The 257,243-nt window shown below is 44.4% G+C and overlaps 2 protein-coding genes across 6 annotated transcripts; one reads left to right on the top strand and one right to left on the bottom strand.

Moving 5' to 3' along the window:
• Window positions 1–36,931: 36,931 nt before the first annotated feature.
• On the top strand, window positions 36,932–141,945 carry MINDY2 (MINDY lysine 48 deubiquitinase 2). 2 transcript variants are annotated; one of them, XM_040413881.1, is made up of 9 exons: window positions 36,932–37,581; window positions 67,191–67,248; window positions 93,223–93,287; window positions 105,269–105,427; window positions 116,057–116,159; window positions 119,301–119,443; window positions 128,053–128,226; window positions 139,941–140,120; window positions 141,224–141,945. In XM_040413881.1, the coding sequence occupies exons 1-9, from the start codon at window positions 36,937–36,939 to the stop codon at window positions 141,344–141,346; spliced, it is 1,650 nt and encodes a 549-aa protein (XP_040269815.1). In that variant the 5' UTR covers window positions 36,932–36,936; the 3' UTR covers window positions 141,347–141,945. The 2 variants fall into 2 exon arrangements, with proteins under 2 accessions (XP_040269815.1, XP_040269816.1); XM_040413882.1 differs by lacking the exon at window positions 36,932–37,581 and adding an exon at window positions 51,096–51,108.
• Window positions 141,946–166,878: 24,933 nt separating this feature from the next.
• Window positions 166,879–219,250, bottom strand: SLTM (SAFB like transcription modulator). Of its 4 annotated transcripts, none has more exons than XM_040413876.1 (21): window positions 218,991–219,250; window positions 209,271–209,358; window positions 207,375–207,436; window positions 204,833–205,012; window positions 198,881–198,934; window positions 193,718–193,745; window positions 192,279–192,750; window positions 191,699–191,736; window positions 187,602–187,711; window positions 185,721–185,870; window positions 185,511–185,617; window positions 185,253–185,422; window positions 177,492–177,583; window positions 176,919–177,082; window positions 174,088–174,268; window positions 170,774–170,898; window positions 169,186–169,338; window positions 168,820–169,101; window positions 168,126–168,267; window positions 167,332–167,480; window positions 166,879–167,189 (listed from the first exon to the last, which is right to left on the bottom strand). In XM_040413876.1, exons 1-21 carry the CDS (start codon window positions 219,129–219,131, stop codon window positions 167,087–167,089), a joined length of 2,991 nt encoding a protein of 996 aa, XP_040269810.1. In that variant the 5' UTR covers window positions 219,132–219,250; the 3' UTR covers window positions 166,879–167,086. The 4 variants fall into 4 exon arrangements, with proteins under 4 accessions (XP_040269810.1, XP_040269811.1, XP_040269812.1 ...); XM_040413877.1 differs by lacking the exon at window positions 218,991–219,250 and adding an exon at window positions 210,280–210,472; XM_040413878.1 differs by lacking the exon at window positions 204,833–205,012.
• Window positions 219,251–257,243: the final 37,993 nt, after the last annotated feature.

Raw genomic sequence — 257,243 nt, 5'->3', positions numbered from 1 at the left:
TATAGAAGTAGAGAAATTGAAACTTGGAAATTAGCAATTTTTTAATTTTTTTTGTAAATTGGGTATTTTTTTATAAATAAAAATTATTTTTTTTTACTTCATTTTACCAGTGTCATGAAGTACAATATATGACGAAAAAACTATCTCAGAATGGCCTGGATAAGTCAAAGCGTTTTAAAGTTATCACCACTTAAAGTGACACTGGTCAGATTTGCAAAAAATGGCCTGGTCCTTAAGGTGAAATAAGGCTGTGTCCCAAAGGGGTTAAACAGCTGATCAGCGGGGGTCCCAGGGGTCGGACCCCCGCTGATCAGAAGCTGATGATCTATCCAGAGGATAGATCATTAGTTTAAACAAAGTGCAGAACCCCTTTAAGTGCCGTGGCCTTTTCATAGTTTACCGAGCACAGCGCCATGCATAGTATTAGTGGCTCTGCTTGGTATTGCAACTCAGCCCCATTCACTTGAATGGTACTGAGCTGCGCCTAGGCTACGTGACCAATGAATGTGATGTCACTGGCTTAGGAGAAGCTGTGACAAGGATGTGGCACTCACCAGTTTATCTCTGCCTTCTAAAACAGCTGAAAGGTGGGGTTCCCAGGTAACGGATTCCCCACAGATCAGATACTGATGATCTATCCAAAGCAGCGGTCCCCAACTGCTGGGCCGCGGCGATCCCTGCCCCTTCGCTGTGACTGACAGCCGGCAGTTTGGCTTTGCCGAACTCTCTGCATAAGCGCTGTCAGTCACAACGAAGGGGGCATGGTTACCGTGACTTGATGCATGGAGGCCGCTGCCCCCTTGACTTCAAGCATGTGTGGAGAAGCGCGCTGGGCAGGGGATAAAACAACGTTTTCAGTACTTTTGCTGCATCTGCCTTCAGGAAGAAAGGCATCATCAGAAACACACTGCTGGCTACACGCAGGTACTGCTGGCGCCTTGGGATGGTTTTGGGAGGGAACAGGTTCCCTTTAAGAGCAGCACAACGCCCCTCACAACACTGAAATGCAACAGACCATCTCACCGATTGATCCAAATCCAGTGTCCAGTAAACATCCAAATGACAGCAATGATGTCAGCATCTCCAAACAGGTGTCTTTATTGAGTCAAACCAGCATGTAAAAAAGCGGCGTTTCGGATACATCATAGGCTTTTTCAAACATTGTATTTATATATACATAGGACGGTACCTCAATTCTCAATACATCAATCACCATATTGCACCTAATCCTGTATACAAATCACTTGTGTTCTCCAGTCAGAGTCTCTATAGTATGATTGACATTACACAATCACCATCCATTATGTTCATACCAGGGATCCAGGCAGACTGGCCGTGTCTGGTTTCCCCGTGCATGCCTGAGACGTCATCAGCGTCCTTAACTTCCCATACATGTCTCCATAGTAACAGCTATGCAGCTATCCAGGGGATAAGTCATCAGTGAAAAAGTGTCGGAAAACCCCTTTAATCATTTCGGACTCCCCCTTTAAAGGGGTTGTTTGATTTAAATAAAAACTAAAATAGCCCCTGTAAAATAAATACCACTTGTATTCCCTGATTCTTCCTGTGCTGCTCCCCAGCCCTCTCCGCCGCTGTTTGTTTTCCTGGCTGCAGCGGTGATGTCCCATACACACTGTGTCATCTGGCCTCAGTAGTGCCATGCCATATGCTGCTGAGGCCAGTAAGTGGCTGCATGGTGACCTGCTGCAACCAGGAAGATGACATCAGCGCTGCAAGACTGGAGCACTGGAAGCAGGAGTGGAGACAAGTGGTATGGCTTCTTATGTTAGTTTCTCACATTTGCAGCTGCTGATGAGTTTTTATTTAACTCCGACGATACCTTTAACAACAGCGGATATGGTCAGACAGTCCAGAGGTCGTTCAGTGAACCCATACAGCATTTGTAACCTGAATGTGTCCTAGGAATTCTCTGAGCTGCTATTAATGGAGGTCTCTTACTGTATCCCTTTAAGTACCGTGATTAGCATAGTTCATGGCATTCAATTGATTTGTTCCCACACACACGACCGCATTTTTGGTCCGATCCAAATTTTTTGCAGATAGATTGTGGATCCAATCATTTGAATGGGACCGCAAAACAATGCAGACCGCACACCGTGTACTGTCCACATCCGTATCTCTGTTCCGCCGGCTCTCAAAAAAATTGAAAATGTCCTATTCTTCATTTTGCGGTTAAGAATAGGCGATTTTAACACAGGACGGGAAGTGCAGTATGGGAAAATGCCGGTATCTGTTTTTTGGGATCCACAGTTTGCAGGCCACAAAACAGATCTCTGCTGATGTGTAACAGCTCTTGCCCCTCTCCTGGACACATGGGCGCACTAGCAGTGCCTGTGAGTATGCTTGTCATGATGCGGTCACAGCCCGCCATTACAGACAAGCCTGCTCGGCATGTGTCCTTGACAAGTTTGTGAGATAGTCCATCAATGGTAAAATTCTGAACAGCCCCTGACCGGTCCTCAATATAGGCCATAAATGTGTGATAGATGGCCCCCAGAACCCCCACCATTCAGCCAAAGGCACATCTATGCAGGCTGCTGTACATGCTGTTTTTTGTTTTTTAATGAAACAAAGAAAAAAAAAATGAGCATGCCAGTAAATTCACACCTGGGATTTAGGAAGGGGATCACATTTATATTGAAGACTACATTTAGCGTGTGTCAGAATATTGCCTGCCACGGTCACCAAATGTGTCCACATGATGCTTTTGACCTGGCATCTGCCAAAAGATTGTCCTTTTGGCATATGCAGGGCTGATATGGGTCAGCATCCCTTTTTTTTAAGTATACGGACCAGTATAGTAGACTACACTATTCTATGCAGAGGCACCATCCGTTGTCCCTTGGATTGTTTGTCTGGTACCTTTTATTCTACTCCAGGTTCTGACCTTTTGCCCTCTTCCTGACTACGCTCCCCTTTTGTCCCCTGGGTTGTTGCATTCCTGACGACTCTTGTAACTACTCTGGGGACACTGACCTGCAATAAAGTCCACAAACTTTGTAGGGTTTACAGTGGTGGTCCCAAGTGGGACAAGGTTAGATAGGTGCAGTTCTCACATAGGGGACCTGCTCATATCTCCAGACCGGGACCCATTAAATGAACAGAGAGCAGCAGTGCATGCAAGGCTATAGGAGTGCTGGCTCGGCTATTTCCGGCAATCTCATAGTGATGAATAGGAATCACGCTGAGCATGTGCGGCTGCTCTCCTTCACTTCAGGGGCCCTGTTCTGGAGATAGGAGCGGGTCCCAGAGGTGAGACCTGCACCTGACATTGATGGCATATTCTAGCGATATGCCATCAATGTCCTAGTATTGAGTTCCGTCACAGGGGCTCAATACCGGGAAAAAAACTGATCAGTTTTATCCTAATGCATTCTGAATGGAGAGCATTCAGTTCAGTATGCATCAGGATGTCTTCAGTTCATTCTCTCTTACGTTTTTTGGCCGGAGAAAATACCGCAGCATGCTGCAGTTTTCTCTCCAGCCCAAAATCCTGAACACTTGCCGGAATGCCAGATCCCATATTAATTTCCATTGAAATGCATTAATGCCGGATGCGGTCCCAAGTGTTACAGGCAAAATGGACCCGGTTTTGCGGTCTGCACATGCGCAGACCTTTACAAATGAGCAAAAAATAAATACTGGATCAGTTTTTCCGGATGACAACCGGAAAGACGGATGCGCTATTGCAATGCATTTGTGAGACGGATCAGTCTCACAAATGCATCCATTTGCGTCCGACGGAACTGCCTGCCAGAATCCTCTGCCGCAAGTGTGAAAGTACCCTTAGACTCCATACCTCAGTCTAGAAAGCATCAGACGGACCGTAGCTTGGAGTATCCACATTATGGCACGTGATCATTGAAGTGCAATATTGTATTGTATTTTCCAGAAGATTTTTTTTTCCCAAAAATAAAGGGAAGGGGGGTGGGGGGAATAAAAATAGTAAAAGCATTGCAGACCCTATCTGCTATGGTTCTGACGCTGCGCCATTCCGTGCTGGTTTCTATTTCCTGGTCCTGGCTTGACACACAGAAAATAGCACAGAATAGGCTTTCAAAGCCATTGTCGCTGAGACCAGGAAGTAGAGCGCAGCGAGGACCAGAGAAGTGTCAGTTATTAAATTATATAATAATAACTATTTTTATTATGTTTTTTTATTTTTAATGATCTAATAGAATATAAGGAAACAGATAAAATATTCGTGTGTTACTATTCTAAACATCAAGAACAAGGATTTGTATGCATGGAAGGATGAGCAACAATAACCAACGTTACATTTTTTTTTTTAGCATTGAGGTTTGATTACTGTGATTTTTGTGCACTGTCTATACCACACTGAGGGAGCACAATGCTGTGAAATACACACTAGTCACATGGTTATACAGCCAGTAGAGGATCAATAACCTTCAAGTCAAAGGGAACTATGAGAAAGCCTTAAGGTAAGGTCTCATGCCCCCTGGTGGCTGGATTAGAAAATGTACCTTACAATACTCTTATTTTTTTCTCTTTAACCGCCTCCGGACCGCCTAACGCAGGATCGCGTTCCGGAGGCGGCAGCTGCAGGCAGAGTCACGCATATACGCGTCATCTCGCGAGACGCGAGATTTCGCTCAAAGCCGGCCCGCGCATGCGCATCGCGGGCCGGCAAAAGTTCGAGGAGTATTTCGTCAGCAACCTGCCAGCCAATGATCGTTGCTGGCAGGTTGCTGATTTTAAAAAAAATCTAATCACAAGCCAGATAACCTTATATTTATAAATATAAGGTGTTAAATGGCTTCTCTGCTCTTCTGCTGGTCCTTTTGGTCGGTTGGTTCCAGCAGAGGAGCAGACATCACAGTGAGTACCCACCAACACCACACTTAGCCCCAGATCACCCCCCATCACCCCAATTAACCCCTTGATCGCCCCTGTCAATCACTAGTGAAAGGGAAAAAAGTGATCACTGTAAACTGTCACTTTTTTTTCCCACTAGTATTGACTGTTAGGTTTTAGGATAGTTTAGGCCCCTTGGTTAGGTAGTTAGCGTCAGTTAGCGCCCACCGCACCGCACTCACTGATTCGCTGATTAGCGTATCGCTAATCAGCATTTGTACTTTTATAGTATCTGTAAGTGATCAAAACTGATCACGGTCAGATCTATAGTTGTATTAGTGTCACCTTAGCTCGCCCTCCACCCAAAACGCAGTGTTTGCCCGATCAGGCCTGATCGGTCGCCCACACGTGCGTTCACCCACGCCCGCCCCGCCGCAGTGACAAAAAATTATTATTTTTTTGATCACTGCACAATCACTTTACAAGCGCTGCGGCGATAAAAAAAATCAGTCTTGATATTTTTTATCAATCGCAGCGGCCTCCGGTACTTCGCTAGCCTCCCATTTGTAAGACAGGCTTGCTTTTTTTCTTGGGTAGTCTCAGGGAATACCCCTAAATTTAGTAGTCCAAATGTCAAACAGGGGGTATTCTTCTGAAGAGGCCTACAGGCTTCTGACCCAGTCGGATGAGGAATGGGAACCCTCATCTGACGAATCTAGCGGGTCAGAATATGAACCTGTAGAAAGCAGTGGCAGTCTGACCCAAAGTTCGGACGAGGAGGTTGAGGTCCCTGATAGCACCAGGCGTACCCGGCCCCTTGTTGCTAGACCACAGGTTGCGCAGGATCCGCTTCAAGAGCAGCAGAGTGGGGCTGGCGCTGTCGGATTACTTGGTGAGGCATACACCAGCAGCGCAGCCCTCCCTGGACCTAGTACCAGCACTGCCGTACAACATGGTGAAGTGGCGAGCACCAAAAGGGCAGTTGAAGCTGGTACGGTGGCACGTGCAATAGTTACCCCGTCGCAGCCACCGCACAGACAGGCCCGTAGAGTCCCTGAGGTGCAGGCAAACCCTGATTGGCAGTCACCAACTTCAGCCGCACCTGTAGTTCCCTCTTTCACCGCCCAGTCTGGAGTTTGGGTTGAGACAGCTCAGATCGGTTCGGCACTGGGATTTTTTGAGCTGTTCTTGACTGCGGAGCTCTTGGACTTAGTCGTGGCAGAAACAAATCGGTATGCCACTCAATAGCCGCCAACCCGGGAAGCTATTATGCCCAGCCTTTCCGGTGGAAGTTTCCGAATTAAAATTTTTTCCTGGCCTTCTCCTCAACATGTGTCTAACCAAAAAGCATGAATTGCAGTCATATTGGTCCACGAACCCAATTCATCACATGCCCATGTTCTCTGCTGCTATGTCCAGGGCACAATTTGAGGCCATCCTGCGTTTCCTGCACTTTAGCGACAACACCACCTCCCGTCCCAGATGCCACCCAGCTTTTGACCGGCTCCACAAAATTCGGCCCCTCATAGATCACTTCAACAACAAATTTGCAGATTTGTATACCCCTGAGCAAAACATCTGCGTAGACGAGTCCCTTATACATTTTACCGGGCGCCTTGGCTTCAAACAATACATCCCAAGCAAGCGCTCCCGGGTATGGGGTCAAATTGTATAAGCTCTGTGAAAGGGCCACAGGCTATGCCCATAAATTTCGGATCTATGAGGGAAAAGATCAGACCCTGGAGCCAGTTGGTTGCCCTGACTACCTGGGGAGCAGTGGGAAGACAGTCTGGGACTTGGTGTCACCCTTATTTGGCAAGGGGTACCATCTTTATGTGGACAATTTTTACACAAGTGTGCCCCTCTTCAGGCATTTGTTCCTAGAACAGATTGGCTGCTGTGGCACCGTGCGACCTAGTCGCCGGGGCTTCCCCCAACGGCTCGTTACCACCCGTCTTGCAAGGGGGGAGAGGGCTGCCTTGTGTAATGAAGAACTGCTCACGGTGAAATGGAGAGACAAGCGTGACGTTTACATGCTCTCCTCCATTCACGCAGACACGACAATACAAATTGAACGGGCAACCAGTGTCATTGAAAAGCCCCGCTCAGTCCACGACTATAATGCGCTCATGGGAGGGGTGGACTTCAATGACCAGATGTTGGCTCCCTATTTAGTTTCCCGACGCACCAGACGCTGGTATAAGAAGGTGTCTGTATATTTGATTCAATTGGCGATGTACAATAGTTTTGTTCTCTACAGTAAGGCTGGGAGAACAGGATCCTTCCTCAAATTTCAGGAAGAGATCATCGCGAACCTCCTGTATCCAGGAGGTTCCGTGGCCCCAACCACCAGTGTAGTGAGCCGTCTACATGAGCCACATTTCCCCAATGTCGTTGCTGGTACCTCAACCCAACCGTCACCCCGAAAAAGATGTCGTGTCTGTAGCAGGAGTGGAATAAGGCGTGACACCCGCTATTTCTGTCCTGACTGCCCTGACAAAAAAAATATGTATGGGTGCATGACAGGGTTCAAAAGGGAAGTAGCGCCATGGGACTTTTGGAGGACAGATTTTGCAAGATTGCATATGAAGACACCCTGAGGTACCCCTTGAGTGGAAACCCTCAAAAAATGACCCCATTCTGGAAACTACACCCCTCAAGGAATATTTCAAAGATGTGTAGTGAGAACTTTGACCTCAAAAAGGTGATTCAGTGAATTGGCTGTGAAAATTAAAAAAAATTCCCGAAAAATTGACTTTAGGCCCAAATTTTTCACTTTCAACAAGGGGGAACTGGAGAAAATGCACCCCCTAATTTATTGTCCATTTTCTCCTGATTACAGCAATACCCAATATGTGCTTGTATACTGCTATATGGGCATACCACAGGGGTCAGAAGAAAAGGAGCACCAAATGGCTTCTGGAAGGCAGATTTCACAAGAATAATTGACAGGCGCCATCTTGCAATTGAACACACCCTGAGGTGGCCCTAGAATGCAAACCCCCAAAAAATGACCCCATTCTGGAAACTACACCCCTCAAGGAATATTTCAAGGTGGGTGGTGAGCACTTGGAACCATCAGGCGTTTACAGAATTAAAAAACGCTTGGCTGTGAAAATTAAAAAATTTTCCAGAAAAAGTCGCTTTACACCCACATTTTTCACTTTCACAAAGGAGTAACAGGACAAAATGGTACATTTTGTTCCTCATTTCCCCCCGAATATGCCAACACCCCATATGTGCTCAAAAAATAATTTATGGGTGCATGGCAGGCCTCTAGAGTCAAACAGCTAAATATGTTTTTGCAGGCCTGAATAAACAGACATGGATTTTAGCTGCCATGTCGCATTAAATAAATTCCTGCAAAATTGGTTTGGGCCACCATTAAATTTACAAAATCTTCAGAGAAGAAGATTTAGAAAAAATCTTGTTCTGTAAAGCCCGCACTGTCTATCTGTATTCCAGAGTTGATGGAGGATGATGATGATGAGGGGGTAGAGGATTGGAGGAAAGTGGCATCCTCTTCTCCCTCACTGGCAGACTTAGTATTGGAGGCAAGCATGGCATATGTGTAAAACTTTATTTAGTATGGGGTGTGTGTGTAGTGTTTTCACACGTGAAGGGGCTTGTTATAATTTTGAAATATAGAGAAAAGAATAGAAAAAAAAAATGGATGCATGCACAAACCTACACTACCTAACTAAAATTGATTTCTATGTATATGTACTGTATATGGAGATTTATATATATATAGATAAAACTAACTACACGAAAAAAAAAATATATGTGCACAGTAAACTGAGCAGACCGGTCAGAATAATGGATGTTTCTGATCAGCGCTCAGCAGGTGCAGTATGCACGCACACAGATATTATGTGTGTGCAAAAATCTACACTAAGGCCTCTTTCAGACGGGCGTTGCGGGAAAATGTGCGGGTGCGTTACGGGAACACCCGCGATTTTGCCGCGCAAGTGCAAAACATTGTAATGCGTTTTGCACTCGCGTGAGAAAAATCGCGCATGTTTGGTACCAAAACCCGAACTTCTTCACAGAATTTTGGGTTTGGGATCGGGGTTGTGTAGATTGTATTATTTTCCCTTATAACATGGTTATAAGGGAAAATAATAGCATTCTGAATACAGAATGCATAGTAAAATAGCACTGGAGGGGTTAAAAAAAATTAAATAAAAATTTAACTCACCTTAGTCCACTTGATAGCGCAGCCCGGCATCTCCTTCTGTCTCCTTTCTTCAGGACCTGGGTAAAGGACCTGTGGTGACGTCACTCCGGTCGTCACATGGTCCATCACATGATTCATCACCATGGTAAAAGATCATGTGATGGATCATGTGATGACCGGAGTGACGTCACCACAGGTCCTTTACCCAGGTCCTGAAGAAAGGAGACAGAAGGAGATGCCGGCAGCGCGAACAAGTGGACTAAGGTGAGTTACATTTTATTTTTTATTTTTTTAACCCCTCCAGCGCTATTTTACTATGCATTCTGTATTCAGAATGCTATTATTTTCCCTTATAACCATGTTATAAGGGGAAATAATAATGATCGGGTCTCCATCCCGATCGTCTCATAGCAACCGTGCGTGAAAATCGCACCGCATCCACACTTGCTTGCGGATGCTTGTGATTTTCACGCAACCCCATTCACTTCTATGGGGCCTGCGTTGCGTGAAAAACGCAGAATATAGAGCATGCTGCGATTTTCACGCAACGCACAAGTGATGCGTGAAAATCACCGCTCATGTGAACAGCCTCATAGAAATGAATGGGTCGGTATTCAGTGCGGGTGCAATGCGTTCACCTCACGCCTCGCATCCGCGCGGAATACTCGCCCGTGTGAAAGGGGCCTAAGGCCTCTTTCACACGACTGTTTGTTTTTTTTCCCCCCGTTTACGGGCCGTTTTTTGCAGTCCGTATACGGTCCGTATAAGGAGCCATTCATTTCAATGGTTCCGCAAAAAAAACAGAATGTACTCCGTATGCATTCCGTTTCCGTATTTCTGTTTTTCCGTTCCGTTGAAAGATAGAACATGTCCTATTATTGCCCGCAAATCACGTTCCGTGGCTCCATTCAAGTCAATGAGTCCGCAAAAAAACGGAACACATACGGAAATGCATCCGTATGTCTTTCATATCCGTTCCGTTTTTGTAGAACCATCTATTGAAAATTTTATGCCCAGCCCAATTTTTTCTATGTAATTACTGTATATGTCATACGGAAAAACGGAACGGAAAAACGGAACAGAAACAGAAACAAAAAACGGAACAACGGATTCGTGAAAAACGAACTGCAAAACACTGAAAAAGCCATACGGTCGTGTGAAAGAGGCCTAACACTACCTAACTAAAATTGATTTCTATCTAACCCTAAAAGTACTTTTTATACCAAAAAAAAATAAAATAAAACTGAACACAAAAGAGACCAGTAAAAAGAATGGTACTTATTTGTGCTCAGGGCTGCAGAACGCACGCAAGCGGATGTTTGGTGCGTTCATGCAGACACTGCAGTATAAAAATTTACTGCAGATACAAAAAAAGAACACTAGCTAAAAATTTACTTATATACAGGTGAAACTCGAAAAATTTGAATATCGTGCAAAAGTCCATTTATTTCAGTAATGCAAATTAAAAGGAATTGCATTAATGCAGCTTAAAATTTTAATTTTGTGAAAAGGTTCAATATTCTGGGCCCAAAGTGTCACACTCTAGTCAGCTAATTAATCCATATCCCCTGAGCAAAGGGGACCTGAGATTGGGAATTTGGGGTTTCATAAGCTGTAAACCATAATCATCCAAATTATAACAAATAAAGGCTTGAAATATCTGGCTTTGCATGTAATGAGTCTATCTCATATATTAGTTTCACCTTTTAAGTTGGATTACTGAAATAAATGAACTTTGCACAATATTAGAATTTTTTGAGTTTCACCTGTATATATGATTCTAACAATTACTTCTTAAAGAAAAAAGAAAAAAAAGGGACAGATGAAAAAAATATATATCTGCGCCAAAAAAAAAGAGCCCAGGTGCTGAGCAGTGAAGTACGGCCTGATCAGCACTTGGCGTTCACAGCTCGCACACAGAAAAAGTGGTGCAGAGCAGAAAAAAAAAAGATAAAAGTGACAAAGTCAAAATTTCTTCGCCGCAGGCAAAATCGGACGGGGAAAGGGGGGGGGGGGGGATAGGGACAGGGATTAGGGCTTGGGAAGGGGGGTGGATTAGGGATCTGGAACTTCTGCTGCAGAATTTATTTTTATAATCACTGCAGCAGATCTTCTTCTTCTTCTATACAGGAGCAGTAAAGGCAGTGAAAGCTGTGGTAGAACCACAAATCCCAGCAGATCGAGCACAGAGAAGCACAGAACCTCTCAGCATGCAGTCACCAGCTAGAATGGCTGCATGCAGGGAGGTTCTGCCCTTTCGTGTGCAGCTATAGAGCTGCCATTGGCTAGAACATTGTTCCAGCCAAACGCAGCACTGGCAAGGGACCCCAAACACTGTTGTCCCCTGCCTAACCTCGGAGGGGACAGGTGCTAACTTGTTCAGCATCGGCCACCTCCCCCCGACCCGCCCTGCAGCTTACATGTGCTTCCAGCGCTGCAATGTGCCGGTCTTTACTGATCGGCCAATCGCAGCACACGGAGCTGCAGGGGGGCCGAAATAGCCTATGCTGCCCTTACCCAGCTTGGCTGCCTGTCGGTAAGAGCAGCCATCGCGCTCTGGTCCCCCCGCGATTTTCACCCAGACCCCGGTGGACCTCACGCCTCTACAGGTTAAAGCGCATCTGCCAGCAGATTTGTACCTATTTAAACTGGCTGACCTGTTACATGTGCACTTGGCAGCTGTAGACATCTGTGTTGGTCCCATGTGCATATGTGCCCAGATTACTGGGAAAAATGTTTTAATATATGCAAATGAGCCTCTTGGAGCAATGGGGTGTTGCTGTTAGCCCTAGAGGCTCTGCTCTCTCTGCAACTATGGTGCTCTCTCAGGGCCGTAGATAAATTTTTTTCCTGGGGGGGGTTCAGCTTTCTCAAATTATAAGAGTCATCATCCACATCCACAGATATCTCCCCCCCCCCCCCCCCCCCCCCATAACAGTGTCCCTGACAGTTTCCCTATTGTAAGACGGACCCGCCGTTCCTCATGTAAGTGACTAAGTGTGCTACTTGTGCAAAGTATATGTACTACTACTATCTAATAATCTATCACTACTAACTTACTGGGACTGGGGCTGTCAGGACTCCAGATAGGCTCCAGGCTGGCTCCCGCTCTTCAAACACTAAAACTAGGCCAGTGTCATCATTATCGCTCTGCCTGAGCCGGGCTGTATAGAGCTCAGGGCACAGACTAGAAGAGGTCAGTGTCTTGCACTGCATCGCTGACAGCAGAATGGAGGTAAGTATTTGAGTTTATTATTTTTATTTGGCAGCATGGTGTCTGGCTACAATGGGATGGGGGTCATTATTTTGTAATTGGGGAGAGCACTTTGGGGACATTAGGGCTGTAAAAAAAAAGGGAATCTTTGTACTGGCATAAATTATAAGGAGGCCACTATGGGTACATTCGTTGTACTGGGGGCACTAAATTGGGTAGTTTTTTGTACTGACACACGTTATAAGGGAGCATTTTTTGTACTGGCACATAAGGGGGCATTTTTTGTACTTAGCAAACATTGTAAGGGAGCATTTTTTGTTCTGGCACACATTGCAAGGGGGGATTATTTTACTGGCAAATATTATAAGGGGTCATTTTTTGTACTGGCACACATTGGAGGAATTATTAATACTGGGGGCACTATGGGGGTATTATTATTTCTGGGGGCAAAATGAGGGACATTATTACTATTGGGTGAACTGTTACCACATAGTGCACTTTGGCAGATAATTAATACTATTGGTGGAACTTTTGTGAGGACTGTTATATTGGGAGGCACCCTGGCACAGTATCAGCATAGCACAATTATTATGTAGAGGACACTATGTTTACGGCACTATAAGTTTCAGGGACAGTATTTGGTGGGCACAGTTTTTTTTAGGGCACTGTTTGCCAATAATTATTAAAGGGGCCCTATCTGTGTGGTACCAGTATTTTCAGTGGGATTATTTGTTTCTGCAGTATAGTATTGGGGAGCACAGTGGGCAGAGTATTAGGGGTGGCAGGATGGGGTATTAAGAAAGTCGGGAGGAGGATGGAATAGTAGTTGTCAAACTGCAGGGACAAGAGATGGCTGAAAGAAATAATCATGGCGGTGTGGTCTAAATGGAAAAGATAAAGAAAGAGAACGTCTACATCAGAGGACACATCACTGCATAGGCATCGCTACAGGGGGGCAATAGCCTCCCTTAGGTTATTCCTTGCCCCTCCGCGTGCCCCCTCGCTGATTCCCCATTAAAATGCTGGCCGCCGCCGCTAGTACAGCCAGGGCCATCTTTAACGCGGGGCAAAAGGGGCAGCTGCCCCGGGCCCAGTTACTCCTTGGGGGCCCAAGGCAGCTGTCTCTTGAGCCCCGCTGGCCACTGGTGATGTGGGGGACGACGGCAGGGCACAGGGAGATGAGCGCTTCCATTGTGGAAGCGCTCATCTCTATAGCCATCTGTATCGCCGTCCTCAGGACAGCGATACAGATGGAAGTGCTGTGGCGGGGTAGGGTAGGTACCCTGATACACTGCAGTCACCAGGCCTGCAGCCTATCAGAGCTGGTGCAGGCGGCACGATGACGTCATTGCGCCGCCTGAGCCGTACAGCGCGGGACACAGGCCGGAAGAGGCCTGCATCGCATCGCTGCCAGCCTGATGGAGGTAAGTATAAGTGTTTATTTTTTTTATATTGTACTACTACTGGCACATGATTGGGGGGCATCTGTGGGGGCATTTGTTACTGGCACATAATTGGGGGGCATCTGTGGGGGCAACTGTTACTGATACATGATTAGGGGGCATCTATGGGGGCACCTGTCATTGGCACATGATTAGGGGGCATCTATGAGGGCACTTGTTACTGGCACATGATTGGGGGGCATCTATGGGGGCACTTGTTATTGGCACATGATTGGGGGGCATCTATGGGGGCACCTGTTACTGGCACATGATTGGGGGGCATCTATGGGGGCACTTATTACTGGCACATGATTGAGGGGCATCTATGGGGGCACTTTTTACTGGCACATTATTCGTTGGGGGGCATCTATGGGGGCACATCTTACTGGCACATTATTGTGGGGCACTGTGGGGGTATCTATGGGGGCACTACTTACTGGCACATTATTGGTGGCACTTTTTACTGGCACATTATTGGGTGGCTCTATGGGGGCACTTCATACTGGCACATTATTGGAGGCCCTATGGGGGCATCTACTGAGGCCATAAAGAAGGGGTATTTTATATGGGGGAAGGGGGAGAGGAACACTATGGGGGCTTCTACTGAGGCCACAAAGAAGGGGTATTTTATATGGGGGGCTCTGTATTTTATACTGGGGCACATTATGGTGGGTACTATGGGGAAGGGAAGAGAGGAGTACTATGGGCTCATCTATGGGGGGCACTAAGAAGGGGTATTTTATACTTGCAAATTATGGGGGACACTGAGGGCATCTACTGGGGCACTATACTGTATATATGGGCCATTTTATACTGGTACATTATGGGGGGCACTAGGAAGAAGGGTGAGAGGAGTACTATGGGGCATTTACTGGGGGCACTATATAGGGGTATTTTATACTGGGATATTATAGGGGCACGATGGGGACATTAGCTCAACTGAGGGCATTAAAAGGGGGTATTTTTTGCACTGGCATATTATAAGGAGAATTATTACTACTGGGGGCATTATGATGGGCTTTATTACTACTGGGGGTCTATGGGGAACATGATTACTAGTATGGGCACTATGGGAGCATTATTACTTCTGGGGCACAGTGGGGACATGCTGGGGGCACTGTAGGAGCACTATTACTACCATGTGTGCGCTAGCAGAGAATTATTCCTATTGGTGGGACTTTTGGGAGCACTATTACTGTGGGGGCACCTTGGCACAGTATCAGCTTATCACAATTATTTTTGGGGGACATTATGTTTACACTATTTGCTAGGCGCAGTTATTTTAGGGCACTGTGTGCCAATAATTATTGAAGGGCACTATCTGCATGGTACTACTATTATCAGGGGGTTTATCTGTTTCTGCAGTATAGTATTGGGGAGCACAGTGGCACAGTATTGGGAGTGGTAGAAGGATTTGTCCAGAAGATGGGAGGATGATGGAAAAGTAGTAAACTAAGATTTTGTTTGTCAAACTGCAGAGACGAAAAATGGCTGAAAAATGGTGGTCTGGTCTGAAGGTCTGAAAGGAGAAGATGAGGAAAGAGAACATCTACATCAAATGAGACGTCACTGGATGTAAGAGGTATGTGGCGCTGTATTACCCTGTATGTAGGGGTGGATGGAGGGGTTAGTAGTACAGTATTATCTGCACATTGTAAAAAAAAAAAAAAGTAATCTGCAAAATACTATATATTTGTGTCAGAAGTTGTGCTTTTTTAATTTTTAGAATAATGATACAGCCATTTTATTTGATACTTTTGTGCTGATTCTTTTTTTCTTCTCTATATTAAGGGGCACTATAGTCTCCAGAACCACAACAGCTAAACGTAGTAGTTCTGGTGTCTATAGCATGTCTCTGCAAGCTTTTTAATGTAAACACTGCCTTTTCCTAAAAAAAAAAGGCAGTATTTACATTACTGCCAAGGAACACCTCTAGTGGCCACTCATCATTATTAAAGTTTACTACTCTACGTAGTGCGTGTTTTTTTTGTGTGTGTGTGTATGTTGTGGTGGAGGGCGTGATTGCATGCTAGGGTGTGGGAAGGCGGGATCCAGGGGGCCCAAGTAAATTGTTGCCCAACGTCCAAACAATATTAAAGACGGCCCTGAGTACAGCGCCAAACTGAAAGTACTGCCCATGCTGCCCACCAGCTTCACTACGGGCTCCTCGGCAGTCAGCAGCCAAGTAAATCTTCCCCTGCCCACCTCAGCTGCTATTGGCTGGGAGGGAGAGGGCAGCACTGCCATTGGCTGCCTGTGTATTTCAGCCTAGCAGGGCCTGCAGAGACAGAAAAGAATGCGCCCCCTGCATTACATGCACCCCTGACCAGCGCCCCCTGCGTTACATGCACCCCTGACCAGCGCCCCCTGTGTTACATGCACCCCTGACCAGCGCCCCCTGTGTTACATGCACCCCTGACCAGCGCCCCCTACGTTACATGCACCACTTACCAGCGCACCTTGCGTTACACGCAACCCCGGTCGCCGCACTCTGCGTTACACGCACCCCTGACCACCGCATTCTGCGTTACACGCACCCCTGACCACCCCATTCTGCGTTACAAGCAGAATAAGTAGTATTAGTTGCACACACCAACAACACCCACAGGGTTATTTCACAAAAGGGTGAAGAGTTTGGAGAAGTCAGGAGAAGTGAACAATATAGGACAACATAGCTGATTTAAAAAACATTCTCCAGTTCAGCTCACTTTCCTATTCAGTTATGTTGTCCTAGATTGTTCCCTCCACCAAACTCTTCACCCTTTTGTGAATAAGCCTGTGAGCGTCTGTTCATTGGTCTTCTTTAGTCACATGTTTAACATATGGGATTCAGCCCTGGTGTTTGCTGAAACTGCTTTAAACTATAAAGAAAAGTTTGAGAGTGTTTCCCTCTTTCTCAGGTCTGAAGCAATACCGAGGAACAGGCTCGGACTGGCCTATAGGGGCACAGGGGAATCCCCCAGTGGGCCCCTGAGCAAGGTGGGCCCCTCAGGGCCGTCTTTGCCGCAGGGCAAAAGTGGCAGCTGCCCCGGGCCCAGTTGCTCCTGGGGGCCCGACGCCCGACTCGCGACTCCGATTCACTATGCAGCAGTGCAGCAGACACTCTTCAGAACAAGTTACAACTGCGCTGCGCTGCTTAGTTAGCAAGCACGTCGGCGCCCCGCCGTCACGTGGTAAAAGGGGTGTGTGATGTGACTCACCGCAGCCGAGTAGAGTGGAGCCACGGCGGAGCAGCCAGCAGCAGGGAATAAGTCTCCGCCTCTGGTCCGGAGCTAAAGGGATTGGGTGGTGAGTCACGGCCTCACGTGACCAGACCAGGCACCAGTGACTCACTCACCTTACCTACAGGCCAGACCAGACCTGCCACTGCCGCGCCAGGAGGGGAGGACTCGGTAGGTAAAGGCTTTAAAGCAAAAAGCACGCATATATATTGACTTAATTCTACATTAGAAATTTAGACCGGTCAGGCTGATCACCAAATTAATAATTAACCACCCCAGATCCATTCATAAATTAGTGGGGGATTATAGAGACGGATGGCCCCAGGAGACATAAGGGGTTGGGTTCTGTCTGCTGCTGAACTGGCCTGGGGGCTGGGGCCACCACCGGCCACATTTACTAATCTTTGCTCAGGGGGGCCCTCATGGTGTCATTTTCACTAAGGAATATAGTTTAACCATTTATGTGCAAAAGAGAAAAAAAGAAGTCAGCTCCAATCAGATATCTGCACATAGACCAAGACTCTGGGTCTATGTGCAGAGCAGATATCTGATTGGAGCTGACTTAGTGACCTCTTTTTTTCTCTTTTTCACATAAACGGTTAAACTATATTCCTTAGTAAAAATGACCATTCCACACAACACCATGAGGGCCCCCTGAGCAAAGATTAGTAAATGTGGCCAGTGGTGTCCCCCAGGCCACAGTTCAGCAGACAGACAGAGAGAATCCCTTATTTCTCTCGTCTGTCGTCTAATAATCGACCAGTAATTTAAATAACCCCATTAGTGGGGGATTATTATAGAGACGGGAGACATAAGGGGTTGGGTTCTCTCTGTCTGCTGAACTGTGGCCTGGGGCCACCACCGGCCACATTTACTAATCTTTGCTCAGGGGGGCCCTCGTGGTGTGGACTGGTCATTTTTACTAAGGAATATAGTTTAACCATTTATGTGCAAAAGAGAAAAAAAGAAGTCAGCTCCAATCAGATATCTGCACATAGACCAAGACTCTTGGTCTATGTGCAGATATCTGATTGGAGCTGACATAGTGACTTCTTTTTTTCTCTTTTGCACATAAACGGTTAAACTATATTCATGAGGGCCCCCCCTGAGCAAAGGGTGACACCAGCCATAGCAACGCCACTGCCTCTGTCTGTAGGTCGCTGGAGTGCACGGCAGGCTCGCTTTTCTGAAGGAAGTGGAACTGTGAACTGTCTGAACTCTGAACGGCTGTACAGTCAGTAGTGGCATGTGACACATGTGGCAATAATAATGTGTCTGCTGGCCTGCAGCCTGGTAAAGACCTGTGTCATGTCATGTGTGATGTGCATCCCAATTATGCCATACATACGTGTGCAGATACTGGTCCTGTAGTCCTGTGAGGCTGCAAGGCAGGGGTGGCGTGTGGACCACTCCTGAGACTGCATGTGCTTAGGCCTCATGCACACGGCCGTTGTTTGGGTCCGCATCCGTTGCTCCGTTACGTGGCCCCGCCAAAAAAATAGAACATGTCCTATTCTTGTCAGTTTTGCGGACAAGAATAGGCATGTCTACAATGGGACGCCCGTTCCGTTACGCAAATTGCAGAAGGCACACGGGCGGCTTCCGTTTTTTGCGGGTTTGCGGACCGCAAAAAACGGCACAGTCGTGTGCAAGAGGCCTTACAGTCCCTAAATAAATAATACTGCAGTAGTAGTTCACTACTCTACGAGGTGTGTGGATTTTTTTTTGTGTGTGTGTGTTGTGGTGGAGGGCGTGATTGCATGCTAGGGTGTGGGAAGGCGGGATCCAGGGGGCCCAAGTAAATTTTTGCCCAGGGTCCAATCAATATTAAAGACGGCCCTGGGGCCCCTAGTCTACTATCTCCTGCACAAGGGGCACATAACACAGTAGACTTACTGTACTACATACATATATTCAATATACAGCACCTCAACCAGCCGATGTTCATATAAAAAACTTGTTAGATTATTTATTATATTTGAATTTATCCGTATGGTGGGCCCCCAAAATAAATTTTACTGGTGGGCCCTAGGTTCCCCAGTCCGACACTGCCGAGGAAGAAAGGAAAACTCTTTAAAGCTTGTCTTTTAAGTATTAGGATAGTACAATAAAAAGGTATCCCTGCATACCGCAATACTCTTGTATTTAGTAATCTTATTTATATATACTTATTCCGTTTTTTTCAGTAGTATGATTAAGGCTACTTTCACACTAGCGTCGGGGCTCCGCTTGTGAGTTCCGTTTGAAGGGGCTCACAAGCGGCCCCGAACGCAACCGTCCAGCCCTAATGCATTCTGAGTGGATGCGGATCCGTTCAGAATGCATCAGTCTGGCACCGTTCAGCCTCCGCTCAGCAAGCGGACACCTGAACACTGCTTGCAGCGTTCTGGTGTCCGCCTGGCCGTGCGGAGGCAAGCGGATCCGTCCAGACTTACAATGTAAGTCAATGGGGACTTTTCCGTTTGAATTTGACACTATATGGCTCAATTTTCAAACGGATCCGTCCCCCATTGACTTTCAATGTAAAGTCTGGACGGATCCGTCTGAAGCTACTTTACACTTAGAATTTTTTCTACAATATAATGCAGACGGATCCGTTCTGAACGGATCCCAAGTCTGCATTATATGAGCAGATCCGCTCTGAACGCAAGTGTGAAAGTAGCCTAAGTGGTGAAAATTATTAGTGCCCCCCATTTTTGACTGTGGTATCTTATGTGCCCCCCTATATATTGTTCCTAGAGTCGCCACTGCATCACTGGATGTAAGAGGTATGTGGCACTGTATTCTCCTGTATGTTTTGTAGTGTTGTATGTAATGTTTTCAAAGTATGTCTTTAACAGTAGGTCTAGAGGGAAAGGGTTAGGTTGAGAAATTAGCATTGGGGGGAAGGGGGGTGCCGTTTCATTTTTCGCCTCAAGCAGTAGAAATGCTAGGTGCCCCTGCACATTTGGCACAGCTTTTAATACACTTTTTTACAGCATTCACTTGAGGGGGTAGGTAATGTAATATTTTTGTAGTCATTACAGACGCAGTGATATTTAATGTGTCTTTTTTTACACAGTAAAATAATTTTTGAAAAGAAAAAATCTTGTTTTTGTGTTTCCATTTTTTGAAAGCCATACTGTTTTTATTTTTTGGGTAATTGTCTCATTTAGGAGCTCATTTTTGCAGGATGAGGTAACTGTTTTATTAGTGCCATTTTTTATTGATACCATTGGGGAACATATGACAGGGGGGATCATGTGATATTTCTATAGAGCTGGTCGTTACAAATGCAGCGATACCTGATATGTCTGTTTTTCTTTCTTTCTATTTTTTATACTTTTATGTCTTTTTTTTTTATTATTTACTGCCACTTTTGGCGGTCTGATCCCCTGTGCAATGCATTACAATGCATGCGTATTGTAATGCTTTGACTATCAGTGTAGTACCAGTATAAAGCCTCATTCACACGTCAGTGTTTCACGGATGTGTGCTGTATGTGTTTTGCACGGACAGCACACGTCCCCATTCATTTTAGGCTCAATTCACACATCCGCAATTCCGTTCCGCATTTTGCGTAACGGAATTGAGGGCCCATTCATTTCTATGGGGCCGCACAATGTGGACCCCCGATCCGGAAATGCGGACCCGCACTTCCGGGTACGCATTTCCGTTCCCGAAAAAAATAGAACATGCCCTATTCTTGTCCGCAATTGCAGACAACAATAGGCATATTCTATTATTGCCGGTGATGTGCGGTCCTCAAAATGCGGAACGCACATTGCCGGTGTCTGTGTTTTGCGGATCCGCAGATCCGTGGTTTCGTGAAACACACACGGATGTGTGAATGGACCCTTAATGTGTGTATTCAGACATCAGTGTTTTGGCACGGTCCGTGGGTCATTGTTTTTAGCATGGATGCATGCTCTATTTTGTCCGTGTTTACGGATCTATAACACCTCAGAGTGGTGTTACCACTCCTTTACCCTGCTACTATCTCTAATAGGATAACCTGAATGTCATCTGTGTATTTCTATCCAGGTCCTTTATATGGTGCACTGATAATATTGTTATGTAACTGTTATAAATGTAATTTACCTGGTTCACTAGCAGGTGGCGGCGTTTCTGGCAGAGCTATCTTAGATAAAATGGAACTCACCATTCCATTCTTCCCCCCCTTTGGTCAGAAGTGGGCCAGTCCTTGCTACCAGAAGGAGGTGGGGGCAGTTCTGGTTTGTGCTGGTTGAGACTCCATGTTGGAGCTGCCAGGATTCTAACCTATTCCTTGGCTGAAGATAAGTCCGACTAAAAAGTGAAGTGCAACGTAAAGAAGAAGCCAAGTTACTAAGTCAGCTTGTCAGTACAGCAGAGTGAGAGAAGGATAGAGCAGAGGTGAGTTTGCCTTCCAGTTTAATGCTAAAGCTTGCTGGAACCAAGACAAAGCCTGAAAACTGTTTGGAGAAATGTTTATTCAAAGTAAAGCTGCCATTGAACTTCATCTCAAGGTCTGGACTCAAGTTATTCCCTCAATTATTCCCCCTATTATTTGCTTCGAAGCCAAAGCCTAGGGTCAGGCAGTATCCAGGAAGAAGCAACGTGACACATAAAGAGACATTTAGGCCGCAATACACCACTCGGCATTCCTACTACACCTGGGACGCGATATGGAGGCCTTGGGGTGGGGCACCTGTTGCAGATCCACCACGTCCACCTGCTCACGGATTTGAGCACAGACATGTGAATGAGGCTTAACACACTTAGGCCCCTTTCACACGAGTGAGTTTTCCGCGCGGGTGCAATGCGTGATGCGAACGCATCGTGCCCACACTGAATCCGGACCCATTCATTTCAATGGATCTGTGTAGATGAGAGAGGTTTTTCGCACATCACTTGTGCGTTGTGTGAAAAACGCAGCATGTTCTATATTCGGATGCGATGCGTTTTCACAGATGGTTGCTAAGAGATGTTGTTTGTAAAGTGCCTTGTAGTAACTCTCTCTACATGATAAATGCCACTTGCTGAAGTGAGACAACCCCTTTCTCAATGGGCATCTCAATGGGCATCCATCTCCTTCTCCCTGGCTGTGAGCGATCCAATCACAGCGGAGAGCGTCACAGCCAGGGAGAAAAAAAATCTCACCTTCTCCCTGGCTATGATGCTCTCTGTTGTGATTGGATCGCAGCACAGCAAGGGAGAAGAAGACGCCCATTGAGAAACCCCATCGTATCCTCCTCCCTGTACCGATGCTCAGTATTAACATACTGAGCGGGAAAACTGCAGGGGGGGCACAGCGGGGCACAGGAGTGATATTTGAAAAAAACAGGCAGGGTGGCAGCATCAGCAGGGGGTACCCCGCAAGGAAAGGTATTTAATTAAACTAAAAAAAAACAATGAAAGGTCCTCCTTAAAGGGGTTCTCTCACTTTAGCAAGTGCTATTATGCTGCGATGAGGCCAGGGACCTCATCTTAACGCTGCTGGTTCTTAACCACTTCACATCCGGGCCATTTGCCCTCTTCCTGACCAGGCCTTATTTTGCAAATCTGACATATGTCACTTTATGTGGTAATAGCTTTGGAACGCTTTTACTTATCCAAGCCAATCGGAGATTGTTTTCTCGTAACACATTGTACTTCATGATAGTCATAAATTTGAGTCAATATATTTAAGCTTTATTTATGAAAAAATCCCAAATTTATCAAACATTTTGAAAAATTAGCAATTTTCTAAATTTCAATTTCTCTGCTTTTAAAACAGAAAGTGATACCTCATAAAATATTTATTACTTAACATTCCCCATATGTCTACTTTATGTTGGCATCAATTTGTAAATGTAATAAAAAAAATTTAGGACGTTAGAAGGCATAGAATTTTAGAAACAATTCTTAACATTTTTAAGAAAATTGCCAAAACCCACTTTTTAAGGACCAGTTCAGGTCTGAAGTCACTTTGTGGGGCTTACATAGTGGATACCCCCATAAATGAACCCATTGTAGAAACTACACCCCTCAAGTTACTTAAAACTGATTTTACAAACTTTGTTAACCCTTTAGGTGTTCCACAAGAATTAAAGGATTTCTGTCACCCCATTAAACAGTTTTTTTTTTTTTTTTTCATTAATAATAATCCCTATAGTGCGATCTCTTGATACATAATAAAATTAATCATTTTGATTCAGTAGATTTAGCTAAAAAACGATTTTTAAAATATGCTAATTACCTTGCTACCAGCAAGTAGGGCGACTACTTGCTGGTAGCTGCCGCATCCTCCGTTCGTAATAACGCCCCCTCGGCATGCTGATTGACAGGGCCAGGGAAGGGAATCCTTCTCTGCTGGCGCTGTTCGAATTCGAAATCTCGCGCCTGCGCCGTACCTGGCTTCAATCGGCGCAGGCGCACTGAGAGGCGGCCGCTCGCTCGACCGCTCCATCCTCAATGCGCCAGCGTCGATGACGTCATCGCATACACCCGGAAGAGAAGACGCCGGCGTCTTCTCTTCCGGGTGTATGCGATGACGTCATCGACGCAGGCGCATTGAGGATGGAGCGGTCGAGCGAGCGGCCGCCTCTCAGTGCGCCTGCGCCGATTGAAGCCAGGTACGGCGCAGGCGCGAGATTTCGAATTCGAACAGCGCCAGCAGAGAAGGATTCCCTTCCCTGGCCCTGTCAATCAGCATGCCGAGAGGGCGTTATTACGAACGGAGGATGCGGCAGCTACCAGCAAGTAGCCGCCCTACTTGCTGGTAGCAAGGTAATTAGCATATTTTAAAAATCGTTTTTTAGCTAAATCTACTGAATCAAAATGATTAATTTTATTATGTATCAAGAGATCGCACTATAGGGATTATTATTAATGAAAAAAAAAAAACTGTTTAATGGGGTGACAGAAACCCTTTAAAGGAAAATGGAGATCACATTTTTAAATTTCACTTTTTTGGCAGATTTTCCATTTTAATCCATTTTTTTTCTTTAACACATCGATGGTTAACAGCCAAACAAAACTCAATATTTATTACCCTGATTCTGCGGTTTACAGAAACACCCCACATGTGGTCGTAAACTGATGTAAGGGCCCACGGCAGGGCGCAGAAGAAAAGGAGCGCCATATGGTTTTTGGAAGGCAGATTTTGCTGAACTGGATTCTAGATGCCATGTCCCATTTGAAGCCCCCCTGATGCACCCTTACAGTAGAAACTCCCAAAAAAGTGACCCCATTTTGGAAACTAGGGGATAAGGTGCCAGTTTTATTGGTACTATTTTGGGGTACATATGATTTTTAATTGCTCTATATTAAGTTTTTTGTGAGGCAAGGTAACCAAAAAATGGCACTGTTTTTATTTTTTATTTTTTACAACATTCATTTGACATGGTAGATCATGTGCTATTTTTATAGAGCAGGTTGTTACGGACACAATGATATCAAATATGTCTGCTTTGTTTGTTTGTTTCAGTTTTACATAATATACATATTTTATTTTTCTGCCGATCGTCTTGTGCAGGGGCTTGTTTTTTGCAGGAAGAGTTGACGTTTTTATTCGTACCATTTTTGGGTACATATGATATTTTTATCATTCATTATAACACTTTATGAGGCAAAATTTGGTTGTTTTAGCACAGTTTTTATTTTTTTATTTTTACAGAGTTCACCTGAGGGGTTAGGTCATGTGATATTTTTATAGAGCAGATCGTTACGGATGTGGCGATACCTAATATGTATACTTTTTCTTATTTATTTAAGTTTTACACAATAATAGCATTTTTTAAACAAAAAAAGATGTTTTAGTGTCTCCATAGTCTGAGAGCCATAGCTTTTTTATTTTTTTGACCGATTGCCTTAGTTAGGTTCTCATTTTTTGCAGGATGAGGTGAAAGTTTGATTGGTACTATTTTGGGGGACATATGCTTTTTTGATTGCTTGGTGTTGCACTTTAGGTGATGTTAGGTGACAAAAAATGGCTTTTATGGCACACTTTTTATTTATTTATTTTTACGGTGTTTACCCGAGGGGTTAGGTCATGTGATATTTTTATAGAGCTGGTTGTTATGGACGAGGCGATACCTAATATGTATACTTTTTTTTATTTATTTCACTTTAACACAATAATAGCATTTTTGAAACAAACAAATTATGTTTTAATGTGTTCATGTTCTGAGATCTATAGTTTTTTTTATTTTTTTAGCAATTTTCTTATATAGGGGCTCATTTTTTGCAGGATGAGGTGATGGTTTTATTGGTACCGATTTGTGGGACATACGCCTTTTTGATCACTTGGTGTTGCACTTTTTGTGATGTAAGGTGACAAAAATGGCTTTTTTTGACACAGTTTTTTTTATAGTGTTTATCGGACTGGGTGGATCATGTGATACATTTATAGAGCCGACCGCCACGGACGCGGCAATACCAAATATGTCTATTTTATTTATTTATTCCTAATTTTTTTTTAATTTCTTACTTGGGGAAACCTTTTCTTTATTTTTTTATTTTACACTTTGCGTCCCCTATAAGGTCATACAAGACCTTTGGGGGACATTTAACTTCACTTTTTTTCCCCCCACTATTGATTTCTCCTGTAACTGGGGCTGACATAGTAGCCCCAGCTACAGGGGAAATACACCCCTCAGAGGGGCTGTACAGCACTATACAACGCTGTACCGCCTCAGTGCAGGGCTGATCGAGGTCTGTAGAAGACCCGACAGCTCCTGCACTCTCCTGACCCCGGCGTCGCCGGAACAGGAAGCGCATAGCGATCTAGAAGTCAGGGACACCTGGGCACTGCTGTCACTGACAGTGGGCGCCCCGCACGATTAGCGTGCAGCTGCCATCTCTGAATAGAAAATCAGAAATGTCCATTCAGAGATAGAGATCCACCTACCGGACGTTTATAGTCAACGGACAGACGGGAGGTGGTTAAAACAGCTGATCAGCGGTGTACAGGGTGTGAGGGCCCCACCAATCACATACTAATGACACATCCTGAGGACAGTCATCAGTATTAAACACCCGGAAGCCCCCTTTTTCACAATATCCTCAGGATAGTTCATCAATCTCAGATCTGTGAGGGTCTGTGTGAATAGGATGGAAAGCTGTGATTACCCTGCTCCTCCGCTTCAATGTAGACGGCACGTAGGTAAACGCTGAAGAGGGTGCCTGGAGTTAGACCCCCACCAATCTGATATGGATAGCCTATCCTGAGCATAGCATCAATATCATGAATCCCCCTGTAAGCCATATATAGTACTGCCAGTGGGTACTTTATTGGGTAACTTATGTGGCACCACTGGTTTTCAGCTGTGTGTTTTTGCTCTTTGGAGTTTTTATTGCCATCTTTTGCACCTTTAGTTTTTGATGTGCTTTGTGGTGAAAAAAATGTAACACCCCAGAGTTGTGTTACTAAACTCTTTTACCCCGCTACAATCTCCTAAGAGCATTAACTTTGTCATCTGATGTAATTCTACATTATATCCTCACAACTGTGCATTATAAACCATGTAAACAAGGCAGACATAGCAGAGCTGGGGAGGGTCCAGAGCAGGGCAACTAAAGTAATAACTGGAATGGGGCAACTACAGTACCCTGAAAGATTATCAAAATTAGGGTTATTCACTTTAGAAAAAAGACGACTGAGGGGAGATCTAATTAATATGTATAAATATATCAGGGGTCAGTACAGAGATCTATCCCATCATCTATTTATCCCCAGGACTGTGACTGTGATGAGGGGACATCCTCTGCGTCTGGAGGAAAGAAGGTTTGTACACAAACATAGAAAAGGATTCTTTACGGTAAGAGCAGTGAGACTATGGAACTCTCTGCCTGAGGAGGTGGTGATGGTGAGTACAATAAAGGAATTCAGGAGGGGCCTGGATGTATTTCTGGAGTGTAATAATATTACAGGCTATAGCTACTAGAGAGAGGTCGTTGATCCAGGGAGTTAGTCTGATTGCCTGATTGGAGTTGGGAATTTTTATTCCCCTAAAGTGGGGAAAATTGGCTTCTACCTCAGTTTTTTTTTTTGCCTTCCTCTGGATCAACTTGCAGGATAACAGACCGAACTGGATGGACAAATGTCTTTTTTCGGCCTTATGTACTATGTTACTATGTTACTATGTTAAATGTATATTGTTGCAATTTCCATGTTCACCAGCAGGTGGCAGCAATGTGTTAGCAAGGACATAGGTTCAGCTTAGTACATCTAAGCTGGAATAGTTTTAGCTCCCCCTCTGTGAGCAGAGTGGACTGCGCCCACATCCTGCAGCATGGGGAGAGAAGGAAGTTAGTGGTAGTATAGCCCACCCCCTGCTAGGGGTAGGGTGTGCATGTTAGGAGCTCCAAAATATAGGGAACCAAGCCAGGATCTTGTCTCGGCTGAGAAATTGATCAAATCCCCAGCCTGAGCCCTGCAGCCTCAGCTGGATAAAACAGCAGACAAACTTCCAGTTCCAGGAAGAAAGCATACCTTGAGAAGATAACTGTGAGTAAAATCCAGAGACCCTAGGAGAAGCCATTCTTTCTCAGCTAGTCAGTCCCCATACAGCAGAAGATAGAAAGTGCAGAAGCCAGATTCCTGCCACACAAGTTTAGAGCTACAAAGCAGACGTCCTTTCCTGCAAGCTCCAGGTTGATGGAGCAGACGATTTATTCCTGCCAACCATTGCCAATACCTGCTGGGACCTAAGACTAAAGCTGTATCTTGTTTGGATGAAAGTTACAATCAGTAAAGACAAGTTTGAACTTTACCAAAGGTCTGGATCTCAATTTCTGCTGCAAAATCCCTCTATTATTCCTACTAGCACTACATTCAATTTATTGCAAGTGAGCCAGGATCCAGGAGTCCAGCCGTACCCAGGTAGGAGACACTGTTGACACAATTAACACCACCATACAGAGACATTACACCACTCTGGCATTCCTAACCTGGGGCGTGAGTTATAACACCTTGGAGGGCCCTGTGACAGTACCCTGCGCACGCTGCAATTGGCGTCACGAACAAAACTATAGACTATCACCTACACCTGACCCAGCCATTGCATACCCCGGTCCAGCTCGTTGCATTTTTGGCGTCACAAATAGGATCGGATCGAATTGTGTGCCTATCCCTGCCATAACCGGATCCAACTGTGAGCCAACAGGATTGGATCGAATTGTGTGCCAACAGGATGAAATTGCATGTTTAACAGTACTGCAAGATCTCAGGATTGTGCCAAAACCCTAAAAATTGACTTTATTGCTTTATTGCTGTGCCAGAAAGCGCTAAAACGTGCGTACCAGCACTCCAAGGGTTAATTCGCCATATTTGTGTAATGGCGCCGCTTCTTCATGCCCTTCAGAAGCGGGAAAACTCAAGAACGCCCTCTTATGAGCGCGAAAATGCTGAATATGCCCCCGTAGAAGTGGGAACTCTCAAGCCTGCCCTCCAAGAACTTTTCAATGTGAGCCAAGGGAGTGGAGACTCCTCTCTCTGGGCTCCACCCTCATTCCCTGTACCAAGTGAGAGAGGAGACACAGGAAACATGGCGCTCCCATCACCTAAGTGGGACCAAATGGCGATACAAGGAGAGCTAGTCTACCAGGCTACCTTACCAGAGATCCGGGTCTCCCAGATCGTGAAGAGAGCTGGCCCCTGTACGTTCATAGTGTGCCCGGAGCCTGCGCATGCCGCGACTGGTGAAGAGACAGCCGCCGACGACCAAATCAAGATGGCCGCCGTTTCTGAACCCGCTCCCGCGGAAGAGGATATTGCATCTACAGTCCAGACCCTGGAGGCTGTGGATCCCTCTGCGACGGCCGAGCACACGGACCAGACATCCCCCAAGATGGCCGCCGACGCCGAGCCTGCTCCTGCGGAAGACACCGCCGATCAAGTCGCCTGCACCGCTGATGGCACCTAAAGCCCCAGATGACTACCAGGAGGCACCGGACCCGGCTGCGACATCAGGTAGGAGCAGTCGCGCTCCCTGAGGCTCAGACCCGGTCCGAAGCTGCCCCTGCATCATTCCGAGAGGACTCTGATACTCCTGGTGGGCCCAAGCCAGCTCCGCCACGCACACATGCTGGTGCGGCGGAGGTGGCCGTAGTTTCCACTCCGCCGCCCAGAACCAATACCTCCAGAGCGGGAAGCCTCAATCCCGAGGTCCCATTAGAAATAACAGCTCATGCCCAGACCTCGTGGGAATACAAAAGAGCTATAGAGGAATAGGTCAAGCAAGTTCTAGATGACCCCCGGCCCGGTGACTCAAAGCTCATAAGGCGCACCGGGACAGTCCTATGGTTTGCTGTGGAGAGAGGAGTGGGCTTCCTCCAGGACAATCATTCCGGTGCTGAAATATTTGTGGGCCGCCGCTCCGTTAAACGCCACTACTTACCACAAGCCTGTCACAACCTGTACGCAATGGATCAAGTGGAGTATACCCTCATGCGCTCCATCCAAGGTCCGTTTGCTGCTGGTGTAACCTTACTTGCCAAGGCATTATCCCCTGCCTTAACCCCAAAGACCTGGCAGGAAGACCCAGGCTCTGCAGGGAGAGTCCGCTGTTTACAGGAGACCCAAGACGGCAGGATGAGGTTTAGAGAACAGCTCCAGCTAGAACCTGAACCACTCATCCCTGACCTGGCCGCACCACCAACCCTACGGGTGGCCCAGATCAACAATTCAGTTCTCACCTTCAATCCCAGGGTGCAGCCATATGTCCTACCCTGGAAGCTGCCACAGGCACTCTCAGTTTGCCTACCAGAGCCGCTTCAGCCGGAGGTATTGACCACCTCTGCACCGGCTAGGGATCTCGGCTTGCAGCATGTCACAGCTGCATTCACCAATTCCAAAGGACACCACAAGAGGGCAGTGGCGCACTACTACTACTGCTGCTACTCTGAGCTACCAGAAGCAGGAGCGCCCTCTAATGAGCTTCCGCAGCTCTGGCAGCGAGGAGGATCTTGACGTCCTTCTCTAAATGCCTTCCTTTTCTAAAAATAAAGGACTAATGGAGCCACGTCATGGACTGTTCCTGACGGGTGAGGTGAGTTGGCATTGTTTTAATATTTTCTTTTACAGGTTGCCCTATTTCATCCTTACCATGATGGTCATGTGCAGTAAGGACTCCCCCCATCATCATTAACCCCTGATGTCCAAGTTGACATTGTTTTATCCCATTTCTCAGGTTACTTGATAGCCTTATGGATACGGTTCTTAATATGCTGCTTTTATGTGTTTTATATGACATTTTATACCGCCTAATGGATTACAATTAACTTTATTATTCTTGTGGATTACAATTGACTTTTGCCTGTTTCCAGAGGATTCTACATCAAGTACTTCAAGAAAAAGGACTCAAGCTATATTTGAGAATATATTGCACTAATAAATGCATAACGTATTTGCACTTTTTTTCCAAAATGGTTACTGCAACGTTAAAAGCTTGTGCAACGAGCCGGACACTGGGTCACTGGGGCAGCTATGCAGTGGGTCAGATTTAGGTGTAAATAAGTTTGTGACGCCAGTTGCAGCTTGCGCAGGTACTGTAAAAGGGCCCTTTAAGATGGTATGAGCGCACGTACTAGGTTAGGAATGCCAGAGGGCGATATTGTCTCTATTTTGTGTCAACGGTGTCTCCTACCTGTAATACGGCTGGACTCCTGCTCACATGCAACAAATTTGAGTGCTATAAATAGGAGTAATGGAGGAAAGATGGAATTCCACACAGAGAATAGGGTCTAACTTGTCTTTACTTGATGTTATAAGTGGCAGCTTTAGATCCATACAATTTACAGCAATAGTCTTTAGGTCCCAGCAGGTAGTGGCAATATGTGGCAGGAATTATATCTATATATTCTGCATCTGAACATACGCCTATAGATCTGGCAGGTATCTGTCTTCTGCTCTGTCTTGGGTTCTGCTTAGTTTGGGCCTGACTAGCTATGGAGGTACTTATCTTCTCCTTGTTCTGGAATCTGTACTTACAGGACTGCTCGCAGGGAATGGTGGTGTCGTCCTGGAGATATAGAAGTTCTGCAGTTGCTGCTTTCTTTGTCATCCAGCTGAGGTAAGGTACTCAGGCTGGGAAGGTTGCTTTGGGCCTCAGGTTAGGCCTGAATCCTTTGTTGGGATCCCTGTTTTTTTCTGGGAGCTCCTATTCACACACAGCCTACCCCAACAGGGGGGCTGGTGCACACTCACTAGAACTTTCTGTCCTCCCTCTGAAGTAAGAGTCTGAACATTCCACTCCTCCTCAGATGGGGGGGGGGGGCTAGGCTGGAATGGTTTATTCCAGTCAAGGTATACTAACTTTGCCTACAGACTATCTGCTACATACTGCTGCCACCTGCTGGTGTACATGGAAATTACAGCAAATATATAAAATACAGATATAGACATGGCAATGCACATTGAGATTACCTAGGATATTAACACATTCACATCTTAACATAATGAAGCTGGGTGACAGAGTTTAGTGACATACTCTGGGATGTTACACTTGCACCCAAAGAAAAGACTCAAATGTGTACCTGAGCTCTTTGTGATCTCTACGTGATATTCTTGCACAAATTTTGCCTAAATGTTTACAGGTTATGCAACGTTCAAGTATAATATGCCTATTGTGTGTATTTTTTTTTATAGGTGCGGCAATGTGACCTCATGCACTTATTGTGATAATTGCACTTAACTTTGCACTTAACCAGATATGTAGCAACTTACTCTTGTGTGCCTTGCTTTACAGCTCTTGTTCTCTTTTCCATTTATACGGACTGCCTATATGAACGCTTAATACTAATGGCCTACACCCTGTGTTATATACCCATAGGTACCCAGGGTAGGACCAAGTGGTAAGTCCTGCCAGGTCTAGTAACTACACGGGTAACCCTGCTGCTTCGGGAATGGTTAGAGGAGTTTTTGACCCCTCCTTACCGTTTGTTATTTGTTCAGGATTACTCCCATCCTGAGGTGTCTTCCAGGAGTTCCATGGGATTATCATACCCTCCTCCCATGACATTGCCAGAAGTGCATGGAGACGCTAATACCTCCCCTTCTGAGCCTTTGCCTAAGGTATGGCGCCTCAAACCTCAGAGCCACTTTTAGCTACCCATAGTCACCATAGTGATTGTGCTATAAGCCTTATATTTTGACTTTGGTGCAGGGAAGGGAATATAGGATAAAGCCATCCTTCCATTTGCGTGCATTTCATTACATAATGGCGGGACTACAGAGTAAAGACACCCCCATGCTTTCTTTGGTGTTAGGATCCGGAACATTTCAAAGTTAGTCAGTAGTGATTGCTTAGTGCAGACCTTTGGTTCACTGGTTATACAGAGAGGGAAACTGTTAATTAGGACACCCTACTCATGCGGGCAGGAACCTAGGGTAGCCGTTTTGTGTTAGTCTTTGTATGTCTTTATGTGTAATACATGCAGCACTTTGTATTTATTTGGGTACCCCAGAGCTGGTTCCTCTCCCTCCTAAGCATAAGCCGAGGGCGGCTTAACTCGAAGTAAGGGGGAATGTAACACCCCAGAGTTGTGTTACTAAACTCTTTTACCCCACTTCAATCTCCTAAGAGCATTAACTTTGTCATCTGATGTAATACTGCATTATATCCTCACAACTGTGCATTATAAACCATGTTAAATGTATATTGTTGCAATTTCCATGTTCACCAGCAGGTGGCAGCAATGTGTTAGCAACGACTTAGGTTCAGTTTAGTACATCTAAGCTGGAATAGTTAATTCCAGTTTAGCTCCCCCTCTGTGAGCAGAGTGGACTGCGCCCACATCCTGCAGCATGGGGAGAGAAGGAAGTTAGTGGTAGTGTAGCCCACCCCCTGCTAGGGGTAGGGTGTGCATGTTAGGAGCTCCAAGATATAGGGAACCAAGCCAGGATCTTGTCTCGGCTGAGAAATTGATCAAATCCCCAGCTTGAGCCCTGCAGCCTCAGCTGGATAAAACAGCAGACAAACTCCAGTTCCAGGAAGAAAGCATACCTTGAGAAGATAACTGTGAGTAAACTCCAGAGACCCTAGGAGAAGCCATTCCTCCTCAGCTAGTCAGTCACCATACAGCAGAAGATAGAAAGTGCAGAAGCCAAATTCTTGCCACACAAGTTTAGAGCTACAAAGCAGACCTCTTTTCCTGCAAGCTCCAGGTTGATAGAGCAGACGACTTATTCCTGCCAACCATTGCCAATACCTGCTGGGACCTAAGACTAAGGCCTCTTTCACACGGGCGTCATGGTTTTTTGCCCGGATAAGATGCGGGAAAATGCAAGATTTTTCAGCGCGAGTGCAAAACATTTTAATGCGTTTTGCACGCGTGTGAGAAAAATCGGCATGTTTGGTACTCAAACCCGAACTTCTTCACAGAAGTTCGGGTTTGGGTTTGGTGTTGTGTAGATGTTATTATTTTCCCTTATAACATGGTTATAAGGGACAATAATAGCATTCTTAATACAGAATGCTTAGTAAAATAGGGCTGGAGGGGTTAAAAAAATAAAATATAATTTAACTCACCTTAATCTACTTGTTCGCGCAGCCCGGCTTCTCTTCTTTCTTCAGGACCTGGGTAAAGGACCTTTGATGACATCACTGCGCTCATCACATGGTCCATTAGCGCAGTGACGTCACCAAAGGTCCTTTTCCTACTGCACAGCAAAGATGAAGACAGAAGAGAAGCCAGGCTGCGCGAACAAGTGGATTAAGGTGAGTTAAATAATTTTATTTTTATTTTTTTAACCCCTCCAGCCCTATTTTACTAAGCATTCTGTATTAAGAATGCTATTATTTTCCCTTATAACCATGTTATAAGGGAAAATAATAATGATCGGGTCCCCATCCCGATCGTCTCCTAGCAACCGTGCATGAAAATCGCACCGCATCCGCACTTGCTTGAAGATGCTTGCTATTTTCACGCAACACCATTCACTTCTATGGGGCCTGCGTTGCGTGAAAAACGCACAAAGTAGAGCATGCTGCGATTTTCACGCAACGCACAAGTGATGTCAGGATCCAGGAGTCCAGCCGTACCCAGGTAGGAGACACCGTTGACACAATTATCACCACCATACAGAGACATTACACCACTCTGGCATTCCTAACCTGGGGCGTGAGTTATAACACCTTGGAGGGCCCTGTGACAGTACCCTGCGCACGCTGCAATTGGCGCCACGAACAAAACTATAGACTATCACCTACACCTGACCCAGCCATTGCATAATTTGGCGTCAGATTGCATACCCCGGTCCAGCTCATTGCAAAAACACTGGTGCCTTTTTTTTATTTTTTGCTAATGGAGTTTTTCTTTAGTTTTGTGGGGAGAGGAGGGGTGGTCTCTGAAATAAAAACAACATTCATAAGTATAAATACAAAACACCACTGGAAAAAAACAAAAAAACACTAGGTATGAAAAAACCACAAGCAATTTTATGGCTTTTTTTCCGGTGAAATACCAGCCCCAGATGATAATTGAGGGTCTATGAGAAATATAAAACGCAGCACACACAAACAAATGGTCTTTTTGTTAGGCTACTTTCACACTTGAGTTTGTATTATCTAGGGCTGCAGCTAACGATTATTTGAATAATCGATTAGTTTTTGATAATTTCATCGATTAATCGGGAAAAACACCAAAATGACAAAAAAAAGGGGTTTATATGATTTTACTTGTAAAATTATGCTTAAAGGCCATATTAAAACAAATATATGTGTCATCCACAGATCTACCCCATATCAGTGTCATTCACAGATCCCTCTTCCCATAACAGTGCCATACACAGACCCCCTCCATAACAGTGCCATCCACAGATCCCCCTCCATAACAGTGCCATCCACAGATCCCCCTCCATAACAGTGCCATCCACAGATCCCCCTCCATAACAGTGCCATCCACAGATCCCCCTCCATAACAATGCCATCCACAGATCCCCCTCCATAACAGTGCCATCCACAGATCCCCCTCCCCATAACAGTGCCATCCACAGATCCCCCTCCCCATAATAGTGCCATCCACAGATCCCCCTCCCCATAACAGTGCCATCCACAGATCCCCCTCCATAACAATGCCATCCACAGATCCCCCTCCATAACAGTGCCATCCACAGATCCCCCTCCCCATAACAGTGCCATCCACAGATCCCCCTCCCCATAATAGTGCCATCCACAGATCCCCCTCCCCATAACAGTGCCATCCACAGATCCCCCTCCCCATAACAGTGCCATCCACAGATCCCCCTCCCCATAATAGTGCCATCCACAGATCCCCCTCCCCATAACAGTGCCATCCACAGATCCCCCTCCCCATAACAGTGCCATCCACAGATCCCCCTCCCCATAACAGTGCCATCCACAGATCCCCCTCCCCATAACAGTGCCATCCACAGATCCCCCTCCCCATAACAGTGCCATCCACAGATCCCCCTCCATAACAGTGCCATCCACAGATCCCCCTTCCCATAACAGTGCCATCCACAGATCCCCCTCCATAACAGTGCCATCCACAGATCCCCCTCCATAACAATGCCATCCACAGATCCCCCTCCATAACAGTGCCATCCACAGATCCCCCTCCATAACAGTGCCATCCACAGATCCCCCTCCATAACAATGCCATCCACAGATCCCCCTCCATAACAGTGCCATCCACAGATCCCCCTCCCCATAACAGTGCCCTCCACAGATCCCCCTCCCCATAATAGTGCCATCCACAGATCCCCCTCCCCATAACAGTGCCATCCACAGATCCCCCTCCCCATAACAGTGCCATCCACAGATCCCCCTCCCCATAACAGTGCCATCCACAGATCCCCCTTCCCATAACAGTGCCATCCACAGATCCCCCTCCCATAACAGTGCCATCCACAGATCCCCCTCCCCATATCAGTGCCATCCACAGATCCCCCTCCCCATAACAGTGCCATCCACAGATCCCCCTCCCATAACAGCCCCAGCCCCAGCCCCGCCGCTCACAGCAGTATTTCTTAACCGGCAGTAACTTTCACTTTAAATCACCGCATCTTTATTACCTTACAATGAAGCTCCAGTAACAGGCAGAGAGGGCGGCAGCATAACGTCACTTACTCACGTGACGCGCCTGCTCCACCCACTTTATAAATGGAGTAGGCGTAGCCTGTGCATCACGTGAGTAAGTGACGTTACGCCGCCGCCCGCTCTGCCTGTTACTGGAGCTTCATTGTAAGATAATAAAGATGCGTGATTTAAAGTTCAAGGACCCGCAGGCATAGCGCCTGACCGCCCGCATAGCCACGAATCGGCCGATTATTCTATAACGGGATTCGTTCACAACGAATCCCGCTATAGAATATTATCGATAACGTCAATTAATCATTGCAGCCCTAGTATTATCTGTAACATAGCCAAGACGGATCCGTCATTAACTCCATTGAAAGTCAATGGGAGACGGATCCGTTTTCTATTGTGCCAGATTTGGTGTCCGCCTCCAGAGCGGAATGGTGAGTGAACGGAGGCAAACCGATGCATTCTGAGCGGATCCTTATCCATTTAGAATGCATTAGGGCGAAAACTGATCCGTTTTGGACCGCTTGTGAGAGCCCTGAACGGATCTTACAAACGGAAAGCCAAAACGCCAGTGTGAAAGTAGCCTTAATTAGTTGTTTTTTTTGGGGTGTCTGCCTTTTTTTTAATGCAGCATAATGATGCTTTTGGCGGTTTTCTCCTTTATAAAATAAAAAAAAATATGGTTCACCGAACTCTTTGGAAAAAAAAAATGCTAAAAAAAAGCTATAAAAAAAAACTACACGATGTTTCCAAGGCATTTTTTTGTGTCGAAAAAACGCTAGAGCAAATTTGTGTGTGAAAAGGAGGCTTACATCACTGGTTTTATCTTTGTAGGTATGTGCCAAGGTGTAACATTCTACATCACTACCGCATGGTGCCCCCCCCCCAATACAGCAGCGACTCAGAGATGCCCCTCCCCACACTCTGGTCAGTCACTGCTCAATAAACTTTATTGATAAGGGGAAGACATGAACACTAGAAATCAGCCTCCTGTATACATCCGGAGATGGGCTTACAGCTGTGACGTGACGTCAGAAGGGGCGGGGCTGTCATGGCGGCTGGGACCGCTGCGGTCCCGGTGAACAGGAGGCGCCTCCCGGTGATGGAGAGCCCCCGTACAGCGCCGGTGTGCAGCGGCAGTGTGCTGGCGGAGACCTCTCAAGCTGTGGCCTTGGACCCTGTGACGATAGATGTGGAGGTGACGAAGCCTGTGCTGCGTCCCGGGGATGACAGCGCCCGGCAGCGAGTACCGGCTGCAAGCAGCGACCAGGCGGCGGCGGGCGGGCACAGGGAGGCCGAAGAGCTGTCGTCCGTGGCTATGAATGGGAGCACGGCAGAGAGTGGAGAGACAGGACTGGCTGTGCCCGCTGCCCTCACTCCTGAGGAGCCCAGCAGCAGTGGGCAGAGCATCCCTGCAGGGTCCCAAAGCCTGGACTCCCTGGAGTCCTTCTCCAACCTCATCTCCTGTCCCAGCTCCGAGCTGAACAGCGAGGGGGCAGACGAGAGGTTGCTGGGGGCAGAGGAAGAGGACGATGCCAAGGAGGCGCAGGCTGCCAGGGACAGGTACCCCGGGCAGTCCGTCTACCACATCAAGTGGATCCGCTGGAAGGAGCAGAGCACCCCCATTGTTACCCAGAACGAGAACGGACCGTGCCCCCTGCTGGCCATCATGAATGTGCTGCTCCTGGCATGGAAGGTACTGCAGCTGTAGGATGGCATGATGCCTGTGTGGCCGCAGTGAGAATGTCTACTAGACATGTTGTATGTGTGTTGAGTACCAGTCTAGCTAAGATAGCAGCTTTGTATTGGGTCCAACATAGGCACATGCAAGAGGGTTGGGCGCTCGGCGTGCCGTCCCCGAGGGTTGGGCGCTCGGCGTGCCATCCCCGAGGGTTGGGCGCTCGGCGTGCCATCCCCGAGGGTTGGGCGCTCGGCGTGCCTTCCCCGAGGGTTGGGCGCTCGGCGTGCCGTCCCCGAGGGTTGGGCGCTCGGCGTGCCTTCCCCGAGGGTTGGGCGCTCGGCGTCCCGTCCCCGAGGGTTGGGCGCTCGGCGTCCCGTCCCCGAGGGTTGGGCGCTCGGCGTCCCGTCCCCGAGGGTTGGGCGCTCGGCGTCCCGTCCCCGAGGGTTGGGCGCTCGGCGTCCCGTCCCCGAGGGTTGGGCGCTCGGCGTCCCGTCCCCGAGGGTTGGGCGCTCGGCGTGCCGTCCCCGAGGGTTGGGCGCTCGGCGTGCCGTCCCCGAGGGTTGGGCGCTCGGCGTGCCGTCCCCGAGGGTTGGGCGCTCGGCGTGCCGTCCCCGAGGGTTGGGCGCCCGGCGTGCCGTCCCCGAGGGTTGGGCGCCCGGCGTGCCGTCCCCGAGGGTTGGGCGCCCGGCGTGCCGTCCCCGAGGGTTGGGCGCCCGGCGGGCCGTCCCCGAGGGTTGGGCGCCCGGCGTGCCGTCCCCGAGGGTTGGGCGCCCGGCGTGCCGTCCCCGAGGGTTGGGCGCCCGGCGTGCCGTCCCCGAGGGTTGGGCGCCCGGCGTGCCGTCCCCGAGGGTTGGGCGCCCGGCGTGCCGTCCCCGAGGGTTGGGCGCCCGGCGTGCCTTCCCCGAGGGTTGGGCGCCCGGCGTGCCTTCCCCGAGGGTTGGGCGCCCGGCGTGCCTTCCCCGAGGGTTGGGCGCCCGGCGTGCCTTCCCCGAGGGTTGGGCGCTCGGCGTGCCTTCCCCGAGGGTTGGGCGCCACAGCACACGGGTTTACTGCCACATTCAAGTGACTGGGTCCGCATCCAATCCCACAAGAAATGCGGATCGGATGCGGACAAAAACCCTGATCGTGTGCATGAGCCCAAAGGTGATGTTACTTTGAAGTACTGTATATTTCCAGCCATAAATGCTAATTAAGGCTACTTTCACACTTGCGGCAGAGTGATCCGGCAAGCAGTTCAGTCGCTGGAACTGTCTGCCGGATCCGTCAAAACGTATGCCAACTGATGGCATTCGTAAGACTGATCAGGATCCTGATCCGTCTTACAAATGCATTCAAATGCCGTATCCGTCTTTCCGGTTGTACGGGAATTCAGGCAAGTGTTCTGGAATTTTGGACGGCGATAAAACCGTAGCATGCTGCGCTATTATCTCCGTCCTGAACAGTCAAAAAGACTGAACTGAAGACATCCTGATGCATCCTGAACGGATCGCTCTCCATTCAGAATGCATGGGGATATGCCTGATCAGTTCTTTTCCGGTATTGAGCCCCTAGGACGGAACTCAGCGCCGGAAAAGAAAAACGCAAGTGTGAAAGTAGCCTAAAGCTCCTTTTTTTTCCTCGACAGACAATGATTAGAGTTTGAACGCCCAGTCCTTATTTACACAACAGTAATGATGAAACCGCTGTAAAAAAAAATAGCAAAACTGTAAATTTTTCATGGCCGTTTTTTCACAAATGCCTTTTTGAAAAATAACCGTTAAAGACGACGCCCTTGAATTGTAGGAGGCCTTAAAATTGGACAAAATAATTCATGTTCTATTTTTTGACTTACAGTATTCGCGATATGTTTACACTCATAGGCTGTCATTGTTCTGAAAATGGCCGTCCTGCCGCTGTCGTGTGAATAAGGCCTTACAGTTCATGTTGGACGATAATCGTATAGTATATATGTATGTAACAACTGAATAATTGTACCGAAAACGCTTGTGAATGAATAAATTACCATTTATCTTTATTGGATTGCGGTGATGTAAAGGTGCGTCGTGATTATTATTTTTTAGATCATTTTAAAAGACGTAAAAACAAGCGTTTTTTGTTGTCCAAATACAGTGAACAATCCTAGATTAGGCGAGTGAACAATTTAATGTACATTATAATCTTTGCATGAAAATGCTGGTCTGTTATCTGCTTTAAATCCCTTAAATGCGCTGTGGGGTTGTACCTGAAAATCTCTGGACTTAAAGAGCACCTGTCACCACAATATGCAGCACAATCTGCAGGCAGCATGTTATAGAGGAAGAGGAGCTGAGCAGATGAATATATAGTTTTATGGGTAACTATTCAGTAAAACTTGTAATTGATACATTTATATCTCAGCTTTTTCTGACTTCATTTGTACACAGAGACCCCTTAATCAGTGGTAGCATTGCCTGTGTAAGAGCTCATGGACACGAATGTTGCAGTTTTTGCAGATCATCAAAAACTGCATACCGGCCATGTGTGTTCTGCGTTTTGAAGAATGGAATGTCCTGCTTTCTATAGAACTGTCCTATCCTTGTCCGTAAAATGGGCAAGAATAAGTCATGTTCTTTCTTTTTTTTTTTTTTTTTTTTTTTTTTTTGCGGGGCCGCGGAGTGGACATACGGATGCGGACAGCACACGGTGTGCTGTGCACATCTTTTGCGGCCCCATTAAAGTGAATCGATCCGCATCCGACCTGCAAAAAAACCGAATCAGATACGGACGAAAAAATACGTTTATATACATGAGCCCTAAATGTGTCTACATAGATAGCTGTCAGTCACTGATAGCTGTACATGGAGGAGGTGTTACCAGTGATTGATAGTGATAGATCAGTGATAGCATTCTCTGTGTAAGTGTGTATACATAGATAGCTGTCACTGATAGCTGTACACAGGGGAGCTGTTATCAGTGATAGCATTCTCTGTGTAAGTGTGTATACATAGATAGCTGTCAGTCACTGATAGCTGCACATGGGGATGGTCTAACTTTCAGAAAAACAGAGGTTTAAATGTAGAATTTACAAGTTTTATAAAACTGTCCTAACATCTCTAGACAAAACATGTATCAGATTTTCAAATGTGCACAAATGCAGCAGCGTAGATGCTAGAAATCCTGATTTCAGAAGTTCCCCTGGTGAGAAGTCTCCCACATTGCTTACATAGTCGCCTCTTTTTGGGTTTGTGTGTCCAGCCAGAGATGGATTTTACACTGTAGACTTTAGGGGAACTCCATTGATCAGTAATAACGGCATATAGTGGGCATGTGCCATCTCTTTCTGGTCAGTGAGGGTCTGTCTGTAGGACGCCCGCTGCGTCCCCTTCCCTGCTCCCAGCTATCCACTGTTCATGGAAAAACACCACCACCAGGTCCACATGAATGGAGCCGTGTTACAGTATCCCGCATGGCAGTGGTTGGCAGCCTCACAGTGCATTTCATAAGCTAAAGGTGCCTCTGTCCATTTGTTCTCATGATTGGACCTCCACTGATCATAATGTTATTGGCATATTGGTAATGCCCTACTACAGGGATCGGCAACCTCCCGGCACTCCAGATGTTGTGAAACTACATTTCCCATCATGCACACTTGCTTGGCTGTTCTCTGAACTCCCACAGAAGTGAAAGGAGCATGCTGGGAGTTTTAACAACAGCTGGAGTGCCAAAGGTTGCTGATCCCTGCCCTACTACGTAGCTGGCAGCAGGAGGCAGCCCATCAAATTGTGCAGCAGAATACATAGTCAGGTCCATAAATATTGGGACATCGGCACAATTCTACAATTTTTGGCTTTATACACCACCACAATGGATTTGAAATGAAACAAACAAGATGTCCTTTAACTGCAGACTGTCAGCTTTAATTTGAGGGTATTTACATCCAAATCAGGTGAACGGTGTAGGAATTACAACAGTTTGCATATGTGCCTCCCACTTGTTAAGGGACCAAAAGTAATGGGACAATTGGCTTCTCAGCTGTTCCATGGCCTGGTGTGTGTTATTCCCTCATTATCCCAATTACAATGAGCAGATAAAAGGTCTAGAGTTAATTTCAAGTGTGCTATTTGCATTTGGAATCTGTTGCTGTCAACTCTCAAGATGAGATCCAAAGAGCTGTCACTATCAGTGAAGCAAGCCATCATTAGGCTGAAAAAACACAACAAACCCATCAGACAGATAGCAAAAACATTATGCGCGGCCAAAACAACTGTTTGGAACATTCTTAAAAAGAAGGAACGCATCGGTGAGCTCAGCAACACCAAAAAACTCGGAAGACCACGGAAAACAACTGTGGTGGATGACCAAAGAATTCTTTCCCTGGTGAAGAAAACACCCTTCACAACAGTTGGCCAGATCAAGAACACTCTCCATGAGGTAGGTGTATGTGTGTCAAAGTCAACAATCAAGAGAAGACTTCACCAGAGTGAATACAGAGGGTTCATCACAAGATGTAAAACATTGGTGAGCCTCAAAAACAGGAAGGCCAGATTAGAGTTTGCCAAACGACAGCTAGAAAAGCCTTCACAGTTCTGGAACAATATCCTATGGACAGATGAAACCAAGATCAACTTGTACGAGAGTGATGGGAAGAGAAGAGTATGGAGAAGGAAAGGAACTGCTCATGATCCTAACCATACCACCTCATCAGTGAAGCATGGTGGTGGTAGTGTCATGGCGTGGGCATGTATGGCTGCCAATGGAACTGGTTCTTATGTATTTTTTGATGATGTGACTGCTGACAAAAGCAGCAGGACGAATTCTGAAGTGTTTCGGGCAATATTATCTGCTCATATTCAGCCAAATGCTTCAGAACTCATTGGACGGCGCTTCACAGTGCAGATGGACAATGACCCAAAGCATACTGCAAAAGCAACCAAAGAGTTTTTTAAGGGAAAGAAGTGGAAGGTTATGCAATGGCCAAGTCAATCACCTGACCTGAATCCGATTGAGCATGCTTTCACTTGCTGAAGACAAAACTGAAGGGAAAATGCCCCAAGAACAAGCAGGAACTGAAGACCGTTGCAGTAGAGGCCTGGCAGAGCCTCACCAGGGATGAAGCCCAGCGTCTGGTGATGTCTATGCGTTCCAGACTTCAGGCTGTAATTGACTGCAAAGGATTTGCAACCAAGTATTAAAAATTGAAAGTTTGATTTATGATTATTCTGTCCCATTACTTTTGGTCATTTAACACATGGGAGGCACATATGCAAACTGTTGTAATTCCTACACCATTCACCTGATTTTGGATGTTATTTCCCCTTAAATTAAAGCTGACAGTCTGCAGTAAAAGGACATCTTGTTGGCTTCATTTCATATCCATTGTGGTGGTGTATAGAGTCAAAAATGTTAGAATGGTGTTGATGTCCCAATATTTATGGACCTGACTGTATTTGTCATTGGCTACGTGTTTCCTGACATTACTATGGTTTTGTTTTCACCCACCAGATCTGACATCAGGATTGAGGAGACACTAATGCGTGGACTCTTTTATTTATGGTCAATGCACAAGACTCTTTGGGCGTTGTATGTTTATCTCAGAAGCTGTTCCGCCCAGTGTGGTACCTGCGTCTCTCCACACCCAGTGTCAGATGTGATGGGGAAATGTAATGATAGTGACTCTAAGGCTACAACCACAAGGTCAGGTTTCTGCATGCAGTTTTGAAAGCCAAAATCAGGTAGATCATAAAGGAGAGAAATGATAAAGGACAAATATGACTTTTCTTTTTTTAATTTATTCCTGGTTTCTAAAACTGCATCAGGAACCTGCACCTGTTGCCATACCCTAATATATCACTGACTAAGTGCTCGTTCACATGACCGTGGTTTGGTTCCGCATCCAAGCCGCATTTTTTGCGGCTCATGTGTGGACCCATTCACTTCAATGGGCCCGCAAAAGATGCGGACAGCACTCCGTGTGCTGTCCGCATCCGTTGCTCCGTTCCGTGGGCCCCCAAAAATGATGAGTCATGTCCTATTCTTGTCCGTTTTGCATACAAGAATAGGCGGCATATCTATAAAGGACCGGACCGCACAACACGGCATGGTTGTGTGAACAAGCCCTAAATCTCAATTGAATATACACTATATGCCCAAAAGTATGTGGAAAACTAGATTTCTGAAGCCACCTTCAGATAGCTTAAGGTAGAAATTGGAGTAAGGCCTCATGCACATGACCGTTGGCGGATCCGCAAAACATGGATACCGGCCATGTGCATTCTGCATTTTGCGGAGCGGCCCCTCAAATAACAGCCCTATCCTTGTCCATAATGCAGACAAAAATAGGACATGTTCTATGATGTAATGGACGTGCGGATGCAGACAGCACACAGAGTGCTGTCCGCAATTTTTGCAGCCCCCATTGACGTGAATGGATCCGCAGCCGATCCGCAATAAAAGCGAATCAAATGTGGACCCAAACCATGGTTGTTTGTATGAGCCCTAACTGATGGGACCTGAAAGTCAAATCCCCTTCCAGTAAGTCTCATCTAAGTTGCACATTGCGACAAAATTTGTGACTTTTGTACGCAAGAGAGAGCCATTGATGCAGCCCACCCCCAGTGCTTGTTGTATGTAGGGACACTCGGGAGCATATTATATTTAGTATTTTTAAGCTGTATGTTAGGTGCATAGTATGGCATTGGATCCTGCCTAGTGAGAGAGAAATCTATTTCTGTGTCAGTTCCTCCTAATTTAGGCCTCATGCACACGAACGGAAGGTACTCCGTCTGCATTCCGTTTCCGTATGTCCGTATTTCCGTTAGGCAAAAAATAGAACATGTCCTATTATTGTCCGCATTACGGACAAGGATAGTACTGTTCTATTAGGGGCCAGATGTTCCGTTCCGCAAAATACGGAATGCACACGGATGTCATCTGTATTTTTCGCAGATCCTTTTTTTGCAGACCGCAAAATACATGCGGTCGTGTGCAAGAAGCCTTACCAGGCAGGCGCTGGAGATACAACCAAGTCGTGCTTCCCTGTGAGCTGCAGCTGTTACCCATTATCCATTGACAGTTAATTGAAAATCTCTATGGTTAATGGTCACACAGTTTTGTAGGTTCCCCACATCTCCAGTGCCCACTGTAACAGAATAGGACCACATCCAGTCCTGCTCAGCTCAATCGAGCCACGCACCTGGATCCAGGGCCGTCTTTTCGAATGGGCACGCTGGGCAGTTGCCCGGGGGCCCCACTTGCCTGGGGGCCCGCCTGCCCAGTGAACCCACCAGCCAACTTCCCAACCGTCATTTAGCAGCGTTGCCGCCAGGGCCGTCTTTACCAAGGGGCAAAAGGGGCAGCTGCCCTGGGCCCAGTTGCTCCTGGGGGGGCCCAAGGCAGCTGCCTCTTGAGCCCTGCTAGCTACTGCCCCGGGTGTCAGGCTGTCGGCTACACAGGCATCATGATCGTACTGTGTTAATGATCTTAATTCTAGGACCTTAATGAGTTTTGATCTAGGACCTTAATGACATCATTACCATGTGACCAGTAACCTAGCAATTACTGGTCACATGGCTATGAAGTCATCACAGGTCCTATCAGGAGTGTTGCAGAAGTTAACTGTGGAGCTTTTCTGTGTAAAGATTACATCAGAAAAAGGTGACATGGGGTTGTTATTTTAATATACTGTAAACTACTGTATAGTGGGGTGCTGTGTACTGTGTGGGGGCCTGTATACTGTGTGGTGGGCTGTATATTGTGTGGTGGGCTATATATTGTGTAATGGGCTGTATATTGTGTGGTGGGCTGTATACTGTGTGTGGGGGGGGGGGGGGTGGCCTGTATACTGTGTGGTGGGCTGTATAGTGTGGGGGGCCTGTATAGTGTGGGGGGCCTGTATAGTGTGGGGGGGGGGGCTGTATAGTGGGGGGAGTGCTATACTGCTGTACTGTATAGTGTGGGGGGCTGTATACTGTGGGTGCGGTATAGTGTAGAGTGCTGTACTGTATAGTGTGGGGGGCTGTATCGTGTATAGTTTGGGGTGCTGTATAGTGTGGGGGTCTATACTGCTCTACTATATACTGTGGGGTACTGTATAGTGTGGGGTGCTAAACTGCATACTGTGTGGTGCTGTATACTATAGGGTGCTATACTGCATACTGTGTGGTGCTGTATACTATAGGGTGCTATACTGCATACTGTGTGGTGCTGTATACTATAGGGTGCTATACTGCATACTGTGTGGTGCTGTATACTATAGGGTGCTATACTGCATACTGTGTGGTGCTGTATACTATAGGGTGCTATACTGCATACTGTGTGGTGCTGTATACTATAGGGTGCTATACTGCATACTGTGTGGTGCTGTATACTATAGGGTGCTATACTGCATACTGTGTGGTGCTGTATACTATAGGGTGCTATACTGCATACTGTGTGGTGCTGTATACTATAGGGTGCTATACTGCATACTGTGTGGTGCTGTATACTATAGGGTGCTATACTGCATACTGTGTGGTGCTGTATACTATAGGGTGCTATACTGCATACTGTGTGGTGCTGTATACTATAGGGTGCTATACTGCATACTGTGGGGTGCTGTATACTATAGGGTGCTATACTGCATACTGTGTGGTGCTGTATACTATAGGGTGCTATACTGCATACTTGGGGGTTTACATCCACTTTAATCATACAACTAAAAAAACGAAATAAATATAGATATATATATATAAATGTACACACACTCTGGTGCTGGTGGGTAATGCTGGTGTGGGTACTGCTGGTGCTGGTGGGTATTAATGTTGGAGTGGCGTGTGTACTGCCTGGGTACTCTACATTGTGACATCACAAAAAAAAAAAATGTTTGGGTTTACATCCACTTTAAGTTATTAGTGCCCCTCAAGTTTTGACTGTAATATCTTATGTGTCCCCCTTATATAGCAATCTTAGAGTTGCCACTCGTTCGAGGAAGTGTAAAAAAGGTGAGGAAAAATAAAGTTTATTACGTGTTGGTGAAAATAACCTTTAGTGCAGAAATGAAACGTAATGTTTTGAGTGGAGCAACAGATTTGACCAAGCTCCATACACCACATTTGTGGATTCCAGCATGGTCACCTTCTCTGCACTAAAGTGCTATTTTTTTTCTAGTAGAGTCTGGTTGTTGCTCAAGGGGACAGTGGCATCTTCGTGCAGGAAATCGAGTTCATCTGATTCCCAGTTTTATGTCAAGATACATGACCCACTTTAGCGATCGGGAGTAATATACAGACTATGACACCTTTCCATCTCTAGGTCTACAGAGACAAAGTTGTCTGCTATTCTCCAGTACCTAACCGTTTCCATGGGACCGTAAAATGAAATCTAGGATCACACCAGCTTCAGATATCTTACGTTATTTACCTGGCATCATCCATTGCAAGGACTAAATTACCACAATGTACAGTCGTGGCCAAAAGTTTTGAGAATGACACAAATATTCGTTTTCACAAAGTTCGCTGCTAAACTGCTTTTAGATCTTTGTTTCAGTTGTTTCTGTGATGTAGGGAAATATAATTACACGCACTTCATACATTTCAAAGACTTTTATCGACAATTACATGACATTTATGCAAAGAGTCAGTATTTGCAGTGTTGGCCCTTCTTTTTCAGGACCTCTGCAATTCGACTGGGCATGCTCTCGAACAACTTGTGGGCCAATTCCTGACTGATAGCAACCCATTCTTTCATAATAACTTCTTGGAGTTTGTCAGAATTAGTGGGTTTTTGTTTGTCCACCCGCCTCTTGAGGATTGACCACAAGTTCTCAATGGGATTAAGATCTAGGGAGTTTCCAGGCCATGGACCCAAAATGTCAACGTTTTGGTCCCCGAGCCACTTAGTTATCACTTTTGCCTTATGGCACGGTGCTCCATCGTGCTGGAAAATGCATTGTTCTTCACCAAACTGTTGTTGGATTGTTGGAAGAAGTTGCTGTTGGAGGGTGTTCTGGTACCATTCTTTATTCATGGCTGTGTTTTTGGGCAAAATTGTGAGTGAGCCCACTCCCTTGGATGAGAAGCAACCCCACAAATGAATGGTCTCAGGATGCTTTACTGTTGGCATGACACAGGACTGATGGTAGCGCTCACCTTTTCTTCTCCGGACAAGCCTTTTTCCAGATGCCCCAAACAATCGGAAAGAGGCTTCATCAGAGAATATGACTTTGCCCCAGTCCTCAGCAGTCCATTCACCATACTTTCTGCAGAAGATCAATCTGTCCCTGATGTTTTTTTTTGGAGAGAAGTGGCCTCTTTGCTGCCCTTCTTGACACCAGGCCATCTTCCAAAAGTCTTCGCCTCACTGTGCGTGCAGATGCGCTCACACCTGCCTGCTGCCATTCCTGAGCAAGCTCTGCACTGGTGGCACTCCGATCCCGCAGCTGAATCCTCTTTAGGAGACGATCCTGGCGCTTGCTGGACTTTCTTGGACGCCCTGAAGCCTTCTTAACAAGAATTGAACCTCTTTCCTTGAAGTTCTTGATGATCCTATAAATTGTTGATTGAGGTGCATTCTTAGTAGCCACAATATCCTTGCCTGTGAAGCCGTTTTTATGCAACGCAATGATGGCTGCACACGTTTCTTTGCAGGTCACCATGGTTAGCAATGGAAGAACAATGATTTCAAGCATCACCCTCCTTTTAACATGTCAAGTCTGCCATTTTAACCCAATCAGCCTGACATAATGATCTCCAGCCTTGGGCTCGTCAACATTCTCACCTGAGTTAACAAGACGATTACTGAAATGATCTCAGCAGGTCCTTTAATGACAGCAATGAAATGCAGTGGAAAGTTTTTTTTGGGATTAAGTTAATTTTCATGGCAAAGAAGGACTATGCAATTCATCTGATCACTCTTCATAACATTCTGGAGTATATGCAAATTGCTATTATAAAAACTTAAGCAGCAACTTTTCCAATTTCCAATATTTATGTAATTCTCAAAACTTTTGGCCACGACTGTATAATATAGAATTATATATCAAATGGTTTACAGAATCTTTAACTGATCCACTAGAAGATTCTACAATTTTTGTTGTGTTGGAAAACGGGGAAAAATTCTTTGTCGGGTTAAAAAAAAATGCAGAATTCTGCAAAGTTTTTTGGGGTTTTGTCACAACATTCATTATGCGCAAAAAATTTGATAATGACTTTGTTTTGCAGGTAACTACGGTTACAGAGGTACCAAACTCATATTGTTTTTATGATGTCAATTTGAATAAAAATATTCTTTGCATCGCCATATTGGGACACTATGGAGCTCTGTAAGGGCTTGGTTTTTTTTGTGGAGAAGCTGTAGTTTTTACTAGTACCATTTTGGGGTACATACAAGTTTTTAATCACTTTTAGTAAAAAAAAAAAATTGGGGGGAACAAGATAACCCAAAAATGACGAATTGCACATACTTATTTTTTTCCAGTTATGGCATTTACCACACTAGGAAAAATATAATATTTTAATAGTGTAAACATTTGTGGAATCGGCAAATTCCGTAAATTTTTTTGATTGTTTATTTTTATTTATTAGTAAAATTGGGAAAGGGGTGTTTTGTATTTTACTGTAACTACTGTGATTTTTACAGGCTGTCTGTCAAGCCGTGGCTCAGGCACAGCTTTTTTCACATCTTTCTTCTGAGATTCCATGGATCCCCATTGACTGCATTGAGGTCTGGCAGTAATCTGGCCAATTTCTGTTGCAGCTAGCTGGATCTCTGAAGTTCTCTCGGTCCTGGTTATTGCAGATGAATGTCTTCTGTATTATGCATCTGGCACCTGCCCTGTATGCAGCGGGCTTAGCTCATGAGCCTGCTCTTTATACATATCCTTAATGCAAATGTTGTACTGGTATGTAATTTGGCATTAAGGGGTTAAAGGCGTTGTCCAGGACTTAAAGGGTTTGTCCGCTTTTTATTATTGATGATCTATCCTCAGGTGCCGGGAGTCAGACCCCTGCTGATCTGCTGTTTGAAGAGAAAGCTGCACTCGTATGAGCACTGCCTTCTCTGCTTGGTTTACCTGCTTGCTGCAGCAATTGCAGTGGTAAGCAGGTGTAAGTATGGCTTCCCCATTCACTTCTATGGAATGGCTCCATCTGTTCAAGTGAATACCACAGAGCCGCCCCATAGAAGTGAATAGGGATGCCATACTTGTAAGTACACCTGTTCACCACTTCAGTTGCTTCGGCGAGCAGGTAAACAGAGCAGAGAAGACAGCGCTCATACGTGCGCTGTCTTCTCTTCAAACATCTGATCGATGGCGGTGCCAGGATTCTGACCCCCGCTGTTATTGATGATCTATCCTATGGATAGGTCATCAATAGTTAAGAGGACAACCCCTTTAAGATAGGCTATCAATATCAGATCAGTGGGTGTATGGCTGATCAGCTGTTTGAAGGGGCTGTAACCTCTTAATTACCAGGCACAGTGTTGTATTTTCTGTAGTGCCTGAACTTTGCACATAGCTCTGTCACATTCATTTGAATGGATAAAAGGAGCTGTATAGTGCACAGCTGTTACAGAATGTGCAACACTATACCTGGTAGACCGTGAAAAGGACAGAGCATTATTAGGCCCCATGCACACGCCCATATCCTTTTAGCAGTCCATGCTGCATCCAAAATATTTGCGGATCCATTGACTTCAATGGGTCTGCGGTCTGCATTTTGTGGACAAGTATAGGACATGTTCTATCCTTTTGCGGAACAGACATACTGTGTACACATGGATCATTTGTGTGCTACCTGCATCCGTATGTCCATTCTGCCCAAAGATAGACTATGTCTGCAAAATGCGGACCACGGCCCCTTTGAAAACAATGGGGCTGGAAATAAAATGCAGACTGCACACCGGCCACATCCATATTTTTATATCCGTATTACGATTTGTGGAGGGCAAAATGGATACTGTCGTGTCCATGGGGCCTTAAAATCTCCCAGACAACGTTTTACAATAATGAAAATAAAAGGTTTTCATATAATTCATTTGAGTACCATTTAGAGATATAACCTCCTGGGCCACAATATAAAATCTGTGACACGTGCTCTGCTGGTATACATGCAAGGTCTAAATATTTATGTTCAGCAGTGCGAGACAAATATATTCTTTAAAAATCATACAATGGGATTTCCATATATTTTTTTTTTTTGATTTTTTATTCTGTCTCTGAGTGGGAATGCACCTACAATGTGAATTTCAGACCCCTCAATGGGAAAACTTGCAAAATCGCAGGGTGTTCAAATACTTCTGTTCCTCAGTGTACATCTTGCAACAATCAGTGAAAAACACATTGCATCCGAATGCCTTCCGCTTTTTACACAAGCCCCATTCACTTCTATGGAACCAGAACTGCATGAAAAACCCACAATATACAACATGCTGGGATTTTTCCTGAATGTAAAGATGATGCATGAAAAACACATACCCCTTGAAATGAATGGGTCAGGATTCAGTCCGGATGCTGTTCATACACTACACGCATCACATCCTGACAGAAAACTCACTCGTGTGAAAGAGGCCTAAAGGGAATTCTCAGCAGTTTTGACCATGCTTGATCGTGTAAGTTAGGGGCTGAAAGAGCTGGAACTTTTCTCTTCAGGAGTAGTGTGAATATTAAATTTTATTCTGCCTGGTTCTGTTTCTTAAAGTCTGGGGTTTTAATTTTGATTGCCTGTCCTTATAAACCAATAAGTAAATCTCAATTAGTTATACATGGTCAAATCATACCCAGCCAAAACATATCACCAAAAACAAAAAGGTACTAGATGCAAAGTTTCACAATAAAACTACCATCTTTATTGAAAATCCATGTTAAAAAGTGGTATATAGTAATACCACACTAGATACAGATAAAAGACAAGGAGGGTGAGCCCGCATGCAGAATACAGGCATGTAGCAAAACAACTAGTCAGTAGAGTTGAGCGGACACCTGGATGTTCGGGTTCTCCGGGTTCGGCCGAATGTCGCAAAAAAGTTCAAGTTCTGGACCCCAACTTGACCCCGAACCCCATTGAAGTCAATGGGGACCCGAACTTTGGAGCACTAAAATGGCTCTAAAAAAAGTCATGGAAAGGGCTAGAGGGCTGCAAAAGGCAGAAAATGTGGTTAAGAGCATGGCAAGTGCTCTGCAAACAAATGTGGATAGGGAAATGACTTCAAATAACATAAAATACGTAAAAATAATAATCTTGATCTAGGAGGAGGAGGCGGTGGATGAGGAGGAGGTAGCCAACACTGGTTTTTGGTTTTGTTTTGTATTTTATTTTATTTATTTTTTGTTCAAATTTGGGTAGACCCCAAAACATTGGGAAATATAAAAAACAAAACAAAGAGAAAGTGCGCTGGAGTACAACAATGGCTGAGTGAGGCCGGTATACATGTCTATTCTGCACAAGGTACGGACAAGTCCTGTGGGGTCCCTGCCTGGTTTATTTTAATGAACGTGAGCTTGTCCACATTGGCTGGGGACAGACTGCTGCGCTTGTCTGTGATAACCCCCTCCTGCCGTGCTAAACAAACATTAAGACAATACACTGGCTGCAGGGCAGGCCAGCACATCCAAGGCGTAAAGGGCAAGCTCAGGCCATGTGCCCAATTTGGAGACCCAGAAGTTGAAGAGGGCAGACCCATCAGTATGTGTAGGCGTGTGCACAGATACTGCTCCACCATGTCGCATGTCCCTGTGACGTCCACGATCCAATTGGATATCTTCCCTATCAACTTTCGATGTTCTTTTATCCGCCGACCATGGTGATCACTGGTAATGTGGGATCAGGGTTCCATGCCAGAGAGTAAGCCTGAGAAAGGGATACCACATCCAAGGGAGGTCAATGGCTGAAATCTGATCGGGTGGAAATGTGGGACAAGTTATTAAAGCGGAAGAATCGAAGGAAAGGAGGGGGCGCACGGCAATTACCCACTCCCGACTCAGGGAAGTAGTGACGATAAATAACAATACAGGACTCTTAAGATGCCCTGTTATTGGAATGATTAATAAAAAATTACAGTGAATGTCACTGGGGTATTTTGGATTTGGAAACGTTAGACAGACGAGGCCCTGCTGCCACTTTGTTGACTCTAGATAACTCCTGCCTGATCGCATGTCCCCGTGACGTCCACGATCCAATTGGATATCTTCCCTATCAACTTTCGATGTTCTTTTATGCGCCTACCATGGTGATCTCGGGTAACTGGGAGGGAGCCTGAGAAAGGGATACCACATCCAAGGGAGGTCAATGGCTGAAATGTGATCGGGTAAAAATGTGGGACAAGTTATTAAATTAAATTCAGCACATGCGCCAGGCAAGGGATGTGCGTCAAACCAACTAGGCCCAGAGCTGCTACGAGATTTCGCCCATTATCACACACCACCAGGCCAGGCTTGAGGCTCACTGGCACCAACCACTCATCGGTCTGTTCCATGCCCGTCCACAGCTCCTGCGCGGTGTGGGGTTTGTCACCTAAACAGATAAGTTTCAAAACTGCCTGCTGTCGTTTCCTTTTTGCTGTGCTGAAGTTGGTGGTGAAGGTGTTATGCTGACCGGATGAGGAGGCGGTAGAGGATGAGGAAGCGTAGGAGGAGGAGGAAGCAACAGGAGGCAAAGAGAAACTCCCTGCACTCCTCGGTGGTGGAAGGACATGCGCCAAACTGCTATCTGCCTCAGGCCCAGCAGCCACTGCATTTACCCAGTGTGCTGTTAGGGAGATATAACGGCCCTGACCATGCTTACTGGTCCACGAATCCGTAGTTGGGTGTACCTTGCCACAGATGGCGTTGCGCAGTGCACACCTGATTTTTGTCCCCCACTTGGTTGTGCAGGGAAGGGATGGCTCGCCTGGAAAAGTAGTGGCGGCTGGGCACAACGTACTGTGGGACAGCCAGCGCCATCAGATTCTTAAAACTGTACGTGTCCACCAGACGAAATGACAGCATTTCAAAGGCCAGGAATTTGGAAATGCTGGCATTCAGGGCCAGGGATCGGGGGTACTTCCTCTTTCGCTCCAGTGTTTGTGAGAGAGACAGCTGAACGCTTCCATGGGACATTTTGGAGATGCTTGGTGACCGAGGTGGTGGCGTTGTCTGAAGAACTGCCACACCAGGGAACTCCTTGGAGCTGGCTTTGGTGTGCTCAGTCCCTTGCTACGGTGGGCAGTAGCAGGCATACTGTCTAGGAGACGGCCGCTCCGCTTTTGCACCCTGCTTCCTCTTTTGCTGTGCTGGTGGCTCTGTGTGACCACCGCCTCTTCCTCCTAATTACACAGGTCACTCTCATGACCTTGATTCCATGTGGGGTCGAGGACTTCATCGTCCTCCACATCATTTTCCACCCAGTCTTCACCCCTGCTCTCCTTGTCGGTCTACACACTGCAGAAAGCCACAGCAGTTGGCACCTGTGTTTCGTCATCATCATCCGAGACGTGCTGCGATGGTCCTCCCATGTACTCATCCTAAAACATAAGTTGTTGGGCATCGGTGCACTCAATCTCTTCCACTTCTGGGGCAGGGCTATGGGGATGGCCCTGGGAAACCCTGCTAGCAGAGTCATCAAAAAGCAGAAGAGACTGCTGCATGACTTGGGGCTCAGACTGCTTGGCTGATTTGCAAGGGGGTGAGGTGAAAGACTGATGGCCATGGGCTGCAGGTGCCAACTCTGATCCTTCAGCAGGAGATTGGGTGGGAGACAATGTGAAGGAACTGGAGGCACTGTCAGCAACCCAATCTACTATCGCCTGTACTTGTTCTGGCCTCACCATTCGTAGAGCGGCATTCGGGCTTACCAAATAACGCTGAATGTTCTGTCGCCTACTCGCACCTAAGGAAGGTGTTTCACTTGTGCGTGTAGCTGGCACAGATCAACCACGTCCTCTCCCTGCAACAGGAGCTCCACCAACACCAGCAGCACCCCGACCAGGGCCATATCCCTTATTTGATGCTCTCCTCATTTTTTGCGGTCACCCACCGAAGTAACAGACGTCTTTACTAAATTTAGTTCCCTGTCAGCAATGCAGAGCAGGGGTTTTTCAACTGCAAAAATGAGTTAATGTCACCCACCAATGGAACAGACAAATTTTTGAAATTTCGGTCCCTGTGCAGAGCAGGGAGTTATTAAACGGCAAAAAAGGGTGATGTCACCGAACAATGTAACACATTTTTTTTAATTATTTCCCTGTCTGCTATGTAGAGCAGGGGTATAAAACCGCCAACAATGCAAATATGTTAGCCCCTGAACTCACAGACGGATTAACTATATTATTGTCCCTGGCACATATGCAGGTGCAGGTGTACTTCACACAAAAATTGGTTTGTCGCCCACCTAGCAGACGGATTAAGTATTAAATTATTAATATTTATTTTAGATGTTGCATTTCGCCCACCCAAAAATTGCTATAGGAAGGTCAGCCACAGAATGAACAGACAGATAAATTATCTTTCTGTGTTCGGGGTGTGAAAATGATGTATTGCACATGTGCCCTGGTTGTACAATTGTGTACCTGGCCTATGTTGGTGCAGAAAACCCACCCTCCGAGCCACTTGTGAATGACTTGTCTGATAACCGTGGAAATGTAACCCCACAATCCTACAGATGGATTTACTGTATTTATTTGTCTGGCTGTCAGATATGCAGCGCAGGCTGCAAAGGTACTTTATGGCCCAAAAAAGTGTTTTTCTTTTCACCCACAATGTCCCAGTTGTATTTACTGATTATATTTCACTATCAGAAATGCAGCGCAGGCCGCAAATGTACTATCTAGCACAAAAAGTGTGCTTTTTTATTATTATTTAATTTTTTTAAACCAACAATTTAACAGTAGTATTTAACGGTTTTAGTGGACTGTCAAAAATGCAGCGCAAAGGTACTTTTTTTTTTTTTTTCACCCACAGTGAAACAGATGGATTTAACTGACTTTCTTTCACTATCACAAATGCAATGCAGGCCGAAAAGGTAGTTTTATGGCCAAAATGGCCGAAAAGGTGTTTTTTTTTCACCCACTGTGAAACAGATGGATTTAGTGATTATATCTCACTATCAGATTTGCAGTGCAGGCCGCAAAGGTACTTTATGGAAAAAAAAGATATGATTTTTTTCACCCACAAATGAAAGAGATGGATTTAACAGATTTTCTTTCACTATCACAAATGCAGTGCAGGGCACAAATGTACTTTTTTAGCAAAAAAAAATTAATTGGTCCCCCCCAGAATCAGAAACAGATGGATTTACTGAATTGATTACACTCGCATATGCAGCACTGGGGTACTTTACAGAAAAAAAATTTGACTATTTACAGGGGGCTGTGAGCCGCACAATTAACCCCTCAGGTGCCGCACCTGAGGGGTTAATTGTGCGGATCTTAGTCCCCTGATCGGGTGCTGCCAGGCAGCAGGGGCCAGGTCCCCTTCCCTCCCCAGTATTAAAGCATTGGTGGCCAGTGCGGCCCCCCTCCCTCCCTCCCCAGTATTAAAGGCATTGGTGGCCAGTGCGGCCCTCCCTCCCTCCCCAGTATTAAATTCATGTATGTATAAATATATCAGGGGTCAGTACAGAGATCTATCCCATCATCTATTTATCCCTGTGACTGTGACGAGGGGACATCCTCTGCGTTTGGAGGAAAGAAGGTTTGTACACTAACATAGAAAAGGATTCTTTACGGTAAGAGCAGTGAGACTATGGAACTCTCTGCCTGAGGAGGTGGTGATGGTGAGTACAATAAAGGAATTCAAGAGGGGCCTGGATGTATTTCTGGAGTGTAATAATATTACAGGATATAGCTACTAGAGAGGGGTCGTTGATCCAGGGAGATATTCTGATTGCCTGATTGGAGTCGGGAAGGAATTTTTTATTCCCCTAAAGTGAGGAAAATTGGCTTCTACCTCACAGGTTTTTTTTTGCCTTCCTCTGGATCAACTTGCAGGATGACAGGCCGAACTGGATGGACAAATGTCTTTTTTCGGCCTTATGTTACTATGTTACTATGTTACTAATACTGGGGAGGGAGGGGGGCCGCACTGGCCACCAATGAATTTAATACTTGGGAGGGAGGGGGGGGCTGCACTGGCCACCAATGAATTTAATATTGGGGGGGGGGGGGGGGGGGGGCCGCACTGGCCACCAATTAATTTAAAACTGGGGAGGGAGGGGGGTCTGGCCCCTGCTGCCTGGCAGCACCTGATCTCTTACAGGGGGCTATGATACGCACAATTAACCCCTCAGGTGCGGCACCTGAGGGGTTAATTGTGCGGATCACAGCCCCCTGTAAGAGATCGGGTGCTGCCAGGCAGCAGGGGGCAGTTATGTACACCATTGTTAGTATATTCTAACTTGAAGCGTCCCCATCACTATGGGAACGCCTCTCTGTTAGAATATACTGTCGGATCTGAGTTTTCACGATCTAACTCAAATCCGATGGTATATTCTAACATAGAGGCGTTCCCATGGTGATGGGGACGCTTCAAGTTAAAATATACCATCGGATTGGAGAAATGCCATCGGATCGGAGTTATTAATAGGGACTCCTGACTTTACATTGAAAGTCAATGGGGGACGGATCCGTTTGCAATTGCACCATATTGTGTCAACGTCAAACGGATCCGTCCCCATTGACTTGCATTGGAAGTCAGGACGGATCCGTTTGGCTCCGCACGGCCAGGCGGACACCAAAACGCTGCAAGCTGCGTTTTATTATCCGCCTCCAGAGCGGAACGGAGCCAAACTGATGCATTCTGATGCAGCCCTCAAACGGATCTCACAAGCGGAACCCCAAACGCAAGTGTGAAAGTAGCCTAAGAGATCGGGTGCTGCCAGGCAGCAGGGGGCCGTTATGTACACAGTTCTTAGTATACGCCTCTGTGTTAGACTATACTGTCGGATCTGAGTTTTCACGATTGTGAAAACTCAGATCTGAAAAAGCTGTTATGCAGACGGATCCGTTCTGAACTGATGCAAGCGTTTGCATTATAGGTGCGGATCCGTCTGTGCAGATACCAGACGGATCCGCACCTAACACAAGTGTGAAAGTAGCCTTATGTCACCCCCTGGGTCCCTGAACTCAGACGGATTACCTATATTATTTTCCCTTCCCCTGGCACATGTGCAGGTGCACTTAAAAAATGGGTATATGTTGCCCACTGAACTAAAAAAACAGGATTAAAGAGGACCTTTCACCTGAAAATGAAAGTTAAACTAAAGATATAGCCTTACTTACATGCCCCCGGTATTGCTCATTCAGTCATTCATTTTTCAATCAGTGCCCCCGTTTCTCCACGCTGATCCCCGGAATATTTGCCGCCTTGTATGCTAATGACCCATTCGGCTCAACTGGGCGGGCCTTCAAAAGTTCTCCTGGGCGTGTCATTCTTCTCCAGTTCTCGCGAGATGGCGCCGGATCCGCATGGATGAAATTGCTCCAGTTCTCGCGAATCTCGCAAGAACTGAAGAGTCTTCTCCCTGGCTAAGAGCGGATTGCGCTAATTGGATGCGCTCCGTGCCAGGGAGAAGAATGACACGCCCGGGAGAACTTTTGAAGGCCCGCCCAGTTGAGCCGAATGGGTCATTAGCATACATGGCGGCAAATATTCCGGGGGGCAGCGCGGACAAACGGAGGCACTAAATGAAAAATGAATGACTGAATAAGCAATACCGGGGGCATGTAAGTAAGGCTATATCTTTAGTTTAACTTTCATTTTCAGGTGAAAGGTCCTCTTTAAATTATTGTCCCTGGCACATATGCAGTGCTGGTGCACTGAATTTGCACAAAATGTCCGCCAACGCCCACCTAACTAACAGACGGATATAACTTATTTTTCTGTGTCACTGGGCTCGGGGCAGGGTACAAAAATGTTGCATTGCACCCACAAAAAAAAAATCGCTGTAGATCGCAGAGTTAGCAACATGTTCTGATATCAGATTCTTTCCTATTCTCTCCCTCACATCAGCAGCATCCTATCCCTACACTAGTAAGAGCGGAGTGACGTGCGGCACTACGTGACTCCAGCTTATATAGAGGCTGGGTCACATGCTGCACTGGCCAATCACAGTCATGCCATTAGTAGGCATGGCTGTGATAGCTTCTATGGGCACACGAGTTAAACGCTTGTTGATTGGCAGCCCTGCAGCCTTTCAAAAAGCGCCATAAGTCACCGAACGCAAACCCAAACTTTTACTGAAATGTTCGGGTCCGGGGTCAAAAAAATCGTAAAGTTCGGTACTTTACAGTTCGGGTTCGCTCAACCCTACTAGTCAGCAATGTAGTACACGCAAGTGCCAATGTACAGTCATGGCCAAAAGTTTTGAGAATGACACAAATATTAGTTTTCACAAAGTTTGCTGCTAAACTGCTTTTAGATCTTTGTTTCAGTTGTTTCTGTGATGTAGTGAAATATAATTACACGCACTTCATACGTTTCAAAGGCTTTTATCGACAATTACATGACATTTATGTAAAGAATCTGTATTTGCAGTGTTGGCCCTTCTTTTTCAGGACCTCTGCAATTCGACTGGGCATGCTCTCAATCAACTTCTGGGCCAATTCCTGACTGATAGCAACCCATTCTTTTTATAATCACTTCTTGGAGTTTGTCAGAATTAGTGGGTTTTTGTTTGTCCACCCGACTCTTGAGGATTGACCACAAGTTGTCAATGGGATTAAGATCTGGGGAGTTTCCAGGCCATGGACCCAAAATGTCAACGTTTTGGTCCCCGAGCCACTTAGTTATCACTTTTGCCTTATGGCACGGTGCTCCATCGTGCTGGAAAATGCATTGTTCTTCACCAAACTGTTGTTGGATTGTTGGAAGAAGTTGCTGTTGGAGGGTGTTTTGGTACCATTCTTTATTCATGGCTGTGTTTTTGGGCAAAATTGTGAGTGAGCCCACTCCATTGGATGAGAAGCAACCCCACACATGAATGGTCTCAGGATGCTTTACTGTTGGCATGACACAGGACTGATGGTAGCGCTCACCTTTTCTTCTCCGGACAAGCCTTTTTCCAGATGCCCCAAACAATCGGAAATGGGCTTCATCAGAGAATATGACTTTGCCCCAGTCCTCAGCAGTCCATTCACCATACTTTCTGCAGAAGATCAATCTGTCCCTGATGTTTTTTTTGGAGAGAAGTGGCTTCTTTGCTGCCCTTCTTGACACCAGGCCATCTTCCAAAAGTCTTCGCCTCACTGTGCGTGCAGATGCGCTCACACCTGCCTCCTGCCATTCCTGAGCAAGCTCTGCACTGGTGGCACTCCGATCCCGCAGCTGAATCCTCTTTAGGAGGCGATCCTGGTGCTTGCTGGACTTTCTTGGACGCCCTAAAGCCTTCTTAACAAGAATTGAACCTCTTTCCGTGAAGTTCTTGATGATCCTATAAATTGTTGATTGAGGTGCAATCTTAGTAGCCACAATATCCTTGCCTGTGAAGCCATTTTTATGCAACGCAATGATGGCTGCATGCGTTTCTTTGCAGGTCACAATGGTTAACAATGGAAGAACAATGATTTCAAGCATTACCCTCCTTTTAACATGTCTGCCATTTTAACCCAATCAGCCTGACATAATGATCTCCAGCCTTGTGCTCGTCAACATTCTCACCTGAGTTAACAAGACGATTACTGAAATGAGCTCAGCAGGTCCTTTAATGACAGCAATGAAATGCAGTGGAAAGTTTTTTTTGGGATTAAGTTAATTTTCATGGCAAAGAAGGACTATGCAATTCATCTGATCACTCTTCATAACATTCTGGAGTATATGCAAATTGCTATTATAAAAACTTAAGCAGCAACTTTTCCAATTTCCAATATTTGTCATTCTCAAAACTTTTGGCCACGACTGTATATCACAAAAATACAAATACCTAAAGGCCACTACATAACCAGTGCTGCAGCAAGGCTCACCCACCACACCCAATGCACGTTTCGCCTCAAGATAGGCCATCATGATTGCCCGGGGTCAGACACCCTGTACCTTCATCGATCAGCTGTTCTGCAGTAGGTCAGCAATGCCTCTGCAATGATACTGCTCTGATCATTGTATAGTGCACAGAACTGGTAACTGTGAAGTGGTGTGAACGGTAGCAGCACTACAGTTACCTCCTCTGTCCACTACACAATGAAGAATAGCTGATCAGCGGGGATTCAGGTTGTTGAAAACCCACCGATCAGATATTGATGGCCAACTCCCTTTCAATGCACTGGACATAGAACTTCACACCTTCGCCTGCTGTGTTTTATCAGATTACAGCAGTGACGTGCAGATATCTGGCATGCGACTGCTGTAGTTAATCAAAATCCTCAGTGCTGCAGTGGTCATGTGTCATGTACCTGCACATTACGGTGAGTATGCGAGGTGGAAGAAGCATTCATGTCTTCAGGGAGAGCAGATGACACAGACTGCACAGTTTAACCACCTCAGCCCCCAGTGCTTAAACACCCTGAAAGACCAGGCCACTTTTTACACTTCTGACCTACACTACTTTCACCGTTTATTGCTCGGTCATGCAACTTACCACCCAAATGAATTTTACCTCCTTTTCTTCTCACTAATAGAGCTTTCATTTGGTGGTATTTCATTGCTGCTGACATTTTTACTTTTTTTGTTATTAATCGAAATTTAACGATTTTTTTGCAAAAAAATGACATTTTTCACTTTCAGTTGTAAAATTTTGCAAAAAAAACGACATCCATATATAAATTTTGCTCTAAATTTATTGTTCTACATGTCTTTGATAAAAAAAAAATGTTTGGGTAAAAAAAAAATGGTTTGGGTAAAAGTTATAGCGTTTACAAACTATGGTACAAAAATGTGAATTTCCGCTTTTTGAAGCAGCTCTGACTTTCTGAGCACCTGTCATGTTTCCTGAGGTTCTACAATGCCCAGACAGTACAAACACCCCACAAATGACCCCATTTCGGAAAGTACACACCCTAAGGTATTCGCTGATGGGCATAGTGAGTTCATAGAACTTTTTATTTTTTGTCACAAGTTAGCGGAAAATGATGATTTTTTTTTTTTTTCTTACAAAGTCTCATATTCCACTAACTTGTGACAAAAAATAAAAACTTCCATGAACTCACTATGCCCATCACGAAATACCTTGGGGTCTCTTCTTTCCAAAATGGGGTCACTTGTGGGGTAGTTATACTGCCCTGGCATTCTAGGGGCCCAAATGTGTGGTAAGGAGTTTGAAATCAAATTCTGTAAAAAATGACAAGTGAAATCCGAAAGGTGCTCTTTGGAATGTGGGCCCCTTTGCCCACCTAGGCTGCAAAAAAGTGTCACACATCTGGTATCTCCGTATTCAGTAGAAGTTGGGGAATGTGTTTTGGGGTGTCATTTTACATATACCCATGCTGGGTGAGATAAATATCTTGGTCAAATGCCAACTTTGTATAAAAAAATGGGAAAAGTTGTCTTTTGCCAAGATATTTCTCTCACCCAGCATGGGTATATGTAAAAAGACACCCCAAAACACATTCCCCAACTTCTCCTGAATACGGAGATACCAGATGTGTGACACTTTTTTGCAGCCTAGGTGGGCAAAGGGGCCCATATTCCAAAGAGCACCTTTCGGATTTCACTCGTCATTTTTTACAGAATTTGATTTCAAACTCCTTACCACACATTTGGGCCCCTAGAATGCCAGGGCAGTATAACTACCCCACAAGTGACCCCATTTTGGAAAGAACACACCCCAAGGTATTCGCTGATGGGCATAGTGAGTTCATGGAAGTTTTTATTTTTTGTCACAAGTTAGTGGAATATGAGACTTTGTATGAAAAAAAAAAAAAAAAAAAAAAATCATCATTTTCCACTAACTTGTGACAAAAAATAAAAAATTCTAGGAACTCGCCATGCCCCTCACGGAATACCTTGGGGTGTCTTCTTTCCAAAATGGGGTCACTTGTGGGGTAGTTATACTGCCCTGGCATTTTCCAGGGGCCCTAATGTGTGGTAAGTAGGTAAATGACCAGTGAAATCCGAAAGGTGCTCTTTGGAATATGGGCCCCTTTGCCCACCTAGGCTGCAAAAAAGTGTCACACATCTGGTATCTCCGTACTCGGGAGAAGTTGGGGAATGTGTTTTGGGGTGTCTTTTTACATATACCCATGCTGGGTGAGAGAAATATCTTGGCAAAAGACAACTTTTCCCATTTTTTTTATACAAAGTTGGCATTTGACCAAGATATTTCTCTCACCCAGCATGGGTATATGTAAAATGACACCCCAAAACACATTCCCCAACTTCTCCTGAGTACGGCGATACCAGATGTGTGACACTTTTTTGCAGCCTAGATGCGCAAAGGGGCCCAAATTCCTTTTAGGAGGGCATTTTTAGACATTTGGATACCAGACTTCTTCTCACGCTTTGGGGCCCCTAGAATGCCAGGGCAGTATAAATACCCCACATGTGACCCCATTTTGGAAAGAAGACACCCCAAGGTATTCAATGAGGGGCATGGCGAGTTCATAGAAATTTTTTTTTTTTGGCACAAGTTAGCGGAAATTGATATTTTTTATTTTTTTCTCACAAAGTCTCCCGTTCCGCTAACTTGGGACAAAAATTTCAATCTTTCATGGACTCAATATGCCCCTCACGGAATACCTGGGGGTGTCTTTTTTCCGAAATGGGGTCACATGTGGGGTATTTATACTGCCCTGGCATTCTAGGGGCCCTAAAGCGTGAGAAGAAGTCTGGAATATAAATGTCTAAAAAATTTTACGCATTTGGATTCCGTGAGGGGTATGGTGAGCTCATGTGAGATTTTATTTTTTGTCACAAGTTAGTGGAATATGAGACTTTGTAAGAAAAAAAAATAATTCCGCTAACTTGGGCCAAAAAAATGTCTGAATGGAGCCTTACAGGGGGGTGATCAATGACAGGGGGGTTGATCAATGACAGGGGGGTTGATCAATGACAGGGGGGTTGATCAATGACAGGGGGGTTGATCAATGACAGGGGGGTTGATCAATGACAGGGGGGTGATCAATGACAGGGGGGGTGATCAATGACAGGGGGGGTGATCAATGACAGGGGGGGTGATCAATGACAGGGGGGGTGATCAATGACAGGGGGGGTGATCAATGACAGGGGGGTGATCAATGACAGGGGGGTGATCAGGGAGTCTATATGGGGTGATAACCACAGTCATTGATCACGCCCGTGTAAGGCTTCATTCAGACGTCCGTATGCGTTTTGCGGATCCGATCCATCTATCAGTGGATCCGTAAAAATCATGCGGACGTCTGAATGGAGCTTTACAGGGGGGTGATCAATGACAGGGGGGTAATCAATGACAGGGGGGTGATCAGGGAGTCTATATGGGGTGATCACCACAGTCATTGATCATGCCCCTGTAAGGCTTCATTCAGACGTCCGGATGCGTTTTGCGGATCCGATCCATCTATCAGTGGATCCGTAAAAATCATGCGGACATCTGAATGGAGCTTTACAGGGGGTTGATCAATGACAGGGGGGTGATCAATGACAGGGGGGTGATCAGGGAGTCTATATGGGGTGATCAGGGAGTCTATATGGGGTGATCAGGGAGTCTATATGGGGTGATCAGGGGCTAATAAGGGGTTAATAAGTGACGGGGGGGGGGGGGGTGTAGTGTAGTGGTGCTTGGTGCTACTTTACTGAGCTACCTGTGTCCTCTGGTGGTCGATCCAAACAAAGGGGACCACCAGAGGACCAGGTAGCAGGTATATTAGACGCTGTTATCAAAACAGCGTCTAATATACCTGTTAGGGGTTAAAAAAAACACATCTCCAGCCTGCCAGCGAACGATCGCCGCTGGCAGGCTGGAGATCAACTCTCTTACGTTCCTGTGAGCGCGCGCGCCTGTGTGCGCGCGTTCACAGGAAATCTCGCGTCTCGCGAGATGACGCGTATATGCGTCCACTCGGAATGAATCAACCACCTCCAGGACGCGTCTGTGCGTACAGCGGTCCGGAGGTGGTTAAGAATGTCAGTAGGCAGGAAGGAAAGGGATGCAAATGAGCTCTTAACAAGCTCTGCCTCTAATGCCACCAGATGTAAGGCAGCTATCCTAGAAGTCAATGTTCAGCTCTTAAAATAAGCCTTGAGACATGACTTGGATATAAAATAAGCCAGCACCTCATCTGCAGACAGCTGTTTCGGGTGATTTGCCCCTCATCAGTGTAGAGCAGAGAGTACTGACTTAACTGTGTGAGAGGCCTGTGTCCGGGTAAGGGTGGAACTATCTCTCCTTAGGGAGATAGCACCTTAATCAGTGTGAGGAGACTTGTAGGCCATACATGCTCCTCTGGAATTCTGGGAGGGAAGAGATGCAGTAGGCAGGAAAGCACACACATTCTCTTCAGGGGGTGAGCAAAAATTCCTCAGCGTCAGTGTCTGTCAGGTCAAGGAAATAAGAGATACCTAATTGGCTCTAGAAGATGAAATCTGTACAGGAATGAAGCTTTGCAGATACATGAGAGCTAGTGATTTATCTTTTGTCTCATTTTTTTACATCACAGAAACCTGACATTTTAACAGGGGCGTGTAGACTTTTTATATCCACTGTATGTGAAGGCTGCAAACGCCATACTTTTTAATAGGTAAAGTCAGAGGAGATTTAAATTTAATGTTTAGTTCCTCACTGCTTATGTCAACTACAAGAGGTGAAGGGAACGACCCATAGATTCCTCAATTTCATGCAGTTTGCGTGTCTGTCATTGACACCATCATCCTGGACACACAGACCTCACATCCAGCATGTTTTCCGACCACATGAGAAAAGACTGACATAGGAGTAAGTTGTTTACTGAATATTAAGGAATCTGAAAATGAATTAATGGCACATATTTAAATGTATTTATGCCAATAAACGTCACATTCTGTGATAATGACCTGCGGATCAGGCTGGGTTCACATCAGTGTCGTTCTTTCTGTTCTGCTCTGTTAAAGGAAACGGCAAAACTAAAAAGTGCTGGATCAGCACATAACTGTTACAAATGGCTACTTTGTCTTAAATTTTTAACCATATCTGTGACAGCGGCCCCAAATGGAGCCTCCAACACATATGTGGACCTAGCCTAAGAAAAAATCTAAATGTAAGCTAAGCCAAAAACAACATGACCTCGAAGTGATACCCTTTCCAAGACTAAATGAGAACAAGTGAACAACTCTGCTTTTTTTTTTGGATTGGTTTGTGTCCCAGCAGTCGGACTCCCACCTATAGTCAAGGGATCTGTCAGGCGCAGCTGTCCGTTATGTGACACAACCAGTACTTCCGTCATTTTCATGCTCCTATGACGGAGAAGAACAATGGAAACCACTAGTGGAGAGGATGTGGAAAAGAATCTAATATTTCCAATTAATCACGCCACGTACACTCTGTCATAACCTTTAGAAATAAAAATTGAGTAATCTGGTGTGAATTGTTTTCTGTGATCCTAAATTACAACCATAATGATCGTCCGCACTCAAAAAGGAAAATCAAAGTGAGTTGTACTCAGCACATTAAGGAAATTGAGCTTCAAAGAATCGTTTGATCTGATAATTTAGGAATAAGGATTGTGAAGGGCTGCATTTATTAATTATTGAATATTTCATACATATTAATGTTCTTCATGAATTCTCCCTCACATGATGTCAATGAGTCTTTGTGGAGCCTAATCTGAAAAGTCATATCTGCTGTTATCTATTCATACTCCAGTGTAAAGATGCCCATATACTTTCAGTAGCTGTCAGCTGAACACGTGGCCAACAAAAGCTGTTCTTCCAGCTCCCCGTACACATGCATGCTTGGCTCAGCTGAGTGTTCACAGATGGGACAGCCCATTCACATTAAATAGTTTGTGTGTCCTGTCGAAAACAACAGGTTGGACTGACATTCTTTTAATGTGGCTACCATGAAGCCAATTCCAGACTGCAGTAACCCCACGGGGATGTAAGTTCTGCAGGAGGTCTAGATGCAGCTGTAATAGGGATGCTAAATGCACCTACATTAGAACCAAGTGAAAGCTGCCTGAATGAGGCTCCAATTTAGAGGAGCACAGGAGAAGGGAACTGTTTTTCCCTAATATCCCCTGCTGCTATACCCAGTGACTTCAGAACCACCAGGCTTCATTCAGACGGCACATAATATACAATTTAGATATACGCACGGTGGCTCAGTGGTTAGCACTGGTGCCCCACAGATTGGTTCATACCTTACCAAGGACAACATCTGCGTGTAGTTTGTATGTTCTCCCCGTGTTTGCGTGGGTTTCCTCCTGGTACTCTGGTTTCTTCCCACACTCCATAGACGTACCGATAGGGAGCTTAGATTGTGAGCTCCAGTGGGGACAGTGTGATGCTAATGTATGGAAAAGGTTGTGCAATTTGTCAGTGATATGCAAGTAAAATAAATAAAAATACAGTCAGTTATTAGTTATTGACATGTAAAACTGCTGACACAAGCATACATGGTCTGTACATGTACTTACTAAACAAAGCCACCTACCTGATGGGAGCAAAGTGAGCAGGGCAGCAATGGTTATGGCAGTTATACAAATTTCATTTTTTTTGTAATGAATCGCACACGTGAAATTTCATGTAAAACAGCAGCGTTTAGATACCATTTAAAAAGCTGTTGGATATATAAAACTTGACACGGTTTAAAGAAAAAAATGACCTCTCTCGTTTGCAGGTGAAATTACCTCCCATGATGGAGATTATCACTGTCGAACAGCTCATGGAGTATCTGGGTAAGTGGAAATCTTGTTTTCAAGAGGATACTTGGTGCATTACTGCACAACATTAATTTGGTATACATTTACATACATATATATATATATATATATATATATATATATATATATATATATATATAATTTTTTTTTTTCCCTCGAACATTTTCTTGGATTGATGGAAAAATAGCACCTGTAAACAGTGGAAGTTAGGTTAGCATTTGTAACAGTGGGGTAGAAGGCATGGAGTCGGGCAAACGCTCTTCTGCTCTCAGTAGTTAGTTATGTAGGGCTGAGAAGAAGATTTGGTAACCCAAGTTTACTGAGCCTGTGCTGACTTCTTAGATGTACCTAAATAATGATGAACTTTGCAAATACATGGCTTTTAATGTGTGGTCCTGGACCTAGCCTAAGAAAAAATCTTAGGTGGTGTCCTCATGGATTAGTAGGTTTATTTATTTGCTTCTAATGTATGGAACAGAGAATGTTTCACCACTCCTTTTTTAATAGCTTCATGCATTCAGAACTTTTTCCACCTTTTAATGTGACCTATAAACTGTACCACTCAATTGAAAAACAAACTGAAATCTTTTAAGTGGAGGGAAGAAAACAAAACAAAAATAATAATAATAATGTGGTTGCATAAGTGTGCACACCCTCTTATGACTGGGGATGTAGCTGTGTTCAGAATTAAGCAATCACATTTAAAAAATTCAAAATTGATGAAAAGACGAGAAGAAAACTGGTCTGGGAGGCTACCAAGAGGCCTACAGCAACATTAAAGGAGCTGCAGGAATATCTGGCAAGTACTGGCCGTATTCTTCATATGTCTGGGCTATGGGGTAGAGTGGCAAGACAAAAGCCTTTTCTTACGAAGAAAAACATCCAAGCCAGGCTACATTTTGCAAAAACACATCTGAAGTCTCCCAAAAGCATGTGGGAAAAGGTGTTATGGTCTGATGAAACCAAGGTTGAACTTTTTGGCCATAATTCCAAAAGATATGTTTGGCGCAAAAACAACACTGCACATCACCAAAAGAACACCATACCCACAGTGAAGCATGGTGGTGGCAGCATCATGCTTTGGGACTGTTTTTCTTCAGCTGGAACTGGGGCCTTAGTTAAGCTAGAGGGAATTATGAACAGTTCCCAATACCAGTCAATATTGGCACAAAACCTTCAGGCTTCTGCTAGAAAGCTGAACATGAAGAGGAACTTCATCTTTCAGCATGACAACGACCCAAAGCATACATCCAAATCAACAAAGGAATGGCTTCACCAGAAGAAGATTAAAGTTTTGGAATGGCCCAGCCAGAGCCCAGACCTGAATTCGATTGAAAATCTGTGGGGTGATCTGAAGAGGGCTGTGCACAGGAGATGCCCTCGCAATCTGACAGATTTGGAGTGTTTTTGCAAAGAAGAGTGGGCAAATCTTGCCAAGTCAAAATGTGCCATGCTGATAAACTCATACCTAAAAAGACTGAGTGCTGTAATAAAATCAAAAGGTGCTTTAACAAAGTATTAGTTTAAGGGTGTGCACACTTATGCAACCATATTACTTTATTTTTATATTTTTTCTTCCCTCTACCTAAAAGATTTAAGTTAGTTTTTCAATTGAGTTGTACAGTTTATATATTAAAGATGGAAAAAGTTCTGAAATGATTTATCAGAGGAGATTTAAATTTAATGTTTAGTTCCTCACTGCTTATGTCAACTACAAGAGGTGAAGGGAACGACCCATAGATTCCTCAATTTCATGCAGTTTGCGTGTCTGTCATTGGTGTTGCCAGTTAATAAAGTTCTGTTATTACAGCCGCCTCAGCAAGGATTCAAGCAGTGGAAAAGTACTAACGGGGGAGGCTTACAAGTATATTAGGAGCTAGCAGGCTAGTAGAAATGGCAGCTCCCCTGTACCTGTAACTTTGAGTACTATGAAAACAATTTCATGTTCAAGTGATTAACACTAATTTGGTTTGAAGGTAAAAGCTCCACAAAGAGGTTTTTTTCCCTCTGGAAATGTGATTATTTTTTTTTTTTTAAACCTCTATATATAAAATAAATATAGATATTACCCTCAAACAGGTAATAAAGAGTAACAACTTTTGAATACATTTTTGTTAATATGTCCATTAGGGACAGTTTTTCTAATATACTTTATTAATGTATTTTTAATACACTTTTTACTCCCTAAATTGCACGTTTCGCTGTGCGCTTAAAATTGATTTTTCTGTACACCGCTGACTTCTCAGCGGAGTACAGACTGTACACTATCAATGGGGCCGCATAAGCAAGCAGTACGGACAGGAGCACACATTGCTGCTCCTGCCCGTGCCCCCGGATGTTTACTAACTCCTGGCAACCCTGTAACCATGTACTATGCCAGGATTAGCTGAGTGGAGCCGGCTTCTGCCTGCTTCGCTAAGCTAAGACTCCTGTATGTAAGCTTTTAGCTTAGCGAAGCAGGCAGAAGCAGCAGCCTGCTCCACTCAGCTAATCCTGGCATAGCACATGGTTACAGGGTACTCATGTGCTATGACAGCATTTAGTAAACCTCTGGGAGGCACGGGCAGGAGCAGCAATATGCGCTCCTTCCCTTGCTCGCTGTGCTGCGGCCCCATTGAAAAAATGTGTTCTCCGTACACCGCTGGGCAGTCAGCGGTATACAGAAAAGTAAATTTTAAGTGCACAGGTAAAGGTGCACTTTAGGAAAGAAAAAGTGTATTCAAAATACATTAATAAACTATATTACAAAAACTTATTAGGGCATTAGGGACATGTTAAAAATGTTGTTCAAAGGTTTAGTTTCTCTTAAACATACAGCGTCACAGGTCTGATTTATGGGCTTTCACCGTTCACTGCTCTCTGATTGGTGGGGGTGTGACAACTGGGATCCCAACCAGTCATGAGAAGGGGTGCTCTTGTGTCCCCATATGAATGGAGCCGCAGATTATGCATTCGCACAAAAACATGATTTTTTTTTTTTTCAAAAAATGTTTTTGTGTTAAAAAAAAAAAAAAAAAAGAAAATAGACATATTTGGTATTGTTGCGTCCGTAATGACCTGATCTATAAAAAATATCACATGATCTACCCCATCAAGTAAGGCTACTTTCACACTAGCGTTCAGAGAGGATCCGTCTGGTGTCTGCACAGACGGATCCTCTCCTATAATGCAGACGTTTGGATCCGTTCAGAACGGATCCGTCTGCATTATAGTTTAGAAAAAATTCTAAGTGTGAAAGTAGTTCAGACGGATCCGTCCAGACTTTACATTGAAAGTCAATGGGGACGGATCCGTTTGAAAATTGAGCCATATTGTGTCATCTTCAAACGGATCCGTCTCCATTGACTTACATTGTAAGTCTGGACGGATCCGTTTGCCTCCGCACAGCCAGGCGGACACCCGAACGCTGCAAGCAGCGTTCAGGTGTCCGCCTGCTGAGCGGAGCGGAGGCTGAACGCTGCCAGACTGATGCATTCTGAGTGGATCCGCATCCACTCAGAATGCATTGGGGCAGTACGGATGCGTTCGGGGCCGCTCGTGAGAGCCTTCAAACGGAGCTCACAAGCGGAGCCCCGAACACTAGTGTGAAAGTATCCTAAACGGTATTAAAAAAAAGGACACCAAACAGTGTTTTTTGTGACTTCACCTCCCAAAAATGAGATAAAAAGTAACCAGAAAGCCAAATGTACCCCAAAATGGTGACAAAAACTACAGCTTGTCCTGCACAAAATAAGCCCTCACGCAGCTCATTCAACAAAAAACCTTAAAAACCCTGACAGAAAATTCCATGTTAGAAAATCCAGATGCCGCTCCTTCCATTCTGAGCCCTGGCATATCCGAAATAATAGTTTACGACCACAGTTGGGGTGTTACTGTATTCAGGAGAAAGTGGGTAGCAAATTTTGGGGGAGGCGAATATTCTCTGGTTATCTTCTGTGAAAAAGAAAGTTTGGGCCTAAAGCACCATTTTCTTGTAAAATAAAAAAAATGTAATTTAAAAATTCTATGAAACACCTGTTGAGTGAAGTGCTTGCTGCACCCCTTGAAAATGGGTGGTGTAATTTACAAAACGTGGTCACTTTTTTGTTTTTTTTATTGGGGGGGAACCTCAGGGTCTCTTCAAATGCAACATGGTGCCCAAAGACCATTCCAGCAAAATCTGCCCTCCAAAAACCATATGGCGCGCCTTGCCTTTTGTGCCCTGTCGTGTGCCCAAACGGCAGTATACGACCACACATGGGGTGTTTCTGCAAACTGCAGAATCGGGGAAATTTATATTGAGGTTTGTTTTGTTGTTAACCCTTGCTGTTTTCAGGATAAAAATTGATTAAAATGGAAAATCTGCAAAAAAGTGACATTTTGAAATTTAAACTCTATTTTGTTTTAAAGGGTTTCTATCACTTCGTTTCACCTATTTAGCTTTCAGACACTAGCGATCCGCTAGTGTCTGCTTTATCTAACCATCCTAATATAACTGTTTATTGGGCAGCCGTTTAGCTAAAAAAATAACTTATATAGATATGCAAATGAGCCTCTAGGTGCTATGGGGGCGTGATTAGCACCTAGAGGCTCCGTCTACCTTAACAAACTGTCGCCGCCCAGCGCGTCCCTCCAGCCCGCCCATCTCCTCCGGAATGCGATGCTCCTCGTATTCGGCGCATGCGCAGTGAATGTCTGATCGCTTCCCTGCTCAGACATCTCCACTGCGCCTGCGCCGATGACGTCATAGTGCTCCGAGGAACAGGCGCAGTGGAGATGTCTGAGCAGGGAAGCGATCAGACATTCACTGCGCATGCGCCGAATACGAGGAGCATCGCATTCCGGAGGAGATGGGCGGGCTGGAGGGATGCGCTGGGCGGCGGCAGTTTGTTAAGGTAGACGGAGCCTCTAGGTGCTAATCACGCCCCCATAGCACCTAGAGGCTCATTTGCATATCTATATAAGTTATTTTTTTAGCTAAACGGCAGGACAATAAGCTCTTATATTAGGGTGGTTAGATAAAGCAGACACTAGCGGATCGCTAGTGTCTGAAAGCTAAATAGGTGAAACGAAGTGATAGAAACCCTTTAATTCCTATGGATTACCTAAAGGGTTAACAACATTTCTAAAACCAGTTTTGAATAGTTTGAGTGGTGTCGTTTCTAAAATTGTGTCATTTGTGGGTTGTTTCTATTATGTAAGCCCCACAAAGTGACTTCAGAACTGAACTGGTCCTTAAAAAAGTTGACTGGAAATTTTCCTAGAAATTTTTAAATTCTAAACCTTCTAACGTCCTAAAAGAATAAAGTTACATTACCAAAATGATGCCAACATAAAGTAGATATATGGGCAGGGCCGCTGATAGAAATCATGGGGCCCCGTACAGCATACATGACGGGGCCCCCTTCAGCTCCACCCCCTGATCCCTCCTTCAGCCACACCCCTGGCCCCGCCTCGGCCCCTCCCCAGACGCCGCCTTGAAACAACATGCAGATTTGTCTACAAGTGATATTTATTTTTCTCCAGCCAGTTATAAGTTTTATTATCCAAAATAAATACTGTTTTCAGATGAGAACAGACCTCTTTAATATCAATATGTAATAAAAAAACATTAATGAATAAATGAAGTGGTATTTTGAAAAAATTAGGAAGATTAAACAAATGATAAAGGTGGAAAAAAAACAACAAGCCAGGTCTCGTTAAAGATAGTTTACTGTAGACAACTCAACTACAGTTGGGTAGCCAGGCCTGAAATAATAATTAGAGTGAGCCTGCAGACAGTAGATCTTGACCCCCCCCCCCCCCCCCCCAAACAAGTACATTCATACCTGTTATCCTGATTCCTGGCCCCAGGACAGAGTCACTTCCTCCTTCACTGTAGATAGACTGTAGTAGTAGCGCTGGCTGCTGTGCTGTCTGCCTCCCTGGATTCCTGGATTCGCTGCCCGGAGTGTCACAAATTTTTTTATTTTTTTTCCTTTCTTCACTGCCAGTGGTGCTTTTCCTTCTCTCACTCTCTTCCCTGGCGCCGCGGAGGGAGAAGAATCACTCCGCGGCGCCAGGGAAGGACAAGCTGGCCGGGACTTGATTCTGCAGAGCAGACTGAGCAGAGCAGAGGAGCGGGCGCGGGAGAGAGAAGAGAAGAGATACTCTTCCGCGCCCGAAACAGAGGAAATAGTCCCTACCTGCTGCCGCATACAAACGGAGCAAGCAGGCAGGTACTGAGCGGCGATTTAAAAAAAAACAAAAACGTAGAAAGCAGGGGGGGGGGTACGACGGCGTTTGACTAGCGGTCAGGGCTGTGGAGGTTTTTTTTTTTTTTTTTTTTTAAAACATTAATTGGTTATGTCGAGGCTGCCCGGGCCCCCCTGCCAGCCGGGCCCGGTACAACTGGGCCAGCTGTACTGGCCTATCAGCGGCCCTGTATATGGGGAATGTTAGTTAATTCATATTTTATGAAGCATCACTATCTGTCTTAAAAGCAGAGAGATTTAAATTTAAAAAGTTAATTTTTTCTAATTTTCGTATAACTTTTGGAATTTTTTTATAAATTAAAGGTAAAACACATTGACTCAAATTTACCATTAACAACGAAGTACAATGTGTCACGAGAAAACAGTCTCTGAATTGCTTAGATGAGTAAAAACATTTTTTTTTTTTTTTAAGGGATCACTCTCTCACAGGGGTCGGGCTTCTCAACAAACAGGGTTTTTCAAGCTCAGTACTTTATTTTGTCACACAGCACATCACACTTCCAGGTTTGATCACTTGGCACAATGAAGTTGCAGCTTGTTAGATCAACACAAAACCATAAATCCTTGCCCGGCTAGGCGCTCACTATTCAGAGGTTTTCCCTAAGGCTCAGTTCAGACCTGAGCGTTTTACAGCGCGTTCCTACGCGCTGTAAAACGCTCTACAAGGAGAAACCAATGCTTCCCTATGGGAATGGTTCTCACCTGGGCGTTTTACAGCACGTACGATCGCGCTGTAAAACGCCCGACGCTCAAACAAGTACATGAGCATGTTTTTGGGCGTTTGTCGCGCGTTCCCGTACATAGACTTTCGGGAACGCGCGACAATGTGTGTTCACTTGTCTCTGTATGCGCGCTTGTAAACGCCCGTACAATCGCGCATACAGAGCGCTCCTTTCAGAACGCTCTGGTGTGAACCCAGCCTTACTCACCTCTAGCTCAGTGGTATTCAGCTTCACTTAGCCATGCGATCAGACAGCTTCCTAGCTGTGACCAATTCAACCCATTGGGGTCTCGGTCCACCAGTCCTCCTGATGGTGACAACGCAATATCTTGGGGGGGAAATGGTCCAACAGTCCTCCCGACTCTGACCGTGCAGCACCTCTTTTCTTCAGAAGTTGCTGGGCCCCCAAAAACTCAGGCTCTCTCAGTGTGTGGGAGAAAAGGGAATTGAAATGGGAGCCTGCAGAGGCTCTGTGTGGTCCCAGCCAGGAGAGCCTGAATTTTTGGGGGCCCACGACGCCTCAAGAAAAGTCTGTCACAGAATGTCTTCAAGTGCATCATAGAGGCATGTCTAGCAGTCAACAATCTCTCACCAAGAGGTACACTATCCAAAAGTAGCCTCTGCAAGCCTTTTTATAGGACATTGGGGGGAGCACTTATGCCCTCTGAGACACATCTGCATGCAACGTTTTTCTGCAATCCTCCGTTTCTATCTAGGTGCATGATTTTTTTTCATCAGTACCTGTATGTGTGTGTTTATTAAGTGCATTCTACATAGCTAGAGCTACCCAGTTCTTTTCTGATAATGCTTATGTTAATTTCTAATAGTTCTTTTCATCGCATGTGGAAAGATATTATATGCTATTGCATGGATTCCTTTACTTCAATGTGGTTTTGTGAGTTTGCGGAAGGCAACAATTTAGCTTCTGCTTTTAGTATTGTGATTACAGATGTGAACATGCTGCTCTTATTTGGTTTTGTGGCATTATGATCTTCTTTTGATGTGGCCAGCTCAAAACGCCAGAAAACAAACCGCCAATTCTCAGTGACCTTCAGTTTATTTCTGACTGACCGAAAGTAGAAAATTACATTAGGATTAAATTACAGTATGTGTGTCTGCATAATTTACTTCAGATATAGAAAACGGCAGCTAATTTCAATAAATTATCTTTTATTTCCCTTTTAGTGTAACGTAATATGTATATTTAGTACTGCAAAATGTTCAGCCTTATGTAAATGGGTTACTATATAATGAAAATTTAGCAGTTTTATAATGTAAATTTATAATTTAAAAAAAATGTTCCACAAAGGGTTAAAACGAAAACATAAACAGTCCTTGCCATTGCCAATCCCTGCCTTCACTTTCTGCTCCTGGCTTAACACACAGGAAAGGCTCGCTTAGTCAATCACCGTTTTTTTTTTACATTTCCGGCCATTCTCTATTCTCACGCGCCCCGCCCTTCAGAAAACCTCCTTAATCCTGTTCTGGCCCAGCAATTTTTGTTTTTCGCTCCCTGCTTTCCCAGAGCCATGACTTTTTTTTTATTTTTCTATTCACATAGACGTATGAAAGCTTGTTTTTGCAAGTCAAGCTGCACTTTCTAATGGCACATTTACGGTAATATCGCATACGATGTAGTGTGGAGCTGGGGAAAAAATTCGGATTTATATTGAACTGGGAAAAAAAACAGTTTTTAGTTTTCATTTTTACAGCATTCCCTATTCAGTAAAACTGACATGTTAACTTTGTCTGGGTCAGTACGATTACAGCAATACCATATTTTTATAGTTTTTCTAGGGCTGGATAATATTGCTAAAAAATATATATTTATTATTTTAAATTTAAGGACGATTATTGACGTTTCTCGATTATTTTGTATTTTTTTTGCTGGTGCATCTTTTTTTTTGCTGTCGAATTGTGGTTTTTAGTCACAACAATTTGGGGCACATAAATATTGATTAACTTTTAATGTTTTTGGCGTTTGGTTATGAGAAAAAAAAGCTATTCCACTATTGTTTTTTGCACTTTAAATTTACAATGTTAACAGTGTGTTCATCTGTGTGTTCAATTGTTTGACGGGGACTGATGGTGACAGGGAACCTATGTGTATCTGCTTAGGTACTGCAGTCGCTACTAACTGTAGCATCTAGGGAGTTAAGCAGCCAGCATCGGAGTAATCTCTGATCTTGCCGTTTAATGCAGGAGTTCTGGTCTCCTGCGGTGATATGGAATGATGTATCGATGCAGCCTGCGTGGGGTCTCTTCAGTCCCTGCAGCCCGTGGAAGGTACTGAAAAGAGTATACAGACGTTACTGATACACTGAAGAAAAAGACTTGATTATTCAATTTAAAAAAAATCGCCTGCCACTAAAAGTGCAGATTATATAAATTAATTTGATTAGTCGACCAGTCCTAAGATCTCATTTGTGGGGTGCTGATGGGAGACAGAGATAGTCCTCTCCCTCTTTAACCCTTTCAAGACCGGGTGATTTTCTGTTGTTTTGGTTTTCATTTTTTACTCCCAGCCCTCCAAAAGCCATAACTTTCTTTTTTTTTTTTTCATTCACATAGCTGTATGAGATGCACTTTTTTTTTTTTTTTTTTTTTTAGCAGTTTCCTATGCAGTAACCTGATCTGTTACTTTTATTTTCTTATTTTCTGGGTCGCTACGATAGTTTTACATTTTTTTACGTATTAAAAGGAAAGAAAAACTTTGGAAAAAACTTACTCCCATAACTTTTTAATTTTATGTGTACATAGCTGTGTGAGAGCTCATTTTTGCGGGACAATCAATTTTTTTTCTGGGATTTGTATGACTTTTTTTTTATTTACTTTTTTATTGAACTTTTTTGTGCGAAGTGAAGGGACAAAAAAAACTATTAATTATTTATAATTAATTATTTTTACTTTAATGTTGGGGAAAGGTGGGTGATTAGAATTTTTATATATTTTATTATTTTTTTTGTAATATGTTTAAAAACACTCTCTCTCTCTCTCTCTCTCTCTCTCTCTCTCTCTCTCTCTCTCTCTCTCTCATACATATATATATATATATATATATATATTTTATTTCATACAGTTGCAAGAAAAAGTATGTGAACCCTTTGGAATTATATGGATTTCTGCACAAATTGGTCATAAAATGTGATCTGATCTACAATAGACAATCGGTCTGCTTAAACTAATAACACACAAAGAATTAAATGTTACCATGTTTTTATTGAACACACCATGTAAACATTCACAGTGCAGGTGGAAAAAGTATGTGAACCCTTGTATTCAATAACTGGTTGAACCTCCTTTGGCAGCAATAACTTCTACCAAACGTTTCCTTTAGTTGCAGATCAGACGTGCACAACGGTCAGGAGTAATTCTTCACCATTCCTCTTTACAGAACTGTTTCAGTTCAGCAATATTCTTTGGATGTCTGGTGTGAATCGCTTTCTTGAGGTCATGCCACAGCATCTCAATCAGGTTGAGGTCAGGACTCTGAGTGAGCCACTCCAGAAGGCGTATTTTCTTCTGTTTAAAGGGAACCTGTCACCAGTTTTATGGTGACCTAAGGGCAACATAAATAAGTGACTGATTCTCTTAGCAAAATGCTGGGTCACTTTCTTTAATTGACCCAGTCAATCTGCCAGCATCTTGTTTTGAAAAGCTCCAGCTGATAATGATGAGTCATGAATATTTATGAGCTCCTGACTCTCCCCGCCTACCTGCTGCTGATTGACAGTTATTTTCCATATGAATCAGCAGCAGGTGGGCAGGGGAGTGGCTATAGCTCTGAATTAAATAAACGCTGGACTCAATGACATCACGCTGGACTCAAATCAGCTCATTAACATGTGGCATCTTTGTGTGTATAATATGAGGTAACCATCTGTCACACCAGTAAGTGAATACATCTAAGGCACTTTTTAGTAGTTAATGATTGTATATAATTAGTTAGATTATAATCAAATATCCACATGACAGGTTCCCTTTAAGCCATTCTGTTGTTGATTTACTTCTATGCTTTGGGTCGTTGTCCTGTTGCAACACCCATCTTCTGTTGAGCTTCAGCTGGGGGACAGATGGCCTTAAGTTCTCCTGCCAAAATGTCTTGATAAACTTGGGAATTCATTTTTCCTTCAATGATAGCAATCCGTCCAGGCCCTGAAGCAGCCCCAAACCATGATGCCCCCACCACCATACTTCACAGTTGGGATGAGGTTTTCATGTTTGTGTGCTGTGCCTCTTTTTCTCCACACATAGTGTTGTGTGTTTCTTCCAAACAACTCAACTTTCGTTTCCTCTGTCCACAGAATATTTTGCCAGTACTGCTGTGGAACATTCAGGTGCTCTTGTGCAAACTGTAAACGTGCAGCAATGTTTTTTTTGGACAGCAGTGGCTTCTGTGGTATCCTCCCATGAAATCCATTCTTGTTTAGTGATTTACGTATCGTAGATTCGCTAACAGGGATGTTAGCATATGCCAGAGACTTTTGTAAGTCTTTAGCTGACACTCTAGGATTCTTCTTCACCTCATTGAGCAGTCTGCGCTGTGCTCTTGCAGTCATCTTTACAGGACGGCCACTCCTAGGGAGAGTAGCAGCAATGCTGAACTTTCTCCATTTATAGACAATTTGTCTTACCGTGGACTGATGAACAGCAAGGCTTTTGGGGTTACTTTTATAACCCTTTCCAGCTTTATGCAAGTCAACAATTCTTAATCGTAGGTCTTCTGAGAGCTCTTTTGTGCGAGGCATCATTCACATCAGGCAATGCTTCTTGTGAAAAGCAAACCCAGAACTGGTGTGTGTTTTTTATAGGGCAGGGCAGCTGTAACAAACACCTCCAATCTCATCTCATTGATTGGACTCCAGTTGGCTGACATCTCACTCCAATTAGCTCTTGGAGATGTCATTAGTCTAGGGGTTCACATACTTTTTCCACCTGCACTGTGAATGTTTACATGGTGTGTTAAATAAAAACATGGTAACATTTAATTCTTTGTGTGTTATTAGTTTAAGCAGACTGTGATTGTCTATTGTTGTGACTTGGATGAAGATCAGATCACATTTTATGACCAATTTGTGCAGAAATCCATATCATTCCAAAGGGTTCATACTTTTTCTTGCAACTGTATACATACATACATACACTGAGCAAAAATATAAACGCAACACTTTTGGTTTTGCTCCCATTTTGCATGAGCTGAACTCAAAGATCTGAAACATTTTCTACATACACAAAAGACCCATTTCTCTCAAATATTGTACACAAATCTGTCTAAATCTGTGTTAGTGAGCACCTTCTTCTTTGCCGAGATAATCCATCCCACCTTACAGGTGTGGCATATCAAGGTGCTGATTAGACAGCATGAATATTGCACAGGTGTGCCTTAGACTTCCCACAATAAAAGTCCACTCTGAAATGTGCACAGTTTTGCCTTACTGGTGTGGGCACCATTTGCCTTACGTAGTGCAACACATCTCCGTCGCAAAGAGTCGATCAGATTGTTGATTGTGTCCTCTTCAATTGCTGTGCGAAGTTGCAGAATATTGTCAGGAACTGGAACACGCTGTCGTATACGCCGATCCAGAGCTCATGCTCAATGGGTGACCTGTCCGGTGAGTATGCTGGCCATGCAAGTACTGGGATGTTTTCAGCTTCCAGGAATTGTGTACAGATCCTTGCAATATGGGGCCGTGCATTATCATGCTGCAACATGAGGTGATGGTTGTGGATGAATGGCACAACAATGGGCATCAGGATCTGTACCTCTGTGCATTCAAAATTCCATCAATAAAATGCTCTTGTGTTCGATGTCCATAACATACAACTGCCCATACCATAACCCCACCGACACCATGTGCCACTCGATCCACAACGTTGACATCAGCAAATCGCTCACCCACACGACGCCACACAGGCTGTCTGCCATCTGCCCTGAACAGTGAAATCCGGGACTCATCTGTGAACAGAATGCCTATCCAACGTTCCAGACGCCATCGAATGTGAGCATTTGCCAACTCAAGTCGGTTACGATGACGAACTGCAGTCAGGTCCAGACCCCGATGAGGACGACGAGCATGCAGATGAGCTCCCCTGAGACGGTTTTTGACAGTTTGTGCAGAAATTCTTTGGTTATGCAAACCGATAGTTGCTGCAGCTGTCCGGGTGGCTGGTCTCAGATGATCATGGAGTTGAACATGCTGGATGTGGAGGTCCTGGGCTGGTGTGGTTACACGTGGTCTGAGGTTGTGAGGCTGGTTGGATGTACTGCCAAATTCTCTGAAACTCTTTTGGAGACGGCTTATGGTAGAGAAATGAACATTCATTGCATGGGCAACAGATTTGGTAGACATTCCTGCAGTCAGCATGCCAATTGCACGCTCCCTCAAACTTTGCGTCATCTGTGGCATTGTGCTGTGTGATCAAACTGCACATTTCAGAGTGGCCTTTTATTGTGGGAAGTCTAAGGCACACCTGTGAAAAAATTTATGCTGTCTAATCAGCACCTTAATATGCCACATCTGTGAGGTGGGATGGATTACCTCGGCAAAGGAGAAGTGCTCACTAACACAGATTTAGACAGATTTGTGAACAGTATTTGAGAGTAATGGGTCTTTTGTGTATGTAGAAAATGTTTCAGATCTTTGAGTTCAGCTCATGCAAAATGGGAGCAAAACCGAAAGTGTAGCATTTGCATTTTTGCTCAGTGTGTATGTGTGTATATATGTATGTATGTATATATATATATATATATATATATATACACACACACTCACTCTCTCTCTCTCTCTCTCTCTCTCTCTCTCTCTCTCTCTCTCTCTCTCTCTCTCTCTCTCTCTCTCTCTCTCTCTCTCTCTCTCTCTCTCTCTCTCTCTCTCTCTGGGCTATAACAAGCAATCATTGGATTGCTTCTTTCATAGACTCTAGTTCATTAGTATTAGAGTCTATTAGAATTACATTAAGTTCCTATGGAGCCCTGCCACATGCAGGTTCCCCATAGGAACTAATGTGCAGCAGCCCTGTACTATTCCTGAGTACAGGGGCTGCTGCACTCTCCCGCTCTTTAATTTCCCAGATGCCGTGGTCACATTTGACCTAGTCATCTGATGGGTTAAATGTGTACGATCAATGTTATTGACGATCGCTTACATTAGTCCTGGGTGCCTGGTGGCTATGGCCGCTGCCCCCTTGGCTATGGCAGTTGCGCTCACGAGCGGGTGCCATTTTTAAATACCGCCATTGTATATTTACGTGGGGTGGTCGGGAAGGGGTTAACTGCTTAAAATGCCACGGTCGCTATTGACTGCAGCGTCTAAGAGGTTAAACCGCCCGGTTTGGTGCTTCTGCATGTTCTAGCCGTTACAGCAGAAGCCCAGCTCTCATGTGACCCACGATTTGGGATTTAAAAAAATTATTATATTATTTTTTTTTGCTTTACCATATTCTGACAACCATATATTTTTATATAATTATGTCCATGGAGCTGTGTGGGGTGATCTGTAGTTTTAATTAATATCGTTTTGGAGTATCTATTCCTTTTTATTTATTTTTTGGGGGGAGGTGAAGCTAAATATAAACGGCAAATCGGCCATTTTATTTTTTTCTGTTTTGGCGTTCACGTATGCAACTTTTCTCAGAGCCCTTTTGGCCAGTATTTTTATCTGCACTGTGATATTTAAAGGCAACCTGTCACCTCCAAAAGTGATATAAAACTGCCAGCATTACCTTATAGCAGCCCCCAGTCTGTAACTGATCATGTGTGTGAGCCAGAAATTCGTTAATCCATACTAAAGAAAAACGCTTTTTTTTTTAATCTCCCTGAGCGCTCTGTTTGCAGTGTGCTTGAAGTCAAGGGGGCAGCGGCCTCCTTGCTTCAAGTCAAGCAATGCCCACCTTTTCCCGCCTCCTCCTGACTATGATTACATCTTTACCATTCTTTTGGGATCGTGCCAGTCTGGTGCCTGCGCAGTGCGCCGCTTGTGACTGCACGATCCCATCTCGGGCTCCCACAGTCAGCCGGGCATAATGTTAGAACTGCGCAGGCCGGCCGGCTCGATTCGCCATGTGCAACGCACCGGCATTAATAAGCATGCACGCTCGCCAAATCGAGCCGGCTGGCCATGCGCAGTTCCAAAAGTATGCCCGGCTGACTGCGGTCACAATCAGCCGCACCGCGCAGGCGCCAGCCTGGCACGATCCCAAGGAATGTTAAATATGTAAATCATAGTCAGGAAGGGGCGGGGAAAAGGCGGACATTGCTTGACTTGAAGCAAGGAGGCCGCTGCCCCCTTGACTTCAAGCACACTGCAAATGGATTAACAAATTTCTGGCTCACACACATGATCAGTTACAGACTGAGGGCTGCTACAAGGTAATGCTGGCAGTTTTATATCACTTTTGGAGGTGACAGGTTCCCTTTTAATAACATTAAACCTTTCTTTTAATGCCAGGGTGGTGTTTTATTAGATTAAATATTTATTTAATAAGTATTTGTGACGAATACCGCACCTCACGGCTCAGCCTGACGTCAACCATGTCGAGCTCACGAGATTTGGTATAGTCACTGGTTACTAAAACGTGACGTTTGCCCTCCCTGGGAGTACGTAAGGTCACCTTGGTACAGTTTACACAGACGCCGCCTGTCCACGCGGGCACAGGGAGGCCACAAGCTGAGAGAGCCTTTTCACTGCCCCAGTGAAACAGCGCTTTCTCAGCTCGGGTAGACTGCCACCAGTTTCTCGTTTGATATAAGCCCGGGTCCCGCTAACGGGATTATATAGGGTGAGAAACCAACCCCGCAGTAACGTCTAACTATGCTGAAACCCGGTCATGGGAATTCGTGGATCGAGATAACACAACAGCACAAGATTAAATTATGTATTTAATTGCCTTAAGGGTGCACTAGATATAACACTGTACACACAGAGAATATATACAGTGGTCTGAGGTTGCAAATACAGATGATGTGGTACAACCAGGGTTAAACAGAAAAGGGTCAGTTACCAGTGGTCCTTTGGGTGGTGATGAATAATGTGTTGCGGTAAGGCTTGGCTGTAGTCACATGGGGGCAGTGATGTCAGCAGTTTGTCCATGGTCCCTCCAAACACGTTACACGACATGGGCCCCCTCCCGAGAAAGACCACGCCCACTGGCTTGCATGGGCTTTTTGATCTGTAGTCGGCCACTCCCCTCCCTGCCTTTGGGAGGGGTCCACCCCTCCCTCCTTGTCCTGACAAGCCAAACGACCCTTAAAACCCATTAGGGCCCATAGCTCCAGACCAGAAGGTCACAGGGAGTTGGTTCTGGGACCAACAGATCCGCCTGGGTTCCGGCTACAGGTAGATCCCAAACATGGTACCATTACTAGGTTTCTGTGGGGAGATCTGAGTATCTCCCCTTCCTGCCACCCTACTACCAACCTACGACCAGGGGCGTGTCTGTCTTTGGCCCCGGGGGTCGCAGATATTAACTGACTTATGCCTGTGATGGACGGGCGATTTATAATTCCTTGATGTCTGAGGGATCTAATTGAACTGGTTACTAGCTGAGACCCCCTGCAGGTGTGAAATGTAAACAAGTGTGGCCTGCTAGAAGCCAGGACCCCTGCAGAGTTTTGGTCCCTCTGCTATCTGGTTGCTCTTTGAAGAAGGGCCCCCCGTGGAGTTTGATTTCCTCTGCCTACTCCTAGAGCAAATGGCAGGGATGAAACCATAACTCCATATTCCTCACAGTATTGATTTTAGGTTCCACTTAAGACCATTTAGCTTTCAGGCGTTACTATGCTCGGGTTGAGGTATATCTCATAAGCTAGTGATTAGTTGAATATTATATCTGTATTTGCTTAAAGGTCAATTCATAACCCACCCAAGTAGACAGGCTGCTGTTGTTTTTAATTTTGGCAGAACTATGTCATTTGAAAATTAAATACAAAATGTTGTACTTCTGTAGTGGTGGACACAAACTATTAATCCTCCTAGATAAGTAAGTGCAGGGATCCTGAAAATGTCCTTTAATTGTGTAAACCTCGCCTGGTCTCCTACAGAGTATAATAGGGTACTGCCATCTTTTCCTGAGGCTTTATGCTCTCGCTGCGCTCCATTGTATAACCCAAACTTTTGGGTTGTGGGTGCTGAAAATACTTCCCATAGTGCCATGTGCTGTAAGATCAAGCAAAAATTGTAGGATGCCTACTACACCTTTCTCTGAGCTGAAAGCTCCACCCACTACACCCCCCATCATCTCCTTTCTGCTTCCTCCTAATGTTTCCTCCCATACACTTAGTAGTGGTGACAAGCAATGGGCTCCCCTACCATGCTTGTGGATTGAGAGCATCGACCAGCCCATTCCAAGATAACATGGGCTGACATCACAACCATTCGGGAAGGGATTACGACAGAGGGGCTGATGGGAGGTCTGGTCGTGATGTTTAAGGAAATCCAGTCTCCATTGAGGGTTCGGTCACGTGACCATGCCCCCGATCTCTGGAGTGGGACCAACACAGATGCCTTCAGCTGCCAAACAGGTCAGCCAGTTTCATAGCTACGAATCTGCCCCTTAAATGGCTGCAGGATCCACTCCTGGATTGTGTCTGGTCAACTGAACCCGTCGAGGATGGGGGGTTCCGTCGACAGTCTGTTTGGAGCTCCTGACTCTCCCCTGAAGACAATGATCAGGCAAAATATATATATTTTCACCTATCCTTTTGTTCTGGGGGCACCTTTCTCCCCATTGAATACACATACAGGTTGTGCTAAACCGAATGTGTATGGGGGAGTTGGGAAAGAGCCTTCGTCTAGACTAGAGCTATTAAATGTGTATGTGTGGGCTCTGACCATGACTTTCCTTTATGACACATGCTGCTACACCATTGACTTTTATAATGTGTTTTTTTTTTTTTGCAACAACATGTACGAGATTGTTTTAGCAGAGGAAAATCATGGTACGGAGATCGTTTTAGTAGCATCTGCAAGAATTACAAACTCCATTCAGATGTATGGAAGTTTCTGTAACTGCCTCTTTTTAGGGTGTAAAATGAAATACGAACTCAGAGTGTCTCTCTCCAAGGGTCGTAAAAAAAAACACTCCAGTCGGCGCCCCTCCCTGATCATATACGTGACACTGGAAATAGGGTATCATTGGTATATACCAATAATACCCCAATAATAAATACCAATAATACCCCATTTCCAGTGTCGCGTATATGATCAGGGAATGGCGCTGACTGGAGTGGTTTTTACGACCCTCGGAGAGAGACACTCTGAGTTCGTATCTCATTTCTTACTTCTGTTTGAGTGAAAGCTGTGTTACACTCCAACCACTTGTGCAGCCTTCCCTTTTCTGTAGTATTCTTCATCACGTATATTCCTAGACTTTCCATCCACCCTCTTGGCGCCCACACTCTGGGTACTTTCTTCTTTTTCTGGGTGTTTCACCCATTATTTACATCTTGTACCCTAAACCTCTTCTTTATTTTTTATTTTTTTTGTTTTCTTTCTTTTAAATCTTTTTAGGGTGACCGTAGACCTATTTTAGCAGGCTATCTGTCCTGCTTCTGTGTAGAAGGATTTTCTGCAGGGCATGATAGGGGGAGAGATAAGCAGCTGCTGAGACACATCTAATGCAGCATCTTTTGGTAAAGCACAAGTCTGTAATGGCCTCATGCACACGACCGTTGTTTTATTCCGTGTCCGTTGTTCCGTTTTTCGTGATTTTCTGCGCGGACCCATTGACTTTCAATGGGTCCGTTGAAAACTCGGCTAGGCACCGTTTGTCATCCGCGTCCGTGATTCGTGGTTCCAGTCCGTCCAAAAATATAACCTGTCCTATTTTTTGTCACGGAAATGGTTTGCGGACCCATTCAAGTCAATGGGACCGTGCAGAAACGCGGAGGCACACAAGATTGTCGTCCGCGTCCGTTTTTTTCCTATCATTTGCATGGCAAACTTGACTTAGACTTTTTTTTTACTTCCTTCATGTCTAGTGATCCTCCAAAAATAAAGGAAGACACACGGAAACGGATCACGGAACAACGGAACCCCATTTTGCGGAACGGAACACAACAACGGTCGTGGTGCATGAGGCCTAAATATACAATTCATCTCGTCAGATCCTTCTTTCTCCCAATTCCAGCCTTCAGCTGAGGATCTGTTAGGTCCCCAGGGCATTACATTGGCAGGAGATTGAAATCCGCTGGAGTCTTACCAGCTTTAGTGAGGGACCCACTTTCAACATCTATTTCACTTTGTCTTTTCCTTTAGTATGTCTGGCTGAATAGCCACTTGTGTGTTTCAGAACACCCTATGCAACCTTGTGCTTAAAGTCATAATTTCTGCTGTCTGCTCCAAATGAGAGGTTATATACGTGTTTTCTTGTTATTTATAGTTTGAATGGAAGCCGTGGGTTTGATAATTGCCACCTCCTGCACGTCGTGCTACCGCAGCGTACTTTTGGTTATCTGTCGGTAAAGCACGCAGCAGAGCTTTAAGTAGCTCACAAAATGCTCATGTGCTGGAGGTACCGTTAAGACCCAGTGTGACAAAAACAGACAAAAATAAAATGAAGTGTGTAAAAATATCAGTACTGATGTCCCGAGCAGACTGGATTATTTTACCCTTTTTTAACATGGAGAAGTCCACTCAACCATGGCCACCTCTGCGTTAGGCCTCTTTCACACTACCGTTTTTTTTTTTCCGTTTTGCGGGCCGATTTTTGCGTTCCGTATACGGAACCATTCATTTCAATGGTTCCGTAAAAAACACTGAATGTACTCCGTATGCATTCTGTTTCCGTATTTCCGTTTTTCGGTTCCGTTAAAAGATAGAACATGTCCTATTATTGCCCGCAAATCACATTCCGTGGCTCCATTCAAGTCAATGGGTCCGCAAAAAAAAACAGAACACATACGGAAATGCATCCGTATGTCTTCCGTATCCGTTCCGTTTTTGCGGAACCATCTATTAAAAATTATGCCTAGCCCAATTTTTTCTATGTAATTACTGTATATGCCATACAGAAAAACGGAAACACAACGGAAACAAAAAAATTTGTGAAAAACTGACCGCAAAACACTGAAATAGCCATATGGTAGTGTGAAAGAGGCTTTCTAATCAGAGGGATTTATCTTGGTGATAAAATAATCTACTTAAAATTCTTGATTACTAAAATAAAGTGGCGCCCGCTCGCACGTGCTGCAGGCGCCATAGCCGCGGGCTTTCTGCTATTTAAAATAGCAGAGACCCGCGGCACATGTAGGCGGTCAGCCATAAGGCTGATCGCATACATTTTACTCTTCAGATGCCATGGACAAATGTGACCTTGGCATCTGATCAGTCCGGAAGCGGAAGTCGCGCACTCCTGCTCTAGTAACAGCGTTCCCCGACTGAGATCGGGGAACCTGTTATATCTATGAAATAGCCCGAAGCCTCAAGCAGGCTTCGGAGCTTATTTCAAGACTATACCAATACAGGCCACTAGGTGTATTGTATCGTTATAGATACTATAGTGCAAATGAAGTCTTCAATGATGGCTATTTAGCCATCAATGAACACAATAGGCAATCGAATGATTGACAGTTATTGTAATTTGACTTAAAAAAGTAAAAAAATAAAAGTTTTTACAAATATAAATATATATATATATATATATATATATATATATATAATATATATATATATATATATATATATATATATATATATATATATATATATAATAAATATATATATATATATATATATATATATATATATATATATATATATATAAAAAAAAAATAAAAGTTCAAATCACCCCCTTCCCTTAAAATAAAAATACTTAACCAATAAAAAAAAATTAAAAATATCATGGGCATTGCCGCGTGCAAAAATGCCCATATAATTAAAATATAACAATATTAATAACATACAGCAAATGGCGTAACGGGAAAAAAAATAAAAACAGGCAATTTGCCTTTTTTTTGTCACTTAAACTACCCATTAATGTTTTTATAAAAAGTGATCAAAAAGTTGCACACACTTCAAATTGGTATGACTGAAAAGAACAGATTGTCCGGCCAAAAATTAGCCCTCACACAGCCCCGTACATATAACAATTTTTTTTTTATAGGGGTCAGAATGTTTTTTTTTTTTTTGTTTTTTTCCCTCAAAGGTTTTAATTTTTTTTTTTTTCTGTATTAAAATGCAAGAAAAATTATACAAGTGTGGTATCGATGTAACCATACTGACCTGGAGAATGAAGATAACAGGTCAATTTTCCGCATAGTATACAGTGTAAAAAAAAACAAAAAAAACAGAATTGCGTTTTTTCCCAATTCTACTCCATTTGGAATTTTTTTTCTGCTTCCTACTACATGGTATGCAACCGTAAATGGTGCCATTAGAAAGTAGAACTTGTCCTGCAAAAAATAAGCTCTCATAAGGCTAGTGAATGGAAAAATAAAAAAGTTAGGACTATGGGAAGTCGGGTAGTGAAAAACGAAAACGCAAAAATGGAAAATCTCAGGGTCCTTAAGGGGTTAAAATCCAAAAGTTGACATGTTTCAGGTGACATATCACCCTTATAGTCATACCATAAAATGGACAATTACCTCAATTCCTTTATATTAGTCCCAGATAGGGTTGGGCGATATACCGGTATCACAATATACCGCTGTATTAAAAAAATGGCGATATCGCTGTTTCCTAATTACCGCGGTATTTCTTGACGTCATAGAAGCGGTCATGTGCGCTGACCGCTTCTAAATCTGCGTCCGCGGCCGCCCGCCCCAGCATGAACCGATACTGGACATTTGCAGAGTACTTGTACTCGTGCAAATGTCCCCGATACCACTGCCAATACCTGCTGGCCGCTTGCGGCGGTGCTCTTAGCAGTTCGGCGTGGGGGAAGGAATTCTGTGACTCGCATTCCCGGCACCCGACCTCTGAGAGGACGCTGTGATCCGCGCAATTAACCCCTCAGGTGTGGCACCTGAGGGGTTAATTGCGCGGATCACAGCGTCCTGTCAGAGGTCGGGTACCGTTAATGTTCTTCAGTCTCTGCATGTTAGTGGGCAGTGAGCAGCATGTTAGTGAGCAGCATTATACTCAAGTGCACCGTGGCCGCCGGGCGCTCCTTCTTCTCATAGGTCTGTGCGGCGCATTGCTAATGCTATAAGCATTAGCAATGCGCCGCACAGACAGAAGAAGGAGCGACCGGCGGCCACAGCGCACGTGAGTATAATGCTGCTCACTAACATACCATAGCAGCCAGGACTTCAGTAGCATCCTGGCTGCCATAGTAACCGATCGTAGCCCCAGAATTACACTGCTGGGACTCCGATCGGAACTGCCCACTGCCACCAATGATTGGAGGGGAGAGGAGGGGGACCCTGTGGCCACTGCCACCAATGATTAATACTGGGGAGGGAGGGGGGGGCACTTCCCACTGTCACCAATGATGGGGGGGGGGGAAGGGGGACCCTGTGGCCACTGCCACCAATGAATAATACTAGGGGGGGGGGTTGAGTTACCAGAGGGGGCTGATAAGAGGCTGGGGGGCACATGAGAGGCTGGGGGGCTGATCAGAGGCTGGGGGCTGAATTAACCCTGTAATGTTTTTGTTGTTACTAGAAGTCAATTGACTAGTTACAGATACCTGAAATGGTGAAAAATGACATATAAAAGTATAACAATTAACGTCTCCTTGTGGCTGCCTGGCTGCCCCCATACAGTGTAACGTCTCCTTGTGGCCGCCCCATACAGTATAACGTCTCCTTGTGGCCGCCCCATACAGTATAACGTCTCCTTGTGGCCGCCCCATACAGTATAACGTCTCCTTGTGGCCGCCCCATACAGTATAACGTCTCCTTGTGGCCGCCCCATACAGTATAACGTCTCCTTGTGGCCGCCCCATACAGTATAACGTCTCCTTGTGGCCGCCCCATACAGTATAACGTCTCCTTGTGGCCGCCCCATACAGTATAACGTCTCCTTGTGGCCGCCCCATACAGTATAACGTCTCTCTCTTTGTGGCCCCAAGTGTTTTTTTCTTCTAAATGGGCATTTATCGCGATATATATATTATCGCGATAAATTTCTTAATATTGTTATCGTGGGAATATTTTTGATATCGTCCAACCCTAGTCCCAGATATTGACGTATTAACAGTTTCATTCATTGAGGCTCTATGACTCCTGAAACATGTCAGCTTTTGGGCTGGGATTTTTCCATGATAGTCCAGGAGTGCTGGACTATTCCCGTCTCTGTAACATCATCTAAGGGCTCATTCACACGACCGTTGGTGTCCCGTTCCTGTATTGCGGATCCGCAATACACGGGCACCGTTCCATTGTCATTCCGCATCATGGATGCAGACCTATTCATTTCAATGGGACCGCAAATCCGGAGATGTGGAACGGAAGCACAGAACGGAACACTACTGAAGCACTACAGAGTGATTTCTGGAGTTCCGTTCCGTGTCTCCACACCGCAAAATGATAGAACATGCTCTATCTTTTTGTGGAACGGAGAGATCGCAGACCCATTCAAGGGAATGGGTTTGCAATCCCCATGCGCCTGCCCCACGGAAGTCGCCCGTGCATTGCGGACCGCAATTTACAGTTCACAGCACGGGACACTAACGGTCGTGTGAATGAGCCCTAAGGCTGTATTCATACCACAGTGGATGAGCTTATGCATTGTATCTGCTAGGAGTATCTCCCAGCGCTTTCAGTAGACCTGAAGGATAACAGCGAGCAGGTAAACAGTGAAGAGAAGGCAGGGGTGCGAGCAGTCCGGAGGATAGGCCATCAATATAAAAATATGGACAACCCCTTTAATAAATTTAGCTCATTTTACTCCAGTGGAGTATAGTTTAAAGCGACTGTACTTTAAAATAAATAAATAGACATTTAACTGGGGAACAAACATAACATTTATCCTGTGCCCCCATTTTCATTATTTTAACAGCAGATTCATAAATTTCCAAGTTGCTCTTCTGCCATCCAAGATGGCCGCACCTCTACTCTAATTACCTGATGCATATTGTGTGTTTCATAGCCCAAGACACTCCCTGCTGCCATCAGATTGGCAAGCACTGCTCGCATGAACAGTGCTGGCCAATCCAAGAGCGGGGCTGGACATACAGGATGTGTCAGTGTATATCAGGTATTCTGAGAAGCGCTGCGGCCATCTTGGATGGCAGAAGTGCAGCCAGAGAATTGATGGATCTGCAACTAAAAAGAGGGAAAGGAGATCACCATCAAGTGTTCTGTTTGTTCGTTCCCCAGTTAATGTGATTTATTTTATTTTTTTCTTGAACCTTAGGGTCACTTTAAAAGGGCTCATGCACACGCTTGTTGCCCGGCTGTGGCCGTATTTCGGCCCGCATACAGCGGGTTCGCAATACGCGGGCACCGGCTGTGTGCATCACGGATGCGGACCCATTCACTTGAATGGGTCCACAATCCAGGAGGTGCGGTGCGGAACGGAGGCACGGATCGGAGGCTCTGCGGAGTGCTTCCGTAGGTTTTCTGTCCATGCCTTCGCACTGCAAAAAAAGCAGCAAAAAATTGCGAACTGCAATTTGCGGTCCGCAGGATGGGCCCGGCCAGCACATTGTCGTGTGCATGAGCCCTAAGGCTGTGCATGAACCCCCAATGTTAATAAATCTCCCCCTTTGTACGTGTTTCTCACTAAGGAGACACATTATGTGGTTCCAGAAATATTTACTTGGGCATAAATGGAAAAAGTAAAAGTGAAACACCTGTAACAACCTTTTAGTACAGGCATGCCCAACCTGCGGCCCTCCAGCTGTTGCAAAACTACAACTCCCATCGTTCCAGGACAGCCTACAGCTATCAGCCTACAGAAGGGCATGGTGCGAGTTGTAGTTTTACAACAGGTGGAGGGCCGCAGGTTGCTTTAGTACATTTCTAATCCTAATCTAAGCATTGGCATGGATGGAATACACCACGGCCACGGAGCCTACCACAGTTGAATTTGGCGGGGTTCACAGGCGCTTTTCTGCCATAGAATAGAGATTGAAAACCTGAACGACGCTCCCCTACCACATAATTGCATTGATATACAGTTGCAAGAAAAAGTATGTGAACCCTTTGGAATTATATGGATTTCTGCACAAATTGGTCATAAAATGTGATCTGATCTACAATAGACAATCACAGTCGGCTTAAACTAATAACACACAAAGAATTAAATGTTACCATGTTTTTATTGAACACACCATGTAAACATTCACAGTGCAGGTGGAAAAAGTATGTGAACCCTTGGATTTAATAACTGGTTGAACCTCCTTTGGCAGCAATAACTTCAACCAAACGTTTCCTGTAGTTGCAGATCAGACATGCACAACGGTCAGGAGTAATTCTTGACCATTCCTCTTTACAGAACTGTTTCAGTTCAGCAATATTCTTGGGATGTCTGGTGTGAATCGCTTTCTTGAGGTCATGCCACAGCATCTCAATCGGGTTGAGGTCAGGACTCTGACTGGGCCACTCCAAAAGGCGTATTTTCTTCTGCTTAAGCCATTCTGTTGTTGATTTACTTCATTGCTTTGGGTCGTTGTCCTGTTGCAACACCCATCTTCTGTTGAGCTTCAGCTGGTGGACAGATGGCCTTAAGTTCTCCTGCAAAATGTCTTGATAAACTTGGGAATTCATTTTTCTTTCGATGATAGCAATCTGCCCAGGCCCTGACGCAGCAAAGCAGCCCCAAACCATGATGCCCCCACCACCATACTTGCAACTGTATCTGCCCCTTTAGCTACCTGCTTGTGCAGCTAGTGTCTAGCGTTTTCCGTTCCGATTAACCCTTTTTAGCTGTGGTTCTCCCGTTACTCCTAGTAGAAAAACACAAGCTTGTTGTGTGAACACGCACATTTTAATGAAGAGTTGATCAAAGAAATGTCAAGTAATATTTTTTTTCTTGACTTTGATGTCAAATTCATTGTTGTTCCTGTTGGCTTGTTTTCTTTTTTGCTGGCTTTGAGTAAGTAACACTTGTCTGTGCTTTGTGACTTTAATCTCCTTTTTCTTTTTTCTAGGAGACTACATTTTAGAAGCAAAACCAAAAGAGATTTCTGAGGTTCAGCGGCTGAATTACGAGCAGGTAATGGCTTCCATTTTATCTTTTGTGTAATGGTGTGCTTTCGCTCGACCAGATCGATGATGATTAGCCGTAATTGTTATTTATAATGGTTACTTCAGTTCTCTTCTGTGTGAAGTCACTAATCTGTTCGGGTTCACAGGCAAGGCCTCAGCACTTTTTTTAAGTGACCGGATTGCAATATTTTATTTAATTACAGATAAAATTCATGTTTATGTGTACTGGCACTGCATATGAAGATGAAAAACTCCTTTTACCCTGAGTTTTACATACGTGACTATTGTTATTGTAGTGGTGACCTCAGCTCAGTATCGCAGATGTCAGCTGTAAGGGTAAGGCCACGCGGTCCGGTTTTCTGATGTGGTTTTGGAAGCCAAAACCAGGAGTTGATCATAAGGGCTCATGCACACGACCGCAAAATACATACGGTCGTGTGCATGAGCCCTAAGGCTGTGGTGTGCGTGAAGTATCTCACCAAATGTATGATCCTAGTGTTTCCAACAGAAGTGCTCCTCATACATAAGGTGAATGTACCATGCAAACATGAGGACAGAACATAAATTATTTTTTAGACTAGGTTTACATTAAAAGGGTTTTCTGAGATTTGTATACAGATTTTTAGGCTTCCGTTCACACGTCCGCAATTTCGTTCCGCATTTTGCGGAACGGAATTGCGGACCCATTCATTCCTATGGGGCAGCACGCCCCGGACACGGAATTGCGGATCCGCACTTCTGGGTCTGCACTTCCGTTCCGCAAAAAAAATAGAACATGTCCTATTCTTGTCCGCAATTGCGGACAAGAACAGGCATATTCTATTAGTGGCGGCAATGTGCGGTCCGCAAAATGCGGAACGCACATTGCCGATTTCCGTGTTTTGTGGATCCGCGGCTCCGTGGATCCGCGAAACACGTTGTGGACTATGAATGGAGCCTCATACAGATATTTTATTTTATTTTTTTATAAATTTTCAGGACGGGTCATCAGCAGTGATGGTCGTAAGGTAGACTCACCCGTCCAGCAATGCACAGGTAAGCCCTTACCTGTGACGGGAGCCGGTCTGAAATCAAATGCAGTCACCGGGAGCAGGCAGTTCCGAGAACAGCCCGATGAAGGCCCCCGGCTGCTGTTCTTGGAACTGCCTGCTCCTCCCAGTGACTGCATTTGATTTCAGACCAGCACAGGCACAGGTAAGGGCTTACCTGTGCATCGCAGGACGGGTGAGTCTACCTTACTAAAGATGGCAGCCTGCATGTGTTCGCTGGTGAACACTGCGAAGTGACCATCACTGGTCATCAGTATCTGATCGGGAAGGGGGGCGACACTTAGGATCCCTGCTGATCAACTGTTTTGAGAAGGCATTGGGGCTCCTGTGTGCACTGCTGCCTTCTCAAAGCTCACCAAGCACAGCGCCGTAGATTGTATTGCGGCTTTGCTTGTTATCGCAGTAGGCCACACAACACATGATCGTGTTGTCACCTGGACTAGGAAAAGCGGAGAGAGGGCTGTGGTGCTCATGGTAGCGCTGGTGCCTTCCCAAACGGCTGATTGGCAGGGTTCCGGGTGTCAGACCCCCACTAATCAGATACTGATGACCTATCCAAAGCCCGACCTATCCAAAGCCCGTTAATTTGATCTTCAATACATTTCATGTTAGGTCATGTTTAGTATAAAATATTGCAAATTCTTTATGCTAGGGCTGGGTGATTTAAAAAATAAATAAAAATCTTGATTAGATCTAGATTTTTCTAGAATATTTTTATTTTGTTTTTGTTTTTTTTTCTTTCTAGCAATAACTTTATTATTTCTCTGTCAAATTGTAGTCATTAGTGACACTATTTTGATTAAAATAGCTATTTCTCTATTGTTTTTTGCACTTTTGAACTTGCAATGTTCACTGTCCAGCATGACTAGCACGTTACTTTTATTGTATGGGCCAGTACGGTGATGTTGACACCAAATATGTATAAATTTTTTATTTTTTTACCACTTTTGCTAAATAAAAGCATTTTTATGGGAAAAAAAAGCTTTATTTTTGTTGATAAAAATAAAAACGTAATTAACCTTTAAAAGTGTTAGCTGGAAATGAGGTAATCGGTATCAGATCGGTGCAGGTCCGACACCTGGGACCCCCACCAATAAGCTGTGGCCTCTTTAGGACATGTGACATCACTGTACATCAGTCACATGGCCTAGTTGCAGCTCAGCCCCATTAAAGTCAATAGGGCTGAGCTGCAATACCAAGCATTATTTGCTGGGCACTAAAAGAGCTGGGCACTAAAAGAGCAAATTAATTGAATTAATTTGCCTCATTGCTCATCTGTACTTATTAGGAGATTTTATCTGCTTAAGGCTGGGTTAACACGAGCGTGTCCGGATTAGTTCTGACTGTTTTGACTGCGATTGCGTTCCGATGTTCAGTTTTTATCGTGCGTGTGCAATGTGTTTTGCACGCGCGTGATAAAAAACCGACTGTGGTACCCATGAACTATGGGCTAAAGGACCTTTGGTGACGTAAGATCACATGGTCCATCACCGCGGTGATGGACCATGTGATTGGAGCATGTGATCTTACGTCACCAAAGGTCCTTTAGCCCATAGTTCATCTTTTGAGAAGTAAAGAAGAGACTGGGACTTACGCGAACAAACGGAGAAGGTGAGTTAATTTTTTTTATTTTTTTTAACCCTCAACTGATCACTTACTATGCATTCTGTTTTCAGAATGCTATTATTTTCCCTTATAACCATGTTATAAGGGAAAATAATACAGTGAATAGACTGTCACCTAGCAACCATGCGTGAAAATCGCACAGCATCCGCACTTGCTTGCGGATGCTTGCGATTTTCACGCAACCCCATTCACTTCTATGGGGCCTGCGTTGCGTGAAAAACGCAGAATATAGAGCATGCTGCGATTTTCACGCAACGCACAAGTGACGCGTGAAAATCACCGCTCATCTGAACAGCCCCATAGAAATGAATGGGTCAGGATTCAGTGCGGGTGCAATACGTTCACCTACCGCATTGCACCCGCGCGGAATACTCGCCCGTGTGAACGCAGCCTAAGGGAGCATTCACACGACCGTGTTGGTTTTGCGGCCCGCAAATCACGGATCCGTGGTGGTGCTTCCGTGTGTCATCCGTTTTTCACGGTCCGCAAAAAACTGAAATGGGGTTTCCTAGAATGTTTTCAGTCCAGGGGTCCGCAAAAAATGGATGACATACGGATGCATTTCCGTGTGCTATCCGTTTTTTATGGACCCATTGACTTTCTATGGGACCACGGACCGCAATTTGCGGCCAAGTATAGGACATGTTGTAAAATAAAAGGAACGGACACACGGAACGGACAGCACACGGATGACAATGAAAGGCATTCCGCAATTTTTGCGGACCCATAAAAATGAATGGGTCCGCGCGTTGTCCGCAAAAATTGCGGCACGGACGCGGAAGAAAAACACGGTCGTGTGAATGCTCCCTAAGAAAGACACTGCTTTGCATGTCTCCAGTACCGGGATTTTAAAACTGGTCATCAGTATCTGATTGTTGGGGTCCGACACCAGGGAACCCATCCAATTGGCTTTTTGAGAAGGCACTGGTGCTCCTGTGGTCCTCTATTGGTCATGTGGCCTAGGTGCAGCTCAGCCCTATTGAAGTGAATAGGGCTGAGTGCGATACCAAGCACAGACGCTGTACAATGTAGGGCACTCTGCTTGGAGAGCTGAGAGAAGGCCGCAACGCTCACAGGAGCTCCAATGCCTTTTGAAACAGCTGATAAGTAGGGTCCTGGGTGTTAGACCCCCACCGATCAGATACTGATGACCTATCCATTGGATAGGTTGTTAGTATTAAAATCTTGGAAAACCCTTTTAAGTAATTTTTGGGGTCATGCTACATTTAGGACCATAGAGCTGGCAGAATTTTATGATTAGAGTATTTTAAAGGGGTTGTACAAGATATAGAAAACATTGTTGCTTTCTTCTGCAGGCAGCATTACGCCTGTCCATAGGTTGGAATTGAAGCTCCACTCCATTAAAGTGTATGGGGCTTAGCTGTAATACCACACACAACATATGGACAGGTGTTGTTTTTTTTTTTTTTTTAAAGCTCTGTACAACAATGACTTATTGAAAATGTCCTCCAAGGCAGCAATTGTTATAAATTAAGAAGGCAGTGTATACCGTTTAAACCCTTATGTTGACCCTTCCTGCCAGGCATGTGTTTGTTTGGCCAATCACTGGCCTCAGGGTTCTTGCACCATATACCTCTAAGGCCAGTGATTGGCTACAGCAGTGTCCAGGGTATGCAGGCACATTGTAGGGAGGAGCGTAGTGGCGGTGCTAGAAGCGGAATGCTATAGGTCGGAATGCTCTTTGGACAGCCCCTTAAATGAGGTCTCTTTGTCTTTCTTTACTATGCTGGAAACAATGTAGACAACTGCAAACTGGTTAGCATAGCTGCCTTGTGCCTTCAGATCTGGATGTAATAACCAAAAAACAGAGGGGGTGGGATGTAAATGTATTAAAATGTAACTTTTTATATTCTAATATTAATATTGCTGGTGCAATTATTCAATATTAATGTTCTTATTGCATAGTTGCACCAGAAATGTTAATATTAGTACATTAAAGGTTACGCTTTAATTTACACCCCGGCCCCTCTATTTCTTGGTTATTATATTGATTTTGGTGTAGGGCTTACCTCACTTTATGCACGTTGAAGGGGAGATTCCTTCATTGACACTAGCTTTGGATTTGGCTGTTTGAGAAGACACCGGCAATTGCAGTAGTGTTGTGGCCTTCCCCAGCTTTGCTTAGGCCATGTGACGTCACGTTCATTGGTCACATGGCCTGTGCGCATTCAGCCCCCTTGAAGTGAATGGGGTTGAGCACGATACCAAGCATAGCTGCTATACAATGTACAGCACTGTGCTTGGTTTGCTGAGAGGAGGCTGCGGTGCTACTGTGAGTGCCGGTGTCTTCTCAAACTGCTGATCGGCAGGTGTCCGGAGTGTCAGCCCCCCACTGATCAGATACTGATAACCTATCCTGACGATAGTTTATTAGTGTAAAATTCCTGCAAAAAAAACTTTATCTTGCAAGCAAAATGTGTCTATAGTCAGTGTGGACTGTATAAAAAAAAAATCAGTCGCAGTATTTTTAAAAGGGTTAGAATGGCATTTAACCACCTCCGGACCGCTGTACGCACAGACGCGTCCTGGAGGTGGTTGATTCATTCCTCCTGGACGCGCCGGCGCGTCCTCTCGCAAGACGCGAGATTTCCTGTGAACGCGCGCACACAGGCGCGCGCGCTCACAGGAACGGAAGGTAAGAGAGTTGATCTCCAGCCTGCCAGCGGCGATCGTTCGCTGGCAGGCTGGAGATGTGTTTTTTTTAACCCCTAACAGGTATATTAGACGCTGTTTTGATAACAGTGTCTAATATACCTGCTACCTGGTCCTCTGGTGGTCCCCTTTGTTTGGATCGACCACCAGAGGACACAGGTAGCTCAGTAAAGTAGCACCAAGCACCACTACACTACACCCCCCCCCCGTCACTTATTAACCCCTTATTAGCCCCTGATCACCCCATATAGACTCCCTGATCACCCCCCTGTCATTGATTACCCCCCTGTCATTGATTACCCCCCTGTCATTGATCACCCCCCTGTAAAGCTCCATTCAGACGTCCGCATGATTTTTACGGATCCACTGATAGATGGATCGGATCCGCAAAACGCATCCGGACGTCTGAATGAAGCCTTACAGGGGCGTGATCAATGACTGTGGTGATCACCCCATATAGACTCCCTGATCACCCCCCTGTCATTGATTACCCCCCTGTCATTGATCACCCCCCTGTAAAGCTCCATTCAGACGTCCGCATGATTTTTACGGATCCACTGATAGATGGATCGGATCCGCAAAACGCATCCGGACGTCTGAATGAAGCCTTACAGGGGCATGATCAATGACTGTGGTGATCACCCCATATAGACTCCCTGATCACCCCCCTGTAAAGCTCCATTCAGATGTCCGCATGATTTTTACGGATGCACTGATAGATGGATCGGATCCGCAAAACGCATCCGAACGTCTGAATGAAGCCTTACAGGGGCATGATCAATGACTGTGGTTATCACCCCATATAGACTCCCTGATCACCCCCCTGTCATTGATTACCCCCCTGTCATTGATCACCCCCCTGTAAAGCTCCATTCAGATGTCCGCATGATTTTTACAGATGCACTGATAGATGGATCGGATCCGCAAAACGCATACGGACGTCTGAATGAAGCCTTACAGGGGCATGATCAATGACTGTGGTTATCACCCCATATAGACTCCCTGATCACCCCCCTGTCATTGATTACACCCCTGTCATTGATCAACCCCCTGTAAAGCTCCATTCAGATGTCCGCATGATTTTTACGGATGCACTGATAGATGGATCGGATCCGCAAAACGCATCCGGACGTCTGAATGAAGCCCTACAGGGGCGTGATCAATGACTGTGGTGATCACCCCATATAGACTCCCTGATTACCCCCCTGTCATTGATTACCCCCCTGTAAAGCTCCATTCAGACGTCCGCATGATTTTTACGGATCCACTGATAGATGGATCGGATCCGCAAAACGCATCCGGACGTCTGAATGAAGCCTTACAGGGGCATGATCAATGACTGTGGTGATCACCCCATATAGACTCCCTGATCACCCCCCTGTCATTGATTACCCCCCTGTAGAGCTCCATTCAGATGTCCGCATGATTTTTACGGATGCACTGATAGATGGATCGGATCCGCAAAACGCATCCGGACGTCTGAATGAAGCCTTACAGGGGCATGATCAATGACTGTGGTTATCACCCCATATAGACTCCCTGATCACCCCCCTGTCATTGATCACCCCCCTGTCATTGATCACCCCCCTGTCATTGATCACCCCCCTGTCATTGATCACCCCCCCCTGTCATTGATCACCCCCCCTGTCATTGATCACCCCCCCTGTCATTGATCACCCCCCCTGTCATTGATCACCCCCCCTGTAAGGCTCCATTCAGACATTTTTTTGGCCCAAGTTAGCGGAATTATTATTATTTTTTCTTACAAAGTCTCATATTCCACTAACTTGTGTCAAAAAATAAAATCTCACATGAACTCACCATACCCCTCACGGAATCCAAATGCGTAAAATTTTTTAGACATTTATATTCCAGACTTCTTCTCACGCTTTAGGGCCCCTAGAATGCCAGGGCAGTATAAATACCCCACATGTGACCCCATTTCGGAAAGAAGACACCCCCAGGTATTCCGTGAGGGGCATATTGAGTCCATGAAAGATTGAAATTTTTGTCCCAAGTTAGCGGAACGGGAGACTTTGTGAGAAAAAAATTAAAAATATCAATTTCCGCTAACTTGTGCCAAAAAAAATAAATTTCTATGAACTCGCCATGCCCCTCATTGAATACCTTGGGGTGTCTTCTTTCCAAAATGGGGTCACATGTGGGGTATTTATACTGCCCTGGCATTCTAGGGGCCCCAAAGCGTGAGAAGAAGTCTGGTATCCAAATGTCTAAAAATGCCCTCCTAAAAGGAATTTGGGCACCTTTGCGCATCTAGGCTGCAAAAAAGTGTCACACATGTGGTATCGCCGTATTCAGGAGAAGTTGGGGAATGTGTTTTGGGGTGTCATTTTACATATACCCATGCTGGGTGAGAGAAATATCTTGGTCAAATGCCAACTTTGTATAAAAAAATGGGAAAAGTTGTCTTTTGTCAAGATATTTCTCTCACCCAGCAAGGGTATATGTAAAATGACACCCCAAAACACATTCCCCAACTTCTCCTGAATACGGCGATACCACATGTGTGACACTTTTTTGCAGCCTAGGTGGGCAAAGGGGCCCATATTCCAAAGAGCACCTTTAGGATTTCACAGGTCATTTACCTACTTACCACACATTAGGGCCCCTGGAAAATGCCAGGGCAGTATAACTACCCCACAAGTGACCCCATTTTGGAAAGAAGACACCCCAAGGTATTCCGTGAGGGGCATGGCGAGTTCCTAGAATTTTTTATTTTTTGTCACAAGTTAGTGGAAAATGCTGATTTTTTTTTTTTTTTTTTTTTTTCATACAAAGTCTCATATTCCACTAACTTGTGACAAAAAAATAAAAACTTCCATAAACTCACTATGCCCATCAGCGAATACCTTGGGGTCTCTTCTTTCCAAAATGGGGTCACTTGTGGGGTAGTTATACTGCCCTGGCATTCTAGGGGCCCAAATGTGTGGTAAGGAGTTTGAAATCAAATTCTGTAAAAAATGACCTGTGAAATCCGAAAGGTGCTCTTTGGAATATGGGCCCCTTTGCCCACCTAGGCTGCAAAAAAGTGTCACACATCTGGTATCTCCGTACTCAGGAGAAGTTGGGGAATGTGTTTTGGGGTGTCATTTTACATATACCCATGCTGGGTGAGAGAAATATCTTGGCAAAAGACAACTTTTCCCATTTTTTTATACAAAGTTGGCATTTGACCAAGATATTTCTCTCACCCAGCATGGGTATATATAAAATGACACCCCAAAACACATTCCCCACCTTTTCCTGAGTACGGAGATACCAGATGTGTGACACTTTTTTGCAGCCTAGGTGGGCAAAGGGGCCCATATTCCAAAGAGCACCTTTCGGATTTCACAGGTCATTTTTTACAGAATTTAATTTCAAACTCCTTACCACACATTTGGGCCCCTAGAATGCCAGGGCAGTATAACCACCCCACAAGTGACCCCATTTTGGAAAGAAGAGACCCCAAGGTATTTCGTGATGGGCACAGTGAGTTCATGGAAGTTTTTATTTTTTGTCACAAGTTAGTGGAATATGAGACTTTGTAAGAAAAGAAAAAAAAATAAAAAAAATCATCATTTTCCGCTAACTTGTGACAAAAAATAAAAAGTTCTATGAACTCACTATGCCCATCAGCGAATACCTTAGGGTGTGTACTTTCCGAAATGGGGTCATTTGTGGGGTGTTTGTACTGTCTGGCCATTGTAGAACCTCAGGAAACATGACAGGTGCTCAGAAAGTCAGAGCTGCTTCAAAAAGCGGAAATTCACATTTTTGTACCATAGTTTGTAAACGCTATAACTTTTACCCAAACCATTTTTTTTTTTTTACCCAAACATTTTTTTTTTATCAAAGACATGTAGAACAATAAATTTAGAGCAAAATTTATATATGGATGTCGTTTTTTTTGCAAAATTTTACAACTGAAAGTGAAAAATGTCATTTTTTTGCAAAAAAATCGTTAAATTTCGATTAATAACAAAAAAAAGTAAAAATGTCAGCAGCAATGAAATACCACCAAATGAAAGCTCTATTAGTGAGAAGAAAAGGAGGTAAAATTCATTTGGGTGGTAAGTTGCATGACCGAGCAATAAACGGTGAAAGTAGTGTAGGTCAGAAGTGTAAAAAGTGGCCTGGTCTTTCAGGGTGTTTAAGCACTGGGGGCTGAGGTGGTTAAAAAAGCATGAATTCAACTTGCCAATTTCCCTTGCTCCCATTCCTATGCTTCCTGGTCCTTCTCGACACTCAGGACAGGACTGCACAGCCAATCATTTACTGGGGCGTGTCATCTCTGAAGCCAGCGATTGGCTGAGCAACTATTTCCTGTGTGTCAAGAAGGACCAGGAAGTAGAAACCAGAAGGTACACAGGAAGCATCAGAATGGGATCTCGGGGGATCAGTACGGTGAGTCTTACTATAAATTGAGAAAAATAAATAAAAAGTTTAGCAGTTGGACAACCCCCTTTAATCATTACTATATGAACTGATATCTTGCTTTGTAGTTTCTCCCCTTATAGTGTTTTCACGAGTACAATATTCCTTCTTTCAGAATCACTTTGAGCAGGAAGGGGTCATTTATTAGGCTTCTACATAAAGGAGCATTTATCACCGCTGCAGATTTGTTTTATTGTAGGCCATAACTGAGCTGTAATTTTTATCAAGAGCTTTGTGCTGTCAAACCCTTTGAAATATGTTGCTGCGACTGCACATTAGTAGGGAAGGTTTGCTTTTTACTTACTGCATTCATAAAAGTTCCTGAAGGTAGCAGGAGACTGCAACGTAAATTTATATAAAATGAAATAAGAACTGGTCGGATCAGAACTGTCTCCGCTTCATTCAAGACGGTGTGGAGAAAATGGCTCAGGTGGTATTGGGGTAAACCTGGTAAATGGATCTGCTATAGTCCCATTATTTGCATAGCACCAACATAGTCATCAGTGTGCTTGGACTGTATACTTGTAGTCCTCTACACAGTGTAGCTGACAATCAAATCCTTCACTCTGCTCGCAAACGTTCACTCACTTTACCCGACTTCTCTATTTTGGAAAAAGTGGAACAGGTGCTTCATAAAGCTGGGGCTACGCAGCGACATGTGCACAGTCGCATAAAATCCAGACCTGATGGATTTTGTCACCAGTTGCACGTGACTTTTTCTTCATTGACTTTCACGTAAATCACATGCGACTTTTCTTTTTCAGCTGTGAAATAGTTACGTGACAGCAGGTGCCAGGCAAATCACACATTTTTTTTGTTGTTGTGCGACTTTTCTGCGACTTGCTGTTGCACGACAGGTCTCTGTGTAGCCCCAGCCTAAACGTGCAGCCTTTTCTCTATCCTGTGGGGGAGATTTATGAAAGACTGGCCTTTTAGGCCAGTTTTTGATATCCCCTGCATAGCCAGAGGATGCACTTAATTTATGTGCAGGCCTCGTCATAAGTTAGGTGCATCTTTTAGCAGTCCATGCGCCTAGACAGAAATCTACAGAAGCACGGAGCTGCCGTAGATGTCTGTCATGTACGCCCAAAAAAAACTAGCGGAAATGAGGATAAATGTGGCGGGAGTGTTGGCCCCTCTCTTGCCACACCCTCTATCACAAAATGCTGAGGACGACATAGAGGCGCCACCCAGGACAATATTTTTTCGCACTGGCGTTTAAGAAGTCGCAGACACCAGAAAAGTGGCGTGGGGGGGAATGTAAATTCCCTGCTGTGTTCCTCAGTGTATTGACACTACACAGCTGGCATAATTCTTCCCCCATACAGCTCTAAATCTTCTGCTTCCACTTTTATAATATATTGTTAAAGCCATTAGGGGGAGCTCACTGCATTTAAACATTGTATGGTTATCATTGAACTTAGTGGAAGCTGTAAAAATCCTTTTAAGCACTGAGACCCCTCAAGTGGCGGCTAGTGAAAATGCCCTGGAAATCTGCCCCGTTGTAGGAATCTGTAAGTAGTCACTGCTCCTAGCCACTTGTCTTGCAGGTCCATGCATGTGTTCCTTGTACTGTCTTTTTCCTGGCTTGTATTACATCCACTGAGAGGCCCAAGGAACACCTATAAAAAGCACATTAACCTAATTTTTCCACATGAATAGGTTATAACACTGATGTACTGCTGAACGAAATAAAGCAGCTGGAACAAAGCTTCTAGATTTCACTATAAGGCCCGGCTCACATTAAGATTCTATCTGAATTTTATTCTTTATTTGCCGTAAAAATAATACAGAAGCCAAAAAGCAAAAAAAAAAAAAAAGTTCCTAGATGTGTGTATAGAGCATATTACTGTCTTGTGGGCAGGAAGCCGCTGTCAGATCTGAGTGTAATGTATTCTTGACTTTCACCCCAAAGAGGACTGCTTGCCCCGTTTCAGTGTATCCAGGGCAGCCATTTGCTTGCAGGTCCTTGCAGTGAAACAAGCAGTGGTCTTAACACATATTGATGCCTATTCCATGCTGCATCGTGATCACAGGAGCAGTTGTAGAAATGTGTAACTGCGCTGTATATGTATTTTTGTGCTCTTGGTTTGTGTATAGCTTTATACATGGGGGGATTATTTACGTTGTAGAACATATAATGTACTGATATTAAATACTCCAGGAAATGCAATAAAAAAAATATTCTGTCATTGTGTTCCAGAATATGAGCGATGCCATGGCAATCCTGCACAAGTTACAGACTGGCCTAGATGTCAATGTGAAGTTCACCGGAGTAAGAGTCTTTGAGTATACTCCGGAGTGTATTGTATTTGATCTACTCGATATTCCCTTATACCACGGCTGGCTAGTGGATCCAGAGGTACCTGCTTTTTAAACCTTTTTTAATTTGGGGCAATTCATAGAATCCAGACCTTGCCCAGGATTTTGAAATTGATGGCCTATTGATGTCTAATTGGAGGGGAAAAAAGAAAAAAGGTCTCTGATACGGTACCTGGACGTTTCGTGCTGCAGATCCTAGTATAGTGATGTGGGTTAAGTACACTTTAAATCCAAATTGTACGAAAATAGGATCGCTCTGTAGATATTCCTGAGGTCCTCTTTCACACCATGCGGTTTTACACCATCAGATCCAAGCACGGGATGAAATGTAAGTACTCCTAAAATTCCTCCCCTCGGTTTTTATAGGTTTGGATGAGGGGAGGAATTACATTTCATCCCGTGCTTAGATCTGATGGTGTAAAGCAGCATGGTGTGAAAGAGGACCTCAGGAATATCTGCAGCGCGATCCTATTTTCGTACAATTCTAAGTGGAGGGGGTCTGAAGCACCACACCTCTGCCGATCAGCTGTTACTGTGTCGCTACATGGCTCCATCCACTATGTAATGCAACACTGTCGTTACCAGCCCCGTCCACTACACAATGGACGGATGGATTGACAGGGGTGTGGTGTGTCCTCCACTGATCTGATATTGATGGCTAATCCTGGACAGCCCCTTTAGTATTGGACTTTTTTCACTTGGTTATCATCTTGGATAGTTCTAAAAGTCCCTGTCAGCCAGGTGGCTGGATAACAAAGATGTTTTTCAATGATTTCCAAATGTAAATTATAATTAAACTTAATAATATACCTTAAAGAAAAACGATATAGTGCAGAATAGGCCATTATAAACCTCTTCCCCAACCAGCACCATACTAGTACAGCGTTGGCCGTGTCTTCAAAGATGGCGCGTGCTCCTGACCGAAGCGGGTGCCATAGCCGCGAGGGGGGCCTGCTGTTTAATACAGCAGACACCCGCGGCTCAAGTCCATGACCGACATTTAACACTTACGATTGGCATCTGAGCACGTGCTTCCAGGTATGCTCCAGCTCCTTCCAGCGGCAATTGGAGGACCCGGCGCTTGTAGGCAGCAGCCCCGCTCATAGAGAATAACAGGAGGCTGCTGCATAGTGTTTCTGCCTGTAGCAGGGCTCCATAGGAATCTAGTACATTTCTCATAGATTACAATGCTAATGCATTAGAATCTATGAGAATAGCAATCTAATGATAAAAAGTGATCAAAAAGTCGTACACACCCCAGAATGGTATCAATGAAAAGTATAGATCGCACCGCAAAAAGTGAATGCTCACACAGCTCTGTACACCTAACTACAGAAAAGTTATAGGGGTCAGAATATGGCAACCCAAAAATAAAACCGATTTTTTTTTCCCCCCCCAAGGTTTTTATTATTTTATCAGTATCAAAATGCAAGAAAAACGTATAGTATAAGGTATCGCCTGATTCATACTGACCTGTAGAATGAAAGTAACATGGAACGTCATAAATAAAAAATAAAAAGAAATGTAAAACTGTGTCGGAATTGCTTTTTTTTTTATTTATTCCACCCCATTTGGATTTTTTTTTTCCCTGCTTCCCACTACCTTATATGCAATATTAAATGGTGGCATTGGAAAGTACAACTTGTCCCGCAAAAAAAAAAAAAGCCCTCATATGGCTATGTGAACAGAAGAATAAATAAGTTATGGTTCTGGGAAGGTAGGGAGTACAAAATGAAAAAGCCAAAACGAAAAAACCTCTGGGGTAGAAAGGGTTACACAATTAGTAGCTGTTCTGTATGCCTTGTGTATACCTGCAAGTGGGTTGTCATCCATCTTGATTCCTTCTCCCCTCAGATATGGTTTTCCTAATGAATCCTACATTCCCAATCATGCCTGGCTTTGCAGAGACAGAGGGGGCAGAGTCTCACTTAGAGTTCTATGAGGGCAGCCATAACTGAACAGTGACACACTGCAGGGTCTCCATGTTTTCCTAAGTGACGCAGCTTGCGCCTGTCTGTCCTCTCTAGGGAAAACCAGTGTGAAACTACATCCCATGGAACTAGACTGGAGAGTCAGCACACACAGTATAGACAGGCAGTGTGAGTCGAGGTTTATGTAACTGCAGTTAATCGCTGCATACACTCACCTACTATATATCTGCACTCCTGGTCCTTTAGATAGGTGAGACATTATATCTTCAACAGACTACAGAGATATACAGAGGCGCGGGGAAGGGGCCTGAGATCTGCCAAGAGGGATTTGGTTGGTGATGATGTCATCCTGTAGTTCACAGGAAGTCAGTCACACAGGACAGATAGGGTTCCTTTTTACACATTAGAGCATGCTTTGTGCTGCTGGTCAGACATGAGGCCCCATGAACAGGTTCCTATACTATGAATAAGGTTCAAAATGTATGGGTGCAACTGAGTTGGGGTATAACAAATGATACTGCTAGGGTACTGGTGGTGAGTTAGTAATATATGCAAAATAAAAACGGAGTGCCTCTTTAATTATGAAATAGCGTTTTGGGTGTCTGACACAGGCAGAGAACTTCCTACCTCCCTGTGTCAGGGCGCTATGCCAGACAACATCTGTCATGCCGGCAGTGACGTGGCGTGTACAGGACATCACTGCTGCACCCAGGAAACCAAACACCAGCAGGAAGTGGCAGGGGAAGAAAAATTGTAAATTTGATTTCTTTTGTTATTGTGACACATTTACTGTTGCTGGAAATGTTATTAGTTATTACATCTATTTGTTTAGAGAATAGGACATAAAAGGAAACCTGTCAGCTCCGAAACAACCCCCAAACTAGAGTAAGCGATGTATAGTAGAAGTGACACAAAGTCCAGTTGTGCAGTTTGTTTCTTCGTACTGACTTGTAGTCAGCAGTTACATAATGGAGAGGACTCAAAGCGGAGTCCTCTCAATGCATTTTACTGCCGGTATGTGGGAGCACAGCGTCAGGATTCAAGTGAGCATGAAAATAAAAATTCCATAACCAGACTCAGCTTCACTTACACTATGCACCGCTTATTCCAGTTTGGGGGGTGATTTGATGCTGACTGATTCCCTTTAAAGGGAACCTGTCACCAGGATTTTGGGTATAGAGCTGAGGACATGGGTTGCTAGATGGCCACAATACCCAGTCCCCATAGCTCTATGTGCTTTTATTGTGTAAAAAAAACGATTAGATACATGTGCAAATTAACCTGAGATGAGTCCTGTCCCCAACTCATCTCACGTACAGGACTCATCTCAGGTTAATTTGCATATTTTGTACACAATAAAAGCACACAGAGCTATGGGGACTGGGTATTGTGGATGTGCTAGCGGCCATCTAGCAACCCATGCGCTCAGCTCTATACACAAAATCCCGGTGACAGGTTCCCTTTAAACAATTTTCTAATATACAATTTTGCTTGCAGACCTTAATTACATCTACTCCGCCATTAGTCCTATTTAGTCATCATATTGATGTATCCTGTGTGTTCAGCCAGCACATGTCATGTAACACTGCTGATTATTAAATGTCAGGAGGTCACATGACGGGTGCCATGTTTCCTAAATATTAGCAGTAAAGCCACATATGTCATTCAGATGAGTCTTACTTATCCTATAGACAGTGTAATTTATCACAGAGGATCAGGCAGGATGATACTTATGTATGAGGGGGGTGCACGACTAGACCCTGTCATCTAACTTTGGACCAATAGCTATTGGTTGGCTTCCTGTGCAACAGAATTTTCTGCCACTTTTGATGCAAAATATTGTATTTAGGATACACTTTTTTCCCTTGATGGGCTAGATACAGTGGATTTTTCTAAAACCAGGGGGGGTCATTTATCAAGCAGAAATGCACATAAATTAGGCATATTTTTCGTGCAGATTGCTGCCCTAAGGTCCTTTGCACTGCTATCTGCGACTTCTCCCCGCTCACACCAGTGGGCAGAGAAGGGGACAGGCGTAGAAAATGGTCTAAATGTAAGACAGCTCGGAAGCTGTCTTACATTTAGAAGTGGCGGAGGATCTGCCGAAATTATCTGCCTCTTCATAACTCGGCGCATTCACCGTCAGATATAGGGGTTATTATGTGCCCCTAGATGTGCCAAAATATGTCACGTTCTTGGCAGAGTGACATTTGTAAGTGTAGACCAATATATGGAATATTATCTCAGACAGAGAACGCAGTGGGTCATTTGGTTGTGGAGAAGGGGAGAACAAAGGGGGCCCTTTATGCCAGCACAGGCAGGGGTGTAACTACCATAGCGGCAGACCATGCAACTGCTATGGGGCCCAGAGCAAGAGGGGGGCCAGTCTTAGTTGGGATTATCTCCGCTTCTACTGGAGGTGAACACTTGGTCAAGACTCTACCCTCTAAAGGAACAACGTTTAGTAGATGAGGCAGTGGAAAAATGGCCCAAGGGTCATTGAAAAGGGTTTAGGTAGAAACCCCTCTGTCCTGTGTGGGGGGCTGGTTTGATCCTTGCTATGGGGCCCTTACTTCTCTACGTAAGCCACTGGGCACAGGGCAGTTCAGAAAGAAGGGCGCTACTGTCTTGTACTGATCGGAGACATGTTCACTAATGGAACAGACTTTTAAAACAACTGCACCCCCAAACTCCATAGACCTGTGATCTTCTAAGCTTTTATGGTGCTTTTCACATTTAACAGAACATCCAGCCCATAATAGAACAGCCCTATGGACAAGAATACGTTCCATTTTTTTTTTTTTGCTGGGGCTCAGAACGGACATACGGATGTGGACAGCACGCGGTGTGCTACCTGGATCTTTTGTTGCCCCATTGAAATGAATAACAAAAAACATGGTTGTGTGCATGAGCCCTAAAGGTGAAGCTGGTAGTTTATCTACATAATAATAAAGCATGTTGAAGGAATTTGAGAACCTTTCAGGTCCTTAAAGGCCTGTGGCTTACTATTTAGGTAGGGCACAGACTGATAAATCCTATTTGCTCTCATGTACTTTATTCGTACTATTACGAGCTGGTCACTTGTAAAGACTTCACTCTCTGGCTGGTCGAGATGTATTTAGGAAGGCTGTGACTGTCTTGTCGGAGAGATCATGTCTGCACTTGAATGGGATTGTGCCACCGTCCTCAGAAGCTTTGGAAATAATAATCTTCATTTAGTAAAATTACGTTTTAGTTTCTCTACTAAATCATGTTTTTTTCCTTGAATCCATTGTGGCTTCTCTTCAATGCCTATAAAAGCTTCAATAAGATCCTGGGGGCTAACAAGAAAAACTGAGCGGATTGTATGCCTTTAGCAGATGCGTATTCCTGCCAAGAGCCTTTCAATATAGAAGACCAAAGTACAATGAATCGCCCATAATTACAAATCCCTGCAGTGATGTATTGCACTTCTACAATGTGAGCCTTTCATTGGAAGTTTATTGACATGCCAGGGAATCGGAGAAAATGAGGCTTATTTATGAAATGCTGCCCATAACAGCCATGTTCAGTAGGTACGGTTGGGAATGAAGTCTACCATGCTAGAAAATGCAGATAATTGAGTAGTTAAAGGTTTTTTTGGGGATCTGAGTATTGATGACCTATCCTCAGGATAAGAATTAAGTATTTGAATTAGGGTTGTCACGATATTGATTCGATTTCAATACCATGAAAAAGTATTGTGATACTTGATACCATTAGATACTACTTGGAAAAAAAACACCAAAAAAAGCAGCGTGCATTCCGCATTTAAAGGAACATTTGGCCCATAATAGAACAGTCCTATTCTATTTTTTGGGGGACACAATGTGACCAAAAAATGTCGAATTGATAATTTTTTTTTTCTGTTACGGCGTTCACTGCATAGGAGATATTTTTTTATATTTTAATAGTTTGGACTTTTTCGGGCATGGCGATACCTAATGTTTTTTTTTATTGTTTATATATTTAATATGTAACATTGGGAAAGGGGGTGAATTAAACTTTTAATATTTCGTTTTTTTTTTTACTTTTTATTTAATAACTATTACCCCCCCCTTAGGTGCTAGAACCTGGGATCTTTTGATCCCTGGTCCTAGTCACCCTGATAGAGATCTATTAGGGTGAATAGGACTTCACACTCTCCCTGCTGCCCTGTGCACACAGCAGCAGGGATATTACCATGGCAGCCAGGGCTTCAGTAGCGTCCTGGATGCCATGGCTCAGATCGGAAGCTGCCAAAGTGATACATGATGGGGTTACTGTGAGGCACAGGTCCAACCGTTCCTAGTGATAACCCCTATGTGCCTCATAATAACCCTATCAAGTATCCATATCTTGCATAATGTGCAACATGGGGTTAATGCATGAGCTACATGAACAGTCACTTGCTATTGGCACAGTCTTATGAATTTTGACTTCCAATCCATGTTCCTCATATTAATAAGTGGCCTGTATTCTGTAACTCACATTATCTCCATGCTGCCCGTTATGTGAGATGGTACTTTGGGGGTCACATGGGGTCCAGTCCAAAAGCATGTGCCCAGCCTGACATAAAAAATAAATGACCCCCATCATTTTTAAACATGGCAGTGGCAAGATTGGGGTTAAGGAGTCACATTTACCCCAATCTTACTGGCTGTCTGATTACATATGGTTTTTTTTTTTGCCTGCCCTTATTTTGAGGCAAGCTAATCACTCTTGTGTGGGGGTGGGGTACCTGCTATGCTGGCTGCTCAGTGCACTAATGCACACATACTCTGGGGCCTGGGCTGACGCTGAGGACAGGACACTAAGGAGGAGTTTGCCGCGCTCACTAGCTCAGACGGCGCAGCAGTTTATTCCCTCCCCTGTCCCCCCTCATGCTTTAATTAGCCGCACATTCATTGCTGGCAGTGGTGCGGGCAGCTTCAGAGCCCGCTCTTTTCACTGGTTTCAGTGGCGGCCGCGTCATAGGAGGGAGGGACCCCCTACCTCCCTCCTTCTCCATTGTTTGGCCGGAGAGAACATAGCGCGCACCGAGAGCGGCACATTCCATGTTCTCTTATAAGAGGACATACGAGGCTTGCACAGCAGCGCAGCCTAGTATCGCAATAACGCAAATCCCGGTACCGAATACAAAAGTATCGATTGGGTATCGAAATTTCGATACCTGATGCAACCCTAATTTGAATGATCGGGGTCTGAAACCCAGCATCCCCACCAATCAGCGGTTTGATGGGAAGCTCTTGGATGAGGCACAGTGCTGTACATTGCGTAGCGGCTGTGTCTGGTATTGTAAGTCAGTCCCATTCATTTAAATGAGACTGAGCTGCACAAAGGCCATGTGACTGATAGACATGATGTCTACAAACAGTTGATCAGCAGTGGTGCTGAGGGTCAGACCCCCACCCATCAGATATTTATGAGCTGTACAGAGGATAATTCTTTTCTTCTCCCCAGTGATATTCAGGGGATCCAAAAACTGAAGAGATGGACTGCCCTGTACTGTCCCCTCACACACCATGGATCTGATCAAGGTCCAGCTATATACAATTTGGTACTATTTTTGACTGCAGGAAGTACAGCCACATCGGTTGTCAACTGGTCATTATTAGTTTAGCTTCTCAGAAACTGATGATTAGGCCTTTACTTTGTCATTGATTACATTTATAAAATGCTAATTTAGAACAAAATAATTTTTTATTAGAATTTTCAAAGAAATTTCAATATAACATACAGAAAAATTAAATTTTTCACATGTAATATTACTTCATATCACATGAGGTGGGAACACATAATCTACGTTTCAAATATAATTGATTATGCATGTATCAGAATAAATTGCAGTAAAATAAACATGTACACAAAAGTGCCTTAGACAACATAAGAGAAAACATAAATATAATAAAGATTGTAATGCATAAAATGCTAATTTAAATGTGACAGTATGGCTGTTCTTCCAGTTGCTCCTTATTCAAAGTTAGCAGTCAAAACTTTCCACCGATTGTAAGGTTCTGTTTTTCTTCATTTTTCAAAATGTTTTCACACTTTCTAGTTTTTAAAGGTGTTTTCCAGGGTCATTATATTGTGGTTATCCATAGGATAGATCATTGGGATCCGACTTTCTGCATTTCTATCAGTTTGTTGTTTTAAGGGACCACTGTGCTCGTGTGTGCCACATAGCATCCTCATTGTTTACCTTGGTCCATCTACCTGTAGCAGTGGTACTGGGTATTTCAGCATCCACCTCTTTCTCTTGAATTGGACAAATCTGCAATACCATGTGCCACCACTGCTATGGGGTATGGTGTGCAGGTAGAAGGACCAGGGTAAACAGTGAAGAGGCCACAGCACTAGCACAAGCCCTGTGGCCCCTTCAAACAGTTGAATAGCAGGGGTGCTGGGAGTCTGACCCCACCAATCTGATATTGAGAAACTATCCTGAGGTAAAGACTACAGCTCTCGACTCGAGTCCACCCCCCCTCATACATAACAAAACCCGAAAAATCAATAGGCAACCCTGGTACATAAGTCTGACTAAAGAACTGAGACAAGCCTCCAGGGTTGCAGAGTAGTGATGGAAGAAAACCCATTCTAAAGAGCACTTTGTCACATACAAACAATCTCTCATCAACTTCGCTGCTGCAAAACAGGCCTACTTCACATCTCTCATCTTTTCCCTGTCTCACAGTCCTAAGCAACTATTTAACTCTCTTCTCTGTCCTCCGGTGCCCCCTCCATCGCCTGTCATCTCAGCCAGAGGATTTTGCCACATACTTAAAACAAAAGTTTGACAACATCAAAGCTTCACCCTACAGTCCCCACAGCCCCTCTACACACATATTCAGTTCTCTTCCCCAAAAACCAGCTTCTCCACATCTCACCACCTGTGCACTTGACCGGATCCCATCCCACCTCATCCCCAACCTCACCACAGTCTTTATCCCTGCCCTAACCCATCTCTTCAACATATCTCTAACCACTGGTTAAAACCTCTTGTTTTAAATATGCTACCATCACATCCATCCTCAAAAGGCCTTCCCTCGACACATCTTCTTTGTCTGGCTATCGCCCCATAGCACTACTTCCATACACCTCAAAGTTACTTGAACAACATGTCCACCTTGAGCTGTCTTCCCACCTCTCTTCCTGTTCCTTATTTGACCGGCTACTATATGGCTTCCAACCCAACCAGTCTACTGGAACTGCCCCTACCAAAGTCACCAGTGACCTGCTGACTGCCAAAGCTAAACCTCATTAGTCTGTCCTCCTTGACCTGTCCTCTGCCTTTGACACTGTTGACCCCTCCCTTCTGCTACAAACTCTCTCATCTCTTGGAGTCACAGACCTCTCCTGGATCACATCATACCTTACAAACTGGACACTTAGTGTCTCCCACTCACACAATACCTCCTCGCCCCGTACCCTCTCTGTCAGTGTCCCCCAAGGCTCTGTCCTAGGACCCCTGTTGTTCTCAATCTACACCTTCAGCCTGGGAAAGATCATGGCTTTCAGTATTACTTCTATGCTGACGATAAACAAATTTACCTATTTGGTCCAGATATCACCACCCTACTATCCAGAATCACACATTGCCTATTCTCTATAGCCTCCAGCTTCTCCTCTACCTTTCTAAAAGTAACATAGATAAAACAGAATTTATAATTTTTCCCCCATCTCACTCATCACCCTCATGAGACCTTTCTATCACCGTCAATGGCTGCACACTCTCACCGCTGCCTTGGGGTGACCTTCGATTCTGCTCTATCCTTCAAACGGCACATCCAAGAAGTTTCTACCTCCTGCTGCCTCCAACTCAAAAGTATCTCTCAGATCCGCGCAATCCTCAATCTAGAGTGTGCAAAAATTATTGTACATGCCCTCATCATCTCCCGCCTATACTAATGTAACATTCTCCTCCCATCTAGCACTCTTGTACCCCTCTAATCTATTCTCAACTCACCCACCTCTCCCCCGTTGCTCTCCTGTCTCTTCTTTTTGCCAATCCCTTGACTGGCTCCCCGCTACCCAGAGAATCTAGTACAAAACACATACTATGACATTTAAGGCCGTACAATACCAGTCCCCTCGATACATCTTGACCTGATCTTCCAGTACCTTCTCACACGTAATCTTTGGAACTCTATACCGCAGCATATCAGACACTCAATTATTGTGGAAACCTTCTAAAGAAACCTGAAAACCCACCTCTTCAGACAAGCCTACAACCTACAGTAACCCTGCTGCCACTATACTGCCATGACCAGCTTTACCATCACCTGCTGTATCCTTCTCCCATGCCTTGTAGATTGTAAGCCCTTGCAGGCAGGGTCCTCTCTCCTTCTGTACCAGTTTGTAGCTTGTCTTGTTCGTGCTTATTGTACTTTTTTTTATTGGAATGAATGATACTTAATACATAATTATAATAAAATAAAAAATTCTACTTCTCTAATGCACTGTGTGAACAGGGCTTGCAGTTGTCCATATGCAGTCTCACAGACACCTATGGTTCTAAATTTACAGGGTGTCCCTTCATTCTCCAGCATTCTGAATTAATAAGTCCAAACATACTTTGAAATGTGATGTATTTATCTTCCTGTTTTCTCTGTAGCCTTTGAGTTTCATGTTTTTTAATGTCACTTCAAAGTTCATCTGTGAACATGCATCACATCACTGGTCTTTTAATGCAGCTTCAGAAATGTCCTCATTATGATTTCTTGTTGTATTTCGTCTCCCAGATTGCTGAGGTTGTGACGGCCGTGGGTAACTGCAGCTACAACCAGCTGGTGGAGAAGATTATTTCATGCAAGCAATCAGAGAAAAGTGAGCTAGTTAGTGAAGGTGGGTGAGTGATTTTGGCTTATTATTGCTCAATCATATGTCAGTAGGAACTGAACTTTCATCTGAGAAGTTGAGAAGAAAACATCCAGATATAACAAGGCTATGGTACATCAACACAATATGCTACATATAATACAAATTTAAGGGGTTTACTTTCATACAACACATCCAGATTCCACAGGAAGATTGGGTTAGGCATGGTGAAATTCATAATGTCTGTTATTTCTCACAACTGCAGTCAGAGGAGTTCAGCCAACCTTTATTTAAAGGGGAAACACTTATTTCCTATTCACAGAATAATGGGATGTGTCTGATCCACGAGGTCTAACTGCTGGGTCCCCTGCTTATGACTAGAACGTGGTTATAGTGTTCCTCTTCTGACTGGAACACGCACATGTCCACTGCCGCTCCATTCACTTCTGTGGGACTGCCAGAGATAACCAAGTACTGTACTGTAGGAGCTCTGGCCGTCAAATGGATTGCATGGAGTAGCAGAGGACATGTGACTTCCAGTCAGAAGGAAGAACACTGGACCCCAGATTCTAGTGATCAGCAGGGTCTACAGTGCTGAAAACCCACGTTTGAAGAAAACTGACCCTGTGGATAGGGGATAAGTGATGTTCAAGGGGAAAACTCCTTAAACGCTGGCTGAAACCAGACTCCACTGACTTCCGCTCTCAGGGGAAAGAGGTAACAGACATTAGGGGATTCAACATGCCTAACCTTTTGTTCTTTCTGGAGATTACCTTCTGCTAGAAGTCTTTTTTTTTCTTAAACCCAACCTACTGGTGACTGCATGCCTCCAGAATGTCATCTAGGTCTATGTAGGTGACTGTTATAAAAATATTTTAAGAAATTTTGGCCTTAAAACGGCATGATGAAAAAAGTTGGAGATTTAAAGGTGGACAATCACCTTGGGATACAAATGAGGCTTTTTTCACATCTGCATTGTTAATATCTTTTATTCTGCTAGGTCATAGGAGCTGAAAATCAGAAATGACAGCAATGTCAGGTCATTCACATGATGGACTCCATTCACTATAATGGAATCTATTGGGTTTTTATCACGGTGTCAGTCCATACAACGAGTAAAATAGCTCAGCATACAGCGCTAATCTTTTTATAGTATTTTAATGGAATGGATGTCTGGGACTCCTAAGAGAGCCTCCCAACGCAGGTGGGAATATGTCTATATACCAGTGCTTTAGCTTGTGTATAACGGTTAGGGAATACCAAAGCGGGGAACTCTCATCCGCCAGCATGGTGCATGTACATCCTGGTGTGGAAGTATGTAATATATAAAAAACTAAATACACCATGATTACAGCAAGACTGTGGCTACAACATGTGTATTAACATGCATTTTTGAGATGTAGTAGTTGAAAGACTTTTGTCTGCTGATTTGCACTACATTCAGACTTGCCGTATTTTTCGCCCTATAAGATGCACCTAGGTTTTAGAGGAGGAAAATAAGAAAAAAAAAATTTTTCATCAGACTTCAGCTCAGAGCCCCAATCGGGCCCCCAATGTTAGTCAGACCTCATATCAGAGCCCCAATGTGAATGCCCCTACTCCCTCCAAGCAGACCTCAGATCAGACGCCATGCTCTGAGCAGACATTAAAAAACAAAATTAAATTACGTCACAGCACACTGACATGCTTACGCACTGTACAGTCACAGCAGCCGAGGAAGACCAGGATGTGGTGAGTACAGAGCCTGGGGAGCGCTGTATTTACCGATTCCCAGACCTCCTGTACTAATGAGCTCTTCCATAATGAAAGCGCTCATTAGTATTCGCCCCATAAGACGTACTGACATTTTCCCCTCACTTTGGGGGAAAAAAATTGTGTGTTATGTGGTGTAAAATATGGTAGTATCAACTCTGCTGTGAGTTGCAATGAACTGTTGTTTTTCAGACACTCCCGTTCGGACTGCTAGTTAAAGGTTCAGATTTAGGGCTTATGCACCCGACCGTATGTATTTTGCGGTCTGCAAAAACTGATCCGCCAAAAATACGGATGACGTCCGTGTGCATTCAGAATTTTGTGGAACGAAACAGCTGGCCCCTAATAGAACAGTACTATCCTTGTCCGTATTGCAGACCATAATAGGACATGTTTTACTGAACAGACATACAGAGACGGAATGCAGACGGATAAAAATAAAAAATACATTTAAATTTTTCTTGGTATTAAAACACAAGAAAAATTATATAAATGTGGTATCACTGTAATCGTACTGACCCAGAGAATGAAGGGCACAGTAAATTTTTTCCCTCATAGGGAACACTGTGAAAACCAAACTCTCAAGTGTGGCAGAATTTTTTTTCTAATTCCACCCCATATGTTTTTTTCTTTTTCCAGTTTCCCACTGCGTAGTATTCAGTATTAAATAGTACTATTAGAAAATACAACTTGTTCTGCAAAAACCAGACCCTCATACAGTTGTGTGAACTGAAAAATTAAGAAGTTATGCCTTCGGGAAGGCAAGGAGTGAAAAATGCTGACCGGTTTATGGCTAGTTTCACACTAGTGTTCAGAGACCAGCAGGCTGTTCCGACAGCGGTTTTAGTCCGGGTGATTCTCGGCGGAGAGAGCAGAGAGCTCCAATATGTCAAATGTATCCAGAGGCCCCAGTCAACTGGTGGAGGCCAAAAGGAGTGCCCTTTTGGCTTATGTTGGGCTGATACACATGGGTATATCTCGTGATCTCGTTTTTTTTTGTATATAAACATGGGAGTCTATTAGTAATGTTTGCCACTGTATGCCTATAGATACACGTCAGGGAATCTTCATTGGAGGGGTCAAACATGATGTGAACAGAGCCTTATTCTTCTACATGTGATTCCTTGGTGGCAAAAACACCTGTTTTTAAGACAAAACAACCAAGATAATAGTACAGCAGTAACACACTACTGCAATAAGTGATGATCACCAGAGCTAGATAATATCCAATAAGTTGACCATATCCTTCCATTTTCTTGTGGGAAGAGTAAATATCTGACCTCCATGTCAGAGGGTGAGAAAAGAGGAAAAATCTTTTGATAAAACATGTATGACTTTGTACGGGTTACTCATTACTGTAAATTAGAGTCCGTTGCCACCATGAAATGACTTCTACGTTGCCGTTTTCTCTTGTAGGCTTGGTAGCCGAGCAGTTCTTAAATGGCACAGCCACACAGCTGACTTACCATGGGCTCAGCGAGCTGACCTCAACCCTACAGGAAGGAGAACTATGTGTATTTTTCAGGAACAATCATTTTAGCACCATGACCAAATATAAGGTGGGTTTCTTTGTACATGAAATAATCCCTGAGAGAATCTGTTTTTCATAGGACTCCACCGCACAGATTTTCACTGACGTCTAGGTTGAAAAGGTTGTATAGGACTTGTAGTGCCAGTACGCCCGCTAGACTTTTTTTACATTGGTGGTTGCAGAGTTTTTTAGCTTTTGGTGATGCTTCATGGTAAAAATCTTTCTGCCTCAATGTTTCTCTATGGTGACAAAGTCGAAGGTAAAAAGGAACATTTCAACCATGCTGGAATCTTGCGATTGTCACACAACCTTTTCCCTCTGACTGTATTGCAGCTTTCACAGGGCCTTATGTCTCAGTGTAGACATTAGTGTTACTTTTATTTATTTCTTTGTATTGGAAGTACCAGAATTTAGTATCTAAACTGAAATACTATAAATGTTTCTGAAATCTAAAGGGGCAGATAACTGATGATGACGATGTATTTGTAGCCAAGATTGTGACTGAAAGATCAAAATCTGCTGGTAGTACCGGTAAGTCCAATGTAGGGGGTAGTTCACATAGTGTTCTTTGTGGTGCAGATGGAATGTGGCATATCCATTAATGGCTTTTAGGGATGAGCGAATCCACTTTGGATGAAACATCCGAAGTCAGTTCGCATAATTCTTCGCTAGAATACTGTACGGAGCACTCCGTAAAGTATTAGAATGTATTGGCTCCTGTGAGCTGGAGTTATTACTTCATGAAGTCTCGTGAGACTTCGCATAGTAACTACATAAATTAATTTCTACTGTAAAAAAATAAAAAATATTTCCCGAAATCGGGTTCCGTTCCAAGGTACCACTTGGAACTGAACCCTAGTTCGGGAAATGTTTTTTTTTTTACTGTAGAAATTAATTTATGAAGTTACTATGCGGAGTCTCACGAGACTTCGTGAAGTAATAACTCCAGCTCACAGGAGCCAATACATTCTAATACTGTACGGAGTGCTCCTTCCGTACAGTATTCTAACGAAGCATTATGCGAATCGACTTTGGATGTTTCATCTGAAGTCGATTTGCTCATCCCTAATGGCTTTAGCCCTATTCAGTGGCATTCATCCAACAGCAGACACCCGCCTTGGTTTCCAGCAGTGTCTGTGTGGGAACTACACATGGAACATGTCTGGTAAACATGTCAGAAAGAAAACACAGTCACATGAGCAGCAACATGGATTCCCGTTGAAAACAATGGAAAGAGTTTGTACCAAATTCCTCAGGCAATGAACTCCGCATGGACAAGGCCTAAATTAAGTTAGGCTACTTTGAAATATGCTGTAAAGGTATCCAACAGGTGATTACAGCAGTGGAACAGCCTGATGAAGTTCAACTTATCCAGCACTGGCTGTTCGCTATTATGGGATTTGGACGGTTTCTGGCATGAGCATTGGGTTACGGCTGGACTTAAATCTGTTCATGTACCGGTTTTTGTCCATCTGAAACTTGCCGCTTTTTTAATGTACTAACCAAAACATACTTAAACCTGCATTCATGCAATTTACACCAAACCCTCTATCCCTATGTCCACTGAGGGGAAAATCTTCTATCTTCTTCATTTATTTATATATATATATATATATATATATATATATATATATATATATATATATATATAAAGAAGGCTGTATCTATATGTGTGTCAAACACGCAACCATCGATTTAAAAAAAAACTTGGTATACACATCCCTTGCTACCTGGAAAGAAATGTTGTGGGGTTCATACACCCCTACACAGCAGCTGCATGGAGTTTGTATGCTCCAACTGTTTTTGTTACACACATATTGCTCTGTAACTCAAAAACTCGATCAATTTCTACTAAACTTGGTACACATATCGCTTACTATCTGGGAAAGAATGCTGTGGAGGTAACATCCCGGTACACAATGAGTTTCTGTCTGTCTGGGTCTCAGCTCTCTAGGACGTACCATTCCTTAGATATTCCCATAAAATGACCTGCATTAGCCAATACAAGCCTGCAAGTCGTTCTCTTCAAATCCCAACTGCCATACACACTGTCACATGTCCCTTATCAGCCAATAGAAGCTTGCAGGCCCTTAGTCTCCACATACACACAGTTTTACTCCAGGTTTCCATAAGAACCTAGCCATTTTTCTTCACTGCTTTAGGTCAGCTTTAAGCTAAGGCTACATAATGACAATAGGTCGCACGACACATAGGGCACAACTACACTGCTACATGTGTCGCACGACAATTTTTATAATGATAGTCTATGGTGTTGCACTGCGGATCTTGGATGGATTTTTTGCGACGTGTCGCAGTCACAGTGCAACACCATAGCCTATCATTATAAAAATTGAGACAAAATGTCGTGCCACACGTGTCGTTGTGTAGCCCTAACATTAAAGGGGCAGAGTGCTGTGGAGGTCACTGTTAAAGCGGCGGGTAATGTGGAGGTCACTGTTAAAGAGGCATTCACTGTGGATGTTAATGTTAAGGGGGCAGGCCGCTGTGGAGGTCACTGTTGAGGGGGCAGGGGACACTATTAAAGGGGCAACTGCTGTGGAGGTCACTGTTAAGGCAGCAGGGTACTGTGAGGTCACTGTTAAGGGAGTGGGGTGCTGTGAAACTCACTGTTAAAGGGGAGGGCTGCTTTGAAGGTCAAAGTTAAGTGGATGGGCTGCTATGGAGGTCCCATTTTAAAGTAGCGGGGCACTGTGGGGGGGGTCAGTGTAATGGGGTGGGGGACTGTGCTGTTCACTGTTAAAGGGGGATACTGTCTAAATCTTTTAACAAAACACACAAACATTAAATGAAATAGATGAAATATACCCGTGCGAAGCCGGGTCCTTCTGCTAGTATATCCTAAAGATACCAGTATTCACAAATTGTTTTTCTCCCTATATTTTAAAGCTCTCACATTCCAGAAATGTATTCAGATACCTGGTTCATTAAATTCAGTAAACATGTTTTAGGGTCTATTAGAAAAGAGTCTTTACCAGAGATCGCACTACAGTAAAAATACTCTTCTCACTATTTTTGAGTAGTATTCTTAGCCAAGGGTAGTAAGAAAATTGCAATAAATTCAAATAACATTGTTATCTAATTATGTTAGCGGTTTGGTATTTGTACAGGGAAACCATTTAAAAAAAATCTTGTTTTTTTGTGCTCTGTGCTGCAGTCATTATTGGTATCATTTGGGGATCCATAAGACTTTTTGATCACCTATTATTATTTTTTTGGTGGGGGGAGTGGCAAGATGACAAAAAAATGTTCACTGCACATGATATTTTTATTCAGTATTTTTAGTTCTGACATTTATCAGGACATGGCCATAGCAATTATGTTTATTTTATGTGCATAATTGAGAAAAGGGTGTGCGTTGAATTTTTTATTTGTTTTTTTTCTATATTTAGCTCCCTTTGGGGACTTCTACATGCAGTCCTTTGATCACTTTATACCATAGACTGCATTAGTATACCATTGCAGCCTAAAGGCTTTTATTAACATGCAGTTTGGTAGGCCTGGCAGCCATCTCCAGACCCCAGGCAGTCATAGCAGCTGATCAGAACACTGTGCTTTCGCCCAATCAGGAACCTCTCAGATGTCACAGTTGCTATTGACCGTGGTATTTGAAGGGTTCAATGAGTGGGATCAAAGTTACCTCTGATCTCCATTATTGCGCCTGGATATTAGCGGTATTACACAGCCTTCACTCACTATGTGTGAAGCAGTCTCAGCTTATGAGCCTGCTTCATTCTTCTCTTAAACACAAATGATGTACAGTTACATCATTTTGCATTAAAGCATAAGTTACAACAAGCTCCTTATTTGCTGCTGGCGCCAACTACCCTTGGCTGTAAGTAAGGAGCCGATTTATTGCCCATGTCAGGTACCTGCATTATACTCCTGAGTGCAAGGAAAGTCTCCTATGTCTAAATATGTTAGAGACTCTTTGCAAAGCGGGGAAAATTCCTGTACAGGTATCTATGACACCTGTATAAGCGTAATTGCGACCTCTGGGCTCTACTATTTCCACCCATTATCTGTATCATTTTAGGCATCTTTGCAATAGTTATGTCATCACCCTTTGATTTCCTACATTTACAGCTTGATCCATTGTTTTAATACCCATTCTCGTAGAAGAACTCTGGTGCACAATATAATCTTTGCAGAGCATAAAACTGGGTCACTTTTTGAGAGGAAGTAATATAGGGAATTTGTATTATCTTTAGAGTCTCTCTCCACTCATCCTCCAAACTATTCCCAACATCCCAGAAGGCATTTATTACAGTGCAATTAGCCCCGCATTGTAAATGTTTAGCACAGCAGTCACTGAACAGTTACTGGTCAGGTTTGTACAGCTTCCCGTATGGATTCTGTGATAAAACATCTCCGTTATTGATTTGAACCGTGGGGTGTCTGACAGTGGTCATCTGACAACACGTATAAATGCATGCATTATCAAACCCTAGCCAAAGCACCAAGTACCGGATCCACGGTCACCGGTTGCATCGTCGGTCAAGGGGTTCCCTACTTGACAGACAGCCGTTATATTATGCACACCGATATCCATCCCTTATAGACTGTGAATAGGTGCTGCAGTAATACAGAAGATATCATTAATAGACATCAAACTGATTTGCTACATACAGTAAAGCGGTTGTCTACACTGGCAGCAAGAAATAATAATCAACCATTCAGGATAGCAGCCCCAATGACGGTCAGTAACATTTCATTATGAATATTGGAGTGCACGGCCTGATATGACGGTTTATATAGAAATGATCTGGTGGACTGTAAATGCTCACTTTCCCATTATTCTTATTTTTCACCTTGGTGAGAAATGAATATCTCTGTAATTAGCTGATCATATGAAAAGCCTGAGCTAAGAGAATTTCAGGATCCCTGTTGATTGTCATTAAAATGATATTAATTTTTCACTGGATAAAGCGAGGTGACATTTTTCACGGTTTCTGAGCCAGTATTAATTGGAAAGCCAAGTCGCCTAATTTAATCTAGATGTTGTAGTGCGTTGTTCTATCCGTATGCTCATTGTCATGGGCAGAGAATTGCTGGCGTTCATGGACTGTCAACGCCGCCGCTTTATGCAAGTTTCATTTTTGTGCTCCAGACGACCTACTTAAATGAACAGATTTCTGCTGAGTAGACCCTACAAATAGTGGATTATATGCTATTTTTCCAAGCTATAATTGAGCCTCTGAATTACTGCTGTAGAGCAAATGCTGAAAAGGCTTTGCCAAAATACCCCCTAGGATCTTTCTATCAAATTATCACAAACAGCAAAATGCACAGCATGGAAGATAAATGTTCACACAAAGCAATAGAAGTGCAGAGCCATTAAAACAGGCCACTAATAACTGCACTTCGATGCTTTTGTGAAGTATAACCTCCAGCCTCCCTTGGCACTGTTTGCATTTTTTCAGCACTCAGATTTGTTGCCATGTAATATTCAAATATGTATTTTTTTCCCTCTCAAACAATTACAAGTATAGAGCATTTATACACCATGAAACCATTTTCTCTAGAGGAAAGGTAATTTCTAGAAATTCAAAGCACAGTCAGTGTATGCCGAGTAAAATTACCTCTAAGGAGAATGTAAATTTACATACAATTTAGTGAATTAAACAATAGGCGGTCATGTGGCACAACTAAGAAATTGCCTGATATCCCCTGTTCGCTAGCACTGGCTTTTGTTAAAAGGGTGGTCACATGAAAAGTACTATGCAATGAATTTGGTATTTCAAATGAAATTTTAAAAAATCAAATTCTTGCAATATGCATTAAATAAAATGTACCTTTTTTATGTACTGTATTTTTTTTACTCCATAAAACGCACCTAGCATATAGAAGGAGGAAAATAAGAAAAAAAATATTTTTCATCAGACCTCATATTAGAACCTCATTCCCCCTCAGATCAGACCCCCAAGCTCCATGAGATCTCAGATCAGTACCCAAGCTCCATCAGACCTCCATTCCTCCTCAGATAAGACCATTATCAGATCCCCCATTCTTCCTCAAACCTCAGATCAGACCCCCAAGCTCCATCAAATCTCTGTATTAGACCCCCATTCCTCCTCAGCTCAGACCCCCATCATACCCCCATTCCCCCTCAGACCTCTGTATCAGACCCTCATTCCTCCCCAGATCAGACCCCCTAATCCTCCCCAGATCAGACCCCCTAATCCTCCTCAGATCAGACCCCCTAATCCTCCTCAGATCAGACCCCCTAATCCTCCTCAGATCAGACCCCCTAATCCTCCTCAGATCAGACCCCCTAATCCTCCTCAGATCAGACCCCCTAATCCTCCTCAGATCAGACCCCCTAATCCTCCTCAGATCAGACCCCCTAATCCTCCTCAGATCAGACCCCCTAATCCTCCTCAGATCAGACCCCCTAATCCTCCTCAGATCAGACCCCCTAATCCTCCTCAGATCAGACCCCTAAGCTCCATCAGACAAAAAAATTAATGAACTCAACTCTCCTGCTTCGGACTGCACTGACACTCGCTGCTCCCTGGTCTTCTGGCAGCCTAGCGCTGCACTGTGACCGGACGTTGCAGACCATCGAGTCATAGTTTGTGCCTACATGCTTTACATCCTGATACTGTATGCAGTCAGCACACATGCAGTGTGGTTCCCAGTAGGGGGATGAGAAAGCGGTGAGTACAGCCAGCTACACTCACTGCTCCCAGTGCCTCCTGCATATTGATGACCACTTCCACAATGGAAGCGCTCATTAGTTTTTGCTCCATAAGATGCACTGCAATTTCCCCCCAGTTTTGGGGAGAAAAAGTGCATCTTAGGCTACATTCACACGTCAGTATTTTTCTATATCCCGATTTTCGGTCCGTTTTTTGCGGATCCGTTGTTCCTGAAAATGTTTCCGTATGTCATCCGTTTTTTGCGGATCCGCAAAAAACGGAAACATGTATAAATTTCAATAAGCAAATAAAGTTGTTTGGATTTCTTTGAAAAAATAAAATAAAATAAATTAAAATGTAATTTCCAGGAACGGAATCCGCATAAAACGGATGACATACGTAATGACATCCGAATGTCTTCCGTTTTTTGCGGATCCATTGACTTTGTATTGTACCAGGATCCGATTTTTGCGGAAAAGAATAGGACAAGTTTTATATTTAATCGGACATGCGGAACGGAACAACGGAAACGGACAGCACACATTGTGTTGTCCGATTTTTTTCCAGGACCATTGAAAATGAATGGGTCCAGATCTGGTCCTGATCTGTTCCGCAAAAAACGGAACAGATCAGGAAAGAAAAAACGGACGTGTGAATGGACCCTTATGGTGCTAAAAATACAGTAGATTTAATTGTCCTCCTGTTTCTCTTTTGGCTGAAATTCTGGTCCACCTTCTCTTGCAGCCATGTGGACCAACATGCTTAGTAGCTTCCCTGCTCCATTCCTCCTCTCAGTGCTAGCATAGTGATCTCATAGTGAAGTGGACCACACGCCTGACATTCATTCGTCCTTACTTCTAAGTTCATAAATAGTGTGCAGTATTTTTGGAATTAATATAGTTAATATATTGAAATGCGTTACTTCAGGTATTTTATTTTTTATTAAATTTGTACCTGTACAGCGGATGTCTGGTCTTTAAACATGGCGCCCGCTCCGGAGTGGAGCAATCACCATAACTACTAGGTGCCTGCTGTTTCACACAATGTGTGTTTCAAATGTGACCATGGCATCTTAGAGGCCGAAAACCCGCAAGCAGGAAGGCCTCCCCCGGGTGGATATCAGGGAAGGCATTCCTTGTAAGTAATGAGCCACAGCCTGTACTAGGCTTCTAGGCTTATTACTTGTATATTGCAATTCAGGCCAGCAGGTGGCAGTACAGAATTATAAGGTAATGGAGAAAATTCCACTACTCTATACAAATTGCAATCTAATGATTGCATGTTGGGGTCTACTTGGGGACCTAAAAAAAAATGAAAACATTTTTTTAACAAATATAAAAAAACTCAAATCGTCCCGTTTTCCCCAAAATCAAAATACATAAATAAAAAATCAACATCATGGGCATGGGTACTGATCTGTAGAATGAAGAGCACAAGTCAGTTTTAGTGCATAGTGAACACCATAAAAACAAAACCCCAAAAACTGGTGGAAGTTTTTTTTTCCAATTCCACCCTATTTGGAATTTTCTTTCTAGCTTCCCACTACATTCTATGCAATATTAAATCGTGCCATTAGAAAGTACAGTTTGTTCCGCAAAAATAAGTACTCATACAACTATGTGAATGGAAAAATGTTAAACATTTATGGCTCCGGGAAGGCAGGGTACGAAAAAACACAAAAACAAAAAATCACTGTGTCAGGAAGGGGGTTAAAGGGGTTGTCTCATCTGAGACATTGGTGGCATATTGCTAGTGTATGCAGTCAGTGGTATACATTTACGACACTACGTGTATCTCTGGTCCTGGAAACCTCCCATCAGGGACTGACTAGCTACTTAGAACATTGCAATGTGTGCATGTACAGGGCTTTCTTCAGTTATCTCTACCAGAGAACCTCTCTCACCTGTGTGTCCATTATATTTTTTTCTGATATTTCTTCCATTAACATCAGTTCTTTAAACTTACTGTTGTCGTTTAGGGACTGCTGTACTTGCTTGTTACGGACCAGGGATTCCTCACAGAAGAAAACATTGTCTGGGAAAGTTTACACAATGTGGATGGAGACGGAAACTTTTGCGACTCTGATTTCCACCTAAGACCACCATCTGACCCAGAAACCGTGTACCAAGGACAGCAAGACCAGATTGATCAGGTTTGTGGTCTTCACATGTGCAGACTATAACTATCTCAGAAAGATGGATTTTGTTTTCTATAGAAAAGGGCTAACACTCATAACTAAAATGATAGTCATAGTCTAAGGCATGGTGGACTTGCAGCAGGTGCATGTTAAAGAGGACCTGTCAGCTTTGCTTACATGTATGTTATGTTCACTTGTGTTCCCATGGAAATAAAATCTTTTGTGTTGTCATGTTCCTCTGCTATTCCTCCTATAAATTGACAACTGGGTGCCATCAGTGGAGGGAGCGGTCCTTAAACACTCTGAAACTGAGGCGCCCTGCAATATCCAGTAAGCACTTTCCCATACTAGCAGGGAAAGAGCTCATTGGTTAACCCTTTAATACCCAGGTCTGAAAAGGCCTTAATGACCAGACACTTTTTTTCTGATTTGGTACATGTGCTGGTTTAACAGTTGTAACTTTGTGACATTTTTATGTGACACGCAGGGCTTTTAAATACGGTATGTTCTTTTTGGCAATTTTTTATTATCTGTATTTGTCCAAACTATAGCTCCTTATTCTTTAAAGGGAACCTGATTTTGTGCATAGAGCTGGGGACATGGGCTGCTAAATGGCCGCTAGCACATCTGCAATACCCAGTCCCCACAGCTCTCTGCGCTTTTATTGTGTTATAAAACCGTTTTGATTAATATGCAAATGAACCTGATATGAGTCCTGTATCCGGAGATGAGTCCAGCGGAAAGGAGCCCAGCACCGCCCCGCGTCCTCCGAATCTCCTCCTTGCTGGCTGATGTCACAGAGCTGGAGCGCCGAAATCTCGCGATGCACGAGCTAGCGCATGCGTAGTTCGTTCCCTGTGCTGATGCCAGCACAGGGAATGAACATGATGCCGACACTGCGCATGCGCTAGCTCGCGCATCGCGAGATTTCGGCGCTCCAGCTCTGTGACGACAGCCAGCAAGGAGGAGATTCGGAGGACGTGGGGCGGTGCTGGGCTCCTTTCCGCTTGACTCATCTCCGGATACAGGACTCATATCAGGTCATTTGCGTATTGATCAAAAAGGTTTTTTAACACCATAAAAGCGCAGAGAGCTGTGGGGACTTGGTATTGCAGATGTGCTAGCGGCCATCTAGCAGCCCATGTCCCCAGCTCTATGCACAAAATCCTGGTGACAGGTTTCCTTTAAATATGCAAAATGACACCAAAATAAATTATTAAAACTGATTCCCTATTTTGTCACAGTTGTTTTGATCTATACAGTATAATATGTATAGTTTCGTGAACGGTGCGACAATGGTGAAGGTTTTGGTTGCCATGGATGTTTTTTATTTATTTATTTATTTTTTCTTCATTTCAAATTTTATTTGTATTTCATTTTTTTTGTAAAATTTATTTTTGGCATATAACTTGTCCCCCAAGAGGAGACTGACACTTTATTTTCATTTAGATTTTTTTCCTCGATAACTGGGGCATCCATATGAGCCCCAGTTACATGGGAAAACAGCCTTTGTATACAAGCAGAGCAAAACTGATTAGGGTCTGCATAGACCCCTGCAGCTCTGCCCTGTACCCGATCATATGATAGCCGGGTCCAATAGAGGAAGTGGCTATACCATTTCCCTGGATAGCGCTCATTGAACAGAGGTGAAGGCAGAAACGGTAATAAACAGCTTCTGTCTTCTCCTTGGGTGACAGCCGGGGACCCAACCTCCTCCTCATAGATTGTGGGAGCTTTAAAGCATCGCCCTACAGCACTTCAGCTGATTGCACAGGCAGGCGATCGGTTGTGTTTCTATCCAGCAGGGCAGGTGACTGCAAACCAGGGCTCTGTGGCCCACGGGTTGTGCACCTCTGGTTTAAAGGCTATGTACACCATCAGAGGCATTTTATTTTTACAATTGGCTTTTACTCATTTTTGGCAAAAAAAAACAAAACATTTTTAATTGGCCTTATTAACAATATTGAGCTGCTCTGTCCCAAAGTATTAACAGTTTTTCCAGGACGTCCTCCATGACAGCACTACATGGAGGATGTCCCCCCGCCCACTATTGGGACAGGAAACAGAGAGAGGTTAAAAGCTCCCCCCCCCCATCCACTTCCACCAGTGTTTTTTCCTGTCCCAATAATGGACGGAGCAGACAGAGGATCTCTCCTTTATATTTTTTTTATTTTTTCTTGTCTAGCCTGGCTAATACCCCTAAACTGGAGGTCCATTAGCCTCCCAGCCCTTTTCAGTACCTGTGGGTCATGCGGCTCACTTCTGGAGCGGAGTCCTAGGGGCTTAGGAACGGTAGCCGCAACCCCGCCGGGGCTCTGGGCTGCATGGTGCCTTCTCCCGGGGATCTCTGAGGCCGCGCAGGAACCGGAGCGTCTTCTGTCGCTTCTGTCGCTTCCGGCCTTCTGCACTGAGCCGGAAGTGACGTAAGGACGCCGGGAAGAGGTGCGCTTGCGTGTAACCTCCGACACCGGATCCAGTATGGCGGCGCCCTACGATCGATCCCACGGCGAGACACGCTGGAGGACGGGAGTTCTGGCCTTGCGTCCCATCCGGTGCCTCTTTGAGCGGGTACCGGAAGGAGAAATGGGAGGAGCATCTACGTCAGGAGGGGTAAGTGCCAGTGGCATTTTAAATTCTGTTGGGGCTAGTGTGAGTTCCTCGCTCATGGATTCCTCCGGTATGAGAGAGCAGTCCCCAGACCCTCCTGCCCAGGGACATGTGAGTAATCCAAAGAAGGGAAAATGGTAGAATTAGGGAAACATTATCGCTATCATGTCTCTTAGGGAGAAAAAGATCCTACCCTCAAGGTGGAAAGTAAAAAGAAGCCTAAAAGATGCGCTATCTGCAGCAAATGGCTTCAGGATTCATATGCAAAGAAACTTTGTGTGGAATGTATTAATAAGATGATGAAAGAGGAACAGCCGTCCCTACTAACGGACCTTAGAGCTATTATTAAAGAAGAAATTAAAGTGTCTGTTTCCTCCTTGATAACGCCTAAGGTGGCTGAACAAACTACGGGTATAAAAAGACCTAGAGAGGCCTTAGATTCGGACCCAGAGGTTATAGAGGTGGAATTTTCGGATGAGGAAGAGGAAGAAGAATCCTTGCCTTCTTCGTCCCACGAAGAGAAGCGTAAATACTGTTTCTCAACTGAAGACATGGATTCTCTTCTGTCCGCAGTAAGGCAAACTATGGATATCTCGGACGAACCGACAAAAAGATCAATTCAGGAGGAGATGTTTGCTGGCCTAATTACAAAATTTTTTCCCTTGAATTCTAGTTTAAAACAGATGATCCTGGAAGAGTGGGAAGATGTAGAAAAGAGGCTTTTTATTCCCAGGGAATTCAAAAGTCGCTTGTCCTTTGACAAAGAGGATACTAAACTATGGGAAGAAATCCCAAAAATAGACGCCCCAGTCACCAGGGTAGCTAAAAAAACTGCGATCCCATTTGAGGACTCTTCCCAACTGAAAGACCACATGGACCGCAAAGCTGATGGTCTCCTGAGAAAATCTTGGGAGGCTTCTGCGGCCTTGATTTCAACCAACGTCGCAGCTACATCAGTTGCTAGATCCATGTTGATGTGGTTATCTCAGCTGGAGAATCATTTGTCAATGGGAACTCCCAGGGAAGACATTCTGGAGACTATCCCACTCCTAAAGATGGCAACTGCCTTTACAGCGGACGCCTCGGCTGAATGTCAGGTTCGCAGCTAAAAACGGAGCCCTTCTGAACACGGCAAGAAGAGCTCTGTGGTTGAAAAACTGGTCTGGCGATCTTACCTCAAAAAATGAATTGTGTGCAATTCTGTTTTCAGGATCATTGTTTTTGGGCCTAGCTTGGATAAAATTCTTGAGAAAGCCTCAGATAAAAAAAATAGGGTTTCCAGAAATGAAAACCTAAGAAAACACATTTTGTTTCGTAAGAAATTCCAGCCTAAAAACCAAACATATAAGGATAAAGGGAAATCGGGAAGATGGTCCTATCCAAAAGGGGGTAAAGGTAGAGGATTTTTGCTTAACCCCAACACTTCCCAGGACAAACAATGACGCCAGGCCTGTCGGGGGAAGATTAAGATCTTTTCTCCCAGCATGGAGCCAAATAACCCAAAATCCGTGGGTGCTCCAAATTATTCAGGAAGGATACAAGATAGAATTTTTATCACCACCTCAACAAAAATTTGTGCTGACAGGGTACGGAGAAGGTACATCACAAGCAAATCTATTAAAAGACGTAGCGAAATTGAGAAATCTAGGCGCGGTGACTCGCGTCCCTGTAGATCAGGAAGGCAGGGGCTACTATTCAAGACTATTCCTGGTCAAAAAACCAGATGGTTCATTCAGAACTATAATCAACTTAAAACCCCTAAACGTCTTCATAAAGTATCGCCGCTTCAAGATGGAGTCTGTAAAATCAGCTACACCCCTCATCTCTCAGGGAGCGGTAATGTGCACCTTGGACTTAAAGGATGCTTATTACCATGTACCAATACATCCGGACCACCAAAAATTCCTAAGATTTGCGATAAGAGAAGCAGGGAAAGTAAATCACTATCAATTTCAATGTCTGCCCTTTGGAATATCATCGGCCCCTCGGGTGTTTACGAAGCTGGTAATAGAGATAGTGGCTTTTCTCAGATTGAAGGGAATAAAGATTGTACCTTACTTAGACGATCTTCTCCTAACCACAGACTCCGCGGAAGTACTAATGGAGCAAACGCAGACGACACTATCCCTCTTACAGGACCTAGGCTGGATCCTGAATTGGGAAAAATCAGACCTAGCAGAAACCAGGAAATTTTTCCTAGGAACGATGCTAGATTCGAATTTACAGAGATCTTTCCTTCCAGTTCAAAAACAACAGAACCTTGTCAGGAGATTAAACGCGTTTCAGAAGAAATCGGTGTTCAGCATTCTGGGACTAATGACAGCTTGTATCTTCACGGTACCGTGGAGTCAACATCACACAAGAGTCTTACAGAAAATGATCCTAGCGGTCTGGGACGGAGACCATTGATCCATAGACCGGAAAATCCTTATAAAAGAAGATGCTCGGAGATCTCTGGATTGGTGGAAAATAACAGACAACCTATCAAAAGGAGTCTCCTGGAATCTAAGTCTGTATATTGTAGTGACAACGGATGCCAGCCAACAAGGATGGGGTGCAAAGGTTGGAATCTACTACTTCCAGGGAACCTGGAACCAGACCATAAAAAACAGATCTTCAAATTTCAGAGAGCTTCAAGCCGTTTGGGAGACGCTCAAACAGAGTCAGGATCTCCTGAGCGGTCAAAATATAAGAATTCTATCAGACAATATGACAGCGGTGTCCTTACTCAAACATCAGGGGGGAACAAAATCTGGCAAACAGAATTTTTTCCTGGGCGGAAGAGAATGTGCTGTCAATCTCAGCGGTACACCTACAGGGCTCAAAAAACCAGTCGGCAGATTTCCTCAGCAGACATTTTGTAGATCCAAATGAATGGACTCTAAACAGACAAGTGTTTCTAGAACTGACATCAACATGGGGATATCCCAAGATAGATCTCTTCACATCAAGGGAAAATGCACAAACAGCTTCCTTCTTCTCCCGAAATCCAGCCGACCATCCCACAGCAGTAGACGCTTTATCCCAGCCCTGGAACATGAAGCTAGCTTATGCGTTCCCTTCTTTCCCCCTAATTTCAATAGCCCTAAGGAAGATCAGCAGGGAATCATCCAGAGTGATCTTCATAGCCCCCTTTTGGCCAAAACAAGCCTGGTTCCCGGTTCTGTCCTCACTAAGCCAGGAAAATCCGATTCCTCTCCCCCTCAGGCCAGACCTGCTGCATCAGAGTCCAATCTGGAATCCGGAAATAACCAAACTAAAATTAACGGCATGGCTTCTGAAAGGGACTTATTGAAATTACAGGGATTCTCAGACAAAGTAATATCCACCATTCAGAGGGGCCATAAACAGGTTACATCTGCTATTTATAATAACATTTTGAACAAATTCTGCTCCTGGATGACACTGAGAGAAAAAAAATCCTCTACTCCAGGGTCTAGGAGATGTTCTAGATTTTCTCCAAGAAGGGTTCAATATGGGTCTTAAACCTAGTACCCTTAAGGTTCAGATAGCAGCCTTAAGCTGGTTCCTAAATTACTCTTTCAGAAAATCGATGGGTAAACAGGTTTTTAAAGGCAACGACACGGATTAGACCAACACTAAAGTCCCCGGTTCCACTTGGGGATCTGTCGCTAGTTCTCAATGCCTTAATAAAGCCACCCTTTGAACCTTTACATGAAAGCAGTTTAAGAAACTTAACCTTGAAAATAATGTTTCTAGTAGCTATCACATCAGCTCATAGACAAGGGGAAATCCAATCTCTTACAATCTGTGAAGATAGTCATACTAAGACTAGACCCATCTTTTATACCTAAAGTGGTTTCTTCCTTTCACCTTAATCAGGAAATAGTACTACCAACCTTCTACACAGATCCGAAAAGGAGAAGTGGTTCCATCTTCTAGACGTTAGACGTTCTCGCCTTACCTACCTAGACGTTACTAGTACTTTCAGATTAGATCCTAATCTGTTTATTCAGTTCTCAGGCCGCAATAAAGGCAAAAAAGCTTCTAAGACTACATTAGCCAGCTGGATTAAAACAGTGATTAAAGAGGCCTATCAGGTCCAAGGACTCCCCTGTCCTCAAGATATTAGGGCTCATTCAACTAGAGCAGTCTCGGCTTCATGGGCCGAACACGCAAACGCTTCTATTGACCAGATATGTAAGGCAGCCACCTGGGCAAATTCCCGTATCTTTTGTAAACATTACAGATTAAATATGTCAGGGAATGACGACCAGACGTTCGGAAGTAAAGTTCTTCAGGCTGCGGTCCCTCCCTAGTTATTAGATTAATTTGGTATTTCAACTCCATGTAGTGCTGTCATGGAGGACGTCCTGGAAAGTAAGAATTAGTCTTACCGGTAATGATGTTTCCAGGAGTCCGACATGACAGCACTGGTAGTTCCCTCCCTAATATTTGAAGTATTTTTTCTTTTGTATTACGATACCCATTATTGTGTGATAATCTATAAAACACTGGTGGAAGTGGGTGGGGGGGGGGGGGAGCTTTTAACCTCTCTCTGTTTCCTGTCCCAATAGTGGGCGGGGGAACATCCTCCATGTAGTGCTGTCATGTCGGACTCCTGGAAACATCATTACCGGTAAGACTAATTCTTTCTAGCTGTGTGACTGGTACTTTCACTTTGTGCCAGTCATCTAATACAGTCATCTAATAAACCTCATCTCTAAACTACTAAGAGGTCATAAACACTTATTTAAGCCACATTCTTATCAGTAAGATAAGAACTGAGCTATAATGAGTGTTTAGGAGGTCAGAGAGCCGAGATAAGTCCATCAGCTCCTGCTCTGACAGAAAATGCAAAGGGTGCTAATAGAGCACGTCGGCTCTGTACAGAAAAAAGGATGCCATAATTTTAATAAAGGCCAATTTTAAAAATGTATTTTTAGCACAAAATAAGTACAATGCAAATTGCCCCCAAAGGTGTACATAGCCTTTAAGGAAACAGCCCTTTGACAAGAGGAATGGTAATGCCCAGTTACCAATTTAGTCATACATATCTGGGAGGAATAAAAGAGGAATGCTACAGTGCACAGTACTAAAAATATATGTTCCAGCATCATTTTTTTCACGGAGCATACAAGTATTTACTAAAACGGATGCCGGGAGAGGTGACTGGTCCTCTGAAGCTCCACTGGTAAATATGTAATAAGTGTAAGTGTGAATGTGATGAAGCATGGGCAATAATGCCCTCTGTGGGAATTTAGTATCTGGCAAGGCCTCCCGTTTAATCAAAGAGTTTTAACAGATTCACAGCAGAGCTCTTTATTACCTTTTTTTCATTCCAAGAACGATGTGGAAAATTCTATTTGATTTTTGCCATTAGCGCAGGAATCCTACTGATGTGAGCGGTGATTGAGCACTGTTGTCACATCAGCGCTTCTGATACTCCAATACATTATTTATCAGCTCGGTGACAACTGCTGATGACTATGGCACCCTATAATTATTTGTTGTTTTCATGTTTGCTGCCTGCCGCTGAGACTCCAGAGTTTAGTAAAGTATAGCAGTTAGCATCGCTAATGCGCTGAACTGATGACAGCCTGGATGAGTATTTCCTTGCAGCAGAAGCGTTGGGATTTCGCTGTAATGTTATTGCTTCCATATAACTGCCTGTAATGACCGGCAGAACATTCTGTTGGACAAACTGGTCTCATGTGGGAAATGCATTTTTTTATTAAAAAATGTATGGATCGTTCTTTTTTGCATTTCTTATGTCAATACATATATTTTTCCCTAAGATTCTACTGCACCTGAGATAGACACATCAATTGCAACTGCTCTGTGCTCAGATTTACCGCAATTATGGAACGAACAGAACTCTTACCTGGTGCCCTGCTTTTCATCTTTGTAGCTGCAGATTCGCCAGTTCTCAGGCTGCTCTTCTGTCATACAAGATGGCTGCAGCACTTCTCAGACTGCCTGATGCCTACTGTGCATTTTTATGGCCCAAGACACTTGGGATTAGCTAGAACCGTTCATGTCAGCAGTGTTGGCCAATCCAAGTGCAGGATTGGACAAGTGGGAAGTGTTATGCATCAGAAAAGTAGTGTGGCCATCTTGGATGACAGAAGAGTAGCTGAGAATTTGCAGATCTGCAACTAAAGAGATGAAAAGGAGGGCACCAGATAGGTGTTCTGTTCATTCCCCAGAGGGTCACTTTAATACATTTCTATGCTTGGCTGTAAAAATAAAAATGTGAAGCCTGTCATTGACGGGTTCAATTGCTAGTTCCTCTTTGGATATTAGTGTGATCCAGAGCTTCACCCTTTTCTCCTGAAAACCCCTGTCCTTACACCTTATTACGGTATATGGACATTATCTAGGCCCTACATGCATACTTGCTCTGCTCTGCTCCTCTCAGAACAGGTTGCTCACCCCTGATATAGGTGGTCCCCCTCTAGTGGACTCTGTGTATTTCAGGTCCCATATGAACTCTGTGCTCATATTATTTTTTATCTTTTCATCCTGACAACGGCCTTTCATGTAAAGCCGTGCAAGGAATTTCTCCAGGGCATAGTTGTTGCTAGACTTTCCTTGCTTTGAGTCCCATGGCCTACCCCACGTTGTCACTACTCCTAATAGCTGTTCCAACATGCAAGGCAACAGTTACCTAGCTCCATTATATGGTTCTTCACATGATTGCTTCCTATATTATCCCAAGAAACACCCAAACACCCTACTACCTCCTGAAAATGGTTTGAAGAACTTATTATTGAGCCGTAGATGTGTGAATGTGTTTATTTCCTGACCTCCAGTTTTTACAAAGTGTTTTTCCCCCAAATAGATTCAGACTATTATTATTATTATTATTATTATTATTTATTATTAAAGCGCCATTCATTCCATAGCGCTGTACATATGATAAGGGGTATACATACATAATACAGACAATTGCACTAATCATAAACAAGACGGGTTACAAACTGGTACAGAAGGAGAGAGGTCCCTGCCCGTGAGGGCTTACAATCTACATGGTATGGGAGAAGGACAGAGTAGGTGAGGGTGAAGTTGGTCATGGCAGTATAGAGGCAGCAGGGTCACTGGTTGTAGGCTTGTCTGAAGAGGTGGGTTTTCAGGTTTCTTTTGAAGGATTCCACTGTAGGTGAGAGTCTGATATGTTGGGGTAGCGTGTTCCAGAGTGTGGGGGATGGACGGGAGAAATCTTGGAGGCGATTGTGGGAAGAGGCGATAAGAGGAGAGAAGGAGGTCTTGTGAGGATCGGAGAGTGCTTGTGGGGATGTATCGGGAAAGTAGCTCAGAGATGTAGGGAGGGGACAGGTTATGGACGGCCTTGTATGTATGCAGATCTTATAGAATTTTATAGAAGTTTTTAAGTGATGCGTCTTGGTATGGCTGCACAATACATATATTATTTAGTGTATCGCTATATACATGGTCTATTTGTATGTAAGAATTTATATTATATCAAGAAATAAAGGAAGGGTGGACCTTGTGTGGAAGAGTCATTGTTTCTTCAGTAGACACACATGAAATGATGCCCACTGCCTTATTCTAGCTGAAATCAAGTCAACATACTGATGCATTATCCAAAAATGCAAGAACTCACCATCCTGGATCCTATTTATTTTTTCCCCAAAATGTACAGTAGTTTCCACAATAGCTTACAGTTACTGTAAAGTATACATCTAGAGTCTGAGAAGCAATGTCTTTTATTATATAGTGAGACATTCAGGTCAGTAGGTGTGATAAAATCCTGCCTAATGTATATACAGTGTAGACTTAGTTTTGGCCATTATCCAGACAGTCTGTCTCTCATAGTGACTGATACTGGGTCAGAAATCTGGTGCATCTTTAGACAGTCTAGGTTATTCCACCTATTTTTTGGCCTAGTTTACACAGAAAACCTGTCCACATGCCCCTGATAATCTATGCCCGTGTGTGTCCACCAAACACTGTAGACCCATTTCAGTTTCACATATGTATCCTGAATAGCTGACTGTGCCCATATTCTAGTTTAAAAACTGGGAAATGTCAAGAATGTCAGAATAAATCTAAATGACATAATGCAAAGAAAGTTGCCCGCAATGCATTCCACCTGAATACAGTGACATTGAAGGCGGGTATTTGGAAAAGACTGCAACTAGTGCACCGAGGATCAGCATTTGTTACAGAACAAATGGAGCACAGGAGCCTATTTTTTCTTTAAATTATTTTACTCACTTATATAGCCCTGCTATATTGCGCAGCACTACAGACATTATCATCACGCTGTTCCCAATGGGGCTCCTAACCTAAGGTCCCTATCAGTATGTTTTTGGAGCATGGGCGGAAACCTACACAAACTTCATGCAGATGTTTTCCTTGGTTGAACCTAGGACCCCATCTCTGCATGGTACCAAAGCTAACCACCAAGCCACCGTGCTGCCCCAAAGGGGAGATTTCTTTTTGAGACCCCTCTAGATAACTTCTGTCTAATATCAGAATTTTTCTGAAGCAGGAGACTTAAATTGTGCCAGATTTATCACAGTGACTGACGCTGGATAAGAAGTCTGCTCTATCTTTGAACGGTCTAATCTAAGGTCATGCCACCTCTAAGTTGGTCAGTATTTTGGCACATTTTTTCAGCACACAGATGCATTTAAACCATACCTCCTTTTCTCATTGAGTGGATGTCTAAAACACTTCATAAATGCAGCGCAAAGCATGTACACCAATCTTTGGGCACAGATTGCACCAAAAAGCTCACTTTTAATAGTAAGTCTTCCCCATTGTGTCTACAAATATGTTGTCTGCACAACTGTCATTTGTAATTTGTACAAGATTGATGGTGATCGGTAGAGCGACAGTAAGTGTTCGTTACGGAGTATAAATGACATAGATTCAGTCAGGTGTTACCGGTAGTGACCGTGTGTAAATGGCGAGTAATGAAGGGCTGGAATGCATCGTCATACCTTTTTATTTTTTTAATAGGACGGACTGCTGAGCTATTCCATTCAGAGACATCCAGTTTAAAAAAAGTATACCGCCCTGTTTTTTTTACAATGGCAGCCCAATTACCAGTCACAGTTGGAGTTATATTTCCCAATGTGTATTTCTGTCCCAGGCTTTTCTCTTGTGTTGATGAGCTGTGTCTTTCCTAGGACTATCTGATGGCATTATCACTACAGCAAGAGCAGCAGAACCAAGACATTGACTGGGAACAGATACCAGAAGGCATCAGCGATCTTGAATTGGCTAAAAAACTTCAGGAAGAAGAGGACAGGAGAGCCTCACAGTATTACCAGGAACAAGAGCAGGCAGCAGCCTCTGCTCCTCAGCCGGTAATGTAGCACGCAAGCCAATCCAACATTCAATAGGAAAAGTCATTTGGGGCAATAGATCAATAGTCTTCTCTGATGACAAAGGTGCAGCGATGAGTATAATGACCCAAAAATAGTGGTGAAAACAGTGGGTGTTTGTGCTGAAGTCTTGGGTATCCTTTTGTTCATTTCTATAAATTTTCAAAAAAATAGAAAAGCTTTTATTTTCCTATGTGGTAAAAACTTGATGACAAGGCAGAAGATGATCATCCTGCACCAATGTAGTCTCTGAAGCAGACCTTTTGTGACCCATAGCAGATGAGCTGTCCAATCTATTGCAGAAGCTCCATGAAACTGGGAAATAGTAAACCAGTGGTTGAGCATGGAAACTAAGGGCCCATTGTAAATTTAAAAAAAGTACATTTGTAAAGCTACAAAGTCCCCGAAATAGAGCAGTATTGGCACCAAAGGTCTTCATGAAAGGCCAAACCAATAGACTAATCTGTGCACAAAAATACTGGATTGCTGAAGAATGGCAACCGGCATTCTGAACTGATGGGTCAAAATGTTAAACATGTCTGCTGTACAGGATGCCATTTTGTCTTTTAAAATTGGTGAGTGTGACAATGATGGGTGTTCGTAGCCAACAAAAAGCAAGGTGCAGGTTACCTGAAGGGTTGGCTCTGCATTTAGGCAATTTAATTTGGTCAGAATTGATAAAGTCCTCAGTAATTTACAAACAATTTTTTCATCAACCACTAACACCATCAAAAAGTTGGTTCAATTTTTTACCTTAATTCGTAGACATGAAACTTTCAAGAGGTTGTACAAGATTAGAAAAAATGCTGCTTTCTCCCAAAAACGGGAGCTGAGCTGCAATACCCGACACAAGCACTGAGTTGTGACACTGTTTTGGGAGAAAGGAAAGGAAGATTTTCTTAATACTGGACAACCCCATTAAATTTAGAAACTTTTCATGTCTTCAGTTTTGAAGACCTGTTTGCTCTCCAGACTGAAGACTTTATATGAAGAATTAATACGTTATACATTTCCCTGCTAGCTGATCTATATTTACATCCGTGTAATATATCTAATACTCGGAATGTGTTTTTCTTTAATTACAGCCGGGACAGCCACCTCAGGCAGCTGCCAGTCCCTCCAGCGGACGACCGCCGGGGAGCAGTGAGAAAAAGAGGAAAGAGCCGAAAGAAAAGGAAAAGGACAAGAATTCTTGCGTACTTTTATAACAGAAATGAATGTCCTTTTCTTGTCCCATGAAGAGGCATGTCAATGTATAGAGAGGAGGAGACACCGGTTCTAAGCCATCTGTGCCTGAAAACCCCCAGCCGTGTTTCAGTTTGGAAAGGGGGATTTGTTACAGACCTGTTTAGACTTGTGTGGTAATATCCCGTGTCCTTGTCCATCATTTTGGAACAAGAAGTTACATCACTACATCTTTTTAAATAAAGCATAGCTTCTTTCATGATAGTTAGCCATACAATATTGCAGACTGTTGTGACCACAGGAAGCAAAAAAGTGGTGACCCTTTGTCAGGTAAGTCTTAGACCTGGGGAATATACTGTATTATGAAGGATATAGGAGTAAGAGGAAGCTAGATGAAGTATAATGTCCAAGCATGGTTGCTCTTTTTACCTTCCACCCTTGTTTCTACATTGCAGATCTGGTTGGCCCAAGTCCTCTTTAAACTCCTTACACCATAGCTACATAGACTTTATTCATTGTAAGTAAGGGAATATTTACTTCTTCACTGTGTCATAACCTGGGCTTTGTGCCTAAAATATCAGGTATGAAGATTTTGTGACAAAAATACACTTTTTTTTTTATATTTAGGACCAGTATGACTTTTTCATGTATATAATGTTCTGTATGTGGTGACACGGTTTTACAAATAGATTGGTTAGTACGTGTCTGATCTAAGAACTTACTTGAAGAGTAACTGCACTTTCATAAAACTTTGGACATGTCATAGAGATCTGAAGTTTTGCTCAGTGGGAGTCCAGATGCTGAGACCCAACTGATCGCTGAAACAAAAGGGCAGAAGTACTCAGACGTGTTTTGTCTGCTGAGGTGTAACCGGCTCTTCTTGTTAGCTGAAGATGGTCTCATAGAAGACGTTGAGGTTAGCCGATCACAGCCAAAGGGGCAGAGCACTAAGGCAAGTGCCTCTGCCTGTTTGCTTCAGCAATCAGTTGAGGTCTCAGACCCCACTGATATAAACATCTGATATGTCACTGTAGAAGTGCAGTTACTCTTCAAGGAAAATACCTGTGAAATCAATAAAAGTGAGACTGTTACATACTTCAATATGCACATGTTGTCTGTTGGCAGGCTGACTTGCCTTCTTGGCCATATTTAAAGCCTGTGGACATCAGGGAACTTTTTTTTTTTTTACTTAAATGCATCTATTTTGGTCTGAAAGCACTTTTATAATAGGGCTTTATTTAAAAATGAGTGCTGTTTGTTTTTTTGCAGCTTCTATGTATCACAGTATATAGGCTGAAGAATGTCATTCATGAGAAGTCCATCGGAGTACCGCAGACTGCTCACTCACTAGCTCCTCTTGCCCCTCTCTGTGGTGACTGAGCCGTCATCCAAAATATTTTACTGTGTACAACATTCTGCACCCTGATATGTACTGTGAAATATACAGGCTTCAGAAACCTAACAGTGCAACATTTTTTAATCATACCTTATTACAAAAATGTTTTTCATCCAAAAATACACGCATGTCACTAAAATTATGCCCCCAAAGATGTCCATAGGCTGTGAGGCTGGATGCACACACTTTGCTTTGCAGCATGGTTATTGGTGTTTTTTTACAGGATTTTTTTATTTATTTCATTTTATTTTTAACGCAGCAGGCTTTGGGTATGGTGATTTTTTTATTTTCTTTTTTTTCCTACAACAATTACAAAAATCGCAAATAAATTTGCATCTCCATGTCAGGCAACCCCCTGGCTTGCTTTCACTCACAATGGCTAAACCACATCGCATTTGCGCCAAATTCATTATTATTTCATAAATTTGGCTCATAGAATAGACAGGATTTTCGGATTATTATTATTATTATTTTTTTTTTTTTTTTTTTACTGATGACCTGTTTCTCTGGATAGGTCATTAGTATCTGATCAGCTGGTTTGGGAAGGCAGCGGCACTCCTGTGAGCGCCGCAGCCTTCTTATGGCTTACCAAGCACAGCACTGTATATTGTACAGCGGCTGTGCTTGGTATCGCGCTCAGCCCCATTCGCTTTCTATGGGTCACATGAACGTGTTGTCAGTCCTAGGAGAAGCAGAGAGAAGGCCATGGCATTGCTTTCTCAAACAGCTGATCGGCGGGCGTCCCGTGTGTCGGATCCCCTCCGAACAGATACTGATGACCTATCCTGAGGATTGGTCATCAGTATAGAAATCTCAGAAAACCCCTTTATACTGACACCAAAGCGACTAAAATGATAAATTCTCCCACTTAAACATTTTAAAAAATGCTTGAAATTCATGTTTTTTTTTAAAAGTGTTCTATTGTGTGTGGAGGAGGCCCAAGAAAGGTGTTTTTTTTTTTTTGTCTCGTCTCATTAAACTTGAAATGGTTGTAAGCAAGCGTCACTATGGGGGAGATTTTGAAATCTCCTGCGCTGCTGGATGAGGCGCCTAATCTATGATGAGACGCATCATCCAACAGGCCGTGCACGAGAATAAATTTGCAGCAGCTTGAAGCTGTCTTCAAATGCGTCTGAAAACGGGCGCAAATTAACATAATGTCGGACCCTCCACCTTTTCAGAAATTGACAAAATTTGTTGTAAGTGGCGTTTTAAAAGTCGCAAACACTGTGTTTGCAACTTTTTTATGCCACAAAATTAGCACTGGGGGATGAGAAATCTCCCCCTATGTATTTACCGTATGTTAAGGCTTCTTTGGGCATTCTGGGTAATGTTCTCATTCTCAATGTTTTATGGCCCTAGGATTGACAATCAGTCTGTGATATGTTCATTTGTGTCTTTTTATAATAACCCGTATTACATTTTTGAAAGGTTTTCATATAGCTGTAGCTTGTGTCTTGATGTACCTAAATATAATTGGACAGACATTGGTTTCCCAATGTTTTACTTCCAAGCGTCTAACATTTCACCAAAGGATATACCAATGTTAGAATACAATATGTGGCACATACGCAACATTTCTGGTGTACAAAAGTCACAGGGACAAATTTATTGTTTTATGCCACTTTTGTGGCATAAAAAGTTGCATATTATGACGCACTACATAATTGTGCTATACATTGCAGTTTGCAACTTTTCAAGAAAAAATTGGATTTCCTGTAATTTACACTAGAAGATGGCATTAATTGTAGTTCAAATCTGCCCCAGCTTTTAGCTGGCACGGACTTGAATTTTTGGTGCATATACATCAAATTTATTAAGAGGCCTGTGCCTCTTAAGAAATGTGGCACATTTTGCACCAATGGACTTTATACTAAGGCTGGCATATTTACACTTAACACATTTACAGTAATTTATGCCAGAAAATTGGTGTAAATTAATTTACGATCGTAGCAGTCATAGGTTTCAGGTTGTGGTGCACAGACAGTACAAGATGTGACAAATGTATTAAAGGGTTTTAATGGCAAGTTTTTAAGTTATCCCCTATCCACAGTATAAGGGATAACAAACTGATCACTAGTAACCCCACTGATCCTGAGAACCGAGATCCTATTTTCCCGATCTGATAGAGCGGCAGGTCGAGCATGTGCCCTGCCACGCCATTCATTCTCTATTGCCGGAGATGGAGGGTGCATGCTCGACCTGCCGCTCTATTGGTGGAAGAACCCCATCCCCTGCGTTCGGATCCCCACCAGTCAGTTAATTATTCCCTATTCTGTGGATAAGGGATAACTTCAAAACTTGGTTTAACCATGTTAAGAGGCGTGCATCGCTTAATAAATTTACTGCATCTTAGGCTGGGTACACATCACCTTTTTGTCTTATGTTTAGCATATACATTGAGGGAAAATTCAAAAGTGCTTTTCCATCCTGCAAAATTAAGCAAAAAACAAAAAGGGTATACATTTAGGCAGGGATGTTCTGTTAAATGTCTGCAGTTTTTGTGTACATTATTAAATGTGAGCCAAAAATGTGATGTGAACCCAGCCTTACGCAGGTGCAGTTTTTTTTTTTTTTTTTTTTTACTAGGGACTCATGTTTTGGTCCGCATTCAAGCCAAATTTTTTACGGCTTAGATGCAGACCCCTTTCACTTCAATAGGGCTGCAAAAGATGCGGCCAGCACACGGAGTGCTGTCTGCATCAGTTCCTCCGTTCCGCAGCCCCGCAAATAAAAAAAAAAAAAATATTTAATGTCCTATTCTTTTCCGTTTTGTGGACAAGAATATCTATTTCTATCATAGAGTGGAACATTCCGTTCTGCAAAATGCGGAGCACACATGGCTGGTATCCGTGGTTTTGCGGATACGCCATTTAAGGACACAGTACAGTCGTGTGCATGAGGCCTAAGACTGATATATGAAACGTCAGTATTTAGTAAATGTGCCCTAATGTTGTTTCTCCCTAACAAACACCCACATGTTCTTCAGTTTGGCATTTGGCTTCTTTAAATTTTTTCAGTGTAGACTTTGAAGCTGGGGACTACAGTAACAAGGGTGGATGGAATAATTTAATTTTGACAGCCTGTTTATTAGGATGTTGCAGCTTTTGCGGTTTCTTTGCATGTTTGGTATGATTGGCCCTACATTTGAAGGTAGCTTCAATCCTGCGCATGTCCTCTCCAGTAGGCTGTTGCGGCATAGAATGCCGGGAATCAGCCAGACAAAAAAAAGTTGCATGCAGCGTTTTTTTGTCTAACCAATTCCCTGCATATTTTCTGGGTGGCGGGCAGATCTCTGCAGGACCCCATTATAGTCAGAGGTTGGGCTGGCGGTAGTATCAAGCAATGCCGGATCTGGAGAACTCCAGCAGGCTGCAGATTTTAAAGTAGCCTAAGGTTAGTTTTGGTTTCACACCAGGTGCACCCCTATTATGGCTGAGTGTCCCAACACAATGTGGGTCTAGAGAAACAAATTGACAGCACAATAGGTGCTGTTAGTTTAGGTCGTTAGATCTTCAGTCAGGCCAAGACACTGCCATAATACAGGCACACAAGTGATATAATAGTGATACACTCATGGCAGCTAGCCTTATAGATGAAGAAGATCCTGGTTGTGTACTGCCAAGCTTCCTGTCTCCATCTTCATGTCCTATTTATCCTTCGGCTGATGGCTTGCCAACAACATTAGCCAGCCTCAGTAGTTAGGCGGTATATTCTAGTCGTCATCATCATCATCATCATCATCATCATCATCATCTGCGTTACAAGTCAGATTTTACTGCAGTTGATGTGGAGGACGCTTCACTTTGGTGACATGTATTTTTCTTTAATTAAAATATATGCTGTAATTGACAAAATACACTTTCCTTGTGTATTGCATTTTATTTTTACACGAGCAATCTTTCCAAAGTACAGACAAATAAGCCTTTCAGTAAGTATGAGAAATGTGAGAGACAATCTTCTGCTTACTTATGCCCAATCCATATTGGACAGTACAGAAAAGTTAGTGGTTGCACACTATATGTTGTAACTACTGTAAAGGATATGTGCACCGCTGTAGTCAGTCTTCTTTCTTCCAGTGCATTCAAAATACTAAAAAATTTGGCAAATAGTGTTGATTTCAAATCCACCATTTGGCATATGCAGACTTATGGTCAACAGATTTGTTTAGCTGCTGCTCAATATTTGCAGCCTGCAAACAAACCCTGTGTCTGTGCTGCTCGTGTACTGTATTGTACCTTTTTTTCTAATGTATTTTTGAGTACTTTAGAGGCATCTGTGGGGAGGGTTCTTAACACACACTTATTAAGTAGATTTCTGACGTAAGTCACAACTTGCACAGCCAGGTGTGTAACTTGGAGGAGCAAAAGAAACGGGCCAAGGGGCTAAAGCATTGAGAGAAGGGAGTGTAACGGAAAGCATGCTGCACAGGGAACACCCACTGTGCTCAGGATTTGCAGCTTCACAAGCAAGCATGCCAGAGATATCAGGTCTTACAATTCTAATAGCATAGTGCAATGTGAACTAGGTACACAGAAAAAGATTTCTTTGTCTAGGAGGGCAAAGGTGCACATACCCTTTTAAAATTCTAGAAATCTGTCATGGTCTGAACTGATGACAGGTGGTGTCTTATTGGTAACACTGACATTTCTGAAGGTTTATTGGTAAAGATTTTATCATCATAGTTTTCTTGAACCAACTGACCTGAATCTCATCCACTTTTTATTTTTATTCATCAAAAGAAAGTGGCAGGATTTTGAGAAATACTGATATTCAGGTAAAGGGACTATTTGTCCTCTACTGGTTAACAAGAATTCTGGACAGTTGGCTTAAGCAGCCATTACTGTAATCTAGCTATGAATTAGGCGTGACCGGATAGTAAACTTGTATTCTAAAGTGTTACAGACATGAATCCCCAGAACTTGCACAACCAAACTGTGTTGTGTGTAACATTCTTTGAGAATTGGACCGACTTAACAAATGTAGGACCGAGCATGATGCCCTGTTAGTGGACATTTCTCAACCATCTGATGCTCTAATGGTAACTCTGGGGTCACAACATTCAGGGTTAGCTCCATATTTTGATTGAAGTTAAATTTACAATGTTGCAAATCATCACATTGAGAAATGTTTTATTACAAAGTCTGCCCCTTTCTCTCTGCCACCACTTTCCTATAACTGGAACTCTGATGCTTTGATTTACATTTCTTGTGTTTCTGCAACTCTGCACCCATGTCTGAATGTGTTCAAATTAGTTTTTTATGATATGTATGTGTATATACATGTTTGTACCTGTGATCAGTTAATTGTGTATGTTGATAGAATCAGTTCTTACAGCTTTGAAGACTAATAGTGCAATTCACAAAGCTGTAAGTAACAATGTCAACTCTAAACACTTATGAATTGTTATATTCTAAATTATTTAAAATTAAAGCACTACCAAAACCAATAATAGTGTTGTGTTGCACTAAATTGTCAAAAGGGAAAGCGCAGATGTGAAAGTAGCCTACCTCGTGTGTCCCAAATTTTGTTTTTTGGGACATCATTCAATTTCTACACCACAATTTTTAGTATTTGACTCAAAAAATGTCCCAAAGAAGGTATATAGTGGAAGAGGCCTATGTTATTGTCGCTTCCAGTACAGAGTCCGCTACTGGTGGTGACCCATCATTCTTCTTGTCATCTGCTAGCAACTATGAACAAACCCCAAAGAGGTGTCCCAGGACAGACTGCTGCCCCTGATGACCCCAGATAACACCTGAGATTATTTTTTCCCAAATCCCCAGGTATACAGTTTGAACCGGACTTTTTTTTAAAATATTTAATAGTTGCCCGGACCATTTTGCACACAGAGCAGTTAATTTCCCTAAATCCCAACTCCTTTTATGCTAGACCTCAGAAATGGACCCAGTTACATAGATCAAAAATGGCCAAATCTTGGGGCATTGCAAAATATATATATATATATATATATATATATATATATATATATATATATGTCAGGTCCATAAATATTGGGACATCGACACAATTCTACCATTTTTGGCTCTATACACCACAATGGTTTTGAAATGAAACGAACAAGATGTGCTTTAACTGCAGACTGTCAGCTTTAATTTGAGGGTATTTACATCCAAATCAGGCGAACGGTATAGGAATTACAACTTGGTCTGTTTTTTTCTTTTGGTTATCCGAGACTTGAGTGTTACTTTTCCTTAATATGAAAATTACACACTTGGTGCAATAAGGGCATTGCCATTGCTCTTGTCTCACCTAAATTCCACTTATTTTTATGGCCAGCCTCTCCCTCTCTGCTTTAATTGACAGGGCTAGGAAGTGGCAAAGCAGCAAGGGAGAAGCTGGCCTCAGAAACTAGTGGAACTTGGGTGCAACAAAAGCAATGATCATGCCCTCATTGCACCGAAGGCCTATTTTGCGTATTAAAGGGGTTTGTTCGGGTTCAAAGCTGAACCCGGACATACCCACATTTTCACCCAGGCAAGTCCTTGCCCTGCGCTGGATCGCACAAAGCAAAGGATTTCTGGTTTATATAGACTGCTGGGCGGAGGCTTCCACCTAGCAGTGTTCCCGGTGACCTCACCTGCTCTGATGAGAGGGCTTTTAGAGCTGGGCGGCAGCGTCTGGTTCGTCACTGGAACTCCATAAAATGCCTTTGCCCTGCACAATTCAGGGCAAAGGAGAGTATTGGAGCATGAAATGCTCCGATGCGAACATAAGGGGGCTGCCTCTTTGAAATTGTGAGTATGTTCGGGTTCAGCTCTGAACCCGGACAACCCCTTTAAGAAAAAGTATGACTTGGGGAACAGCGCCTCATATCTGGTGTTGCTGCATTTAAGAGAAAATGGGTAAAAAAATTGTGTGGAGCTTTTTCTCCTGATACTCCTTGTGAAAATGCAACATTTGGGGCTAAAGCAGCATGTTATTGGAAAATATGTAATTTTTCGTCTTCACAGCCAAGTGTTTAAAAAATTTCATGAAACACTTGTTGGTTTCAAGTGCTCACTATACCCCTCGAAAAAAATCTGAGGGGTGTAGTTTCCAAAATGGGGTAAATTTTTGTGGGTTTTTACAGTAGGAGTACCTCAGGGTCTCTTCAAATGCAACATAGTAAAAACCATTCCAGCTAAACCTGCCCCCTAAAAGTCATATGGTGCTCCTCTTCTGAGCCCGGCAATGTTGCCCATACAGCAGTTTATGTCCACATATGGGGTGTTGCTGTATTCAGGAGAAAATGGGCAACAAATTGTGGGGTGATTTTCTCTTGTTAACCTTTGTCAAAATGAAAAATGTGGGGCTAAAGCACCATTTTATTGGACACCACAACTCCACACCACTAATAAATTACATCTTTATTCAAATAACCTCTGTAAAACATTACAAAAATGCACAATACATGATAATAATACTACTCAATAAAAATGGATCCCAATATGGCAGTAGGCGGCGGAAACGTAGCAGTACAAATCACATGATCAAATAGAAAATATTCAAATACATAGTAAGTACCAGTCCCTCCTTGCAACTTCACATCTTCAATATACACTCACCTAAAGAATTATTAGGAACACCTGTTCTATTTCTCATTAATGCAATTATCTAGTCAACCAATCACATGGCAGTTGCTTCAATGCATTTAGGGGGGTGGTCCTGGTCAAGACAATCTCCTGAACTCCAAACTGAATGTCATAATGGGAAAGAAAGGTGATTTAAGCAATTTTGAGCGTGGTATGGTTGTTGGTGCCAGACGGGCCGGTCTGAGTATTTCACAATCTGCTCAGTTACTGGGATTTTCACGCACAACCATTTCTAGGGTTTACAAAGAATGGTGTGAAAAGGGAAAAACATCCAGTATGCGGCAGTCCTGTGGGCGAAAATGCCTTGTGGATGCTAGAGGTCAGAGGAGAATGGGCCGACTGATTCAAGCTGATAGAAGAGCAACGTTGACTGAAATAACCACTCGTTACAACCGAGGTATGCAGCAAAGCATTTGTGAAGCCACAACACGCACAACCTTATGGCGGATGGGCTACAACAGCAGAAGACCCCACCGGGTACCACTCATCTCCGCTACAATTTGCACGAGCTCACGAAAATTGGACTGTTGAAGACTGGAAAAATGTTGCCTGGTCTGATGAGTCTCGATTTCTGTTGAGACATTCAAATGGTAGAGTCCGAATTTGGCGTAAACAGAATGAGAACATGTATCCATCCTCTGATGGCTACTTCCAGCAGGATAATGCACCATGTCACAAAGCTCGAATCATTTCAAATTGGTTTCTTGAACATGACAATGAGTTCACTGTACTAAAATGGCCCCCACAGTCACCAGATCTCAACCCAATAGAGCATCTTTGGGATGTGGTTGAACGGGAGCTTCGTGCCCTGGATGTGCATCCCTCAAATCTCCATCAACTGCAAGATGCTATCCTATCAATATGGGCCAACATTTCTAAAGAATTCTATCAGCACCTTGTTGAATCAATGCCACGTAGAATTAAGGCAGTTCTGAAGGCAAAAGGGGGTCCAACACCGTATTAGTATGGTGTTCCTAATAATTCTTTAGGTGAGTGTATATATATATATATATATTTCCCCAGTCGTCTCCATGACAGCACAAACTGAGATTGCCTTCCTCTGATAGGACAGGAAAAAGCACACAGAGAGGTTAAAACCCCACCCCCACCCCTCATCGCCAGTGTTTTTTCCTGTCCTGACAAGGAAGGAATGCCAGAGAGGTGCTGGGAGCTCTTCTGGGTTCCCTAGTCCTTTTTTTCTTCGGTTTTTACCTTTTTTCTTCTCGCCCTGCTACGGCAGGGGGTCATCCGTTAGACCGGAGGTCGGTTCCGGGGTCCGGCTCTTCCCTCCTCCAGGTGCGGTCTATGCCCGGGTCACCCTCATTCATGGTGACCCCGGCGAAATTCCCTCTGCGGCGGCCCAGGCGGGCTTGAAGCAGTGCGGTAGGGCGGCTGGAGCGACGCTATGACGCGCTTCCCTCCAGTCGCCAGGTGATGACGTCGGACGCCGGGAGGCGTGGCCAGCGTCGTGACGTCACGGAGGCCGCAGCCGGCGCCAAATTCAAAAAGGGACACCGATTCGGACCGCTCTGAGGCCTCTACGATTCACCCTACCTGCTGACAGCATCGTAAGTGGACGGGAGCTGAGAGGATGAGCGCCCCTACCACCACTGGCTCGGGTCCTGAGCCCCCTACCACTCTGGGCGGTGTGAGTAGCCTGCTGGCACCTTTTCTTATTGCATATTTTCCCTGCAGTGGCTGACCCTTTCCTCCCTTGTGTGTTGCAGGGAGAAAAGGAGTCTACCTCCTCTGTTAAATCCAAACCCAGGAAGTGCGGCGTCTGTTCTAAGCGCCTTCCTTCCTCAGGGTCCAAGTTACTGTGTAAGGACTGCACCTCTACCGTGGTGAAGGCAGAGTCCTCTAGTTTTATGGAGGAGATCAAGACTCTGGTCAGAACGGAGGTCCAATCAGCGTTAGCCGCTAGGGACCCCCCTGCCTCCCCTATACCCCAGCCCTGTCAGGGCCACAGACCACCCTCCTCCAGAGGCCTGGACTACTGCGGGAGTGATCCGGACTCGGCCGACTCTGTTTTGTCAGATGCGGGGACTTCGGCTAGATCTCAGGAATTGGAGGAAAGTAGTGAGTACAGGAGATTCCTCTTTAACCCAGAGGATATAGAAGAATTGATCCGAACCATCAGGGCTACTATTAAGATGGAGGTCCCTAAGAGGTCCAAGTCAGTCCAGGAGGAGATTTTCGGGGGTTTAGGGGAGAGGCACAAATCAGTGTTCCCGGTCCCGGACAATATCCAGAAGATGATACGGGCAGAATGGGAGAAACCAGAGAAGGGTTCCTTTATCCCACGGGGCCTCAAAAGGCGATACCCCTTCGACGAATCGGACTGTGCCGACTGGGAGACCATTCCCAGGGTGGATGCTCCCGTCGCTAAGGTAGCGAAACGTACGGTCCTTCCGTTTGAGGACGCAGCGCAGCTCAAGGACCCCCTAGATAGGAAAGCCGAGAGTCTGCTCAAGAGAACCTGGGAAGCTACAGCAGCTCTCCTAAAACCGGGGGTAGCAGCGACATGTGTGGCTCGTACACTCGCGGTGTGGCTTAAACAACTAGAGCACCATTTAGCGAATAAGGCCCCTCGGGAGGAGATCCTGGATAGTATTCCTCTTCTGAAGAAGGCTACTTTCTTCCTTGCCGATGCCGCTGCAGAATCGGTTAGGCTTTCTGCCCGCACGGCGGTTCTGTCCAATACCACCAGACGGGTACTATGGCTTAAAGCCTGGTCGGGCGACTCCGTATCGAAAAACAGGCTGATATCCCTACCCTTTCACGGTCAGTACGTGTTCGGGTCCGACCTGGACAAAATCCTTGAGAATGCCACGGACCGTAAGAAGGGCTTTCCAGAGGACAAATCCAAGTCCAGGAGACAGTTTTTTCGGAGGCCCCAGCAGGATCCCAGGGCCGATAGGAGGAGCCGCGAGGGTCGCGGATTTACGAGAGGCGGGAGAGGAAAAGGTTTTTTCCTTAATCCCAACAGGGGAGATCCCTCTCCCTCTTCATCAAAACAATGACATCATCCCGGTCGGAGGAAGGCTCAGCTCCTTTCTAGGGGTTTGGGAGCAAACCATCACGGATCCATATATATTAGGCATCGTAGAACATGGCTACACTATAGAACTGGATTCCCTTCCTCCGCAGAGGTTCGTCCTGACCAAGCTCACCAGGGGCCTCGAGTCTCCCTTATCCGAGGGCGTAAGAAACTTATTACGCCTGGGGGCAGTAGAAAAGGTACCCGCCAGAGATTTGGGGAAGGGTCACTATTCCCCCTTATTCCTGGTCCGGAAATCGAATGGCAATTTTCGGACCATCATAAATTTGAAACCCCTGAACAAACACATCACCTACCACAAGTTCAGGATGGAGACAGTCAAGTCAGCGGTGAAGCTCATCAAGAGAGGGTCTATGATGGCTACAATAGACCTCTCCGACGCATACTTCCACATCCCAATACAGGTCCGTTCCAGAAGATATCTGAGGTTCGCGGTGGAGCAAGGCGGGACACTTTGCCACTTTCAGTTCAAGTGCCTCCCGTTCGGCATATCATCGGCACCCCGCATATTCACCAAAGTGATGGCGGAGGTCGTAGCCTCCCTAAGCAAGGAGGGGATAATAATCGTCCCTTACCTAGACGACCTGCTAATAGTAGCAGAATCCTCAGATCTCCTTCACAGACACATCCAGGTGGTTCTCTCGCGCCTCCAGAACTTGGGCTGGTTGATCAACCGGGAGAAGTCCGACATGTTCCCAGACCATCGGAAGGTATTCCTGGGTATTCTCTTGGATTCAGTTCTTCAAAAATCTTTTCTCCCTCCGCTAAAGGTACAGAAGCTGAGGTCAAGGGTCCTCCACTTCACCAAACAGTCCCGTTGCTCAATAAGGCAGGGCATGGAAATGCTGGGCCATCTCACCTCCTGCATCCCCGCGGTAGCCTGGGCCCAATTCCATACGAGGCCTTTACAGAAGCTGGTTCTAAAGCAATGGAATGGGTATCGATCATCCCTGGACCAGGGGCTGTCAGTGTCCCGGGAGGTAAAGGCTTCACTGGGCTGGTGGCTCAAGGCAAAGAACCTGGAATCGGGAGTTCCATGGAGGCAGGAAAGTGTGTTTTCCCTCACGACGGACGCCAGCTCTTGGGGCTGGGGGGCCCTCACGGCTTCGGAGACTTTCCAGGGGATTTGGTCCGAGGACCAGAGAGAGATGTCCTCCAACTACAGAGAGCTCCGTGCGGTGTGGGAAGGCCTCAGGTCCATCCAAATACAGGCCAAAAATCGCCACGTTCTGGTCCATTCGGACAATTCTACAGCGGTGGCTTTTATCCAGCACCAAGGAGGAACAAGACACGGTCATCTCCAGAGGCTCTCAGACCGAATCTTCCTTTGGGCAGAAAAGAATCTACAATCCCTTGCGGCAGTACATCTAAAGGGATCCCTGAATCTCCAGGCGGATTACCTCAGTCGGCAAAGTCTGGATCCAGGCGAGTGGTCTTTGTCCCAGATCGCTTTCCAACAAATTCGGGACCGTTGGGGGAATCCCATCCTAGACCTGTTCGCATCAGCAAAGAATCGCAAGGTTCAGAATTTCTTCTCCCTCAATCGGAGAGACCCATGTGTGGCAATAGACGCTTTTACCCAGAGCTGGACGACTGGCCTTGTCTACGCTTTTCCCCCGATACCAGTAATCCCAAGAGTGCTCCAAAAGTTTCAGTCCGAAAGGTGCAGACTGATTCTGGTGGTCCCATTCTGGCCCAGGAGAAGCTGGTTCGGGCTCCTCAGGTCCCTCAGCCCGGAAGATCCCATTCGTTTCCGGCCGGAGGAGGGTCTTCTAACCCAGGGTCCCATACCGCACCCCAATACCAACCTCCTCAAGCTGTCCGCTTGGATTCTGAGCAATCCCTCTTGCTAGGGCTAGGGCTCTCTGAGAGAGTAGTTAAGACCCTCTTACTCAGTAGGAAGTCTAACACCTCCAAAGCGTACCTCAAGGTTTGGAGGAAGTTCGCCTCCTGGGGAGGAGTCAGGTTCAACCAGTCCACCCCTAATATCCCGCTTATCCTGGAATTCCTCCAGGATGGGCTGGATTTGGGTCTTGCTCCTAACACATTGCGAGTTCAGGTGTCTGCCTTGGGGGCCCTCTATAATACCAGCCTCTATGAGGTCCCCTGGGTAGCAAGATTCCTGAAAGCGGCAGATCGACTAAAACCCAGAGTCAGGAATATGGTCGCACCATGGAACCTCAACACTGTCCTTTTAGGGCTGTCAGATGTTCCGTTTGAGCCTCTGCTCTCCCTATCTATTAAATGGCTCACTCTGAAAACCATCTTCCTAGTGGCCATATCCTCCGCAAGGAGGGTTTGCGAGCTCCAGGCCCTGTCCATACAGGAACCCTTCCTCAAGGTGCTAGACGACAAGCTCATTTTCAAATTAGACCCCTGTTTTCTCCCTAAGGTGGTCTCCTCCTTTCATAGGTCGCAAGATATAGTTATCCCGTCTTTTTTTCCTAATCCTAAAGACGAGCAGGAATCTAGATTCCACAATTTAGACGTTAGGCGTTCAGTTCTTCATTATTTGCACGCCACGGAGGAATGGCGTATCGATAAAAATTTATTTATCCAATTTGCAGGTCCAAATAAGGGTAAGAAGGCAGCTAAGAGCTCTATATCCCGCTGGATTAGATGCACCATTTCTGAGGCCTATAGAGCTTCTGGCAAGGAGGCTCCTACATCCCTTAGAGCCCACTCGGTTAGATCGGTCTCCACTTCTTGGGCTGAGAGAGCCTCTGCTTCGTTAGAACAGATCTGCAGGGCAGCTACCTGGAAGAGGGCCCACACCTTCACCAAGCATTATAGGGTGGATGTGTTTGCTGACGAGGACTTGGCCTTTGGACGTAAAGTCCTAGGTGCTGTAGTCCCCCCCTAAGTTACTTTGTTAGTTCTCAGTTTGTGCTGTCATGGAGACGACTGGGGAAATGAGTATTACACTCACCGGTAATCCGGTTTCCTGGAAGTCTCCATGACAGCACAACTTTGTCCCGCCCTTGTTTTTTTTCTCTGTCAATAGACTATTTGGCTAGCTTTATGTTCTACCCCTTGTCCTAGTCCTGTTATAATACACTGGCGATGAGGGGTGGGGGTGGGGTTTTAACCTCTCTGTGTGCTTTTTCCTGTCCTATCAGAGGAAGGCAATCTCAGTTTGTGCTGTCATGGAGACTTCCAGGAAACCGGATTACCGGTGAGTGTAATACTCATATATGCCATCAACATGAACAGGCCATAGTGGCTACGTTTAATCCTCGGGTAGACAAAAGCCAATCCTCTATATATGTCACACATGCACTGGTCAGATGGCAGATATATGAAAGCATTAAATACATTACAGGAGATAAGCGAAAGCAAGGGAGAAAGTACAAATGAATACAGACTGCAGTACTACTGAACCACCACCGCTTCCCTGACGCGCGTTATGCCCTTCAGATTATTCCAGGGGGCATGTATTGTTATGAACTAACAGTCTTGACCTCTTTCATATTGATTAAAATTGAAGGTTCTATACACAGAAATGTCATTCAATTTTGTATTTGGTTCATCCCACCCCACCACCTACATACACGAGTCAGTGAAGATGAACCAAATACAAAAGGGAATAACATTTCTGTGTATATTAATCAATATGAAAGAGGTCAAGACTGTTAGTTCACCTATTAAGACTGTGCAACATTTTTTCCACAACATTATTCCTATTCTTATTATTTTTCATTATTTCTCATTTTTTTTGTTGATTTATCATCTGTATTTATTGTAAGACTTTTCTGGTATAAATATCTAGACATTGAGCAACTATATACAAAAAAACGCATATATATATATATAATATACATAAAAACACACATGAATACCGCAATGGGGATAATTGGGAATATAGAATCCAGTGATCCATTCCGGGCATTTGCATTTACAAGATGGAGTATAAATAACCAGGATTCTCTATTGCGAGTGAAACCACTGAGGAAGAAGTAGGGATCTACTTCGAAACACGTCTGGTAATTTTTACTCGCAAAAGACCAGGATAAAAGAAGCATGGTCATGCACTAGATAATCTGTAATATGAACTTATATGAAATACTTCCACAACTGTAGGAAATAACGTGATAACAGCAGAAAGGTAACCCCTCATCTTGCGGGTATTAGAGCGTTACCATCGGCTGGTCCACTCTAAGAGAAAAAAAACAATGGGATACCAGTGGAAAGGTAACCTCGTATCTCGCGGGAGTTAGAGCCGCACACTTGAGATGCTGAAGACACACCATCAGCTAGTCCTGCCTGCCCACCCGCTCCAAAAGAGGTAAGCGCTCACACGTGGGACGCCACGGAGCAGGAACTTTGCGCTACAAACAGTGAGTATGGACAACCAACTCATGTACTAACAGTTTGTCCAGTAATTTTCTTCTCATATGGGAATACGCTGGTCATACAGCTAGGAAGTATTAACAAATGGTCACAATATTCAACTAACTTAGTCCAAAAAAAACCTGCATAGGACTCATCGGGTGACAATTTATGGCAATACTGCATAGTCAGCAAATGAGAGACATTAATAGACTGGTGTAATATTTCGATAATTTTATGTGAAAAGTCAATATAGTTTTACATAATGCTGTGATATTTTATTTTGGGTCTTAATTGTTTATTTTTAATAGAGTATTTGTATACAATTTTTAAATATGTTTAGGGATATATTAAAGGTCGTTTTATTCTAAATACTTCTACGTGACTCCAACTGTACGTGCGCCTGTCTGCTTTAAAAGTTTTAGGTATCGCCTCAAGTAATTGTTCTCTTGGGGTCTTATTCACTATATGTGATTCTAATTCTCCTAACCAGACTAAGCGATCTGGCCACTGAGGTCGTTGCGATATTAGGTTTAAAAGACGACGTGGATGCCTCCCAATTTTTTCTTAGATAGGTGTCCGCTCTCTTATCCATTGAATCCTTAAGGGATCTTAGATCTTAAAATGGAAGTGCTGATCTTTTATTCACTTTTGCTACCGGGGCGTCTACCCTAGGGACATCCTGCCAGGCCGCAATTTCTTCATCATTAAATGGGTATTTTCTTTTAACAGCTCTAGTGATACAGAACTTTTTATCCAGTTTGTCCCATTCACGTTTAACTAGCTCTTTAATGCAATCCTGAATGGGGAATACTCTTGCTTTTCTTGGTCTCAGACTCTCAAACATTACTTCTTGTCTGGATCTAGACCTTTTTCTCTTCCTCTACCTCCATTGTGGACCTCACTGCTTTTAGTAATAAATCTGTATCCTCCACTTTGAACAGTGGGAGCTTGTAATTGCTCCTTCTTCCTCTGAATCAGACTCAGTAGTGTCACATTCAATCACCTGAGTTTTCCTATGTTTGGACGAGCCTGGAAGTGACTTTTTAAATTGTTCCACAAAGGAACGAACCTCCATTTTGACTAAATCCTGAATATTCTGGAGTAAGGATGGGGATTCTTCCGCTACCAATTTATTCAGCTTTGGAGTAAGATGGGCTCAATTTTCTTTTGCAAATTCCACATTCTCTGGCTTTAGTCTTGTGCGTAGTTTTTATTGGGGCCTCCTTAACCTGCATTAATACATAGCCCATAATCAGTTACCAAACTGAAAAAATAATCTCCTAAAAAGGAGAAAGCAGGGATAACCGCTTACCCTCAAGAGTACCATGCTGGATTCAGAGTGTAGCTCCTGTCTTTCAGTGCGATGTTGCATCCCCCCTTCTTCCTGCATTTTGCATGCACTCAAGGAGTATGGAAGGAAGCGCTGACCGTCTGGTCAAAGCCTGCTGCTTCCTTCCATGCTGGCTGGCGTTCCCTCTTCAAAAAAGGACCCTCCCCTTCCTGCTCAGGTAGAAAGCACGTGTCACTTCCAGTGTGCCCGGGACAGGCCTGCCGTTAACCATGAGGAGACAACGCCCTCTTCGCCGGTTGCAGACCAAAGGGTACGAGGTGGCCACCAGGGATCCCCCCTTCCCCATGGCATAATAAAGAGGGAATGACCGGGCTTTACAGCGGCTCCTAGTGGAGACTTATGCCGTCAGGTACCTCCACTAGGCCTAAGGTTATTACCCTAGAGGTCCTGCAGACCCCTAATAGACCTGGAAAGGAACCATCCCCCTGTCCTATGGACAGGAAACAGGAAAAAACTGAGCAGTGGAGTACAGAGGACCCTTTTAAAGATCTGGGAAGTTCCTGTCCGGAAGGGAGAGGATCTCTCACAGGTACTGTCATTGGGCGTAATGGAAAAAGTAGAATCTTTAGTGGTAGGGCACCAGAACAATTACTCCCTGAAGGCCTATATGGCTTGTTCCTGTCTGAAATTAGCTCTCACGTACAGATATCCAAAATATGTGTAGCCAGACAGGTAGGCACCGCTGCTACCGGAGATGGCTTGGATGGAGGCCATGATTTATGTGGAAATGGACTTGGAGGATGGAGGTGGTGAAGGGCAGTGTTTAAAGGAGGATTTTTATTTAGACACATTGTCGGCCACTCAACAAGAAAACCATACAGTCCTACAGATGGCTACCAGTAGTAATAATGAGCGTGCCATTAATTTAGCCTCATCCAGCAAGTCTTCACATGAAATATCTGAAGTGCGAAATTTGCCAGCTCCTCCAGATACTTTCCCGAGAGGATACTGGAGCAGAGGCGAGAAGCCCATTCAGCCAGATTTACTGACCGATGTGGAGGCAAATACACTGCTCAAAAAAAATAAAGGGAACACAAAAATAACAAAATCCTAGATCTGAGTTAATTAAATATTCTTCTGAAATACTTTGTCCTTTACATAGTTGAATGTGCTGACAACAAAATCACACAAAAATAAACAAATGGAAATCACATTTTTCAACCCATGGAGGTCTGAATTTGGAGTCACACAAAATGAAAGTGGAAAAACACACTACAGGCTGATCCAACTTTGATGTAATGTCCTTAAAACAAGTCAAAATGAGGCTCAGTAGTGTGTGTGGCCTCCACGTGCCTGTATGACCTCCCTACAACGCCTGTGCATGCTCCTGATGAGGTGGCGGACGGTCTCCTGAGGGATCTCCCCCCAGACCTGGACTAAAGCATCTGCCAACTCCTGGACAGTCTGTGGTGCAACGTGACGTTGGTGGATAGAGCGAGACATGATTCCCCAGATGTGCTCAATTGGATTCAGGTCTGGGGAACGGGCGGGCCAGTCCATAGCATCAATGCCTTCGTCTTGCAGGAACTGCTGACACACTCCAGCCACATGAGGTCTAGCATTGTCTTGCATTAGGAGGAACCCAGGGCCAACCGCACCAGCATATGGTCTCACAAGGGGTCTGAGGATCTCATCTCGGTACCTAATGGCAGTCAGGCTACCTCTGGCGAGCACATGTGCGGCCCTCCAAAGAAATGCCACCCCACACCATTACTGACCCAATGCCAAACCGGTCATGCTGGAAGATGTTGCAGGCAGCAGAACGTTCTCCACGGCATCTCAAGACTGTCACATGTGCTCAGTGTGAACCTACTTTCATCTGTGAAGAGCACAGGGCGCCAGTGGCGAATTTGCCAAACGTCCTGCACGGTGTTGGGCTGTAAGCACAACCCCCACCTGTGGACGTCGGGCCCTCATATCACACTCATGGAGTCTGTTTCTGACCGTTTGAGCAGACGCATGCACATTTGTGGCCTGCTGGAGGTCATTTTTCAGGGCTCTAGCAGTGCTCCTCCTGTTTCTCCTTGCACAAAGGCGGAGGTAGCGGTCCTGCTGCTGGGTTGTTGCCCTCCTACAGCCTCCATGCTCTGGACACTACGCTGACAGACACAGCAAACCTTCTTGCCACAGCTCGCATTGATGTGCCATCCTGGATAAGCTGTACTACCTAAGCCACTTGTGTGGGTTGTAGACTCCGTCTCATGCTACCACTAGAGTGAAAGCACCACCAGCATTCAAAAGTGACCAAAATATCAGCCAGGAAGCATAGGAACTGAGAAGTGGTCTGTGGTCACCACCTGCAGAACCACTCCTTTATTGGGGGTGTCTTGCTAATTGCCTATAATTTCCACCTGTTGTCTATCCCATTTGCACAACAGCATGTGGACAGTTTGATTTCACAGAAGTGTGATTGATTTGGAGTTACATTGTGTTGTTTAAGTGTTCCCTTTATTTTTTTTGAGCAGTGTACATTACAGATAGCTGATCCTACAGCTTCAAATGATTTGTAAAAAAAAATATATATTCTATTTTCCAACCTGCGTCCGCTATGGACAGGGTAGTATGTTTGGCCAGGTAGGAAACCAGTGTCTACTTTAGGAACAGAGTTTTTTTTTTTTTTTTCTGGAAAAGGGTGGACTAGATCTAGGCATGTTGAAAAGTCTGTCCAGAAAATCCCATTTCTTGAGATAAAAAATTATTGAAGTCAAGTGGTTCTGTAAATATTTTGGGGAATGCCATGAAGGGTGAAAGGAAACCGCTTCTTGTCAAGAAGGGGGAGGAAAGGATTCTGTTTCCTTGACCCAAAGACCATCAGGTACAGCCAAGAAGAGACCGTGGATGACATAATTTGCTCCGTCTCTGAGCAGTATCTATCAGGAAAGTACCGTATGTTGAGGAGACAGAGTAAATACTTGTAATGCCTTAGGCTACTTTCACACTACCGTTCAGAGCGGGTCTGTCTGATGTCTGCCCAGACCTCCACAGACATAAGGGATAAAGATCTGCACCTGTTCTGTGTTTAGAGGCACACCTGGTTTTGGCTCAAATGCACTAATGGAAATCACAGACATGTGAATGAGGCATAAGAGAGTGTCTGGGTACTTTCTCCCCTGGGTGTCATTTTTCTGAGTCTGAGGGGGTCCTGTACATTTATAAAAAAAAAAAAAAAACAGGGTTGCATTCCAGCATCTCCACTATGTCTTTATTACTAAGAGCGACATCTATATAAGGAAGTTCCCATTTTGAGTTGACCATCAGCTGGAACACAGGATGCACAAAGGGTTCTGACTGACAGCACTGGAATTGTGTGCGACAAGAGGCACATACAAAATGGGTGACCAAGGTCAAGCACCTGTCTGAAGGGGCTCTGTTCTAGAGTCTGACACAGCTGGGATGGGATTAAAGCCCATTCATGTAGGAAAATGTTAAGCCAGCATGGGCATTTGTCAGTCTGCGATGGTCCCTCAAGAACATAGAATAAAAGAGTCCTAGAGAAACATCAGGAAAGGTGGCTGGAGATCAGGTGCTCCTTGTCAAACACTCCCAGGGCACTGATGTGCTGTAGAAAATGGAGTGATGCGGTTCTGGAGTGGAAGCAGATTTTAGAAATCACTTGGGGTCTCAGGAATTAGACCCCAGGGATCCTTCTGACATGTAAAAAGCTTTGGCACCCCTTAAGGACTCGGGAAATAGGGCGTACCCATATGCAGTGTCCTTAAGGGGTTAACTATGTGGGCTAGTAATTAAAGGTGTTCTTCAGGATTTACATATTAATGACCAATACTTCGGTCCTCAATATGTGATCAGCAGCAGGTCAAACTCCAGGGACACCCATCAGTCAACTATATGAAGGGTCCACTGTGAGCACATAGGAGGCCTCTTCCTAGGCCACATGCCAGCACATTCCTCAGCCATATCCTGGGTGCAGCTCAGCCCCATTTAAGTGAAAAAGGCTGAGCTGCAATACCAAGCACAGCCACTGTACCATGTATGGCACTGTGCCTAAGAAGCTGTAAGCATGCCAAAACGCTCAAAGAAGCGCTGTGACCTACTTGAATAGCTCATCCACAGGGCTGGCAGGCCCCACCTATGTCATACGGATTACCTATCCTCAGGGAAGGTCATCAATATGTAAACCTTAAAGAACCCCTCTGACACATAGCCAATAGCCATATGAAGGTTTTTTTTCATCATCTCAGGAAACATACAGTGAGCGAGTTTATCACTAGAGTAATATTTAAAGTCAGGTTTTTCCTCGAGTCTGTGTGAGCATACTTGAAGCCATTAAATGGTGCACCCTGCAGGACATTTATCTCCCTGCACCCGTTCCTGGCCTAAAAAAAACTGCAAGCCTCACATCTGCAACTCCTTATACGCCACTGCAACATTTTTTTTCAAAAGGGGGACATGGTAAGGACAAAAAAAAATGTATACTCATTTCACAGGCAACTGGTGAAAATAAAGAAATCTACAGCTGAGCTTTTGTAGATTTCTATTAAGGCAAACTACTAGAGGATGTGCTTAACCATAAATTAGGCGCATCCTCCAGCAGTGCATAAAATGCCATCTTGATAATTCTCCCCCATTGTAAAGTTTGGCTCATCTTTATAGAGGACCTGTCAACTCTCCCAACGTGCACAAACAGTAAGAGATTTTGGGTTTTGTTTAACTAACTTGACATGGAAAATTAAAAAATATTCTTTAAAAATATGTCAAAAACATGATTTAAATAGGTCATATTGTGGTGACACATTCCCTTTAAACACTTGTCTAGAAATGCTCTTCCAGTTTTCCCCACACACTCCTCTACTGGCATGACTTCAAGTTTTTTTTTTTTAAAGGCCCAGACATAAATGAAAATTGAAATTTAACAGCTTACCATGCCCACTTCTCAACCTGCTATTTAAACCTGGATTGGGTAGTGTAAAATGCAAGGTTCAGAGCTGAACCCGGACATGCATCCATTTTTCACCCAGGCAGCCCCCCTGACTTGAGCATCTCCTTTGCCCTGTGCTAAATCGCACAGGGCAAAGGCATTTTCAGGAGTTCCGGTGACGAACCGGCCTCTCCATGGGGCTGCCAGGAAGCCCGGTGATGTCACCGCCACTGATGGGCAGGCTTTAGCGCTGCCCTAGCCAGTAAAACTGCTATGGCAGCACTAAAGCACGTCCATCACTGCCAGGCGGAAGCTTCTGACCAGCAGTGTGTTATTGTAAACAAAAGAGCCCTTGCCCTGCACACGACCGTGCCTTTTTGCGGTCCACAAAAAACTGATGCCGCCCGTGTGCCTTCCGCAATTTGCGGAACAGGAGGCCCATTATAGAAATGCCTCAATTTTTGCGGGGCCACTGAACAGAGCAACGGATGCAGACAGCACACAGAGTGCCGTCCACATCTTTTGCAGACCCATTGAAATGAATGGTTCCGTATACGGAATCAAAATATAGTACATGTGCATGAGCCCTAAGGGCTGACTGGGTGAAATTATGGCTATGTCCGGGTTCAGCTCTGAACCCAGACAACACCTTTAAGATGCCAGAGTGTAAAGGCATGATACAGTCTCCATTGTATTTTAGGACTTCGACGGCTGTTTTGGGTTTTGTTTTCACAGTGCAGTTTATTATACCAATATTCAATTTGGGCTTTTTTATTATAATGCTTTTCTATTTTTGCACAAGGTATATATTTTTGAAAATGGTGTTTGTCACTGCAAAGATTAAATTTTTTATTTAATCCCCAATGGAGGACAGTAACTCGTTTTGCCAGATGACTTGGTTCCCATTAGTACCTTTTTAGGGTAGATTTCTTCACTTACTACGCATTCTTACGGAGGCAAAAGAACAGCAGCCATTTTAACTTTTTATTATTTATTATGTATCCACTATGCAGGAGAATTTTAGGGGTCAGTAGGAGTGTGGCAATACCAATTACGTCAATAAAGCTCTTTCTACACCTTATATGTCCAAGTAGATGCCTTAAACATGCAGCGGTAGTGAGACTGAACCATTTCTTACCACCTATATGGTATTTAAGAGGGTAAACAGCAAAGACCACCATTCTCTCAGTGTTGGGGCCCAAGTTATTAGAGCAGCTCCCCCTAATCAGCTGCTTACCATGACATACAATGCCACAGGACTAACAGCTTGAACCAATAAAGGGAATCTGTCACAATGCTCTTGCACTTATCTGCAGTAATTAAGAGTAGTACTGCACATGGAAAACAAATATATATTTCTGGACTCTAACTACCCTCCCTTCCCTCAAAGCTGTGGTGAAATACATAGTCTAGACTACTGTACCATGCTCGGAGCGCAGAGGGAGGACATAGGAAAATAGTGATCTGGACTTAAAACAACTAATCATGCATTACTGCAGATAATAGTCCAAAATCATGGTGACAGGTTCTCTTTAAAGCACATAGGACCGTAAATGAGTTGTTCCACCATGAGTATCTAATAGGTGGAGGTAGCACACTTACACAACAGTCATACCATTCACTCAAGGATCCCCATTCCATGACTGGTGGGGGAACCAGTGGTTGGGCCACCATGATCACATACCTCTCTTCCATTGAGTGGATGGTTACAAGTTATGCTGTGACTTTTCTGTGACAGAACCAACAAACAACTACTATCAAAAGCAATGGTATATTAACATAGGCCTCTATGTACCAAGAATATATAAAAGTGGCTTGCAGGCTCAAAACAAGATGTAAACAGAGCTTTATTCTTCAGTAAGACAACAGCACCTAGACATTCAGCTCTGTACTGAGCCTCCCAAGTAGACAGGTAAAAATAAACCAGGAGGATTTTTGATATAATGAAGTCTGGGTGCTGTTGCCTTACTGGAGAACTGGACTAACCTAGTAGGGATGGATCCACCCTGGTTGATGTGTTACAACTCGTTGTGTGTTTTATGTAAACAGAGCCTTAGTCATCTCATCATGTATCATTTCTTAGTACTTTTCTATTCCAAACAATTTTGATGTTCATGTGGCAAAATGGTATACAAATCGGAAAACTTACTGCCATTCAGAATTGTCCCCATCATGGCTAGTTTATCCTACACTATAGCTTAGAATTGAAGCAGGTTAATGCTAACCTAGATATTGAGAAGTTAAATAAGAAACAAACACATAAAACAAAAAACAAAGCTGTTTATTTTCACCACCTAAAAGTGAACAAGACATCAAAGGAGGAGGAGGAAAAAAAAACAAAGTACACCAATTCTGTAGCCGGAATTCACAAATACAACACTGTATCCAGAGTAAGAGCAAATAAAAAAAAATAATACTATACAATGCTCGGGGAAGTCTACATCAGGTTTCCAAAGTGTGTATAAAAAAAAAAACTATATACTACAATCTGGAAATGGAAACAAAGTCTAATAGAAAGTGTGCCATACATACAGCTTTCCTTTTAGAATATTGCTTAGACCTAAAATCCCAGTCCACGAACAGAAGGCATCAATTTATACTTAGTCTGGTTTCCATACCCTCAATCAATATACTGATCACATATCAAGACTGAGACATCAATGGTCGACCGTTCGCTTCATGAAGTGCAACCTTAAGTTATAGGTACAGCTATACAACCAGTACACATTGGGACAGATTTATTAATGTGGTCTTAAATTTAGACAGAACTAGACTACACGTGTCAAATTCATCAAAATGGCTCATGTTGTATGATAAATCTGGCACAAGACATGAGCATATTTTTGGCGCAAACTGAGCACGGATTCTGGTGCATTTAGCTTAAATTGGCCCCGCTGACTTCAATATAACCACATAAATTGTGTCTTATTTTTACCTAATGAAGCAAAATGACAGGCTCCTTGACAGTCTGTGCTGGACTGTTTGAAGTACGGATGTTATTGGATAAGGAGGATTTTACAGATTGTTTACAATACGTTAACCAATGAAAATCCTCAGTGATAAAACTAAATCAAAACACGGGACAATGTATTAAAGCCCTGGCAAATGTAGTAAGGTGTATAATAAATGAATAAGTTATCCTGAAACACATCTTAATATCTACGAGGAGGTGCTCCCTTAAAGGGCTTGAATCCAGAACCACTTCCTCGGGGAACAGATCCCGGCATCGGCACAACTCTGTTGATTGCAGAATTACTGGAAAGGTCAAAAGGTGAAAAACCATTAAGATGATTTAAAACTATTAATGCACTTAAATAATCAGAATATGAGTGAACTTTGTAGAAGACTGAACTTTGGTGTCAGTTATAGCTATACAGATGAAATACGAGCAACATACCTAGAATTTGATGGCATCATGCCTCCACTTCGATTATCTGGCATCCTTCTGCCATCATATCCACTGCCTTGTGTGCCGGGACCATGCCATTCCTTTCCTGGCCCAGCATTGTCACGTCCAGGGCCAATATTTCTTCCTTCGTTGTAATGCTATAATGCAAACATTAATACTTGAATGCAGGAAATAATTGTCGCTTCAAACCTCTCTCGCAGGAAGATCTGTAGGGCCTTTTTGGGTTTTTGGTCCTATGTTCCACTAAAAAGTAATAGCCAAACCTCTAACGGCACAAGCTGTCTATTGTTGTAGAAGAGTGAATGTCATAGCAATGTACAGTGCCTCACATTTAGGCTTGCTGCGTTGGAAAAAATGTGTAAAAATATGTGTCCAGGCATGACTTACCCAAATATAAATGGGAACAGTTAGCTGTTCCCTTCAACCCCTTAAGGACCAGCCTAGTTTGGCCTTTTAGAGACATTTATTCCTTACCACATATGAAGGAGCCATAATCATTATGCTGTTATTATAGTGGTATGAAGGTTTTTTGTTGCATACTGTAATAGAACTATTTTGTGGTACACAATTTACCAATACAGTTTTTTCCAATATATATATATATATATATATATATATATATATATATATATATATATATATATATATATATATGTCATTTAGCCACTGTATTCAGAAAGTCATTTTGAGGTAGTTATACTATAATTACTAGAATGGAAAGTAATCTGGACACAGCCATTTTACACTAAGGGTTATGTCTGAAAAATGCATAAAATACTTACTTGTCCACCACTTCCACGGTCTCCTACAATTACACCTCGATCATCATCTCTGCCACTATAACCGGATTTACCACCACGATTGCTATGCCCATGCCCACCTCTGGCAGAATGACCAGGAGCATCTCGCCCAGGTCGGTCAGTTCTGTTGAATTAAAAAGAAAAGCATTTATTTTTAAGGAAGAATAGAAAATCTTTGTATCATAATCTTGTGTGTATTCCCTGTCAGGAGGGTCTGGGGGTACACATTACTGAATCTTTGATAAACGCAGAACAGGAATGACTGTCTCATGGATTCACGTCCTTCTATATCAATTGCACAACGCAGCACTCAGACCCGGTGGGGGTATCACAACCATGGATTATATCTCACAGGACAATAAAGCTTTCTCACTTCTATCTATGAACTGCTCCATACTGACTGTGGTAAATGAGAAATGATGTAAAACTGCACTGTTCCTACGTCCTTTTGAGTATAAATAGGCGAGTCCTCAGATACGGTCTTATACCATGCTTGATGGAGACCTAAAAACTTAGTAAACCTAACCTAATAAGACCTATATTATAAAAAAGCTTAGGACACCATTAAAGGGCCTCTCTTCTGCATAATTATACAGGTAGTTGACAATTTTCCCAAAGGAACATGGTGATTAAAACTACATATATGAATGATTTTGTAAGTTGAGATCTGAAGTACCTTGCTTCCCGTTTATCTGTTCCCATTCCTCCATCTTTCCAGTTTGACGACCGTGCTGGTTGTCCATGCGGCATATCCGGATTACTGAGTCTTCTATCTGGGCCTTGGACCTCAGATCTGTTTGCGCCTGGTCTGTCAATACCTACTGGCCTTCGTTCATCCCGATCTCTCCGGTCAGTGTCTCGTGGCTCATTTCGTGGCGGTCCTGGATCATTTCTCCTTGAATCGTTAAAACCCTTGTTAAAGTTCTTCTTATCTCCCTGGTTCACAAAGCGGTCACGTCTAAAAAAATCATTTAACAGAAGTAAAACATATGTAAAAACAACAATATTATCTAGAAGAAAATTACTAAACTCTTTGAATTACCTTTCAAAAGATGAACCCTCTGAATACCGACCCCGTTCTCGAAGATCAAAGTCATTGAATCTGGTCTGTTGTCGACTGTAATCAGATCCTTGACCAAAGCGTGAATCAGTATCCACATTCATTTTCTTGCTCTCACCCCAGTAGTTATCTCTTCTATGGGAGGGAAGAAACAGCCGTATGTAGATTACCAGTATGGATGCCAGCATACAAACATTAACATACAGACACTATCTGCATGCATCTCACAAACATACACTTCTATAGACTCAGAGACCCACACACTAGCAGAATGACCTGGCTTTGCACAGGTCTATTTATTGTTTGGATAGTGACCCCATAAGTGACATCCACAGTGCCCCATAAAGATGAAGAAAAATGGTTGGGTTATGTAAATCTGGTGTAAAACCGTACGTCAGTGAGGCTAAGAAAAAAGGACCTGCAAAAGCTTCTATTAGCCAATAGATGTCATGTGACAGTAAGGCTAAGAATGAAGGACCTGCAAACCTCTACTGGCTAAGGCTACTTTCACACTAGCGTTCGGGTGTCCGCTTGTGAGCTCCGTTTGAAGGGGCTCACAAGCAGCCCCGAACGCATCCGTACTGCCCTAATGCATTCTCAGTGGACGCGGATCCGCTCAGAATGCATCAGTCTGGCAGCGTTCAGCCTCCGCTCAGCGAGCGGACACCCGAACGCTGCTTGCAGCGTTCGGGTGTCCGCCTGGCCGTGCGGAGGCAAATGGATACGTCCAGACTTACAATGTAAGTCGATGGGGACGGATCCGTTTGAAGATGACAATATGGCTCAATCTTCAAACGGATCCGTCCCCATTGACTTTCAATGTAAAGTCTGGACGGATCTGTCTGAAGCTACTTTCACACTTTTCTACAATATAATGCAAACTGATCCCAAGTCTGCATTATATGGGCGGATCCGTCTGAACAGACATCAGACGGACCCGCTCTGAACGGTAGTGTGAAAGTAGCCTAATACGGGTCATGTGATTGTGTCATATTTGTTTTTTTTCTTGAATATCTTATTAGGTCCTAGAGAGCTGAAACCTAGTCTAAACCCTTAGGCAACCTTCACTCGCGTTCTGAGCGGATCATTGATCTGCAAAAACCAACCCGATACAATAATATAACCGCATGTATCCGTCCTAATCTGTAACATAGCCAAGACGAATCCGTCATGAACTCTATTAAAAGTCAATGAGAGACAGATCCGTTTTCTATTGTGCCAGAGAAAACGGATCCCTCCCCATTGACTTACATAGTGTGCCAGGAAGGATCAGTTTAGCTCAGTTTAGTCAAGCGGACAGAAAAATGCTGCAGGCAGCGTTTTGGTGTCCGCCTCCAGAGCAGAATGGTGACTGATCGGAGCAAACTGATGCATTCAGAGTGGATCCTTTTCCATTCAGAATGCATTAGGGCAAAACTGACCCGTTTTGGACCGCTTGTGAGCCCTGAACGGATCTCACAAACTGAAAGCCAAGACGCTAGTGAGACAGTAAGTAGCCTTAGGAAGCTCTGTGTCTGTGTTAAACGCACAAAATGGAAAAACCAAATCATTAAATCTATAAAAATAGTACCTATGGTCAACATCTCGTGGACGCTTCAAAGGGTTTCTTTTCTCTTGCTCAAAGCGAAGCTGTTCTTGCTGACGTCGTAGCTCTTCTCTCTCTCGTGCAATGCGCTCAGCTTCTTTGCGACGTTCCTGCAAAGCAATTGAGTTGCGCATAGTAAACACAGTACATTTAAAATTTCTAGTGATTTTTTTCCCTTTTCTTTAAAGTTAATGGATTCCATCAGTAAACTCTAAAACGTGGCATTAACACAAAAATGTTTAGTAGGGATAATATATATATCCCTACTAAATATAAATAGATCTATCTTAACCCCTTAGTGGCCAGCCTGTTTTGGGCCTTACTGATGAAGTTTTTCTTCCTTTTTTGTTGCCTTCCAAGAGCTATAACTTCTTTTTCCGTCTAGGTTGCTGTATGAGGGCTTGTTTTTTAAGGGACAAGCTGTAGATTTTAATGGTGTCACCTTGGAGTAAATTAAGCTTTTTGATCGCTTGTTAAGTTTTTTTCGGTGGCAACTAAATTTGAAATTCTGCCTTTTTTCCCCCACAGCGTTCACCGCAAGGGGATAATTTACATGCTATTTGTTTAGTGCAGATAGTTAGGGACGCAGCGATACCAAGCTTGGAGATTTCATTGAAAAGCATATTTTCAATGCAAAAAAGCGTATTCATTGAAATTCTTTATTGAATACTTTTTTTTAACCACTTAATCCCACAATGCGCAGCCCGCTGGAAAACACTTAGAGAATCAGTCACTTATTTATGTTGCCCTTAGTTAGGACACCATAAAACTGGTGACAGGTTCCCTTTAGCACAATGCTGGGTCACTTTCTTTAATTGACCCAGTCAATCTGCCAACATCTCGTATTGAAAAGCTCCAGCTGATAATGATGAGTCATGAATATTCATGAGCTCCTGACTCTCCCCGCCCACCTGCTGCTGAATGACAGTGTTTCCATATGAACCAGCAGCAGGTGGGCAGGGGAGTGGCTATAGCTCTGAATTAAATATACGCTGGACTCAATGACATCACGCTGGACTCCAATCAGCTCATTAGCATGCGGCATCTTTGTGTGCATATTATGAGGTAACCATCTGTCACACCAGTAAGTGAATACATTTAAGGTACTTTAGTAGTTAATGATTGTATATAATTAGTTAGATTATAATCAAATATCCACATGACAGGTTCCCTTTAAGGCAGGCTTAGGGCCTATACTAGGCGCCAGCCTTTACACACATCATCGCTCCACAATTGCATTTGCGGGGTGCCGATGGGAGAGAGGGAGTCCGCTCCCTCAGTCACCGCTTACATGTTGCGGTAAGGCGTTAAACAGCCCAGATCGGCACACTACATTCTATTCTTTCCTCGCATGATATTTTTGGCTTTTAATTATATAAGCCAATCAATGCCAGGTAATCTGCAACATAACTTGTACTCTAGTAATTTAATTTGCCCCAATTTTTAGTCTATGCAGATCACTTTACTGCAGTTACACACTGTATTCTAATACTGCCTGTGATAAGGAGATATCACCTCTGTGTATAGATAAATCAGGATCCACAATAGGTGATTGTACAAAGAAAGAATATCTAAGCTTTGACAATGACCTCTGCACTGGTCATAGAACATGCTTAGGCTACTTTCAGACTAGCATTCAGAGAGGATCCGTCTGGTGTCTGCACAGATGGATCCTCTCCTATAATGCAGACGTTTGGATCCGTTCAGAACGGATCCGTCTGCATTATAGTTTAGAAAAAATTCTAAGTCTGAAAGTTGTTCAGACTTTACATTGAAAGTCAATGGGGGACGGATCCGTTTGAAAATTAAACCATATGGTATCAACTTCAAACGGATCCGTCCCCATTGTCTTACATTGCAAGTCTGGACGGATCCGTTTGCCTCCGCACGGCCAGGCGGACACCCGAACGCTGCAAGCAGCGTTCGGGTGTCCGCCTGCTGAGCGGAGGCTGAACGCTGCCAGACTGATGCATTCTGAGCGAATCCGCATCCACTCAGAATGCATTGGTAGCTGGACGGATGCGTTCGGGGCCGCTTGTGAGACCCTTCAAATGGAGCCCCGACGCTAGTGTGAAAGTAGCCTAAGAAGACTCTCCCAGTGCTGGAAGACTCTCGTCCCCAGAACTCCACTGACATGATCTGGTTGTGGTGCAATTTTAATGGACTATATTATTTGGACACCTGATCAGAGTAATAATCTCTGGCACGCCTTCACGACTGGATTACACAGTGCTGCATCCTTAGATAATTTTAAATTATATATTTAATAAAAGTGATCGACCGATATTGATTTTTTTAGGGCAGATACCGATAATTTGTGAACTTTCAGGCCGATAGCTGATAATTTATACCGATATTCTGTGAAATGTCATTTTTTTTTAAAAATAAATTCCTACACAAATCTGCAGAAAATGAATATTTTTATTGTTAATGTGTAGTTTTTTTTCTTTTGTAAATCTTTCTTTTTTATTTATACTTAATATTTTTTTTTTTTTACTAACTTTTAGCCCCGTTAGGGACTAGAACTCTTGTCCTATTCACCCTGATAGATCTCTATCAGGGTGAATAGGAGCAACCACTGTCCCTGCTGCCCTGTGCACACAGCAGCATGGAGCTTACCATGGCAGCAAGGGCTTCAATAACCGCACTGCGCCACCAATGTTTTTAATACTGGGTTGGGGGGCGCACTGCGCCACCAATGATTAATACTGGGGGGCGCACTGCACCACCAATGAAGATAAATCTCATTTATTCACATACAGGAGGCGGGAGCTGGCTGCAGAATCACATAGCTGGCTCCCGACCTCTATGAGCGGTAGCTGCGATCCGCGGCACCTGAGGGGTTAACTACCGCGGATCGCAGCTACCACTCAGAGGTCGGGAGTCGGCAATGTGATTCTGCAGCCAGCTCCCGCCTCCTGTTCAATTTGAATGAATAAGTTATCATTGGTGGCGCAGTGGTCACAGCCCCTCCCCTCCCCATCTGTCTCTTCATTGGCGGCATCACAGGGGGAGGGAGATACTGCTTCCTTCTCCCCTGTGCTGCTGAGGGAACACAGAGCGCTGACAGCAGCGCGATCTGTGTTCCCAATACGTTATCGGAATATCGGCAAAATAGATGCCGATACCGATAACTGTCAAAATCCTGAATATCTGCCGATAATATCAGTAAAACCGATAACCGGTCAATCCCTATTTAATAATGACTATACAGACGTGCTTTTATGTTCTCGCAAAATAATTTAATATGAAAGAATGAACATTTGTAAGATCTGCTGGGTACAGACTTATTTGCTCACCTGTTCAATACGCATACGCTCCCTTTCCAGACGTTCACGCTCCATTCTTTCACGCTCCAACTTTTGTCTTTCTATCTCTAATCTCTCTCGCTCCCTCTGTAAGCGGTCTAGTTCTTCCCGCTCTCTCATTATTCGCATCCGCTCTCTCTCACGGCGCTCCCTTTCAGCCATCTCTCTCCGTCTAAAACACAAAAAATTATTTTTTTAAAAATACACAACCTAAATACACTTGTCACAAGAACAGAAAGGCTGGGTCTGCCCATTTTGTTAGGTTTGCTACAAACACCACTAACTGACACAAAGTACTACAATGCATTTGGAAGGTCTTCAGACTTACACATTCTTATGATGCGGCCTTGTGCCAAAAAAGCAAAAACAAAAGCACAATCTTTAAGAAAATCTCGCCTGGACATAAGTATTAATACCCTTTGCTTCAACACTTGAAACTTGGCTCTAGAGAGCACCCAGGATGGTTGACCTACTGGAAGTTTCTTCCATCCGCACACAGGATCTTTTGGAGCTCAGCAAGTGACCATTAGCTTTTTCCTCTCACCAAGGCCTCTTGCACACGACCGTATGGCTTTTTCAGTATTTTGCAGTCCGCAAAAATTACGGAAGACGTCCGTGTGCATTCAGTTTTTTGAGGAACAGAACAGCTGGCCCCTGATAGAACAGTACTATCCTTCAACGTTATGCGGACAGTAATAGGACATGTTCTATCTTTGAACGGAAATACGGAAGGCATACGAAGTACATTCCGTTTTTTTATGGCGGATCCATTGAAATGAATGGTTCCGTATACGCAACGCAAAAACTGGAACGAAAAAAAACAAACAAAAAAAACAAAAACATGTTTGTGTGCAAGAGGCCCAAGGCTGTTCTCCCCCGATTACTTTGGTGGGGCGGCCAGTCAGGGCTTCATAGCAGAGTGGCCAAAAAGTAGTATGAAGGCATGGCTTTAGTTTACAAAAAAGGGCTGCGAGAAACAAAGATTCTCTAATCTGATGAAACCAAGATTGAACTTTTTGGCCTCTGTTCTAAGAAACATGTTTGCAGAAAACCAGGCACTGCTCATCACCTGCCCAATCCTTCAGTGAAGTATGGTGGTGTCAGCATAATGCTGTGGGATGTACTTCATCAGCTGGGACTGAGAAACAGGTCAGGGTTGAAGGAAAGCTGAATGGAGCAAAGTACAGATATTTTTAAAGAAAACCTGACCCAGAGTGCTCTAGACCTCAGACTGGCCCAAAAGTTTACATCCAACAAGACAATGATCCTAAGCACACAGCCAAGACAACACAGAAGTGGCTAAGGGACAACTCAAGAGTGAAAACCTTGTGGCATCATACCCAAGAAGTCTACGGGCTGTAATCACTGCCAAAGCGGCTACAACAAAGTTCTGGACTAAAGGGTCAGAATACTTATATCAATGTGAGATTTTCCTTTTCAATAAATTAGCGAAGTTTACTATCATTCTGTTTTCACTTGGTCATTATGAGCATTGAGTTCAGAATGATGGTGAAAACTTTTATTTTCACACAAAGTGAAAAAGTCTGAAGAAGCATATGGGTGTTCAGCCTAACCAATCAGGTCCAGATGACATCACCTAGATCTTTACAGATCCATAACAATGCTGGAGCATATTTATTTATAGCTCTGTCCTGTTCCTCTGCTTGGCTGGGAGTCCTTCTACAATAGACATTATCCAATAAGCGCTGTCCGTGTTAGACTGTGTAAGGACACTTTTACAAGAGGGAATGGTAAAACCCACTTGTCAATTCATTCATAAACTGAGAAAAGTCAAGAATGGCGCAAAACAGTTATAAGATAAGATGCACCAGAATGAGATGTTCCATGTAAAATATCAAAAGACAAGTGAGCACTGCCTCAGTCTGGGAAGGGGGGGGGTCAGGGGGTCTCCAGGTGACAAGGCTTCTTTACTGTGAGAAATGTGAAACTGTGGAAAAGTCACCTCAGGTTGTGGTCACAGCAGTGAAGGTGGAAGATCTTAACTGAATTAAAATTAAATAACATTAATGCTTATAAATGTGTAGAAGTCTGGTTCTCATTTTGCTTTTAAAAAAATAGCCATCCCCACCTATGCCTTGGTTGAACTTCATGAACTCGTGTATTTTTCAGCCTTACTAACTATTCTATATATAAGAATCGTTGCTTTATGAGTGATAAAAAAAATGGGCAGGGACAATCACCAATCCAAAAAAGTGAGAAAAAATTCGTAAGGCCTCTTGCACACCACGTGGCAGTGCGGCGGCCCGCAATGCACGAACACCCACTGTGGGGCACCCGCAGCGGATCGCGGACCCATTCACTTTAATGGGTCCGCGATTCGGCCGTTCTGCAAAAAGATAGGATATGTTCTATCTTTTTGCAGAATGGACGTACAGGACGAAACCCCACGGAAGCACTCCGTAGTGCTTCCATAGGGTTCCGTCCCGCACCTCCAGACCCTTTGAAGTGAATGGGTCAGCATCTGTGAGGCGGAATGCACACGGAACGTTGCCCGTGTATTGCGGATCCGCAATACGGCCAAGGAGCACACCCGTTAGTGTGCAATTAGCCTAAATTCTAAATGGCCATGCTTTTCTGAGCATGACATAACTCACTTATTAATACCCTCTGTGGCTACTTATTTCAGACTGACACATGGTGCCAGGGGGCATTACTGTAGAAAAATGGAGACTATGCTTTAGTCCTCCTGCACACGAACGCGTGTGCCCCATGGCTGTGCTGCTGTCCGCAATGCACAGACAGCGACTCTATTGCTAGACAGTGTTACATGCTTGAAATCATAGGTTCCTTGTGCCCATTACCTTCGCAGTTCCACCGCTCTGTGGTATCGCTGTAACCTCTCCAAACGTTCAACGTTTTCTCTGAGTCTTTGGGCTTTCATTTTCTGAAATGTCATAATTTCCTTTTTATCCCGGAACTCATGGAATTTCATCTTGTTTGGGATAAATCTTTCCCTTGGTCTTGGCTGAAATAAATACATAATTAAACAAGTAAACTGGCTGCCCATAGAATAATTTTATACTTTAAAGGGGTCTGTCAACCAGATCGAGACTTCGGCACGGCGACAAGGGATGTTTTTAGGTGAACAACATCTAATTTATCACATGCGTGCAGATTTGTGAAATCTATAAAGGAAATATACAGTATAGGATGACAGGCTGAGGACTTCAAATCCACACTGGAGGTCAAGATTGGAGTAGATTCTGTTGCAGAATGTGGCTGAGATTTAGCAAAATCTCACCTGTTTTGCGGCATATTTTAAGACTGTAGCTCTCCTGCAGAAAAGCCACCACATATCCGCCATGCCATTTGATCATTAGTAGAGATTTGTTCTTTATGGTCAATAAAGCACTTAAAGCAGCTCTTAATTTTACCTTTTCAAATCTTCCTCTTCTCATTTGCATTCTCATGTTGCTCAAATCCCCTTTTGTCTGGTCTATCACCACCATTTGTCCTGGGCTTTTACCTACAATTTAAAAAAAAAAAGAAAAATATTGAACTTCAGTAAAATAAAATGAATAGTCACATCCTAATATCAAGTCTTTTTTGTCCAGCAATCTTTACCAATTAAAAGTTATCATCCTCCTAAGGCCTCATGCACACGACCGTTGTTGGGTTCCGTGTCCGTTGTTCCGTGATTTTCTGCAGACCCATTGACTTTCAATGGGTCCGTTGAAAACTCGGAAAATGCACCGTTTGTCATCCGAGTCCGTGATCAGTGTTTCCTTTCCAGTCAGTGAAAAAAATACGACCTGTCCTATTTTTTTCACGGACAACGGTTTGCGAACCCATTCAAGTCAATGGGTCCGTGAAAAAACACGGAGACACATAAGATTGTCATCCGCGTCCGTGACACGTGTCCGTTTTTTCCTATCATTTAAGGCAAACAGATTTTTTTTTGTTTCACTTTTCAGGTCTGCTGATCCTCCAAAAATCAAGGAAGACAGACTGAAAAAAAAAAAATTAAACGGATCATGGAACCCTGTTTTGCGGACCGTGAAAAAATACCGTCGTGTGCATGAGGCCTAACACGTCCAAATAAAATATACAACACACACTCACTCCCTGTTCTCATTAGACTCATGTTCATTGACTTGCTTAAAATTTCCTGATCTTCTGGCTCCAAGCCTAAAAACGAGATTTTTGTATAACTTACCAGTAAAATCTCTTTCTCGCTCTTCCTTGGGGGACACAGGAAACCTTGGGTATAGCTCATCTCCATAGGAGGCGTGACACTAAGTGAAAGACTGTTAAGCCCCTCCTCCAGCAGCTATACCCTCAGCCTGGAGCGAGCGACTACCAGTTATGTGCCCAAGTAGTTAAAACAAAGGCAAGGATCAACCAAATTAACACCAAGTCAAAACTCCCGTCAGGGCAACCAAAACAATGGGTGGGTGCTGTGTCCCCCAAGGAAGAGCGAGAAAGAGATTTTACTGGTAAGTTATACAAAAATCTCGTTTTCTCGCCCAATTCCTTGGGGGACACAGGAAACCTTGGGACGTTCAAAAGCAGTCCACAAATAGGGAGGGACCACAACCCAAAGTGAATTAAAGCACCATAGGCATTAAGGCACCGCCGCCTGCAAGACCAGGCGGCCCAAAGCAGCATCCGCCGATGCATAAGTGTTCACCTTGTAGAACTTGGTGAAAGTGTGCAAAGAAGACCAGGTGGCCGCCTTACACAATTGTTCAGCCGAAGCTCGATTTCGCTGAGCCCAGGAAGCCCCGACCGCTCTGGTAGAATGAGCGGTAACACCAAAGGGCGGTTCCCTGCCCTTAGCACTGTAAGCCTCAGCAATAGCCATCTTGATGAAGCGGGCAATAACCACTTTAGATGCCGCCAGCCCCCTGCGCGGACCCTCCGGAACCACAAATAGAGAATCCGAGCGCCGAAAGGGTCTAGTTACATCCAAGTAGATCCTCAGAGCCCTAACAACATCCAGACGGTGAAGATCCCGTTCCCGAGGATGAGACGGGGACGGGCACAGAGAAGGAAGGATAATATCTTCATTCAGGTGAAAAGCGGACACCACCTTCGGAAGGAAATCCGGAACCGGGCGGAGAACCACCTTGTCCTGGTGAAAAACCAAGAGGGGTTCTACGCAAGAAAGTGCCGCCAATTCAGACACACGCCGAAGAGACGTGATGGCTACGAGGAAAAAAACTTTGCAAGACAACAAGCGAAGGGAAACCCTGCGCAAAGGCTCGAAAGGAGAAGATTGGAGAGCCGTCAGCACAACATTAAGATCCCAAGATGGAACGGGAGCGCGATACGGGGGAGCATAGTGAGCAACCCCCTGCAGAAAAGTCTTAACTGGACCGAGCGGAGCCAGAGGTCGCTGAAAAAGGATCGAAAGCGCTGAGATCTGACCCTTTAGGGTACTGAGACCCAAACCCAAGTCCAGACCAGACTGCAAGAAGGATAAAATCGTGGGGAGAGAAAACCGAAGGGGATGAACATCTAAGGTCTCGCAGAAGTTCAAATAGGCCCGCCAGGTTCGGTAATAAATCCTGGACGATGCCGGTTTACGCGCACGAATCATGGTACGGACCACGTCAGCAGAAAACCCCCGCCGCGTTAGGACCGCGGTCTCAATAGCCACGCCGCTAAACGTAGCGACCCTAAATGCTGGTGGAAGATCGGCCCTTGAGAGAGGAGGTCTTCTCTTAGAGGCAGAGGCAAGGGGGCGTCTGCCAGGAGCAACATAAGGTCGGCGTACCAAGGACGACGAGGCCAATCCGGGGCTATTAGGATCGCAGGCGTGCCCTCCGCCGCGATCTTCCGAAGGACTCGTGGAAGAAGAGGCAGGGGCGGAAAAACGTAGAGGAGAGAGAACTCCGTCCAGGGAAGGACAAGCGCGTCCGCGCCGTAAGCGTCCGGATCCTTGGTTCTGGCCATGAAGGTGGGGAGCTTGTGGTTGAATCTGGAGGCCATGAGATCCACGTCCGGACGACCCCAACGGAGGCAAAGAGACTCGAAGACGTCTGGGTGCAGAGACCACTCGCCCGGGTCGATCGTCGTCCGGCTGAGGAAATCCGCCGCCCAATTGTCCACCCCCGGGATGTAAATGGCCGAAATGGCTGGAACATGAACTTCCGCCCAGCGAAGGATTAGAGACACCTCCCTCATTGCTGCCGCGCTGCGAGTGCCCCCTTGATGATTTATGTATGCCACAGCCGTCCGATTGGACACGAACAGGGTGACCCTGAAGCAGCGAAGTCCAATGCCGGAGTGAGAGGAGAATCGCCCTCAGCTCCAGAACGTTGATCGGCAGTTTGGACTCCGATGGAGACCAAGTGCCTTGTACGGACCGAGGAGGAAACACCCCCCCCCCCCCCAACCCCGCATCGGTGGTAATCACCAACCAAGTTATCGGTAGGAAGGACTTCCCTTGGAGAGGGGTCCGTAACCACCAGAGTAGAGAGGAGCGAACCTGGGGGGGGAAGGGGAAAGTGCTGATCCAGACTTTCCTGGGACTTGTCCCATGCGGACAGAATGGCAGTCTGAAAGGTGCGGGAGTGATACTGCGCGTAGGGGATTGCTTCGAAACAGGATACCATCTGTCCCAAGACCCGCATGCTGAACCGGAAGGAAGGACGGCGGTGGTTCAGAAGGCTCTGAACCGACCGATGAAGGAGCTGGCGCTTCTCTGACGGAAGCCGAACCTCCGCTGCATCTGTATCCAGCAGCATCCCTAGAAAGATCAGTTGCCTGGATGGAACAAGAGCGGATTTGGGAAGATTGATAATCCAACCGAACCGGCGTAAGGTTTGTAGCGAGAGGTCCACACTGGCAGATGTCAGTGACAGAGAGGGTGCCTTGATAAGGAGATCGTCCAAATATGGAAGAAGAAAAACTCCCCTGGAACGAAGTAAGGCGAGGACAGGGGCTAGGACCTTTGTGAAAACGCGAGGGGCTGTCGCCAGCCCGAAGGGGAGGGCAACGAACTGGTAGTGGTCGGACCCCACTGCAAAGCGCAGAAAGCACTGATGACACCGAGCGATTGGAATATGAAGGTAGGCGTCCTGGATGTCGATAGAGGCCAGGAACTCCCCTTTTTCCAGAGAGGCCACCACCGACCTGAGAGACTCCATCCGGAACCGCTGAAGACGAAGGAAACGGTTTAACCGTTTTAAATCCAGAATGGGACGAACCGAGCCTTCCTTTTTGGGGACCACAAAAAGGTTCGAATAGAACCCTTTGAATCTTTCCTCCATAGGAACCGGAGCGATGACCCCCTTGTCCAGAAGGGTACGAGTGGCAGTAAAGAAATCGGCCGCCCTTTGGGGATCTCGAGGAACCCGGGAGCGAAAGAACCGAACTGGGGGGAGGGACGCAAACTCGAGTTTGTACCCGGAAGACACCACCTCGAGAGCCCAGGCGTCGGAGACGTGCGTCTGCCAGAAGTCCCTGAACAGGAGGAGACGTCCCCCCACCCGGGTGGGTGGGGGCGCACCTTCAGGTAGGGTTCTGCTTGGTCGCGGGAGGACGAGCAGGCTGTGACTTGCGCCAGGAGGGCTGGGTCCGAAAAAAAGGCTTCTTACGTCTGTCTTGGACAGGGTTAGAGGATGGACCTGAAGTGGTGCGAGGTGTGGGAGCTCTGCGGGAAGACCTGAAGCGAGAAAAGGTGGGACGGCCTCGAGTGGTGCTCCTAGTCCTGGATTGGGGAAGATGTGTACTCTTCCCTCCCGTGGCTTCAGAGATGATTTCATCCAAGCGGGCCCCGAACAATCGAGAACCAGTGAAGGGAAGGCCAGTAAGAGACCGCTTTGACGTGGCGTCCGCCGTCCAAACCTTTAACCAAAGCTCCCTTCTAGCCGAAACGGCCAGGGCAGATGAACGGGCTATAAGAGCCCCCGCATCCAGGGATGCCTCACAGACAAATTTTCCGGCTTGAACGATAAGTTGGGCCAGAGCCCGGAGGTCCTGAATAGGGACGTCGGATTCAAGCTCCTGATCCAGCTGAGACGCCCATTCTGAAACCGCTTTTCCCGCCCAAGCGGAGGCAAAGACCGGCCTGAGGGCGGAACCGGAGGCTGCAAAGATACCCTTTGTAATGGCCTCTATCCGGCGATCTTCCGTGGATTGTAAGGAAGAACCATCTGCAACGGGAATAGCCGTGCTTTTGGACAAACGGGCCACAGGGGGGTCGACTTTAGGTGGTGACGCCCAGTTTGTAATGCAATCCGCCGGGAATGGATAACAAATATCCAACTTCTTAGGCGGGGTAAAACGGGCATCAGGACGGGCCCAGGCCTTAGAAACCACCGACGAGAAGTCAGCGTGGAGGGGAAAAACCGCAGACGCCTGTTTTTGGCGAAAAAAGGAAACACTGGCCTTTTCAGAATTAGGAGGGTCATCGTGAATCTTAAAGGTATCACGGATATTGTTAATAAGATGGCCCACAGCAGAAGCCAGCTTTGAAGGCAAGGCCGAGTCCATATCCCAATCAGAATCGGCTAGTTCCCCTTCAGAGGGCATATCCTGTAATGAGGAAGGACCCGACTGAGGGCGCACCCTTGGGGGTGATACCGAAGCATCCGAGGATGATAGGTGCTCCGCCCTGGACCGCTTCTGGAGTTGACGGACTCTGGAGGTGTCGCCTGGAGAGAGAGACTCAGACGGGTCAGCTAAGGTAGCGGACCCGGAGGGCCCAGCAGGGGAATTATCCAGCTGCGGTAAGGGCAATGTATCTGCAAGGCGGCCCACAACATTAGTGAGACTGACCACAGCCTGGGAAAGGGATCTAGCCCAGTCAGGGGGATCCAAGAGGCCAGGGGGTGACACAGCAGATGGCGGACCCTGTAATGGGGCTTTGCAAGCCGAGCAATGCGGGTCAGGCTGCCCTTGAGGAAGGGGTGCCTTACATGCGGTGCAGGTATGATACCAAGGACCAGCAGGCACTGAGGGGTCAGACATGTTGGCTGGAAGTAATATACAAAAACGTCCAGGCCAGAGGGCTGCAGTGCTGGAAGGGGTCAACAGTCCTACCAGGTCACAGTGGGAGCAGACGGCACAGCAGCGGCAACAGCAGCGGTCCTCAGAGCCCTGAGGTAATCTGTCCTGAGAGCAGGCAGGCACGAAGAGGAGGCGGGGCTAGTGAGGAGCGGGAAGAAAGACGTCCGCCCCTTGACTGAAGCCTAACATGTACAGTGGAACGGAACGAAGCTCCGCCCACCGATAAGACTTCTCGCGCGCGTGATTCAAAATATTACATGCCGCCGAAACCCCACAGAATAATGTCCCCCGTTCACTTCCATATAAGCGGAGGCGAACGCACACCAGTGGCCGGACAAGAGCGTGCGCTTGTCAGAATATCAGCCGACAGTTGAACACAGCCGCAGTACACGTGTGCCTGCTATCCAGCAGCTGATAACGAAAGGCGGCCCACGGCCACCGCACCTGAGGTAAAACTGCGCTGTAACCCTCCCCCACGAGCATCGCTCCGCTTTTGCCCCACACACAAAGGAGCCGCAGGACTCACAGCTAAGAGAGCTGTAACTTGTAACTGACATGAAGGTCAGGCAGAGGGGACAGCAGCATCAGGCCCTAACGGGGGGGGGGGGGGAGGGGGTAGAACGGCTGCACAGCCACCTCACCATCGACGTTTTCACCCTCTGTCCATCCAGCAGGGACGCCCCTTCAGCCACTGGCACCGAAGTGGCAGGGAGCTGGAGAGGGGCTTGCAGGTGGGCGACCCTTGTGCTGGCGGGATGCAGGGGAGCTGGGCTGCCCTGGTCCTCCTTTTCTTCTGTGGGGGAGGCAGCAGTGCGGATAACCGGCACTGGCGCAGCTCAACCCCGGGAAAACAGAGAGGTCTAATGCGACTCTGTTGTCCCTGTTAAAAAAAGGAAAAAAAGTTGAAAATAATAAAAGAGAAAAAATAAAATCTTTAGCAAAGACAGCTCTGCAGTGCAGAGAGTGTCTTGCCTCCTTGACACTAAGCAAAAAACTGGTAGTCGCTCGCTCCAGGCTGAGGGTATAGCTGCTGGAGGAGGGGCTTAACAGTCTTTCACTTAGTGTCACGCCTCCTATGGAGATGAGCTATACCCAAGGTTTCCTGTGTCCCCCAAGGAATTGGGCGAGAAAACTATACTTTCCATTATACCTCATTTCCTGTCACTCGGCATAGACCATCTACCTCCAATTCATGGGTGATAAAGATAGGTTTCATTCTGGGGGTGCTCTGCACCAAGGAGGAAATGTCACATGAGCAGTAATGCTTTGTATTCTCAGTGTTTAAAGTGCTGAGAAATCGGCAAATAATGCAAGAGTCGCTGATCGGGGTCAGAGGCAGCAGGGTCATGTGGCCATATTACATCAGGGAAACACCACATCTTGGAAAGTACAAATCTATTAGTAAGTGCTGTAAACTGTAGAGATTAGCTGAATTATCACAAAAATATTGGTCAGAGGGAAGAAATGGCATAAAAACAACAAAAGCACCAATACTCGCCTGTTTAACCCCAAGATCCTCAAGATCTTTCTTTACTGGAGCAATAATGTGCCCATCTACTCACAACCACTGAAGCCAATCACTGGACTCAGCAGTCTTGTTTTGGTGTACACCGCTAACAGTTCACATCACATTTATGTCTCCCGTTTAATGTACACTACAGAATTCTGCAGGATGGAAAAGCTTAGTGTACTGCGCTTTAATGGGGTTATCCAAGAACTATAATGTCCCCCATAGCGGTTGTACTTACCTCGCTCCCCATACCTGCAACAGCTGCTCCATCTCCCTGTCGCACAGATGAAAACATCCTGCGACGGGCGGGGCAGCCAATAGCAGGCCGCAACGGGGACGAGCCTCCCTAGCATTGCAGGTGACGCTAAGGAAGCTGGTTTCCGTCGCAACCCGCTATTGGCCGTCTCCCCCCTGCCACCGAATGTTTTAACAGGGAGATGCAGCGGCGGCCGTGCCGGTATGAGAAGCGACGCCGGGGTGTTGGGATGCAAGATAAGTACCTCTGTGAGCGAAGAAAGTTGGAACCATTTAAGGGGAGCATTTACTTCAAGGATTGCAGTGAAATACTATAGTGCTAAAAGTCATTACACAGGCATATCACACAACATGGTTAACCAGCGGGTTAAACATAGATGGTTCCATTCCGCACATTTGAGGCTCTTCTTACCTGGCCGCTTCCTTTCTTCGTTCTTGTCTGCATTCTTGTCTGCATTGTCATGGTGAGAACTTCCAGCTCCATTATCGCTCTCATTTTTGCCATCCTTCTTGACATCTTTGCCATCTTTTTTTTCAGGCTTGTCAGATCTTTTGTCCTCTTTCTTAGAAGAACTTTGACTCCTTCAGCAGGATCAAAAGTAGCCATTTTAGTGACATATATTTGACAAGTAGAGAAATATTTCATACCAGAAGTACGTGTGATTCTTACTTGCTTCTTCTGTCCCCTCCAGAAGATCTTCTCTCAGACGTTCTGCCAGACCCACTTTTCTCATCACCTTCCTTCTTCTGCTCTCTTTTTGAAGGATCATTCTTCCACTGGACGAGAATAAAAAACAAAAAATAAAAAAGATACATACAAATCTTATAGGGAAGGGAGAGCAACTCGATGTACAATTAGGAGGGGGAAAAAAATGTATACCTTTTCCACAGATATCTGCTGGCCATGCAATTCTGTGCGGTGGAGGTGAGAGATACATCTGGAAACATCAGAACTACATGACATACTGACAATCCCATAGCATTTTGCCCCTGGACTCCTTGCATTGGTAACTACCTTTGCACTTAAAACCTGAGAAGATAAAGAAAAATAAGAATCAGATGGTGACAGTAAATTACTCTTAAAGGGTACCTGTCATCAACTTTATGCTGACCTCACGGAGCATAAATTAGTGACAAATGCCGATTTCAGTGGTGTGTCACTCAAGAGCTAAAAGTGGTTGCGGAGAACTGGCAATCATTGCAGCCCAGGCCTTGTAAAGAGTCAAATCTACCCGAGAAGAGTCATTATTCATAACCTCCTGCTCTCACCCATCTGCTGATGATTGGCAGTTCTCTCCTAGAGAGAAAGGGAGAAAACTAGGTAGAAGACTGTCAGTCATCAGCAGGTGGGCAGGAGATCATGAATAACCAGGACTCCTCAGGTGGCCGGGACTCTTTTCCAGGCCCACTCTGCAATGATTGTGATGTTGGTTCTCGGCAACCACTTACTTTTAACTTATAAATGACAGACCGCTGACATCCACTTACCTGTGTCTACGTTATTCTGCCGTGTATGGGCAGTAGAAAGTTAATGACAGGTTCCCTTAAACATAAGTGGCTCTTCTGTACTTTTATTAAACAAAACGTTAAAAGATAATTAAACAAGATAGCTGCTGAACACTAATGCCAGTGGCTACTTTCATCTCCTCCTTAAACATGCACACTTGGATCAGCTGAGCTTGTATAATTCACTAGGTTGTTGTGGATAAGCCACCTGATGTAGAGAACAAGGTATACATCCACCGCCATACTGTGAAAATGAAGATAAATGGAAACAAAGTATATTAGTTGCTGAAATTAATACTACAAGCGGATTAAAGAGTAGAGGAAGCTAAATGCTGTCTCACAAAAGAAAAGAAACTGGCATCTGTGTAATAGAAAGTGCTGCATTAGAATTGCATTGTTTTTTGAGGGACAAGTATTATTTTAATGGCACCGTTTACTTTACAATAGCTAGTGTTGGAAAAAGGGGGAATATACTTTGTAGGGTAAAATGAGAGTAAAAATGTTAAAAGTTTGGAATTTTTTTTCCAAGCTTACTAGGATACTAAATTTATATAGTTTTTATTTTGTTTATTTTCAAAAGAGTAAAACCCCTTAAAAAAATGACAATTCTCTTTGCATCACTAATTTCTGACAGCCATGACTTTTTACATTTCCATTTACTGAGCTCTGAGGGCTTGTTTTTTACTGGGAGAAATTGATTTTCTTGGTACCATTTTGGGGTACACATGACTCTAAACACTTAAATCAATTTTGGGGGGATAAAGTGACAAAAAAGAAAAATTAGATTTTCATTTTTATTCCTACCGCTTAACCTTCTGGGGCATAGGGCGACATGGTAGTCTGCAACAACCACCCAAGACTGTGCTGATGCTATTAGGCCTCCTACCAGCAACGTGCTGCGTTAGCGCTCAGCGGTGCAGCAAGCACAGCACCACGCAGTGTACAGCAGATGTACTGCTATTGCAGCTCAATCCCATTCACGAAGGCAAGCAAGCTGCAGAAAGGCCATGTGACCAATGGATGTGATGTCACAGGCAGAGAAAGACTGCCGAGATCTAGATGTTCATGTTGGGGTGCATTCGCAATACCATGTCAGTTCTGCGGACTGCAAACTGTGGATCTTCAAAACACGAATACTGGTAGTGTGCACCCCAAAGAAGCGGACCTACTGACTTCAATGGATCCGCATGTTAAGCAAGAAAAATTTCCAAAAGAAACAAAATTACATCCCCCCATAAATCAGAAAACGTCTTACCTTTCCATATTTCCCAAAAAGATTTTTCAAATCAGCAGCCTTTGTATTCGATGACAGTCCGCTGACCCACAGGTTTCTCACGGAGCTTCCACTTGTGCTACTAATACTTCCTTTAAGAAAACACACATCATAAGAGTATGGAAGAACATCCAAAACATGCAAGCCATAAAACTGCGACTGATGTCTATAGTGTAACAAAATTAATAAAAAATAGAATAGACATCGTGGCGTCCAGAGTTTCCTCGGCTTATTTTGTCCACTCAATTTTATAGGACTTTCCAAATACACTTAAACGCTCTTTGTACAAACTTTTGACAGGTTAAGTGACATATGAAAGGTATTGATCAGCGGGGGTCCGATTGATAATTCGGTTGCTAAAACTAGGAGTTAGGGCTCATTCTGACAGCCGTATGTTGCTTTGCGCATCTAATCCGCAAAATTGCATATCAGATGCAGACCTATTCACTGCTATGGGGCCCTTTTCTTCCGTTCCCCGGCTCCACACAACAAATAAAACATGTCCTATACTTTTCAGTGAAAATCAGGACGTGGCCCCATTGAAGTCTACGGATACGCAAAAATGCAGAAGGCATTTTTGCAGACAGCATACGGCCGTCTAAACGAGTCCTTAAGGTTATATTAGATGGGCAGATTTTCTGCCCGATAATCTCCAACGAGCGTTTGTAGCACCGATGGTTGGCAATCTAGCAGTCTAATACTGCCTCCGATTGCCTGGTGCTGTGTAATCACGATCTGCCGCCGGCACACCGCTGTCCTGCATGGGGGACGAGCAATGATACAGCAATCGCTTCTCTGCATGTAATAGCAGCAGTGTCCTCTAAGGGAACACTTTGCTTGCAGCATCAGGGTGTCCAATACACCCTTTAGAAGCACTTAGCTGACGATAGCACTGAAGACAGGCACAGACATTCTGTTGAGGCAGCCTTGCGCAGCGAGGAGACAGCTCAGCTGAACGCTTCCAACACCTCTCAGTACAGACACCCACCATTAAGACAAACATTTTTACAAAGTGCAGTTACTGTAACAATAATCCACAATGTAGACCACCAACTCGTACCATCCTATATAAATATATATATATTTTATGAATTGGTTTAAGGCTGCATAAAGAGTTGAGCTGTCTGCCTTGGACCTAGTGGGAAAAAGCCAAATTGTCCCGGGAGGTAGTTCGCACAGAGATGCTAACCAGGATGGGCCCCCGTTTGCGGTCACACCTGGGACAGGAGACTGCAGACTCTCTGGCACCTTTTGTCAGCAGGGGGCTTCCTAACCAGAGAATTAATAATTTGTAATCCTTCATAACTTGTTCAGGAGGGCGCAGATGTCCCCAAAATCCAGCTCATCGCCTCTGGTATGATGGGGGCATCGCATGGACACTAGACAAGGTGTAACAACTCACCATCTTCTTAAAAGAAGGATCTCACCTTCCGAGCGTCTTGGACGTGTCACGTTTGATATGCTAGGACTCGGAACGGTGAGATATGAATTATGAAGGCCTGGGGCCTGTATCCTCACAAGGGCAACTGGGAAAATATATTTTGGATATTTTCATACCTGTTCCCTAGATGGCCAGTGGGCCGGCTGCATGTGTAATGAAGCTCGGCCCAGAGGGGCTGAGTCAGAGGTGGGAGTGAGAATCCCCCTCAGGCCTGCCCCTGGAGGGAAGTTATAAAAATTTGATTCCTGGGATATTTGGCGTCACAAAGGAAGTTTTGTGTTATTGCGTGAGTGTGCTTGCAGGCTTCAGGTGGCGATTAGTGTTGAGCGAACTTGTGTTTTAAGTTCGGGTTATCGAAGATATACGTTATGGATGCCGCTACCATGGACCAAGTTACGGTCCGTGGTAGCGGAATCTATAACGCAATTCTTCGATAACCCAAACTTTAGACGCCGAACTTAAAACACAAGTTCGCTCAACACTAGTGGCGATTTAAGCTCGAATTATGGCCTGGTGCAGGGCCTAACAGCGTGTGAGGTGAATCGGCCTGAAGGGCAACCCTTGTCACGTGACACTGTGGGCCGGTCTGGTCACCGGTACGTGAAACCCCCACAATAGGACAGTGGAACGTGATTCAATCACTCCTGTGTGCCAAAGACTGATCCATTTCTGCACTTGAGCTGACCGCATTTATTTACTGCTGATTGCAAGAGGATCTGTCCAGGGACAGCACAAAAAGCGTGGATATGGGAGAATCACGTCACTACAGTCATATTCCTGAAAGTTATGATCTGACCTATATTGTTGGAGTTTACACAGCCCACAGATGAGGACTTGGGGCCAAGTTATGATGTGCCTTACAGATGCATGTCACAACAAATCGATTATGGGAAATATAATTAGAAATGGACAACCCCCTTTACACTGCAAGAGAGACTTTGGATGGCTGATAGATTTACACCATTGTCTGGCAATTATCAGCACCATTCTGATACGCACTCACTGAAGGCAGATATGTGGAAAAGTTGATGCCACGTCAGATATTTTTCAGTCAGTCTGCTGGTGGCATCCCAGAAGTGGGAGTTCAGCTCAGGCCACCGATCATGGCACAGATCAGACATTTGTCATTTTAAGTTTTAGCACTGTCACCCAAGACTACAAATTTTACCAACCAGACATGAACAACTCATTCAGAAAAAGGTCATATCAAGTTGTTCATTGCAACTAAATGGGTTGTCAAGCCCTTTTATATGGATGTCCTATCATCAGGCTATCAATGTGGTCAGCAGAGGTTCACCACCACATATCAGTCAGCTGTTTGGGAGTAGCTCTGATGGTGGAACTACATAGATGTCCCATTGTGTACTACTCAACTGACAGGGGTGCGGGGTGTCTGATCAGATATTGATGGTCACCAATATAAAAGCTACTAACCCTATTAAACCAGGCATATTGCCTGCTGTGCTGGTTAAAATGGTGCTCATCTTGTGTAAATCTGATCTTCCCAAGAAAACTACTTTTAATTTTCATAAAATTGAGGTCTAATGGGTGTGGCCAAAATGGGACAGCCGAGGAGCACTGAGGGGAGAGACTCTGCCCCTCCGTGCACAGACGTAGACATTTGCATAAAGAAAAAAGGGAAGCTTTATCAAAATGTGTAATAGAAAACTGGCTTGGTTACCCACAGCGACCAGCTTCCACCTTACATTTGTCAGAGCGCCTTTAAAAAATAAAATAAATGAAAGGATCAATTGGTTGCTATAGGCAACTAAGCCAGTTTTCCTTTACACCAGTTTTGATAAATCTCCCCCATAATCTTTTTGTGGGAACACAGCAACCAATTTTCACAAGACAAAGTATCAGCAGGATCACCCCAACCACACAGTATGTCTGGTTCAGCGAGGTTCCTCCTGCTGACAGGATTCGCACATACTATTATCACAGGCCTAAACTGATGCAAACTAATATCCATGTCATAATTTCCTGTAATAAGTTCTCCGTGCCCTAAAGGGCAAAAAATAGCAGATTAGGTCAACCACCCTAAAAACAACCTGTCAATTTTTGTCATGCAAAATACAAACACTTGTGTAAGGCTGTGTTCACACAGACAGCATGGACAGAAAAGACCGACGTCTCACTGTTGTAGCCATGTCTGGTACAACAAACAGTTAAAACAAGAGCAGCATGTGTGAATTCAGCCTAACAATAGCGGTAAATCACCTCAGTGCATAAAGCCTATATTCAGTGCTCAGAACAGTATCCGATCCAATGACAAAGCAGAGAAGCCTTTCCTGAAGGGTCTGTGTGGGAAAGCCTCCAATCACATATACAAGTCACTAAGAAATGTATTAGAGCCATCTCACTGACTGTCAAAGTGGCTTCATTTTGAAAAGGTTGGTCTCCATGGAATAAAAAAGGTGTATGTAAACAGTTACAGCATTTATTTATTAAACAATGTTTACAGAACCTGTCTCCCATGGTTACAGACTACAAACAAACCCTGTGTAGTCTGATCTTGATTTCATACTCCAATCTCTGACCTACCTCTCTAAACATACTGTGGTTTATAATGTAGAAATTAAAAGTTTGATTTCAATTCTAAATACACATTAAAAACCTAGGGATGAAAACTGCCTACCTTTATCATCTTTAGATGCGGTTTTGTCCTTGGAAGAGCTGCAAAAGGTAAATGATTAAGAAAGATAAAGTGAAAAAGAGATCAATATTTCCTATGCAAAACAATCAAAATACACATAAAACACCTTGCAATGGTTCAATTGAGTCTTAGAGGATCAATAGGTTTCCCTGAAAGCTTCTTGATCTCATTCTCCCCAGGAAGCCTGAAGATCGAGATTTTTTTCTGACAAATATATTCAGTGTGGAAATATGGTAAATCTTCTCCAGAATTCAAGAATGGGACTTGGCTTCATTTTGTGTTCAAACGGGCAGCTGCTCCTTACCATCACCAGGACGAGTTTTTAGAAACTTGTCAATTTGGAAAAATAAAAATAAAATTGCTGGCAGTAGAACTGGGAAAATCTTGGATTAAAAAAAAAATAAAGTAAAAAAATAAAAAAAAAGGAACTTATGAGGCTCAAAACGCATTACACACACAAGGCAAGGTGCTAATTAAATTCTTGATGCTACCCCTTAATGTAGAGTGCTCTTAGGGAACGCTGGTAATCAGCATCTTAATGAACTGACATAGAAAAACAAACCTCTTTGCTTGACCTGAGGCCCCTGTGGATGATGGACCTTTCTTCTGAGAATCCTTCTCTTTATCTCCAGATTCAGCTCTCTTTGAACCTTCTCTGGATTCCTTCTTAACACCATCGCCTTTAGCACTCTCCTCTTTCTCATCTTTTTTCTTCTCCGACATATGATCTTTTTGTTCCTCCAGGCCATCCTTGGGGTCACTGGCCGCCTCCTCCTCCTCCTCCTCCTCTTTTGGCTTGCATGCCTCCGAATCTGCAAGTTTCACATTTTTACCTGTTTCTAGGAGGTCGTCTCCATCACAATCGATAGTGATGGCATCTTCAGCCTGGAGTGTGACAGAAACATTATCATCCTCGGCTTCTTTCAGAGAAGTGCCAGCTTCCATGTCTTCTTTGACAACTGGATCTGATCCGTTTTCTTCTGAATGAACAGGTTTAGAAACTTCTTGTGTACCATCACCAGAACCTGTTATATCTAAGAGGATTTAACAGGAATAAACATGGCAAAATCAGAAGTTTAAACAATTTCAAAGTGTAGCGCAGGACCTAGAGAAAGAAAATCTGGTTAACAGAAAACATTGCTTAGAATGTTAGACAAACAAGAGGACATTCTTCATGGCAAGACAGCATAATCGATATGATAGTGGTCCATGGCTCCAGGCTTGCTGTGCTTCATAATATGGGGTGCCAAATCCATGAGAAATCTTTAGAAAAGTCAGACCTATTTCCAACAAATTAACTTGAAACCTCATGCTCCTCAAAGCAGGTCAGTCTCTTCATCCATTTGTAGATTCATGACACAACGTCTTCCTAAAGATCCCACAAGTCCAATGACAGGAAATTCTTCAATCACACCCAACTCAAAAGCAGATCTTCATATCCAAGGTAATGTCAGAACAATCATTTCATGTAGTTCATCAGTGTCCAAGTGTACATGCCAAAGGCTGGACATACAATTCTTCTGCTTACTTCACGAGCTTCAGTGCAGCCAGGAATGACACTCCAAGAGATCTCCTCACTACTATGCGAGGACAACATAGGTATCCGTGTATCTCGTATATGCATATGAGCTGGTTCCAGATCTTCTAGAAAATCCCATATACAACTGTTTATACAATCCACATAATGGTAGGTAGCAAGTACATTAGTAGCAGTAGTAGTAGCAGCAGTCCTCCTCGGGCATAGACAAAGTGTTCCAGAAGTGAAAACCTTTAAATTATAATGGTTTTCTGTACTGATGTGCGAGCAGAAACCTGAAGCTCAAACTTACCTTTCAGAAAAACAAAAAAAATTAAAACATGCTACATTTACTTCCGAGTCCAATGTGCATACAGATATTTCGTCTTGATTACTCTTGAAATATTTGATTGCAATTGTTTCAGTCGGGAAACCTAGGCTAGGTTTTCTTAAACTAAAAGCAAAAAAGTTTTTTACCAACTAACCTTTAGCATTGTCATCCTCTTCTCCTTCCTAAAAAAAAATAGGGGGGGGGGGGGGGGGGGGGGGGAAATAATGAATTTAGGCTTTTTACTTTGCCATTTAAATCACTATTAACATGTTTGAGCTTTTTAAAAGTGGTTGTCTCACTTTAACAAATGGCACTTATGTAGAGAAAGTTAATACAAGGTACTTCCTAATGTATTGTGATTATCCATATTGCTTCCTTTGCAGCGCATATATAAGGTGACCAGGACAGGATCTGCGGTGCACGCATGCTTATACGCATCCCATAGTACCAGACAGGTTGCCGCTTATTCCTATAGTGTGCAAGCAGGACCACAACTGCTCAATTACAGGGTGGTCATTAACTTACCCTACATGATAAATGCCATTTGCTGAAGTGAGACAACCCCTTTAAGTCAGATCCATTTATGAACAAGTCTATAACACCGCTTGTGTAACTGTACAAACCTTTTCCAAAGCAAACTGCCCAATACATCAGCTACCCTACACTGCTCCAGTGAAAAAAAATGATACCCCCGAGTCATCAATGCATGGGAAATGTAGAATTACATGACATATCAAACAAATGAGCCACCAGCCATGCAATACATAGTGGTGAAGGGCAGCAGAGGCAGATCACTGAAGATACTGGGTGTATAAGGAACATGTATGCCATAGTAAGTTACAAAGGCTTGGTTAAAGGTCTTCTATTTAGCAAACTGTCACCTGTTTCGGTGCTAGATCATGACAGGGGTGTAAGTGCCATGAATTTTGGTTTGGAGCCACTTTAGGGATTGATTATATGTAAGAAAATGTATAACTTATTCCTTAGAGATGCCAGAATTGTCCCGAATGAGTCCATTAAACAGTCATCTAATGTTTTATTCAGGGTCTCTGCCATTAGCTTAAGCACCCTTAGATGGGGCAGGGCAAGACTGGCATCAGGTCCCCTTGGTCCCCACATTTCTACACAGATAAGTAATTATGTCAGATGAAGAAATTCCAACAATATTAGGATAATGTGTTTAGGTTTTAGATCCTGCTCTGTATCCAAAGGCCGATATTTCAGTTAAGGCCCAGATTAACATGCAAAAACACATTAAATAAAATTTCATCCACATGTCGCAAACCATTATGACAAGTATCTGCAAAACAAATATTGTTATTGTACCAGGTTAATTAACTATTAGCCAACATTTGGTCAATGAATTTTCAGTGAACAGGTCTGCTCAGCGAGGACACAGCTCTTATTAAAGGAAATGTGACTCTTCTGCACCACAGCATCCGTCAGGTATCACCTGCTTTACTGGAAGAACTGGAACAATATTTCCATAAGTCAGGCAAACTATGGGGTTCCACACTAAGGAGCTAAATGTCAGCACTTCTGTACGCAGGATCCCTAATATACAGTGCCTTGCCAAAGTATAAACCCCCTTGACTTTTTTCGTGTTTTGTTACATTACAGCCTTAAGTTCAATGTTTTGTTAATCTGAATTTTATGTGATGGATCAGAACACAATAGTCTAAGTTGATGATGTGAAATGAGAAAAATATACAAATAAAACTATTGTTCAGAAATCGAAAATTGGCATGTGTGTATCTATTCACCCCCTTTGTTAGGCAGCCCATAAAAAGCTCTGGTGCAACCAATTACCTTCAGAAGTCACAATTAGTGAAATGATGTCCACCTGTGTGCAATCTAAGTGTCACATGATCTGTCATTACATATACACACCTTTTTTTTTTTTTTTTTGAAAGGCCCCAGAGGCTGCAACACCTAAGCAAGAGGCATCACTAACCAAACACTGCCATGAAGACCAAGGAACTCTCCAAACAAGTAAGGGACAATGTTGAGAAGTACAAGTCAGGGTTAGGTTATAAAAAAAATATCCAAGCACCATCAAATCGATCATAACCAAATGGAATGAACATGGCACAACAGCAAACCTGCCAAGAGGCGGCCACCCTCCAAGACTCTAGGATCGGGCAAGGAGGGCATTAATCCGAGAGGCAGCACAGAGACCTAAGGTAACCCTGGAGGAGCTGCAGAGTTCCACAGCAGAGACTGGAGTATCTGTACATAGGACGACAATAAGCCGTACGCTCCATAGAGTTGGGCTTTATGGCAGAGTGGCCAGAAGAAAGCCATTACTTTTAGCAAAAAACAAAAAGGCACGTTGTGAGTTTGTAAAAAAAGGCATGTGGGAGACGCCCAAAATGTATGGAGGAAAGTGCTCTGGTCTGAGGAGACTAAAATTTTACTTTTCGGCCAAAGAAAACGCTATGTCTGGCGCAAACCCAACACATCACCCAAAGAACACCATCCCCTCAGTGAAACATGGTGGTGGCAGCATCATGCTGGGGGGATGTTTCTCATCAGCAGGGACTGGGAAACTGGTCAGAGTTGAGGGAAAGATGGATGGTGCTAAATACAGGGATATTCTTGAGCAAAACCTGTACCACACTGAGTAATTTGAGGCTAAGGCTACTTTCACACTAGCGTTCGGAGCGGATCCGTCTGATGTTTCATCAGACGGATCCGCTCCGATAATGCAGACGTTTGCATCCGTTCAGAACGGATGCGTCTGCATTAAAACTTAGAAAATTTTCTAAGTGTGAAAGTTGTCTGAGCGGATCCGTTCAGACTTTACATTGAAAGTCAATGGGGAACGGATCCGCTTGAAGATTGAGCCATATAGTGTCATCTTCAAGCGGATCCGTCCCCATTGACTTACATTGTAAGTGTGGACGGATCCGCTCGCCTACGCACGGCCAGGCGGACACCCGAACGCTGCAAGCAGCGTTCAGGTGTCCGCTCACTGAGCGGAGCGGAGGCTGAACGCTGGCAGGCGGATGCATTCTCAGTGGATCCGCCTCCACTGAGAATGCATTGGGGCCAGACGGATGCGTTCGGGACCGCTCGTGAGCCCCTTCAAACGGTGCGCACGAGCGGACACCCGAACGCTAGTGTGAAAGTAGCCTAAGACGGAGGTTCACCTTCCAGCAGGACAATGACCCCAAACACACTGCTAAAGCAACACTTGAGTGGTTTATGGGGAACATGTAAATGTGTTGGAATGGCCTAGTCAAAGTCCGGATCTCAATCCAATAGAAAATCTGTGGTCAGACTTAAAGGGACACTGACAGGGCCAAAAAGCATATTAAGAGAGAGATATATATATAGATATATATATAGATAGAGATATATATATATATATAGATAGAGATATATATATATATATATATAGATAGAGATATATATATATATATAGATAGAGATATATATATATAGATAGAGATATATATATATAGATAGAGATATATATATATATAGATAGAGATATATATATATATAGATAGAGATATATATATATAGATAGAGATATATATATATATCCATACAGGTCTTATAAAGTGTATAAGAATCATGTAAGTATCCCCCCTGTCTACCTTATAACTACAGTAATGTGAAGTTTTATAACCTGCTGGAATCGGGTTCAATCTGCCCAAGGGGCGGTGTTTCACCTCAGCTTGCGCCCAGCCAGCCTCGCCACAACTGCCGTTTGAAGCGCCGCCTTTTGGCCCTGTCAGTGTCCCTTTAAAGATTGCTGTTCACAAGCGCATACAACCAACTTGAAGGAGCTGGAGCAGTCTTGCAAGGAGGAATGGGCAAAAATCCCAGTGGTAAGATGTGGCAAGCTCATAGAGACTTATCCAAAGCGACTTGGAGCTGTGATTGCTGCAAAAGGTGAATAGTTATGCACATTGACTTTTCCTGTTATTTTGTCCTATTTGTTGTTTGCTTCACAATAAAAAACAAACCTCTTCAAAGTTGTGGGCATGTTCTGTAAATTAAATGATGCAAATCCTCAAACAATCCATGTTAATTCCAGGTGGTGAGGCACCAAAACACGAAAAAAGGCAAGGGGGTGAATACTTTTGCAAGGCATTGTACATGTTACTTTTACGACAGGAAAAGGATGAGCGGCTATGGACAATTCCAGTACTGCTGCTCCAATGAAGTGAGGAAAAATAATGACACCCAATTTTTCAGCTCCCAGCATGCCCCAATAGCTGTAGACAGTCCCTGGTATAGGTTATCAATCACATGACTTATGGGACCGTAACTCATACACAAGATGGTGCAATTATTGCTTGGATTCTTAATCATACCTACAAAACTGGCCAAGTGTATCTCTAAGACAGGGATCTAAGAGACCATTCAAGACCAGAACTAATGTAATCGCTAATCTGAAGCACTTTTTAGATTAACCAATGAAAATCACTTATTTTCCATTTAACTACAACTTTCCATAGGGGAAAAATCTGCAGCGATCTAACCAAAATTAGAGATTCAAGAACCTTATCAAATTGTACAAATTTAGCTCCAGAGCAAATTTGGAGCATATTTCACCTATTGCAAGTGAAATCAGTGGAATTTCATAAATTGTGCATTTTAAGTCTGTAAAGTTTTGTGCAGATTTAGTTGTGAAAAATTTCCTCAACACAGATAAGTTTTTTGAAATCTATACTTTGCACAATTTCAAAGCGTTCATGCCCACATATGGCTGTACCCTTAAAGGAGTATTAGTTCTCACCACCACAGACAATGGGGGCATACCGCTAGGATATTCCCCCCACTGTCAGATAGGTGCGGGACCCACACCTACACCAAGAACGGAGCGGGAAGGCGGTGGAGGACACTGCGCATGCACCCTTCATTCATTTCTATGGGGCCGCCGAAAAAAGCTAAGTGCTGGCTTGGCTATTTCTGTCAGCCCCATAGAAATTACTGGGAACAGCGGCAGCGCAAACTTGGTGCGTCCCCTTTCACTTGTATGGGGAAAGCGCTTGGCGCTGGCCAGACCCCGGGAAACCCGGAGTCCTCCCACCACCGCCTTCCCTGCTCAGTTCTTGGCGTAGGTGCGGGTCCCAGTACCTATCAGACAATGGGGGCATATCCTAGAGATATGCCCCCATTGTCTGTGATGGGAATACCCCTTTAAGGTTACCTATACACGCTTATTGGCTTGAGACCATAATGGAAGCCATGAAGCTGTGAGAGATCCATCATAAATTGCTCTGATGGTAGGAATATCAATGCATGTTCTGTCCTAAATGGCAGAAACCATGACAGAACCAATAAAAATAAAAAAACTTACATCAGCAACCACATCATGATCTGAGGAAGCCTGCATGTCTTGATTTTCATTATCCTTAAAACAATTTAAAGAAGAGTTTAGTTAGTTATTTTTAGGCAGATGAAAATGACACTATGGTACTCAACAGCATAGAAAACCTACAAACATTTCCTTCCGTTACTCTTGGCCCATCAGACAGAAAGGTAAACCCTCTAGAAATGTAACACTATAATGCCCTGAGAATGGCACAGATTTGAGGACTACCATACAAAGTGCAGCTTCAGAAACACCACTTTACATGGACCATAAGGAAGCAGTTAAAGGGAACCTGTCAGCATAAGGTAGTGATGGACAGACGCCGATTTCCGTGGTCTCTTATCTGTCAATGTGCTGTAGCATTAAAGAACTTACAAGTTTTGTTCAAGCACGATTCTAGCGTTGAGGAAGAAGCAGATGTAACATTGAGGTGCAGGCTCCTACTGCCCTCCCAACACAGGTCACAACGTTCTCCCCATTCATCTACATAAGGAGAAAGCGGTCAACAGTGGCAGGTGGAGTCTGCCCATCGTGAATACACCGCAATCCCGTATAAGATATTTGCCGCAGAACAAAGTGCAAGTTCTCAAAAACTACAACACAACCACACAAAAGTACCACCCCTGAAATCAGCTAAAGGGGCTTTAACAATGGAGGTGCATACAGTGCAAGACCACCTACACGGCTTAGTACCACAACATAGAAAAACTTCTCCTCACATCAGCAAAGACCCAACAGGGCGTTGTGCAAAAGTCCATTTATTTCAGTAATGCAAATTAAAAGGAATTGCATTAATGCAGCTTAAAATTTTATGAAAAGGTTCAATATTCTAGGCCCAAAGTGTCACACTCTAGTCAGCTAATTAATCCATACCCACTGAGCAAAGGGTACCTGAGATTGTGACTTTGGGGTTTCATAAGCTATAAGCCATAATCATCCAAATTATAACAAATAAAGGCTTGAAATATCTCACTTTGCATGTGATGAGTCTCTCATATGTTAGTTTCACCTTTTAAGTTGCATTTCTGAAATAAATGAACTTTGCACGATATTCCACCTGTATGAACGCAGTAATACCACACAATACTGATGCAGCTGATCAATTCCTTGGTGCAGAGTTTCTACATCATGTTTTACCTAAAATAAAAAGAAATTGCACCTGCCCCTGGTTTCCTCATTTTAACATTAGTTACTCCACATTACACCAAACATGAGGAATAGTGATATTTATAAGGTGAATTCTTATTGGCAGTTTTACCGTCATTTAGGCCAAACTTCGCACAAGGGTCAGAAAATCTAGTGCATTTGTAGAGATGTTACTCTACGTTCCAGACCCTTTTACTGGAGCAAAAGTGAGACAATGATAGCTTTTTTTAGATTAGCCAGATGGACAGGTTAACCATGCACTTCACCACTGGAGTGAACGGTCTAAAAATGCAATGGTCTAAACATATGTGAGCAAATAAGTGCAAAAAAGTCTCAATACACTCCTAATAAATGCCCCATGTATGACATTGGTATACAAGTTGTGGTCACTCACAGGGCAGTCCAAAGCACATGGATGATGTACACGAGTCTCTGCCGTCACTTACCTGCTGTTCTCTTTCCTCAGTGCTTAGCGAACCTGTCTAGTAGGAGGGGGAATTGGTGCGAGATGTCCATACAGAATTGCTGCTCACCATGAGGGCAAGCAAATTTCCCTTACAGCGACACCAGAATAAGTGAAAATCATACAGCAAATGGAGGAAGATACATTGCCAGTCAGGCATGAGTGTTCAAACAAATGACTGCGTAGCACCAAAGTGATAGGTAAAGCAGCTATCCAAATCAAAGTCATTAACGGTGAGCTAGACAATGGCCAAGGCAGCTCTGTGAGCCACATCATGTGTGCAAACCAAAGCCAATAATGCGGCTACGAAAACATAAAAATATGTCAAGATAACTTTACGTGCAATCTTACTGCCATAATGCAGATGGGATAGGCAGCCTGTTGATTTAGATCCACAGGATGAGTGATTGCTTGGGGGGGGGGGGGGGGGGTCCAATACTTGGGACTGCGAGCAATCCAGAGATCAGGGGTCCCCAGGTGGCCCATTTGAATGGAATGTTAGTGCGTCTGTCAGTTCCATAGATGTGAATGTAACGGTGGAACATGCACAGTATGTTTCCATTCACGGAATGGAAGGCCCCCATCATACATGTATTGTCTATCCTGCAGAGAGGTGATAAGTGTAGTTTGACAAATAATCCAACTTGACCCCGGCAGAATGTCGCAGCACACACGGTGTGATCATTTAGAATCTCAGAGAAGCAAATGCTCGGCTGCACTATAGTATTTATTCAGGTCATTTAGATTAGGCTCTGTTCACACATTAGGTTTTCCATACAGAAGTGCTGTGTCCGTAATAACGTGCACCAACAGTGCTTGACAGATTCCACTGACTTATGTCTTAGGTTCAGCCCCGTGTCCATATTCTGAATGGGAGAAATTAGTGCTGCACACTGCGCTCTTCTTCCCACCAAATAGGACGGTGTATTTGACAAAAGTGTTAGAGCCCTGGGCCTCATACACACTATAGTATTTGATCAGCAATTTTGATTTGAACTGGATTAAAAAAAAAATTTTTAAAAAAATAATAAATCCCGACTGCCGGCACCCCCAATGATCAGCTGTTTGAAGAGACTGGAACACTCATACAAGCACAGGGTTCTCTTCAAACAGCTGATCAGTGGGGGTGCCAGCAGTCAGACCCCTGCCCATCTGATATGGATGACCTATCCTGAGAATAGGAAAGTGGACAACCCCTTTAGGAGTTCAAGCCTAGCAGTGTTAACACCCATTAAAAAGAAAGCTGGACAGAGTTTAATAAATTAACGCACTGAGCAAAACAATAGTAATCTAGTGCAAGGTCTGAGCGGCCTGGGCAGAACCCCAGCTCAAGGATTCTGTATCTTTGAAGATGCTTCATAAGCTCCTTCTTCAGGCCTTTAACTACAGCACTGCCAAAAGCTACAGCATTGCTGTCCGGCCCCAATAACTATAACAGAGGTCGGCGGAGATCTGGCCATAACCCAGCAAATATGCCGGAAAAATACTGCAACACTGTAGCTTCCAGCAATGCGGGATACAGAGGTTACCGACAGGCCGTTCCCTGACGAACGTAACAAGCACTAGTGTGAAAGTAGCCCAATACAGCATTTTCAAAGGAACAAAAATGGAGCTAAACACCCTATCTGCAGCACCTATATCCTATGTAATTTGCCCACCTTCAGAGACTGCCACGTTGAACGTTTATCTCAAATTGGTATCACTGCAGTTGGATGTCATTTTTTTCTGGAGACGTTAATCAATTTACAAGGGTATTTTCCAGAAGTAAAACAGCATTTTCTGGCATGCAGATTGTTAAAAAAATTAAAATAAAGGATCACAAGCATAGATTGGCTGAACATCATTCCAGCCATGTGGACTACAGGAGCAGGAGGCGTATACCTCCAGTCAGTAACTGTACAGAGCTCACAGATCCTGATACACTGGACCTTTAAGCCTTCCGCTTCACAGCTCAGACACAGACTGCTCACTTCACCTACAGGAACGTATTGCCTGCCATGTCACAGAAGAGCTGCGGCCCGGTCAGTCACTGTCTACAAGACTGCTAGCTAACATTCGGCAACGCAATTTCTCACACTAAAGACAGGACTGCCTTCTAGAACCCCTGAGATACTGCTGTCCACACCGGACTCGGACAAGTTTCCTCTACAGGCTTCTTTTAATTGGTTTTAATTTTTAAATTAGTTTCCTCTATGAAGGTGTAATTGGTGAAAAGCAAAATCTACTTTTACCTAAACATATTTGCAGCTATGATCACAGACATGAAAGTCTTCCAAATCTGGGACAATAGGACTCACTCCTCACCTGTAACTGCTAGAACAAGTTACCTCTACAAATGTTAGGGCTGTATTACATTAAAAGGGAACCCATCACATTAAACATGGTGTCTGAGCTAAAGGCAGCCAGTTATAGAGCAGGTGGAGCCGAGTAGATTGATATATAGTTTTATGGGAATAAATTCAGTAAAATTTGTAATTTATTCATTTAAATTCCTGTTCATTCTGGTCTTTGTAGTAAGGGAGGCGGTCCTATCAGTGATTGACAGCTGCAGGAATGCTGTCAATCACTGATAGGAACGCCTCCTTTACTGCAAAGACCAGAATAAGTAGGGATTTAAATGAATAAAATACAAGTTTTGATGAATATTTCCCCCAAAAAAAACTATATATCAATCTTCTCAGCTCCACCTGCTCTATGACATGCTGCCTACAGATTATTTTGCACTTTCATGGTGACTGGTTCGCTTTAAAAGACTTTGTAGGCGGTTGTCAAGACGCAAGCGCTCCTTCCCGGCAATCGCCTGCTCATTAGCAGAGGACACTGCTGCTATTACATGCAGCTATCTGAACACTGAATCACTGTTTGCCGGCAGCAGATCCTGATTACAGCAACATCTGCCAACGGCAAATGATACTTTTTAAGCATGCCTAAAAATCTTGATTGCCCAATGAACGAGCGTTTGCTTGTTCATCAGGTTATCGACGGCAGTATTAGCGATGATCTGGCCGACCTTTAGTTCCCTTCTCCAATCACGGACCTGCTTTACATCAGTTGTCTCCTCTTCCTCACTTTTGCCATGTATTTTTGTATATCAATATTCTGATACCGTGTTCTCAAAAAAAAAAAAAAAAAAAAAAAAAAAAGGTATTAACCACTAAAGAATCCCATTTTTGTATCTTCTAATTAGAGTAGAGTTGTTGCGATATCAAAATTTGGATTCGGTTTCGATACCATAAAAAAAAAAGTATTGCGATACTCGATACAGCAGCTTCTCTAGTGGGCGTTCCTTCTCCCTGCGCTGCGATTGGACAGCACTACAGCCAGGGGAGAAGGAATGCCCACTAGAGAAGTTGCTGTCTCCTCCCCATTGCTCCGATAGTAATTAGCATATGGAGCAGGAGACAGTAATGGGGCACAGCGGGCGAACAGAGCAGCGCCCAGGAATAATAGTACGTGCAGGGAGATCCCTGGGTGTCGCTCTGTGTAGCCTAATACTTAAAGTCCAGACCCATGAAAAGTACTATCATTGGTGGCGCAGTGCGCCCTTCCCCCTCCTCCACCCCTCTCTCCGTCCATTGGTGGCAGCAGCACAGGGGGAGGGAGAGACTGCTTCCTTCCCCCCTGTGCTGCTGAGGGAACATGAGCGCGCTGACAGCAGCGCGCACATGTTCAGAGATACTAGACTGCGCAGCCCTGTTTCGAAAAAATGGAAATCCCAGTATCGTATCGATACTGGGACAAAAGTATCGATTGGGTATCGAAATTTTGATACCAGCAACAACCCTAAATTAGAGGCTGGTAAAATATTTTTACTTTCACTGTCATCTATGTCTCAGCAGGAAGACGTCAGTCTTCCTATTCAAATAAACGTGGGGTGCAGTCTTCAAGTGAATAGAACTCAAAGAGCTCCTTCTCTATTCCAGGGTAGCTTCCAGTTCCTTATGTTATATTACGGTTTACTATAGTGACAAATAACATCCGGTGCAAGTATCCTATAACTAGTGCACTTTCAAGACCATTACAGTTACAAATTGACAGAAAGCGAGAGAAAAAAAAAATTTGAAAGCATAAAATTACACCAATTAAGAGATCAGCGAGAAATGGAAAAGCAGAGCACAATTTATGACAAGCAGTAGCCATAAAAGAAAACTGTTCCCAGCAGGAGAAAGTAGTTAAGACGTTTGGTTCGTCTCCTGATGGGACCCACCGGAACAGACCCTAGTCTCGCATTAATAAGGCCTAACTCTCCACCAGCATACTTCACACGCAATTTGCAGCCAACAAATACAGACTCTACAGTGTGATTGGAAGGTAACCACTTGTCATACTTGGTTTCGAGGTTCTTGCGCAGTGTCTTCGTCCGGATTAGTAAGATTTGGTTCGCTGTCCTTCTCATCTTCTGGACATAGAAAGGTGACAGACTTTGCATCTTCTTCATTTTCTTCCGAATCCTTTACTTCATCGTTAGCATCTTGATCACTTACATCTCGTGACTCCATCTCAATGTCCTTTTTTGAAAAAGGCAAACAATGTGAATCTTTTAAAGCTCCATGAAAGGCTTACCCATTCAGTGAAAGAGGGGTACGCAGGAGGCTTGCCACAGCAGTACAGGCTCGCTAAGAGATTCGTGGCCTATGGTACAACCCATTCGCGTGGGCAGAGGATGCAAAATGAATTGTGCAAGCAGGCATGCTATTTTGGCCACTTTTCCGCGGTTGTAAGTGACGCATTTTAGCCTCTATTACAGATGGGACATCTTAAAAACCCTCATGGCTCTACTGGAACAAACAATTACCATCCACATGCTGCTCCACGAGACAGTTCAGTAAGAACACCGGCCCATTTACCACTACTGACTACCATTAAGACAACTGAGTGATAAAGCGGACATCTTTAGACTTGGCTAGCTTTAAAAATCCTATTTAAAGGTTCAGTTAACCACTAAACTGTCCCAATGTGCCATACGTTGTCACGTGCCATGTCACTCCCGCTTGTGTAGACACTTGAGAAGTGTTGAGCTTGTTTTTTTTAACACAAAAGTGTGCAAAAAACAGGTACACCAAAATGCTGGTGTAAAGTCCAACACTCAGGCCCCTGATCAAGTATGGGCCATTGCATCTACACATCTAGCACTATCCGCCATGACTGGTGTCCTTGTGACTTTAGCTTCTGTCCAAGCTTGATTTGCTGCTGGTCACTTTCCTTGTAGCAATGCAGTTTGACATCATGTACAAGTCTAATGAAATGGAGCAGCCAGTTCTGCCAAACCACTTAAAATGACATAACGGGAGGGAGGATGGGTGCACGAATCATGTGTGTGTCCACATTTAAATACTTCAGTCTTTTCGCCTCTAATGCAATATTTGACGATCACCAAGTTCACCGCACAGAAAACAATAAATTGTGCTAAAGGAGAATGAGAAGCCTCAAGAAGTATATCCATTTACAACTTATTAATTCTAATATTAGATGGATCTGACGATAAAATGAGACCAAATCATTTTTCTATGTCATGGGACAGAAATCCTGAGATCACTGGAGATTGTATGAAATATGCTTGAAGATTATACCGCACTAGGATAAAGGACCCCTCCATGAAAGTACAAGTTAGGTTAAACACTGAAGACCCAAACACTTATTCTTCTGTGGAGTCATGAATGAAAGGAGCCAAGTAATCGATTGAGCAAATGGGTATCCCTTTATCATAATGAACTATCAATCTTTACAGACATAATTCCTAGAACGCCTCTATCCCCACTAGATCATTAGGACTGTTAAAGGGATGGGTGATGGTCACATATGCAGCTATTAAATCACCAAACTAAAATGTGATACCCAGCTCTACCGTGGCGGCTCCTACAAACTCTGCACACTCCGCAGCCTTATTAGAGGCAGGCATCCGAGTGTCACTGAACATTTGAATACATTTAAAGAGGTTGTCTGGGGTCTTAATATTGATGACCTATCCTCTGCATAGGTCATCAATATCAGATTGGCGGGGGTCCGACACCCAGCACCTCCGCTGATCAGCTGTCACTGCGCGTACCCTCTCCCTTCCTGCTGCATGGCTATGGGACAGCAGACAGAACAGAGATGGGAGACACCACGCCATCTCCTCAACCAGCTTATCGGAGGGGGTGCCAGTCCCCTTCTGATCCAATATAGATTACCTAATCCTGAGGATAGGTCAATAGAAAAAGCCTGGACAACCCCTTTAATATACCCAAAACGTTTTGTAATAAAATTCCTTTCTAATTGAGCCAGAAGTACCAACAAACTCGTAATTCTGGAAAGTGGGGAATTGTCCATAAAACCTCACTGTGCACAAGTACCTCCACAGTCAGAGGGAGATCACCAGACCGCATGATGGAACTTCACCCCTTACCATGTCCTATACACATGACTACAGGAGACTGGGGAAAACAAATACCAGTAAGGGGCCCAAAAAACCTTTATACTCCCAATGGCCTGTCCACTCAATACAGGGATGTTACCAATACAAACTTAGCCCAACTTCTAAGCAGGATGGATTATTAGTCCATATAAAGGAAGAGTTCAGGGGAAGGGTTAGGCCAGGCTCACATCTGCACTGTAAACTCTGGCTCACACACATTGTCCAGCATACATGCCGGCTTTCTGCCGGACAAACAAAATCCTACATGCAGCATTTTTTGTCCATATGAAAGTAGACATATATGCTGGAAAGCGTCGGATGACCGGCAGATCCCATTATAGTGAATGGGTATCCGGCTATAGTCAACTCCGAAAGTCTCTTCTTCCACCAGAATTCACAGCACAGATGTGAACGCGGCCTTAACTGTTCACCCTATTTTACACTACGGGACGAATGATAATAAAGCAGGACTTTACCTTAAATGTATCTTCTTCCATTGATGCCTCGCAACCAGACTCATCAGCTTCCTGCTTCTTACCTAGAATGAACACAATGCACAAAATGTAATTGGGTCACACGGCTTCAGAGGTTGGACAGTATATCAAAATTTAAAAAGACACTTTGGGAAAGGTCTCCTTTCCTCCACTTGTAACGTCCACATGACCACAGTCTCCGAATCTTACAGTGCCTCCACCGTGGACCTGATTTCAGTCTCACTATGCGTCAGATTCTCAATCTGCATCTAGAAAGCCTAGAGACCATGACATCTGGTCCAGTGAGGACAGTGCGGTCAAGTGGTAAAAGTAAAGAAACACTGATGAGGGCGGGAAGAGCTGTAGCTTTTTTTTGTACCATTTAGGGGTACAAATTACTTTTAGATCACTTTTTATACAATTTTTTTAGAAGGTGAGTTGGACAAACAATTTTATCGTCTTTTTATTGGGTTCCTCACATGATATATATATATATATATATTTATTTTAACATTGCTCCATGGGTTGGTACGGTTATGACGATACCTAAATTATGTTTTTTTGTCATGTTTTACTACTTTTGCAGCGTTAAATCACTTATTAAAATGTTGGTGGCCGGGGGACATGGTGTGCATAGTTTGGAGGCAAAGCATTACCTTATTGCAGGACAGGAGCTGTGGAGATCAGAGCCTGCGAACACCATACACGCTCTGATTGGCGAGTCTATACAGACCAACCAGAGCGCTCGCTAATAAGTGGCCGCTCTGATTGGTCCCTTGCCAGCAGCTGCCACGTCTCCTGTCAGGGAGAATGGAGACTTTATAGTGTCACAGCCTCCGGTAACCGTTTGGGTGTAACGATCATGCAATCAGGACGTACAGTTGCACCCATATGCGGGAAGGGGTTAAATGAATATAACTAGTTATACGGAATCATTTTCCACAAAACTGTACGCCACCAGCTCAGCTCCTCCTGCTCTATAACACGATGACATGCTGCCTGCACTGCATTATCAATGTGACAGGAGAGGTAGCAGGTCCTCTTTACAGGCAACCTGTCTGTCAATCACTAAATTTCACATAGAATCACCTGCCTGGAGCATCGTCCCTAGTGACTGTATGCTGTTCCGTTCCTCGGTTATTCCTTCTAGAAGTTTATCAATAAAAGGACAATTGGATATTACAAAGTTTGGGGGCGGTGTCCACTCAGTCATGTCAGGGGCAGACAGCAAAGACAAACCTCTGACCAAGGAAATGGTAATGGCCATTTGGCAAGTTATTCATAAACTTCTAATAGAAATAGAGCGAGGTCACAACATGGAAGAGATGCTGCAGAATCGCTATGGCAGGTAAGTAGTGTCTCCAGACACGTTAGGAGAGGCCTCTCACATGGTTATTAATATTTTATTATATATTTTTATGGGACAGCACCGAAGATATGACACTGATACAAGGTAAAGTAGTCAGTGTACACTGGTATAACAGGGTAAATTTGGTGTGCCCTCAAAATAAAGCGTTAAGTGTCCCGTTAGTTCAAAATAAAAAATCTGCATGTGTTTATTCAGATAAGGCACTAGTCACACCAAGTTGCCATCAGTACAAACTGTGCACACAAACGTATTTTTTTGTCCGCATCCAATCTGCATCTTTAGTGGGCTGGATGCGGACCCATTCACCTCAATGGGGCTGCAAAACATGTGACCAGAACGCCGTGTGCTGTCCGCATCCGCAAAGATACTGAACATGTCCTATTCTTGTCCATATTACAGACAAGGAGGACTGCTCTACCGTAGCCCGGAGGTTCCATTCCGCAGAATGCACACCGCTGGTACCCGTCACATGCATGAGCCCTTAGGAGGCGGGAAACCCCAAGAACACTGGGCCCAGCAGGGCTGCACACCTTTGCTCTTCATCTGCTTCTTTGAAGGAGTATCGCCACCAGAATTGATTTCGATATTCTCAGGGTCGCCTCCCTCCTCTTCAATTGCCTGTAAAGAAGGAAGTGTGTAAATAGAAAGCAGAGAGCTGCAGATCACAGTAAGGCGGCACATGTGCTGGGAACACCACGTGCATGCCGTTTAATAATGCTCATTACTAGCAGTGCCAATAGTTTAACCCCTTTGTGACCACCCATACGCCTTCTTACAGCTGTACAAGGGATTATAGAAGCAATCAAAATAACGCCTGTTAGAGCCCCCTTGTGGGGCTATATGATTTAAATTAAACTTTAAAAAAAATTAAAAAAAGCTTTTAAATTATTTTTATTTTTTTTTACAAAAAAGTACCGCATGCAGGATCGCTGACAGAAATGGCTCTAACGGATGCCAAACGTGCAACAGGATACATTTTTTTTTTATTCTTCTGAGGGATCACAAGAACGGAAAATGAAACAAATGCGATATGGGGTTTTCTGACATTTTGATGACCAATGCCAATCAGCTGCTTGAGATCCCCACCGATCAAATACTAATGACCTACCCTGAGACTTTACAACTGGTGACCTGTCCTCAGGCACCCGTAGAGCCACAGCTTTCCCTAGGCCAGTGACGACATTCATCGGTCAAATGGCCGAGGTGCAGCTCAGCCCCATGGAAGTGAATGGGGCCGATTGTGATACCAGGCCGTGGTTCTCATCCAGCTGATTGGCGGGGTCCCAGGTGTCAGACCCCCACTGATCACCGTTCCAGAGGATAGAACATCAGTATTGAAATACTGACAAACCATTTTAACCTTCTCTACATGATAAATGCCATTTGCTGAAGTGACACGGATGCACTGGTGCTTTATAGGACACTTCCACTACATAGGAGGGCTCCGGTAACACGGCGTCTACATCAGGCCCGTGCACGTGAGCCGCCCCCTGCATATCGCCCAGAATGGCGGCCTAGAGCGCTCCCCGCCTCCTCTACCTGCTTGAGCCGAGAGATCAGCGCGCTCTTCACCCCGCTGACGTCCAGGCTCCTCCGCTTCAGCTCGGACTTCAGCTCCATGACGCGCAGCTCACTCACATTCTTCTTTTCCGTGACTGCGCCTGACGAAGCCATTTTACTCGGGGTCGATCCGGGCGCTGAAATGTCGCCGCATCACGTGACAAGAAGCTCTGGAGCTCAGGTCCCCGGATGTGCGTGTCACGTGGTCAGAGGACGCCGCACAAAGCCACTCACCAGCCCCCTCTATAGGAAGCTGCAGGTAACGGCGCCGTGCCGATCTCCAGCGTACAGTGGGATGCTCCAGTCCACACTGCAGTGGTAGCCCATGTCCCCAGCCGCTGCATCGCATTACCTGCAAGGCTGAGCGATCACAAGCGGCTGGAGACGAAAATCACTTGCACTGGTCATTACCAACTATACTGCTGGGTAATGTTCCCAGGCCTCAGCCGGGCGCAGGAGGTTCAAAACCAAACATGCCACTATCGCAGAAGTTCAGAAAAACACCAGCAAAATGCTACACTGAAACCACCCCTAAAAAGATAAAAATCTTCTAAAAACCATGATTTCCATCTCCATAACTTATTTATACTTCTGTATACAGGACAGTACATGCCCCCCCCCCCCTCCCCCGACTAGTAACTGGTTAGCAAAGCAGAGTTCGGTTTCAAGTTTTAACAAGGTTTCCACGTTAAAAATCAATGACCGAAGTTATTCAATGAAGTTTCTCCTCGGAGCCCATACATTCTAGTACTGTACGGAGACGAGCCTCCCCTCGCTAAGTCCTATAGAAGTGAATGGAGAGGGCACCACGCAGGCACGACCCATTATAACAGGAGCAAACCCCAGAGGTGTACCCTAGAGAGGGCAGCCCTATAGGCCAAGCACCTGTAATTGGAGCAAGAAGGGTCATGCCCCATGATTTCAACATGACCCACCTTTAGTGCTGCCAGTTCACCATATTTCTGGGAATTTATTATGACCCCTTACACCAGAAAATGGCATATTGCAACTTCTTTGAATGCCCATGAGCCTACGTTTACCCCATACGTGGAGTATCTACACCACCCTCACTCCTGGGGAGAGTTGGGGGGCACATTCCTGGCATAACTGACAATTGAAATCTAACATACAGACTGCTTGCAACTTGTCCTCAGTGATACTGGGTATCGAGGACCGGCGTAAAACTGTGCAGACAGTTGGGGTCCATTTATCAAAGAGCAGCATTTTATACTAGTCTTTGACATCCCCTGCACCGCCATAGGATGCACTTAGGGTATTCCCATCTTAGACAATGGGGGCATATCGCTAGGATATGCCCCCATTGTCCGATAGGTGCGGGTCCCACCGCTGGAACCCGCACCTATATCAAGAACGGAGCGGGGAGCGCTGTGGCTGGAGGACCCCAGATTTCCCGGGGTTTGTCCACCACCAAGCGCTAATCCCCGCCTCTCCCATAGAAGTAGGAGCGCACTGCGCATGCGCAGCCCATGCTCCCATTCATTTCTATGGGGCAGACTGCAATAGCCAAGCCAGTGCTCAGCTATTTCTGGCGGCCCCATAGAAATGAATGGAGGGCAGCTGCGCATGCGCAGTGCACTCTCCTTCACTTTTGGGGCTCCGTCCTCGATATAGGTGCGGGTCCCAGCGATGGGACCCACCCTATAAGACAATGGGGGCATATCCTAGCGATATGCCCCAATTGTCTGAGATGAGAAAACCCCTTTAATTTATGATGAAGCGTAGACAATCGCAAATTAGGCACCTCCTCCGGCAGTCTGTGTGCCTAGAACGATAGCCGGAGCAGATTCACACCAGTAAAATAGCTGGTGACCGTGAAGCGGCCCTTTACAGAAAGTGGCAAGTTAGGTCCAAAATTACATTTAAAAAGTCACAAACCATGGCTTTTTGTTTTTATAACGCCATTTTAAAAAATCTCCCCCAGTGTGTTTGCCAACTAGTTTTCTTCATTACATTTTCCACTACAGGGGTGACGCGAAAACAGCAGAAAACCACCACCAAGCGCTCCAGCAAGCTGCGTTTTTAAGAGAAAAAACTGAAAGAATAAAAAAATAACCTAATTAAACACTCCTGTATCTAGAAAAGACACCTGTGTGCCCTGCGTTTCATATTACCTATAGACCTCTAGCTAACACCTGGAGCTGGCGTCTTTACCAAGGGGGGGGGGCCACGAGGGAGAGTGCTCTCGCCCCCAGGCTCCACTATTATTCATGGCCATGCCCCCACCATTAAGACTGAAAGGGATACGCAGTGAAAACTCCCTCACGCCCAGCTCCGAAGTAGCGCAGCAGTGCGTTCAATGCACAGGACGTACAAAGAGGGCTCCAGTCATATACTGCACTTATGCCAAACACACTGCACCGAAACTTCAGGACCAGGCAAGAGTATGTCTGATTAACATTGGGGGTCTGACTGCTAGTCTGAACTGAGGTCTAATAAGGCTCCATTCACACATCCGCAAATGGGTCTGCATCCGTTCCGCAATTTTGCGGAACAGGTGCGGACCCATTCATTTTCTATAGGGACGGAATGGATGCGGACAGCACACAGTGTGCTGTCCGCATCCGCATAGCGCGGCCCCGATCTTCAGGTCCGCAGCTCCGCAAAAGATAGAACATGTTCTATTCTTGTCCGCAGCTTGCAGACAAGAATAGGCATTTCTATAGGGGTGCCGGGCGGGTGTGTTGCAGGTCCGCAACACACCACGGACGTGTGAATGGAGCCTAAATATTTTTTTCTTACTGTTCTCTATAAAACCTAGGTGCATCTTATAGGGCGAAAAATAAGGTACATACTAGGGTTGTCACGATACCAACATTTTTTTTCAATACCACACAAAATAATTACACATAAAAAAAAAAAAAAAAAAAAGATACGTCCGGCCCACATTTTTTTTTATTTTTATTGTTTATAGATTTTATATATAAAATTGAAAAAGGGGGTGATTTATACTTAATATTTGTTTTTTTACTTTTTGTTTAATAACTATCTCCCTCCTGCACCGCCCCTCCAATGAAGATATTTAACGTCTAATACAGATACAGGAGGCGGGTGCCGGCGACAGAATCACAAGGCTCCAGACTAAAAAAAATATATCAAGGAGCCAAACTAAAATTTTTAGTCACCAAACTTAATACATATAATTACGGTATAATAAAAAAATAAAAAAAACAAACAAAAAAAACCACACGTCTTACCTAGGGTTGTCACGATACCAAAATTTGGACTATTTCGATACCATAAAAAAAAGTATTGCGATACTAGATACCACGTGAAAAAAATAAAAAAACCAAAAAAAGCCACGTGCATTCCAGATTTTATGGAACGTCTGGACCATAAGGATACGTCTACACGACGACAATAAGTCGCACGACAGATAGGGCACAACTATACTGCAACATTTGTAGCACTAATGTCGCGTAACAAATTTTTATAATGGCAGTCTATGGTGTCGCAATGCAACGCAACAGTCGCAGAAAAATCCATCTCAAATGGATTTTCTGCGACTGTTGCAGTGCGACACCATAGACTGCCATTATAAAAATTGTCGCGCGTCATTAGTGCAACAAAATGTTGTGCGACAAATGTCGTGTAGACGTAGCCTAATAGAACAGTCCTAACCTAATTTTTGTTGGGACAAGGTGACAAAAAAAATGGCAAATTACACTTTTTTCTGTAACGGCGTTCACCGCATAGGAGATATTTTTAAATATTTTAATAGTTCACACCTTTTCGGGCGTGGCGGTATGTAATTTTTTTTTATTGTTTATATATTTTATATTTAAAATTGGGCAAGGGGGTGATTTAAACTTAATATTTTAGTGTTTTTTTTTTTTTTTTTTTACTTTTTAATACCCATTTACCCCCTTAGGGACTAGAACCTGGGATCTTTCATCCCTTGTCCTATTCACCCTGATAGAGCTCTATCAGGGTGAATAGGACTTCACACTGTCCCTGCTGCTCTGTGCACACAGCAGCATGGAGCTGACTATGGCAGCCAGGACTTCAATAGCGTCCTGGCTGCCATGGTAACCGATTGGAGCCCCAGGCTTACACTGCTGGGGCTCCGATGGGAACTGCCACCAATGATAATACTTGGGGGTTGGGGCGCACTGCACCACCAATGATTTTACTTTATAATACTGGGGTTGGGGGTTTGGTGCACTGCACCAACGAATATCGTTTATGCTTAATACAAACGCAGGCTGCCATGCAGGTGCCAGACATATCCCATACCCGGCACCCAGCCTCTATGACTGCACGCTGCGATCCACCGCTATTAACCCCTCAGATGCCGCACCCGGGGTGTTAGCGGCGGATCGCAGCGTGCAGTCATAGAGGCTGGGTGCCGGGTATGGGATGTGTCCAGCACCCGCATGGCAGCCTGCGTTTGTAGAGAAGACCTTTCATTACAATAAAAAAAATCTAAACTAAGTATGCTGACATTGAGAGCGGCGCCCAGGGATCTCCCTGCACTTACTATTATCCCTGGGCGCCGCTCCGTTCTCCCGGTATCTTCAGATTTTCTGCTCAACTGGGAGGAGCCTGCTCTTGTTCTCCTGGGCGTCTCCTCTCAGGCTGTAGCACTGGCCAATCGCAGCACTCAGCTCATAGCCTGAGAGGTTTTCTTCTCCCAGGCTGTGAGCTCTGCGCTGCGATTGGCCAGCACTACAGCCTGGGAGATTGACGCCCAGGAGAACAAGAGCAGGATCCTCCCAGTTAAGCAGAAAATCGGAAGATACCGGAGCCTATACCAGGAGAACGGAGCGGCGCCCAGGTATAACAGTAAGTGCAGGGAGATCCCTGGGCGCCGCTCTCCATGTCCGCATACTTAGTTTAGATTTTTTATTGTAATGAAAGGTCCTCTGCATAAACGATATTCATTGGTGGCGCGGTGGCGCAGTGGCCATAGCCCCCTCCCTGCTATCAGCCCATTGGTGGCAGCAGCAGTACAGGGGGGAGGGACTGCCTCCTTCTCCCCGTGCTGCTGAGAAGAACATGGCACGCGCTGACAGCAGCGCGTCCCATGTCAGTAATGTGAAAGCGGCAGAGGTCTAGGCGCAAATGACGACAAGACTACAAAGTCTTGTCGACATTTAGTAATTCTAGGTCGCATTTGCGACCATTTTGGTCGCCATCTGGAGCCCTGAATGACATAGCTGACACCCGACCTCTATGATGGGGAGCTGCAATCAGTGGCAGTTAACCCCTCTGGTGCGGCACCCGAGAGGTTAATTGCCATGGATCGCAGCTCCCCGTCATAGGCCAGCACCCACCTCCTGTATTAGGGTGCATTCACACAACTGAGTGTTTTGCGGTCCGCAAAACACGGATACCGGCCGTGTGTGTTCCGCATTTTGTGGACCGCCCATGGCCGGTGCTATATAGAGAATGCCTATTCTTGTCCGGACAAGAATAGGACATGCCCCATATTTTTTGCGGGGCAACGGAACAGATGCGGACAGCACACTGTGTCCGCATTGAAATGAATGGGTCCGCACCTCTTCCGCAAAATTGTGCAATGGATGCAGATCAATTTAAACAGTTGTTTGAATGCACTCAAACATTAATTATCTTCGTTAGTCGCGCAGTGTCCACAGCCCCTCCCCTCTCTCCTCTCATTGGAGGCAGCGGCTGCTTCCTTCTCCCCTGTGCTGCTGAGGGAACATGCGCAGCTTAGTATCAGTAAAAGGCAAATCCCAGTATCGAATCGATACCCAAACGATACTTTTGTACCGGTATCGATAATTCCATACCCGGTGCAACCCTGGTACATACAATAGAAAAGATTTTACAACTGATCCAGTTTCTACCCCCCCCCCCCCCCAAAAAAAAAAAGTGTTTAGGAAGCATAGGTTTACACCACCTACCAGACAGAGCATTAGTAAGTCTACCCATTGTGCAGGGAGGGGGAGTGAGCTTCAACCATCACTGTTTATAAGATGGTATGTACGTAGATAGCTATATTATATATACACACAGCTTATGCAGGTGGTTGGCCAGATTGTGCCAAGGATTCCATAGTTAAAAGGCATTGTCTCACTTCAGCAAATGGCATTTATCAAGTAGAGAAAGTTAATACAAGGCACTTACTGATGTATTACTATTAGTCTTCAGCGAACTTGTGTTTTAAGTTCGGCGTCATCGAAGAATTGCGTTGTGGATTCCGCTACCATGGACCATAACGGCATTTAGAATCCATAACGCGATTCTTTGATAATCTGAACCCAAACTTTAGACGCCAAACTTAAAACACAAGTTCGCTCAACACTAATTACCATCCATATTGCTTCCTCTGCTGGAAGGATTCATTTTTGCCATCACGTTATACACTGGTCATTTCTATGGTTACGCCCACCCTGCAATCCATCAGTGGTGGTCGTTAGGGATGAGCAAATAGACTTCGGATGAAACACAATTACGGTCTTATCGCTGTAGAATACTTCTTGAAGACCAGGGGGACACAATATGCGGTACATAATGCTTTTATCCTGCAGCTGTTGGAATTTACCATGACAACTTTTTTCTCTTTAATGCCCGTTTCTACCACCAGCTCAGGGGGACGGCTATGGGCAGCCCCTGTGCCCCTACGTATGCCAACCTCCTCCTGGGCTGGTGGGAGGACACTAATATTCCCTGACCAACCAGTTTGGTGGGCAGAAAACATCATTTTTTGGACACGATATATTGACGACATCTTTCTGGTATGGAAAGTTGGAGTGGGGGAACTTAAGATTCATCTCTAGACTTAAAGGGGTTGTCCGGGATCAAATTTTTTTTTTTAAATACGTTTACACACTCTTAATAGCCGATTCAAGGTCCCCACATATGTTTTCTTGTATTTTCTCCTCTTCTACAGGGCTCCCACAGTCCCCCACTCATTGTTGACATCGATGTTTATGTTAGCGCTAACTTCCTGCCGCACATCGTCACCTCCTCTGTGCATCCGCCCCCCTGAATGATTCTTTCTCCAGCCTGCTGCAGAATTTGCATGTATTTTACATATGAGGCGTTTACTATGCTAAGTAGCATAGTGCTCTGCCTCCTTCATTGAGAAGAAAGCGCACTGCCCGGTGATGTCACAGGACCAGAGGGGCGGGGTTTAGCGTCATGTGTTGCCACCTAGTTTCCGCCCCTCAGTGCGCTCTGCATAATCACTGAGCGCACTGAGGCTGGCGGTGACGTCACCGGGCTCCCTGGGAAGCGGAAGCAGAGGCTTCGCTCTGCAGTAAGGGACCCGGTACGTCACTGAATCTTTGAAAAGCAGCACTTCCGGCAGAGGATTTATGACATGAAAACGGGGCATTAGAAAGGTCTGGCACAGGTAGGACAGGAATGTATGTGATATTTATGTGCTTGGTGTTCACTTGTAGCAATGTTCCTAATCGTGGACAACCCCTTTAATGACAACAAAATTGGCCTTCACTTCACTTACGAGTCAGACCCCTATACGATTACGTTCCTGGATATACAAGTCACTAAGGAGACAGATAGACTTGTGACCAATATGTTTAGAAAGGCGGCCACAGCCACGAACTCCTTGCTCCACTGGAAGAGTCACCATCCGACCCCCCTTAAACGAGGTATCCCAAGGGGTCAATATCTCCGTGCGCTCCTTCTCATAGGTCCTTGTCGTCAATTTTGTATGTACCTTTTTGTTCAACTGTCTACCATACAGCACCTATAGAGTATATCATTAACCCTTTAATCTTTTATCAGTTGATGAGGGTCAGGGAGTCCCCACCTACAGGGGTCGTCCTGGGCTGAGTAAGACCAGGGTGAGACAATAGGGATATCATTCCCCCAACCCCTTGTCTCTGTTTTCCTGTCTCGGCGCGGTTGGTGACAGATTATTTGAGTTTACTCTCAGTAAGTGTTGTCCGTAATTCATTCAATTTTTAGTATTATTAAAATTAATGAGTGTTAATGGGTTAAATATTGCTGGAAGCTGTTTATTACACAAAACCCTTGAGGACTTTTGTCACATTGTATTGCTGGTTTTATATATGTTTCATCCAAAGTTAATTCGCTCACCACTGATGGATTGCAGGGTGGTCGTAACCATGGAAATGACCAGTGTATAACGTGATGGAAAAATCCAGCCAGCAAAGAAGGTAATCTGGACAATCACAATACAATGTCACTTGCTGAAGTTACAACCCCATTAACAAGTTTTTTTTTTTTTTGCTAAAGGGTTTGTGCAGTATTGGAAGCCCATGGCTGCCCTCCTCCACCCTGCCCATGGCTGCCCTCCTCCACCCTGCCCATGGCTGTACCCATCGACTCCAATACCAGACAATCCGTGGACAGGGGGAGCAGTTCTTGCAAGAAAGAAGCCATGTGCTTCTAGTCCTGGAGAACCACTTCTCAGGCCACATGCACACAACTGGATCCATATTGTGCATTGTTCTCACTAGAGGTCCACAATACGGACGGTTCTAGAATTTGCGGTTAGTAAACGGATATTACACACATCATCAGCGTGCTGTCCGTTTTTTGCAGAGCCGCAGCAATGAATGTAACTGGGCATTGTATGCAGTGAATGGGCGCGGCTGCCATGTTATCAGAGGTAAACCTCTATGGCCGCCCACCTCGGGGCCTCACGTACCGCAGATCACATGACGCCACCCGCTACTGAGGCCGCCACAACACTCCCCCAGGCCCGCGCCTACCTGCTTCAGCCTGGCCACCAGCACGTTCTTCACCCCCGTCACGTCCAAGTTCCGTCGCTTAAGCTCGGACTTAAGGTCAATAACGCGTAGGTCAACCACTCTCCTCCGCTCGGACGGACTGCTGGCGGAACTGGAAGCCATACCGGACGGCGCGATCACAACCTCAAAACCACGAGAAGCTCAAGAACAAGGCCCGAGCGCCGACCGGACGTGAGAAGACCAACACAGAGACCGCGCTTCCGGTGACGTCAGACGCCAACGTGCAACTGCGGCGCGCAAACCAGTAGGTGGGCGGTGCTTACTCTGAACTACAGGCGGCGCGCTCTCTAGCGATAGAACTGCGAACTACAACCTGTGAGGGTCAGGCTTCCCAATGGCGTTCTGGAAGCCAAAACCAGGAGTGAATTCAAAAAAAGGTACCTGCTGATTGCGGCTTCCAGAACTGCATCAGGAAGCCTGACCGTGTGGCCATGCTCTTCATATTTTAACCATTCATCACAACTACATGCAGTATAAGTGCTGTGAATTTTCAGCAGTGGAATTGCAAAATACACTCAAATACACTTAATCGGGTGCAGAATCCGGCAGTCCATGCGCCTCAATTGAAATCTACTATCGTCTGTGGCAGGAAATCCCTCCTTTTCACGCCCCCTTTCCAAAAAAGGGACGAGGCCAGAGAAATGCCACTTACACAAAAAACTTTGCACACGTGGCACTGAAAAAGTCGTAAGAACCCAGTTTGCAACTTTTTCACACCACAAACGTGGCGTATCCTAATGATAAGTCTGGCCCACAAACTCCATGCAGATGTTGTTCTCGGTCAGATTCGAACCCAAGACCCCAGCGCTGCAAGGCACCAGTACTAACCAGTGAGCCAAAAGGCTGCCAGACGGGAATACCATGGGAAGTGGATCGGGAGCAGATACTGCACGGATTCCGACACCGAAATCCACATGGAAAAATGCAGTGTGAAAATACATTAAAGGGGTTGTCCGACTCCCACTGCAGTATTACTTGTGCCCCAAAAGTGATTAGCCTCAAGAAATAATGCCACTTACCTGTTCACTGGCGTGAAGGGTCCCATCCGTGCTGTTTCGGTCCCCTGTGGACTGGCACTATCCCATATGTCGTCACATGCACTGCAATTCACTGGCCTCGGCGCTGACATGTCTCTGAGAGGCACAAAATGATGGAGGTCGCTAAATGGCTGCAGTGGTGCACATGACGACGGACGAGACATCACACATCCTGTCCACAGGGATCCAGAAGCAACGCGAGAGGACCCTTAGCGAAGGAACTGAGTTCCAGTGAATAAGTAAGTGGTTTCCCCTTTAGGCTGCGCACTTTCAGGTGCCTGGGAGTCGGACAAGCCCTTCAAAGTCCTTTTATTTTCATTCTGAACATACCCTTACATTGCAGATATTTTTTTAGCAGCATATGGCCTCATGCACACGACCGTTGTTGTGTTCCGTTCCGCAAAATGGGGTTCCGTGATCTGTTTCCGTTTTTGTTTCCGTGTGTCTTCCTTTATTTTTGGAGGATCACCAGACATGAAGGAAAGTAAAAAAAAAAGTCTAAGTCAAGTTTGCCATGCAAATAATAGGAAAAAAACGGACGCGGACGCGGATGACAATCTTGTGTGTCTCCGCATTTTTTGACAGTCCCATTGACTTGAATGGGTCCGCGAACCATTTTCCGTGAAAAAAATAGGACAGGTTATATTTTTTTGACGGACTGGAATCACGGACGCGGATGACAAACGGTCGTGTGCATGAGGCCTTAGAATGAGATTTTACCTGCTTTTCAAAAGTTTTTACATTCCTTCCCCCTCCGGCCAGATCAGTTCCTTTGTCCACCGGTCTTTTTGCCACACTGCGGTCCCCACATGTAAACTTTTAGACACGTCGCCGATGAGGCTAGTCATTGGCTGCAGCGGCTAACGTGACGCCTGTCCATGGCAGCCGTTTACATGCAAGGACCAGAGTATGGTGAAGACAGCGGTGGATCAAAGAAGCCGGAGCTGCCCGGCAGGGAGTGGGTAAGTATGCTTGCTCCACAGGTCCGGAAGGGAGAGGTAGAATTAAAAATCTGATAAATTTTTTGGGGAAAACCCTGAATACACATTGATTACCTGTCCTAAAGGCTGTATTAGACTGACCAATTATTGGCCAGCATTCGCAGGAACGCTCGTTAGCGATGATCTGGCAGTCTAATACTGCCACCGAGTACCTGGTGGATGAACGAACAAACGCTTATTCATTGGGCAATCGGAATCTTTCAGCACGTTTAAAAATTATCGTTTGCCGGCAGCGGATTGTGATTAATCACGATCCGCAGCCGGCAAACAACTAGACAGCATGAGGACGAGCGAAGGCATAACGATCGCTTCTCCCTATTCTGTGGAGGTAAACGCTTCCCTCCTCATAATTGCCTGCAGATTCAGGGTCTGTCTAATACAGTCTTTAGAATAGGCCATCAATGTGTGACTGGTAAGGGTAAAACCACATTGTCCAACTACCACAGACTCCTGCAACCCCGCTCACCAGCGGTGGCCATTGGACTGAGTGCTTTCACCCTGAGAGTCTGAAGCCAGGACCTCATAATCAAGAAAACAATGGAGCCAAGTTGTCATAAAATTGCCTGTGCCTGGTGACCAGCTTCTATATCGCCTGGAGAAGCTATATCTGACCATGTAAAAATAATTGAAACCTTGATGGAACCCCAACAGGCCTCATTATAAGTCAGTGGGATTGGATGGTCTCTGTTCGGACCTGTCATATGATGGGTCCGGCACAGTGTTCAGCAAAGTTTACATTATAAATGGAAGCTATGGCACCAGTATGAGCATAGTCTAACCGGACAGTAGCTCAGCACAGATGTCAGGGTTGTGTTAGGGCTGTGTTTGTCAGTGTGAGAGGTAGGTTTTATTTCTCTCTATACATGTACTGTATTACTCTTTTCTGTCCACAAGATGGCAGCAAACCTCGTGCATTTGTTGGAGGGGAGTTAGGTTGCCATTTTTGAATGTGCCAATGAAACTTAGGGATAAAATGAGCAAACTACTCCCATTTTGTCAAGAAGCCAATAGTCTTTTCCTAAGGAACACCCCCTTTGTGATGTCGTGTCTGCTATCTAAGTGAATGTATCTTGAATAAAGCTCTCTGGCTCAGGGGGATGAGGAAGTGCTTTTCCATGAAACCAACCTGTGTGTCTGGTCTCATTATAAAGCAGTATAGAACGTGCATACATATACTTCTAATTGATTTGGCACAAAGAAGATGAGAATCGCATGAATTGCGATAACATTAGCAGGATATAAACCAATTCTACCTACATTTCACTCATCTAACCATTAGGCTGCTTTCACATGGCTGTGTGTGGTCCGTGGAATGTGGTCCATATGATGTCTGCATTTCCCATACCGACCGTGGCTCATGTAAGCAAAACTCACAGCATCACATAGAATTTTTTTTTACAATACAACATCTTATGTAACACAAACAGTAACATAATACAACGTGCAATACCCCCAACAAGAGACACTTCTACAACAACTCTTATCCCTTGGCCCCAAGCCATTAATACCCTTCTTTTGGCCACTTTCAGACGAGCAAGTTGCATACTGCGGACTAGCAGCGTTAGTATAACACAGCTCCCATCCTGAACGCCCAGCACTGCCGGGGTCGCATATCATTATATTGATTTATGATGCTATGTAACCCTTAGAGGTCTGGAATGTATAGGATAACACTGACAGCATTATGTCAGTGTAATCCACTGACGGAGGATAGTTTAGCTTACACAAAAATGTTGGTGAGGTCCCTATGTAGGAGGTCACCAAAGTAACTGGAGCTCCCCAATTCATCACCATCTCTGATGTTGGCCCTAAAACCAAACTCAGTAATTTACTTTTCCCCACATTCACCCTATACCCCGAGAATTGTCTAAATCGATAAAAAATCCATTTAAGGCTACTTTCACATCTGCATTTTAGGATCTCAATACCTGGAGGAAAGCGCTTCCATTTTGTCCCCATTCATTGTCAATGGGGACAAAACTGAATGGAACGGAGTGCACCAGAATGCATTCCATTCCATTTGGTTGCATTCCCAAGATGGATCCATCATGACTCTCAATGCCGGTCAATAGTGCCGGATCCGTTTTCTCAGCCACAAAGAGATAATACAAAAGGATCCGTTCATAACGGCTGCAGATAGTTGTATGTATTATCAGTAACGGAAGCGTTTTTGCTGATACATGATGTATCCAGCAAAAACGCATATGTGAAAGTAGCCTAAGTTGCATCGCTGGAATGTCATCTACAAACATAGTTACATAGTTAATACAGTTGAAAAAAGACATAAGTCCGTCAGATTCAACCATTAGGGGAGGATATGCAGCAGGCCCCCCCCCTCGGCCCTTTAAGAGTGAGAAGTACTTGTTTTCGTGATGCCAGTTGCAGTGAAGCAACAAGGGCACAGGGCCCCTTTTAGTGATACTGTGGATAGTACCCATGTGTAGGAATTCCAGGGTGGTGTAGGGTGGCCTATAATGTCCCTTAATGTTGGTGCACGTGTCATGGTGCTCCTACCTGGATACGCTGGACCCTAGGCGCAGCAATGAAAAGGGGGTTTATTGATGAAGGGGATGATGAAATAAATTTAGTCCAGACCATGTGATGAAGTTCAGTAACAGCTTTACTTTGCATAAACGTTTCTCCAAACAGTTTCAGGCTTTATCTTGGTTCCAGCAGGCTTTGGCATTAACTGTGGCAGGCAAACTCCTCTCTGCTACATCTGTCGCTCTCTGGCTCTGCTGTGCTGACAGGATAGCTGTACAACTTAGCTTTAGCAGTAGGCTTCAACTTCTTTCTCTAGTCTGTCTCTAAACTGGTCTAGGGAACTTTACTCCTGGCTTCAGAGACTTCAAGCTGTGGCCTCCACATCCAGCTGAAGGTGCTCTAGCTGGCCTAGACAAGGCACATCCAGCAGGGACGTGCACCTGCTCCCTTCCCCAAGCAGGGGGTAAGCTAGACCTTCCCCTAGAAGGGGGTAAGCTAAACTGACTAGGGACTGAACTCCAACCTCCCTGCAGCAAGTGGGACAGGCCCGCCACACCACAGAGGGTTGTTAGAATGGAAAAGAAAGCTCCATTGTCTTTACCTGTAGCTCTGCCGTGTTGGCTGCCACCTGCTGGTGAACCAGGCATATTACACATGAACATAACAGTTGCAAAATAGGAAATGCACATTATATAGGACCTGGAAATAAATACACGGAATGACATTAGGTTAACCATAGGAGATTGTAGGGAGGTGCAGAAGTGGTAATGCCACTCTGGGGTGTTACATACCCCCTTACTTAAAAACCAAGCCACCCACGGCTTGTGCTTAGGGTATATACACTCACCTAAAGAATTATTAGGAACACCATACTAATACGGTGTTGGACCCCCTTTTGCCTTCAGAACTGCCTTAATTCTACGTGGCATTGATTCAACAAGGTGCTGATAGCATTCTTTAGAAATGTTGGCCCATATTGATAGGATAGCATCTTGCAGTTGATGGAGATTTGAGGGATTCACATCCAGGGCACGAAGCTCCCGTTCCACCACATCTAAAAGATGCTCTATTGGGTTGAGATCTGGTGACTGTGGGGGCCATTTTAGTACAGTGAACTCATTGTCATGTTCAAGAAACCAATTTGAAATGATTCGAGCTTTGTGACATGGTGCATTATCCTGCTGGAAGTAGCCATCAGAGGATGGGTACATGGTGGTCATGAAGGGATGGATATGGTCAGAACAAAAGCTCAGGTAGCCCGTGGCATTTAAACGATGCCCAATTGGCACTAAGGGGCCTAAAGTGTGCCCAGAAAACATCCTCCACACCATTACACCACCACCACCAGCCTGCACAGACCAGGCAACATTTTTCCAGTCTTCAACAATTTTGGTGAGCTTGTGCAAATTGTAGCCTCTTTTTCCTATTTGTAGTGGAGATGAGTGGTACCCGGTGGGGTCTTCTGCTGTTGTAGCCCATCCGCCTCAAGGTTGTGCGTGTTGTGGCTTCACAAATGCTTTGCTGCATACCTCGGTTGTAACGAGTGGTTATTTCAGTCAACGTTGCTCTTCTATCAGCTTGAATCAGTCGGCCCATTCTCCTCTGACCTCTAGCATCCACAAGGCATTTTCGCCCACAGAACTGCCGCATACTGGATGTTTTTTCCCTTTTCACACCATTCTTTGTAAATCCTAGAAATGGTTGTGCGTGAAAATCCCAGTAACTGAGCAGATTGTGAAATACTCAGACCGGCCCGTCTGGCACCAACAACCATGCCATGCTCAAAATTGCTTAAATCACCTTTCTTTCCCATTCTGACATTCAGTTTGGAGTTCAGGAGATTGTCTTGACCAGGACCACACCCCTAAATGCATTGAAGCAACTGCCATGTGATTGGTTGACTAGATAATTGCATTAATGAGAAATAGAACAGGTGTTCCTAATAATTCTTTAGGTGAGTGTATATATGCTCTAAGGCAGTGATGCCCAACCTATGGCCTGCGGGCCAAATGTGGCCCGCAAAGCCGTGTCATGCGGCCCGCGCAGTGACCGGACTTTATCAGCGCAGGACGCGCTGCGAACGGCACATGCAGCAAAGCGATGCTGCCTGTGCCTGCAATCTCTCCGCCCAGCGCCGCCTCCTAGCTAATTTATTCACTGCACTTGCCTCTGTGAAATTGAAGAGAAGCGACGTAATCTCGCACAGGCGCACTGGCAGTGGCATTGAAGTGCGCAAGCACTGTCTTCCTGGCCTCTGCCAGTGCGCCTGTGCGAGATTACGGCGCTTCTCTTCAATTTCACAGAGGCAAGGCAAGTGCAGTGAATAAATTAGCTAGGAAGCGGCTCGGGGTGGGGGGGATATCTGTGGATGACACTGAGGGGGGGATATCTGTGGATGACATTAAGGGGGGGATATCTGTGGATGACAATGAGGGGGGGGATATCTGTGGATGACACTGAGGGGGGGATATCTGTGGATGACACTGAGGGGAGGGTATCTGTGGATGACACTGAGGGGGGGTATCTGTGGATGACACTGAGGGGGGGTATCTGTGGATGACACTGAGGGGGGGTATCTGTGGATGACACTGAGGGGGGGATATCTGTGGATGACACTGAGGGGGGGATATCTGTGGATGACACTGAGGGGGGGATATCTGTGGATGACACTGAGGGGGGGATATCTGTGGATGACACTGAGGGGGGGATATCTGTGGATGACACTGAGGGGGGGATATCTGTGGATGACACTGAGGGGGGGGGGATATCTGTGGATGACACTGAGGGGGGGGGATATCTGTGAATGACACTGAGGGGGGGGGATATCTGTGGATGACACTGAGGGGGGGGGATATCTGTGGATGACACTGAGGGGGGGGGATATCTGTGGATGACACTGAGGGGGGGGGATATCTGTGGATGACACTGAGAGGGGGGATATCTGTGGGTGACACTGAGGGGGGGGGATATCTGTGGATGACACTGAGGGGGGGGATATCTGTGGATGACACTGAGGGGGGGGGATATCTGTGGATGACACTGAGGGGGGGGATATCTGTGGATGACACTGAGGGGGGATATCTGTGGATGACACTGAGGGGGGGGGATATCTGTGGATGACACTGAGGGGGGGGATATCTGTGGATGACACTGAGGGGGGGATCTGTGGATGACACTGAGGGGGGGATCTGTGGATGACACTGAGGGGGGGGGAATCTGTGGATGACACTGGGGGGGATCTGTGGATGACACTGAGGGGGGGGGGGATCTGTGGATGACACTGAGGGGGGATCTGTGGATGACACTGAGGGGATCTAGGGAGGGGTGTGGGGATGTTGGGGTGGGAGCTCTGGAAGGGGTGGGAGGTCTGATAGGTATGTGGGGGTGGGAGATCCGGGAGGGGGGGGCCCATAAATTTTTTTGCTATGGGCCCCAGTAATTTCTAGCTATGCCCCTGATTGGTAAGATTGGGCAGGCACTGGAGCGATAGAGCGCCCTGCTGTAGGAGAAGCCGGCGGAAGATTAAAGGAGGAGGGGCCAGCTCCTGGTGGTGTCGGGCACACGGCGCAAGCATGGTGGTGGAGGATCTGACTGAAGCTGTAATGACCGGCGTCACGCACAGGGAGGGAAAAGGGAAAGCCCTGCCCAAGGGAGAGGGAAAGTTTGTGACCCCTGACTCACCTTGCGGCTGGCACCTGACTGCCCTAACGTCCCTAGACGGGTTCCTCACCCGTGCGGCGATCACGTGCCTAAACCCTGGCTTTCCCTAAAATGAGCCCTAGATAGTGAACGGGCCGGTGGGATCGCTAGTCCGCACCACTGACACTAAGAGGGAAACACCAGGGAGAGGACAGACAATACAGACAAACACATACACCCAGGTGGGCGACCACAGCAGACCACAAAGGTCCAACAGGGATCCGGAGGGTAGCGTTCTGGACCAACAACCAGAGAACGCAGAAACACAGCTCCAGAGGGTCAGAATAGATGTCCAGGCAGGAAGCTCTATATCTGGCAACCAGAGAAGTGTGAGAGGGGAATATAAGGAGGTTGGGAGTGCTGGACAAGGAACAGCTGAGGAGAAGGAGCTACGGATCCCTGAGTGAGCCAAAAAGGGTTGCAAAGCAAACCCAGAAAGCTACCATAAGGAAACAGCCCTATCTTACATAGAGCGCGCAGCCAACCGCTGCGACTTCCTGACCCCGGGTATAACGGAGTCAGGCGTGGTTCTTGACACCCTCGTGACAGAAGCCTAAAGACCAGACATCAAGGTAGACCTGCAGAACAAGGTGACAGCGCAGTATGTGATGTATACATGTGTGTAATGTATGTAGTGTCGTGTGTGATCATCACATACTGCACTACATACATTACACACATGTATACATCACATGCCCCCTCACAGTAATAATGCCAAGATATGTGCCCTCTTCACAGTAGTAATGCTCACACATGCCCCCTCACAGTAGTTATGCCCAGATATGTGCCCCCTCACAGTAATAATGCCAAGATATGTGCCCTCTTCACAGTAGTAATGCTCACTCGTGCCCCCTCACAGTAGTTATGCCCAGATATGTGCCCCCTCACAGTAATAATGCCAAGATATGTGCCCTCTTCACAGACGTAATGCTCACACATGCCCCCTCACAGTAGTTATGCCCAGATATGTGCCCCCTCACAGTAATAATGCCAAGATATGTGCCCTCTTCACAGTAGTAATGCTCACTCGTGCCCCCTCACAGTAGTTATGCCCTGATATGTGCCCTCTTCACAGTAGTTATGCCCTGATATGTGCCCTCCTCACAGTAGTTATACCCTGATATGTGCCCCCTCACAGTAGTTATGCCCAGATATGTGCCCCCTCACAGTAATAATGCCAAGATATGTGCCCTCTTCACAGATGTAATGCTTGCACATGCCCCCTCACAGTAGTTATACCCAGATATGTGCCCCCTCACAGTAGTTATGCCCAGATATGTGCCCTCTTCACAGTAGTTATTCCCTGATATGTGCCCTTCTCACAGTAGTTATGCCCTGATATGTGCCCCCTCATAGAAGTTATGCCCTGATATGTGCCCCCTCACAGTAGTTATGCCCAGATATGTGCCCCCTCACAGTAGTTATGCCAGATATGTGCCCTCTTCACAGTAGTAATGCTTACACGTGCCCCCTCACAGCGTTTGCATTTCTTTCTGGCAAAGCTACCTGGTTCCGGCCCGCAAAATTTATACCAAGTCTAGTGCGGCCCTCAGACGAAAAATGGTTGGGCACCACTGCTCTAAGGGTACCAAGAAAATTTGAAGTAATGCATGAAAATACACATACATATAAAGACTGAGATATAAGACAGCTACCTATGGATTCCTTCCTGAGTAGGGTGTCTAACCATGGTTTTCCCTCTCACAGCAAATCGATAAGCCAAAAAATACTGCAATAAGCACTCAATACTCTACGACGTGGCCATAGTCGTATATGGACCGTGGGGCTGTCATGTACTGTAATCTCTCCACATGCTATGATACGCCCACAAACAGAAGGGTGGCTTCATCCTGTCTTCCCTTCCTAGCAACAAAGTCTAGTAATGCTTTACGCGTTGTCACCTTGATGTCTGAACAGGTAGCTTTTACACATTTTCCTTTGGCTTGGCAATGCACAAGACCTTAAAACATATACACACTAGGAGGATGAGGCACTGCTCTCCAATCTCTCCAGACACATATTAGCAGCGGGTTACCCTTGACGATGACAGATCTGCTTGTGATTAACCACTTGGTTCCCCCTGTGTAGCAATACAATACAATGTATATCTAGGCTATCAAGCTAACACAAGGTAACGTAAGAACCATTAGTATTTTACATCCTCAGAGGCAGTCCATAATGAGCAATGATGATGTAAGACCAGCTTGTGACGTACCAGCCGTCCTCAGAGGCAGTCCATAAAGCTATGAAGTAAGGTGCTGACTATCTGGCTAACGTTATAAAGTGCAAAGTCCATTTAAAAAGTGCATTATATCACATTGCGGCACCTGCAAAAGCATACACACAATGGGTACAATTCTTTAAACGTTGCTAAATCTGAAAAGGTTAGTGCAAATATTGAAGGGAAATATATACTGTAATCAATTACATTAGAGTCTCATTTTCAGTGTTTAAGGATCCATTGCAAACTGGAACAAAAGTGCAAAAGATTCCTTTGTAATCCATGGGAAATAACATAACGTCATTATTTGTAATCCACATGGGGTAGCACAGTTATTTGTAATCCGGATGAGGTTTAAGAATAGCAGCACAGGTCATGAGAAGCCTTTTAGCAAAAGGGGCCCCCAATTAACATGAAAAGGGGGAATAAGGGAATTTTTATTCAAACGTGCGCAACTTGGTGACATCTTTAGCAGCCGGGGTGTTCCTGAGAATGGGATCCTGACTAACATGGTCATCCCAGTGAGGATAAAAATAGGGCAACTGAACATAAAAACAAACAACACGCCAACATTTCCTCACCGTTCAGGTCCAGTCCACGAAGTGGCTCCCATAGGTCCTTGTTCTTTCTTTAACTGATGAGGATGAGGCTCCTCAGAGGAAAGACCTCAGATCCTCCTCACTGCTAGAGCTGCTAAAATGAATCAGAGGTTGGTCCTGCCTCTGGTAAGCAAGTCATGCCGCAATAGTGGTGCTTTGGCGACACCTACTGTCGAAACTTGGGCAGTGTCCGGGTAGTTACATGCTTCATGGCAGCGGTAACTTTTTGCTTTATAGGAGCAGTTGCTCCTGCCAGGTGAAGTGGATCTAGAACCTCCGGCCGTATGGGAGCTGGTAGGCAGTCCTCCTCCCGTAGCGGTAAAACCTGGACAGCACTCTCCCTCACCGCCGCCATTTTCCATGGTAGTTGATAGATAACCTTTGGGCAGAAGGAAAATGGGGGTGGACACACAGCCCATTTGACAAACAGGTGGTGCAGGTAATCCCGGAATGAGCGGCTCCGGCTGAGTCCTTTTGGAGAAGCGCAGCACACCGTCAGCAATTGGGTCCTCCTGCCATGTCTCCGGTGTGGACACTGGGACAAGGGGCTTTTCAAGAAGACGCACCGCTGCAGCAAAGGGGCCTTTAGAGCACCGCATAGGAGTATATTCAACTTGCTCCCCTTTGTATAAGCTGTGTCTAGCCTGGCAGGTAAGGCCATTTAACAGAGCGCTGGTTGACAAACAACTCTGTCCCGGACTCATCATCTTGTATGAATCCTGTGCCTCGTTCCACATTGAACCAGACAATAGTCCCGGTTCTTTTCTCCAGTACCGGGTCGTTGGGCAGAGGTCGGTCCAAAAATCGGACTACCAAATCCTCGATGGCCTTTCTGTAATCCCATGTATTGGTAGTGTAGGCTGTGACTTTCAGAGGGACTACCATGTTAAGCATGTCGTAGGCCTCGTTCTTTTTGGGCGGCGGAGTGATAACTCCTGCCGCCTCCGTCACGCCAGCTGGCACCGGGAACGCGGGTGACTCCTTCCCCTATCCACTTACGAGCTGCGACACCCAGATCTCCTTCATGTCCTCGCACAGGGCAGGTAGCTCGTCACCGCAACACATTCCTCCCCAGTCAGGCTTTGGAAGCGCCAGTTTGTCCTTCCTCTCACTGGCCATGTCGACTGGTGATGAAGGAGGGGCTTCCACTTCCTCGCCTTGCACTGTAATGTCGTTCTTTGTGGGCAGGGCTGAATTTTCCTGCTTTAGATAGGGGCGTTCTTTTACTTTCCCGCACTGCCTGTGCAAGAAGAAGCTGTACCATCAAAGGTAAAGATGACTGATTAACCTTTTGGACGCCGGTGCACACAGTTTTGCGCCTGCCTCTCCGCAGCAAATTTAATAAAGTCATTTTTAATGTTTTTTTTTTAGATCCTATAGGCAGTATGATCCAAGGGCACACAGATTTATCCTGTTCGCATCCTGTTCGTGATGCCAAAATTTCAGCGGGCGCCTCCCCCAGGTTTGTTGATGAAGGGGATGATGAAATAAATTGAGTCCAGACCTTGTGATGAAGTTCAGTAACAGCTTTACTTTGCATAAACGTGTCTCCAAACAGTTTCAGGCTTTATCTTGGTTCCAGCAGGCTTTGGCATTAACTCCTCTCTGCTATATCTGTCGCTCTCTGGCTCTGCTGTGCTGAGCAGAGCTGAAGGTGCTCTAGCTGGCCTAGACAAGGCATGTCCAGCCTGGACGTGCACCTGCTCCCTTCCCTAAGCAGGGGGTAAGCTAAACTGACTAGGGACTGAACTCCAGCCTCCCTGCAGTAAGTGGGACACGCCCACCACACCACAGAGGGTTGTTAGAATGGAAAGGAAAGCTCCATTGTCTGTACCTGTAGCTCTGCCTTGTTTGCTGCCACCTGCTGGGGAACCATGCATATTACATGTGAACATAACAGTTGCTGTCACGGCTGAGGATGGGGGAAATCCTCAGCCGTGCGTGCAAGGTGAAGTTATGGCTGCTCAGCCAGGAGAACAGGATAGGGAGCAGGTCACCTCCTAACAGCGTCCCTACCCTGACCCTAACTCCTAACTGCATGGGCCGACCTTAAAGGTAGGAGGACCCATGCGCAGGAACCTCGGATCCCTAACTCACCCTCCGTCCGGTCCCTGCTTTAGGAGTCAGGGTAAGACGACCTACTCCTCCTAGGCACGGAGGAGCAGGAGTCTCACTGGCCAAGCTGTTGGGAAAAAGGGGAACCAAAACAGACTAACGGAAATGGCAGGTGAACTAAGTAGTTCAACCAACCTGCCATTTCCGTTAGTCTGTTTTGGTTCCCCTTTTTCCCAACAGCTTGGCCAGTGAGACTCCTGCTCCTCCGTGCCTAGGAGGAGTAGGTCGTCTTACCCTGACTCCTAGCGCAGGGACCGGACGGAGGGTGAGTTAGGGATCCGAGGTTCCTGCGCATGGGTCCTCCTACCTTTAAGGTCGGCCCATGCAGTTAGGAGTTAGGGTCAGGGTAGGGACGCTGTTAGGAGGTGACCTGCTCCCTATCCTGTTCTCCTGGCCGAGTAGGCCATCAGCATCTGGCACCGCACGGCTGAGGATTTTCCCCATCCTCAGCCGTGACAGTTGCAAAATAGGAAATGCACATTATATAGGACCTGGAAATAAATACACGGAATGACATTAGGTTAACCATAGGAGATAGTAGCGAGTTCTCCAAATACCTTGCCATAGGCTCAACGGTCAGGTCAAATAGAAGGGGTATTTGTTTGTAATTTTTAATGTAATGTGATGCTAGAAAAAGGCTAGGATATACAGTTTCTGTGCCTCTTGGAATGTCCTAATAAACCGTGACTGATGGAGATGCTGATATCAGTGTACTTTACACCTAATGTGGATCCATCGGCGAGAGGTTGTGCTACATTCTGGAAGTGTGAGGGACTTTGCTGCTCTTATATTGTGAATAAGTGACTGTCCCAAGATGTCTATGTTGATCTGATGCTATCAACTGAACCATGCAAAATATTTCATTGATTAGTAAATGAAAGATAAATGTTCACTTTATAAATCAAAAAACCCTTAGTCAGTTATAGCTCACAAGCATTCTTGGGATTTTCCTTTTGACTCCAGTCCCTTTTGCATCAACAAGATGAATTCTACTTCTTCCTGTGTATTAAACTTCTGTTGGCATCTCTATCTGTGGGAGGAAAAATGAAAACAGATGTGTTACTGCAAGCAGGAAATTGGAACGCATTTCCTATACGTGCTGAAAAATAGGTATTAGAATTGTTTTCCTTTTTTTTTTATCAAATCTGGAAGCTGCACTGTTAACCTCTTAAAGGGATTGTCCCATCATTACATGCCATATTCATTGTATAGATCATCAAAATGAAACATATTTGCCTTTTACATTTGGCTAAAAACAAAATCTACCTAAGAATTTTCACATTTATCTACATAGTATGGCGCCACCTGGTGTTCAAAGTGTACAGCAATCTCCTAGTGGCTGCCGTAGACTTCAGCTATAACTTATGCCAGTAAATCCACACAAAACCCTACCCTCTGCCACTAGGCCCGCCCCCTTTAAAACCTCTAAAGTCACAAATTATGCCGCAAATATGACTTGTCCCCCATAGCTCAAAGGAATACAGTAGTGGTCAATTCACACTGAACTTGCACTATGAAGCTAAAGGCACTCTATGCATTACAGTTTGGTACCTTTGTATTGCAGTGTTTAATGAAGGTATTCCCCTCTTAAAACAATGCTGTGTATCAGGGGCGTCGCCAGGTCAAAACAATCGGGGCTTGAGCCCCTGATGTTTTGTCCAGGGCCCCGAATGTTACGGCTGGTGGCTATACAACTGCCTCGCCGACCTGAAGACGGTGATACAGTTGAATTACTGTGACCACTTGCTTGTAGAACGGCGCAGGCAGTCGCCAAGCAACTGCCTATGCAGAGTCTCAGGCGGCGTGATGATGTCATTGTGCACGCCTGTGCCAAGACACAGATGGTGCGGTGACTTCAACATGCCCGTCTGAATCCAGAAGCCTGCAACTTGGACCTCCGGCAGTGGGAAGTCAGGTGAGTATTTTTTTTATATCTTGTCCACAGTGGGGGCTTTGTGAATGCTATGGGCACTAAATGTTGGCATTATACCTGCTGGAGCCACTGGGGGATTGGTTATAACTACAAGGGGCCTTTGCAAGTACTGGGGACACTGAAGAGGTCATTTTACATGGGGGCACTATTTGGGGGCTATTATAACTGGAGAATATTATAACTATAGGGGGAACCACATGAGAGCCTTATAACTACTTGGGCACTATAGGAGGATATTATACCTATTGGGGGCACCACAGGAGGGACTTATTACTACTAGGGCACTACAGGAGGGCATTATACCTTCTGGGGCACTACAGGAGGGCATAATACCTATACGGGGCACCACAAAAAAGCCTTATTACTACTGGGGCACTACAGGAGGATATTTTATCTATTGGGGGCACCACAGGAAATCCTTATTACTACTGGGGCACTACAGGAGGATATTTTATCTATTGGGGGCACCACAGGAAATCCTTATTACTACTGGGGCACTACAGGAGGATATCATACCTATTTGAGGCGCCACAGGAGGGCCTTATTACTACTGGAGCACTATACAGGAGGGTATTATACCTATTGGAGGCACTACAAGAGGATATTATACCTATTGGGGGCACCACAGGAGGGAATTATTATTACAGTAACCACTGGGGGTCTCATAGGGGACATTATAATTACTGGGAACACTATAATGGTGGATAAGTACTACAGGGGGGCTTTATTAATATTATAGAGAGCCTTATTACTGCTGGGTGTACTATGGTTGCCATTATTATTGGGCACAATATGGAGGGCATTATCACTAACAGGGGAAAACTTGGGGAGTAGTATCATTATTAGGGGCATTGTAGGGGTCAGTATTACTAAGAAGGGCACTCTGGGAGGGAATTATTGCTATAAGTAGGACTTTTATATTATTATAGGTGGCCTAATCTGTATGGCAGTATAATTTCTGTGGTATAGTATTTAGGGGCATTGGGGAGCACAGTATTCTGGGCAGCACCAGGATAATACTGTTGGGGTAGCAGGGTGGCGAGGATGATGATATTAGAAAAGTGAAGAAGATGTCTGTTTGGTAAACTCTGCAGAGACTAGACGCGGTTGAAAGAAGTTGTCTGGCCCGAATGGAGACGATGGGGAAAGAAAACGTCTACATCAGAGGAGACATCACCTGGGAGGCACTGGATGTGAGAGGTATATAGGGCTGTATAGAGCTGTATGTTTGTTAGAGTCCATGCAGCAAGTAAAATATGTCTTTAGTCCAAGGGCGAGCTTGTGTGTGTATGTGTGTGTGTGTTTAGGGCAGATACTTTGAGAATATGGCACATATGTTTTGGGATTTGGGCCCCAGATCTTTTGAGACCCTAGCAATGCCCCAGCTCTATGTTAAAGGGAATGTGTCACATATAACTTTTTCTGCCAGTTAAAGGGCATCTGTCAGCAGATTTGTACCTATGAAATTGATTGACCTGTTCCATGTGCACTTGGCACCTGAAGGCATCTGTGTTGTTCCCATGTTCATATGTGCCTGCACTGCTGAGAAAGATCATGTTTTAATATATGCAAATGAGCCTCTAGGAGCAACAGGGGCATTGCCGTTACACCTAGAGGCTCAGCTCTCTCTGCAACTGCCGATCCCAATCCACTTTGATTGACAGAGCCAGGCAGACGTGATCAAGTTTTCACTGCCCTACCTAATCAATGAAAGTACAGAGGGCTGGTAGCTGCAGAGAGAGCTGGATAGTGTGAGGGCGCGAGTTCAGCTGAAAAGATAGATTGAAGGGAAATCCCCACCGGTATCTAATATTAGCCTTTTGCAAAGCCCATCTAGTCTGCCCAATATACTGAATACTATGGATAGCCCCCGGCCCTATCTTATATGAAGGATGGCCTTATGCCTATCCCATGCATGCTTAAACCCCTTCACTGTATTTGCAGCTACCACTTCTGCAGGAAGGCTATTCCATGCATCCACTACTCTCTCAGTAAAGTAATACTTCCTTATATTACTTTTAAACCTTTGCCCCTCTAATTTAAAACTGTGTCCTCTTGTGGTAGTTTTTCTTCTTTTAAATATGCTCTCTTCCTTTACCGAGTTGATTCCCTTTATGTATTTAAAAGTTTCTATCATATCCCCTCTGTCTCTTCTTTCTTCCAAGCTATACATATTAAGGTCCTTTAACCTTTCCTGGTAAGTTTTATCCTGCAATCCATGTACTAGTTTAGTAGCTCTTCTCTGAACTCTCTCTAGAGTATATATATCCTTCTGGAGATATGGCCTCCAGTACTGCGCACAATACTCCAAGTGAGGTCTCACCAGTGTTCTGTACAGCGGCATAAGCACTTCACTCTTTCTACTGCTTATACCTCTCCCTATACATCCAAGCATTCTGCTGGCATTTCGTGCTGCTCTATTACATTGTCTTCCCACCTTTAAGTCTTCTGAAATAATTACTCCTAAATCCCTTTCCTCAGATACTGAGGTCAGGACTGTGTCAAATATTCTATATTCTGCCCTTTGGTTTTTACGCCCCAGGTGCATTATCTTGCACTTATCCACATTAAATTTCAGTTTCCAGAGTTCTGACCATTCTTCTAGTTTTCCTAAATCCTTTTCCATTTGGCGTTTCCCTCCAGGAACATCAACCCTGTTACATATCTTTGTGTCATCAGCAAAAAGACAAACCTTACCAGCGAGGCCTTTTGCAATATCACTTATGAAGATATTAAACAAAATCGGTCCCAGTACAGATCCCTGTGGAACCCCACTGGTAACATTACCTTGTTTTGAATGTTCTCCATTGACTACAACCCTCTGTTGTCTGTCACTCAGCCACTGCCTAATCCACTCAACAATATGGGAGTCCATGCTCAATGACTGCAGTTTATTGATAAGTCTTCTATGTGGGACAGTGTCAAAAGCCTTACTAAAATCTAGATATGCGATGTCTACTGCACCTCCACCGTCTATTATTTTATTTACCCAGTCAAAAAAATCTATAAGATTTGTTTGACATGATCTCCCTGAAGTAAACCCATGTTGTTTTTCATCTTGCAATCCATGGGATTTTAGATGTTCCACAATCCTATCCTTTAATAGGGTTTCCATTAATTTGCCTACTATTGATGTCAGACTCACTGGTCTATAGTTGCTCGATTCCTCCCTACTACCTTTCTTGTGAATGGGCACGACATTTGCCAATTTCCAATCTTCCGGGACGACTCCTGTTACTAATGATTGGTTAAATACATCTGTTAACGGTTTTGCCAGCTCACCACTAAGCTCTTTTAATAATTTTGGGTGTATCTCATCAGGCCCCTGTGACTTATCTGTCTTCACCTTAGACAGCAAACTTAGAACATCTTCCTCTGTAAAGATACATGCATCAAACGATTTAATAGTCATTCTTTCTAGTGGAGGTCCTTCTCCTTTTTCTTTTGTAAAAACTGAACAGAAGTATTCATTAAGGCAGTCGGCTAGCCCTTTATTCTCTTCTACATACCTTCCGTCCTTTGTTTTTAATTTAGTTATTCCTTGTTTTCATTTCCTTTTTTCATTTATATATCTGAAGAATGTCTTATCCCATTTTTCATAGACTGAGCTAGTTTTTCTTCTGCCTGCGCTTTAGAAGTTCTTATAACTTGCTTGGCCTCTCTCTGCCTAATCTTGTAGATTTCCTTATCTTCATTGCTCTTGGTTTTTTTATAATTACAAAATGCTAGCTTTTTATTTTTAATGATTTGGGCCACTTCTGCTGAGTACCACATTGGTCTCCTCCTTTTTTTGCTTTTACTGACAAGTCTAATGCAATTTTCTGTTGCCTTCAATAATGCACCTTTTAAGTAGTCCCATTTCTCCTGGACTCCATGTAATCCGTTCCAGTCTGATAAGGACTCATTTATGACTAATTTCATTTTTGAAAAGTCTGTTTTTCTAAAATCTAAAACTTTTGTTTTTGTGTGGTGGGACTCTTTCACAGTTCTTATATTAAACCACACTGACTGGTGATCACTAGATCCCAAGGTTTCGCCTACAATGACATCATATACCGAATCCCCGTTTGTGAATACCAAATCCAAAATGGCCTCCCTCCGGGTTGGCTCCTCAACCACTTGTTGTAGAGATAACCCCAGTAGGGAATTTAGAATATCTGTACTCCTGGTAGAACTTGCTATTTTGGTTTTCCAGTTTATATCTGGAAGATTGAAATCTCCCATAATGATAACTTCTCCTTTCATTGTCATTTTAGCTATTTCTTCAACTAGTAGATCATCTAGTTCTTTAACTTGACCAGGTGGTCTATATATCACACCTACACGAGTTACTGCATGGTTAGCAAACTGCAACGTAACCCAAACTGACTCTATGTTGGCCTCACCAACTTGTATTAGGTTAGATTTAATGCTATCTTTCACATACAGGGCCACTCCTCCTCCTTTCTTGCCTTCTCTGTCTCTTCTGTATAAAGAGTACCCTGGTATGGTTATGTCCCAGTCATTTCTTTCATTAAACCATGTCTCCGTAACAGCCACTAAATCTACATTCTCAGATGCCATTATTGACCCAAGTTCATTGATTTTTTTACCTAAACTGCGAGCATTTGTAGACAGGACTCTGAGCTTATCATTTCTTAACCTCTGTGCTTCTGACCTGTTCTGGCATTGTTTCGGGGGGCAATTGGACTCTTTTATTTTCACTCTTTTGCCCCCCCTTCCTAGTTTAAATACTCTTTCGCAAATTCTTGGAGTTGTTCACTAAGTACATTTGTTCCTTTGAGAGAAAGATGCAAACCATCTTTTTTGTACAGTTCCTTTCTATTCCAAGTAGAGCTATCATGAGAAACAAAGCCAAATCCTTGCTCTTGACACCATTTACCAAGCCATATGTTGAACTCCTTTATGCGCCTCTGCCTATCATTCTGAACATTATGCACAGGCAGAACTTCAGAAAATGAAATGGTGGATGCAAAATCCTGTACGTCATTACCAAGTGTGATAAAAGATTTTTTCACCTCTGACACTTCATTGCAAGCCAGGTCATTTGTCCCTAGATGGACAAGAACATCCACGTCCCCTTCCTGCTTTGCTTGCTTAACAATATTAATAATACGTCTTCTATCTCTTCTAGCAGTAGCCCCAGGGAGACATCTCACAAAACCATTTTCTTTAAGCTCCACACTTCTTATGATTGAATCACCCAGCAACAGCTGCATCCTTTGAGACTTCACTTTATCTTTTTTGTTGCATACATTAGACATAGGAGTCGATGGTTTCTCACCCTTTGTGCTTGAGTCCATATCCATGTTGTCCTTACATTCTGAGAGTGCTGCAAATGAATTATGGAGAACCACCGACTGTGGGACATGTCTTCTATCCACCACTCTAAGACTTCCAGAACCTACATTAACCCATCTGCCATTTCTGGGGGTCCTCTGTGGCAGTGGCATTGCAGCAGTCCTAGCTGGAGTTTGTTTAACAGATAATTTAAATATTTCAGCTTTCAAAAATGCAATTTCCTGCTGCAGTAAGGAGAACTGTCTACAGATCTGACAGCATCCGAATCTCCAAAGAGTGGAACATGAAATAAATGCACAACAATTCCTGCACTGAACCAAGTCTGCCATTTTAAAGAGGAGAAAAAAAATAAAAATAAAAATTTGTAACTTTAAATCAAACAAATCTTACCTTTTTTTTTGTATTGTTTCCACCTTCCAGCCTACCTCCTGACTATCTCCTGCAATATCTCTTTACTAGTACTTAATGTAGTACTTGAAGCTAGTACTTGCAGCTAATGAATTAGGCCAGCTAATGAGTCTGTCTCTATATATACACACACTCCTTCCCAAACTCCTCCCCCAGCAACAAATTCAACACCTTAGTGAGCTAGGCTCATTAGCAAACGCACAATAGCAAACAGCTGACCGAATTCCTTACCTCTTCTCAAGCAATGATCAGCAAAAACAACACAGATGAGCCAGTTGGAGACTCTAAGCCAATCTCTTGCAGTATCTCTTGAATCTCTTCAGTCTCCTGCAATATCTCTTTACTAGTACTTAATGTAGTACTTGAAGCTAGTACTTGCAGCTAATGAATTAGGCCAGCTAATGAGTCTGTCTCTATATATACACACACTCCTTCCCAAACTCCTCCCCCAGCAACAAATGTAACACCTTAGTGAGCTAGGCTCATTAGCAAACGCACAATAGCAAACAGCTGACCGAATTCCTTACCTCTTCTCAAGCAATGATCAGCAAAAACAACACAGATGAGCCAGTTGGAGACTCTAAGCCAATCTCTTGCAGTATCTCTTGAATCTCTTCAGTCTCCTGCAATATCTCTTTACTAGTACTTAATGTAGTACTTGAAGCTAGTACTTGCAGCTAATGAATTAGGCCAGCTAATGAGTCTGTCTCTATATATACACACACTCCTTCCCAAACTCCTCCCCCAGCAACAAATGTAACACCTTAGTGAGCTAGGCTCATTAGCAAACGCACAATAGCAAACAGCTGACCGAATTCCTTACCTCTTCTCAAGCAATGATCAGCAAAAACAACACAGATGAGCCAGTTGGAGACTCTAAGCCAATCTCTTGCAGTATCTCTTGAATCTCTTCAGTCTCCTGCAATATCTCTTTACTAGTACTTAATGTAGTACTTGAAGCTAGTACTTGCAGCTAATGAATTAGGCCAGCTAATGAGTCTGTCTCTATATATACACACACTCCTTCCCAAACTCCTCCCCCAGCAACAAATGTAACACCTTAGTGAGCTAGGCTCATTAGCAAACGCACAATAGCAAACAGCTGACCGAATTCCTTACCTCTTCTCAAGCAATGATCAGCAAAAACAACACAGATGAGCCAGTTGGAGACTCTAAGCCAATCTCTTGCAGTATCTCTTGAATCTCTTCAGTCTCCTGCAATATCTCTTTACTAGTACTTAATGTAGTACTTGAAGCTAGTACTTGCAGCTAATGAATTAGGCCAGCTAATGAGTCTGTCTCTATATATACACACACTCCTTCCCAAACTCCTCCCCCAGCAACAAATGTAACACCTTAGTGAGCTAGGCTCATTAGCAAACGCACAATAGCAAACAGCTGACCGAATTCCTTACCTCTTCTCAAGCAATGATCAGCAAAAACAACACAGATGAGCCAGTTGGAGACTCTAAGCCAATCTCTTGCAGTATCTCTTGAATCTCTTCAGTCTCCTGCAATATCTCTTTACTAGTACTTAATGTAGTACTTGAAGCTAGTACTTGCAGCTAATGAATTAGGCCAGCTAATGAGTCTGTCTCTATATATACACACACTCCTTCCCAAACTCCTCCCCCAGCAACAAATGTAACACCTTAGTGAGCTAGGCTCATTAGCAAACGCACAATAGCAAACAGCTGACCGAATTCCTTACCTCTTCTCAAGCAATGATCAGCAAAAACAACACAGATGAGCCAGTTGGAGACTCTAAGCCAATCTCTTGCAGTATCTCTTGAATCTCTTCAGTCTCCTGCAATATCTCTTTACTAGTACTTAATGTAGTACTTGAAGCTAGTACTTGCAGCTAATGAATTAGGCCAGCTAATGAGTCTGTCTCTATATATACACACACTCCTTCCCAAACTCCTCCCCCAGCAACAAATGTAACACCTTAGTGAGCTAGGCTCATTAGCAAACGCACAATAGCAAACAGCTGACCGAATTCCTTACCTCTTCTCAAGCAATGATCAGCAAAAACAACACAGATGAGCCAGTTGGAGACTCTAAGCCAATCTCTTGCAGTATCTCTTGAATCTCTTCAGTCTCCTGCAATATCTCTTTACTAGTACTTAATGTAGTACTTGAAGCTAGTACTTGCAGCTAATGAATTAGGCCAGCTAATGAGTCTGTCTCTATATATACACACACTCCTTCCCAAACTCCTCCCCCAGCAACAAATGTAACACCTTAGTGAGCTAGGCTCATTAGCAAACGCACAATAGCAAACAGCTGACCGAATTCCTTACCTCTTCTCAAGCAATGATCAGCAAAAACAACACAGATGAGCCAGTTGGAGACTCTAAGCCAATCTCTTGCAGTATCTCTTGAATCTCTTCAGTCTCCTGCAATATCTCTTTACTAGTACTTAATGTAGTACTTGAAGCTAGTACTTGCAGCTAATGAATTAGGCCAGCTAATGAGTCTGTCTCTATATATACACACACTCCTTCCCAAACTCCTCCCCCAGCAACAAATGTAACACCTTAGTGAGCTAGGCTCATTAGCAAACGCACAATAGCAAACAGCTGACCGAATTCCTTACCTCTTCTCAAGCAATGATCAGCAAAAACAACACAGATGAGCCAGTTGGAGACTCTAAGCCAATCTCTTGCAGTATCTCTTGAATCTCTTCAGTCTCCTGCAATATCTCTTTACTAGTACTTAATGTAGTACTTGAAGCTAGTACTTGCAGCTAATGAATTAGGCCAGCTAATGAGTCTGTCTCTATATATACACACACTCCTTCCCAAACTCCTCCCCCAGCAACAAATGTAACACCTTAGTGAGCTAGGCTCATTAGCAAACGCACAATAGCAAACAGCTGACCGAATTCCTTACCTCTTCTCAAGCAATGATCAGCAAAAACAACACAGATGAGCCAGTTGGAGACTCTAAGCCAATCTCTTGCAGTATCTCTTGAATCTCTTCAGTCTCCTGCAATATCTCTTTACTAGTACTTAATGTAGTACTTGAAGCTAGTACTTGCAGCTAATGAATTAGGCCAGCTAATGAGTCTGTCTCTATATATACACACACTCCTTCCCAAACTCCTCCCCCAGCAACAAATGTAACACCTTAGTGAGCTAGGCTCATTAGCAAACGCACAATAGCAAACAGCTGACCGAATTCCTTACCTCTTCTCAAGCAATGATCAGCAAAAACAACACAGATGAGCCAGTTGGAGACTCTAAGCCAATCTCTTGCAGTATCTCTTGAATCTCTTCAGTCTCCTGCAATATCTCTTTACTAGTACTTAATGTAGTACTTGAAGCTAGTACTTGCAGCTAATGAATTAGGCCAGCTAATGAGTCTGTCTCTATATATACACACACTCCTTCCCAAACTCCTCCCCCAGCAACAAATGTAACACCTTAGTGAGCTAGGCTCATTAGCAAACGCACAATAGCAAACAGCTGACCGAATTCCTTACCTCTTCTCAAGCAATGATCAGCAAAAACAACACAGATGAGCCAGTTGGAGACTCTAAGCCAATCTCTTGCAGTATCTCTTGAATCTCTTCAGTCTCCTGCAATATCTCTTTACTAGTACTTAATGTAGTACTTGAAGCTAGTACTTGCAGCTAATGAATTAGGCCAGCTAATGAGTCTGTCTCTATATATACACACACTCCTTCCCAAACTCCTCCCCCAGCAACAAATGTAACACCTTAGTGAGCTAGGCTCATTAGCAAACGCACAATAGCAAACAGCTGACCGAATTCCTTACCTCTTCTCAAGCAATGATCAGCAAAAACAACACAGATGAGCCAGTTGGAGACTCTAAGCCAATCTCTTGCAGTATCTCTTGAATCTCTTCAGTCTCCTGCAATATCTCTTTACTAGTACTTAATGTAGTACTTGAAGCTAGTACTTGCAGCTAATGAATTAGGCCAGCTAATGAGTCTGTCTCTATATATACACACACTCCTTCCCAAACTCCTCCCCCAGCAACAAATGTAACACCTTAGTGAGCTAGGCTCATTAGCAAACGCACAATAGCAAACAGCTGACCGAATTCCTTACCTCTTCTCAAGCAATGATCAGCAAAAACAACACAGATGAGCCAGTTGGAGACTCTAAGCCAATCTCTTGCAGTATCTCTTGAATCTCTTCAGTCTCCTGCAATATCTCTTTACTAGTACTTAATGTAGTACTTGAAGCTAGTACTTGCAGCTAATGAATTAGGCCAGCTAATGAGTCTGTCTCTATATATACACACACTCCTTCCCAAACTCCTCCCCCAGCAACAAATGTAACACCTTAGTGAGCTAGGCTCATTAGCAAACGCACAATAGCAAACAGCTGACCGAATTCCTTACCTCTTCTCAAGCAATGATCAGCAAAAACAACACAGATGAGCCAGTTGGAGACTCTAAGCCAATCTCTTGCAGTATCTCTTGAATCTCTTCAGTCTCTTGCAATATCTCTTTACTAGTACTTAATGTAGTACTTGAAGCTAGTACTTGCAGCTAATGAATTAGGCCAGCTAATGAGTCTGTCTCTATATATACACACACTCCTTCCCAAACTCCTCCCCCAGCAACAAATGTAACACCTTAGTGAGCTAGGCTCATTAGCAAACGCACAATAGCAAACAGCTGACCGAATTCCTTACCTCTTCTCAAGCAATGATCAGCAAAAACAACACAGATGAGCCAGTTGGAGACTCTAAGCCAATCTCTTGCAGTATCTCTTGAATCTCTTCAGTCTCCTGCAATATCTCTTTACTAGTACTTAATGTAGTACTTGAAGCTAGTACTTGCAGCTAATGAATTAGGCCAGCTAATGAGTCTGTCTCTATATATACACACACTCCTTCCCAAACTCCTCCCCCAGCAACAAATGTAACACCTTAGTGAGCTAGGCTCATTAGCAAACGCACAATAGCAAACAGCTGACCGAATTCCTTACCTCTTCTCAAGCAATGATCAGCAAAAACAACACAGATGAGCCAGTTGGAGACTCTAAGCCAATCTCTTGCAGTATCTCTTGAATCTCTTCAGTCTCCTGCAATATCTCTTTACTAGTACTTAATGTAGTACTTGAAGCTAGTACTTGCAGCTAATGAATTAGGCCAGCTAATGAGTCTGTCTCTATATATACACACACTCCTTCCCAAACTCCTCCCCCAGCAACAAATGTAACACCTTAGTGAGCTAGGCTCATTAGCAAACGCACAATAGCAAACAGCTGACCGAATTCCTTACCTCTTCTCAAGCAATGATCAGCAAAAACAACACAGATGAGCCAGTTGGAGACTCTAAGCCAATCTCTTGCAGTATCTCTTGAATCTCTTCAGTCTCCTGCAATATCTCTTTACTAGTACTTAATGTAGTACTTGAAGCTAGTACTTGCAGCTAATGAATTAGGCCAGCTAATGAGTCTGTCTCTATATATACACACACTCCTTCCCAAACTCCTCCCCCAGCAACAAATGTAACACCTTAGTGAGCTAGGCTCATTAGCAAACGCACAATAGCAAACAGCTGACCGAATTCCTTACCTCTTCTCAAGCAATGATCAGCAAAAACAACACAGATGAGCCAGTTGGAGACTCTAAGCCAATCTCTTGCAGTATCTCTTGAATCTCTTCAGTCTCCTGCAATATCTCTTTACTAGTACTTAATGTAGTACTTGAAGCTAGTACTTGCAGCTAATGAATTAGGCCAGCTAATGAGTCTGTCTCTATATATACACACACTCCTTCCCAAACTCCTCCCCCAGCAACAAATGTAACACCTTAGTGAGCTAGGCTCATTAGCAAACGCACAATAGCAAACAGCTGACCGAATTCCTTACCTCTTCTCAAGCAATGATCAGCAAAAACAACACAGATGAGCCAGTTGGAGACTCTAAGCCAATCTCTTGCAGTATCTCTTGAATCTCTTCAGTCTCCTGCAATATCTCTTTACTAGTACTTAATGTAGTACTTGAAGCTAGTACTTGCAGCTAATGAATTAGGCCAGCTAATGAGTCTGTCTCTATATATACACACACTCCTTCCCAAACTCCTCCCCCAGCAACAAATGTAACACCTTAGTGAGCTAGGCTCATTAGCAAACGCACAATAGCAAACAGCTGACCGAATTCCTTACCTCTTCTCAAGCAATGATCAGCAAAAACAACACAGATGAGCCAGTTGGAGACTCTAAGCCAATCTCTTGCAGTATCTCTTGAATCTCTTCAGTCTCCTGCAATATCTCTTTACTAGTACTTAATGTAGTACTTGAAGCTAGTACTTGCAGCTAATGAATTAGGCCAGCTAATGAGTCTGTCTCTATATATACACACACTCCTTCCCAAACTCCTCCCCCAGCAACAAATGTAACACCTTAGTGAGCTAGGCTCATTAGCAAACGCACAATAGCAAACAGCTGACCGAATTCCTTACCTCTTCTCAAGCAATGATCAGCAAAAACAACACAGATGAGCCAGTTGGAGACTCTAAGCCAATCTCTTGCAGTATCTCTTGAATCTCTTCAGTCTCCTGCAATATCTCTTTACTAGTACTTAATGTAGTACTTGAAGCTAGTACTTGCAGCTAATGAATTAGGCCAGCTAATGAGTCTGTCTCTATATATACACACACTCCTTCCCAAACTCCTCCCCCAGCAACAAATGTAACACCTTAGTGAGCTAGGCTCATTAGCAAACGCACAATAGCAAACAGCTGACCGAATTCCTTACCTCTTCTCAAGCAATGATCAGCAAAAACAACACAGATGAGCCAGTTGGAGACTCTAAGCCAATCTCTTGCAGTATCTCTTGAATCTCTTCAGTCTCCTGCAATATCTCTTTACTAGTACTTAATGTAGTACTTGAAGCTAGTACTTGCAGCTAATGAATTAGGCCAGCTAATGAGTCTGTCTCTATATATACACACACTCCTTCCCAAACTCCTCCCCCAGCAACAAATGTAACACCTTAGTGAGCTAGGCTCATTAGCAAACGCACAATAGCAAACAGCTGACCGAATTCCTTACCTCTTCTCAAGCAATGATCAGCAAAAACAACACAGATGAGCCAGTTGGAGACTCTAAGCCAATCTCTTGCAGTATCTCTTGAATCTCTTCAGTCTCCTGCAATATCTCTTTACTAGTACTTAATGTAGTACTTGAAGCTAGTACTTGCAGCTAATGAATTAGGCCAGCTAATGAGTCTGTCTCTATATATACACACACTCCTTCCCAAACTCCTCCCCCAGCAACAAATGTAACACCTTAGTGAGCTAGGCTCATTAGCAAACGCACAATAGCAAACAGCTGACCGAATTCCTTACCTCTTCTCAAGCAATGATCAGCAAAAACAACACAGATGAGCCAGTTGGAGACTCTAAGCCAATCTCTTGCAGTATCTCTTGAATCTCTTCAGTCTCCTGCAATATCTCTTTACTAGTACTTAATGTAGTACTTGAAGCTAGTACTTGCAGCTAATGAATTAGGCCAGCTAATGAGTCTGTCTCTATATATACACACACTCCTTCCCAAACTCCTCCCCCAGCAACAAATGTAACACCTTAGTGAGCTAGGCTCATTAGCAAACGCACAATAGCAAACAGCTGACCGAATTCCTTACCTCTTCTCAAGCAATGATCAGCAAAAACAACACAGATGAGCCAGTTGGAGACTCTAAGCCAATCTCTTGCAGTATCTCTTGAATCTCTTCAGTCTCCTGCAATATCTCTTTACTAGTACTTAATGTAGTACTTGAAGCTAGTACTTGCAGCTAATGAATTAGGCCAGCTAATGAGTCTGTCTCTATATATACACACACTCCTTCCCAAACTCCTCCCCCAGCAACAAATGTAACACCTTAGTGAGCTAGGCTCATTAGCAAACGCACAATAGCAAACAGCTGACCGAATTCCTTACCTCTTCTCAAGCAATGATCAGCAAAAACAACACAGATGAGCCAGTTGGAGACTCTAAGCCAATCTCTTGCAGTATCTCTTGAATCTCTTCAGTCTCCTGCAATATCTCTTTACTAGTACTTAATGTAGTACTTGAAGCTAGTACTTGCAGCTAATGAATTAGGCCAGCTAATGAGTCTGTCTCTATATATACACACACTCCTTCCCAAACTCCTCCCCCAGCAACAAATGTAACACCTTAGTGAGCTAGGCTCATTAGCAAACGCACAATAGCAAACAGCTGACCGAATTCCTTACCTCTTCTCAAGCAATGATCAGCAAAAACAACACAGATGAGCCAGTTGGAGACTCTAAGCCAATCTCTTGCAGTATCTCTTGAATCTCTTCAGTCTCCTGCAATATCTCTTTACTAGTACTTAATGTAGTACTTGAAGCTAGTACTTGCAGCTAATGAATTAGGCCAGCTAATGAGTCTGTCTCTATATATACACACACTCCTTCCCAAACTCCTCCCCCAGCAACAAATGTAACACCTTAGTGAGCTAGGCTCATTAGCAAACGCACAATAGCAAACAGCTGACCGAATTCCTTACCTCTTCTCAAGCAATGATCAGCAAAAACAACACAGATGAGCCAGTTGGAGACTCTAAGCCAATCTCTTGCAGTATCTCTTGAATCTCTTCAGTCTCCTGCAATATCTCTTTACTAGTACTTAATGTAGTACTTGAAGCTAGTACTTGCAGCTAATGAATTAGGCCAGCTAATGAGTCTGTCTCTATATATACACACACTCCTTCCCAAACTCCTCCCCCAGCAACAAATGTAACACCTTAGTGAGCTAGGCTCATTAGCAAACGCACAATAGCAAACAGCTGACCGAATTCCTTACCTCTTCTCAAGCAATGATCAGCAAAAACAACACAGATGAGCCAGTTGGAGACTCTAAGCCAATCTCTTGCAGTATCTCTTGAATCTCTTCAGTCTCCTGCAATATCTCTTTACTAGTACTTAATGTAGTACTTGAAGCTAGTACTTGCAGCTAATGAATTAGGCCAGCTAATGAGTCTGTCTCTATATATACACACACTCCTTCCCAAACTCCTCCCCCAGCAACAAATGTAACACCTTAGTGAGCTAGGCTCATTAGCAAACGCACAATAGCAAACAGCTGACCGAATTCCTTACCTCTTCTCAAGCAATGATCAGCAAAAACAACACAGATGAGCCAGTTGGAGACTCTAAGCCAATCTCTTGCAGTATCTCTTGAATCTCTTCAGTCTCCTGCAATATCTCTTTACTAGTACTTAATGTAGTACTTGAAGCTAGTACTTGCAGCTAATGAATTAGGCCAGCTAATGAGTCTGTCTCTATATATACACACACTCCTTCCCAAACTCCTCCCCCAGCAACAAATGTAACACCTTAGTGAGCTAGGCTCATTAGCAAACGCACAATAGCAAACAGCTGACCGAATTCCTTACCTCTTCTCAAGCAATGATCAGCAAAAACAACACAGATGAGCCAGTTGGAGACTCTAAGCCAATCTCTTGCAGTATCTCTTGAATCTCTTCAGTCTCCTGCAATATCTCTTTACTAGTACTTAATGTAGTACTTGAAGCTAGTACTTGCAGCTAATGAATTAGGCCAGCTAATGAGTCTGTCTCTATATATACACACACTCCTTCCCAAACTCCTCCCCCAGCAACAAATGTAACACCTTAGTGAGCTAGGCTCATTAGCAAACGCACAATAGCAAACAGCTGACCGAATTCCTTACCTCTTCTCAAGCAATGATCAGCAAAAACAACACAGATGAGCCAGTTGGAGACTCTAAGCCAATCTCTTGCAGTATCTCTTGAATCTCTTCAGTCTCCTGCAATATCTCTTTACTAGTACTTAATGTAGTACTTGAAGCTAGTACTTGCAGCTAATGAATTAGGCCAGCTAATGAGTCTGTCTCTATATATACACACACTCCTTCCCAAACTCCTCCCCCAGCAACAAATGTAACACCTTAGTGAGCTAGGCTCATTAGCAAACGCACAATAGCAAACAGCTGACCGAATTCCTTACCTCTTCTCAAGCAATGATCAGCAAAAACAACACAGATGAGCCAGTTGGAGACTCTAAGCCAATCTCTTGCAGTATCTCTTGAATCTCTTCAGTCTCCTGCAATATCTCTTTACTAGTACTTAATGTAGTACTTGAAGCTAGTACTTGCAGCTAATGAATTAGGCCAGCTAATGAGTCTGTCTCTATATATACACACACTCCTTCCCAAACTCCTCCCCCAGCAACAAATGTAACACCTTAGTGAGCTAGGCTCATTAGCAAACGCACAATAGCAAACAGCTGACCGAATTCCTTACCTCTTCTCAAGCAATGATCAGCAAAAACAACACAGATGAGCCAGTTGGAGACTCTAAGCCAATCTCTTGCAGTATCTCTTGAATCTCTTCAGTCTCCTGCAATATCTCTTTACTAGTACTTAATGTAGTACTTGAAGCTAGTACTTGCAGCTAATGAATTAGGCCAGCTAATGAGTCTGTCTCTATATATACACACACTCCTTCCCAAACTCCTCCCCCAGCAACAAATGTAACACCTTAGTGAGCTAGGCTCATTAGCAAACGCACAATAGCAAACAGCTGACCGAATTCCTTACCTCTTCTCAAGCAATGATCAGCAAAAACAACACAGATGAGCCAGTTGGAGACTCTAAGCCAATCTCTTGCAGTATCTCTTGAATCTCTTCAGTCTCCTGCAATATCTCTTTACTAGTACTTAATGTAGTACTTGAAGCTAGTACTTGCAGCTAATGAATTAGGCCAGCTAATGAGTCTGTCTCTATATATACACACACTCCTTCCCAAACTCCTCCCCCAGCAACAAATGTAACACCTTAGTGAGCTAGGCTCATTAGCAAACGCACAATAGCAAACAGCTGACCGAATTCCTTACCTCTTCTCAAGCAATGATCAGCAAAAACAACACAGATGAGCCAGTTGGAGACTCTAAGCCAATCTCTTGCAGTATCTCTTGAATCTCTTCAGTCTCCTGCAATATCTCTTTACTAGTACTTAATGTAGTACTTGAAGCTAGTACTTGCAGCTAATGAATTAGGCCAGCTAATGAGTCTGTCTCTATATATACACACACTCCTTCCCAAACTCCTCCCCCAGCAACAAATGTAACACCTTAGTGAGCTAGGCTCATTAGCAAACGCACAATAGCAAACAGCTGACCGAATTCCTTACCTCTTCTCAAGCAATGATCAGCAAAAACAACACAGATGAGCCAGTTGGAGACTCTAAGCCAATCTCTTGCAGTATCTCTTGAATCTCTTCAGTCTCCTGCAATATCTCTTTACTAGTACTTAATGTAGTACTTGAAGCTAGTACTTGCAGCTAATGAATTAGGCCAGCTAATGAGTCTGTCTCTATATATACACACACTCCTTCCCAAACTCCTCCCCCAGCAACAAATGTAACACCTTAGTGAGCTAGGCTCATTAGCAAACGCACAATAGCAAACAGCTGACCGAATTCCTTACCTCTTCTCAAGCAATGATCAGCAAAAACAACACAGATGAGCCAGTTGGAGACTCTAAGCCAATCTCTTGCAGTATCTCTTGAATCTCTTCAGTCTCCTGCAATATCTCTTTACTAGTACTTAATGTAGTACTTGAAGCTAGTACTTGCAGCTAATGAATTAGGCCAGCTAATGAGTCTGTCTCTATATATACACACACTCCTTCCCAAACTCCTCCCCCAGCAACAAATGTAACACCTTAGTGAGCTAGGCTCATTAGCAAACGCACAATAGCAAACAGCTGACCGAATTCCTTACCTCTTCTCAAGCAATGATCAGCAAAAACAACACAGATGAGCCAGTTGGAGACTCTAAGCCAATCTCTTGCAGTATCTCTTGAATCTCTTCAGTCTCCTGCAATATCTCTTTACTAGTACTTAATGTAGTACTTGAAGCTAGTACTTGCAGCTAATGAATTAGGCCAGCTAATGAGTCTGTCTCTATATATACACACACTCCTTCCCAAACTCCTCCCCCAGCAACAAATGTAACACCTTAGTGAGCTAGGCTCATTAGCAAACGCACAATAGCAAACAGCTGACCGAATTCCTTACCTCTTCTCAAGCAATGATCAGCAAAAACAACACAGATGAGCCAGTTGGAGACTCTAAGCCAATCTCTTGCAGTATCTCTTGAATCTCTTCAGTCTCCTGCAATATCTCTTTACTAGTACTTAATGTAGTACTTGAAGCTAGTACTTGCAGCTAATGAATTAGGCCAGCTAATGAGTCTGTCTCTATATATACACACACTCCTTCCCAAACTCCTCCCCCAGCAACAAATGTAACACCTTAGTGAGCTAGGCTCATTAGCAAACGCACAATAGCAAACAGCTGACCGAATTCCTTACCTCTTCTCAAGCAATGATCAGCAAAAACAACACAGATGAGCCAGTTGGAGACTCTAAGCCAATCTCTTGCAGTATCTCTTGAATCTCTTCAGTCTCCTGCAATATCTCTTTACTAGTACTTAATGTAGTACTTGAAGCTAGTACTTGCAGCTAATGAATTAGGCCAGCTAATGAGTCTGTCTCTATATATACACACACTCCTTCCCAAACTCCTCCCCCAGCAACAAATGTAACACCTTAGTGAGCTAGGCTCATTAGCAAACGCACAATAGCAAACAGCTGACCGAATTCCTTACCTCTTCTCAAGCAATGATCAGCAAAAACAACACAGATGAGCCAGTTGGAGACTCTAAGCCAATCTCTTGCAGTATCTCTTGAATCTCTTCAGTCTCCTGCAATATCTCTTTACTAGTACTTAATGTAGTACTTGAAGCTAGTACTTGCAGCTAATGAATTAGGCCAGCTAATGAGTCTGTCCCTATATATACACACACTCCTTCCCAAACTCCTCCCCCAGCAACAAATGTAACACCTTAGTGAGCTAGGCTCATTAGCAAACGCACAATAGCAAACAGCTGACCGAATTCCTTACCTCTTCTCAAGCAATGATCAGCAAAAACAACACAGATGAGCCAGTTGGAGACTCTAAGCCAATCTCTTGCAGTATCTCTTGAATCTCTTCAGTCTCCTGCAATATCTCTTTACTAGTACTTAATGTAGTACTTGAAGCTAGTACTTGCAGCTAATGAATTAGGCCAGCTAATGAGTCTGTCTCTATATATACACACACTCCTTCCCAAACTCCTCCCCCAGCAACAAATGTAACACCTTAGTGAGCTAGGCTCATTAGCAAACGCACAATAGCAAACAGCTGACCGAATTCCTTACCTCTTCTCAAGCAATGATCAGCAAAAACAACACAGATGAGCCAGTTGGAGACTCTAAGCCAATCTCTTGCAGTATCTCTTGAATCTCTTCAGTCTCCTGCAATATCTCTTTACTAGTACTTAATGTAGTACTTGAAGCTAGTACTTGCAGCTAATGAATTAGGCCAGCTAATGAGTCTGTCTCTATATATACACACACTCCTTCCCAAACTCCTCCCCCAGCAACAAATGTAACACCTTAGTGAGCTAGGCTCATTAGCAAACGCACAATAGCAAACAGCTGACCGAATTCCTTACCTCTTCTCAAGCAATGATCAGCAAAAACAACACAGATGAGCCAGTTGGAGACTCTAAGCCAATCTCTTGCAGTATCTCTTGAATCTCTTCAGTCTCCTGCAATATCTCTTTACTAGTACTTAATGTAGTACTTGAAGCTAGTACTTGCAGCTAATGAATTAGGCCAGCTAATGAGTCTGTCTCTATATATACACACACTCCTTCCCAAACTCCTCCCCCAGCAACAAATGTAACACCTTAGTGAGCTAGGCTCATTAGCAAACGCACAATAGCAAACAGCTGACCGAATTCCTTACCTCTTCTCAAGCAATGATCAGCAAAAACAACACAGATGAGCCAGTTGGAGACTCTAAGCCAATCTCTTGCAGTATCTCTTGAATCTCTTCAGTCTCCTGCAATATCTCTTTACTAGTACTTAATGTAGTACTTGAAGCTAGTACTTGCAGCTAATGAATTAGGCCAGCTAATGAGTCTGTCTCTATATATACACACACTCCTTCCCAAACTCCTCCCCCAGCAACAAATGTAACACCTTAGTGAGCTAGGCTCATTAGCAAACGCACAATAGCAAACAGCTGACCGAATTCCTTACCTCTTCTCAAGCAATGATCAGCAAAAACAACACAGATGAGCCAGTTGGAGACTCTAAGCCAATCTCTTGCAGTATCTCTTGAATCTCTTCAGTCTCCTGCAATATCTCTTTACTAGTACTTAATGTAGTACTTGAAGCTAGTACTTGCAGCTAATGAATTAGGCCAGCTAATGAGTCTGTCTCTATATATACACACACTCCTTCCCAAACTCCTCCCCCAGCAACAAATGTAACACCTTAGTGAGCTAGGCTCATTAGCAAACGCACAATAGCAAACAGCTGACCGAATTCCTTACCTCTTCTCAAGCAATGATCAGCAAAAACAACACAGATGAGCCAGTTGGAGACTCTAAGCCAATCTCTTGCAGTATCTCTTGAATCTCTTCAGTCTCCTGCAATATCTCTTTACTAGTACTTAATGTAGTACTTGAAGCTAGTACTTGCAGCTAATGAATTAGGCCAGCTAATGAGTCTGTCTCTATATATACACACACTCCTTCCCAAACTCCTCCCCCAGCAACAAATGTAACACCTTAGTGAGCTAGGCTCATTAGCAAACGCACAATAGCAAACAGCTGACCGAATTCCTTACCTCTTCTCAAGCAATGATCAGCAAAAACAACACAGATGAGCCAGTTGGAGACTCTAAGCCAATCTCTTGCAGTATCTCTTGAATCTCTTCAGTCTCCTGCAATATCTCTTTACTAGTACTTAATGTAGTACTTGAAGCTAGTACTTGCAGCTAATGAATTAGGCCAGCTAATGAGTCTGTCTCTATATATACACACACTCCTTCCCAAACTCCTCCCCCAGCAACAAATGTAACACCTTAGTGAGCTAGGCTCATTAGCAAACGCACAATAGCAAACAGCTGACCGAATTCCTTACCTCTTCTCAAGCAATGATCAGCAAAAACAACACAGATGAGCCAGTTGGAGACTCTAAGCCAATCTCTTGCAGTATCTCTTGAATCTCTTCAGTCTCCTGCAATATCTCTTTACTAGTACTTAATGTAGTACTTGAAGCTAGTACTTGCAGCTAATGAATTAGGCCAGCTAATGAGTCTGTCTCTATATATACACACACTCCTTCCCAAACTCCTCCCCAGCAACAAATGTAACACCTTAGTGAGCTAGGCTCATTAGCAAACGCACAATAGCAAACAGCTGACCGAATTCCTTACCTCTTCTCAAGCAATGATCAGCAAAAACAACACAGATGAGCCAGTTGGAGACTCTAAGCCAATCTCTTGCAGTATCTCTTGAATCTCTTCAGTCTCCTGCAATATCTCTTTACTAGTACTTAATGTAGTACTTGAAGCTAGTACTTGCAGCTAATGAATTAGGCCAGCTAATGAGTCTGTCTCTATATATACACACACTCCTTCCCAAACTCCTCCCCCAGCAACAAATGTAACACCTTAGTGAGCTAGGCTCATTAGCAAACGCACAATAGCAAACAGCTGACCGAATTCCTTACCTCTTCTCAAGCAATGATCAGCAAAAACAACACAGATGAGCCAGTTGGAGACTCTAAGCCAATCTCTTGCAGTATCTCTTGAATCTCTTCAGTCTCCTGCAATATCTCTTTACTAGTACTTAATGTAGTACTTGAAGCTAGTACTTGCAGCTAATGAATTAGGCCAGCTAATGAGTCTGTCTCTATATATACACACACTCCTTCCCAAACTCCTCCCCCAGCAACAAATGTAACACCTTAGTGAGCTAGGCTCATTAGCAAACGCACAATAGCAAACAGCTGACCGAATTCCTTACCTCTTCTCAAGCAATGATCAGCAAAAACAACACAGATGAGCCAGTTGGAGACTCTAAGCCAATCTCTTGCAGTATCTCTTGAATCTCTTCAGTCTCCTGCAATATCTCTTTACTAGTACTTAATGTAGTACTTGAAGCTAGTACTTGCAGCTAATGAATTAGGCCAGCTAATGAGTCTGTCTCTATATATACACACACTCCTTCCCAAACTCCTCCCCCAGCAACAAATGTAACACCTTAGTGAGCTAGGCTCATTAGCAAACGCACAATAGCAAACAGCTGACCGAATTCCTTACCTCTTCTCAAGCAATGATCAGCAAAAACAACACAGATGAGCCAGTTGGAGACTCTAAGCCAATCTCTTGCAGTATCTCTTGAATCTCTTCAGTCTCCTGCAATATCTCTTTACTAGTACTTAATGTAGTACTTGAAGCTAGTACTTGCAGCTAATGAATTAGGCCAGCTAATGAGTCTGTCTCTATATATACACACACTCCTTCCCAAACTCCTCCCCCAGCAACAAATGTAACACCTTAGTGAGCTAGGCTCATTAGCAAACGCACAATAGCAAACAGCTGACCGAATTCCTTACCTCTTCTCAAGCAATGATCAGCAAAAACAACACAGATGAGCCAGTTGGAGACTCTAAGCCAATCTCTTGCAGTATCTCTTGAATCTCTTCAGTCTCCTGCAATATCTCTTTACTAGTACTTAATGTAGTACTTGAAGCTAGTACTTGCAGCTAATGAATTAGGCCAGCTAATGAGTCTGTCTCTATATATACACACACTCCTTCCCAAACTCCTCCCCCAGCAACAAATGTAACACCTTAGTGAGCTAGGCTCATTAGCAAACGCACAATAGCAAACAGCTGACCGAATTCCTTACCTCTTCTCAAGCAATGATCAGCAAAAACAACACAGATGAGCCAGTTGGAGACTCTAAGCCAATCTCTTGCAGTATCTCTTGAATCTCTTCAGTCTCCTGCAATATCTCTTTACTAGTACTTAATGTAGTACTTGAAGCTAGTACTTGCAGCTAATGAATTAGGCCAGCTAATGAGTCTGTCTCTATATATACACACACTCCTTCCCAAACTCCTCCCCCAGCAACAAATGTAACACCTTAGTGAGCTAGGCTCATTAGCAAACGCACAATAGCAAACAGCTGACCGAATTCCTTACCTCTTCTCAAGCAATGATCAGCAAAAACAACACAGATGAGCCAGTTGGAGACTCTAAGCCAATCTCTTGCAGTATCTCTTGAATCTCTTCAGTCTCCTGCAATATCTCTTTACTAGTACTTAATGTAGTACTTGAAGCTAGTACTTGCAGCTAATGAATTAGGCCAGCTAATGAGTCTGTCTCTATATATACACACACTCCTTCCCAAACTCCTCCCCCAGCAACAAATTTAACACCTTAGTGAGCTAGGCTCATTAGCAAACGCACAATAGCAAACAGCTGACCGAATTCCTTACCTCTTCTCAAGCAATGAT

The sequence above is a fragment of the Bufo bufo genome, chromosome 1 (assembly GCF_905171765.1).
Source record: "Bufo bufo chromosome 1, aBufBuf1.1, whole genome shotgun sequence".
NCBI classification, from domain to species: Eukaryota; Metazoa; Chordata; class Amphibia; order Anura; family Bufonidae; genus Bufo; species Bufo bufo.
The sequence above is the reverse complement of the archived record's forward strand: the minus strand, read 5'-3'. Positions and strand labels throughout refer to the sequence as shown.

Excerpts from the sequence above, each read along its gene's own strand:
- SLTM (XM_040413876.1), bottom strand. The coding sequence starts at position 219,131 with ATGGCTTCCAGTTCCGCCAGCAGTCCGTCCGAGCGGAGGAGAGTGGTT. Across the intron at positions 187,712-191,698 it reads CGCATCTAAAGATGATAAAG|GAAGTATTAGTAGCACAAGT; the intron begins GTAGGCAGTTTT and ends GTTTTCTTAAAG. Across the intron at positions 167,481-168,125 it reads ACCGTGGAAGTGGTGGACAA|CATTACAACGAAGGAAGAAA; the intron begins GTAAGTATTTTA and ends TTTGCATTATAG.
- MINDY2 (XM_040413881.1), top strand. The coding sequence starts at position 36,937 with ATGGCGGCTGGGACCGCTGCGGTCCCGGTGAACAGGAGGCGCCTCCCG. Across the intron at positions 116,160-119,300 it reads AAGTGAGCTAGTTAGTGAAG|GCTTGGTAGCCGAGCAGTTC; the intron begins GTGGGTGAGTGA and ends TTTCTCTTGTAG. Across the intron at positions 119,444-128,052 it reads GCACCATGACCAAATATAAG|GGACTGCTGTACTTGCTTGT; the intron begins GTGGGTTTCTTT and ends GTTGTCGTTTAG.